The sequence below is a fragment of the Hyperoodon ampullatus genome (assembly GCF_949752795.1).
Source record: "Hyperoodon ampullatus genome assembly, chromosome: 3".
NCBI lineage: Eukaryota > Metazoa > Chordata > Mammalia > Artiodactyla > Ziphiidae > Hyperoodon > Hyperoodon ampullatus.
The window spans coordinates 67,441,079-67,707,461 of record NC_136916.1 but is presented as its reverse complement, the minus strand read 5'-3'; the positions used below and the strand labels follow the sequence as shown (position 1 = coordinate 67,707,461).

General features: G+C 44.4%; 1 protein-coding gene across 2 annotated transcripts; it reads left to right on the top strand.

The window, feature by feature from the left end:
- Window positions 1-32,576: 32,576 nt before the first annotated feature.
- On the top strand, window positions 32,577-199,596 carry OTUD7A (OTU deubiquitinase 7A; the record flags this gene model as incomplete). 2 transcript variants are annotated; one of them, XM_079699885.1, is made up of 11 exons in its annotated part: window positions 32,577-32,731; window positions 98,292-98,474; window positions 111,639-111,857; window positions 148,683-148,784; window positions 152,209-152,336; window positions 153,066-153,178; window positions 173,736-173,863; window positions 175,981-176,130; window positions 196,576-196,690; window positions 196,865-196,949; window positions 198,048-199,596. In XM_079699885.1, the coding sequence occupies 11 exons, from the start codon at window positions 32,581-32,583 to the stop codon at window positions 199,488-199,490; spliced, it is 2,817 nt and encodes a 938-aa protein (XP_079556011.1). In that variant the 3' UTR covers window positions 199,491-199,596. The 2 variants fall into 2 exon arrangements, with proteins under 2 accessions (XP_079556011.1, XP_079556012.1); XM_079699886.1 differs by having other exon boundaries at window positions 32,581-32,731; window positions 153,087-153,178.
- Window positions 199,597-266,383: the final 66,787 nt, after the last annotated feature.

Sequence of the window (266,383 nt, the reverse complement as noted above, 5' to 3'; positions counted from 1 at the left end):
TCCTGAGAGATTAACACCAGGAAAACAGAGGACAGTCCATTTGTGATGCGGGTTGTGTTTGTAAATCAGGGGGTGAGGGGGTAGCCAGCTTCTCACCCAGTGGAAGGAACACCCCTTCTGAGTTCCCCCAACTGAATACATTTAAAGAGGTCAGACGGAGGTTAGAATTAAGTTGTATTTTGATTATATCCCCCAAGTTGTGCTCATTCAGTTTCCTGGAGTGTTTACCTGGGCAGGTAGCTAGCTCCCTAATCAGCACTGCCTGAGGCCAAGGTGCCTGAGTACAGGGCCTGTCACACCTGTGTGGGGCGGGCCTCCTGTAAACCCACAAGAGACTTCAGGGCAGGACCCCACCTTGTGCCCTGGGACAGAGCTGTGCTCTTTGCTGCACAGTTGCTTGCCTTTGTAGGTGCTCAAGCAATCTTTGCCAAAGAAGTGGATAGAGAAACAGTAACCAGCTGCTGAGGGAGGGGGAAAAATCTTCTTTCAGGCCACTGTCCTGGTATGTGAATTCCCAGCCACTCACAACTTACCCAAAGGGAGAGCCTTAAAGAATGCAAGCAGTGCATCTTAATCGGAGATGACACAAGCAAAATGCATTATTTATCCTTTATTTCTAGTTATCTCAAATGTGCATTATGTTCCTGGAACCTCAGTGCAAACCATGGGATCAGCTCTCAAACTTAAAACCAGGGGCATTTTGCATGTTTGCTAGGGAGCAAAATATCTTGCTCTAAGAGGCATTAAGGAGATAAAGACTTTCTCATTCTTGAGTTTGTTTTTTCCCCTTTTTCAAAACTCTGAAGGTTTTACAGATATCATCGTGCAATTTAGAATTTATTCCCCCTGGAGAGTCAGGTGGCTTCAAGGTGATTTATATCAAGTGAGGTTTAAAGAATTATGGAGAGTGGTGATAAGAATTAAGGTAAGGGGAACAGTATGGAAGTTCCTTAAAAAACTAAAAATAGAGCTACCATATGATCCTGCAATCCAACTCCTGGGTATATGTCCAGAGAAAACTCTAATTTGAAAAGATACATGCATAGTTCACTGCAGCACTATTTTCAATAGTCAGGACATGGAAGCAACCTAAATGTCCATTGACAGATGAATAGATGAAGAAGATGTGGTATATGTGTGTGTATATATATATATATATATATATACATATATATATATATACACATACATACAAACAATGGAATTACTCAGCCATAAAAAAGAATGAAGTAATGCCATTTGCAGCAACATGGATGGACCTAGAGATTATCATACTAAGTGAAATAAGTCAGACGGAGAAAGACAAATATCATATGATATCACTTATATGTGAAATCTAAAACATGACACAGATGAACTTATCTATGAAACAGAAGCTCACAGACATAGAAAACAAATTTATGGTTACCAAAGGGGAAAGGGGGGTGGAGGTAGGGATAAATTAGGAGGTTGGCATTAACATATGCACACTACTCCAGATGAAATAGATAACCAACAAGGACCTACTGTATAGCACAGGAAACTATAGTCAATATTTTGTAATAACCTCTAAGGGAAAATAATCTGAAAAGCAGAATATATGTATTGGGTGGGCCAAGTTTGGTTTCTTCCATAAGATGGCTCTAGTAGCACTTAATTGTCTTTAACTTCATTCAAAACAATTTTGTTAGATTACATGTGACAGCTGTCATATCAGCATGCATTTAAAAAAAATCAAAATTAATGATTTTTTTTTTTTTTTTTTTGCGGTACGCGGGCCTCTCATTGTTGTGGCCTCTCCCTGTTGTGGCCTCTCCCGTTGCGGAGCACAGGCTCCAGACACGCAGGCTCAGCGGCCATGGCTCACGGGCCCAGCCGCTCCACAGCATGTGGGATCTTCCCAGACCGGGGCACGAACCCATGTCTCCTGCATCGGCAGGCGGACTCTCAACCACTGTGCCACCAGGGAAGCCCAAAATTGATGAATTTTTGTGTAGACATTTTAATATTGAAGATGGAAGAAAAAAAGCAACATTTTCAGCATATTATGCTTTATTATTTCAAGAAAGGTAAAAACACAACTGAAATGCACAAAAAGATTTGTGCAGTGTATGGAGAAGGTGCTGTGACTGATCAAACATGTCAAAAGTGTTTTGCAAAGTTTTGTACTAGAGATTTCTCACTGGACAATGCTCCACGGTTGGGTAGACCAGTTGATCGTGATCAAATCAAAACAATAATTGAGAACAATCAATGTTATACCACGTGGGAGATAGCCAACATACTCAAAATATCCAAATCAAATGTTGAAAATCATTTGCACCAGCTTAGTTATGTGAATCGCTTTAATGTTTGGGTTCCACATAAGTTAGGCGAAAAAACACCTTCTTGACCATATTTCTGCATGCAATTCTCTACTGAAACATAATGAAAACGTTCTGTTTTTAAAACAAATTGTGATGGGCGGTGAAAAGTTGACACTGTACAATAATGTGGAATGGAAGAGATCATGGGGCAAGCGAAATGAACCACGACCAACCACACCAAAGGCTGGTCTTCATCCAAAGAAGGTGATGTTGTATATATGGTGGCATTGGAAGGGAGTCCTCTATTATGAGCTCCTTCTGGAAAACTAAAACAGTAATTCCAACAAGTACTGCTCCCAGTTAGACCAACTGAAAGCAGCACTTGACAAAAAGCATCCAGGATTAGTCAACAGAAACTATCCATCAGGATAACACAAGACCACATGTTTCTTTGATGACCTGGCAAAACCTGTTACAGCTTGGCTGGGAAGTTCTGATTGATCCACCTTATTCACCAGACATTGCACCTTCGGATTTCCATTTATTTCGGTCTTTACAAAATTCTCTTAATGGAAAAAATTTCAATTCCCTGGAAGACTGTAAAAGCCACCTGGAACAGTTTTTTGCTCAAAAAGATAAAAAGTTTTGGGAAGATGGAATAATGAGGTTGCCTGGAAAATGGGAGAAGGTAGTGGAACAAAAGGGTGAATACGTTGTTCAATAAAGTTCTCGGTGAAAATGAAAAATGTCTTTTATTTTTACTTAAAAAACCAAAGGCACCTTTTGGTCCACCCAATTTATATGTATATATAACAGAACTGCTGTGCTGTATACCCAATACTAACAACGATACTATACTATCAACTATAGTTGATATTGTAAATCAACTATACTTCAATAAAAAATAAAATAAATAAAATAAATAAAAGAATTAAGGTAAGGCAAGAGAGAGAGGGAAAGAAAGGAAGGAAAACAATTTTGAGCAGGGATTTAGGGCCAGGTGATGTAGTTTAAAGCACAGGGAAAAAATGAGATGCTGGGACCCAACATATTATAGCCAGAAGCACTGGCTGCTGCCCTGGGGATCTGCTCCATGGGAGTGGAGGGAAAGCAATGACATCACTCTGGGCTACACCCTGATGTAGTAACTGACAGCCTGCCGCCCACTTCACATCCCCTTTAAGTCCAGGACCTGCTGGATAATCTGCCTTCTTCATCCTTCACACCTTTTTAGGTTGGAATGCTTCCCATTACTGGTTTGAGAAATCAAACTTTCATCAGCTCACAAACCAGCCAATTAGCAAGGTTTAGCATAAGGCTCATTCTCTCACTGCCCATTCTCGTTCTGTTTTGGTCACAGTAATACTCCCCTCCTGTGTGTGCCCTTGACTAAACTACAATCAGAAAGGGAAGAAACTCAGTGCCCCCAGACTCTGACCTAGACCTCTGTTGACTGGAAAAAAATGCACAAGCTAAAAGTTGAGAATTATGTTTTATTTGGTGAACAGAACTGAGGACTAAAGCCTGGGAGGCAGCCTCTCAGGTAGCTCTGAGGGACGGATCTGAAGAGGGAAGGGAGGAGCCAGGACATACAGGAGTTCTTGCAACAAAGAAGACCAGGTGGTCAGAACGTCAGAAGATTACTGTTAATTAAAGAAAACCAGACATCTCAAGTTAAGGAATTCAGCACTTTTCTATGTATGGGAAGATGCAAGAGTCTGGGCTCACTGAAATCATTCCTTTGATGTGCACCTCAGCTCCCTGAGGCCAGTATCCTGTGTTTTCTCATCCTGAGTCCCCTCAGGGTGCACCATCAGGGGTGGCTGCAGTGACTGACTGCTTGATGGGGGGCATCCTGTTTCCATCCTAAGTTCCCTCAGGGCTCATGACCCCAGGGAGGTTGTAATGTGATGGCTTGATGGCTGCAACATCCTCTGTTTCCTGATGGCAGGCAACATTTTTCCATTCACACCTCACTTAAACACCCCTGTTGCTGTGGTGCCCAGGGTCTCACCCTGCATGTGGGCTTCATTCCCTGGGACAGGCTGCTGACTTCCTTTGCACTCTGTAAACCAAGCTGGGAGTTGGTTCCATCTCTATCAGTATTCTAAAGGGTCCCCTTTAACTCAGGATTTGATGAAGCAACCCAAAAGTCTTGTTGTGAAGAATGGAGCCACATGGTATAGAAAGGGAGGTTGAGTATGTGAAGTTTAATAGTCATAACCTCAAGGACAAATGATTGGGTTGGCCAAGAAGTTTGTTCGGGTTTTTCCTAAGATCTTATGGAAAAACCCAAATGAACTTCTTGGCCAATCCAATACTTTAAAATACAGTGAATTAATAGATAATTTGAGGCATAGTAAAGCAACAGATCAGGAGATGACTGCCATTGAAAAGATAGTTTGTGACTCAGAGTTACCTGGAGGAGGGGGCACACCACACCACAGGGGGCCACAGGGGGAAAGCACCAGGAAGTCAGAAGGCAAAGGGAGTGAGGAGAAAATGTGGGCAAGAGCCATTACTGTGGTTTCCATGGGAAGGACCAGACCAGGCAGGGTAAGCAGGCTTAGGATTGGCTGGTCTGAATAGTTTCAGTAGGTTCAGGGCCCTAGAGGGTGTCCCTAGTTATTGGGTTCCTGGCCCTGGGGTGATTAGGGCAGCAGGGACAGTGGCCTGGAGTGTGAAACCCAGCAGAGGCTGTAGTTGGGGATGTGGGCTCTGAATTGGTTGGTTTGTATAGGAAGGGACATTTGAGGATGGGTTCTTTACCATCTCTAGGAATTGGCCCTGGGAGAGGCTGTTTCTCCAGGATCAGCAAGGCCCCAAGTTGCCAGAGCATCAAATATAGGTAAAAAAAGACGGTTCATTCACAAATGCAACTCCTTTGAAGTGCCAGCTCATTTGGGGGTGGTGGGAGTAAAGCCAAATCCAGCCTCTGTACCCCGACACCAAATTAAATCTTGGAGACAGAGTTTTGGGTGGAGTAGAAAAGAATAGCTTTATTGCTTTACCAGGCAAAGGGGGTCACAGAGGGCTAATGCCCTCAAAACTGTCCTGACCTGGAGGGGGTAGTGAGAAGTTTTATAGTAATGGTTCAAAGAGGGCGTGATCAGCTCGTGGACATTCTTCTCATTGGTTGGTGGGGAGATCAACCTTCTGGTTCCAACCAGTCTGGTGTCTATGTGCTTGTGGGCAGCATACACTTAACTTGAACCTGGTGGGGGTTTCAGTAGCTGCAAAACAGCTCAAAGATATTGTTATGTATATCCCTTGAGGGGGAACCAGGACCCTACCCCAAGGCTGCACTATTGTTTCTCGATTGATACTCCCTTGTCTCTGCATCCCCTCCCTTCCCTGATTAGCGACTGTTTGAACCTGCCTCTTGGAACTCAGGGAAGGTTGTGGAGGCTGAATGAAGCCTATTTCCTGTAATCAAGAAATGGGGGACACCGATACAGGCTTTGTGCCCAGGAGCCCCACAGGGTCCTGCTTGGTTTCGGGGGAAGTGCAGTACTGACTGGACATGTGGTCCCGTGATCATGGTGATCCCTCCTTCCCAAAGGAGATGGAATCGCTGAGGTGGGGTACCTCTGCCCTGCCGGCTACACCCTTCTGTACTTGGGTGTTGGTCACCCGCTGGCCCTCTCCTGAATGTCACATGTCTCCAGAGGAGCTCCTGGCAGCTTAACCCTGCCTGGCACTGCACTACCATAAGAAACTCATTTAAAAGGCATTGTGGAACCTGTGATTTGGGCACTGAGGACCTCCAAGGACAGCCTGTCCACTCTACCCAGAAGTCCTCTGGAGCAGATGCCATAACTGCAAAGATAGGCTCAAGTTCAAATTTAAGTGCTTCAAGTAGGTACGGCTGACTCTTTCTGTCCCTATTGGTGATGCCCTGGTGCAGGCAGTGCTGAAAGTTTGGTTTGAATCCCTTGCCCTCTCTGTTCAGCAACGGGGAAGATCCCATGTCTAAACACCTTGACCGTGGTCCCTTTTGGGTGTCCCTCTCTGTGGTCTTCTCTGGGTTACACCCACAAACATCTCTGGGCACAGGACCTGGGTGTTGCTATTTAATCATCTTGAGCCCCATTTACATACTGGCTGCAGTAGCAGTGATGGTTCTAAACATAAAAGCCTTTATTTTACTTTTTTATTTTTTCATTAATTAGCTCTAATTGTTGGCTTTTTCAATTTAATTTTTATTTTATATTGGAGTATAGTTGATTTCCAATGTTGTGTTAGTTTCAGGTGTATAGCAAAGTGATTCAGTTATACATATATCCATTGTTTTTTTTGGATTCTTTTCCCATATAGGTTATTACAGAATATTGAGTAGAGTTCCCTGTGCTCTACAGTAGGTCCTTGTTAGTTATTTTATATATAATAGTGTGGCTATGTTAATCCCAAACTCCTAATTTATCCCTCCCCATCCCCCCACCTTTCCCGTTTGGTAACCATACATTTTTTTTCTAAGTCTGTGAGTCTGTTTCTGTTTTGTAAATAAGTTCATTTTTGTCATATTTTAGATTCCACATATAAATGATGTAGATATTTGTCTTTCTCTGTCTGACTTACTTCACTTAGTATGATAATCTCTAGGTCCATCCATGTTGCTGCAAGTGGCATTATTTCATTCTTCTTAATGGCTGAGCAATATTCCATTGTATATATGTACCACCTCTTCTTTATCCATTCATCTGTCGATGGACATTTAGGTTGCTTCCATGTCTTGGCTATTGTAAATAGTGCCACAGTGAACACTGGGGTGCGTGTATCTTTTCGAATTATGGTTTTCTCCGGATATATGCCCAGGAGTGGGATGACTGGGTTATATGGTAGCTCTATTTTTAATTTTTTAAGGAACCTCCGTACTGTTCTCCATCTGTATCAATTTACATTCCCACCAACAGTGCAAGAGGGTTCCCTTTTCTCCACACCCTCTCTGGCATTTATTGTTTGTAGACTTTCTGATGATGGTCATTCTGACTACTGTGAGGTGATACCTCATTGTAGTTTTGATTTGCATTTCTCTAATAATTAGCAATATTGAGCATCTATTCGTGTGCTTTTTGGCCATCTGTTCATCTTCTTTGGAGCCTTTCTTTATATCTAGTCTCTTCAGGGCTTTAACCCATGCTCCAACTGTAATGTTTTTCTTATAGTGTTGAATTATGAGAGTTCTTTATATATTCTAGATATGAGTCTTTTGTCAGGTATGTGGTTTACAAGTATTTTCTCCCAGTATTTTCTCTGTAGCTTGTCATTTTATCTTCTTAACCTTAAGGGTCTTTCTCAGACCAACATGTTTAAATTTTGATGAAGTCCAGTTTATTGATTTTGCTTTTGATATTGCCAAGCCCCGGGTCCCAATGATTTTTCTCCTATGTTTTCTTCTGAAGATTTTATAGGTTTGTTTTACATATAAATCTATGCTCCATTGACTTAATTTTTGTATAAAATGTGAGGTTGAGGGCTTCCCTGGTGGCGCAGTGGTTGAGAGTCTGCCTGCCAATGCAGGGGACACGGGTTCGTGCCCGGGTCCGGGAAGATCCTACATGCCGTGGAGCGGCTGGGTCCGTGAGCCATGGCCGCTGAGCCTGTGCGTCCGGAGCCTGTGCTCTGCAGCGGGAGAGGCCACAACAGTGAGAGGCCCGCGTACCACAAAAAAAATAATAATAAATAAATAAATAAAATTTAAAAAATAAATTCTTAAAAATTTAAAGTTAAAAAATGTTTAAATCAATAAATTTTTTAAGAAGAGCTGTCTCATAACCAGTAGCTTCATGCCAATTTCTGAAGCTACAGTAAACAGAATGGGAGAAATGGGTCCTAACTAGTCAAGACAGTGGGCTTCTCTATCCTGTGGGCCAGATCATGTCTGAAGGGTTCTTGACCTGAGCAAGGAAGCTCTAGAAGGAAGTAATCTCCTGATACCTGGGAGATTCTGTTAGAAATGGAAAGGGAAACTACTGCATGTTCTCTTATCCATGATAAAAATCCGTTGGGTGTATTTGTGTGGGTCTATTTCTGGGCTCTCTATTCTTTTCCATCAGTCTCTATGTCTCTCTCACCATGTAGCTGTACGGTAAACCTTAATATTGTGTAGATTGATTCCTCCCACTTTATTCATCTTTTTCAAAATAGTTTTAACTATTCACATTCCATTGCCTTTCCACATAAGTATTATGATAATCTTATCTATATCTACGAAAAAAACTTGCTGTATTTTGACAGGAATTGCACTAAATCTGTGTAACAGTCTGAAGAGTATTAGCACCTGCATATTAGTACATTAGTATTAGCATGTTGAATCTTCCAAGCCATGGACATATTGTGTTTCTTCATTTATTTAGATCTTCGATTTCCTTCATCATTATTTTGTAGTGTTCAAAATACAAGTCCTATACATAAACTAAACATTCATTTTTAAATGAGTAATTATAAATAATATTGTATTTTTAATTTCAGTGTCCACATGTTCATTGATAACATAGAGAAATACACTAGATTTTTGTGTGTTGATTTTGTATCATGGGACCTTGCCTTCTGCACTTCTTTGTTCTAGGAGTTTTTGTAGATTCCTTGAGATTTTCTACATAGAACATCATATCATCTAGAAGTAGCAGAAGTTTTCTTTCCTTCCTGCCAACGTACGCTGTTTATTTCCTTCTCTTACCTGTTAAACTGGCTAGAACACCTAGCACTATATTGAATAAGAGTGATGAAAGTAGGTGTCATTGTTTTGTTCCCAATTTAGAAGAAAAGCATTCTGACTTTCACTATTAAGTATGTTAGTTGTAGTTTTTTATAGATACTCTTTCTTAAATTGAGGAAGTTACCTTGTATTCCTATTTCTCTCAGAATTTTTACCTTAAAGGGGTGTTGAATTTTGTCAAATTTTTTATGCATCACTTTATATGATCATGTAATTTTCCTTCTTAGTCTGTTAATATGGTGGACTGCATTACTTGACTGTCAAATACTGAACCAGCATTGCATCCCTAAAATAAACCCTGCTTGATCATGGTGTATAGTTATTTTTATATATGCTTGATCTGTTGGCTAATATGTTGTTAAGGATTTTTGCATCCATATTCATGAGAGATTTTGCAGACTGCTGGCTTCTCCTTGTATCCTCACGTGGCCAAAAGAGAGTGAGAGAGCTCTCTGGGGTCTCTGATAAGGACACTAATTCCATTCATGAGGGTTCCACCCTTATGACCTAATCACCTCCCAAAGGCCTCACCTCCTCATAACCTTGGGGGTTAGATTTCCAACATATGATTTGGGTGGAACATGACATTTAGTCCATTGCATTAACCTTGATCATTTGATTAAGTTTGTATCTGCCAAGTGTCTCTAGTATAAAGTTACCATTTGTAATTAATAAACATCTTCCTGGAGACATTTGAGACTATGATGGAGATATCTTCTTTCTCATTATACCTTCAAGTTGGCAAGGTGTGAGGTCTCAGAGGCAGCTCTTCAAGCCATCCTGTTACACCACTGCATGAAATCGGGTAGCCCAGTGATGGTGGTGTCAAGAGAATAAGCAGGGAAAATGGAAGAAGGCCATTCTCTATCAATGTCAGGATTTTATGGTTGCCCAGGTTGGGGAGAAAAGAGGAGAGGTGAGAGACAAGGAAGAAAAGAGAGAAGAGAGGAAAGACTAACTCATAGAGAAAGAGAGACACCTAATGGGCCCATGGAGATGGAGAGGGAGAAGGGAAGAGAGAATCCAGTTTTTAAATCTTGATTGATCTGGTGAACAGGCACGTTTTACAAGGAAGATAAGTTCTCTTGACTTTGAGGTACCAATGAGGTATACAAGTGGACATACTTTCAGGGAGTTGTGAATTTAAGGGGAGAAAAGAAAACAAGACAAGAAACTTGGGAGTCATCTGAATGGATCAGTTATCTGAAGGAGAGAGCTGAGCCAGGGACAGATTTGGGAGAATGCCCATAGTTTGTTGGAAAAAGAGATCACTAAGAGAAACTGAAGTAGAGGGGAGATGAGGAGGAATCAGATCATGAAGGATGATGGTATTGTGTATAAAGAATAGTTCCAGATGGCAGCTGTGTTCTGTTGTGTAAACTAAGGGCTGAAAGGTTAGTGACTTGGTGACTTTTGTGACTCTGGTTTCGGTTGGGTAGTAGGGACAAGATCCAGAGTTGGGTAGGGGAGATGGAAGTGCAGAGAATGGAGGAAGGGATGAAGAGAGCAATGTACAACAATTCTTGTGAGCAGTTCAACAAGGAATTGTGTTTGATAACGTGGCAGAAGTAAAAATAACTGTAATGTCACCTATACTAACAGTGGCAGCCAGATAGCACTCTGTTGCTAAAGAAGACTCATAAGGCCCCAAACGACAATACTTATGAGTCCACAGGTTATTGCTGAGAAAGGATATAATACAGCAACAAACATGAAGGTCGGGACTGCTTTGGAGCCAAAGGCTGCCTACCAGGAAGAAGCTCCCTCCAAATGGCCTCCCCTGCAGCGGAGGCCAGATGTAACTTCTCTCTTGGAATAATAGGTGGATGCAAGGAACACCTCAAAATGAGGCAGCCCAAGTGGAGTCTCAGCTGGGACTTCTTATACCCCGCCAGTCACATAGGCACATTATTGCTACAAGACCAGCTTCAGCATCACAGCCCTCCCTCCACCTCACTGGAACTAGATAAAAACCATCCATCTCAGGACCTGCAGGGACAGGATAGGCCATCCCCAGGCTCTGGGCACACCCCCTGACAGGGGAAATCCCTAGATGCAGGTGAGATCCTCAGACTTCACCCAGAACCTAGGTGTTAACATGGAGGAAAGCAGGGTCCCTGTACCCCATGTGGTATAGTCTCTGTAGGGTGCACAGAGGTGACCAAGCTCCTTCCTCTGACCTGTGCAGTCATGGCCCTCCTAGCTCACAAGCATCCTGGGAGTCTGATGCCTGCAAGAAAACCCCACATTGCAGATAAGCAAGTGGATCTCAGGCATCAAGATGCTGTTCATAATACTTGCCCCCATCACCACTGGGGATCACCTTGCACTCACCTGGACTGAGGTATGGTCCACAGGGACCCTCCTGACTCAGGATGCTATCGATGACAGTTTGACCCCACACTGGAGCCTGGTGAACCCCACCAGGAATGAGGAGTGGTCATCAGCCTGACCTCTCAAATTCCCTGAGGATCACACCACGATCCCGGCAAGGATGATGAACAGCTTCCTAACTTTGCGATTCCCCGTGGACTGTGCCACCTGAGGTTCTCCTGGGATGTCAGAAGTCGGGGTTCTGTCTGTGAGCCCCTCTGTGCACCTGCCCTGGAACATCAGCATAGCCCATGACCTTCTCATGGCTCTGACCCCACAGTCACTTCTGTGAGTCGACACCCGCCTGAGAGACTTTTCCATTTATCCTGACCTACCTCCCAATGCCTGTATTTATTTAAAAATTAAAGGGGGGTGGGCTTCCCTGGTGGCGCAGTGGTTAAGAGTCCGCCTGCCGATGCAGGGGGCACAGGTTCGTGCCCCGGTCCGGGAAGATCCCACATGCCGCGGAGCGGCTGGTCCCGTGAGCCATGGCCGCTGAGCCTGCGCGTCCGGAGCCTGTGCTCCGCAACGGGAGAGGCCACAACAGTGAGAGGCCTGTGTACCACAAAAAAAAAAAAAAAAAAAAAAATTAAAGGGTGGGATGGTGTGTGAAGGAGGGAGATTCACTATCAAGACCATTTCAAGTTCAAATTCTATCCTGATTGTGGTAGTGGTTACACAGTTGTGTACATTTTGTGAAAATCTATATACTTAAAATACATGTATTTTATTGTATGTAAATTATTTCTCAATAGTTAATTAAAAAATTTTAAAAGAGCATTTCAAGTTCATACCAAATATTTTAAATCATTTTAAAATTTGAAATATACAAATTTAAAAATATTTTAAAAATTCTTAAACTTTAAATTCTCACTTTTAATGGAATGTGAATATTCTCTTTTATTCTTGTCTTTTCCAGAGTTCTCAGGGGCTGTGATCTCACGCCATTCACTGGGGCAATAATGGGCCATTTCCAGCAGGGACGATGCCGCGTTGCCCCCGGTGCCTAACTGCCACCCACTTCCAGAGAATCTCAGTGTCTGAAAAGTAAGTCCCATGTTCATGGGGTCCCTTGGGACCGTGCTGGGGGGGCAAGTGCAGTCAACATCTCCAACAACAGAGCTTGTAGTGGTCCTGGGAACAAATGACCTGAAAATCAAGTTTAAATCCAGGGAGGAATGGTGTGTTAATTTATCCACTAAAGTCCATCAAGAGGAAATTGTGAAATGAATTTCATGTTACATTAAGATTTGTGTTTAGAATAGTAAACATTACCCTTAAAAAGAATGTGGCTATAGTGAATGACCAACAGGTGATTTGATTTACACTAATGCAAAATTTATTAAGCAACTTTGTTGCCATCTGTAGCTATCATGATTGATTTTTAAAATATTACAAGAGTAATTTAAACAAAAGACAAAAGTCTCATCCTAACATATTAATTGCTTTTATTTTTAATGTTCTTTGTTCTTGTCCAAAAATAGAATTATCTAGCTGATATCAGAGCATAGCAATTCTTTTGCCTTATGACTCTTCAAACAAATATCTTCCCTTACTTTTTTGCCTACTTTTGATAAACTTCAGATTTATAGGAAAATGGAAAAATAGTATAGTGAATACATATAATCTTCACTCAGAGTTACCAGATGTTTACCCAAATACACATGTGAACTGATACACACATGGAGAGATTGTAAATATGGATTTGTGTGTTATGGATGTGTGTTCAGTTTTTGTCTCTGAATCATGTGAATCATGGGAAAGTAAGTTGCAGACATCATGACATACTTTGCATATATCTCCTAAGCTCATAGACTGTCTTCTTCAAAAGTATACTATGATACCATTATCACTGTGGAAGTCAGCACTGATAAAGTAATATTATCTAATATATAGTCCCAATTCAAATACCCCTGGTTGCCCAAAGTACTCTTATAGCTGTTTTCCCTTATCTAGAATTCAATTACATGACATGCACTGAATCTGGTTATGCCTCTTTAAACCTGAACCAAAACTGTTTTTTGTGATGCTGACTTTTTTTTTTTAAGAATCTAAGCCGTTTGTTTTATAGAGTATCTCACAGTTGTCTGACTGTTTCCCTCATGCTTAGCTCCAGGTAGACATCTCATGTATTTCCCTCACATCAGTGGTCCCACCACATCATCATGACCTGGTATTGGTAGTGACCGGTTTACCTGGCTAAGGTGATTTCTGCCAGAGCTCTCCTTTATGATGTTACTGTATTTATTCTTTTCTAATTAATAAGTAGTTTGTGAGGTGAGCTTTGAGACCATGGGTATATTCTCTTTCCCAGATAATTTTCACCCAGTGGCTTTAGCATCCATTGCTGGTTGTATTATGATTTTTCAGGCCATGGGAATATTCCCTTTCCCAGATAATTTTCACCCAATCGCTCAATCAGTGCATCAGACTTTCTTTCCTGTCACATAGTCCTTCATTTTTCGCTTTTTCCACGGCTGTGAGATATCACACAAGGGAGTATCTGGGTGGTCAAGAGAAGGACTCTGAAATCAGACCATCTAAGGTGTGCCCCTTGTCTCTGTCATACACTGACCCGATGACCTTGGGCGAAGGCTTCACCTCATAAAACCTCAGTGCCCTTGTTGTTAACTCTGGAGACAAGAGTAAGTCCTGCGAGAGCTGTCCGGAGGGTCTGGAGCCATGGTTGGTGCTCACCGGGTATTATTACAGAGGCAGGGAGGATGGCTAAGTGCCCATTGGGTACTGCACCATCCCTGAGATGGTTTGTAAGCCATGAAAGCTGATTAAGACCTTTGGCCAAAAGGCTGGTGAACCTGAACAACAGAGCAGAGGATCCCCCTGGTCTGAGTGCTCATAATCGTAAGTCCCTGCGGTTAGAAGGTTACGGTTAGAGAAGCAAACTCACCATGGCAGGAAGCATCCATCAGCGAACAATGTCCCAGTGAGGTGCCTCCACCCACTGTTCTGGTTACTTCTCACGCTCTCCGTCACACTCCCCTCCTCTCTGCCCCATTTCTGGACCTCCCTGGCCTGCTGTCTGTTTGCGTTTCGGTCACAGGTTACTAATTGGACTTCTTGTCTGAAGGTTATTAGATTTCTTTCTGTTTAGATTAAGTCCCCATGGTTTTATTGAGCTCTCTGGCCATGGAATCTTCCTTGAGAATATTTTAGAAATTTTACCAAGGAAATAGCTTGTGAATATACATGTGATTTACAAGCTACACATGGACATGGATTAGACTGGGTCTTAAGGAGGGAAAAAAAAGATTGCCGTTCGGGTTTCCCTGGTGGCGCAGTGGTTGAGGGTCTGCCTGCCGATGCAGGGGATGCGGGTTCGTGCCCCGGTCCGGGAAGATCCCACATGCCGTGGAGTGGCTAGGCCCATGAGCCATGGCCACTGAGCCTGCGCGTCCGGAGCCTGTGCTCCACAATGGGAGAGGCCACAACAGTGAGAGGCCCACATACCGCAAAAAAAAAAAAAAAAAAAAAAAAAAAAGATTGCCGTTGGAGAACACTTCTAGCTAGAGTATCTTCAGAATGCTTCCTCTGTACATTTTACTTGTCTTGTTTTCTTCCCTGCAATGCTTTTGTTTTCTTTTTTTTTTTGACTGAAGTATAGTTGATTTACACTGTTTTGTTAATTACTGCTGTACAGCAAAGTGATTCAGTTATACATATATATACCTTCTTTTTTATATTCTTTTCCATTATGGTTTATCACAGGCTATTGAATATAGTTCCCTGTGCTATACAGTAGGACCTTGTTGTTTATCAGTTCTCTATATAAAAGCTTACATCAACAGGAATAAAGACACAGACCTACTAGAGAATGTACTTGAGGACATGGGGAGGGGGAAGGGTAAGCTGTGACAAAGTGAAAGAGCGGCATGGACATATATACACTACCAAACGTAAGGTAGATAGCTAGTGGGAAGCAGCCGCATAGCACAGGGAGATCAGCTCGGTGCTTTGTGACCGCCTGGAGGGGTGTGATAGGGAGGGTGGGAGGGAGACGCAAAAGGGAGGGGATATGGGAACATATGTATATGTATAACTGATTAAATTGTTATAAAGCAAAAAAAAAAAAAAAAAGCTTACATCTGCTAACCCCACCCTCCCCCTTGGCACCCTTCCCCACAATTCTTAAAAGCAGATGAGGGCTGCTCTGATAAAGGATGCATGTGGCTGCGTCCAGCGTGCTTCCTGCTTGTCAGGCTGAGCTTGCAGGATGTCTCTGTGGTGTCACCTCTTCTCCTGCCTCCTGGGGTAATACCAGCCTGGCTGGCCTGTGGTTAGCCAGGGCAAAGGCTAGGTCCTGCAGACCCGGGGGTGACACCTCTGTGTGGGGCATGGACCCCAGCCCAAAGCTCCCCTGAAGTCTCCCACCTCCTCCTTCCATTTTCCTCCTTCTTAGCCGTTCACGAGCCGGGGACCCTCTGCCTATCTCTGTGTCCCCTTGGAATGAGCTCCTTGTGGAAGGGACTAAGGTGCAGGTGTGACATAATACTTGATGGGATGGGTGAAGCTCAGTCGAAAATCAAATCTCTGCTTCTGCAGAAACACAGAAGAAATCACTTGGGTTTCTTTGTTTTTTTGAAATATAGTTGATTTACAACGTTGTGTTAGATTCAGGTTACAGCACAGTGATTCACTTATACATATATATATGAATATATATATTCTTTTTTTACATTCTTGTCTGTTATAGGTTATTACAAGACATTGAATACAGTTCCCTGTGCTATACAGGAGGTCCTTGTTGGTTACTTGAGTTTCATTTGAACACATGGGTAGAAATATCAGGGCTGCCTTTTTTCCATTTCCTAAAGTGCACCCTGGGGAATTTCTGCCCACTTGGAAACCTGAGTTACCTGGTTTTGTGTAAGAGGCACACTCCCAACCAGTGTGCTTGAGGATGGCACGGAGGCAGCTTGAAGCCAAGGAGAAGCCCCTCTTGGAGAAGCCTCCTCCAAGAGCTTGGCAGGTCCTGGGCCTCATGGGGGGCCTCCCTGGCAGCCTTGGGCTGGGACCCTGAGTCCCTCTCTTCCCACTACCTTTTTTCCACTTCCTCACCCCTGACGGGAGCTGCGACGGTTGGGGTGGCAGGGGGAGTCCTCTCCTGCAGCTTCTTGCCTGAGTCCTATAGGAACTCACGTTTTTCTGGGGCAAGTGTGAGCAGGGCACTGTATGTGTCTGTGTCACACACACCCACACCTCCCCAGGAAGGATGGGCCCTGCAACCGCCCTGGGCTAGCTGGCATATCCAGGTCGTGAGGAAGGGCGGCGGAGCCGGGGGCCTGAGGTCCACTTGGGGGACCAGGCTCTGCCCACGGGTGCCAAACTGTAGGGCCGTGGGGTGGGGGTGCTGTGCTCCACCCATGTGAAGCGTCAGCCTGTGGGCTCCGAGGTTCCAGGGTCTCGGGGTCAGGTGTTCACTCCCACTCTCTAGCAGGGTGGCCACGACCCCCCGGCTGTCTGGGGGGGTCAGCAGTGCCTGGGGGGGGGTGTCCTCGCAGCAAAAAGAGAAAGAATTATTGAAATCAGTTGCCTCAAACTTGCTCTGACATTTCCTCCAAAGCTGTGATGCTTCTTATTTGGTCTTGAGCCAATGCTTCGTGTTTGAGTGAAACTGGTTTCACCATTCTTTCCTCGGGGGAGTTGGACATATATATTTTCTGCTTAAAAATGCCATTTCTTTCTTAACTCAAACAGTTGATCCCATATCTTTAACTTCGTATGCATCCATTTAAGTATAGAAACAACCTTTTAAAAATTATGAGTTCTTTTTTATTTACAAAACAGAAATAGACCCACAGACATAGAAAACAAACTTACAGTTACCACCGGGGAAAGGGGGTGGGGGATAAAATCAGGAGTTTGGGATTAACATATACACACAACTGTATGTAAAATAGATGACAAGGACCTACCGCATAGCACAGGGAACAATACTCAATATCTTATAACGATCTATAAAGGGAAAGAATCTGAAAAATGATATATATATATGTATAACTGAATCACCGTGTAAAACAGGAATTGCTATCCTCATTTCAAAGGTGAAGCAGTGAGAGCCGGGGACGAAATTGATTGTCCCAGTTTATTTGCAGGGCTGTTTGCATTTGTATTTTAAGATAAGTGTTCGTAGTGACTAAAGATTGGAACTCAGGTATCCAAAGAACACAATTAGTAGCTTAAACACATTCAGGTCATAAATTTGTCAGGTTAGTATAGGAAGCTGGTTGGATTCTTAAAAATCTACCTATCTCAATGTCAGCTATTATAAAATGTTCAGAGCCATCCAGGTTGATGGATGTCTATAAATGTCTTTTTCCTTTTTATTTGTTTGTTCCTTTGTTTAGGTAAATTGGCTTGTTCTGTTAGGAGAGATAGAAACTTAGATAAGGCTGAATTTTACCAGTCACTAACAAGTGAATATTCAACTAATAGGATCCTGTTAAAAAGCCCAAAAGCTAAAATGCTCCTGTGCTTGTGAAATTTAATTATGTTTTAATGGAAAAGAACTATGACATCTATTCCCTTTTTTTCACTTACTGTAAGTATGCTGGAAACTTCCAAGTGTAAATGTCCAGCTCACTGGAACCTCTATCTAAATGTCCCTTAGACCAGAGGTCCCCAACCCCTAGGAACCGGGCCACACAGGAGGAGGTGAGCGGTGGGCGAGCAAGCGAACTTCATCTGCTGCTCCCCATCGCTCCCCATCCCTCCCCATCCCTCCCCATCCCTCCCCATCCCTCCCCATCGCTCCCCATCCCTCCCCATCCCTCCCCATCACTCCCCATCCCTCCCCATCGCTCCCCATCCCCATACAAAATCTCAGTTGTCTGTGTTCTGTTTCATTGAACTGTGTATCTATCCTTTCCCAAATACCACGCTGTCTTGACCACAGTAGGTTTATAATGCATTTTTAAACGGGTAGCGTGAACCCTCCAACTTCTCCTCTTTTTTCAAAATTGTTTTGGCTAATCTGGTTCCTTCATCTTTCCATATAAGTTTTAGAATCAGCTTGTCCATGTCTACAAAGAATCCTGCTGGGATGTTGAATGGGATTGCATTAAATTTGTAGATGATTTGAGGGTAATTGACAACTATATTGTATTTTACAATCCATGCAAACAGAACATCTCACCATTTATTTTGGCCATGGTTGGTCTCTTTTGTTGTCTGAGTTTTGTGAGCTCCCTACAGTTTTGTTCCTGGAATATGTACTTGCTCTGTTGATCTCCAGGCCTGTAAACATCCTGTTCTATCTTTCTGGCTCTGTCCATACTTCCTCCACCCACACTCACATGAAGACCAGGTCTCTTCCTCTTCAGTTGCAAAATTCCTAGTTCTTCTGTGGTTTGCAGATGAGAGGTAACTCCCTCAGCTCCCCCTAATTCTCTCCTCCATGCCAACGTAGGACAGGCTTGTCTCTCTCATAGCACTAAGCACCACATAATGTCACTGCTTCTTTAATTTGTTCCTTTCAGCCACCAGCCTGAATACTCTTTGAAGGCAGAGCACAGGCCTGATTTTGGATTGTATGCCTGGCACATAACACAGAGAAAGGGCTCAGTTAACAGCAGTTGATTATGGAAATGTAGAAATAAAGAAATGAAGGGACATGAAGGGGGAAGATAATCTAACAGTTAATGAGGCTCTAGTCTGTGTCAATCACTGTGCAGGGCAGAGATAGATAAATAGATTGATTGATAGAGAAAAATTAGATTGACAGAAAGACAGTAAAACAGATAGACATAAAGATGTAGAGGGAGAGAGAAAGATAAAAGAAGGTGGACAGACAGACATTCAGACAGACAGATAGATAAAAGCAGAAAATCAGATGAATACATCGACAGACATATATATGTAGATAGACAAATGGGTTGAAAGACAGACAGACATAGAGACCAGCAGATAGACAGACAGTTACTAGATTAGATAAACAGTCAGATAGACAGATAGTAGTAAGATAGAAAATCAGGAAAAGGGGAGGTAGACTGACAGTGAGAAAGACAGATATTTATATGAATATATAGTGAGATAGATAAACATATAATCAGATAGGTAGCCAAACAGAAAATGAGAGAGATTGAAAGGTAGACAGATAGGTAGGTAGATAGGTGAGTAGGCAGATATGTAGGTGTGTAGAAATAGAGAAGGAAGGAAGGGAGGGAGGGAGGGATAATATTTTTATTTTAGTTAATCTTAACAAAATTCTAAGGAAGGTGTGGTATATTCCCCCCTGTATAGATGAGGAAATAGATTCAAGGGTCTTTAGTGACCATCCAAAGGTCATTCTTGAAGAGAATGACAGCACCCAGGTCCAATCGGCCCGGCCTTTCTTCTTTGCTTCTCCAACTCCCATCACTGCCTGACAAATCTGAGCCTTTCCTTTCTCTTGTTCCCTTCTGCTTCCATACTTGAGCCCACCTGTCATTTCTTGCTTACCTAATTGAATAGTTTCCATGGAAAACGATGCTTCAAGTAATGTGTATTATATGAGCACAAGGGCAGAGAGCTCAGAAGACCAGAAAGTAAAAGGAGGGCTGTGCCTCCTTCAGACATTTTCCTACACATGAGATTCTTTTTCCCTTCAATACTTTTAATTACTCTATAATACATGGACATTCTCATGTGCCTTAGAGAAATTTTCATATTGACACCTCTGAGACAGGTCATGTCCTGGTGCCATAGGTGATGCACCTGTTCCCCTTTGACAATCATTTTGGATATTTCCAGCCATGCTGCAAGGAACATCCTTATTCACACATCCTTGTGCACTTGAGCAAGGCTGACTCTATGGAAGATACCAAAAGGCAGAATTACAGAGCTACAGGTTATTCACATTTAAAAAATTATATACTGAACAAAATGTCCTCTACTGACCTCACCATGAGCCCATATATTCCCCCTAGTGGTGTATAAAAGGACCCATTTCACCTCACCAGAGCTGATCTTTTCAAACTTATTTTTTGAGGGGCCATTCTGGTGGGGTAGGGGTTGGGTGGGCATGGTTAATGGTTATCTTATTGTTTAATTTGTATTCCTCTCATTATTACTAAGGTTGATTATCTTTCCATATACTGATTTGTCATGTGAGCTTCCTGTAAACTGCACATTCATAAAATTTGCCAAATTTTTCTTGTTCCATGTGTCTTTAATTATTCGGATATGTTCATTATTCTGAATGTCAATCCCTTGTTTCTTATATATTTTCCAAATTTTTCTCCTGTTCTATCTAATTTTGAAGTTTTTACAGGACTTTTTTGTCATTCAGAAGTTTGTTTATTGATTTGGCATTTTTGCTGTTATTCGTTTCATCAAATTTTTCTGTGATGGGCTTTTGCTTTTTGTATCTTAAGAAGGCTTTCTGTATGAGTCAGGGCAGGCTAAATGCTACGACAAACATTCCCCAAATCCTGGTGCTTTAACAAAGTACAGTTTTATTTTTTGCCATATGTCAGCCCAGTGTGGTTAGCATGGAGAGCTCTCTCTCCCATTCTCTCTCTCTCTGTCTCTCTCTGTCTCTGTCTCTCTGTCTCTCTCTCTCTCTCTCTCACACACACACACACACACACACATTTTCCATCCTCTATCATTGGTCTCTGTCTGACCCTTTCCACACTACTTTAATCAAGTACTTTATGTTTGACATGTGGTGGAACACACTTCTGCATCCACTTTGAACTTTATCAAAAGCGCTTTGGAATTTCTTGCTTCTTTATTCTTCTAAGTTTTAGAAACTGTCAAATTCTATAACAATTCTGTTGTGATGGCATTGAATTTATTGTAAGAATTAGAATCTTAAAAATATAGTCTTCCCATCCATTTATTTTTCTTTCTCTCCTTCAATAAAGATTGTTTTCTGTCCAAAAAAAAAGTTTCTCTCATGTTTGTTGTGTGATCCCTAGTTAATCATAGAAATTGTAATGAAATGGATCTTTTTTGTTTTTTATAAAAATGATTAATTGGCTAATGTTAGTATGTAAAAAAGGTATTGATTTTTGTGTGTTGGTCTTGTTCCAGCCATTTAAAATGTTCTCGCTTGTTCTAAGACTTGGTCATGGGCTTGTTATGAACTTTGATGGCATTACTTCTAAAGTTTGCATTATTAGGTAGGATAATTGTTATAAGTTTGGAATAGCCTTTAATAAGTAAAGGAAGCTTTCTTCTATTCCTGGTTTGTTTTGAGTTAGTATAATGAAGGATGTGAGCTTTTTGACATCTTTTGAGATGACCATATGGTTTTTCTTCTGGAAAGTGTTAATATAGCATATTAGCATTAAACTTGTGTTTGGCTGTTAGTAACAGAGAGATGAAATAATAGGGGGTTTAGTAAGAGGGTAATTTGCTTCTCTTTCGTGAGTCTGGGGTGAGCATTTCAGGGATGGCAACTCCACAAATCCCCAGGACTGCCTTCCTGCCAACTGAATCTCCCTGTACCCTTGTTCCAATATCAAAGACCCTCAATGGGGCTGAGACTCCAGGGCCCTTCTTTGTCTTTTTATTTCTTTTTCTACAGTTGGATTCAGTTGCTAATCTTTTAAGGTTTTCATCTATGTTTATAAATGACATTGGCCTGTGACTTTCTCTTTTCTGTTGCTTCTTTTCTAATTCTGACATCTGAATCATTTCCTCTTCATGTAGCAACTAGGAATAAGTTCCGCTATAAATCACCAAGTATTTGACCTCTTTGGCTTGAACAAATAGGTATTCATATGAGAAGAATGATGGGAAGTCCAGAGGGGTGAGGTCTAGGGCCTGGGCAAATGTTCAGTGATACCATCAGGGATGGACTTGTAACTCCACCAACCTTGCACGTTGGGTCTTGTCCTCTGACTTTCCACAATACCTCATAGACCCAAGACGGCAGGTATTCTTGGAGATGGTATTTCCTTGCTTAAGGCAGAAAGGAGGAGGAAAGGCAAGTGGGAAAGGACTATCAGTTAAGCCTGACCCCTTCTATCAGGGAAGCAAAAGCTTTCCGATAAACTCAACCCAGTTGACTCCTGTCTCCATCACATAGACCAGAATCATTCAGTGTGGCTGCATCCAGATTGGTGGATCCCAGGTCAAGGGGGAGAGATTACCAGCAACTGGCTTTGACCCATTTTGATTCAACCCCTGGTACTAGGAATGTTGTCAGTCTCCAAAACTCTAGGGTTCTCCACTGCGACCTGATAAACCAAGACTTTACCAGCAGTAGGCTGGTACAGTAGGCTGGTAAAGTCTACTAAGAAAATGAATGAGTACCTTTCCATTTCTCTCTACACTCTTGATCCATTTTTCACTCTGTTACCAAACTTTTTTGTCTTTGTTTTCCTAGCACAGCATCTATCCATTCTCTACTCAGAAACTCCCAACAGTTTCCCACTGGCCTCAGGTTAGAGTCCAGATACTCACCCTGACAGCCAGTGGGTCTGACCCTGACCTTTACATGCAGTCACCATGCCCACAGCTCTCCTGCTTGTGGTATTCCTGGATCTGGGGACATACAAGTGTGTTTTTGCCTCTTGGCCTGTGCTCATGGTGTTCACCGAGCTTGGAATGTCGTCTTTTCAGCCTTTCTAAATCCTCCTCAAAAACTCATCTTACATTTGGCCTTTTTCATTCTGCCAGGCAGAAGGAACTGCCCCCTTTCTAGTATCCTAATGATTTTGCTTATAAATCATATTATAGTATTTATACCAGTCTGAGTTGAATTATGGTTATTTTCTTGTCTACCCATCAGAATGGAGTAGGAACTTGGATTTAATGTTTTTATTTTGTTTGTTCACTCAGCAGATTTATTTAACATCTGATATATTCCAGCTTATGGTGATGTTAATGCAAAATATAGAAACCCTGCCCTCCAGGACAACGCTCAGAGAGAGAAGGAGGCAAGTAGGTCAGCAGTGGCAGCCCAGAACCTATACACCTGCTTGAAGTGTTCCTCTCCTGTCATGAGGCCATGGAAGGAGCCTGACCCTTTAGGCTTTTTTTTAGACTCTTAACTCGATAGCAAGTACATCTTTTCCCAGAAGATCTGAATAAAATGATTGAAATCAATAGTAGAAGTATAAACCTGCTTAGTGAGTTGTTTGGATCTTTTTAAACCCTTGTTGATGCCACGTTAGTCTGGTTCAGACATAGATTTTATGCCGGTGTAACAGCTAGATTTGTGAGGCTGGAGAATAAAAGCATAAATCCTTCAAAGCGAGGGAGTCTTGCAAGCATTCCAGTGCTGGAGGCTTGAATTGTGCAGGGAAGCTCTGCTGGAGATTTGCAAGGATGCAGTTATGCTCTGACATCCAAGTACCCTTGGAAGGTGATCATTCCTAGGCGTGGGCACCTTCCACAGTTGCAGGGATGTCGCTGTCCTCTACAGGTCAGAATAAGTACCACCATGTCTCATGGTCTTAAAAATGTACTTCCATGTTCAAGTATTATCTTCAAAATGAGTGATTATTATTTCTTGTGGATTCTCTAAGAATTGTCTTGTCTTTAATTTGAGTTCAAGGTGGGAAGCAGCATGGAAAAAGCAGTCTGTAACTCTCTGGGGATCTTGAGCCTTGAGTGTGATGACAGCTGTACATCTGTTCTCATGTTAATAACTGTTGAAGAATTAGAGATTTCACTTATTAACATGTCATTTCCATGCACACAATAGAAAACCTCAGTAGATCCTACACTCAGTACTATTACCAAAAATATAAATTTTAGGAGAGACTTTTTTCCATCTTTCCCTCCTAGGATAAAAATCATTAAAAGGTGTGATTGAGTGTCTACTAAGGAAATGTTTTACTTCTGATCATACATCGATGCACATATTGTGTTTCAAAGGCACCATACATTTGGACATGAGAACATTTGAAGACCCCATACCATTATAAAGGGTTGGTGAATGGTGACCTTAGGTCTAAGTGGGTCTTTGTGGGAATCATTACTCTGCTACTGGGCTCTCTGATCTTCAGTAAAATGGAACAGAGCCACCTGCTTTGCGGAGTTGTTGTCTGAATGAGAGTTAACCCACTCATAAAGCCCTTAGTATACTCAACATCATCCTGGGCCCTTGGCAAATCATAGTTATTTTCCTCATTTAGCTATAGAGAGGATTTGAACCCATGGGAAGAATGTTTTTCATTGTCCAACTCCTTTCAAATAAATTTGGAAACCAAGATGAAATGGAATAAATCTGTAGGAAAGTACAGTCTAACACAACTGAATCCTATAGAAATAGAAAGTCTAAACAGAGTAATTTCCATAGGAAAAAAAATAGAGGAGGTTGTAAAGGGTTCCCTCCAAAAGAAGCATCAGTAACAGATTGATTCACAGGCAATATCTACCAAACATTCAAATATTAGGTGACTCCAATGATACTTAGGTTATTGCAAGAGAATTGAGAAGGAAGATAAACTTCTGATTTTGCTCTGTGTGTAGGATGTTGACTGTGAAACTTGACAAAGATTGCACATAAAAATAGAAACCATGTATCAAGCTAATGTATTAATATCAACATAGGAATTTTAAATAAAAACTAGCAAACTAAAGAAAAAAGCACACAAGAAAAGAAATACCAATGAATGATTAAAGGAGATTTAGTCCAGAAGTATGAGTAAGGTTTACTATTAGAAGTTTATTAATAGATCTTAAGAAAAATGTCATGTGAAAGTCAACATCCATCCATGATAAAACTATTCAGTAAGGTATATGGGTACTTTCTAAACATATGTACACATGTGTGTATAGCCCAAAAGCCAGCAGCCAGCATCTTACTCAGTGTGGCAATACCACTAAAGTTAGGAGCAAAACAAAGATGTGCATTACCTCTATGAATAGTTAATATTATATTGAATTAGTCAATTTCATCAGGTAAGAGAAAACAGAGGCTTAAGAACTGAAAATTCAGAGTAACACAATCTCTATTTGCATATGATGTGATTGTATATCTAGCAAACCAAAAATAAGTGAAAAAAAAGACCCTATGGACAAATTTCTACAAACATTAGTTAAGAATTTAGTAAAAGAGCAGGATATAAATTTAACAGCCAGAAGTCAATAGCTTTGTTTATAAATATGATAACCAGTTAACACACATATGGGAGAAAAGATACCTTTTATGGATACCTAGGCATAAATATAACAGGAAAATACAGAAATAGACCCAATTGCATATGCAAACCTACCATACAGAAATGAAGGCATCTGAAATCAGAGGGCCTTCCCCACTGATGGTTTTTTTCCCTAAGTGGTATTAGAATAGCTGGATAGACAGGGAAAGTGATAAAATTGGATCCATTCCTCACTTGATGCACCAAGATCAAGTCCAACTGCATCAGCGCTTTCAATATAAAAAAATAAAACCCTTCAGTTAGTAGAAGGAAACATGAGTGAATTCCTCTATAATTTGGTAATGGGAATTTTTTTTCAGATTAAGAGTCAGAATCCAGAAGCATTAAAGGAAAAAATAGAAAACTATATATAAACTAGTTTTTTTTTTCTTTTTAACCTTTTATTAGAATACTGTTTGAATGACTTCTAATGTATTATGATATAAAACTGTCTCAGGCACTTTTGTTTGATAGTCATTTGGCCAAAATCTGCTAGTTCAGATACAATTTCAATCTAGATGTCATTTTAGATTATATTTTACCCTAAGATTATGAGTTATTTTGTCAAATACACATTATGTGATAAAGCAAATATAGCAAAATGTTAATTGTAGCTAGTGGGTATAATTCTTTCAGTTCTTTGTATGTTTGAAATTTTTCATAATAAAATATTGGGGGGGAATAGTCAACCATAATCCACTGACTGCAAAATATTCATTTGTCCTATTTTTCTGTTGATTTCCTAAAGAACCCTATTTTCTAAGGAAGAAAAAGGAGTGCTATTTGTGACTTTCGATATTACAAAATAAATGTGTTCTACCTCTTGACCTAGAAATTTACTTTAAGCTTATAGTGACACTATATATAAACTAGTTTTAACAGACAAATTTTAGAACAGTTTTAAGTACACAGCAAAGTTGAGCAGAAAGTGTGGACAGTTCCCATATAACTCCTGTCCCCACACACGGAGCCTCCACCGCTGTCAGCATCCCACACCAAAGTGATACGTGTGTTACAATCAATGAACTTACACTGGTACATCCTCATCAACCAGGGTTCATAATGTACATCAGGGTTCACTCTTGGTGTTGTGCATTTGTTGGTTCGAAACCTTGGGAGTTCTCAGGGAGAAATCCAAGACTGGCCCACGTTCTCATATTTAATGAAACTAACTTACCCAAGGAAAGAAGCAAACAAATAAATGTGTGGAGTGCTTTCTAGGAAGTTGGATGGTTCTTTACTCTATTTAGTTATATAAACCTTATCATTTAAGGAGCTTATCATTTAAACTTGACATCAACTTGCTGATTTAATAAGGAACAAAAGCCTAATGCATAATAAAGAGTGAGGATAGTGCATTTTTTGCATTATTTCCATTTTAGCAACATTTCCCAAAGTGTGGAATAGCCCAGCCTGTGGATGAGCCTGGCCCCCAGCCTCCACATGTGACGTGCACAGTCCTCTGTGTGTGTATGTGTGTGTGTGTATGTGTGTGTGCACAAGAGAGATCTGCATGTTAAGAAGGTGTCTCCGTGGCAATAGCTTTTGTCCTATCTAGTTGGGGTCCCTGTGTGTGTAGCGTGACAGAGTATACACTGTCACAGGGGTTAGGGCAGCACCGCTGGGACCGAGCACGACTGTGGCTGGTTGGTCAGGAGTCAGGCAGGATGCTGAGGGGAGCCGCACAAGAGACATCCTCGATGTGACAGACAGTCCAGAGCACCTGTGAGTGTGCAGGACACCCTCCCAGGACTGTGGCCTCAGGGAATCAGGGGCCCGGGAGGGAGGGAGGGAGGGAGCCAGGGGTTGTGACAGGCTAGGCCAGGCTACAGTTGCCCAGACAGAAGGGCATGGGAAGGACCTCTGTGCTCTGGGCTCCCGGGTGACCCTCACAGGGCTCCCAGCAGAAGAGCGGCCACCCCAGTCTCACTGCCTGTTGAGGGGAAGGTAAAAGGCTGAGGACAGCTCTTGTCCCAAGAGGAAGACCAGGGCACATCCCCTCAGCACCGCCCAGCTCTCCCTTCTCAAACCTCCATCACCTCACATGCAGAGAGAAATCATGCAAATACCTTCTCAATAGATAACCAACAAGGACCTACTGTGTAGCACAGGGAACTATACTCAGTATCTTATAATAACCTATAAGGGAAAAGAATCTGAAAAAGAATATATATATGTATATATTTATATATATGTAAAACTGAATCACTTTGCTCTACACCTGAAACTAACACAACGTTGTAAATCAACTATACTTCAATTTTAAAAAATAAATAAAATCATATATTAAAATGTATAACATACATTTTTAAAGAGCATGTAAATTATTTTTTAAAATACCTACTCAAGGATAAAGAGCGTGTCCCCAAAAATGTTTTTAGGAAAATGCCTAGCCAGGGGCCTGGTCCTCAGGACGTGGTTAGTGACTCTTCTGATTCTCAGAGAGTTGCCCCCATGCAGGTGGTTTGTGACCAGAGCCAAGGGTACAGCCCCCTTATAGGCACATAGGTGGCCCCCGGGAAGGGAGCTGGCAGCTGGCGGCCCCCCACTATGGCCTCAAGGGAACAATGCTGTGTTCACTGTACCTACTGCATAAGCCACAGAGACACCCCCGCCCATGTGGAGTCGTCCTCACAGGGCAGCTGGGTGCAGGAGAAAGGCAAGTTCATGGCTATGTAGAAATGGAGGGAAGGACTCTCGGTTTCATTTTTTATCAATTTTCACATAACAACCAGAAACTTCTGCTCTTCTCTCTTGTTTGAGACATTCAAACCACAGGATGTTACAACAGAAGGGGTCCTTAGCTCACTTAGCCAAAGCGCTGTATTTTGCAGGGAAGGGGATGGAGGCTCCAGGATGAGCTTGGATGGTGGGTGCAGAAGCAGCTCCCCTGGCCCCCCTGCCTGGGCTCTCCACAGCGTCCCACTGTGCATTTCCAGGCCTCCGCATCCATCTGCCCTGGACTCAGGGACTGGGGCACAGCCAGGAAGGAGGGTGCCTGTCATCCTGCCTGTGTCTGAACAGTGATACTTGGAAAGGTAGGGGCCCAACATGCCTCTGGTGCTCTTGGGAACGGGCACCTGCCTGTCTGCATCCATGCCTACACGTAATCAATTAGCAAACTTGCTGGTATTTCCAGCGGGACTGGGCGAGAGCAGTGAGAACACATGCATCCCCTCCATCATCCAGGCTAGCTCTTCAGCGCTTCCAGAGGCAGCAGTTCTGTTCCTCCGTGGAGACCTGGGCAGGAGAGTGTTGTCCTTATCATCACCGGTTGGATAATAGCTCACTTTTACTGAGCATGCGCTGTGGGCCGGTGTGTTTCATGCACTAACTCCTTCAAACTTTAGATCAGCTAAGAGGTACTATTATGATTTTAATCCACCAATGAGTAAACTTAAACAGTGTACCTGAGGCCACACAGGCAGTGGTGGTGGAGCCACTTTGGCACTGAGAGACTGATTCCAGGGCCAAGCGCCATCCCCAGACTTCACTGTCTCTCCTAAGGCAAAACCACAGCGGGAACAGCTTGACACAGCCCTGTCCCCAGGGCAGGAGGCAAGACCCTCAGAGAAGTTCTGTCCAAGGGCCAAGATACAGAGCTGGGATATGGCCACCCTGGCCCTCACAGGGCTAGAACGGGCAAGGGGTGCCTTGGCCATGCAAAGCAGGTCGAGGGGCCCAGCAGTGCTCTCTGGAGGGCTGGCATGGGGCAGCGGGGGTGAGGACGGCCAAGGTGGCCGGTAGCCCATGTCCCCACTGGCCTGGCTCCTCCTGTGTCATCACAGTGCATGAATGTGTGGCCTCAGTGGCATTAGGTTTAAGAAATAAGTCTTCAAGGAGACGTGCACATTAGCCTCTTGTGCGCAAATGTTTGTACTTGAATGTGGCGAAAAGGTCATTTGAAGCCCACCCTTTAATTTCTGTCTGTGCGGAGGACAAGGCACAGAGGAGGAGGTGTGGGCATGAATCTGCATTGTAGCGTTGGTGAAAGCCGGTCTTGGTCCCAGGGTGGTGACCTGGTGTAAGTGTAGAAATGATTTAAGTTGAGTTATGCGCAACAGCCAAAAGTTGGAAACAACCAAGGGTCCAGCTACAGATGAATGGCTAAACAAGGTGTGATCCATCCATATGGTGGATTATGATTCAGCCTTGTTGTGGCCTGCATGCTGTGACCTCCCAAAATTCATATGTTGAAGCCCTAACCCCCAATGTGATGGTATTAGGAGGTGGGGTCTGCGGGAGGTGATTGGGTTTAGGTGAAGTCATGAGGATGGAGCCCCCATGATGCAGTTAGTGCCCTTTTGAGAAGACACCAGAGCACTTGCTCACTCTGCCACGTGAGGACCCAGGGAGAAGGTGGCATCTACAAGCCAGGATGTGGGCTCCCACCAGACACCGGAGCTGCTGGCACCTTGATCTCAGACCTGCCAGCCTCCAGAACTGTGAGAAATCAATGTCTCTTGTTTGAGCCATCCAGTCTGTGGCATTTTGGGACAGCATCCTGAACTAAGATGAACCTTAAAAAGGAAAGAAATCCCAACACCTGCTACAACACAGATGCACCTTGAAGACACCATGCCAAGCAAAATAAACCAGTCACCCAAGGACAGATATTATGTGATCCACTGATAGGAGGCTCCTGAAGCCATCAAATTCAGAAACAGAAAGTAGAGTGGTGGTTTCCAGGGGCTGGGGGAGGGGGGAAATGGGAGTTATTGTTTAATGCAGACAGACTTTCTGTTGGGGAAGATGAAAAAGTTCTGAAGATGATGGTGGTGACGATGATGCACAATAATGCAGAATGTACTTAATACCACTGAACTGCACACTTAAAATGGTTAAAATGGTCAATTTCATGCGTATGTGTTACAACAGTAAAAACATTCAAGATTCAATGTATTGATGGGGTGCTTACTATTAAGGTTAAAAACAGCTCTATAGGGCTTCCCTGGTGGCGCAGTGATTGAGAGTCCACCTGCCGATGCAGGGGACACGGGTTCGTTCTCCGGTCTGGGAAGATCCCACATGCCGCGGAGCGGCTGGGTCCGTGCGCCATGGCCGCTGAGCCTGCGCATCCGGAGCCTGTGCTCCGCAACGGGAGAGGCCACAGCAGTGAGAAGCCCGCGTACCGCAAAAAAAAAAAAACAAAAAACAAAACAGCTCTATAATGGGAAAGGGATCCTCACTGAAATATATTATGTACTTGCTACAAGGAAGAAATTTGAGACACCACCCCCCTTGCAGAAGCCCCCAGACATGGGAGGTGATGGCCGCCCAGTAAGCAGGTGCCTGTAGGGCCCAGGAAGGCAGCGGGCTTGATGCAGGCAGTCAGCCGAGCCCCAGGTGCACCTCCTGTGACACGAAGCAAAGCCTCAGCCTCTGGCTGACTGTCAGGAGAGTAACATGCTCTTATCTTCTGCTTTGCCCCCAGGTGGCAGTGACCAAAGAAGAGGCTCTCCTGGCCGAGGCCCCAGTACATGGAGAGAAGGAAGACAGCAATCTTCTAATTGGAACCATATACATTAGGTCAAAGCATTTTCTTATTTTCGATCCACACCAACTCAAAACTCACACCCCAGTCAGAGCCATGTGCAAGCTGGTGTAGTAACAGTGAATGTCTCTGAGGTCACAGGCCCCACTGTCTCGTTCCTCCATCCTGGCACCTTCGATGAGCTTATTTCTCCAACTCTTACAAATGCTCAGGTGGGCTCAGAGAAGTTACACAGCATGTCACAGCTCATCACAGGGGCAGAGCTGGGGCTGAGATTAGGCCAGCATTTCTGGCTCTGAAGCAGCAGCAGTCGGCACAGACCTAGCCCTCTGAGCAGAGCCCATCCAAGTACTTATCTTGAAAAAGGAACGGGACACGCATCAATAGCATGGAATTTAAACTCACCCCACGACATGTAAAGTTAACTACATGCTCATTAGGATAACATTTTCCATCATCTTTACTCAGCAAACTTTCTGTGAAGGTCCAAATAGTAAATATGTTTAGTTTTTCTATTTTAATTTGATCTGTTTATTTTATTTATTTATTTATGGCCACACTGCATGGCATGCTGGATCTTAGTTTCCCGACCAAGGATCAAACCCATGCCCTCTGCAGTGGAAGCGCAGATTGTTAACCACTGGACCTCCAGGGAATTCCAGTATGTTTGGTTTTGTGGGCCTTATGGCCTCTGTTTTAATTGCTCGACTCAGCCACGTACACAAGTGACCACAGACAGTACGATGAGTGGGCATGGCTGGTTCCAATACAACTTTATTCACAAAGTCAAGTGGTGGACCATAATTTGCCAACCCCTTACTGATGGAGACAGAGGGTGCATTTGTGCTTTATCAGGCATGACTGTGTTACCACTGGTGGCCTTGGTTCACTGGTGGGAGTCACCCTCACATGCTGTGTGCTGGTTGTTTTTCCCCAACAACCGGCTGGCACAGTCGGCCTGTGGTCAAGCTGCAGGGCACTGTTTTATCCCCCTAACTGGGATTATTCCCCCTAACTGGGATTATTCTGCCTAGGAAATCTGAGAGCTTTATGAATTTTGTTGGATTGTTGTTGTGAGTATGACAACTCCCGGAAAGTTGGCGAATGGTTTATCCTCTTCAGCAAGTGTAGTATTTCTGTCGACTCTGGATTGACATGGAGTCTTTCCTGAGAGCCAAGTGAGGGGGTGGGCTGAGGTGGGCACAGGGATGGGTCATTGATAAAGGCGTAGGTGGGATATAGTGGCAACACAATTACATTTGTGGAAGTGTTACATGTCTTCATAACTTGGAAGAGGATTAGAAATCTAGAGACTCCAAATGAATCTTAAGATCAGGTGTTTAATTTTTCTAGACCAACCTAGTCTATCTTCTTTTCAATCGGTAGTCACTGAAATTGACAGAACGCAAAGTAGGAAACACTGAGCTGGGAATGCCCCCTCTCACCTGTGGCAGCTACAAAGGGATGGCATTTGAGTCTGACTTTTATTATTTACTGTCGCACATCAGGCAATCAGGCAGTATCCCACATTGGCTCAAATATATGGCACGGCAAGCAGAACTGGTGTCTTCTCTCCATCATGTTTGCCTCTCTGTTCTCTCCTGCAGATGGATGGTTTCTAGCCTGCTTCCAAACCCCACCTCGGCTGAGTGTTGGGCGGCCCTTCTACACGATCCTATGACTCTTGATATGGACGCAGTCCTGTCAGACTTTGTTCGGTCCACGGGGGCAGAACCTGGTCTGGCCAGAGACCTGCTGGAAGGTAGGCCTCCTCCAGCCCACCCCCCAACCCAGTGACAAAAGATAAGAAGGTTTCTCTTACCTGACAAGGGTGGTACTTGGAAGGTGTGGATGATGAAATTACTTTTGTTATTCTTGTCTTTCTTTGGGGAATGGAATAGATCACCCAACTCTCTACAGTAAAAGAGCAGAAGGCATTAGCTAAGCTTTGCTTTGCATTAAAGCTTACACATACTGCGTCAAAATCTACCAATACCTATTTTTTAAAGAAAATATATTTAGTAAAGCAGAAATTAGAGAACATTCAATAAAACACTTTTATTGGAGACCTTAGCTTCTTATCTTTGTCTTAGCTGAGACAAAAATATTTTAGGCCAAAGGTTTTGGTGAAAAAACACCTAATAGCCAATAAAATAGTTGAAAATAATTCACAAGCAAGAAGGCAAATTCATCCTCAAGCTTTTAGAGTAGATATCATTCACTACATGAAAAATGTGCATAGTCCATATTTAGAATGTTTTGAGATAGTTATTCAGCTATAATCATAATGAAATAAAAAGTAATGTTTAGTTTCAGTCTCTAAAATGGATTTACTTTGTGTATTTTTGAAATTTCTTTTTTTTGTGGTGGGGTGAAGGGAAGAAGTGGGAAGAACCAATTACAACTTCTTAGGAGAGTCCTGTGTGTGAAAGGGGAAAAGTTTTAAACAATTACTCTTTGCTTTATATGTATAAATTCCTACTTGTGAAATTAGCAAATACTTGGTCAAGTAGTGTTAAGTCACAATGATTCCTTCATTCACTTAGGGAAAAATATGAATTACTGTAGATTTGTATGACTGGAGGTAACTATTCAATCCTATTGAAAATTAGCCGCTTATTGGGGGATTCTGATAAAATGGGAGTAGTTTTTAAATTTCCCTGAACCTCCCAGAATTTCAAACAAACTTGGGGTTTAGAATAAAATATGCTTAGAAAATATTTGTGATATATGTGAATCAAAGTGCTGTTCTAATGTCTCCCTGATAGCTTTCACTGCTTTTCTTAATTTCAGTGAGCAGTCATATGGAGAAGTAGGTTTACAGTGAGATTGGCAACAAGGGCTGGGGTCAAGTCCAGACTCAACATTTACTGGCTACAAGATGTAGGGCAAATTATTTCATTTCCCTTAAGCCTCAGTTTTTTTTCTATACAATGAGCCTAACCCACTTTCCAGGGTGATCGTAAGCATTAGGAGTTGTGATGTAAATGCTCAGGTGGAGTGACCAGCGTGTAGAGATGCTCAGACAGTAGCAGAAGATCTTGTCTGTGGTTGCCCTCTTTGCAACTAGTACTGACCTTGCTGCTGATATCTGGTTAGGCTTCAATTGGAAGCAAGAGTTGTCAACTCTTTTCTTTTTTCTTTAATTTTATTTTTTAAGGGAAAATACAGGAAAATGACTTTTTGTGTACAGTTCTAAGAATTTGAACATGTATATAGATTTGTGTTATTATGACCACTCTCAGAACACAGAACTGTTGCATCACCCCCAAGTACCCCTCCTGCTCTCTTTAATGCTGTGCCTTCCCCAACCCTGGGCACTGGCAACCCCTCCTCTGTTTTTTATCACTTTGGTTTTGTCTCTTTCGAGAACTTTATATACATGCAGTCACGCAGAACCTAATCTTTTTAAACGGGCTTCCTTTCACTCAGCATAATTATTTTGAGATTCATTTGAGCTGTTGTGCATATCCATAGTTTGTTCCTTTGTTCTGCTGAGTGGTACCCATTGTAGAGAATGGACCGTGGACTGTTTAGCCATTCACCTGTAGGGGGCATTCAGTTGTTTCCAGTTTTTACAGTTAGACTAGAACTGCGATACACTTGAGAACAGGGGTTTTGTGAACACAGTTTTAATTTTTCTAGGGTAAACACAGGGGAGGGATTGCTGGTTCACATGGTAAGTATACGTTTAACTTTAAAAGAAATTGCCAAACTGTTTTCCAGAGTGCAATACCGTTTTGCATTTCCACCAGAAACATGTGAGAGTGCCAGCTGCTCCACATCCTCACCAGCTCTTGGCTTTTTAAAAAAAAATTTAGCCATTGTAGTAGGTTTAGAATGGTATTTCCTCATCATTTTAGTTATCATTTCCCTAGTGACTAATGATGCTGAATTTTTTTCATGTTATAATTTTTCATCTGTGTATTTTCCCTGGCAAAATATCTGTTCAAGCCTTTTTCCTATTTCTCAGCAAAATTAGGTTGCTATTTTTTTTATGGTTGAGTTTTGAGAGTTCATTATATATTCTGCGTATAAATCCTTTGTCAGATACATGATTTACAAATATTTTCTCCCAGTCTGTGCTTGACTTTTCACTCTCTTAGCAATGCCCTTGACAGAGCAGAAGTTTTTAATTTTGATGAAGTCCAATTTATCATTTTTTTTTCTTTTATGGATCATGCTTTGGATGACATGTCTAAGAACCTTTGCATAACCAGGTCATGAAGATTTTCTCCTGTGTGAACTCTTAAAAGTTTTATACTTTTATGTTTTCATTTAGATCTCTGACTCATCTTGAGTTGATTTTTGTGTAACATGTGAGATTTAGGGTAAGGTTCATTTTTGTGCATATAGATGACCAGTTGTTCAAACCATTTTTTGAAAAGCTTATCCTTCGTCCTTTGAACTGCCTTTGCACATTGGTCACAAACCAACTGAGAGTATTTGTAGGAAACTATTTATTGATGCTGGTTCAGTTCCACTCATCGATATGTCCATTCCTTTGCCAATACTACACCGTCTTGATTACCATAGCTTTGTAGTGAGTCTTAAAATCAGCATGATTCTTCCAATTTTATTCTTCTTTTTCAAAAGTGTTTCAAGTATCCTATTTTTTTGCCTCTCCATATAAACTTGAAGATTGGGTTACCTCTATCTATAAAGTTTCCTGCTGGAATTTTTATGGGAATTATGTTAAATCTATAAATCAATGCTAACTATGTTATGTCTTCCAACCCATGAAGTCAGTGTAGCTATATTTTCCATTTATTTAGGCCTTATTTGAGTGATTTCATGAACATTTTGTAGTTTTTAGCATATCAGATCCTGTACATATTTTGTAAGATATATATCTAGGGAGGAATTGAACTTCTGTAGATGGTATTTTTTTTAAGTTCGGTTTCTAGTTGTTCATTGCTCATTTATAATCAACATGCAATTGATTTTTCCATGTTGTCCTCATATCCTGCAATCTTACTAAACTCAATTATTTGTTCAAGAGTGTGTGTCTGTGTGTGTATTCCTTGAAATTTTCTATGTAAACAATTATGTTGTTTCCTTTCCAATGTATGCCTTTTATTTATTTTTCTTACCTTACTCTTATTCTTCACTTATTCCTGTTTATTGCACTGGCTAAGACTTCCAGTAAAAGGTTGAATAAGAGTGGTGAAAGGGAACATCCTTGCCTTCTTCTTGATCTTAGAGGGAAAGCTTTCTGTCTTTCAGCTTTATATAGAATGGGTTTTTGTTGATGTTCTTTGTCAGGTGAAGGAAATACCTTTCTGTTCCTAGTTTGCTGAAAGTTTTATCATGAATAGTTGTTAAGTTTTTTCCAAATGCATCTTCTACATCAGCTGATATGATTGAGTTGTTTCTATTCTTTAAACTGCTAATATAATGTATTGCACTGATTACCTTCTAATAGTAAACCAGCCTTTCAGCCATTATTTCTTTAAAGATTTTTTCTGCTGCACATTTTTCTCCTCTCTTAATGGGACTTGGATGATATAAAGGTTAGACCTTTTGTTATTGTCTTACAGATCCCTACAATTCTACTCAATTTGTTTTCCAATCATTTCTCTGTCAATTTTTCAGATTGGATAACTTCTGTTGATCTCCTTATAAAATTACTGAATCCTCTGTCATCTCCATTCTGTTACTGAGCCCATCCAATGACTTTTTATTTTAGTTGTTGAATTTTTTCATTTCTAACATTTCCACTTGATTCTTCTTTATACCTTCTGTTTCTTTGCTGAGACTTTCTGTATTTTTCAAGAGTGTTTGCTCTCTCTTACTGGTTAGAAGATATAATAACTGCTTTAAAGTCTTGGTCAGATAATTTCAATATCTATGGCATCCCAGCATTGCTATTGAGATTTCCCTGGGTTTTTTGGTATAGTGAGTAAATTTCTGTTGTATCCTAGATATTTTGAATATTATGTTTTGAGACTTTGGTTGTTTTTTAAATCTTATGGCAGATATTGTTATTTTTGTTTTAGGAAGTAATTAACCCAGTAGGGTTCAGACCACAAGTCCTCATTTCCCCAAGACTTCTGTGGATCGTGGTTTCGACTTCAAGTCTTTGAGAAGTGCTGTTGGATCTGTCTGGTGTATGTACCACCTACTGGCCAGTCTGGGACTTAGGCAAGTCGTCTGTCCCATATTTTACTGCTCCAAGTCTCTGGAGCCTATTTAGGGTCAGATCCATACATGTGCAGTTCAGGGGTAAGCCCAAGAGTTCATAAACAACTTTAAGGGGTTGCTTTCCCAAGCTCCTGCCTTATCATAATTGCCTCGATAGTTCTGCGTCCCTGGGACTCTGCTCTCCAGCCCTTCAGCCAGCACCCTGAGGCTGTGTTTGCCCCGCACTCCTGCACACTTGATTTGACTGCACCCATCTCAGAGCTGAGCAGAGGCCAGAGAGAGAGCAACAGCAGTGGGGCTCACCACACCCGCTGGGATCCACAGCTCCTCTGATTAGAGAGGAAGGTTCTCTGCCTTCCTGTTCTGATTTCCTGCCATCTCCCATTGCTGCCACAGGATTGCTTGAGGTCTGGGGCACAGGAGACCTGAGGAAAAAAATTTAAGAAAAGAAAAGATAAATAAGGGGCTTCTACACTCTCTCTGAACATTTTAGACCCCCCTCCTGCTTCTTGAGCCAGAAGAGAGGTCTCCTCTTGGAACCAATGCCCACTTCTGAGTTCTGGGCTGCACTGAGTTCACATCAGAGAGACTGGAAATAAAAAGTGATAAACTCACCACCAGTTCTGTGGTCTTCTTCCTCAGTCTGCATGCTCTCATTACTTCTCTGAATAATGAAGTAATAGGTGAAGTAATAATGAAGTAATAGTAGCAGGTGAATAGCTGCTTTCAGTAGGAGAGACGCAGTGGGGTATCCTTCCTTCATATACCCTGGAACCTGTCTTGTTTTTACAAGTGGGAAGGCCATGGTTACCTATGTATGGTGGGTTCTTTAAATTGTCAAAGTTATTTGGGTCAAGATTTTTCTAAAAGTCAGTGTTTCAAAGAACAAACTATTTTCATTGTGAGGTCTCAGATCTTTCTAAGGGTAAAAAAATTTCAGTGATGGCAGAAGCTGGGTGAAAGGTACATGGACCCTCTCTGTAGTGTTTTTTAAACTATTTGTGTGTTTTTATGGAAGCAACATAAATGTCCATCGACAGATGAACAGGTAAAGAAGACGTGGTATATATATATACACAATAGAATACTATTCAATTATTCATATAAAAAAGAATGAAATAATGCCATTTACAGCAACATGGATGGACCTAGAGATTATCATACTGAGTGAAGTAAGCCAGACAGAGAAAGACAAATATCATATGATATCACTTACATGTGGAATCTTAAAAAATGATACAGATGAACTTATTTACAAAACAGAAAAAGACCTGCAGACATGGAAAACGAACTTACAGTTACCAAAGGGGAAAGGTGGGAGGGGATAAATTAGGAGTTTGGGATTAACAGATACACACTACTATACATAAAACAGATAACCAACAAGGACCTACTGTATAGTACAGGGAACTATACTCAACATTTTGTAATAACCTATAAGGGAAAAGAGTCTGAAAAAATGTATATATACCTACACATATATGTGTGTGTGTATGTATAACTGAATCACTTTGCTATACATCTGAAACTAACACAACATTGTAAATCAACTATACTTCAATTTCTAAAAAGAGTAAAGTAAAAAAAATTGTGTGTTTTTAATTAATTTATTTTTTTTAAATAAAAGTTAAAAACACACAGTGATGGGAATCACAGTACAGCAGAGGAAGGCCAATGAGAAGAAAGAGTAGCAGAGGCTGATAGAAATCTGGCAAAAAAGGCAGGATAGGGACAATGGGATAAGCAGAGACAAAGGCAGAGGAAGTGAACAACAATCAGCCTCTGGGTGGAAGGGTGTGTCCTTACCTGGCCGCGGGCTTCCCTTTGCCAATTGGTCAAGTGGTCCTTCTGAAACAAAGGTCAGGTTGGGTGACTTTGTTTCCCAGATTCCTCTGATATCCCCTCTACCTGCAGAATAAACTCCTTCACAAGCCACTCAAGTCCCTTCAGCATCCAGCCCTGCTCCATCCCTTCTACCTCATCTCCCACTGCATCCCTTCACAATCCTTCTCCCCAGACACACCATCCACCTCTGTGCTTGTGTTTAAGCTCATGTCTAGTGCTGCCCACTCCCCCCCACACACACTCTGTCTCACTCTTTATTCTGCTCCTCTTCCAAGTTAGACCACAAGCTCCATGACAGCAGGGACCATTCCAGGTTTTGCCCACTTTGTCCCCCCACCATTGGCACATGCTAGCCCCTCAATAGTGTGATCTGGCTGCTGGGAACCAGGAACAAGCAACCAGATGGAAATCCTCATGTGCATGGAGACAAACAATAAACAGCATAAATGAGTTAGATGGTATTTTAGTGGTTAATGCCATGGAGAAACCCGTATAAGGGGAGCAGGTATTGGGTGTGGGTATGGGTGCAATTTTAAGTTAAGGTTGTCAGAGAGGGCCTCACTAAAACAAATGGAATCTGAACAAAGATTTGAGGTATGAGAGAGTGGCTACCCGGGAAAGCAGTTTCTAGGAAGAGTTGGAATGAGTTGGTCATTCCTTGCCCTTCCTCAGAACTTCGTAGACTTCTATTACCACAGATATTTGGTTGTGTCTTATTTGATAATTGATCACATACTTTTTTTCCTCATTAAATTAGAAGTTCTTTGGAAAATAATCTGAAACAGAAAAAAACATATATACATATATATGTGTGTATGTATGTATAACTGAATCACTTTGCTATACATTTGAAATTAACACAACATTGTAAATTAACTATACTTCAGTTTTTAAAAAAAGATAATAATGGAACCAATCTAAAGGGAGTTTTACTGATTAAATTAAAGGGATATATAAATAATAAAGAAAAAGAAGTTCTTAAAAACAAGGGCAGTTAGCATTGATGACAGTAGTTAGCATTTATGGGGCATTGTTCTATATCAGACACTAGGCTCTTTAAATGTGATGCCTCATTTAATCCATGCAACACATTAACAAAGTCTTAGCTTTCCCATTGTATAGGCAAGAAAACCGAGGCCAAGAAAATTCCTTGAAGTTACACAGTCAGGACATAGAACCACACGTGAATCCACTTGTGACACTAAATACCAGGTTTTTCTCTGCAAAACCGGATCACCTACCATTGATTCCTGTACCCACTGTGTCCTTGTAGAGTATAGCAGCATTTCGTATGCTATGTCCATTCGGAAGAATTTTAATGAATCACTGGAGGAATGTTTGAGTAACCCATTTTATGATGTGACTAATTAACTTTTCAAATAAAATACCACTTCAAGAGACCACAAAGACTATTCAAAAACTAGAATTAATAGCTAACATTCATGTGCCAGGTGCTGTCTGGCCACTTGACATATATTAAAAGTTGGTTAAAAAGATTTTCGAGTGGGAGGCCAAACACATGAGTTCTTAAAGTGTCAGTTCCCTACTTAAAGAGAAAGCAACTCTCACACTTTTACAATAACTGTGAATTTCAGGCCTTGAAGTTTTATCAAGATATTATTTCCATGCCTCATTTATGTTGCTATCCATGGGGGCAAAATATCCTTGAGCAAAGAAGCCAGGTTGCATTTAGAAAAAACATTAACTGGAAATTAACATCTCATATGTCCCTAGTCTAATTTTTCAGAATCTTTATGGAATTTTCAAAATTAAGGACAATGGTGACAAGTGAGTTAAATTGTATTCTCAAAAATATATATGCACGTAGGGAAGCTGTCCACGTATTTTAAAATGCATGTATGTTTACCAGTTGAGTTAGTAATTTGATGACCAAAGTTTCTAAAGTTGTTTATGAGGAAATATACCCTTTTCCAATACTGGGTTCCTTGGGTTTGAAGTATATTTAGTTTGGAAATTTGCAAATGGTGGTCCAGCTCGTATGGAGAGGCAACTCCCAATCACCTGCCAGTCATATTGACAGGTAATTCCATTAACCTTTACGTTTCGCCTTTGAAAATGTTCCTATGATACAGGGACAGCAGCTGCTGGCTTGGATAAATGCAGTAATGCTCCAAAGCATACATCCAAGAAATGGGGGAGAGATGGAGGCAACTCAGAGGATTATGTGTTTAGCAGAAGTCTCTCCTTAGCCTGACAGCTGGTCATCCACCCACAGCAAACCCACAAGGCTGCCATGGAGCATTTCACAGGTGGGAGGAGCCCAAAGGCCCTCTGCCTGGAGCCTGGCCAGTCGCCGTGGCTGACCCAGGATGCTTTGGCTCCAGGAGCCACACTAACTTATTAAACACCCAGGAAACCAAAGTGGGCTCCAGAATGGTCACACTTTTAATTACAGTGAGAAATAAAAGTTTCCCAAGGCCAGACTCACCACATGTATTTACCCAGAGCATCCTTTCTCTGCAGTCAAGCTAGATCTGAAACCCAGTCTTGAACACACGTCACCTGATTTACCAGGAGAATTCACTGCTCTAACTTTTTTCAAATTTGCATGATTAGAGGGCTGCCGTGAGCAAGTCCCACGTCCCTGAGTGGGAAGAAAAAAGCAGCCTGGTGACTGTGAATCCTGAGTGGGAATTAGAGAAGGTCTGATGGCCTCTGGCCAGATCCGGGATTACTTTTGAATCTAGAAATGATTACTGAAATGAAACCACAGGTTCCTCCCCCTACTGTCCTGTCCCCAGTGGGGGCAGCTCTGCCGTTAGATTAGTCGTATTTGAAATAACCAAAAAAAAAAAAAGTCCTCTCCAGGATCCAATTTCCAAGACACCTCCTCTGGCATGGTCCCATTCAGGAGGAAACATTTTCTCCTTCGACGGGTGAGTGTATTTAAATACTTGTGAAAACAAACTGAGACCATTAGGACTATGTGTGGTAGTTCTGTTCTGGCATGCTCATCAATTAAGGAGATCCCTCATTTCCTTTCCCTTAGGGAAGATTGTAACCCCAGGTACCATCACTGGCTGCTTGATTAAATGCTTCCTCTCTGGCAAGCCAACCACATCCATTGCAGTCTTTCTGGAGGATGTCTCCACCTGAGCTACCCACCTTTTTGTGTTCTTCTACCTTGCTCCCCTGATAAGCATGTTCCGCCAGGGCTCCTAGCCCCATGTACTCAGTAACGCAGACTAAATGGAATTTCATTGAAGAGGCATCCCCATCAGCTTGTGGGTGGACTTCTTAATGGAGTATGTGATTCAGTTAGTAGGATCTGTGTCCCTTTAACCCCCTCCAAGTGTCCTCACTGCCACTCTCCCAGTCTCTTCCTGCCCCCTAGTCAAGCAGCTCACTGCTCAATACCTGATGATATTAAAGAATTATTGTCAGTTTTAGGTGTGATATTGTTACTGAGGTTATGCTAAGAAATATACACACACTGAAATATTGATGGATAAAATGATATCACTCTAAGATTTGGGAGGTGGGGGAATGGATGAGATTAGAAATGAAACAAGATTAGCCATGAGCTGGTTATTTATTAAAACTGGGTGATGGATGCACATGGGTTCATAATAATCTTCTGTATATTTCTGGATGCTTATACAACTTTCCATAACAATAGTTTAAAAACAGCATCAGGAACTTTTGCTTCCAGCCAAGATGGAGCATTAGGAAATGGGTTTACCCTCATGCTTGAGAAAAGAGACGAGAGCAGTGTGTAAGAAACAAGCCACAGAACTTTAGACAATGAAGGACAGTGATCCCTGAAAGATGGGAAACATACAAGGATAGTCCTGTGGTTGCTGAGCTCATGGCCTTGAGAGTGTTTCCAGGATGTGGTGTGGAGAGAAGAATCCGAGATGGAGCCCAGCAGACTGCCTGTCATGAGGAGTCAGAGCTGAGAGACAGGGAGTGAAGGAGATCAGAGCACAGAGAGGAGAGAGATGCACAGGGAGAACGCCAGCGATGTACCAAGGGTTTGCCTCTGCTACTTGGCATGTGTGTAAGGAAGTTATGTGCAGTTGGGGAAAGAACCAACTAAGGTTAGAGGGAACAGTGCCCACCAGCAACACAGAGCTAAGTACAGTGTTTGTGCCCACCCATCAAATAGGAAAAGCACCGAGTGTGATTTCTAGAAGGGTGTTGCCTCAGTAATGTCAAATAATTAACCCTGGAATAAAAACTGCCCTGGTCACACCTAACAAACCATAGAAGCAAGACCCAAAAGGATTAAATTGTTTCCAAGAAATGTAACTACATTCCAGAACTCAGCTGAGTAATAGTTATTGGAATATAAACTCGTCCAGCACCAAACAATATAAAATTCACATTGTCTGTCATCCAGTCAAAAGTCAGCAGGAATGCAAAGATGTGGGAAAGTATGACCCATAATGAGGAGAAATTATTCAATCAAAACCAACCTAGAACTGACATAGATGGTAGTATTATCAGACAAGGACATTAAGAGTTATTAAAAGTTGTAAAAACAGCAGAGTTGAATAAATTGTATTCTGTATGTTCAAAAATTTAAGTAAAGATGTAGAAGATATTTTTAAAGACCCACATCAAACTTCCAGATATGAAAACTACATGAGTTTAAAAATTAACTCAATGGGATTAAGAACAGATTGAATATTACAGAAAAACAAAGATTAATAAACATAGAGGCATAACAATAGACACTATCCAAAATGAGACAGAGAAAATAAAATTAAAGAAATTTAAAACATGTCAGTGAGTTGTGGAAGAAGTGCAGTCAACCTAAAATATGTGTAATTGAAATTCCTGAAGAGGGGCGTGAGGGACAGAAAAAAATAACTGAAGAAATGAGCAGTACGTAGGGGAAATTTCTATCACTAACCTTGTTAGAAAAAAAGAAAGGCCTCAAATCAATGACCTCAGTTTCCACCTTAAAAACTAGAAAAAGAAGAGTAAATCAAACCCAAAGTAAGCAGAAGCAATGAAACAATAAATATAAGAATAGAAGTAATGAAACAGAACAGAGAAAAATAATAGACAGCTCAATGAACTCAAGAGTAAATTCATTGAGATCAATAAAACTGATAAACCTCTAGCCAGATAATCAGGGAAAAAGAAGATAAATTAACAATATAAAGAATGAGAAATTACCTTAGTACAGATTGTATAGACACTAAAAGTATTATAAGGGAATATTATGGACAAGTTTATATTAATAATTACAACAACTTAGATGAAATTTACAAATTCCTTGAAAAGTGCAAACTACCAAAGCCATGCAAGAAAAAGTAAATAACCTGGATATCTCTCTATCTCTTAAAGTGATTTAAGTTGGAGTTAAAAGCCTTCACTCAAAGAAAACTGCGGGCACAGACACTTCACTGGTAAATTCTACCACACATAGAAGAAATTATAGCAGTTTTACACAAACTCTTCCAGAAAATCAAAGAAGAGCTATACTTCCCAATCCATGCTATGAGGCCATAGTACCTAATACAAAACCAAGCGGTCCAGAGCAGATGTTCCTCATGAAGATCAATATGAAAACTCTAAACAAATTTTTAGCAAATTGTTCAGTAATATATAAAAAGTATAATACATCATGACCAAGTGGGTTTTATCCCAAGAAAGCAGAACTAACGTTCAAAAATCAATCAATGTAATTTACCATATTGACAAACCAAAACACAGAAAGCTATATGATCACCTCAATAGGAATGTAAAGAGTCTGACAAAATCCAACATTCATTCCTGATTTAAAAAATAAAACTCTCAGAAAACTAGGAATAGAAGGGTACTTTCTCAATCTAATGTAGAGAATTTACAAAACAAACAAATAAGCAAACAACAAGCCCTACAGCTACCAAGATACTTACTGGTAAAAAAGAGAATGCTTTCGCACTAAGACCAGGAGCAAGACAAGGATGCCAACCCTCACCACTATATACAACATTTCCCTGGAGATTCTAGCCAGTGTAGTCAAGCAAGAAAATATAATTTCAAAAACCATCCAGATTGAAAAGGAAGAGTAAGCTATCTCTAGTCACAGAAGGCATAATGACCTATGTATAAGATCCAGTGGAATTTACAAAAAGTTCTTGGAAGTAATAAGTGAGTTCAGCAGTGTTACAGGATACAAGATTAATATGCAGATGTCAATTCCATTTCTGTATATCTTCAATGAATAATGGAAATTGAAATTTCAAAATATAACTTTTTCAATAGCATCAAAAGATATGAAATACTAGGGATAAATCTGACAACAGTGTGTAAGACCTATACACTGAAACTACAATACATTGCTTAGAGAATTAAAGACCTAAATGAAAGGAGAGATGTTGCACATCCATGACATCTCAATATTGTTGAGATGTCATTCTCCCCAAATTGATCTTTAAGTGCAACACAATTCCAGTCAAAATCTCAGCAGGCATTTTCTTGTAAAAACTGACAAGCTACTTTAATATTCAAAGAGAAATGCAAAAACCTAGAATAAACAAAAGACCTTTGAAAAATTAGAGCAAAGTTGCAGGTTAACAATATCTGTTATTAAGAATCATTATGAAGGTCCATAATCAAAAGAGTGTGGAATTGGTATAAAGATAGAGAAATAGATCAATGAGATCAATGAAACATTGTTAAGTCAAGAAATAGCTCATATATATTGACTCCTGAAATCCAGTAAAGAAATGAAGGCAATTCAGTGCAGAAAAAATAATCTTTTCAATAAATGACGTTGAAATAATTGGATATTCATGTACAAAAAAACCCCACTTTGAGCTATACCTCACACATATACAAAAATTACCTCAAAATGGATGATAGACCTAAATGTAACACCTAAAACTCAAAAATATTTTAGAAAAACGCATAGGAGAAAATTTTAATGGCCTTAGGTTAGGCAAAGTTTTTTTTTTCCAGCTTTATTGAGATCTAATTGAAAAATAAAATTGCAAGATATTTAAAGTGCACACATGATAATTTGATATATATATACACTGTGAAAGGATTTCCTTACCAAGTTAATTAACACATCCATCAACAGTTTGCCTTTTTCCTTTTTTTTGTAAGAAAATTTAAGCTCTACCCTCTTAGCAAATTTCAGTTATACAATAGTGTTATCAACTATAGGAACCACATAATACATTAACCCCTCAGACCTTTTTCATCTTATAACAGAAAGTTTGTACCCTTTTACCTACCTCTCCCCATTTCCCCCACCTCCCAACCCCTGAAAACCACTTCTCTACTTTCCGTTTCTATGAGTTCAAATTTTTTTTTAAGATTCCACATATAAGTGAGATCATACATTATTTGTCTTTGTCTGGCTTATATCACTTAGCATAATGCCCTCCAGGTTCATGCATGCTGTTGCAAATGACAGGATTTCCTCCATTTTTAAGGCTGAATAATATTCTATTGTGTATATATATTTTCTTTATCCTTTCATCCATCAGTGGACATTTATGTTGTTTCCGTATCTTGGCTATTGTGAATAATGCTGCAATGAACACGGGAGTGCAGGTGTCTCTTGGAGATAATGATTTTGTCTCCATAGGATAAATACTCAGGAACGGGATTGCCGGATCCTATTGAACTGCCGGATATGGTAGTTCAATTTTTAATTTTTTGAGGAACCTCCATACTGTTTTCCATAGTGACTATACTAATTTACATTCCCACTAACAGCTCACAGGCGTTCTCTTTTTTCCATATCCTTGCCAGCATTTGTTATCTCTTGTCTTTTTTAAAATAGACATCCTAACAGGTGTGAGGTGATATCTCATCATGATTTTGATTTGCATTTCCCTGATGGTTAGTGATGTCAAGCACCTTTTCGTATATTTGTTGGCCATTTGTATGTCTTCTTTGGAAAAATGTCTGTTCAGGCCCTTTGCACATTTTTTAATTGGATTATTTGGGGGATTTGCTCCTGAGTTATAGGAGTTCTTTGTATATTTTGAATATTAATTCCTTATCAGATATGCGGTTTACAAATATTTTCTCCCATTCCATAGGTTGCTTTTTTATTTTGCTGATGGTTTCCTTTGCTGTGCAAATGTTTTTTAGTTTGATGTAGTCCCACTTGTTTATTTTTTATTTTCATGCCAAATCTAAAAATCGTTGCCAAGAAAAATGTCAAAGAGCCAACTCTCTAATTTTCTTCTGAGAGGACTTTGGGTCTTAGGTTCCACTCTTTAAGCCATTCTGGTTGATTTTTGTATATGGTGTAAGATAGTGGTCCAGTTTCATACTTTTGCATGTGGCAGTCCAGTTTTCCCAACACTATTTATTGAAGAAACTATTCTTTCCCCATTGTGTATTCTTGGTACCTTTGTTGAAATTAGTTGACCTTATACATGCGGATTTAGTTCTGGGCTCCCTATTCTGTTCCACTGACCTATGTGTATGCATTTATGCCAGCACCATACTGCTGTCGCTTTGTAATATAGTTTGAAGTCAGAAAGTGGGATGCCTCTAGCTTTGTTCTTTCTCAGGGTTGCTTTGGCTATTCAGGGTCTTTTGTGATTCCATACACATTTTAGGATTTTTTTCTACTTCTGTAGAAAATACCTTTGTAATTTTGATAGGGATGGCATTGAATCTATAAATGGCTTTGGGTAGTATAGACATTTTAACAATATTAATTCTCCCAACTTAATGTAATGTCTTTCCATTTATTTGTGTCTTCTTCAGTTTCTTTCATCAAAGTCTTATAGTTTTAAGTGTACAGATCTTTCACTTCTGTGGTTAAATTTATTCCTAAATAAATGCTATTGTAATTTTCCTTTCTGATGATTTGTTGTTGGTGTATAGAAATGCAAATTATTTTGTATATTAATTTTGTATCCTGAAAATTTTCTGAATTTGTTTATTAGGTCCAACAGCATTTTGGTGCAGTCTTTATAAATATAATATTTTTTATATGTAAGATCACATAATCTGCAAATAGAGACAATTTTGCTTCTTCCTTCTGATTTTGATGCCTTTTATTTCTCTTTCTTGTCTAATTGCCCTTGCTAGGACATCCAGTACTATGCAGAATAAAAGTGGTGAAAGTGGGCATCCTTGTCTTGTTCCTGATCTTAGAGGAAAATCTTTCAGCTTTTCACCATTGAGTATGATGTTAGCTGTGGGCTTGCCCTATATGGCCTTTATTATGTTGAGGTATGTTTCCTTTATACCCATTTTGTTGAGAGTTTGTATCATGAAATGAAGTTAAATTCTGTCAAATGCTTTTTCTGCATCTATTGAGATGATCCATTGGTGATATAGATATCCATGTTATGATATTTATTCTCCATTGCATCAATGTGATGTACCACATTGATTGACTTGTGGGTGTTGAAACATCTTTGCATCCCTGGAATAAATCCCAGTTGATCATGGTGTATGATCCTTTTAATGTATTATTGAATTCAATTTTCTAATATTTTGTTGAGGAATTTTGCATCTATGTTTATCAGGGATGTTGGTCAAAAATATTCTTTTCTTGTAGTATCCTTGTCTGGCTTTGGTATCAGGGTAATGCTGGCCTGATAAAAGGATTTTGAAAGTGTTCCTTCCTCTTCTGTTTTTTTGGAAGAGTTTGAGAAGGATTGGCATTAGTTCTGCTTTACATGTTTGCTAGAATTCATGAGTGAGGCCATCTAGTCCTGGACTTTTCTTTGTTGGGTGGTTTTTGATTACTGATTCAATCTCCTTACTAGTAATTAGTCTGTTCAGGTTCTCTATTTCTTCATGATTGAGTCTTGATAAGTTTTATGTTTCTAGGAATTTTTCCATTTCTTCTAGGTTGTCCAATTTGTTGGCATATAATTGTTCATAGCAGCCTCTTATGATCCTTTGTATTTCTGTGGTCTCAGTTGTAATGTGTCCTCTTTAACTTATAATTTTATTTATTTGAGTCGTCTCTTTCTTACATCTAGCTAAAGATTTCTCTGTTTTGTTTATCTTTTTAAAAAACAGCTCTAAATTACATTTATTTTTTTCTATTGTTTTTCTGGTTTCTATTTTATTTATTTCCACTCTGATATTTGTTATTTCTTTCCTTCTACTATGGGCTTACTTTTAGTCCTTTTCTAGTTCCTTGAGGTGGAGAGTTAGGTTATTTAATTGAGATCTTTCTTTTTTCTTAATTTAAGCACTTATCGTTAAAAAGCTCCCTCATAGAACTGCTTTTACAGCAAATCTTAAGTTTTGGTGTGTTGTGTTTCCATTTTCACTTGTTTCAAGATTTTTTTTATTTCTCTTTTGATTTCTTCTTTGACTCATTGGTTGTTCAGGAACATGTTTTTTAATCTCCACATATTGGTGAATTTTCCAGTTTTCTTGTAATTGATTTCTAGTTTCATACCAGTGTGGTCACAAACGATACATAGCATAATTTCAGTCTTTTTGAATTTTTTAAGACTTGTTTTGTAGCCTAACATACGATCTGTCCTGGAGAATGTTCCACATGCACTTGAGAAGAATGTGTGATCTGTTGTTGTTGGATGGGATGTTCTGTATATGTCTGTTAGGCTTCTGTGTTCTAAAGTATGTTTAAATCCAGATGTTCCTTTATTGTTTTTTATCTAGATGATTTATCCATTTTTGAAAGTGTGATACTGAAGTGCCCTGCTATTATTGTTTTGCTGTGTATTTTTCTCCCTTCAGATCTGTTAATATTTGCTTTATATATTTAGGTCCTCCTATGTTGGGTACATAGTTATTTACAAATGTTATATCCTCTTGATGAATTGACCACTTTATCATCATATAATAACCTTCTTTGTCTTTTGTTACCATTTTTGACTTAAAGTGGTTTTTGTCTAAGTATGGCTACCCCAGCTTTCTTTTGGTTTCCACTTGAATGGCATATCTTCTTTATCCCTTCATTTTCAGACTATGTGTGTCCTTAAAACTGAAGTGAATCTCTTATAGGCAACGTATAGTTGGGTGTTGTTTTTTCATCCTTTCAACTACTCTTTGGATTGGAAAACTTAGTCCATTTACATTCAAATTAATTATTGATAGATATAGACTTCTTTTGCCATTTTGTTCATTGTTCTCTGGTTTCTTAAAAAAATTCCTTTGTTCCTTTCTTCCTCTTTTTCTGGCTTCCATTGTGATTTGATGATTTTCTATAATGGTATTCTTTTTTTTTTACTTTATTTTTTGCATATCTACTGTAGGCTTTTGCTTTGTGGTGACCATGAGGCTTACATAAAACTTATTGTATTCATAATAGTCTATTTTAAGCTCATACAACTTAACTTTGAACACATGCAAAAGCTCTACATTTTTACATTCCTCCACATTTCATATTTTTTGTCAAAATTTCTTTATACATTCTGTATCCATTAACAAATTATTATAGTTGTAGTTATTTTTAATACTTTTGTCTTTGAACATTTATGATAGAATTATATGTGTTTACCTACCACCATTACAAAATTAGTGTATTCAAAATTTAACTTTATATTTACCTCTACTAGTGAGTTTTATACTTCATATATTTTATGTTACTAATTAGCATTCTTTTGTTTCATCTTGAAGAATTTCCTTTAACATTCTTGTAAATCTGGTCAAATGGTAATGAAAGTGTTCAACTTTTGTTTGTCTGGAAAGCTCTTTATCTCTCCTTCAATTCTGAAGGACAACTTTGCTGGGTAGAGTATTTTTGGATGGCAGTTTTTGCCTCTCAGCTCTTTGAATACCATCCCACCCCTTTCTGGACTGCAAAGTTTCTGCTGAAAAATTTGCTGATAGTCTTATAGAGATTCCCTTGTACGTAACACATTGCTTTTCTCTTGCTTCTCTTAAGATTCTCTCCTTGTCTTTAACTTTTAACAGTTTCATTATAATATGTCTCAGTGTGGGTCTATTTGGATTGAGCTTGTTTAGAACTCTCTGGGCTTCCTGGATCTGGATGTTCTTTTCCCTACATTAGGGTAGTTTTCAGCCATTATTTCTTTGAATACGCTTTCTGCCCCTTTCTCCCCCTTCTTCTTCTCAAACCCCTGTAATGTGTAATTGATCCTCTTGATTGTGTCCCCCAAAAATCTCTTCACTCTTTTTCATTCTTTTTTCTTTTTGCTCCTCTGATATGATGAATGCCCTGCTCTGTCTTCTGGTTCATTGATCCTTTCTTCTATTTGATGTAGTCTGATGTTGACCCTCTCTACTGAATTTTTCAATTCAGTTACTGTATTCTTTAGATCTGTGATTTCTGCTTCATAATTTTTTATATTTTCTCTTTGCTGAAATTCTTACTTTGTTCAGGTGTTGCTCTCTTGACCTTGGTGAGCAACTTTATGGCCATTATTTGGAATTCTCTATGATGTAAATCACTTATTTCCATTTCATTAAGATCTGTTTCTGGAGATTTATCTTGTTCTTCTGTTTGAAACATATTCTTCTATTTCTTCATCTTCCTTTACTCTCTGTGTTAGTGTCTATGCATTAGATAAAACAGCCACCTCCCCCAGTCTTGGCAAGGTGGTCTTGTGTAGTTAGATGAATCTTACCATTCAGCCCAGCCTAAACTTTTAATTGTCCCTCAAAACTTTGTGATTTTTCCAAGCTGTCTTTTTTGTTCTTAGTGGCTCCCAGAAGTTGAGAATGTGCCAAGACCTGTCAGTGTTCCAAGGGAAGGATCATAGTTAGCACCTAGATGCAGGCCAATTAGAAGCTGGACCCACAGGCACCTGCTGGGGAAGTATATAGTTAAGTTCCTTCCAGGGACAAACTTAGAGAAGAGCCATTTTTTCCTGCTCCCTCTGTGCCAAGCCTGGGTATATAGCTATGGTGTGTGTGTGTGTGTGTGTGTTGGGGTGGGGTGGAGGTGGGGGGGTGCTCCTGTACCCATTAAGAACTGTTCCTTCAGTTGCTACAGTCCTGTGGGACTTATGAATGTAAGTCCTATTGGCTATCAGAGTGAGGAGATCCTGGGGTCCATTCCTCAGTCAGCAGCCACAAAATAGGGGGCTCTAGGCATGTGTACAAGTCCCTTCCAGGGAAATATTGGTGTCTTGGTTTTATTGTTGGAGCAGGCTGGAGGAAGAAGGTAGGGGAGGTGTCCATCAGTTTCCCCAGTCTCTGGGGAAGATCACTTCCAACCCCTAGATACCTTCTCTCCCTCAAGTAGCAGCTTTTAAAATATGCAGATAAACCCCTTTCAGGGAAAGACTGAGAGAGTGGCATTTTAGCTTACTCCCTCTGTACTGGGCCTTGGGATGATAACCTGTTAAGAACTACTTCACTTTCTCTAGTCCTATGGAATTCATGAGTGGAAACCCTGTTGGCTCTCAGATCCAGACAGTCCAGGGACCTATCCCTCAGGTGGCATCCATAGAAGCTGGGGTGCAGATGAGGCTACAAGCTCCTCCACGGAGATACTGGTGACTTGGAGTGGGCTGGAGGGAGAAGATGGATAGGGTGTCTGCCAGCTTCCTAGGTCTTCAGGAAGCATCATAGCTGGCCCCTAGATGCATGCTAAATTAGAAGCCTGGCCCTCAGGCAGCAGCTTTTAAAGTACATAGATAAACAGACCCCTTTCAGGCAAAGACTGGGAGATGGACGTTTTTGCTTCTCCCTCTGCACTGAGTCCTGGTGGTGAGGGGATATATACAGTGAGGTGCCCATTAAGAACAGCTTCTTTGTTTGCTATAGTCTTGTGGGTCTCCTGGATACAAACCCCACTGGCTTTCACATCTAGGTGTTTGGGGGGGTCCATTTCTCAGGTGGGAGTATTAAAATTTGAGGAGCTAAATGTGGGGTCCAAACCCTTTGCTTCTCAGGAAGAAGCTGGGGGTTAGGGATTCCCCTCCCAAATGTTTGACACAGTGCTAAGGTAGGGTTTATGGCAAGATTGTGTCTCAGCCTTTTCTTCCTGTTTCAATGTGGTTATTTTCTTGTTCACCGGATATGTGAGTCACATGACTTATTTCTGGGTCTCTCTCAAAGGGCATTGCTCTGTGTTTAGTTGTACTTTCAGTGCATCTGTGGAAGTGGGGGCGGTGCTCCAAAGACTCCTGTGTTGCCATCTTAGTTAACTCACCTAGGCAAAGATTTTTTAGATATGACCAAAACCAAAAACATGATTCATAATAGAAAAAATGATAAATTGGACTTCATAATAATTAAAAACTGCTTTTTATACTGTTAAGAATACTAAAAGATAAACCACATGTTGGAAGACAATACTTGCAAACCATAGATCTAATAAAGGTTTTGTTTCTAAAATGTGTGTACAGAACTCTCAAAACTCAATTAAAAATAAAACTACCCAGTTAAAAAATGAGCAAAAGATTTGATCAGCCACTTCACCAAATAAGATAAATGAGTGTCAAATAAGCACATGAAAAGGAGCTCATTAGTCATTAGAGAAATGCAAATGAAAACCAGAATGAGATACTACTACACATTTAATGAATGACTAAAGCCAAAAATACTGACCGTAGCAAGTTTTGGCAAGCGCATGGAGGGACTGGTATCCTCATACACTTGTGGCAATGTGAAATGCTGCAGCCACTCAGAAGCAATTTGGTGGCATCTTAAAAATTAATGTATCTTAGCATGCAACCCATCAATTTCACCCTTGGGTATTTATTTACCAAACAGAACAGAAAGCATTTTGTACAAAACTTTGTACAAAAACTTGTACAAAGATATTCTTGTATTTATTTGTAACAGCTAAAAACTAGAAACAACTCAAATGTCTATCAACAGATAAATAGATAAAAAATATATGGTATAGCCATACAAAGGAATACTACTCAGCAATCAAGAGGATTGAACTATCCATACATGCAACAGCATTGATGAGTCTCAGGATAATTATGCTGAGTGAAAGAAGCCAGACAGTACATATTGTACAATTCCACTTATATAAAACTCCAGAAAACGCACACTCATCCATAATGACATAAAACAGATCAGTGATAGCCTCAGACAGCACGAGGGGGAGCAGGCCAGAGGGATCACAAAGCAGCCTGAGGAATCTTCTGAAAATGGTAGATGTGTTCACTATCTTGATTGTGGTGATGGTTTTGTAGTATATACGCATGTAAGAACTTACCAAATTGTATACTTCAAATATGTTCATTTTATTCCATGTCAATTATATAAAGCTATTAAAGACAGCACCTGGAATCTGGGATATGGGGTATCGTTGTCCTCACTTATGGCTGAAATGACCATGCTCCCCTTCTCCATGCTCAGGGGAGACCAACAAGCATCTGGGCAGAGGCTGTTCCTCCTGTGCTTGGGTAAGAAAGGTGACTGAGAGGAGAGTGCCATTCCCAAAGGACCTCCATGTGTAGCCACAGCTGTCCTTGCAAATGCCAGACAGCCTAAAGTGAACAAATGTCACAGTTTTCAGATCTTCACTTGCTTGTGAGTCTCACATTTAACCTTCAGCTAAATCAAATTTTAGAAGCCCAACTCATGCTCTAAACCTTAGAATTGTAACATTTACATTATTTTAGGTTGAATGAGATAGTCCCTGGTCCAGTGTTCCCCAAAGTATTGTACACACCCCACTGTCTCCTTTTTGAAATGTCCAGTTAACATTAACCACCCTGGAAATGCATATCTGGGGTAGGGCTGATGAGGGCTCCACATGAATGGCCTCTGATGAACTCATCTGTTTCTGAGGTAGAGAGTAAAACTGACATGAAGCAAGTATAAACATTATATTCCAAGTCCATGAAAACATTGTCAAAATAGACACTGTCTAGCACCCCCAAGTTATAAACAGTTTCATACAGACAGACCTCACTTCTCTCGTATGCCCTGCACTAGTTTACATGAAAGTAAACTTTGTGCTGTCTCCTCCACATTCTACCAGGGTTAGTTTGTGTGCCCAGATACGACAGAAGTGATGGGATGTCCCGTCCAAGATTACATTGTGAAAACATGCAGAAAAGTTGAAAGACTTATTCAGTGGATGCCCATGCACCTACCACCTAGATTCTACAATCAACATTTTATTCTACTTGCTTTATCACATGTATTTTGTCTCTGTCCATTCTTCTCTCCACCCATCAATCCATCTAATTTTTCATGTATTTTGAAATAAGTTGCAGATATGTCACTTATGTTTTACCTTAAATACCATCGACTAGGGTACAATATTTGTTTATGCTTCTTTTTTAAGTAAAATCCATGCAATAAATGCACAAACCTTATGTGTACCACTAACAAATTTTGCAAAGTGCACACACTTGTGTGACCCAAACTGTTAACAAAATATAAAGTACTACCATGGTTTCAGAAAGTTCCCTCACTCCTTTTCCTAGTCAAAACTCATCCCCACATCTTCCCAACCCCCAGTGACCATTGTTCCAACTTTTTTCCATCTTGATTGGTTTTGCTTGTTCCATAACCTCACAAAAATCAAATCATCAGTATGTGCTGTTTTGTGTCTGTTAATCTCACTGAGAATGATTTTGAGGTTCATTCATGTTGTGTATCAGTAGTTCATTTCATTGCTGAGTGGTCTTGCAATTATGTGTATATACCACAGTTCATTTATTTGTTCACTGTTTGATGGGCATCTGAGTGGTTTCCAGATCTGGCTATTATGAATAAAACTGCTACAAACATTCTTGTACAAGTCTTTTTATGGATATGTGATTTCATTTTTCTTGGATAAATACATAGGAGTAGATATCTAGGATCATAGGTAGATATAGCTGGATCATAGGTGGGTATGTGTTCAGTTTTAGAGAAAGCTGCAGGACCTTTTCATATAATGTTTGTACTGTTTTACACTCCCACTGTAATGGTGCATGAGAGTTCCGGTTGCTCCATAATTTTGCCAACACTTGGTACTGTTGTCTTCTTTACCTCAGCCATTCTGGTGCACATGTAGTTATATCCTGCAGCACTTCTTCTTAAAATTAGGAATGTTTACGTCATCAAAGTCTAGTGTCATGGTGTATTCGTTATGCATTGCTACATACTGAATAATCGCAAAATTTAGCAGCTTAAACCAGCAATCATATATCTTCTCACACCATTTCTGAGGACTGAGAACCCAGGCATGGCTTAGCTGTGTGGTCCTGGCTCCGTCTTTCATGAAGTTGCAGTCAAGTTGGGGCTATGTCATCTGAAACTTGACTGGGGCTGGGAGATCTGCTCCAGGCTCCTCACATGGTAGCCGGCAGGTCTCCACTCTTCACTGGCACTTATTGGGGGACATCAGTGTCTCACTACATGCCTGAGTATCCTCAGAAGATGTGAGTTGGTTTAGAAAGGAGACAGAGGGAGAGGGATAGAGGGACCCCAAGGTGGAAACCACAGTATTTCACAATGTAATCTTGGATGAAATATCTCATCACTTCTGCCACATCTGGGCACACAAACCAGCCCTGACAGAATGTGGAGGGGATGGCACAAAGGTGTAAGTAACAGTAGGTGGGATCTCTGGGGGCTGTCTTGGAGTCTGGCTACCATACATGGAAGAAGATAGAAGCAGCTACTGGCAGGGGAGGGAAATTGTCGTCAGGGCTGATTGGAATATCAATCAGCTGAAGTGTTTCTGTGAAATTTGCTGAAGCTGGTTAGACTATCCTGTATCCAAGTTCTAGTCCACCACTTCCTGGCCTGCTAGGATCACTGGACAAAGGAGTTTAAATCTGAGCCTCAGTTTCTACTGAGGTAAAATGGTGATGTGATTAAATGAAATCATGTATGTACAGCACCAAGCACATAAAAGGGTCCCAGTAGAGGGCAATTATCAATACTTCATACACATGGCAGTTTTATGCCCTTCACACAATGTAATTTTATCTCATTTCAGTGTTGAGGACTAGATGTGCCAAAGTCCATCTGGAAAGATCCCAATGGACTACTGATAAGCCCTTGGAAAAGACCAATTTCAGATTCATTTTCTTTTTATTTCCTGATATTTAGGAAGTTTTATTCTATCACTGTGTATTATTTGCCTTATTAGTCATGGTTGTTCCTCTAACGGTTTGTTGTGAACTGTTAATGCTTATGTTGTGATTTTGGAACTATTAGCATACTTCCCTCTTCTTCTTACCAGAATTATTTTGGTGATAATAATCAGGCCTATAAGAAAAAATACCATTGCTTTTAATTTGGTATTAAACTTGGACTAAGAATGAATCATAATAGACTAATTTAAAAGGTACAAGTATATAAAACTACATACTTATTTATATTTTTATATTTGTATTTATAAATATGCTATTTATATTTTGTTACATATTAATAACATTTTCCCCGCTTTTTAATAGTTCATTTCTTTTTTTTTTTTTTATTAGTTTCTGCTTTATAACAAAGTGAATCAGTCATACATATACATCTGTTCCCACATCCCTTCCCTCATGCATCTCCCTCCCTCCCACCCTCCCCATCCCACCCCTCCAGGCGGTCACAAAGCACCGAGCTGATCTCCCTGTGCTCTGCGGCTGCTTCCCACTATCTATCTACCTTACGTTTGGTAGTGTATATATGTCCATGCCTCTCTTTCGCTTTGTCACAGCTTACCCTTCCCCCTCCCCATATCCTCAAGTCCATTCTCAAGTAGGTCTGTGTCTTTATTCCCGTTTTACCCCTAGGTTCTTCATGACTTTTTTTTTTTTTTAATTCCATATATATGTGTTAGCATACGGTATTTGTCTTTCTCTTTCTGACTTACTTCACTCTGTATGACAGACTCTAGGTCTATCCACCTCATTACAAATAGCTCAGTTTCGTTTCTTTTTATGGCTGAGTAATATTCCATTGTATATATGTGCCACATCTTCTTTATCCATTCATCCGATGATGGACACTTAGGTTGTTTCCAGCTCCGGGCTATTGTGAATAGAGCTGCAATGAACATTTTGGTACATGTCTCTTTTTGAATTATGGTTTTCTCAGGGTATATGCCTAGTAGTGGGATTGCTGGGCCATATGGTAGTTCTATTTTTAGTTTTTTAAGGAACCTCCATACTGTTCTCCATAGTGGCTGTACCAATTCACATTCCCACCAGCAGTGCAAGAGGGTTCCCTTTTCTCCACACCCTCTCCAGCATTTATTGTTTCTAGATTTTTTGATGATGGCCATTCTGACTGGTGTGAGATGATATCTCATTGTAGTTTTTATTTGCATTTCTCTACTGATTACTGATGTTGAGCATTGTTTCATGTGTTTGTTGGCAATCTGTATATCTTCTTTGGAGAAGTGTCTATTTAGGTCTTCTGCCCATTTTTGGATTGGGTTCTTTGTTTTTTTGTTATTGAGCTGCATGAGCTACTTGTAAATTTTGGAGATTAATCCTTTGTCAGTTGCTTCATTTGCAAATATTTTCTCCCATTCTGAGGGTTGTCTTTTGGTCTTGTTTATGGTTTCCTTTGCTGTGCAAAAGCTTTGAAGTTTCATTAGGTCCCATTTGTTTATCTTTGTTTTTATTTCCATTTCTCTAGGAGGTGGGTCCAAAAGGATCTTGCTGTGATTTATGTCATAGAGTGTTCTACCTATGTTTTCCTCTAGGAGTTTGATAGTTTCTGGCCTTACATTTAGGTCTTTAATCCATTTTGAGCTTATTTTTGTGTATGGTGTTAGGGAATGATCTAATCTCATACTTTTACATGTCCCTGTCCAGTTTTCCCAGCACCACTTATTGAAGAGGCTGTCCTTTCTCCACTGTACATTCCTGCCTCCTTTATCAAAGATAAGTTGGCCATACGTGCGTGGGTTTATCTCTGGGCTTTCTATCCTGATCCACTGATCTATCTTTCTGTTTTTATGCCAGTACCACACTGTCTTAATTACTGTAGCTTTGTAGTATAGTCTGAAGTCAGGCAGCCTGATTCCTCCAGCTCCGTTTTTCGTTCTCAAAATTGCTTTGGCTATTCGGGGTCTTTTGTTTTTCCAAACAAATTTTGAAATTTTTTGTTCTACTTCTGTGAAAAATGCCAGTGGTAGTTTGATAGGGATTGCATTGAATCTGTAGATTGCTTTGGGTAGTAGAGTCATTTTCACAATATTGATTCTTCCAATCCAGGAGCATGGTATATCTCTCCATCTATTTATATCATCTTTAATTTCTTTCATCAGTGTCTTATAATTTTTTGCATACAGGTCTTTTGTCTCCTTAGGTAGGTTTATTCCTAGATATTTTATTCTTTTTGTTGCAGTGGTAAATGGGAGTGTTTTCTTGATTTCATTTTCAGATTTTTCATCATTAGTGTACAGGAATGCCAGAGATTTCTGTGCATTAATTTTGTATCCTGCTACTTTACCAAATTCATTGATTAGCTCTAGTAGTTTTTCAGTAGCATCTTTAGGATTCTCTATGTATAGTATCATGTCATCTGCAAACAGTGACAGCTTTACTTCTTCTTTTCCAATTTGGATTCCTTTTATTTCCTTTTCTTCTCTGATTGCTGTGGCTAAAACTTCCAAAACTATGTTGAATAAGAGTGGTGAGAGTGGGCAGCCTTGTCTTGTTCCTGATCTTAGTGGAAATGGTTTCAGTTTTTCACCATTGAGGACAATGTTGGCTGTGGGTTTGTCATATATGGCCTTTATTATGTTGAGGAAAGTTCCCTCTATGCCTACTTTCTGCAGGGTTTTTATCATAAATGGGTGTTGAATTTTGTCGAAAGCTTTCTCTGCATCTATTGAGATGATCATATGGTTTTTCTCCTTCAACTTGTTAATATGGTGTATCACATTGATTGATTTGCGTATATTGAAGAATCCTTGCATTCCTGGAATAAACCCCACTTGATCATGGTGTATGATCCTTTTAATGTGCTGTTGGATTCTGTTTGCTAGTATTTTGTTGAGGATTTTTGCATCTATGTTCATCAGTGATATTGGCCTGTAGTTTTCTTTCTTTGTGACATCCTTGTCTGGTTTTGGTATCAAGGTGATGGTGGCCTCGTAGAATGAGTTTGGGAGTGTTCCTTCCTCTGATATTGTTTGGAAGAGTTTGAGAAGGATGGGTGTTAGCTCTTCTCTAAATGTTTGATAGAATTCGCCTGTGAAGCCATTTGGTCCTGGGCTTTTGTTTGATGGAAGATTTTTAATCACAGTTTTAATTTCAGTGCTTGTGATTGGTCTATTCATATTTTCTATTTCTTCCTGAGTCAGTCTTGGTAGGTTGTGCATTTCTAAGAATTTGTCCATTTCTTCCAGGTTGTCCATTTTATTGGCATAGAGTTGCTTATAGTAATCTCTCATGATCTTTTGTATTTCTGCAGTGTCAGTTGTTACTTCTCCTTCTTCATTTCTAATTCTACTGATTTGAGTCTTCTCCCTTCTTTTCTTGATGAGTCTGGCTAATGGTTTGTCAATTTTGTTTATCTTCTCAAAGAACCAGCTTTTAGTTTGGTTGATCTTTGCTATCGTTTCCTTCATTTCTTTTTCATTTATTTCTGATCTGATCTTTATGATTTCTTTCCTTCTGCTAACTTTGGGGGTTTTTTGTTCTTCTTTCTCTAATTGCTTTAGGTGCAGGGTCAGGTTGTTTACTCGAAATGTTTCCTGTTTCTTAAGGTGGGATTGTATTGCTATAAACTTCCCCCTTAGAACTGCTTTTGCTGCGTCCCATAGGTTTTGGGTCGTCGTGTCTCCATTGTCATTTGTTTCTAGGTATTTCTTAATTTCCTCTTTGATTTCTTCAGTGATCACTTCGTTATTGAGTAGTGTATTGTTTAGCCTCCATGTGTTTGTATTTTTTACAGATCTTTTCCTGTAATTGATGTCTAGTCTCATAGCATTGTGGTCGGAAAAGATACTTGATACAATTTCAATTTTCTTAAATTTACCAAGGCTTGATTTGTGACCCAAGATATGATCTATCCTGGAGAATGTTCCATGAGCACTTGAGAAAAATGTGTATTCTGTTGTTTTTGGGTGGAATGTCCTATAAATATCAATTAAGTCCATCTTGTTTAATGTATCATTTAAAGCTTGTGTTTCCTTATTTATTTTCATTTTGGATGATCTGTCCATTGGTGAAAGTGGGGTGTTAAAGTCCCCTACTATGATTGTGTTACTGTCGATTTCCCCTTTTATGGCTGTTAGTATTTGCCTTATGTATTGAGGTGCTCCTATGTTGGGTGCATAAATATTTACAATTGTTATATCTTCTTCTTGGATCGATCCCTTTATCGTTATGTAGTGTCCTTCTTTGTCTCTTCTAATAGTCTTTATTTTAAAGTCTATTTTGTCTGATATAAGAATTGCTACTCCAGCTTTCTTTTGATTTCCATTTGCATGGAATATCTTTTTCCATCCCCTTACTTTCAATCTGTATGTGTCTCTAGGTCTGAAGTGGGTCTCTTGTAGACAGCATATATATGGGTCTTGTTTTTGTATCCATTCAGCCACTCTGTGTCTTTTGGTGGGAGCATTTAGTCCATTTACATTTAAGGTAATTATTGATATGTATGTTCCTATTCCCATTTCCTTAATGGCTTTGGGTTCGTTATTGTAGGTATATTCCTTCTGTTGTGTTTCTTGCCTAGAGAAGTTCCTTTAGCATTTGTTGTAAAGCTGGTTTGGTGGTGCTGAACTCTCTCAGCTTTTGCTTGTCTGTAAAGGTTTTAATTTCTCCATCAAATCTGAATGAGATCCTTGCTGGGTAGAGTAATCTTGGTTGCAGGTTTCTCTCCTTCATCACTTTAATTATGTCCTGCCACTCCCTTCTGGCTTGTAGAGTTTCTGCTGAGAGATCAGCTGTTAACCTGATGGGGATTCCCTTGTGTGTTATTTGTTGTTTTTCCCTTGCTGCTTTTAATATGATTTCTTTGTGTTTAATTTTTGACAGTTTGATTAATATGTGTCTTGGCGTATTTCTTCTTGGATTTATTCTGTATGGGACTCTCTGTGCCTCCTGGACTTGATTAACTATTTCCTTTCCCATATTAGGGAAGTTTTCAACTATAATCTCTTCAAATATTTTCTCAGTCCCTTTCTTTTTCTCTTCTTCTTCTGGAACCCCTATAATTCGAATGTTGGTGCGTTTAATGTTGTCCCAGAGGTCTCTGAGACTGTCCTCTGTTCTTTTCATTCTTTTTTCTTTATTTTTCTCTGCATCAGTTATTTCCTCTATTTTATCTTCCACCTCACTTATCCGTTCTTCTGCCTCAGTTATTCTGCTATTGATCCCATCTAGAGTATTTTTCATTTCATTTATTGTGTTTTTAATCAATGCTTGATTCATCTTTAGTTCTTCTAGGTCCTTGTTAACTGTTTCTTGCATATTGTCTATTCTATTTCCAAGATTTTGGATCTGGGAAATAGAATCTTGGATCAGCTTTACTATCATTATTCTGAATTCTTTTTCAGGTAGACTGCCTATTACCTCTTCATTTGTTAGGTCTGGTAAGTTTTTATCTTGCTCCTTCACCTGCTGTGTGTTTTTCTGCTTTCTCATTTTGCTTATGTTACTGTGTTTGGGGTCTCCTTTTTGCAGGCTGCAGATTCGTAGTTCCCGTTGTTTTTGGTGTCTGTCCCCCGTGGCTAAGGTTGTTTCAGTAGGTTGTGTAGGCTTCCTGGTGGGGGGGACTAATGCCTGTGTTCTGGTGGTTGAAGCTCGATCTTGTCTTTCTGGTGGACAGGTCCACGTCTGGTGGTGTGTTTTGGGGTGTCTGTGGCCTTATTATGTTTTTAGGTAGCCTCTCTGCTAATGGGTGGGGTTGTGTTCCTGCCTTGCTAGTTGCTTGGCATAGGGTGACCAGCACTGTAGCTTGCTGGTCGTTGACTGAAGCTGGGTGCTGGTGTTGAGATGGAGATCCCTGGGAGATTTTCGCTGCTTGATATTATGTGGAGCTGGGAGGTCTCTTGTGGACCCGTGTCCTGAAGTTGGCTCTCCCACTTCAGAGGCACAGCACTAACTCCTGGCTGCAGCACCAAGATCCTTTCATCCACCTGGCTTAGAATAACAGTGAGAAAAAGTAGAGAGAAATAATTAGTAGAAGAAAGAAAGAGAGATTGAAAGAAAGGAAGAAGGGAAGAAAGGAAGGAAGGAAGGAAGAAAGGAGGGAGGGAGGAAGGATGGAAAGAAAGAAGGAAAGAAAGGAGGGAGGGAGGGAGGAATGAAAGCAAAAGGAAGAGTGAATGGAAGAAGAGAGGGAGGGAGGGAGGAAGGAAAGAAAGAAAGAAAGACAGGAGGGAGGGAGGGAGGGAGGAAGGAAAGAAAAAGAAAGTGGAAAGAAGAAGGGTGGGAGGGAGGGAGGAATGGAGGAAAGAAAAAGAAAGAAGGAAAGGAGGAGCGGAGGGAGGGAGGGAGGAAGGGAAGGGAGGAAAAAAAGAAAGAGCAGGTAAAGTAAAATAGAATAAAGTATGAAATATAGTAGCGTTATTAAAATTTAAAAGTAATTATTGAAAAAAAACACGGACCGATAGAACCCTGGGACATATGGTGGAAGCAAAGCTATACAGAGAGAATCTTACACAGAAGATTACACATACACATTCACAAAAAGAGAGCAGGGGGAAAAATCAAAAATCTTGCTCTCCAAGTCCACCTCCTCGATTTGGGATAATTCGTTGTAAAGAGAGGAAAAGGGCGAAAAGTCTGAAATCTTGCTAAGTCCACCTCCTTAATTTGAGATAATTCGTTGTAAAAAGAGGAAAAAAAAAAGGGGGGGAAGTCTTAAATCTTGTTCTCAAGGTCCACTTCCTCAATTTGGGATGATTCGCTGTCCATTCATGCACTCCACAGACGCAGGGCACATCAAATGGACCGTGGAGCTTTAATCCGCTGCCTCGGAGGCTGCACAGAGAGATTTCCCTGTCTCTGCTCTCACAGCTCCCGGGTCTCAGCCTTGGACCTGGCCCCGCCTCTGCGCGTAGGTCGCCGGAGGGCGTCCGTTCTTCGCTCAGACAGGACGGGTTTAAAGGAGCCGCTGATTCGGGGGCTCTGGCTCACTCAGGCAGAGGGGAGGGAGGGGAATGCCCTCTCCTCGCGCACCGGGCAACAAAAGGGAAAAAAGTCTCTTGCCTCTCCGGTAGCTCCAGACCCTTTCCCCGGACTCCCTCCGGGCTAGCACTAACCCCTTCAGGGTCTCTTCCTGCCGCCAGCCCCAGACCTCTCCCTGCGCTCCGACTGAAAGCCGATACCCGAGCCTCAGCTCCCAGCCCCGCCCGCCCTGGCGGCCGAGCAGACAAGTCTCTCGGGCTGGTGTGTGCCTGAGGGCACCGATCCTCTGTGCCAAAATCTCTCTGCTTTGCCCTCCACACCCCTGTTGCTGTGCTCTCCTCCGCTACTCCGAAGCTTTCCCCCTCCGCCACCTGCAGTCTCCGCCCTCGAAGGGGCTTGTAGTGTGTAGAAACCTTCCCTCCTTCACGGCTCCCTCCCACTGGTGCAGGTCCCGTCCATATCCTATTGTCTCTGTTTATTCTTTTTTTCTTTTGACCTACCCAGGTATGTGGGGAGTTTCTTGCCTTTTGGGGGGTCTGAGGTCTTCTGTCAGCGTTCAGTAGGTGTTCTGTTGGAGTTGTTCCACGTGTAGATGAATTTCTGATGTATCTGTGGGGAGGAAGGTGATCTCCGCGTCTTACTCTTCCGCCATCTTCCTCCGGCCCATCTCATTTCTTTTTAATAAGTAAAGCATGCACATAATACAAACCCTAATAGGGACAAAATGCTGTCCAGTGGAAAGCCTCTCCATCTCCCCTTCCTCCCATTCTTCTAGTTTCTATCCCCAGATGCTTTTAAAATCAAATGTATTCTAAGTAGCCACCTAACATGTCACATTGTACAAAACCTGGTACAAAGTATTTGCAATTTAAAACCAAAAAAAATAATATTTTAAAGGTTCTTATTGAAGTATTGTATGCACATAGAAATTACAAAAATTATAAGTATACAGCCTAATGAATTCTCGTACTTCATCACGGATAACCATCATTGATAACAAATCAAAAACTATGACAGGGGCTTCCCTGGTGGCGCAGTGGTTGAGAGTCCGCCTGCCAATGCAGGGGACACGGGTTCGTGCCCCGGTCCGGGAAGATCCCACATGCCGCGGAGTGGCTGGGCCCGTGAGCCATGGCCGCTGAGCCTGCGTGTCCAGAGCCTGTGCTCCGCAACAGGAGAAGCCACAACAGTGAGAGGCCCATGTACCGCAAAAAAACAAAACAAAACAAACAAAAAAAAACACTATGACATTATCAGTAGCCCGTAAGTCCCTTTCTTTCCCTCTTCCTTTCACTAACCTTCCTTCTCCCCACAGGTAACCACAACCATGGCTTCTAATACCTTAGATTAGTTTTTTTCTGTTCTTGAACTTTGTATACATGGAATCATACAATATATATTCTTGTGTGTCTGGCTTCTTTTGCAGATAGGTGGAGATGGAGAGAGATAGAGACAGAGAGAGAGATAGATCCGTCTTTCCAGGGTTATTGATTATGTTAAGTCTTTCCAAAGAACGACCTTTTGGCTTTATTAATTCTTTCTATTGTTAGTTGTCTATTTCATGAAGTTCTGGTCTTATCTTTATAAATGCTTAGTATATTTGGTTATAGTTCTATCAACTCACTGATTTTTCTTTGTTTTAACCATTTTTTGTTCCTTTTTTTCTTCCTTTGTTATCTTTTGGTTTAAATTGCTATTCTTTTTAACTAATTAACATGGATACTTCCATCAGGGATTGGCAAATTTTTCCGCAAAAGGACAGATAGTAAACACACTAGGCTTTGCAAGCCATGTATGGTCTCTGTCATATTCTTTTTTAACTATTTAAAAATGTAAAAGCTGTTCTTACCCCGTGCATCGCACAAAAACAGGCAGGCTGGAATTGGCTTACGGGCCATAATTTGCCAGTCCCCAACTTAGTTTATTGATGTTCAGTTCAACCTCTTCTTTTCATGTATTTATATTGAAGTCTAGACATTTCTGCTAAATTCCCAAGCTTTTGAAAATTTTCTATTTATCTTTTTGTCATTGATTTCTAACACACACACAAAACAAGGCAAGGGCAAGCACTGACTGACTCATCTGGTAAAGATACAACAAACCACCTTTGGATTCAGTTTATTACTTATATAGACAGTGAAAGGAAGAGTAGCCAGAGGTGCCAGGCCCTAGGTCCTCATCACTCACACCAAAAAGGGCAACACTGAAACACTGGAGCCACATGTCTACAGTGTGAGCCATGGGATTCCCATGGCTGAGGAGCCAACTATAGGCTGCATTTAAATCTATACTAATTTCATCTGCTTGTTCTGAAGAAGCACTTTGTTCAAACCTCCAACTGTGATTGTGGACATGTATATTTCTCTTTTATTTTCTGTTGGCTTTTGCTTTGTATACTTTGAGGTTAAGTACATTCAGTCTTGTCACATCTTCCTATTGGACTGACTCTTTTAGAATGATAAACACTTTTTCTTCTAACTTTATTAAAGTTTTATTTTCCTTAAAATCTACTTATCCGAAATGAGTATTTCTACATTAGCTTTCATTTGGTTAGTGTTTGCACATATACGTTTTTCTATCTTTTTACTTTCAACATTCCTGACACCTTGTATTTAAGATGTAGCTCTTCTAAGCAATATATAATTAAGGTTTTTTTTTCATCCAGTCTGATAATCTATCTATAACATGGAGTATTTCGTTTACCTACACTGGATGTGATAACTGATATATTTGGTTATAGATCTAACATCACACTGTTTTCTGTTTTTCCAATCTGTTCTTTGTTCCCTTTTTCCATACTTCTTGGCTTATTTTGTATAAATTAAAATGTTTATTATCAATTTTCCCTTTCTAGTTTATTAGCCATGCATCCCTTCCTATTCTTTTAGCAGTTACTATAGAGATTATAACATGCATCCTTGACAACAGAGTTCCTCTTAAATTAGTGCCTCTATGACACTTCAGATAGCTCAAGGAATTTAGAATTTAACTCCATTTACCCCCTCCTGTCTTTCATGCTAATGCTGTCCCATAATTTGATTCTATTTTAAACCCCATAAAGCAAACATTATTCTCTATGGAGTCAGTACTCATTTAGACATTTAGAAACTTTCCACTGCTCTTTATTCTTTCCTGTACCTCTGGGCTTCAATCTGGGATCATTTCCTTCTGTCTAAAGACCACCCTTAAGTATTTTCCTTACTGTGGTCCACTAGCAATAAATGCTCTCAGACTTTGTTTACCTGGATTTTTTAAATTTTTGCTTTTACTTTTGGAAGATAATTTTTACAAGATATAAGGATCTAGACTGGCATTTGTTTTCTTTCAGCCCTTTGAATATATAATTCCATCTTCTTCTAGACTTCATTATTCCATTGAGAAGTCAATGTCTATCTCCTTATTGCTCATTTGAAGGTAATGTGTCTTTTTTTCTCTTCCTGGTTCTGAAATTCTGTTCTTCATCTTAGGTTTCCAGCAGTTCTATTAAAGTGTGCCTACTTGTGTTTTCCTTCTGTTTTTCCTCCTTGGGGTTCATACCGCTTCTGAATCTGTGGCTTGGTATCTTTCATTAATTTCAGAAAATTCTGCAATTATCTTTTTTAAAATATTGCTTCTGTCCCATCCTCTATACTGTATTCTTTCTTTCTAGGACTCAATTATATGTATTTTGGATCTGATGCTCCTTGTCTGTGCTTATGCTTATGCACTTACACTTATATTTCTCATCCACCACCCTCCCACCCCCACTCTGACTGTGCATGCATGTGTGTATGTGTGTGTGTCTGTATGTGCACATGCACACACAAGCTTCAGGCTGGAGTTTTCCTTCTGACCTGTCTTCCAGTTTATTAATTCTCTTTACATGTGTACCAAGTCAGCTCTCAGACATACCCATTGAGTTCTTATTTTTAGTTATTCTATTTTTCAGTTCTAGAGTGTCCACTTGGCTTATTTTATATTTCCCAGTTCTCTGCCAAAATTCTTTAATTTCAACATATTTGTTATAATTATTTTAAAATATATGTTTGTCTAGATCTACTGTTTTTCTGTTCCTGCTGTTTGATTTTCTGTTATTTTTCTGTCCTGTCTTAATTTCTCATAATCCTGATCATTTTAACAAATGCTGGATATTGGATTAGATATTAAAATTTTGAGATACAAATTTAGGCTCTGGATGAGTTTATCATTTTCCAGAGGTGATTCAATTTGTTTATTTCAGGCAGTTTGGATGGGGGTATTAGCAATGCAAGACCACTTTAATGAGAGAATCAGAGATTTAAGTGATCTGAAGTTGGACTTATTTCTATACTATGACCGCTCTACTTCTAGTTCACTCTGACTCTTGGGATACCATCCTTTCAATTCCCAGCTGAAAACCCAGGGTGTTGACCAGAGTCTGTTCTTCTCCATGGGCCCTGAATTCTAGTTTTTGTCTTCCCAGATCCAGATTTGTTGAAAGCTCTGCTCACCTTTTCAGCCTCTTAGCCCCTGCTCTCATCATTGGTGATACCCGCAGTGAGGAAAGTGGCTCTAAGTGCAAGGCTCACCTCTCCTATCTTCAGTCTCCTCCTAGATCTTAGCCTTAAAATTCCTCACTGCCCTTGTATTCTCTGATGTCACCTAACAGCCTTCTTTCTTACATTTTGCCATGTTTTCTAGTTATTCCAATGTGAGTATTGGTCTGAAACAACCTAGTCCTCCATTGCCAGAAACAAAACTCCCAAGTATGGTTTGAGTTTGTTTACTGTGATATCACTGGTCAATGCTTCAATATTAGAATAAGCATGCAGTAGTTTTGTATATGATATTTTTTAATCAAAGAATCCCAAACTGGCTGATGTCAGCATTATATAGCTAGTCTTGAAATAGAATAGTATTACTTAACTCACATGTGGAAAAGGGTGGTTGTAAATATTACTTATTTAATCTCCAGATGGACTACTGCCTTCCAAAACAGAAGTTGTACATTAGACAGTTAATGTGACAGATGTCAACATCAGCTCTGTAGCTTTACAGGATTGTTGTTTACACAGATGAATTGTGTACAGGTTTTATAATTCCATTGTTGTTAGATGTCATACATTTTGGCAGTAAAGAGAACTTTTCAAAACCACGAACACAGATTGTCTGCCATGGTTTATATTTTACAAGTAATGTTAGAAAATTCAGTTAATTTTGTTAGCCATCTACATTCTGACCAATTTATTTTAAAGAACTCCATGTACCAACAGTATTAAGTGACTTCCCATGTTGAGAGGAATTTGACATGTTTCCAGCTCTCTACTTCTGTGCGTCTGTGTGTGTGTTTATAACTGGACGCCTCTAAAAGCCTGCCCCAGGTCTGCAACACTTTGTATCTCCCTGAGGCTAAAATCAACTTGCCAGGTATTTGCAAGTGAAGATGGTAAAATAGTAAAGTTTCACAATAACTCTGTGGATCTAGCAAGAGAGGCTGATGTGAAATCTAGGTTATTCTGCGTTTTCTTGGGCCAAACGTTGCAAGCCAAGAGCATCCATGACTGGAATATTAGGATGTATGTGGATCACTGGATTCAAACCGGTGATTTTGGTGGAGGCTTATCTAGATGTTTAACTTTGGTTGAGATAAATGAGCTGTGTTCTTAATAATGTTCTCCTGTAATGGAGACTGGACTCCAAGAGTATCCAGAAAGGCCCATTGATGTTGATACTGGCGCTGCTCCCATGGTGTGACATTCGTGGGTTCCCCACAGCTGCCACAGAGATAGTTCAGTACTGGGGGCATGAGCCTCATCCTTCATCACTTCCTACCCATGTTCAGCCAGCACAGTCTTTCTCATGGCTGGAGAAAGGCAGTGGGGTGGGAGGAGGGCCCTACTCCAGAACCAAGGCTGGCAGACTCTTCATGCAGCACTGGGGCAACCACACGGGAGTGTAGCTATCGGAGATCCTGACTTAAGTAATGGAATGTTTGGCCCAAGGCATAGATTAAGCCCTTCCAGAAAATGAATCTGAAAAACTAACTGATCGTTCTCCACTTTCAACAGTTCATTCCATGATTTCAGGCCTCAGTTCCCAGCAGATTGGTGATGGGGGTGGGTGAGCATGCAGGTGCCCCAGCCGTGCAGGGTCCACACTGCTGGTGTGCATGCACATTTAGAACTGCCCCCGGCCCCGCCCCTTCAGGATGCAGGCTCAGAGGCTACCAAGGAGCATCAGTCATCTGCTCATCTGGGCCTGGGTGGGGCACTCAGAGGAGGGCAGCTTGGGTTTCAAATGCAGGCAGCCCCACGCGACTGAATGCCTGCATGGTTGCAGTCCCCAGCGCACCCCTGTGCATCCAGTGCATCCCCCACATCCTTCACGATTCAGGGACCCTTTGTGTCTGTGGCTGCCCTGAGGGAGACAGAGTAATAGCTGCCCCCCAGGAGGCTAAGTGTGTACATGCAACAGTACACACACACATACACACTGCACAGTCACCATCCATACCCACCACACACACACACACACACACACACCACACAACATATTCACCCTGCACACCCACCGTTCAACCCCTGTCAGACAGCACACACGCTAATCACATAATACACATCACACACACGACACGTGCACACATCTCATGTGCATACATATATCTCACATGCATGCACACTTTACATGGGTGCGCATGCCCCTTTGTGCACACACACTGTGCACTCAGATCTCACATGCACACCACACACAATGTGCACACACAACATACAACATAAGTATCATGCACCAGTCACACCACACATGCTATGCAATCCAGGACACAATACACCACACACACCATACAAGCCATACATACCACACATGCAAAACACCCCCTCACCGCCACCACAAATGCATGCAGTCTACACACAGACCTCACACATGCCACACAGCACAACACATGGCATACACTCACTGCACATGCACATGCCATAGACAGAACCCCATACCCACTCCACCCCCACCCCACAAATAACTCGCACATGCACAATACACCCCATGCACACAACACACACACAGGACACACGAGCATACTCTGCACCATGAGTCTGTCAGCCCTTTCTCTGCCTCTGCCTTTGATCCTGTGTCCTGGCCCCTCCCTGTCCCCTCTGACCACTCCCCGAGGGCCCTGTGTGAACAAGAGCAGAGTAAGGGCCTCATCTGGACAGAAAGAGGAAAAGAATAGGTTGTAAATGTTTCAGCTGGGATTGAAAACATGTATATATATTATAAATATATAATGTATTCATATGTATATTTTAAAATAATACACACACATAACTTTTGTGCTTATGTACAATTTGCTGTTTCTGGACCTTAAGAATTCAATTTGTGTCTCTCTACCATAGTGACAGGTAATTTGGGAAACACACAGAACATAGAATATAAAATCTGAATGTAATATGTACGTAAAACTTGTCCACACTGGCTCTTGTTCTTGGGCCCCTGGGGCCCCATTTGTCTTCCTTCTCACTTCCCAGGCAACAGGAAGTTGTGGTCCAGAGAGTGAGCATTTTACACACCTGGGTTCCAGGTGGGGCTACGTTCCTTGCACCTGTGTGAGCTTACCATGCTGCTTGATTTCTTTAAGCTGTTTGGTTTTCCTCAAAGCCAAAGCAGGCATCACCATCATCATCCCATCTACAGCAGGACTGTCATGAGTATTAAAGGAGATGTCAGGTGTAAAGTAACACAATTCCTGACACATGGTAGGTATATGCAAATCCCTCCCATCACAAACAAACTCAAAAGCAAAGAAACAGTCAAATATAGAAGATTGGGCCTTCTCCTGACCTGACAGTACATTCTAGCCACACTGAACCCCCAGGCCGGGGCCCCGTCCTCAGCACTCCTCAGCTGCCTCCCTCCTGTGCTGCCCTGCTCCTCATGGTCTTGCTCACAGAAGCTTCTGGCTGCTGCGAAGGCTCACTCGGGCCTGACAGTCTCAGGCGGGACCTGCTTTCCAGGCCACCAGCCCATCTAAAGCCCAACAAGTGGAGGCGAGGGGCGAGGCTTTGTCTGTCTGGGCTTGGTGCTTAACCTGGCCCTGGGCGCCCTCCCCTGGATTCCCCAGTGGGAGCCACACGTTGTTCTCCCAACCCATGTTTCTGGCCACCTGCATGAGCCAGTTCCTGACTCTGTGCACCTTAGGTAAAGCTCTCCTTTACATGCTGCTCTGGAAGTTGTTTGCAAGCTTTTTTGTTTTTTTCTTTTTTTTATTTCTTTTCCATTATGGTTTATTACAGGCTATTGAATAGAGTTCCCTGTGCTATATAGTAGGACAGTGTTGTTTATCTATTTTGTACATAGTAGTTGGTATCTGCTAATCCCAAACTACTAATTTATCCCTCCTCCACCCCTTTCCCCCTTTGGTAACCATAAGTTTGTTTTCTATGTCTGTGAGTCTGTTTCTGTTATGTAAATAAGTTCATTTGTATCATATTTTAGATTCCACATATAAATGATATCATATGATATTTGTCTTTCTCTGTCTGACTTACTTCACTTAGAATGATAATCTCTAGGTCCATACATGTTGCTGCAAATGGCATTATTTCATTCTTTTTTATGGTGAGTATTCCATTGTGTATATATACCACATATTTTGTATCTATTCATCTGTTGTTGGACATTTAGGTTGCTTCGATATCTCGGGTATTGTAAATAGTGCTGCAACGAACGTTGGGGTGCAAGTATCTTTTCAACTTAGAGTTTTCTCTGGATATATGCCCAGAAGTGGGATTACTGGATCATATGGTAACTCTATTTTTAGTTTTTTAAGGAACCTCCATACTGTTCTCCATAGTGGCTGTACCAATTTATATTCCCACCAACAGTGTAGGAGGGTTCCCTTTTCTCCACACCCTTTCCAGCATTTACTGTTTGTAGATTTTTTTGATGATGGCCATTCTGACTGGTGTGAGGTGATATCTCATTGTAGCTCTCTGATAATTAGTGATGTGGAACATCTTTTCATGCGTCCGTTGGTCATCTGTATGTCTTCTTTGGAGAAATGTCTGTTTAGGTCTTCTGCCTATTATTTGATTGGGCTGTTTGAGTTTTTGTTATTGAGCTGTATGAGCTGTTTGTGTATTTTGGAAATTAAGCCCTTATTGGTCACATCATTGCAGGCTTTTTCTGAATGCGGTTTGTTTCTTTTTTTAACATCTTTATTGGAGTATAATTCCTTTACAAAGGTGTGTTTATAACAAAGTAAATCCACTATACATATACATATATCCCTGTATCTTCTCCCTCTTGTGTCTCCCTCCCACACTCCCTATCCCACCCCTCTAGGTGATCACAAAGCACCAAGATGATCTCCCTGTGCTATGTGGCTGCTTCCCACTAGCTATCAATTTTACATTTGGTAGTGTATATATGTCCATGCCACTCTCTCACTTTGTCCCAGCTTACCCTTCACCCTCGCCGTATCCTCAAGTCCATGCTCTACATATGCATCTTTAATCCTGTCCTGTCCCTAGGTTGTTCAGAATTTTTTTTTTTAGATTCCATACATATGTGTTAGCATAGGGTTTTTGTTTTTCTCTTTCTGACTTACTTCACTCTGTATGACAGACTTGAGGTCCATCCACCTCATTACAAATAACTCAATTTCATTTCTTTTTATGGCTGAGTAATATTCCATTGTATATATGTGCCACATCTTCTTTATCCATTCATCTGTTGATGGACACATACGTTGCTTCCATGTCCTGGCTATTGTAAATAGAGCTGCAATGAACATTGTGGTGCATGACTCTTTTTGAATTATGGTTTTCTCAGGGTATATGCCCAGTAGTGGGATTGCTGGGTCATATGGTAGTTCTATTTGTAGTTTTTTAAGGAACCTCCATACTCTTCTCCATAGTGGCTGTATCAATTTAAATTCCCACCAACAGTGCAAGAGTGTTCCCTTTTCTCCACACCCTCTCCAGCATTTATTTTTTCTAGATTTTTTGATGATGGCCATTCTGACTGGTGTGAGATGATATCTCATTGTAGTTTTTATTTGCATTTCTCTACTGATTACTGATGTTGAGCATTGTTTCATATGTTTGTTGGCAATCTGTATATCTTCTTTGGAGAAGTGTCTATTTAGGTCTTCTGCCCATTTTTGGATTGGGTTCTTTGTTTTTTTGTTATTGAGCTGCATGAGCTACTTGTAAATTTTGGAGATTAATCCTTTGTCAGTTGCTTCATTTGCAAATATTTTCTCCCATTCTGAGGGTTGTCTTCTGGTCTTGTTTATGGTTTCCTTTGCTGTGCAAAAGCTTTTAAGTTTCATTAGGTCCCATTTGTTTATTTTTGTTTTTATTTCCATTTCTCTAGGAGGTGGGTCAAAAAGGATCTTGCTGTGATTTATGTCATAGAGTGTTCTGCCTATGTTTTCCTCTAAGAGTTTGATTTCAAGATCAAAGACCAGAAGCAACAAGGTCCTACTGTATAGCACAGGGAACTATATTCAATATCCTCTAGTAATCTATGATGGAAAAGAATCTGAAAAAGGATATATCTATATGTATATGTATAACTGAATCACTTTGCTATACAGCAGAAATTAACACAACATTGTAAATCAAGTATACTTCAATAAAATAAATTTTTTTTAAAAAAAATATTAAAGGCCAGGAAATCTTACTTTAGTTGATGAAGCTGCTGCTGCTGATGATGATTTCAGTAAGAAGCATGAGACTGGCTGCAGACAAGGTGAGAAGACTGAGCCCCAAGGATGCTGTCTGCAGCATGAGGTTTTATCTGGACAGGTCTCCATCTTAACTGAAGTGATAGTAGGGATGGTGTGGCTTAGACACCAGGCAGAACGGCAGGCGGGGTGTGTGACTGGGTACAAGATGCCCACGGAATTCATTTGTTTGTCTTCCAAATCAAGTGATCCTTAAAATAATCCTTCTGAGACTGAAATCAAATTATGCATTTTTTAAACTTCACCAGAGAGTATCATTTTGGTCCTCTCTGGTCACAGCCTGTAGCCCAGCCCCGCTGACTCCTGTTGTATCAGTGAGCCAAGGACAGCCTCCGATGTTGGTTGGTTCTTCACGGCAGGCTGAGACCCCGGAGCTCCAAAGCCTGCCCGCCCAAACTCCTGTTTTTACACATCCAGTTGTTTTAAACACAGCCCCATTGAGCAGACCGTTAGCCGTTGAGAGCTTGCCTGCTTGCATTCCCTGCAGACCTTCCCCCAGCATCTGCTCACTGTTGATAAGACTGAGCCTGAGGCTGTAAGACCCCAAGCCACTGCTGTCCTTCACACCTCCCTGACCTCGAGACTCCCCCGGCTGCTGAGCGATATCACCCGACACCGACACCGAAGCCTCCACTCCATCCGTCTCCCTGGGAGTCCCCTTGCGCTCCTCCCCTTCTGAGTAGAGACTCCCAGGTAGCCTCTGAACGGTCTCCTGCTGGGAGATGCACACCTGGCAATGCACATTGCCCAGGAAAACTCGCCTGTGCCCCGGCTGCCTGCTGCTCATATCTTTTTCCCTTGATCAGCCGCCACATCTCTGGAGCCCCCAACACCTCTGCAGTTCTCTGGCAGAGGGTGATTTTACAAGCCTCTGAGCCTTCGTATATGCTGTTCCTCTTTTTCTGGGAAGTCTGCACTCCCCACTCTTGAATAATGGGGGTGTCAGCCTCTGTGCAGACCCCCCCTCTGGCTCTCTGTCCACACCTCTCAGCCATCCCAGTCCACAGCATCAGCTCACATCTGTCTTACCTTTGCCCTGTTGGTCTCTTAAAAGCATACATGAGGGGACTTCCCTGGTGGTGCAGTGGTTAAGAACCCACCTACCAACATGCAGGGGACACGGGTTCGAGCCCTGGTCCGGAAAGATCCCACATGCCGCGAAGCAACTAAGCCCGTGCGCCACAACTACTGAGCCTGCGCTCTAGAGCCCACAAACCACAACTACTGAGCCCGCGTGCCACAACTACTGAGCCGCATGCTGAAACTACCGAAGCCCGTGCGCCTAGAGCCTGTGCTCTGCAGCAAGAGAAGCCACCTCAATGAGAAGCCTGTGCACCACAACGAAGAGTAGCCCCCGCTCGCCGCAACTAGAGAAAGCCTGTGCACAGCAACAAAGACCCAATGTAGCCAAAAAAAAAGGTACACATGGGTCCTTACATTTTTATCATCAGCACCTCGGGGTGTCTCAGGAGTTGGGGGTCTGCTGAAGACTCCTCGTAATGCAGCATCGGGGCAGTCCCTGTCCTGAGCTTCTGGCTGTTCGGTTTAGATGTTGCTTCAGCTTCTCTGAAGCTGTTTCATCATGCACTTGCATCATTGTTTAGATTAATTGTGTCCTGAGTGTACACAGCCCAAGCACCTGGAAATGCTAGAAAGTTATGCTTTGTTTATAAGCTCTGGAGTGTGTGAGACCCCAGAATAGAACTTCTCAGACTGTAAGTCCATAGTCATTTATGTATTCACACAACAATGTAATAATTTCATTTGTGGAGTAATTCAACAAATGAGTTAATATCTGCTGTGTATATAGAAATTGTCTTTCTTTCATTCAGTTGCTGTATATGCATGACCAAATTGAAAGTTGTCTTTTTAGAATTATTTTATTAGTATGTTTTAAAATATACTAACTAGATTATATTTCACATCACTATGACATTGGTAGTTTCAATACTTACTTTACAGGCTAACACAAAATACTCATCACTTGATGCTAAAATTGAATGTTTTCATTTACTTTTCTATATTATTTAACCAGTTGCCCAAAGTGGTTGAGTTCAAAATTCATTTTGGTGTTTGAATATGTGCATATTTGTTCAAAACAAAACCAAAAGGGAGCCAATTAATTACCTAGACAAACACGTCATGTTTACCCAACATTCAGGTAAACTGAGGCTTGCATTTTAATGTTAATTAAATTAATTCAAACATTAGTATGAATTCCTCAAAGAAAATTAAGAAAATACAAAAAAATGAGGAAATAAGATCACTCATGATCATACCCTTTAAAGAGAATCCCAACGATGTTTTGCCATCTCCTCTTTCAGTTCTTCTTATACATATGTATGCATACACATATGTGCAGATGTAATAAACACATATACTTGCCCAGGATTTGTTGTGTATATATAGACATAGTTTTTCAAATGTTTGCAGTAGGGACATCTAGTGGTTTGCCAAAGTCCACCCCTTCTCCCTGAGAGGGACCTCCATCCCCCAGGCCCCTGGACTTGGACCAGTCACGTGATTGGTTACCACCATGGAAGGGCCGTGACAATGACAGTCACGGCCAGCACAGCCCATCTGAGGGGATGAGGCTTGAGGGGCGACCGCGGTGGAGCAGGGGACAAATGTGTGAGCTTCTGGGCTCTACCCCTCTGGCTGAGGGGCTAGGGCCCCCAGGGTAGCCTTGGGGGCCACGTGTTACAGGCGGCCCCTGGATCTCAGGGGGACCATATGGCGTCTGCGTGTGAAGGGAGCACACCTTCCTCTGTGAGCTACTGAACAGGGGCGGGGTTGGGGGGCTGCCGATTACCGCAGCTTAACCTACACTAACTAGTACATTATTTTTATTGAATACTAAGACAATACATAATCATATTTATCAGAATTAATTATAAAAAGAGTGCACTTTTAAAGCACCCAGCTTTTAAAATGGGGGAGTGGAATTTGTCATGAACTTGGAAGCCCTCTGTGGGTTTCTCCCCAACTGCATCTCATTGCCCCTCCCCACCAAGGTCCCCACCACCTGGGTTGTGGGTTCACTTGCATTGCTTATGCATCTTCAGGGTTTTACCCACTGTGTCTGTATCTCTAGTCAATACTCTGTTTCAAGTTGCATGTTTTGAACTTTACATAAATAAACCGAGACTATATGAATCTTTAGGGACTTGCTTCTTTCCTGCAACAGTATGCCTCTGAGATCCCTCTGGGCTGTTGTATGAAGTTTAATTGACTTTTCCTTACTGCATAGCACTCCATTGTTTGAAGAGACCGAAATGTTCATTGGTTCATTCTACTTTCAGTAGACATTTGGGCTGTTTCTTGTTTCTGCTGTTATGACCCAGGCCGCCATGCACGCTTTTCACAGGCTCCTTGGGCATGTGGTGTGTGCAGAGGCATCTCTCGATATAGGAATTCCTATATATGGACCACGGGGCCCAGGGTCTATGGCATTTTAGAGGAGATGGCCGAGAACAGCCTTGTTAATGAGGTGGTACCTCAGGAGAGACCTCAAGGAGCTAAAGGAGAAAACAGTGCTGGTTTCTGGGACATGAGTATTCCAAGCAGAAGAAAGAGCAAGTGCCAGGGCCCTGTGGCCAGACAGTCCTAGCTAGGAGACGGGAGCAGCTGCATCCCCAAGAGGAGGAGGTGACATCACAGTGTTGTCACAGGTGCCCTGGGGCCAGAGAGCAAAGAACCTGGGGGTGACAGAGAGGAGTTATTTGGAAAGTTATTGGAAGTCTCTGGGGTTTAAAAGGAGAGGAATATGACAAGGTTTCCATTTTCAAAGGGCCACTCTGGCTGCCTGGTGAGCTGGGCACACAGGAGCAGCAGGGGCCGGGAGCCTCTTGCAATAATCCAGGGAAGAGGTGCAGCCGACTTAAGGTAGGAAGTGTGGATATTTTGAGAGGGGATTAGATTGAGAGAATATATTTTAAAGTAAAGCCTAAAGGATTGGCTGATGTGGGCTCTGAGAGTGAGAACAGACTGGAAGTTGACAGCATGGATTTTCATGTCAAAGTCAATCTCTGTGAGGCCAGAGTCCAGAGGAAGCTCAAGCCTTGGGCTTGGGCTACGTCAGGCCTGGGATTCCCTTGGATGCCTGGATTCATTTGCCTGAGCTGCTGTAACTTAGGGCCACAGACTGGGCAGCTTAAACAAGACACTTCTTCTCATCATTCTGGAGGCTGATAGGTCCCAGGACTGGGCACAGGCCGATGCGGCCTCTGGTGAAGGCTCTCATCCTGGCTGGCAGACTTCTGGCTGTGTCCTCACATGGCCTTTCCTCTGTGCCCTCACGGGGTGAAAAGGGAGAGATCTCTGAGGTTGCTTTCTCTTCTTATAAGGACACCAGCCCTGGTAAGTTAGGGTCCCAACCTTTATGACCTAATATAACCTTCATTTCTCTCTCCAAATGCAGTCACCCTGGGGGTTAGAGCTTCAATATATGAATTTTGGAAGGACACAGTTTGGTGCACAGCAACCTCCAAGGTGAGATGCTGAGTCAGGAGTTGACCCAGGGACAAAGATCCAGGGGAGGTCAGCACGCAGAGGGAGGAGGCTGACAGGACAACCAGAGCGCGAGTACGGATGGGGAAGGGAAGGGGCCCCAGGGCTGGAGGCCTGTCAGCAGGCAGAGGTCGGGAGTCTGAGAAGGATCCAGAAGGAGACCCAGGAGGACCATGAGTGGGAAGGAGACCAAACAGAGCGTGGTGTCCTGTCCCAGTGCCACACACAGGATGTGGTCAAAGAAGGGAATGATTGCCTCTGAGGGTCTGTGGGAGCCTTGGGTACAGGTCACAAGGGTAGCATCAGTGGGGGGTGGGAATGGGGGACCAGGGCTCAGGCAGTGATGGGAGGGGAACGGGTCACAACAGTGAGTGCAGAGGACAAGTCTAGAGTCCAGACTCAGGTGCCTGTGTCCCTGGGGTCATTCCAGATCTCCCGTTCCTTTGTCTCTGTGGCCAGTGTTTCCCATAATAGTGTCGATTTGGTCTCTTGTGTCTGAAATTCATAGTGTATATGTTATTAGCACTTTTATCTTGTTTTTTCCTTTTTACAGTATAGAGCTTCAATTACTTAGCATAATGCATTTGAGATCTGGTCATGTTTTTCCATGAATCAGTGGTTTGTTTATCCTTACTGAGGAGTATTCACTGTATGGGTGAACCACAGGGGTTTTTATTAGCAGTTGCCCACTTTGGTATTTATGAATACAATCACAGAATTTCATGTGAACATAGGTCTTCATTTCTTTTGGGTGAAAACCTAGGAAGGAGATTGCTAAGTCACAGAGTAAATGTATGTTCAACTTTATAAGGAACAGACAAACCAGTTTCAAAGGCATTCCTGTTGCATTCTCATGACAATGTATGAAATTTCCAGTTGACCCGCATCCCCTCCTGCACTTGGTTTTGTCAAGTTTCTTTAAGCAGCTCTAATAGATGATAAAAAGTGTGGATTTGGTTCCTGCTCCCAAATCCACTGAGCACCTGCTTCCAGCGCCTTTATCTTTTTTCCAGCCGCGCCTCTAAACAGCAGAAGCCTCTACACTACGTTGTTTCCTAACTTTTAGAATCTTAAGACTTAGAGTACTCCTTAGACTTTCAACCATCTCTCCTTAAGGTTGCCAAGACTGGGGCTCAGAGAGGAGACAGAGATTCCCAAGGTCACAGAACAAAGTCAAGGCAGGCCTGTGGTGAGAACACGGTGCCCAGTGCTGGCTGCTCTTCTCACGGGCCTTGGACTCACACGGGCTAGTATGCAGGACATCCGGGGCAAACACCTGTGCTCCTCACGGCCCTGGGAGGCTCTCATGTAGAAATCCCAGCTCCCAGTCATTGGAGGGCTTGCCAGTTACTGCAGCAGAGCTGTGTTTCGAATTTAGAGATATTTGACTCATTCACATTGTTTGTCTAGGATATAGACATTCATTCAAGTTAAAAGTTAGTTAATTGGGCTTCCCTGGTGGTGCAGTGGTTGAGAGTCCGCCTGCCGATGCAGGGGACGTGGGTTCGTGCCCCGGTCCGGGAAGATCCCACGTGCCGCGGAGCAGCTGGGCCCGTGAGCCATGGCCGCTGAGCCTGTGCGTCCGGAGCCTGTGCTCCGCAACGGGAGAGGCCACAACAGTGAGAGGCCCACGTACCAAAAAAAAAAAAAAAAAAGAGGACGTGTACCCCCTTCTGTGCCCTCTACCTGACTCCTCCCTGACCCCTGGGTCACCACTTGTGTTAGTTTCTTATTTACCCTTCCAGTTTTTGTGTAAGCAGATGCAAGTAAACATATATGTATTTTTCTATCCTTACTCAAAATGTGGCATTATGAATATTTGGCACCTTGCTTATTTCACACCTAGTGTATGCTGGAGACCTTCCCATTGACCCACATCATTCCTTCATGTAACAACAGAACATTATGTCAGGGAAGTGGACTGTGGTTTACTTAAATATTCTTCTATAGATGGACACTTAGCTTGTTTCCATTATTTTGCTGTTGTAAACAATGCTGCAGTGACCATATTGTACATACCTCATATTTATGTGTATAGGTATTTCTATAGGATAAATTCCCAGAAGTGGGATGGCTGAATCACAGGATAAGGGTGTTGTAAGTTTGGTGAATCCTGGGAAATTGTCTTGCTTAGGGATATATCATTCCATACTTCCACCAGCCAGCAGCTGAGCAAGATGGTTTACACACTAACTTGGTAACCAGGTGGTTGCCAACTTTTCATTTTGCCCCTCTGATATGTGTGAAATAACTTCTCAGATTTTTTTCTAGTATATTTGTAAATTGCATTTGTTTTGTGAATAAAATCAAGCATCTTTCCGTATGTTTCATGGACATACGAAATTCTTTTTTTGTGTGAACTGTCTGTTCATGTCCTTTGCCTGTGTGTCTTTTGAGTAGTCAATCTTTTTTTTTTCTTATTGGTTTCTGGGCAAAACACGTACACATACACATACACACATGCACATGCATGCACATACACCACACAGGAGAAAACAGAGGGTGTCATGTCTGCTCTGTGTGCCCAGATGGGGAGCCGCAGCTGCTTGGGTCTCACAGCTGAGGCCTCTGCAGGTGACATCCCAGCCAGAGAATATCACCTCACCCAAGACTCTCCCCCTCCTGGGGGTGCCTCCATGTGGTGCCTTCTTTATGTCTGAGTGTAATGGCCTGGCCCCTTACCACAGTGCGGACACCTCTGAAGGGCCACCCCCACTCCCGTGCCACCTGCCAGTTCAGCCAAGGCCCTACTGAACCTTCTTGGTGGGTCAGCTGCTGCTCCCACCCAGTCCTGCCACCTCATCCCCCACAGCATGCCCCCTCCTCAGATTTTCTTGGGAACAGAACTGCCTCAGAGATGACGTCTTGTATGTGATAGGAGTTGCAAACATTTTCCCAGATTGACATTTGCCTTTTGACATTTTGTATATATTTAAGTCTCTCCAGGACTTCCCCTTACATTCCATGGTTTTGTCTGATTGTTCATATACCAGTTATTGAGGCAGTGGAGTGGGTTTGGTGCCTGCAAGTGCCCCTCCCCCCTTACTGCTCTTATGTTTCAGAGCCTCTCTAGTTATTCTTGCTTAGTTTTCCAAATGAACTTTAAACTCAGCTTGTCCGATTCCAAGAAGAAAAAGAAAGTGCTTATATTTCTTACAGGATCATATTAAATTTACAAATTAGCTTAGGAAGAAATGATGATATTGAGTCTTCCAAACTAAGAACATAGTGTGTGCAGTTCTACTTTTGTGCCTTTCAGGGATATTACAATATTTCCACCTATGTGTTTTACACATCTCTTTTAAGTTCATTTCTTGGAATTTTTTTAGTTGCCATCATAAATGGAATGTTCTCTTCCGTTATGTATTCTAACTTATTTTTGTTTATATAAGAAGGCTATTTTTCATGCATGTCAGTTTTGCGTCAAGGCTGTTCACAGACTATGTCTGGCTCTCTGCCTCCCCCTAGTGGGACCATGGGTGCATTGCCCCTCCTGGCCCCTGTAGTTGGATGGTCCCTTTGACTAGTTCTGGCCACGGGGTTGTGAACACAAATGAGGTGTCACTTCTGAGCCAGTGTTTGATCCTTAGTTGGAGATGCTCCAGGGATCTCTGTCCTTCTGCCACACTGATTGGCGGTTTTTAAGAGCAGCTGCTCTGTCAGCCTGAATCCTGAAGTGAGAAGGTGTGACACAGATCTGGAGCCGACCCACAGCAGACTCGTGGGCTGAGCAAAAAGCAAACCTTTGTTGTGGTGGTCTCACGGTTTAGAAGCTATTGCCATAAACAGCAGGTGTTCTTTTGTTAATAGTCCATGTCAGTGTGTTTATCTTAGCATCTCATGGTAACTTCTGTTTTATATGGTTTCTACTTTTTATTTAATATGCATATATTTGTATTTCTTATGTCTTGTTTTAATATGTGCCGGGGATTTGTTTTAACCGGGTCTGGTAAGACACACACACAGAAATGACTGTCATGAAGCAAGAAGGTTTTACTCCCAGTTCCCTAGAGGCAGGAGGCATGGCACACAAGGCCACCTGGAGAAGCACCAGGGTCAGAAGGCAAAGGGGCTGAGGGGAACACGTGAGCTAGGATTTACTATGGTTTCTGCAAGAAGGAATGGGCAAGGTGGGGTAGGCGGATTTAGTATTGGCTGGTGTGAATCATTGCAGCAGGTTCCAGGGTGGAGGGGCTGCCATGTGCTGTCTCTGGCCTTGGGTGTTTAGCACAAGGGAACGTTGGCCCAGAACATGAAGGCCTGACAGAGGAGGTGGTTGGTTGGGGGTGTGGACTCTGGATTGGTTCCTTCTTCATATGAAAGGCATGCTTGCAGGGGAGTCATTTGCCATCACCAAGAATTAGAGAGTTCTGAGAAGGGCGATTTCTCCCAGGTCAGCAAGACCTCAAAACTACAGAAAATAAAAAAGTAGGATTAATTCATCTCCACTGTGGACTGAACCCTTTAGCATAATAAAGTGGCCTTCTGCATCTTACTTAATGCCTTTTGACCTAAATTCTATTTGTTTGATATAAGATTATGATCCCTATATTGCCTTTTGTTGTTATTATTGTTGCTATTGTTTTATTTTTGCCTGATAAACCGTGGTTCCTCCCCTTTAGTTATAACCTTTCTGAAACACTTTTCTGAATATATCTCCCATATACAGCACAAGTTGATCTTTGTTTTTGAGGTAATATGAAAATTCTTTAAATAGCTGCATTAAACCTGTTTAAATTTATTGCTATGACAGATATGGTTGGTCTTAATTCTGTCATATTATATTTACTATTTATATATAAATATTTAAATGACTTTCACTGTATTTTATTAGCTTTTTATTTTTAAATGTTTTTCTGATATTTAGGAAAGTTATGTTTTTTATCTGGTGGTTACTTTTTAAAATTCTACCTTTATGTACTATCCTCTTTCCCTTTTTCCTTTTTTTAATGTAATTATTTTTATTGAAGTATAGTTAATTACAATGTTGTGTTAGTTTCAAGTATATAGCAAAGTGATTCAGTTATACATATATACGTATTCTTTTCCAGTTTCTTTTCCATTATAGGTTACTATAAGATATTGCGTATAGTTCCCTGTGCTATCCAGTAGGTCATTGTTTACCTATTTTATAGAGAGTAGTGTGTATATGTTAATCCCAAATTTCTAGTTTATCTCTCCGAACCTACCCTGCTATCACCTTTGGTAACCATAAGTTTGTTTTCTATGTCTGTGAGTCTATTTCTGTTTCGTAAATAAGTTCATTTGTATCATGTTTTTAGATTCCACATATAAGTGGTGTAATATGGTATTTGTCTTTCTCTGACTTACTTCACTTAGTATGATAATCTCTAGGTCCATCCATGTTGCTGCAAATGGCATTATTTCATTCCTTTTATGGCTGAGTAATGTTGCATTGTATTATATATACTACATCTTCTTTATCCATTCATCTGTCGATGGATATTTAGGTTGCTTCCATGTCCTGGCTATTGTAAATAGTGCTGCAATGAACACTGGCGTGCATGTACCTTTTCAAATTAGAGTTTTCTTCAGATATATGCCCAGAGTGGGATTGCAGGATCATATGGCAACTCTATTTTTAGTTTTTTAAGGAACCTCCATACTGTTCTCCATAGTGGCTGTACCAATTTATTTCCCACCAACAGTGTAGGAGGGTTCCCTTTTCTCCACACCCTTTCCAGCATTTATTGTTTGTCGATTTTTTTGATGATGGCCATTGTGACGGGTGTGGGGAGATACCTCACTGTAGTTTTGATTTGCATTTCTCTAATAATTAGTGTTACTGAGCATCTTTTCATGTGCCTGTTGGCCATCTATATGTTTTCCTTAGAGAAATATCTATTTAGGTCTTCTGCCATTTTTTTTGGAACAATATGTTCATTTTATTTTATTTTTCACTTGAATAATATATATTTTTTATATAGCATGTTCTTATTAGTCATCAATTTTATACACATCACTGTATACATGTCAATCTCAATCACCCAATTCGTCACACCCCCACCCCCCCGCCACTTTCCGCCCTTGGTATCCATATGTTTATTCCCTACATCTGTGTCTCAATTTCTGCCCTGCAGAACAGTTCATCTGTACCATTTTCTAGGTCCCACATACATGCATTAATATACGATATTTGTTTTTCTCATTCTGTCTTACTTCACTCTGTATGACAGTCTCTAGATCCATCCATGTCTCAACAAATGACACAATTTCTTTCCTTTTATGGCTGAGTAACATTCCATTGTATACATGTACCACATCTTCTTTATCCATTCGTCTGTCGATGGGCATTTAGGTTGCTTCCATGACCTGGCTATTGTAAATAGTGCTGCAATGAACATTGGGGCGCATGTGTCTTTTTGAATTATGGTTTTCTCTGGATATATGCCCAGTAGTGGGATTGCTGGATCATATGGTAATTCTAATTTTTGATTTTTAACGAACCTCCATACTGTTCTCCATAGTAGCTGTATCAATTTACATTCCCACCAACAATGCAAGAAGGTTCCCTTTTCTCTACACCCTCTCCAGCATTTGTTGTTTGTAGATTTTCTGATGGTGCCCATTCTGAATGGTGTGAGGTGATACCTCATTATAGTTTTTATTTGCATTTCTCTAATAATTAGTGATGTGGAGCAGATTTCATGTGCTTCTAGGCCATCTGTATGGCCTCTTTGGAGAAATGTCTATTTAGGTCTTCTGCCCATTTTTGGATTGGGTTGTTTGTTTTTTTAACATTGAGCTGCATGAGCTGTTTATATATTTTGGAGATTAATACCTTGTCCATTGATTTGTTTGCAAATATTTTCTCCCATGCTGAGGGTTGTCTTTTCGTCTTGTTTATGGTTTCCTTTGCTGTGAAAAAGCTTTTAAGTTTCATTAGGTCCCATTTGTTTATTTTTATTTTTATTTCCATTACTCTAGGAGGTGGATCAAAAAAGATCTTGCTGTGATTTATGTCACAGAGTGTTCTTCCTTTGTTTCCCTCTAAGAGTTTTATAGTGTCCAGTCTTATATTTAGGTCTCAAATCCATTTTGAGTTTATTTTTGTGTATGGTGTTAGGGAGTGTTCTAATTTTATTCTTTTACATGTAGCTGTCCAATTTTCCCAGCACCACTTATTGAAGAGACTGTCTTTTCTCAGTTGTATATCCTTGCCACCTTTGTCATAGATTAGTTGACCATAGGTGTGTGGGTTTATCTCTGGGCTTTCTATCCTGTTCCATTGATCTATGTTTCTGTTTTTGTGCCAGTACCATATTGTCTTGATTACTGTAGATTTATAGTATAGTCTGAAGTCAGGGAGTCTGATTCCTCCAGCTCCGTTTTTTTCCCTCAAGACTGCTTTGGCTATTAGGGGTCTTTTGTGTCTCCATACAAACTTTAAGATTTTTTGTTCTACTTCTGTAAAAAATACCTTTGGTAATTTGATAGGGATTGCATTGAATCTGTATTTTGCTTTGGGTAGTGTAGTCATTTTCACAATACTGAATTCCAATCCAAGAACATGGTATATCTCTCCATCTGTTGATATCATCTTTAATTTCTTTCATCAGTGTCTTATAGTTTTCTGCATACAGGTCTTTTGTCTCCCTAGGTAGGTTTATTCCTAGGTATTTTATTCTTTTTGTTGCAATGGTAAATGGGAGTGTTTCCTTAATTTCTCTTTCAGATTTTTCATCATTAGTATATAGGAATGCAAGAGATTTCTGTGCATTAATTTTGTATCCTGCAACTTTACCAAATTCATTGATTAGCCCTAGTAGTTTTCTGGTAGCATCTTTAGGATTCTATGTATAGTATCATGTCATCTGCAAACAGTGACAGTTTTACTTCTTCTTTTCTAATTTGAATTCTTTTTATTTCTTTTTCTTTTCTGATTGCCGTGGCTAAAACTTCCAAAACTATGTTGAATAATATTGGCAAGAGTGGACATCCTTGTCTTGTTCCTGATCTTAGAGGAAATGCTTTCAGTTTTTCATCATTGAGAATGATGTTTGCTGTGGGTTTGTCATATATGGCCTTTATTATGTTGAGGTAGGTTCCCTCTATGCCCACTTTCTGGAGAGTTTTTATCATAAATGGGTGTTGAATTTTGTCAAAAGCTTTTTCTGCATCTATTGAGATGATCATATGGTTTTTATTCTTCAGTTAGTTAATTTGGTGTATCACATTGATTGATTTGCATATATTGAAGAATCCTTGCATCCCTGGGGTAAATCTCACTTGGTCATGGTGTATGATCCTTTTAATGTGTTGTTGGATTCTGTTTGCTAGTATTTTGTTGTGGAATTTTGCATCTATATTCATCAGTGATATTGGTCTGTGATTTTCTTTTTTTGTAGTATCTTTGTCTGGTTTTGGTATCAGGGTGATGGTGGCCTCATAGAATGAGTTTGGGAGTGTTCCTTCTTCTGCAATTTTTTGGAAGAGTTTGAGAAGGATGAGTGTTAGCTCTCTCTAAATGTTTGATAGAATTCATCTGTGAAGCCATCTGGTCCTGGACTTCTGTTTGTTGTAAGATTTTTAATCACAGTTTCAATTTCAGTGCTTGTGATTGGTCTGTTCATATTTTCTATTTCTTCCTGGTTCACTCTTGGAAGGTTATACCTTTCTAAGAATTTGTCCGTTTCTTCCAGGTTGTCCATTTTATTGGCATAGATTTGCTTGTAGTAGTCTCTTAGGATGCTTTGTATTTCTGCAGTGTCTGTTGTAATTTCTCCTTTTGCATTTCTAATTTTATTGATTGAGTCCTCTCCCTCTTTTTCTTGATGAGCCTGGCTAATGGTTTATCAATTTTGTTTATCTACTCAAAGAACCAGCTTTTAGTTTTATTGATCTTTGCTATGGTTTTCTTTGTTTCTATTTCATTTATTTCTGCTCTGATCTTGATGATTTCTTTCCTTCTGCTAACTTTGGGTTTTGTTTGTTCTTCTTTCTCTAGTTCCTTTAGGTGTAAGGTTAGACTGTTTATTTGAGATTTTTCTTATTTCTTGAAGTAGGCTTGTATAGCTAAAAACTTCCCTCTTAGAACTGCTTTTGCTGCATCCCATAGATTTTGGATCATCGTGTTTTCATTGTCATTTGTCTCTAGGTATTTTTTGATTTCCTCTTTGATTTCTTCAGTGACCTCTTGGTTATTTAGTAACGTATTGATTAGCCTCCATGTGTTTGTGTTTTTTACGTTTTTTTCCTTGTAATTGATTTCTAATCTCATAGCACTGTGGTCAGAAAAGATGCTTGATATGATTTCAATTTTCTTAAATTTACTGAGGCTTATTTGTGACCCAAGATGTGATTTATCCTGGAGAATGTTCCGTGTGCACTTGAGAAGAAAGTGTAATCTGCTGTTTTTGGATGGAATGTCCTATAAACATCAATTAAATCTATCTGGTCTACTGTGTCATTTAAAGCTTCTGTTTCCTTATTTATTTTCATTTTGGATGATCTGTCCATTGGTGTAAGTGAGGTGTTAAAGTCCCCCACTATTATTGTGTTACTGTCGATTTCCTCTTTTATAGCTGTTAGCAGTTGCCTTATGTATTGAGGCGCTCCTATGTTGGGTTCATATATATTTATAATTGTTATATCTTCTTCTTGGATTGATCCCCTGATCATTACGTAGTGTCCTTCCTTGTCTCTTGTAACGTTCTTTATTTTAAGGTCTATTTTATCTGATGTGAGTATTGCTACTCCAGCTTTCTTTTGATTTCCATTTGCATGGAATATCTTTTTCCATCCCCTCACTTTCAGTCTGAATGTGTCCCTAGGTCTGAAGTGGCTCTCTTGTAGACAGCATATATATGGGTCTTGTTTTTGTATCCATTCAGCAAGCCTGTGTCTTTTGGTTGGAGCATTTAATCCATTCACATTTAAGGTAATTATCAATATGTATGTTCCTATTACCATTTTCTTAATTGTTTTGGGTTTGTTTTTGTAGGTCCTTTTCTTCTCTTGTGTTTCCCACTTAGAGAAGTTCCTTTAGCATTTGTTGTAAAGCTGGTTTGGTGGTGCTGAATTCTCTTAGCCTTTGCTTGTCTGTAAAGCTTTTGATTTCTCCATCAAATCTGAATGAGATCCTTGCCGTTTAGAGTAATCTTGGTTGTAGGTTCTTCCCTTTCATCACTTTACTTATATCATGCCACTCCCTTCTGGCTTGTAGAGCTTCTGCTGAGAAATCAGCTGTTAACCTTATGGGAGTTCCCTTGTATATAATTTGTCATTTTTCCCTTGCTGCTTTCAATAATTTTTCTTTGTCTTTAATTTTTGCCTATTTGATTGCTGTGTGTCTCAGCATGTTTCTCCTTGGGTTTATCCTGTATTGGACTCTCTGTGCTTCCTCGACTTGGGTAACTATTTCCTTTCCCATGTTAGGGAAATTTTCGACTCTAATCTCCTCACATATTTTCTCTGGTCCTTTCTCTCTCTCTTCTCCTTCTTGGACCCCAATAATGCGAATGTTGTTGCATTTAATGCTGTCCCAGAGGTCTCTTAGGCTGTCTTCATTTCTTTTCATTCTTTTTTCTTTATTCTGTTCCACAGCAATGAATTCCACCATTCTGTCTTCCAGGTCACTTATCCGTTCTTCTGCCTCAGTTATTCTGCTATTGATTCCTTCTAGTGTTTTTTTCATTTCAGTTATTTTATTGTTCATATCTGTTTGTTTGTTCTTTAATTCTTCTAGGTCTTTGTTAAACATTTCTTGCACCTTCTTGATCCTTCCCTCCATTCTTTTCCCAAGGTCCTGGATCACCTTCATTATCATTATTCTGAATTCTTTTTCTTGAAGGTTGCCTATATCCACTACATCTAGTTGTTATTCTGGGGTTGTATCTTGTTCCTTCATCTGGTACATAGCCCTCTGCCTTTTCATCTTGTCTATCTTTCTGTGAATGTGGTTTTTGTTCCACAGGCTACAGGATTGTAGTTCTTCTTGCTTCTGCTGTCTGCCCTCTGGTGGATGAGGCTATCTAAGAGGCTTATGCCTCTTCTGCCATTTTTTGATTGGGTTTTTTTTAATATTAAGTTGTATGAGCTATTTGTGTAATTTGGAAATTAAGCCCTTGTCAGTCACATCATTTGCAAATATTTTCTCCCATTCCATAGGTTGTCTTTTTGTTTTGTTTATTGTTTCCTTTGCTGTGAAAAAGATTTTAAGTTTAATTTGATCCCACTTGTTTATTTTTGGTTTTATTTCTGTTACTCTAGGGGATGGATCCAAAAAAATATTGCTGAGATTTATGTCAAAGAGTGTTCTGCCTAGGTTTTCCTCTAGGAGTTTTATATTATCCGGTCTTACATTTAGGTCTTTAATCCATTTTGAGTTTATTTTTGTATATGGTGCTAGAGAATGTTCTAATCTCATTTTTTTTACATGTAGCTGTCTAGTTTTCCTAGCATCACTTATTGAAGAGACTGTCTTTTCTCCCTTGTTTCTTGCCTCCTTTGCCATAGATTAATTGACCATAAGTGCGTGTGTTTATTTCTGGGCTTTGGACATCCTAGCCATAGCAATCAGAGAAGAAAAAGAAATAAAAGGAATCCAAATTGGAAAAGAAGAAGTAAAACTGTTACTGTTTGAAGATGACATGATGCTATACATAGAAAAAGATGCTACCAGAAAGCTACTAGAGCTCATCAATGAATTCGGTTAAGTTGCTAGATACAAAATTAATACACATAAATTTTTTGCATTTCTATACACTAACAACAAAAGGTCAGAAATAAAAATTAAGGAAACAATACCATTTACCATTACATAAAAAAAATACCTAGGAATGAACTTACCTAAGGAGACAAAAGACCTGTGCTATGAAAACTATAAGACACTGATGAAAGCAATTGAAGATGACACAAACAGATGGAAATATATACCATGTTCTTGGATTGGAAAAATCAATATTGTTAAAATGACCATACTCCCCAAGGCAATCTACAGATTCAATGCAATCCCTATCAACTTACCAATGGCATTTTTCACAGAACAAGAACAAAAAATTTTTAACTTTGTATGGAAACACAAAGGACCCCAAATAGCCAAAACAATCTTAAGAAAGAAGAACAGAGATGGAGGTGGCATGCTCCCTGACTTCAGGCCATACTACAAAGCCAGTCATCAAAATGGTATGGTACTGGCACAAAAACAGACATATAGATCAATGGAATCCATTAGCTTTTCATTTTTAAAAGTTATATTTTTGTCTAGTGGTTACTTTTAAAACTGCTACCTTGATGTACTATCCTCTTTCCCTTTTTCTTATAGTTGGTTCCAATGATCTGCCTCAATGAAACTAGTTTATATCTTCTTCCTCCTCCCTCTCTCTCTTCTACCATCCAGTTTAGTTAGTAGTACGTTGTTCACATGTTTCTAGTGTTTTCCTTTGTACTATTATGTATGTTCACATATTTATATTTGATCTGCTCACTTTAAGTACTATTTTGTACTCCCATGTAGTACAGCCGAAGCAACTGTAAGTGGACTTTACTTTCTACTTTCTACCTTTTTTTTTTTTCTTTTTTGTGGTACGCGGGCCTCTCACTGTTGTGGCCTCTCCCATTGCAGAGCACAGGCTCCGGACGCGCAGGCTCAGCAGCCATGGCTCACAGGCCTAGCCACTCTGTGGCATGTGGGATCTTCCCGGACCAGGGCATGAACCCATGTCCCCTGCATCGGCAGGTGGACTCTCAACCACTGAGCCACCAGGGAAGCCCCTTTCTACCATTTTTGTTTTTGCAGAATGTTCTCTTCTGTCATTTGTATCTGTACTTTTGCTTTTACTTAGCTGTACAGTTAAATACATTTACTGCTGCCTCAATTTCCCTTTGCCAAACCTCCATTCATTCTTTTTTTTTTCCATTCATTCTTGATTGGCTGGAACTCATCTTCTAGTAGTTTTCTCAAGAAAGATCCATTTGACTAATATTTCCTGAACTCAGACCTGTTTTAAATGATTTGTCTGTAGCCTTTATCCATGAAGGAATGGCCTATATGGGTATAAACATTTCTTAACTCGCACTTCTTTACTTCCTTCAGTATCTTGTAAATGCGTCCCATTATCTTCAGGCATTGAATTTGGCTGCCAAGAAGTATGTTACCAGCCTGATTGTTTTTCCTTTTTGCTGAAATATTCAAATAATTCTCTTTATCTTCAAAACATCATAATATTATAAGGCTATGTCATTGTATTGATTATACTAGGACAGTTTCCTTATATACAATGTGCCCTTTCAGTGTATAGGATCAAGTATTTATGTCAGAAGTTCTCTCTTTTGAAAGGCTAAATCTGTGATTGCTGGTCTTAGATTTCTCTCCAAAAACTACCATCTCCTCTGCTCCTGATTTTCCTCCACTTTTCCCTGATTGGATACCCAAGATCACTCTATGATGGCTATCCATTTTTGTTTCTTCTTAATTAATGAAAGGATATTGAGGAGACTGTATGTTTTAAATTGTTTTAGTATTTACATTTGTGTGCAAATAATTTTTTCTGAAATGATGAGATAAAGCAGAATATATATGCATGGTACCATGTATTTTTTTAATTTCTCTTTTTGAAAATCAGCAGAAGAGGGAATCACAAGCACACAGAATGTGAACCACAGTGCCTGTCCAATGTGATGTGGTTTCATGTGACAAACGCTCTTCCTTGTCTTAAAATTTCGTGAAACTTTATTACCACAGCATTTTACAAATTTAGTTAGCATATCAGTTTGTTGACCTTGCCTGATTATAAGGGAATAATAAAGTACCTCCATATGGTAAAAAAAAAAAAAAAATTTCTCTTTTAATCATAGTTTTTAAATTATTTTTTCTTTTCCATTGTTTTAGATTTCTTACTTTGGACTCCAGTGACGTGTACGTGGCATTTCCTTCGCCTATAATCTCTATGTACCATTTCCCTGTAACTCTTTGTTTCTTTATTTCTATTTCATTTTGCTCACTTTACTAATTTTCATTTTTATGGTCCTTACTATGCTATCTGTACTTGTTTTCTGTCTGTCTGGTCCCTTATAACTGGACTTCATCTCTGAAATTAACTCTTTTCTTTTCTTTTTTCCCTGAGTTTAGTCAGTTCCTGTTTCACATCTTCCTGTGGGTTCATATATCTCTGCTTTATCATTTTCCTTAATGGATGTGAAGCTTTAGAGACAAAACAAAATAAGTTGTTTAACCTGAGATCAGACCCTGTTTGATGTTCCTCTTAAGACAATAAAAAATAAAATGAATTAAAAGTTTAGAGCACAAGCACATCACCAGTAAACTGTGCTAGAGGGTAAAACCTGTACCTGCTGGTACCCCAGTCACCTGCTGTATGTGACAATAACAAACTGAGGCAGCACCTGGAAGGAAACATTTATCAGGCAACTGTCTCCATCTCCTTGAGGTCTTCCAGACAGTGATACTGTCCTACCAGAAATACTGTCCTTGGAGAAATACTGTTGGAACATCACTGGAAACCCTCAGGTCGGCTGCAGGAGAAAAATGAGTATTTCTAACTGTGCAAATTGCTCTTGCAAATAAATTAGGATTCTGTGCATATAGAATCAGACAGGAATAGAGATTGGATAGTTGACTAGCATCTGCCATCTTTGAACATTTGGCCTTGAAGCTTAGGATACAAACTGTAACTAGATTTATGATTATTCCCATAGAGATGGACTTAATCTTCAAAAGAGAATATATTATACATTAAGATAAGAAAAGAAAAACAAGAAGAAAAGTGGAGGAAATCCATGTGCTTTAAGGACAGGGAAAAGCAAAGCAGTCAGAAAAGGGGACATGGAGTGTTTAGAGTCATAGGAAAGGGGTTTATTAAGATGTCATGTTGGAGAGAGGCCTTCTGGTTTCCTCCCAGCAGCCTGGTGGCTTGCTGGTGTTTGGGAGATGGCACAAGTGACACCTGAATGAGAATTTCACATGGTACATGTGAATCTGTGGGGAACAGAGCAAGGACCCAGCAGGTGAAAACAGTGTCAAGGTGGGGATGGAGGGATCTGGGAAGTAGGGCAAGTCCTGTTATAGAGTCATGATGGCCGGCCACAGGAGAGGGAGGTTTCAAGGGTGGTCAGCAGCCAGGAGCCGTGATGCCCAAAACAAGGTCAGGTTCAAAGGAACTGTAGCCCCAAAAGCTTAGGTTCTGATCAAGACAGACCTGGATTTGAATCTCAGTTCTGTCACTTACCAGCTGGATCTCAAGCATAAGTGATGGAAGTTAGGCATAAGTGAAAACTTATCATGAATGGTAGTAACACTAAGAGCTTTCCGTGTGCTAAGAACTTTACAAATGTAGTCTGCTCGTCTCACTTACTCCTCCTAGGAATTTTCATTAGGTGGATTTTATTATCCCAGTTGTTCAGAAATGTAACCCAAGGTTTCACGTGTTGGTATTCTGTATTCACTGTCACAGAAGTAGCCGGGAGGTAGGGCCAGGCCCAAAGCCTGAGCTCTTTACTGCTCTGCTGGACCGATTCCCCCCTCTAATGAGTGTGCTGGCTTCAGGGCTCACAGCCTGTGGCCACCCCAATCACCCGGCTAAGGATTACGTCTGGCCTCAGCCCATTGCATCACTGTGGTGGTGTCACCATGGTGGGCCCCTGTGCCCTTCCACCTCATCCTCCCTCCATGCGACACCTGTTGGGACTCTCCAAGACTTACAGTGGAGAAGATGAAAGGGGATCTTGAAATGTATCCTCTCTGAGCTCCCAGGCCACCAGGGGCCCACTCCTGTCCCTCTCCTCTAGATTTCCTGCTTTTAGATACAACCTGTACAACCCGCCAGTGTCAAGCTCATCCCTGGGGCATCCCCTGTCCACGCGTCTGTCAGTCACCACTGGCATTCCTGGTTGTCCTGAGCTGCAGTCTTTGGGACTGTGCAGAGCAGGAAGCAGATCTTGAGGGGCTCCGACCCCCTAAACATCTGATGAGTGCGTCTGTCTTCCTTCCATCTTGCTTGCTTCCCTCTCAGTGGCCTCTTGGACCCTTTCCAAGTGCACAGACCCTGGAGTCCTGGATCCTTGAGGAGTTCTCTAAAATCTGAAATCAAGCATTTGGGGATCATTGGGGAGCTGGGTTTTGTGGACAGTGCCGCCCCCTCCTCCATCTTCGCTCTCACCTGACACTGGATCCCTGTTTGCTAAGAGGTGCGGCCCAGGTTAGAACCAGGATGCTTGCTGGTTAAGGATACGGGCAGGTGTGTAGCAAAGTGAACAGGAGCCCAGGGCAGTGATGGGAGAAGACAATGTAGGCAAGAGCAAGTGGGAAAAGTCAGCGAGTGAGAGGTCCCCGGGTGGGAGAGCAGAGCGGACTGGCCTTTGCTGATGGCTGGACATGTGCTTCTCAGCGTTGCCCAGCTGATGCTCTAACAGAGGCACACGGTGGGAACACACCCCCACCCTGGAGTTCTGGTCCACAGAAGCCACGCATGAGCACTGTGGTCCTGCCTTCATACTCGGGCCTGATCACCTGTGATGGAAAGTGGATCAGGGGGCTCTGAAAGGGTCTCCTGTTGGGAACAGACAGGAACAGCAGGACAGGCTCTTTCCAGTTGGTGGGAGAAGCACAGTGGGCTGGCTGTTGACAGCAGGAGCTGGGGGACCACAATTCTGCCAGGACTGGGTCTTATGTCCATGGAAGCCCTGCAGGGGAGATGCAGATTGGTGGACAGATCCAGAATGGAGGGTTCATATGCAAATACTATGGTGTAGCAATCCTCCAAGCCTCACTTTCTGTTTGTGAGGAGCCAGGACGGTGCCTGCTCCTTGTGGGGCTCGGGGATGATGACTCCCCCGGCTACACCTGGGTGCTCCATGTGGGCTCTTTCACAGCCAGGATTCGTGGGGCTGGTGTCATTGCTAATACACACTCCCGTATTTAACGTGTTCGCATTTCGTGATAGGATTGCAATCCGGGTACCTCTCCTCCACCTCCCCTCTCCTTGACCTTCCTCCCGGACACAGGTTTGGCCCTCCCCGGGGCACTTGCCACCCTTGGCCCTACTTTAGGGCAAGGTGCCCACCCAGGTCATCGCCCCTGCTAAGGAATAATGTCCCTAAGGCAGGGCCTTGTCTTGCCCTTCTTGGACTGGACCCTGGAACAAGGATGCCCATTTGATAGACACAAGCACTTAGACTCGAAAGTGCGTTTGCGATCACACAGGCAGTGTGTGTACACTGTGATTGTTAGTCGCGTGTAAGAGTGAAAGTGTATGCTTGCATTTCTGCTTCAACCGGTTCCCCTAAAACGACTCTCTCATCACCGCCATGTTGCACGATACAACTACTAACAGTAGCGGGGCTGCATTCCACCCATGTCCCCACCTGTCACCACTTACAAAAGTGCCCCCAGACCCTGCTAGGGTTTTGTTGAATAACCCAGATGGTTTCGCTTCCTTTTCTTCCCCACTGAGATGTGCAAAGATGCTTCAGTGGTGTCTTTGTTAGCTGACTGTGGAGGAAAGAAATGAGATTAAATTGTACATGTCGGGCTTCCCTGGTGGCACAGTGGTTGGGGGTCCGCCTGCCGATGCAGGGGACACGGGTTCGTGCCCCGATCCGGGAAGATCCCACGTGCCACGGAGCGGCTGGGCCCGTGAGCCATGGCCACTGAGCCTGCACGTCCAGAGCCTGTGCTCCACAACGGGAGAGGCCACAACAGTGAGAGGCCCGCGAACCGCAAAAAAACAACAACAACAACAAAATTGTACATGTCCGTGTGATAGAATTTAAACATTCTGATTGATAGTATCAAGTCTGCAGCAGAAAAAAGTAGAAAGATCAGAGGAAGATGTTCAGATATTATTTTAGACATTCAAAGCCTCATTCTGTTGTCTACACCGCATAATTCATCGTATCGTTAGTTGATATAGTGAATTATGCAATTTGAAGTTAATCAGTAGAGGATAAGATTTTATTCGCTCTTTAAAATTAGAGCTAAGCTTTTAATTCTTTGCCTTTAAAAAGCACATGGTTGGGACTTCCCTGGGGGTCCAATGGTTAAGACTTCGTCTTCCAATGCAGGGGATGTGGGTTCAATCCTTGGTCAGGGAGCTAAGATCCCATGTGCCTCCTGGCCAAAAAACCAAAACATAAAACAGAAGCAAAACTGGAACAAATTCAATAAAGACTTTAAAAAGTGGTCCATATCAAAAAAAAAATCTTTAAGAAGCACATGGTTGCCTAATGGAATCGGATGTGGTGTGTGCCACCTCCTTCCTTCTGTTAGAAGTCCACCAAGTCTTAGAGTCAGGGATTAGAGCCTCCACACTGAGTCCAGCCCCCCATGAGCTCCCCCTCGTGCTGTGAACCCCCAGCACCCAGCCCTGCTGAGCACTACCTGGGACGGGCACAGCTGTCCCTCCTGGAGTCTCACCCAGTTCAGCACCTGAGCTCTGATGTCGCCTCCCACCGAGGCTCCCACACAGCGAGCCCCATGGAGCCTCTGCCCTCTCCAAGCTAAGCTTCAAGAAAAAGGTGAAATACTGAGCAAAAGCCCAAAGAAAACACGAGAATTCTTTTCATTCCTTTTTTTTTCCCCACTGGGAACTTCTTTTCCATTTCTTTTTTTTTTTTTTTTTTGCACCCAATGTTTTGCTCCCCTTGGAAATTAAGCTCTATGACTTGGCTTTCAGAGGCGTGGAATGTTCTGCAGGGTGTGTGAATCTAAGGCCAGCATCCTTAGATACTACGTGATGTACTACCGTAGGTACATCACGTACTTCAGAGGGATGGATCTCAGGCATGGGTGAGAAATTCCACTCTTAGAGAGTACGCATCAGGCCATTTTACTCCTTCGAAAACTGAGAACTAAAACTACAAGGGCCTACTGTATAGCACAGGGAACTATATTCAATATCTTGTAATAACTTATAATGGAAAAGAATCTAGAAAAGAATAGATCTATGTATGTGTATGTATAACTGAATCTCTTTGCTATACACCTGAAGCATTGTAATCAACTATATTTCAATTTTTTAAAAAAGTTTCTTTTCAGGGTAATGAAAAGTGTTCTGGGATCATATAGTGTGGATGGTTGCACAACTCTGTGAGTATACTAAAAAACATTGAGTGAAAAACCAAAAACAGAAAAGAACAAAAAGAAAAATGAGAACTACTGGTGGGGAGTTCATGAGTGAACACGTGCTAACAGAGACCCTTCTTTCCGTGATTCTTTCCTAAAATGTGACCATGCATCAGTATTGTAATGTCTTGTCATCTCTTGTCTCCAGGCAAAAACTGGGACCTGACGGCCGCTCTGAGTGACTATGAGCAGCTCCGACAGGTGCACACAGCCAACCTGCCGCCTGTGTTCAACGAGGGCAGGTGCCCCAAGCAGCCTGAGCGAGAGCACCCCCCACCTGCGCACACGGCCGAGCGGCCCTGCCCACCCAGGCAGGACGACATCGCCCAAGGTACTGGCTGAGGGACCCGCCCCGCACCAGCTCCCCGGCCAGCATGCCCTGGCTTGCAAGGGGGCTGGGGGTACACAGAAGGGCGAGGTCATCGCCTCCCAGCTGCAGGCAGATGGGGCTCTCTGAGCACCACACCTCATACTCCTTTACAGCTTCCGTTCCCGCCTGAGAAAAACAGGAGAGTGTGTCCACTTCTCTGGGACCCCACATTCCTCCTGGAGTCCTGGTTTTTCCAGACCCAACATCTCTGCTCCCTGCAATTATTTCCCGAGTAGCATAGAAGCCTCCAAACCTGTTCAAGATTGATGTTCATCATCCCATGTGCTTCGTTTTCCATGTCTTAATTACAGAAATGAGAAAAGCTCATTGTAACAAAGGAAACAATGCAAAGATCTATGAAAGCAACATAAGAGTTTTCTTCTCCACACCTCCCAAACCTCAGGGAGACTGACCAGTGGCCCCAGCTTGTTCTGTCTTCTCTGGTCCTTCTTACTTTGCTTGTTCAAAGTGCAAACACATCAGAGTCGAATGCACATAATGCACTTGGCAGAGTGCTTGTTTCATTGAACAATAAATCACAAATATTCTCTCTATTTTATTCCACAGCATACGATCATTTTTAAACCATGCCTGTTCATTGTGATTCTGTTTTTTCTTGGATTTTGTTGTTGGTGGTGGTTTTTGACACTATAGGCACTGCTAAAATAAACTTTATACCTGTAATTTGTATGTACTAGTGCTGTTATTGCTATAGGTTGGCATTTCCAAGGTGGATTTGCTGTGCCAACACGTGTTTTTTAATTTAATAACTTCAAGACTTCGTTCCTAAACACATTTCTGTTCGCCGTGTGTGAAAATGGGTGTTTCCCTTCATTCTTGCCAGGACTGGGTGTTCTCATGATGGTTTTACATTGTTTTTCTACTCCGAAGGGCAAAAAATTGTGTATTTTAACTTTCATCTTGTCATTTGCTTGTTAGCCAGTTGGATTTCCCCTTCTGTGACATGCTTGTTCACATACTTTGCCCATTTTTCTATTGATTTGTTTGCATTTTTCTTATCAATTTGTAGCATTCTTTATAATGAAGACTACAAACATTTTGTATATATATATATATGCATACACATGTCTATATATACATCCCACTATATTATTTGCCTTATGACTCTTCACAGAGTATTCTGCCTTACAGAATGTTTATGTTACTATACATTCATGGCTAATGGGTGTCCTTTTTCACTTTAGAAGTTCTCCTGGAGTGCAAAGTTACTAGCATATGTTCCTATATTTGTTTTTAAATTTTGCTCTTAGGTCTTATAATCAATTTGAAATTTTTACGAATAATAGCTAAGGATCTAGTTTTGCTTCTCTGGATTGAGAATGAGGTATTCTAGCACATTTATTGAGTAAAGCATTCCTTTCCCACTGAACTAAAATGCCAACTTTGTTGTACATTAACTTCCCCAAAATGCATTTGGCTCTGTTTCTGGACTCTGTCTGTTTGAGTGCCCACCCAGCCTGTTACACTTGACTCTTGTAGTTTCATATAGTATTACTGTCTGCAAAGGCAAGTTCCTTTATTGCTGTTCTTTTCCAAAACTTTTTCACTATTTTTGGATATTTATTCTGCCATAGTAACCTTAAAATTGGAATTCTGATTGGAATTGGATTGGATTTTTATTTTATTTTAGGAATAATTAGCATATTTTAATATTGTTTTTCCATTCAAGAACATTGCATATACCACTGCATTTATTCACATTCTGTTAAGAGTTTAGGCACAGAGAAAAGCAACTTACTTTTTGTATATTTATCTTTTATCCAGTCATTACATAAGTTCTCTTATTAATACTAATTGTTTGTTCTCAGAGAATATCTTGGGCTTTCTAAATATATAATCATAGGATCTGAAATAATTTAATATTCCTCTTAATATTTACACAATGAATTCCACTTCTCCTATTGCATTAGGTCAACCCTCCCAAACTGTTGTGAGTCAATGTTGTCTGTTTCTGTTAGCTCAGCCTTATTATTCAAGCTACATTGGAATCTCTATCTTGGATTATTCTTCTATGCTTACTCTGTTGTCTAGAAAAGCCACACTTAAGTTAGAAAGTTTAATACTCATTACCTGTTTCTTCTCTTAGCTTCATCCTTTCCACTATGCTTTGGGGCTGTATTGGTAGGTGCATATGTATCCATAACTGTTAGGTCATCTGGCTCTAATATGCTTTGTTACCAATATATAGAGTGTCTCTTTGTCCCACATAATTGTTTTTATCTTTATTTATTTATTTATTTATTTTTATTTTTGGCTGCATTGAGTCTTAGTTGCAGCATGCAGGCTCTTCGTTGTGGCAAGCAGGCTTCTCTCTAGTTGTGGTGTGGGGGTTTTCTCTTCTCTAGTTGTAGCATGCAGGCTCCAGAGCACGTGGGCTCTGTACTTTGAGGCATGTGGGCTCTAACTGAGGTGCATGAGCTCAGTAGTTGTGGTGTGCGGGCTTAGTTGCCCCGCAGCATATGGGATCTTTGTTCCCCAACCAAGGATTGAACCCATGTCCCCTGCATTGGAAGGCGGATTCTATACCACTGGACCACCAGGGAAGTCCCTGTTTTTATCTTTAAATCTGTTTTAGTTTACGTTAAACCTCTACTCTGCCTTTCTGTTGGTTCATATTTGGAATAACATTTTTTCAGCCATTATTTCAACCTTTCCTCATCCTTTTATATCAAATGTGATTCCTGGAAGTAATTTATCATCAGGTATTATTTTATTATCCAATCCAAGAGTCTCTGTCTTTTAAGCAGTGGACTTAATCCACTTACTTTATTTTTATTATTGTTGTATCTGTGCTGCTTTATGTTGTGTGTTTTATTCACCATGCTTTTTGTATGTATCTTTCTCCTTTTCTATCTTTTCTGGCTAATTAAATTTTTCAACTGGTTTGAAAGTTATACATTCTCCTTATGTAATACTTACCCCTGTTCTATTAAAACCTATATCTAGGTTCTCTCCTTATTAATTTTTAAAACTTATCAACAACTATATTTTACCCTGAAAAAGACATGTGTCTTTGTTTTTATCTTCTCCCTCCTGCCTCCATGTGCCCTCAAACATATTTAGTTTCTTTTTGTTGCTTGTTTAGACGACAATCAACTTCTTTATTTACTCACATTTATCTTTTGCTGAAAGAATAATTTTTCAAAGACTATTTTCTAAAAGAATTTTCGCATGATCAACCTCCTAACGCTGTCGGTACCTAAAGGAGTTTACATTACATACTTAAATTTTTGTTTAGTGGAATAAGAATTCTGGGTCCAAATTATTTTCCTTTAAAACCATTCCATTCCTCCATTATCTTCTTGCATCTTAATTTCACATCTTCTAAGAGATTTCCTTGACTTGCTCTTCTAACATCCTAATTTATTCTTCACATGAATCCATTCTGTTAATCAGCATTCACATTATTTCATTCCAAATTAGCCTTTCTCATTATTATTACTACTTCACATTCTCATATTCTCTCTCTTTGAACATATTTACTAGGCTTATTTTATTTTTTTTAAAGTCTTTATTGAATTTGTTACAATATTGCTTCTGTCTTACGTTTTGGTTTTTTGGCCATGAGGCATGTGGGATCTTAGCTCCCTGACCAGGGCTTGAACCCGCACCCCCTGCATTGGAAGGTAAAGTCTTAACCATTGGACCGCCAGGGAAGTCCCATCTACTAGGCTTACTTTAAAATCATGTCCTCCTTGTGCATTCCAGCCCCGGGTACTTTGTGGACTTTCTGTAACTGTGTTTGCACTGCTCAGATGTTTCCTAAGTTTTCCCTGTGAACACACAGCACCTTGCAGTTACCAGCCATCTTAGCTCGTGGTATCAGGGGAAAGGGACAAAGGCATAGTCTCTGGTTTGCCTTCCTGTGAATGAGAGCATGGGGGGAAGCACACTCAAGTTGGCAAGTTCTAAATGCTTTAATATGGGCTCAAAATGTTCTCCACTGGCTCTCTTCCCCACAGTTGGCTTTATTCCTTAGGGAACCTCTCAGCTCATTTGTTCTAGAAATTGCTAATTTGCAGGGGCTACCACCTTCTATTCTAACTGTCAGCTCACAGGGGGTGTAGGAGAGAAGAGGGAATGCTCCAGGCCTGGCCAGCCCACCTGTTCCCATTGTGGTTGGTGCCCCGTCCCAGCTGAGCATGAGCATTGCCCTGACGCTCCTCCAGCTGGCTTTAGCCAAGGTGGGGCTGGCCCACACTGTGGTGGTGATGGTTCAGGCAGTGAGCCACCAAGGGCTAGCTGGGGAGAGGAAAGGCACAGCCAGAACACCTGCCCTCAGCCCCCACCCATGGAACCCAGCTCACTCCCACTGTTCTGCTCCTGTGGGCTTCCTGGGTGGGTTAGGAAGAAGGTGCTGAGGTGTGGTCACTGACTTGTCGATCTTGTTGTATTGTTCTTAAGTTATCCTTCATTCTGCCCTTAGATCTGACTCTGATGGAACCACCTCTTCTAATCATTTGGTTCAGTCTTTCCCCCAGGCCTTCTGTGACTGTGTATTCCTTCAGAACCACACAGGACCGCCTCCTGACATCTCTCATGCAGTGGAAATCCAGACAGCTGACAACTTGGCAGTTCCTGCCCTTTTCGAGTGGCAAACAATCTAAACCATTATCTCACCCTTCCAGGGAAGGGTCTAGAAGGATCCTTCTCTCTGTTTTCACACAGATTCCAGAATCAGGGCCTTATACTGATACCTGCTGCTATCTGATTTTTATCAGATATTATTTAAGGGGAAAAAAAAGAGAACTCTATCATAAGATAATTTCATTAACTGAGCCTTGTGAACAAACATATGTATTTTTAATAAAATAGCAATTGTAATTTCTGCACTAGATCTATATATTCTTTAATTGAATTCTTCCTGAAATCACAGTGCCCTAAAATGGAAAATAAAGTCCTCCATATTCTAAATTCTAAATAAGTAACAATGACTCATGAACCAAATCTGGCCACTGCCTGTTTTTTCAATAAAGTTTTATTGGAACCCATAAAACTTTATTTATTTATTTGCTGTCTATAGCTGCTTTATTTATTTATTATTTATTCACTGTCTATGGCTGCTTTAATGCTACAAAGACAGAGTTGAGTAGCTGTGACTGAGAATTGTATGGCCCACAAAGCCTAAAATATTTATATTTGTCCCTTTTAGAAAAGTTTTGTCTACCTGCTTTAAAATATACCCAGGATTTGTTTTAATCAGGTATAATGAGACACGCAGACATGGACATGGCTATCTTAGGGGAAGAGGTTCTTATACTCACAGTTCCCTAGAAACAGGAGGCATGGCACACCCTGAAGGGACACACGGGGAAGCACCAGCATTGATCAGGAGGCCGAGGGGACAGAGGAAAACAAGGGCAGGAGCCTGTATTGTGTTTCTGTGGGAAAGATAAGGCAGGGTAAACAGACTTAGGACTGGCCAGTTTGAGTAATTTCTGTGACTCTCTGGGGCATAGGGGCCATCTCTCATTGTCTGGCACCTGGGCCTGGGGTAATTAGGGCAGGAACACGGCTTGCTAGTGTAAGAACCAGATAGAGGAAGTGATGCAGAGTATGGGCTCTGAGTTGGTTGGTTTGCATAGGAAAGATGTGCTCCTGCGTGAGTCCTTTGTTATCTCTAAGAATTGGCTAATTCTGTAGGGAAATCCTCTCCCCATTCACGGAGGCCCTGGATGCCAGAGCCTCAAGAATACAGAAAATAAGAAAACAGAGTTAATACACATCCCCTGGCCTAAATCATAGATGTTTTTTTGTTTGTTTGTTTTTGTTTTGGCTTTTTTAAATTTATTTTTTAATTGAAATATAGTTGATTTATAATGTGTTAATTACTGCTATACAGCAGAGTGATTCAGCTATACATATGTATACATCTTTTTTATATTCTTTTCCATTATAGTTCATCACAGGATATTGAATATAGTTCCCTCTGCTACACTAAATCATAGATGTTTGAGTTGGTTTTGTCAAGGCTTGGGAAATTCTGTATATTCCCTCACTATTTTTTTAACAGCTCTCTGTATTTCTCTGGGGCATAACTTTGAACACGGTAATTCCTGTTTTATTTATTTTAATTATACTTCCAAAAGAAGGATTGTTGCGTTCATGTTTAAAGAATCAGTTTGTGAGTGTGTCTGTGTATGCGTGTGTGTGTGTGTGATTACATATATGCATTCATGGACGTGGTAGTTGGGAGGAGTTAGAATTAGGAGTGTATGTTTCTTGTTATATGATCTTTAACATAATTCACTTTTAGTTCAAAAAGACTTTTTCCCTTCATGTGAAGTCTTCATGTGAAGACGCCAAATATTTAATATTTGGAACGGCTTAATAGCATCATATAACACTGTGAGTCACAATGTTTCAAAGGTCCTCATCAATTGGCAATAGGTGTTGATTGATAAGCCAAGAAGGTGTATGGATGACCCCGCCTAGCACATTACCTCTGTTGGGAGTAGTGCGGGTTCACATCACCTCGGGTGTTAGAGCAACCCATCGGGTCCTGAAGGATGGGGCAGTTCCTACTTTCCCACATTCCAGAAAGCAAGAGATGTGACCTCAGCAAGGCTTGTGAGGGGCAGAGGGGAATGGGTTCTCCTCTGACCGGCACTGGGGGAACTGGACCAGGCACAGGACAACCGGCTGGCCCACGTGCTCTGCGGCTCCTCTTCCCCATGGCCTGTTTGGTCTGCTCTTTCTTCTCGTCCTTCTTCAAAATACAACATACTTAAACACCTTGAATTCATCTCAGAATGAAATTGAAGGTGAATCAAAACAATCCGTTTGATACACAGACACTGTCTCTGAGATGTACCGTGCAGAATAAGACCATCATTTTTTGATATTGCCACAACAACAGAAAATCCAGGCAGAGAAGCATGTAGTGGCTTAATATTTGTGTCCCGGGAATCTTCGTGCAGGATGTGTTTATCAGAGTAACTTTTTTCTTTTTTTAACATCTTTATTGGAGTATAATTGCTTTACAATGGTGTGTTAGTTTCTGCTTTATAACAAAGTGAATGAGTTATACATATACATATGTTCCCATATCTCTTCCCTCTTGCATCTCCCTCCCTCCCACCCTCGCTATCCCACCCCTCCAGGTGGTCACAAACCACCTAGCTGATCTCCCTGTGATATCTGGCTACTTCCCACTAGCTATCTATTTTATGTTTGGTAGTGTATATATGTCCATGCCACTCTCTCACTTTGTCACAGCTTACCCTTCCCCCTCCCCATATCCTCAAGTCCATGCTCTAGTAGGTCTGTGTCTTTATTCCCGTCTTACCCCTAGGTTCTTCATGACCTTTCTTTTTTTTTTTCTTAGATTCCATATATATGTGTTAGCATGCAATATTTGTTTTTCACTTTCTGACTAACTTCACACTGTATGACAGACTCTAGGTCCATCCACCTCACTACAAATCACTCAATTTCATTTCTTTTTATGGCTGATAATATTCCATTGTATATATGTGCCACATCTTCTTTACCATTCATCTGTTGATGGACACTTAGCTTGCTTCCATGTCCTGGCTGTTGTAAATAGAGCTGCAATGAACATTTTGGTACATGACTCTTTTTGAATTATGGTTTTCTCAGGGTATATGCCCAGTAGTGGGATTGCTGGGTCGTATGGTAGTTCTATTTTTAGTTTTTTAAGGAACCTCCATACTGTTCTCCATAGTGGCTGTATCAATTTACACTCCCACCAACAGTGCAAGAGTGTTCCCTTTTCTTCACACCCTCTCCAGTATTAATTGTTTGTAGATTTTTTGATGATGGCCATTCTGACTGGTGTGAGATGATATCTCATTGTAGTTTTGATTTGCATTTCTCTAATGATTAATGATGTTGAGCATTCTTTCATGTGTTTGCTGGCAATCTGTATATCTTCTTTGGAGAAGTGTCTATTTAGGTCTTCTGCCCATTTTTGGATTGGGTTCTTTGTTTTTTTGTTATTGAGCTGCGTGAGCTGCTTGTAAATTTTGGAGATTAATCCTTTGTCAGTTGCTTCATTTGCAAATATTTTCTCCCATTCTGAGGGTTGTCTTCTGGTCTTGTTTATAGTTTCCTTTGCTGTGCAAAAGCTTTTAAGTTTCATTAGGTCCCATTTGTTTATTTTTGTTTTTATTTCCATTTCTCTAGGAGGTGGATCAAAAAGGATCTTGCTGTGATTTATGTCATGGAGTGTTCTGCCTCTGTTTTCCTCTAAGAGCTTGATAGTGTCTGGCCTTACATTTAGGTCTTTAATCCACTTTGAGTTTATTTTTGTGTATTGTGTTAGGGAGTGTTCTAATTTCATACTTTTACATGTACCTGTCCAGTTTTCCCAGCACCACTTATTGAAGAGGCTGTCCTTTCTCCACTGTACATTCCTGCCTCCTTTATCAAAGATAAGGTGACCATATGTGCATGGGTTTATCTCTGGGCTTTCTATTCTGTTCCATTGATCTATATTTCTGTTTTTGTGCAAGTACCATACTGTCTTGTTTACTGTAGCTCTGTAGTATAGTCTGAAGTCAGGGAGCCTGATTCCTCCAGCTCCATTTCTCATTCTCAAGATTGCTTTGGCTATTCGGGGTCTTTTGTGTTTCCATACAAATTGTGAAATTTTTTGTTCTACTTCTGTGAAAAATGCCATTGGTAGTTTGATAGGGATTGCATTGAATCTGTAGATTGCTTTGGGTAGTAGAGTCATTTTCACAATGTTGATTCTTCCAATCCAAGAAGATGGTATGTCTCTCCATCTGTTTGTATCATCTTTAATTTCTTTCATTACTGTCTTATAATTTTCTGCATACAAGTCTTTTGTCTTCTTAGGTAGGTTTATTCCTAGATATTTTATTCTTTTTGTTGCAGTGGAAAATGGGAGTGTTTTCTTAATTTCATTTTCAGATTTTTCACCACTAGTGTATATGAATGCCAGAGATTTCTGTGCATTAATTTTGTATCCTGCTACTTTACCAAATTCATTGATTAGCTCTAGTAGTTTTCTGGTAGCATCTTTAGGATTCTCTATGTATAGTAAGTATCATGTCATCTGCAAACAGTGACAGCCTTACTTCTTCTTTTCCTATTTGGATTCCTTTTATTTCTTTTTCTTCTCTAATTGCTGTGGCTAAAACTTCCAAAACTATGTTGAATAAGAGTGGTGAAAGTGGGCAACCTTGTCTTGTTCCTGATCTTAGTGGGAATGGTTTCAGTTTTCCACTATTGAGGATGATGTTGGCTGTGGGTTTCTCATATATGGCTTTTATTATGTTGAGACTTGCTACTCCAGCTTTCTTCTGATTTCCATTTACATGGAATACCTTTTTCCATCCCCTCACTTTCATTCTGTATGTGTCCCTAGGTCTGAAGTGGGTGTCTTGTAGACAGCATATATATGGGTCTTGTTTTTGTATCCATTCAGTCAGTCTGTGTCTATTGGTGGGAGCATTTAATCCATTTACATTTAAGGTAATTATCGATATGTATGTTCCTATTCCCATTTTCTTAATTGTTTTGGGTTCGTTATTGTAGGTCTTTTCCTTCTCTTGTGTTTCTTTCCTAGAAAAGTTCCTTTAGCATTTGTTGTAAAGCTGGTTTGGTGATGCTGAACTCTCACAGATTTTGCTTGTCTGTAAAGGTTTTAAATTCTCCATCAAATCTGAATGAGATCCTCGCTGGGTAGAGTAATCTTGGTTGTAGGTTTTTCTCCTTCATCACTTTAAATATGTCCTGCCACTCCCTTCTGGCTTGCAGAGTTTCTGCTGAAAGATCAGCTGTTAACCTTACGGGAATTCCCTGTGTGTTACTTGTTGTTTTTCCCTTGCTGCTTTTAATATGTTTTCTTTGTATTTAATTTTTGATAGTTTGATTAATATGTGCCTTGGTGTGTTTCTCCTTGGATTTATCCTGTATGGGACTCTCTGTGCTTCCTGGACTTGATTAACTATTTCCTTTACCATATTAGGGAAGTTTTCAACTATAATCTTCTCAAAAATTTTCTCAGTCCCTTTCTTCTTCTCTTCTTCTTCTGGGACCCCTATAATTCGAATGTTGGTGCGTTTTTTGTTGTCCTAGAGGTCTCTTAGGCTGTCTTCATTTCTTTTCATTCTTTTTTCTTTATTCTGCTCTGCAGTAGTTATTTCCACTATTTTATCTTCCAGGTCACTTATCCATTCTTCTGCCTCAGTTATTCTGCTATTGATCCCTTCTAGAGTATTTTTAATTTCATTTATTGTGTTGTTCATCATTGCTTGTTTCCTCTTTAGTTCTTCTAGGTCCTTGTTAAATGTTTCTTGCATTTTCTCTATTCTATTTCCAAGATTTTGGATCATCTTTACTACCATTATTCTGAATTCTTTTTCAGGTAGACTGCCTATTTCCTCTTCTTTTGTTAGGTCTGGTGGGTTTTTACCTTGCTCCTTCATCTGCTGTGTGTTTTTCTGTCTTCTCGTTTTGCTTATCTTACTGTGTGTGGGGTCTCCTTCTCGCAGGCTACAGGTTCGTAGTTCCCATTGTTTTTGGTGTCTGTCCCCAGTGGCTAAGGTTGGTTCAGTGGGTTGTGTAGGTTTCCTGGTGGAGGGGACTAGTGCCTGTGTTCTGGTGGATGTGGCTGGATCTTGTCTTTCTGGTGGGCAGGTCCACATCTGGTGCTGTGTTTTGGAGTGTCTGTGGCCTTATTATGATTTTAGGCAGCCTCTCTGCTAATGGACAGGGCTGTGTTCCTGTCTTGCTAGTTGTTTGGCATAAGGTGTTCAGCACTGTAGCTTGCTGGTCATTGAGTGAAGCTGGGTGTTGGTGTTGAGATGGAGATCTCTGGGAGATTTTTGCCGTTTGATATTACGTGGAGCTGGGAGGTCTCTTGTGGACCAGTGTCCTGAAATTGGCTCTCCCACCTCAGAGGCACAGCCCTGACTCGGCTGGAGCACTAAGAGCCTGTCCTCCACATGGCTCAGAATAAAAGGGAGAAAAAATAGAAAGAAAGAAAGAAAGAAAGAAAGAGAAAGAGGATAAAATAAAATAAAATACGATAAAATAAAATAAAGTTATTAAAATAAAAATAATTATTAAGAAAAAAAATTTTTAAGTAAAAAAAAGAAAAAAACAGACAGAACCCTAGGACAAATGGTGAAAGCAAAGCTATACAGACAAAATCTCACACAGGAGCATACACATACACACTCACAAAAAGAGGAAAAGGGGAAAAAATAATCTATCTTGCTCCCAAAATCCACCTCCTCAATTTGGGATGATTCGTTATCTATTCAGGTATTCCACAGGTGCAGGGTACATCAAGTTGATTGTGGAGCTTTAATCCACTGCTTCTGAGGCTGCTGGGAGAAATTTCCCTTTCTCTTCTTTGCTCGCACAGCTCCCGGGGTTCAGCTTTGGATTTGGCCCCGCCTCTGTGTGTAGGTCGCCTGAGGGCGTCTGTTCTTCGCTCAGACAGGACGGGGTTAAAGGAGCCGCTGCTTCGGGGACTCTGGCTCACTCAGGCTGGGGGGAGGGAGGGGTACGGATGTGGAGCGAGCCTGTGGCGGCAGAGGCCGGCGTGACGTTGCACCAGCCTGAGGCACGCCATGCGATCTCCCAAGGAAGTTGTCCCTGGGTCACGGGACCCTGGCAGTGGCGGGCTGCACAGGCTCTCGGGAGGGGAGGTGTGGATGTGACCTGTGCTTGCACACAGGCTTCTTGGTGGCGGCAGCAGCAGCCCCAGCGTCCCACGCCCGTCTCTGGGGTCCGTGCTTTTAGCCGCGGCTTGCGCCCGTCTCTGGAGCTCCTTTAAGCAGTGTTCTTAATCCCCTCTCCTCACGCACCAGGAAACAAAGAGGGAAGAAAAAGTCTCTTGCCTCTTTGGCAGCTCCAGACTTTTCCCGGACTCCCTCCCGGCTAGCCGTGGCGCACTAGCCCCCTTCAGGCTGTGGTCACGCAGCCAACCCCAGTCCTCTCTCCCTGGGATCTAAGCTCCGAAGCCCAAGCCTCAGCTCCCAGCCCCCACCCATCCCGGAGAGCGAGCAGACAAGCCTCTCGGGCTGGTGAGTGCTGGTCGGCACCAATCCTCTGTGCGGGAATCTCTCTGCTTTGCCCTCCACACCCCGGTTGCTGCGCTCTCCTCCACGGCTCCGAAGTTTCCCCCCTCCGCCACCCGCAGTCTCCGCCCACAAAGGGGCTTCCTAGTATGTGGAAACCTTTCCTCCTTCACAGCTCCCTCCCACTGGTGCAGGTCCTGCCCCTATTCTTTTGTCTCTGTTTATTCTTTTTTCTTTTGCCCTACCCAGATACGTGGGCAGTTTCTTGCCTTTTGGGAGGTCTGAGGTCTTCTGCCAGCATTCAGTGGGTGTTCTATAGGAGCAGTTCCATGTGTAGATGTATTTCTGGTGTATCTGTGGGGAGGAAGGTGATCTCCGCGTCTTACTCTTCCGCCATCTTCTCCTGTCTCCCAGAGTAACTTTAATAAAGGTGACCTATCTTAAAATACAAGCCTCAGTGGAGGAAGCCGAGTGGATTGCTTCTCACTTTAAAAATGTAAATGCATAAAAACAAAGGCAGTCCCCCGTGTAGCATTTCATTCCAGAGGAAGGCAGCTCTGCTGAGCTGAATTCCGTGTAACTTAAGACCCAGGAAGCAAGTCTGGTGATCTTTAAGGTTGCTGAGTATTTGTGCGGTGGACTTACCCTTGGCCTCCTTCTAAGTGGTTTCATGACTAAGTGCCATGTGCCAGGTTGTGGTGACGTTAGCCCAGCATGAGGGAGACCTGCAGAGAACACTGGGAGGGTGGCAGGGCTTGTGCGGGGGGTAATGGGTGTATGGGTGTCCATGGGTGTGCCTCTGTGTGTGGTGTGTGTGTGTGTGTACATGTGTATGTGTGCCGCATGAGTGTGTCATGTGTGTTTACACGTGCGTGTGTCATGTGTGCATGCACGTGTATGTGTGCACACGGGTGGGTGTGTCATGTGTATATGGTCACATGTGGGATGTGTGTCGTGTGTACATGCACGTGTGTGTGAGCATGTGTGCGTGTGTGTCGTGTGCACACGTGTGGGATGTGTTGTGTGTGCATGCAGAGGCCCGCATCTCTCAACCCCCCTCATCTCCCTCCCCCCACCCCCGCAGAGAAGCGGCTCTCGCGCGGGATCTCCCACGCCAGCTCGGCCATCGTGTCCCTGGCGCGGTCCCACGTGGCGAGCGAGTGCAGCAGCGAGCAGTTCCCACTGGAGATGCCCATCTACACGTTCCAGCTGCCGGACCTGAGCGTGTACAGCGAGGACTTCCGGAGCTTCGTGGAGCGAGACTTGATCGAGCAAGCGACCATGGTGGCTCTGGAGCAGGCGGGTAGGTACCCCCCAGGCAGGTCTGCCTGGTCGGGAGGAGGGGCGGGGGCGAGAGGGATGCGCGATCCGGCTCCACACGCTGTCGGGCTCCGGTGCCTGCGGGCCCTGCCCGGCCCTAGCCTGGCGCCGGTGGATGTGGGGCGAGGACTACGTGGTGCCCAGATCTCCTGAGTGTTCCCTTTGTCGCTAATACAGCCTGGCCAGGTCAGCCCCCCGACAAAGAGAACCCCAGGCTGCTTTGCCTTACTTCTCTCCTTTCCCATCCAATCCCTGCCCCCCAGTTGGGTGCGGAACAAAAGATAAGAAAGACCCTGTGCTTGGAGAGAAATAAGAGACCCTGTCAATTCCTGTGGACACAGGCAAGTTAGGTGACCTCTTTGAGCCTCAGTGTTCCAGTCTGCAAAGACTTGGAGAAGATGGATGCCGGCCTGGTGAGGCTGAGCTGTTAGATGGCACGTGCCCTACGGAGCTGCTCCTCTCCTGCCCTCCCCAAGCCCCACTCCCACCCTCACAGGCACCCCAGCCTCCAGGTTAAGGAAACATAAAACTTGACTTTGGTTTCCTCCCTCTCCTTAATGTTTCTCTGACATCCTGATGAGGATGAGATTCAGGGAGCAAACCAAAACTTGTCTTCTTTGGAGCGCATAAGGATAAAATAACTAGTTCCAAACAAATTCTGCAACAGATGTTGGTTCTTCCTGAGAAGCGCGGCCCCTTTCTCACTCATAATCATTTGCATTGTAAATCTTTGCACAGTCACATGTTCAGGGGTTTCTCAGACATGCATGTAGAGGATTCTATGCCCTTCCTCTCAGGCCCCTGTGCATCTCCCATGGGGGCACAAAATCCACACAGGTAAAGAGGGGACGGTGGTTAGTGGGGCCTTACTTGTGCGAGGCAACCTGGCGGTCAGGTCTCAGTGCAGGGCTCAGGGGCCTCACCCGTGGCGTGTTTGCTTTGAGAACAGGATCCGCAATCCTGATAACTGTTTTGGATCTGATGTTGTGACCAGGGAAGAATCATTTTCTCGGCTGCTGCACAGCTGCCAAAAGCAACCCAGAGACCGACACCCACACCTGGCTCTGTCTTACCTCCAGGTCTTTGACTGATCGACAAACATAAAACAGCCTCTCTAGATTACCCACAACCTTAAAGCCCTCTCTCTGGAGGCTGGTTATTTTAAAGATGACTCTTTAAGAGTAATTCAGATGAGATATTTTAAACCAAAGAGTCACTATTCATAGAGAAGGGAAAATTGGTATAGGTTAAGAAAGAAAAAATTTCATGAGCTAATTTCTCTTGAAGGGTACGGCAGCCGAGCCCTTGACAAAGTTCAGCCCCAAGTGTTGCCAGTAGCACCGGTAATTGCTGCCTCATTTAAGCTGAGTCCTGGGACTTCCCTGGCGGTCCAGTGGTTAAGAATATGCCTTCCAATGCAGGGGGCACGGGTTCCATCCCTGGTGGGGGAGCTAAGATCCCACATGCCACAGGGCAACTAAGCCCACGCACCACAACTACAGAGCCCACGCGCTCTGGAGCCCACGCACCACAGCTAGAGAGAAGCCCAGACGCCACAACAAAAGATCCTGCATGCCTCAACTAAGACCTGATGCAGCCAAATAAATAAATAAATATTTTTAAAAAATGAAAACTAAAGCTCGAGTCCTGGTAAAGGGCATGGAGTCCACCGTGCCAGCCTTTTCCTCCAGCTTTGTCATGCTCAACAAGAGCCCTTGCTCCTTTGGAAGGTCTTTTCTGTTATTTTTTCCCATAGATCACGTATTACTTTTTATCACTTACATTTTACCTTCCAGACCAGCATTTTCAAAGGGTGCTATTTGACTCTAACTATCCAATTTTGGAAAACACCTTTTAAAAACCCAAACTTAAGGAGTTAAGATGCTACATTCGCCCACGGTTCCTTATTTCCGTCATGTGCCAAGAGGGTGGAGAAAAGGGACAGCAGGGTGGCCCACCCGGGGCTGCGGACAGCACCCCATCACCTGCCGCGGGAGGCCTTGGGGAGGCCGACTGGTGCCCCGGCCTTCAGGAATGTGATCCCGGGCAGGGAGGGTCTTAATGTCAGGGTTTCACGAAGACAGGGAGGTGAGGACTGGAAAATCACAGAGGGCAGCATAAACGTTCATTCCCCTCCCCCCGCCACCACCACTGTCCACCAACTTCTCTGCACTCCTCTTTAAGCAGTAGACCCGATCATCCTTCAGTCTCTTTCCGTGCCCGGATCCTGGTGGAGATACTGGCTGAGGCCAGCGAGTCCCGCTCAGCACCCCCCACCCCGGCTGAGTGAGGAGGCCAGGCGCTGGGAGGTGACCCAGGCTGCGCCCCTTGGGCCCTGCTGTCACTCTCTGTGGGGCAGACAGAGCTCCACCGAGGAACAGTGGGAAGAAAGCTGCTCGCTGTGGCCAGGTGTAGCGTGTCCATTCCTCCGTCCAGTAATTAGTGCTCGGATCGCTGTGAATCAACCATTGATAATCAATATTATTTACTGTGTTCATGGGAGATGGAAATACGGATGTCAAAAAAATTTTAGAGAAAAAAATCTACTTGTTCAAGACATCATTCAAGTTGTGTTTGGAAGGAAATGTAAACTCTGTCCCAGGGCCTCAGGGTGGGGGACTTCCCCCTCCCCGGGGCCTGGACGGGAACCCAGGGCTCATGTGGTCCAGAAAATGGGCCAAGGACTTCCCTGGTGGCACAGTGGCTAAGAATCCGTCTGCCAGTGCAGGGGACACGGGTTCGAGCCCTGGTCCGGGAAGATCCCACATGTCGTGGAGCAAGTAAGCCCGTGCACCACAACTACTGAGCCTGCACTCTAGAGCCCGTATGCCACAACTACTGAGCCCGTGCGCCACAACTACGGAAGTCCATGCGCCTAGAGCCTGTGCTCCTCAACAAGAGAAGCCACTGCAATGAGAAGCCCGTGCACAGCAACGAAGAGTAGCCCCTGCTCACCGCAACTAGAGAAAGCACGCATGCAGCAACGAAGACCCAACACAGCCAAAAATAAAATAAAATAAATAAATTTATTTTAAAAAAAGAAAGAAAATGGGCCAAGAAGATGGCCTGTGTTGCCTATGGTCCAGCTGTCCCTCCCAGGGACCCAGCTCCACTCCCTCGGAGCCTGGCATAGGGCAGGTGTCCAGAATGGTCCCCCAGCTCCTGAAGGCACGTGGGCAGCCCCACCTGTTTGAGGAGTCTGTGTATCAAGTAGTGAAGCTTCACCTCCCACAGAACCCACAGGAGAGGGAGTGCCATTCTCTCGGGCCTTAAAACCCCGGAGGGCATGACCTACTCCCACCCCATGACAGTCGGGGACAACAGGAGGGCCACATTTTCAGGACATAAAACCACTGACCTGAGAGAGGAAGGAAGATGAGAATGCAAGAAAGCATTTGTTTCTCAACCGGGTTATCCTGCTGCATTCACACGTAAGAAGACGCAGAGATCATGGGTCTCTCAGTTTGGAAAGTAACATCTGGCATCCCTTTGGGACACCCCCACAGTGTGAATGAGATGGTGTGATGCTCCAGCGAGTTCATGCATCCAAAGGCAGAGGCATGTCTGCATACAGCAGTTACTGCACACACGGGACACTGAGGTCTAGATGTCAGAAAGTGTGGGGACACCTCTGAGTTGTGGTGTTGAGTCTGTCTCCACGGGAGGAGAGTTGGGTTGGAGCAAATCTGGCAGAGAAGCCCTAAGATGTGCAGGTTTTCATGTGAGTCAGCCCAGCCCCGCCTTATCCCAAGTCAGCTGAGAGGCCCCCTGGAGCCTCACTTCCTTCCATCTTAAAGTCGGAGGCAGGACAGCTGCCAAGACAGATTCAGCCAAGCCAAGCTTGACCTGCACTCCCACAGACACCCCATCCAGGTGCTGGGTGTCCCATCGCTGCGAACAACGCAGGTGAAATTGCTACCCTCATGGAGATGAAGTTCTAGTGGGGAAGAAAGGTGATAAGGTAGGCCATCCATATGGCGTGAGGCCACGAAATAGGGGCTCTGAGGTGGAGGGAGGGAGCACAAGGCAGGGCTCTTGAGGGCAGGGAGGAATGAGCCATGGGACACCATCAAAACCTTGGCACATTTAAGTAAGGCAGGACACGGGAGCGGATGGAATAAGGGCTGGAGGGGTTGGAAAGGAAGGTGAGAGAATGGTAGCAGGGGCCAGGGAGCACTCCTGAGCCTTGGGATTCACAGTAGGGAGGCTGTGCAGCCCCGGCAGGGCTTTGAGAAGGGGTGGTGACATGTTTGGATTCACACTGACACGTCCTGCCTGCCGTGTTGAGAGTGGACTCTGCAGAGGAAAAAGGAGCAGGAACAGTAAGGCGGGCAGCTGCTGCGTTAGCCCAGCGCCATGGGGGCAGCAGTGGAGGTGATAAGGAGCAGCTAGATGTGAAGGCAGGATCTGTTTTGAGGAAAGACCTGCAGGTCTCGCTGATGGATTGGATGGGGCAATGGTAGAAAGAGAGGAGTCGAGCGTGACCCTGAGAATGTTGCCTTTAGCACATGGGTAGATGGTGGTGCCGTGCAGAGATGCAGACCCCTGGAGGAGGGGTTGGAGAAGCAAATTCTGAGATCCTGGTGAGACTTGGAAAATTGCTGTCCAGTTGAACATGTGGGTGTGGAGCTCAGGAACAGTCTGGGCTAAGGACGCAAATATGGGAGTTAGTGTGGGATGAAATCTGCAGGAGGGATGCACCCATCGTAGGGGCCTCCCACAGCACCCCTGACACAGCCCTGTGCACTGTTGGGTACCAGGTGGATGAGGGAGTCTGGAGCATGGGCAGAAACATAAGGGAGACAGACCAGGAGCAAATCATCACAGTCCCATTGGAGGAAATCTCAGAAGCACGTCACAGCACAGTGATGCCCAGAGAAGGGAGGTCAGTGGCCCTGGGTGTGTGGGGTGGCTGCAGAAGGGCAGGGATATTAAAGGGAATCACAGGGTCATGTTTAGGGCAAAAATGTGCTCGTCTTTCTGCTAGAGAATTGTCCCATTGTTTTCTTTCATCTAAGTGTCTTCGTGGGTGACAAGCAAAATGACATCTTTTCTTTTTTAGCATCTTCATTGGAGTATAATTGCTTTACAAAGGTGCGTTAGTTTCTGCTGTACAACAAAGTGAATCAGCTATACGTTTACATATATCCCCATATCCCCTCCCTCTTTCATCTCCCTCCCACCCTCCTAGGTGGTCACAAACCACCGAGCTGATCTCCCTGTTCTATGCAGCTGCTTCCCACTAGCTATCTATTTTACATTTGGTAGTGTATATATGTCCATGCCACTCTGTCACTTCGTCCCAGCTTACCCTTCCCCCTCCCCGTGTCCTCAAGTCCATTCTCTACGTCTGTGTCTTTATTCCTGTCCTGCCCCTAGGTTCTTCAGAACCTTTTTCTTTTTTTTTTAGATTCCATATATATGTACTAGCATACGGTATTTGTTTTTCTCTTTCTGACTTCCTTCACTCTGTATGACAGACTCTAGGTCCATCCACCTTAACTACAAATAACTCAATTTCGTTTCTTTTTATGGCTGAGTAATATTCCATTGTATATATGTGCCACATCTTCTTTATCCATTCCTCTGTCGATGGACACTTAGGTTGCTTCCATGTCCTGGCTATTATAAATAGTGCTGCAATGAACATTGTGATACATATGACATCTTATTTTAAACTGTGCAGTAACCACCCAAATTAAGTGGTCCTGTTATCATGTTACTTGGAAAAGGCTGAATAAGTGATTAATGGCCCCTCACCACTACGTAATACCACAGCCTTCCCTTAGTGATGTTCATCTGATTTTCGTCTCTGGAGGAGCTCAAGATTTCTTTTTTGTTTTTTAACATTCACAGTATTCATTCCCGTGGGTTTTTTTTCTGTTCTTAAATGAAGTCATTGTGTGGGGAGATGTGAATTACCACCCTGTCCAAGCTTGGAATAGGAACTTTGAACCGTATTCTCAATCCCACTGCTCCTGCAAAAAATCTTTATCTTGGGCATCCCATTCTGGATCCAGCTGGAGATGTTAGAATAGCACTGGGCCATTTTTGGTTCTCCAGAGGCTGGAAGGTGCTGGCATTTACCATAGCTGGGTGATCTTCCACGGTAGCCACAGCTGACTAACAGCCCCAGGAATGCTCTCAACTTGGTAAGAGTCTTAACTTCCAGGACCAAACTTAAATCAAACCAGTAAAATCTTGCCTTCCATCCCCTAGCCACATAACTAAGTCTTGTTGTGATTCAGTTATGTGAAAAGTGTGAGTGAATATGTGGGCTGAATTGATACTTAGAAAATGATAAGTTTCCCATAAGAAATGTGAATGAGGGCTTCCCTGGTGGCGCAGTGGTTGAGAGTCCGCCTGCCGATGCAGGGGACACGGGTTCATGCCCCGGTCCGGGAGGATCCCACATGCCGCAGAGCGGCTGGGCCCGTGAGCCATGGCCGCTGAGCCTGCGCGTCCGGAGCCTGTGCTCCGCAACGGGAGAGGCCACGACAGTGAGAGGCCCACGTACCGCAAAAAGAAAAAAAAAAAAAAAAAAAAAAGAAATGTGAATGAAAGGTAGCATGTCTAGGGAAGATGCCTTGTTGAAGATGGCATTAATTCTCGGATCACAAAAGGTTAATTCTAGGTGTAGGAGATTCCTTCTAGATGAAGGACAACTTCTAGTGCGCAAGATTACTTTGAGATGAAAGATGCGGTGCTGGCGAATTCACACCACCATGCTTCCCCTCCTGTGCCCAGAGTCCTGGGCAAGGTGGGGAAGCAGCCCCCCTGAAGGAGGGGGCTTAGGGTCTGATGGGAGCAGATTCTGTCTGTTTAAGCCTGGCTTCATGGGGTGCCCTATTTGACATATATGAGCAGTTAATTAGTGCTTAAGTTTTTGAAGATAATGAAGTGTCATCTGACACACATGCTGATTTCCAAGGCATCCTCTCCCTGACCTGGGAACACATTGGTGACCAACTCTGGGACATATTTTCTAGAAGGTGAGCATGGTGGTAAAGAGGAGGGGGCTTAGAATGAGAATTTGGGCAAGAACACTGCCTGAATTGTATCAAAGGGGCACCTTTTCAGGTGGCATTCCCACCCCGAAATGTACGTGCTTTCCCTGGTTTCTCAGAAGCCCCAGGGAGAGCCTTGGATAATTGCGGGGAGACAGCGCTAGTTACATTACGATCTCAGATCGTGAGGTGAACGGGAAAGAAAAGAAGAAATCTGTGTTCTAGAGGATGAGAGTGGGATCAGATAAAGCGGCTTCTGTAAGTTACGAGAGTGTGTTCCCTTCCCTCTGGGCAGGACAGCCCCACACCTGGCCTCGTGTAATGACACTGTGTCTCCCTCAAGCTCAGGTCACACTTTCTCTCTGTCCTCCCATCAGCACACGGGAGGCCTGGGGCCCCCAGACCCCATCTGCTAGTGTGTATCAGCCACCCTGAGCCCAAGCCCAGCACAGAGATGCAGTTCTGCCAGAGGTGGACACACCTGCAGAGAGCCCATGGAGTACATGATGCAGTACAAACATACAGACATACCTGGGGGCAAGGATTAAGCGTGCTTGGGGACACCACTGAAAAGAAGTGCTCGTTCAAATCCCTGGAAGTGACTGGGGATGAGGTGGCCGGCAGTCCTTGCACCAAGGTCCCACATCTCCAGGACTGAGGGGCAGTGACAGAAAGTTAGTGCTGCTAAAGCATGCCCGGCATGTCGCTGGTGTGGGTCCCTAGAGGGAGGGTGCAAGTCTGGAGGGAGGAGAGATGGCTCAGAAGTGACAGGGGGAGCAGGGGCGCTCCTGGTCCCTGAGGGGTATGAGAGGTGCATCCATGTTGTTAAGTGTAATTATAGTTTATTTTTTCTCATAATTAGTGTTGCAATGTACAGGCAGACTTCTGATTTTTCGGGTCTGGTTCCAGACCACCGCAGTAAAGCGAATAATGCAACAAAGAAAGTCTCACGAATTTTTTGGTTTTCCAGTGCATATAACAGTTATGTTTATACTATATCCTGCAACAGCACACCTAATAAACCAATGTACATACCTTAATTTAAAAATACTTTATTGCTAAAGAAATGCTAACCATCATCTGAGTCTTCGTGAGTCATAGTAGTAATACCAGAGATCACTGATCACAGATCACTGTAATAATAATGAAAATTTTGATATATTGTGAGAATTACCAAAATGGGACCCAGAGACACAGTTAGAGAAAATGCTGCTGGAAAATGATGCTGATAGACTTGCTTGACGCAGTGTTGCCACAAACCTTCAGTTTGTAAAAAGCGCACTAAAGCCAAGCGCAATAAAACAAGATGTGCCTATGTGCACATACTACAAATTATTTATCCATCATATTATGATGGACATTTGGTGTCATGGTCAATGTGGGCTGCCATAATAAAACACCACAGACTGGGTGGCTTAAACAACAGAAATGTATTTTATATCAGTCCTGGAGGCTGAAGTCCCAGATCAAGGTGCCAACTGATCCTGTTCCTGGTGAAGGCTTTCCTCCCGGCTTGTATACAAGCACCTTTTTGTCTTCATGTGGTCTTTCCTGTGAAAGACCTTTGGGGGAGAAAGGAAGGCAGAATGAGCTCTCTGGTGTCTCTTACAAGGACATTGATCCTGTTCAGATCAGGGCCCCACACTTCTGACCTCATTTAACATTAATTACTCCCTTAGAGGCCCCATCTCCAAATATAGCCACACCAGGGTTAGGGCTTCAACATACGAATATGGGGAGACACATTCAGTCCATAACAGTTGGGTTGTTTCCAATTCTTGATTATTGTAAAGAGTGCCATTATGGAATTCTTGTACATGTTTTCAATGAACACATGAATATGTTTCTGAAGATACATGTCTAGGAGTGGTATTGTTACAGTGTCCAAGCTCGTACTGCTCTCAGCACAATAGCCAATAAATTGAAAGACGAATTGTTGGGGCAAGGGATAACAACTTTATTTGGAAAGCCAGCTAACCAAGAAGATGGTGGACTTGTGTCCCCAAAATCATCTTGCCTGAGTTAGAATTCAGGCTTCTTCTATACTAAAAGGGGAGGGAGTAAAGTCAAACACTTCCTGGTTCCCATCAGCCTCCAGAGGGGAGGTGTTAATTTCTTCCTCCAGCAGTTATTCACAGGTGGGCCTGGTCAGATGTTTCTTGTGATCTAAACAGAGGTATTTTAGCTTAATGCTCATTACCTGGGAGGCAGGGTTCGCAGAGATGGGCCATTATGTATAATTTAAGCTTAGAGGAAACATCCCTTTAGTGATTAACTTGGAATAGAATACAAAGTTTCTTCCCTATTACAGTATTGCTGGATTATAGGATTTACATATATTCAGCTTTATAACAGTTTTTCAAATAGTTTTCTGAAGTGTGGATGTACCAATTCACTCTTCCACTATTGAGGGTTCTGGATAGTCTGTATTTTTTCTCTTTCCATTTTAATCACTGTGTTGGAAGTGTGGTAGTCCCATAGTGGCTTTAATTTTTATTTTCTGATGGCTGATAAAGTTGAGTACCTTTTCATGTTACTGGCCATTTGGATATCCTCTTTTGTTGGGTGCCTTTTCAGGATTTTGCCCATTTTTACCTTTGTCTTTTTGATTGATTTGTGGGAATCCCTTATACATTCTGAATATGAGTCCTTTATCAGATGTGTATCGCAAATACCTCCACCCACTCTATGGGCTGCCCTTTTACTCTCTAACTGATACATACACTTTAATGAACAGATGATCTTAATACTAAAGTAGTTAAATTTACCTTTTTTTTCTTTACTTTGAGAACTTCTATTTTGGTTTAAGAAATCTTTGCCTACACCAGGTTTCTGAAGATAAAAACTCCTGCCTTTCACATTTAACTCTACAACCCACCTAAAAATAACTTTTATATATGGTGTGACATGTGGTGAAAGTCCATTTTCCCACATGTTTACATACCTGCCCTGGTACCATTGTTGAAACCATTCTTTCTCTATTATGCTGCAAGGTAAACTTTGACATAAAGCAGGTGATTGTATATGTGTGGTCTGACTCAGGCTTTATTTTGTTCCATTGGTGTTTCTGTCCTTGGAACAAAATGACCACAGTTTAAGTCTTACCATGTAGTGTAAGTCCTCCAGCTTTGTTTTTCTTCTTATGATTTGTCTTTCCTATTCACAGCCTTTGCATTTCTATATAAATTAATGTATATGAACTCTATATAGAATAATTATATATTTAATATGGAACCTATATAAGTTAATTACATATAAATTAATCTATAGATCAATTGAGAGAAAACTGATATCTCTGCAATATTAAATCTCCTAGTCATGGTCATGGTATGTTCCTTAATTCTCTCACAAATATTTTTTAGTTTTCAAAGTAAAGGACTTGAATGTTATTCATTAGATTATCTCTATGCATTTAATGTATTTTTTATTGTAAAAAACATCTTTCAAATGCCAGCAACAGCTGAGATATAGAAATACAATTTCTTCTTATTTATTGATCTTGTATTCTGGAACCTTTCTAAATTTACTTATAAATTCTAGTAATTTGTAGAATCTTTTGCACTTTCTAGGTTCATGACCTATAAACTGCAAAGAATGATAGTTTTACTTTTTCCTTTCCAGTTGGTGGGGGGTGGTTCTTTTTGTCTTGTTGCATTGGGTAGACCCTCCAGGAAATTTTTGAATTGGAGAGTTAATAGCAGATATCCTTGGCTAGTTTCCAGTCTCAGAGTGAAATTTGTACTATTTCACCATTAAATATGATGTTAGCTGTAGCATTTTTGTAGATACTACATATCAGATTAAGGCAGTTACCTTCCATTCCTAGTTTGCTATGTTTTTATCATTCATAAATGATGTTGAAAGTTATCAAATGCTTTTTCTTCATCTGTTGAAGTGATCATATGATTTTCCTCCTTTTTCTCAGTACACTGGTGGATTATATTGGTGATTTTCAAATGTTTACCCACTTGTACATTCCTAGAGTAAACCTCATTTAGTTATGATATCAGGCCTTTTGTATATCATTAAATTTGATTTGCTAGTGTTTTGATTAGGATTTTGACACCGATGTTCACGAGAAATATTGATCTTTCATCTCCTGTAATGTTCTCATTAGGTTTTTAATTTTTTTTTGCATTTCAGATAAACAACTAATACTTTATTCTAGTATAAGTATTTCTTTTTAAAAAAATCTTTATTAGAGTATAATTGCTTTACAATGGTGTGTTAGTTTCTGCTTTATAACAAAGTGAATCAGTTATACATATACGTATGTCCCCATATCTCTTTCCTCTTGCATCTCCCTCCCTCCCACCCTCCCTATCCCACCCCTCTAGGTGGTCACAAACCACCGAGCTGATCTCCCTCTGCTATGTGGCTGTTTCCCACTAACTATCTGTTTTACATTTGGTAGTGTATATATGTCCATGCCACTCTCTCACTTTGTCCCAGCTTACCCTTCCCCCTCCCCATATCCTCAAGTCCATTCTCTAGTAAGTCTACATCTTTATTCCCTTCTTGCCCCTAGGTTCTTCTGACCATTTTTCTTTCTTTTTCTTTTTTAGATTCCATATATATGTGTTAGCATAGGATATCTGTTTTTTGCTTTCTGACTTACTTCACTCTGTATGACAGACTCCAGGTCCATCCACCTCACTACAAATAAATCAATTTCATTTCTTTTTATGACTGAGTAATATTCCATTCTATATATGTGCCACATCTTCTTTATCCATTCATCTGTCAATAGACACTTAGGTTGCTTCCATGTCCTGGCTATTGTAAATAGTGCTACAGTGAACATTGTGGTACATGACTCTTTTTGAATTATGGTTTTCTGAGGGTATATGCCCAGTACTGGGATTGCTGGGTCGTATGGTACTTCTATTTTTAGTTTTTTCAGGAACCTCCATACTGTTCTCCATAGTGGCTGTATCAGTTTACATTCCCACCAACAGTGCAAGAGGGTTCCCTTTTCTCCACACCCATTCCAGTGTTTACTGTATGTAGATTTTTTGATGATGGCCATTCTGACTGGTGTGAGATGATATCTCATTGCAGTTTTGATTTACATTTCTCTAATGATTAGTAATGTTGAGTATCCTTTCATGTGTTTCTTGGCAATCTGTATATCTTCTTTGAAGAAATGTCTATTTAGGTGTTCTGCCCATTATTGGATTGGGTTGTTTGTTTTTTTGATATTGAGCTGCATGAGCTGCTTGTAAATTTTAGAGATTAATCCTTTGTCAGTTGCTTCGTTTACAAATATTTTCTCCTATTCTGAGAGTTCTCTTTTCGTCTTGTTTATAGTTTCTTTTGCTGTGCAAAAGCTTTTAAGTTTCGTTAGATTCCATTTGTTTATTTTTCTTTGCATTTATATTTCTCAAGGAGGTGGGTCAAAAAAGATCTTGCTGTGATTTATGTCATAGAGTGTTCTGCCTATATTTTCCTCTAAAAGTTTTATAGTGTCTGGCATTACATTTAGGTCTTTAATCCATTTTGAGTTTATTTTTGTCTATGGTGTTAGGGAGTGTTCTAATTTCATTCTTTTACTTGCAGCTGTCCAGTTTTCCCAGCACCACTTATTGAAGAGGCTGTCTTTTCTCCATTGTATATTCTTGCCTCCTTTATCAAAAACAAGGTGACTATATGTGCGTGGATTTATCTCTGGGTTTTCTATCCTGTTCCATTGATCTATATGTCTGTTTCTGTGCCAGTACAAAACTGTCTTGATTACAGTAGCTTTGTAGTATAGTCTGAAGTCAGGGAGTCTGATTCCTCCAGCTCCGTTTTTCTTTCTCAATATTGCTTTGGCTATTTGGTGTCTTTTATGGCTCCACACAAATTGTGAAATTTTTTGTTCTAGTTCTGTGAAAAATGCCATTGGTAGTTCGATAGGGATTGCATTGAATCTGTAGATTGCTTTGGATAGTATAGTCATTTTCACAATGTTGATTCTTCCAATCCAAAGCATGGTGTATCTCTCTATCTGTTTGTATCATCTTTAATTTCTTTCATAAGCATCTTATAGTTTTCTCCATACAGGTCTTTTGTCTCCTTAGGTAGGTTTATTCCTAGGTATTTTATTCATTTTGTTGCAGTGGTAAATGGGAGTGTTTCCTTAATTTCTCTTTCATAGTTTTCATCATTAGTGTATAGGAATGCAAGGGATTTCTGTGCATTAAGTTTGTATCCTGCTACTTTACCAAATTAATCAATTATTTCCAGTAGTTTTCTGGTAGCATCCTTAGGATTCTCTATGTATAGTAAGTATCATGTCATCTGCAAACAGTGACAGGTTTACTTCTTCTTTTCCACTTTGGATTCCTATTATTTCTTTTTATTCTCTGATGGCTGTGGCTAAAACTTCCAAAACTTTGTTGAATAATAGTGGGCAACCTTGTCTTGTTCCTGATCTTAGAGGAAATGTTTTCTCTTTTGAGAACGATGTTAGCTGTGGGTTTGTCATATATGGCCTTTATTATGTTGAGGTAAGTTCTCTCTATGCCTATTTTCGGGAGGATTTTTATCATAAATCGGTGTTGAATTTTGTCAAAAGTTTTTTCTGCATCTATTGAGATGATCATATGTTTTTTATTCTTCAGTTTGTAATATGGTGTATCACATTGACTGATTTGCATATATTGAAGAATCCTTGCATTCCTGGGTTAAACCCCACTTGATCATGGTGTATGATCCTTTTAATATGCTGTTGGATTCTGTTTGCTAGTATTTTGTTGAGAATATTTGCATCTATGTTCATCAGTGATAATGGCCTGTAGTTTTCTTTCTTTGTGACATCTTTATCTGGTTTTGGTATCAGGGTTATGGTGGCCTCGTAGAATGAGTTTGGGAATGTTCCTCCCCCTGCTATATTTTGGAAGAGTTTGAGAAGGATTGGTGTTAGCTCTTCTCTAAATGTTTGATAGAATTTGCCTGGGAAGCCATCTGGTCCTGGGCTTTTGCTTGTTGGAAGATTTTTAATCACAGTCTCGATTTCAGTGCTTGTGATTGGTCTGTTTATATTTTCTATTTCTTCCTGGTTCTGTCTCAGAAGGTTGTGCTTTCCTAAGAATTTGTCCATTTCTTCCAGGTTGTCCATTTTATTGGCATATAGTTGCTTGTAGTAATCTCTCGTGATCCTTTGTATTTCTGCAGTGTCAATTGCAACTTCTCCTTTTTCATTTCTAATTCTATTGATTTGAGTGTTCTCCCTTTTTTTCTTGATGAGTCTGGCTAATGGTTTATCAATTTTGTTTATCTTCTCAAAGAACCAGCTTTTAGTTTTATTGATCTTTGCTATTGTTTCCTTCATTTCTTTTTCATTTATTTCTGATCTGATCATTATGATTTCTTTCCTTTTGCTACCTTTAGGGGTTTTTTTGTTCTTCTTTCTCTAATTGCTTTAGGTGTAAGGTTAAGTTGTTTATTTGAGATGTTTCTTGTTTCTTGATGTATAATTGTATTGCTATAAACTTCCCTCTTAGAACTGCATTTGCTGCATCCCATAGGTTTTGGGTCGTCGTGTTTTCATTGTCATTTGTTTCTAGGTATTTTTAAATTTCCTCTTTGATTTCTTCAGTGATCACTTCGTTATTCAGTAGTGTATTGTGTAGCCTCCATGTGTTTGTATTTTTTACAGATCTTTTCCTGTAATTGATATCTAGTCTTATAGCGTTGTGGTCAGAAAAGATACTTGATATGATTTCAATTTTCTTAAATTTACTGAGGCTTGGTTTGTGACCCAAGATATGATCTATCCTGGAGAATGTTCCATGAGCAGTTGAGAAGAAAGTGTATTCTGTTGTTTTTGTATGGAATTCCTATAAATATCAATTAAATTCATCTTGTTTAATGTATCATTGAAAGCTTGTGTTTCCTTATTTATTTTCATTTTGGATGATCTGTCCATTGGTGAAAATGGGGTGTTAAAGTCCCCTACTATGATTGTGTTACTGTCGATTTCCCCTTTTATTGCTGTTAGCATTTGCCTTATGTATTGAGGTGCTCCTGTGCTGGGTGCATAAATATTTACAATTGTTATGTCTTCTTCTTGGATTGATCCCTTGATCATTATGTAGTGTCGTTCTTTGTCTCTTGTAATAGTCTTTATTTTAAAGTCCATTTTGTATGATATGAGTATTGCTACTCCAGCTTTCTTTTGATTTCCATTTGAATGGAATATCTTTTTCCATCCCCTCACTTTCAGTCTGTATATGTCCCTAGGTCTGAAATGGGTCTCTTGTAGACAGCATATATATGGGTCTTGTTTTTGTATCCATTCGGCCACTCTATGACTTTCGGTTGGAGCATTTAATCCATTTACATTTAAGGTAGTTATTGATATGTATGTTCCTATTACCATTTTCTTAATTGCTTTGGGTTTGTTATTGTAGGTCTTTTCCTTCTCTTGTATTTCCTGCCTAGAGAAGTTCCTTTAGCATTTGTTGTAAAGCTGGTTTGGTGGTGCTGAATTCTCTTAGCTTTTGCTTGTCTGTAAAGCTTTTGATTTCTCCATCGAATCTGAATGAGATCCTTCCTTGGTAGAGTGATCTTGGTTTTAGGTTTTTCCCTTTCATCACTTTAAATATGTCCTGCCACTCCCTTCTGACTTGTGGAGTTTCTGCTGAAAGATCAGCTGTTAACCTTATGGGGATTCCCTTGTGTGTTATTTGTTGTTTTTCCCTTGCTGCTTTTAATATGTTTTCTTTGTATTTAATTTTTGATAGTTTGATTAATATGTGTCTTGGCGTGTTTCTCCTTGGATTTATCCTGTATGGGACTCTCTGCGCTTCCTGGACTTGATTGACTATTTCCTTTCCCATATTAAGGAAGTTTTCAACTATAATCGCTTCAAATATTTTCTCAGTCCCTTTCTTTTCCTGTTCGTCTTCTGGGACCCCTATAATTCGAATGTTGGTGCGTTTTATGTTGTCCCATTGGTCTCTGAGACTGTCCTCAATTCTTTTCATTCTTTTTTCTTTCTTCTCTTCTGTGGTAGTTTTTTCCACTATTTTATCTTCCAGGTCACTTATCTGTTCTTCTGCCTCAGTTATTCTGCTATTGTTTCCTTCTAGGGTTTTTTGTTTGTTTGTTTGTTTTTTTGGTTTTTTGCGGTACACAGGCCTCTCACTGTTGTGGCCTCTCCTGTTGCGGAGCACAGGCTCCGGACGTGCAGGCTCAGTGGCCATGGCTCACGGGCCCAGCCCCTCTGCGACATGTGGGATCCTCCCGGACCGGGGCATGAACCCATGTTCCCTGCATCGGCAGGTGGACTCTCAACCACTGCGCCACCAGGGAAGCCCTCCTTCTAGAGTATTTTTAATTTCATTTATTGTGTTGTTCATCATTGTTTGTTTGGTCTTTAGTTCTTCTAGGTCCTTGTTAAATGTTTCTTGTATTTTCTCCATTCTATTTCCAAGAATTTGGGTCATCTTTACTATCATTACTCTGAATTCTTTTTCAGGTAGACTGCCTATTTCCTCTTCATTTGTTTGGTCTGGTGGGTTTTTGCCTTTCTCCTTCATCTGCTGTGTGTTTCTCTGTCTTCTCATTTTACTTAACTTACTTTGTTTGGGATCTCCTTTTCACAGGCTGCAAGTTCATAGTTCCCGTTGTTTTTGGTGTCTCCCCCCAGTGGCTAAGGTCTGTTCAGTGCGTTGTGTAGGCTTCCTTGTGGAGGGGACTGGTGCCTGTGTTCTGGTGGATGAGGCTGGATCTTGTCTTTCTGGTGGGCACGTCCACATCCGGTGGTGTATTTTGGGGTGTCTGTGACCTTATTATGATTTTAGGCATCCTCTCTGCTATTTGGAGAGGTTGTGTTCCTGTCTTGATAGTTGTTTGGCATAGTGTGTCTAGCACTGTAGCTTGCTGGTTGTTGAGTGGAGCTGGGTCTTAGCGTTGAGATGGAGATCTCTGGGAGAGCTTTAGCCATTTGATATTACGTGGAGCCAGGAGGTCTCTGTTGGACCAGTGTCCTGAACTTGGCTCTCCCACCTCAGAGGCATAGGCCTGACACCTGGCTGGAGCACCAAGACCCTGTTAGCCACATGGCTCAGAATAAAAGGAAGAAGAAAAGAAAAGAAAAGAAAGTTATTAAAATAAAAATTATTAAAAATTATTAAAAATATAATAATTAAAAAGTAATTTTAAAAAAGAAAGAAAGAAGAGAGCAACCAAACCAAAGAACAAATCCACCAATGATAACGAGTGCTAAAAACTATACTAAAAACAAAACAAAAACTCGGACAGACAGAACCCTAGGAAAAATGGTAAAAGCATAGCTATATAGACAGACTCACACAAAGAAGCATACACATACACACTCAGAAAAAGAGAAAAAGGAAATATATATATATATTTAAAAAAGGAAGAGAGCAACCAAATCAATAAACAAATCTACCAATGATAATAAACTCTAAATAGTAAACTAAGATAAACATAAAACCAGAAACAAATTATTTGCAGAAAGCAAACCCCAAGCCTACAGTTGTTCCCAAAGTCCACCGCCTCAATTTTGGGATGATTCGTTGTCTATTCAGGTATTCCACAGATGCAGGGTACATCAAGTTGCTTGTGGAGGTTTAATCTTCTGCTCCTGTGGGTTCCTCCTCTTTGTTAACACAGCTCCCAGGGTTCAGCTTTGGATTTAGCCCTGCCTCTACATGTAGGTCACCTGAGGGCGTCTGTTCTTTGCTCAGAAAGGACAGGGTTAAAGGAGCAGCTGATTAGGGGGCTCTGGCTCACTCAGGCCGGGTGGGGGAGGGAGGGGTATGGAATGTGGGGCAAGCATGCGGCGGCAGAGACCTGCATGACGTTGCACCAGCCTGAGGTGTGCCATGTGTTCTCCCGGAGAAGTTGTCCCTAGATCACGGGATCCTGGCAGTGGTGGGCTGCACAGGCTACTGGGAGGGGAGGTGTGGATAGTGCCCTGTGCTTGCACACAGGCTTCTTGGTGGCTGCAGCAGCAGCCTTAGTGTCTCATGCCCATCCTGATGTCCACGCTGATAGCCACGGCTCATGCCTGTCTCTGGAGCTTATTTAGGCAGTTCTCTGAATCCCCTCTCCTCACGCACCCCGAAACAATGGACTCTTGCCTCTTAGTCAGTTCCAGACTTTTTCCTGGACTCCCTCCCGGCTAGCTGTGGCACACTAGCCCCCTTCAGGCTATGTTCAAGCAGCCAACCCCAGTCCTCTCCCTGGGATCTGAACTCCGAAGCCCAAGCCTCAGCTCCTAGCTCCCACCCATCCCGGCCAGCGGGTGAGCAGACAAGCCTCTCGGGCTGGTGAGTGCTGGTCAGCACCAATCCTCTGTGTGGGAATCTCTCTGCTTTGGCCTCTGCACCCCTGTTGCTGCGCTCTTCTCCGTGGCTACGAAGCTTCCCACCCACCCACCCCACGTCTCCCCCAGTGAAGGGGCTTCCTAGTGAGTGGAAACTTTTCCTCCTTCACAGCTCCCTCCCAGAGGTGCAGGTCCCATCCCTATTCTTTTGTCTCTGTTTTTTCTTTTTTCTTTTGCCCTACCCAGGTACTTGGGGAGTTTCTTGCCTTTTGGGAAGTCTGAGGTCTTCTGCCAGTGTTCAGTAGGTGTTCTGTAGGAGTTGTTCCACATGTAGATGTATTTCTGATGTAGTTGTGGGGAGGAAGGTGATCTCCACGTCTTAGTCCTCCACCATCTTGAAGGTCTCTCTCTACATTTTTAATGTTTCTTTTCTAACTTCCTGAGATGAATGCTTAATTCATTAATTCTTAGCCCCTCTTCTTTTCTCTTATAAGCATTGAAAGTTATTAATTCTCTCTGATTATTTTAGCTACATCCCACAAGTTTTGAAATGTAGTGTTTTCACTATTATACAGCCCCCAAAATTTTTCTAATTTTCACTTTGATTTATTCTTTGACCCATGAATTATTGGAACTGTTTCTCAATTTCTAAATATATGGAAAATCTTTGAAATATTCCTAGTTACTGTTGTTATTGACTTCTAGCTTAATTGCTCTGTGGTCAGAGCACGTGGTCTATATGTGTACATACTTTTGATTTATAGCCCAAAATATGGTTCATTTTTTAATTTTCCATGTGTGCTTGAAAAGAATATAGTCTTCTGTTATGACTGCATTGTTTTGCATATGTCCATTTTGTCATTAACTGTATTTTTCAAATTTATATATCTATTTTTTATACTTGTTCTTTTAATTACTGAGAGAGATGCCTTAAAATCTCCCATTATGATTGTACACTTGTCTGTATCTTCTTTTATTTTTATAGATATTTAATCATATCTAAATCTGAAGATATGTTATTAGATACAGCAACTAAAGTTACATATTTATGAATTGAGTTGCTTAACATTGTGAAGTGACTATTTAACTCTAGTCATGCTTTTTGCCTTTGATATTAATACAGTTATCCTAGCTTTCTTTATGTTAAAATTTGCACCATTTGTCATACTTTAACCTTTAGCACTTTGGATGCCTATGTTTTACATGTGTCTTTTGTAAACAGCCTGTGGTTGCTTTATTCTTAAAATCAGTTTGACAACTTTTATCTTTTAGTGAATGCAGTAATTTTTAGTGTAACCACCATTTATCCCTGTTCTATGTGGGTTTTTTTCTCCCTTTACAAGCCTTCTTTTAAATCTTCTGATTATTTTTTAATCATTTTATTCTTTTCCTCTACTAGTTTTGAAGGTATACACTCTCTATCTGTTATTGAGAGGTTGCCTTAAAAAATCTAACATGCATATGAATCACATCTCAGATTAATCAACATCTTAACCTATGCCCAGATAATACCAAGAGCTTACACTGGATTCATTTTATTCACCACCCCTCCTGATTTATAAGTTAGTGTCATTTATCAATACTTTAGTTCTGTGTTTTTAATCTCATCAGACATTATTATTATTGTTTTATGCAGTCAGTGTTCATTTAGAGTTACCCATATATTTACCATTTCTGTTTCTCTTCATTTCTTCTTACATATTAGATCCTCCTTCTATTTGAAGTTCATCCTTTAGAATTTTCTTGGATGAGTGTCTGCTGTGTAACTCTCTCAGTTTTTATTAGTTTTAAAATGTGTTTGTTTTACCTCCATTTTTGAAAAACATTTTTCTTAGAAATAGTATCCTAGGTTACCAGTTATTTTCATTCAGCACATTGAAGACATTATTCTATTGACTTCTGTTTTCCATTGTTTCTTTTGAGACATTAGCTGTCAGTCTGCCACTCCTTTGAGAATAATCTTTTTAAACTCTGCTCTAAGATCTTTTCTTTGTCTTTAATATTCTGCAGTTTCACAAGGATTTGATAAGGAACATATTAGTTTTGTTTGTCTTACTTGAACTGTCTTAGCCTTATTAAATCTGTGAATTTATTTCTATATATTTCTTCTGGAAAATCCTCAGTCAAAATCTCTTCACTATTGCCTTGGCCTCATTTTTTTCCAAATTTCAGTTAGACAGTGTTAGAACTTTTCAGTCTGTTCTTCTTGTCTCATAACCTCTTTTATGTATTCTCTCTCTCTCTCTTTTTTCCCCTCTTAGTTGCATTCTGGATAATGTCTTCTGACTTATCTTCAAGTATATTAATTTTTTTCTTCAGTGATGTCTAATCTGTTATTAAACTGATTCTGAGTTTTTTATCTTAATTGTCATCTTCCATTTTTAACTTCTATTTTTGTTTTCCAAACCTACCTCCTATTCTTTGGTCATGTTCTGTTTCATTCTTTTATGTCTTTAACATTTTAAATATACTTGTTTATAGTCTCTAGCTGACAATTCTTAACCTCAAGTTCATAGATATCTATGAATAGCTGATTTTGTGTCTGTGGCTCTTACAAAGCTTGTTTCCTGTTAGGTTTGTAATTTGGGGTTGTGAGCAGGGCATTTATCTGTGGGAATCTTGTATGGTCTGTGTTAAGAGTGTACTCAGTGACGTTGAGCGATATATTTGTTTGATCGTTTTTGCCAGACTCCCAAGGGAAATTACCGTCCTATAACCAACTTTTATGGTAATTTCTTGGCTTAGGGGTTCCAAGCCACAAATCAATTTTAGCTCAAATCAGAGCCAAGTTAATAGTTACAACATTTCTGGAAGAAGTTGTTTTTGGCTTTCTTTTTTTTTCTCCTGTGCTAATCCCAGTCTAGAAAAGACAAATGTACTTCTTAGCTTCCTTTGCCAGTAGGAAAATTACTTCTAATCCTTGGACTCAAGGAATAGTTTTTGAGGGTCCTAACTTTATGTTTGGGGAAGTAGGGAAGGGGTCCTCAATCCCAGTTCCCCACATCACAGGCCTCAAGGCCTTTTTTCTGGTTCTTGTGTAGTGATTAAATGGGCAAAATGTCTCCACCCACAGGTAGTTGCAGGTTAAGAGCATATTTCTAATTTCCATTCCATATTTATTTTTTGGTCATTAGGGATTTACCACACTTTATTTCAACCTTAGATATATGTTTCAAAGGACTGTTGACACAGAGGACTTTTATTTTCTCTGATCCTTTTTTCTCTTTAAACCTATGTCCTCCCCCTTGCCTCAGAGATGGGGGCTTCTCTCTTCTAACATTGGATGACAAAGCCTTCCTCTCCCACTTTCTTTGCTGTTCTACACACATGCACACAATTTAAAATAATTTAGTATTTTAAATTACTTTTTGTTAAGCCTTACAGAGAAATTGAGAATAATTAAATAGAGAATAACAAAAGTAAAAATCATGGGAGTTTATAGGGATGTAAGAAATAGTTCAGAGTGTTTAGAGTCATTTTCTTTGGTCCCTTGGACTTGGTACCTATAAGGCTAGCTGAGCTCCTATTCCTCCCTTATATTCCTAACAGAATTCCTTTCCCCTTACACCTACTCAACTTTTTTCTTTAAAGTCTCTTTCTCCAAATACCACAACCTAAACAATGAAGGTAGGCAAAAAAATTGTCATGCTATTTGCAGACACCTACTTGATTCAAGAGTGTAATTTGCATTTCCAGTGACCTCTAGACAGTGCTTCTCAAGCCATGTGTACCGAAGGGCCACTTTTTTTTAAAATTCCCAATGTGCTATGAACTGATACTTCTATAAAATTCAATAAAAGTACTGCAGCAAAATAAAATTAATAAACAAACAGGCAATCATTTTAAGTGGCCAGTGGTACTGTTGCCTGGGTGAAGTTTGATGGTGCAAGGAGGGTGATGAGGCAGGGTCACTCTTGGGTTGGGGTAGGGAGGAATTAACCAAAAGTGAACAAAGTTGTGAGTCAATCAGAAAATGAACAAGGTTCACCTATGTTCACACCCAAAGAAATGGTGAACTGTCTTCTCTTTCTGGCATTCACCTCTCAGAATCAGATGGCCATACACCATTATGTGAAGCTTTGGATGAAGCAATGAGGTGAAACAAGTAAACAAGCAAAACCTCTAAAAAAAAAAAAATACTGCAGCGAAGCCCAGTAGAAGCTCCTAGATGGCTCCTCACCTCCTTGTGCACCAATGGACCTTACTGAGCAGCACCAGGCAGTCCGCACAAAAAGAGCTTCCTTTTCTTAGACGTTTCCTCTGTGAATGCGAAAGCAACCCTGCTTACTCCCAAAAGGACCTTAGTATGTGAAGGTACTTTTTAAGCCAAAGGGTATTGGTTCATTCATTCATTTACCGTTGGTATATTTGTAAATACACTCCTTGATTTAACCAAGGGTTTTGGACCTGTTTTAACAAAAACACATATACGATCCTTTCTATACGTCAAGCCCTGTTTTAAATGATTTCCAAATGTTAAATAATATATTATTCGTAAAAACTCTATTAGGTCAATACTGTTACTATCCCCATTTTTCAGAAGAGGGGATCAATACACAGAGAGGTTAGTAACTTGCCCAAGGTCACACCACTAAGAAGCAGTGGAACTGAGATTTGAACTCATGAAGTCTACCCCCAGAGTTCCTGCACTTAACCACTCTGACAGCTGCCTCTCCAAGCCCTTCACTATCTTAGACCCTTGGGTCTCAGTTCTTCAAATACAGATTTTCCAAAGCCCACTTTATGGGTGAATAATTCATTCCAGCATCATTGCCAACTTTGGCCATTATTACATAAAGCTCTGAATCAAGGATGATCAGGTCTTCTGTCTCCTTTGTGGGAAGAGTGATGATTGATTAGCATGTCTGCCTTGAAAAGGATGGTGATTTATGAATGTTGTCTGCATGGGTGTGAAAGGGCATGGACATGTTATGTGTCAGAGGAATCACCTGTAAGCTTCAGGGCTCTGTGCCTCTGAAAAAATAAAACATTATAACCAAACTGTTAAAATTCCAACTCATCTATTGAAGAGGAGAAAATTTCAGTCCAACAAGTATCAGTTAGGTTCAGTCCAACAAGCATCAGTTAGGTTCCCCCCAAATATGTTTAACTGAATTCAACCAATCTTTTAAAACTTCAGACAAGTGAGTCAATTCCTTTACAAGTGAGGAATTGTCTTTGGCCAGAATAGAATGTCTCCACTCATACGTGTAAAACTCTGGGACAGACTCACATGGCATTCATTTTCAAATCTACGGAAAGTTGTAAGATTAGTATCTATAAATCTTGCACCAAGAATCACCAATTTTCAGTTTTGTCATGTTTGTTTTATTTCTCTCTCTCTCTCTCTCTCTCTCTCTCTCTCTCTCTATATATATATATATATATATATATATATGTGTGTGTGTGTGTGTGTGTGTGTGTGTGTGTGTGTGTGTATGTATGTATATACATATACACACATATATATAAAAAACTTATACATAAGTATATAAAACTTTTCCTGAACCATTTGAATCTGTATTGCAAATATGTATCTTCTGAAAATTCTCCTATAAAACCAGAACACTATCACTCCTAAGAAAAATAACATTCACTTAATATGCTATCTAATACAGAGCTCATATTCATATTTTCCCAATTAGCCCCCAAATCTCATTTTTAATTTGTTTTTCATTCCAAGACCCAAAGTCTCTATGTTGCATTTGGTTATGGCTCTTTAGCCTCTCTACAAGAATGTCCCATATCTTTTCTTTTCTTTTGTTTTTTGTGCTAATAGTTTTTTGAGTCCCAGCCAATTATTCCATATTCCATTCCTCTATAAGCTTGCTCTGCCTGGACACTGGTGATCCCAGAGAGTGGGGGTGGGAGGGAGACAGAGACCACAGGGGAAGGAACATGGGAGAGAAGGAGATAATATGGTTTTGATGTGGAAACTAGAGGCAGAGCCTTGTGCACAGCACACATTTTTCAACATTTAATGGTATATTAATGTTGCTTATGACATAACTTAAAAGACATTATCTTCGTGTTATATAATGAAAAAGTTACCAAATTCATGTGGTGGTCCCTCTGGGGAGGGAGGAATGAGAATGAAAATTGGGGAGGCACATAAAGGGAACTTAAACTTGATCTTTAGTGTTGTTTTCTTTTATTCAGTACATTGAAAGGCATGAGCTGAAGCAGATTATGACAGAGAGTTGGCATTTGCTTGGTCCTGAGGGATGGGAGTATTGCTCTCAGCCCTTTTCAAAACTTCCAAAGAAAAAACAGGATGAGAGAAACCAGCAAGAGAGAGCAAGAGCATACCGGAAAGGGGGACTGGGTGCCCCTGGTCTCTCCAAAGAAGCCTGGTAGAAGGACTGGTCTACGACTTCATACACACACACACACACACACACACACACACACACACACACACACATATTTTGGCCCCGCTGCACGGCATGTGGAATTTTACTTCGCTTGAGCTGCAGCTCTGCTACTTGGTGAAGAATCTGTTTTTTGAAATGATAGCGGCTCAGAGAAGTTAAAACTGCTCGCCCCAAACTCAACCATGTCCAACTGAATTAGACCAGCTTTGTTCATGATCTGATTTTGCCATGGGTGAGAGAGCTCCTTTAAGAGTCAGTGCACCCTGGGCAGGTTTATTTCTCTCCCTGAGTCTGTTTCCTTGTCTGTAAAATGGGAACATGCACCCCACACAGAGCTGGCGGGTGTACCGTGCGTCCTGCTGTGAGCAGGAGAGACCCTAACACAGCCTGCGGGAGTTCTACCTTTCCATCCCACATTTTTATACCCCACACACAGTAAGTCTGGGGGCAGGACTGGCAGCTCCGCAGTGTCCTGGGTGAGGGGGAGTGCGGAACCCAGGCACACCCACCTTTCTCCTCCTCCCTCCTGCCCTTGGCTGGCAGGTCAGTGCTGCCTCCACTCGGGTATAGTGTGGCTGTAGATGCACCCAGTGACACATCCTCACCCAGCATCATCCAGGGCAGCAAGGGAGGGGCCCCATGTTCCCTTTTGAAGGGTGACCAACAATTTCCCAGTAGCTGCCCAGCACATTTCCTGTTACATTTGATGGGCCAAGTGGCAGCCTGTGGCCACGCCAACGCCCGTCCCTGCCAAGGAGCATGGAGCTGCACAGATTGTCTTGAACACATCAGACTTGGCTCTCCACAGGGGCAGGCAGGGAATCTCCTCTCACCTGAGAAACACCAGACAGATTGGGGGTTTGTGAGTAAGAACGGGAAGTCGGTCATAAATGCAGACCACAGGCCTCATTAGCATGTCCCCTCCCGCTCCCCCATCTCCCTGGCAGGCCCCCACCCCCACCCTGTCCGCTGCACCTACTGGCTCTTGCGAGTAGCCACTGCCAGCTTAGATCCCATTCAGAGAATGGATGGGGTCCAGCCACTTTCATATTTGATGTGTCAGGCTCTTAGGTGTGACAGCCACTCTGTTGAGTTTCATACCTTATAAGCAAGAATCTTGTCGTTTTCTTTCACTTTGTGGCAACCCAGTTTTCATTTCTCCCAGCCTGGTTGTTTATATAAAGGCTTTATAAAAGTAAGGTGAAACAGGTTGCTAATTCACAGTCTGGAAAAAAGAAAATTACTAAGTGCAGACATGTTGTTTCTAATTATGTCTCTGACCAGCCATCCAGGGGCACTGTCATGTGAGGCCCTTGACTGCATTTCTCATTTAGCCTTAATAAGATGACTTGCGCATGGCGAGAATTTACCAATTTGTTAGCATAAGCATCAGTGTCTTCATGTAATAGATGCTGGTCTATTTAATTTTGTAATGTTAATTTTAATACGTTCTCATTTAGAATTAAGGGTACCATTATTTTATATTAATAAACCCACTTATCATTAAAATGCAATTACTGAATCTTAGTCAAAAATGCACTGTAGAGCTGATAAGTACCCCATTTAAATGAAACCCTGGCAAGGTTTGTTATATTAAACTTTGTTAATGTGGTAATCTGTTAGGCTCTGACTCTCTGACTCTGAACTAAATGTACTTTTGAGGGCCTTAACTTTCTAGTATTACTTTCAGTTCTTATCCTTCATGTTTCATTATTTATTTACTGAAACAATAACACCCTTTATTAAAATGTATTCTTAATAATGACAGATGGCTTATTGTAAATAATGTGATGCCCCTCCAACTGTTCCAATCCTGTTAGTATTATTCTTTCCTAAAAAAAAAAAAAGTTTTAATTACTTTCACAACTTGTCGAAAATAGGTATCATAAACATTCTCACTTGATTGAAATTTCACAAGGAGTTGAAGGCCCTAAGAGGTGACCATTAGATTTCATTCCCAAATATGTCACTAGTAATTTCACATAACATTAGAAATGTAAGATAAAACCATTCATAAACTGGAAGCAATTTTACAAGCAATTTTAATATAACCTAGAAATGGTCAGGATGGAATTAAATTTTCCAGCCAGCTCTGTGTAACCCCCTACACTGTTCATCCTGATCATTACTAGGGAAGAGCTGAATGGGGATGATCCCTTTCTAGGACAGACATACAGTGAACAAACTGCCATACTAAGGTACCATTATGGATGGGATGTTTGTGTCTCCCCCAAATCCACATGCTGAAGCCCTAACACGCCCCCTCCATGAGATGTTATTTATAGATGGGGCCTTGGAGAGATAATTAAGTTTAGATGATGTCAGGAGGGTGGGGCCTCATGATGGAATTAGTGTCCTTCTAAGAAGAGAAAGAGAAACCAGAGTTTGCTCTCTTCCTGCCATATGAGGACACAGTGAGAAGGCGGCTGTCTGCAAACCAGGAAGAGAGCCCTCGCCAGCACCTTGCTCTTGGACTTCCAGCCTCCAGAACTGTGATCAATATATTTCCACTGTTTAGTCCTCCCAGTCTATGGTGTTTTGTTATAGCAGCATGAGCTGACTAAAACAGGTATACACCCAGAAGAGGAGAGAGGGAGAGCCAGAAGTCATTTGAGTCTCTTTTTTAGAGGGCTAGCTGTACCGGATGCCTGGGCGTGGTAGGGAATGTGGAAAGCTCATTGCGTATCTCGACTATTAGCCCATCACTGAATGCCCTTTTTATTTATTTATTTATTTTTTTGCTTAATATATCTTGAAGGTTTTTTATTGTCAGCACATGGAAACCCATCTCATTCTTTCTTTTTTTTTTAAACATCTTTATTGGAGTATAATTGCTTTACAATAGTGTGTTAGTTTCTGCTTTATAACAAAGTGAATCAGTTATACATATACATATGTTCCCATATCTCTTCCCTCTTGCATCTCCCTCCCTCCCACCCTATCCTACCCCTCTAGGTGGTCACAAAACACCGAGCTGATCTCCCTGTGCTATGCAGCTGCTTCCCACTAGCTATCTATTTTACATTGGGTAGTATATATATGTCCTTGCCACTCTCTCACTTTGTCACAGCTTACTCTTCCCCCTCCCCATATCCTCAAGTCCATGCTCTAGTAGGTCTCTGTCTTTATTCCCATCTTACCCCTAGGTTCTTCATGACATTTTTTTTCTTAGATTCCATATATGTGTATTAGCATATGGTATTTGTCTTTCTCTTTCTGACTTACTTCACTCTGTATGACAGACTCTAGGTCCGTCCACCTCACTACAAATAATTCAATTTCATTTCTTTTTATGGCTGAGTAATATTCCATTGTATATATGTGCCACATCTTCTTTATCCATTCATCCGATGATGGACACTTAGGTTGCTTCCATGTCCTGGCTATTGTAAATAGAGCTGCAATGAACATTTTGGTACATGACTCTTTTTGAATTATGGTTTTCTTAGGGTATATGCCCAGTAGTGGGATTGCTGGGTCATATGGTAGTTCTATTTTTAGTTTTTTCAGGAACCTCCATACTGTTCTCCATAGTGGCTGTACCAATTCACATTCCCACCAGCAGTGCAAGAGTGTTCCCTTTTCTCATTGTCAGACTGAACGTGGTCTGGAAAGCCAAAAGCATATCATGGATTAGTTTCAAGGGTCACAGTGGTGTGGCCTGAGTTAACTCTGTTGAAAGTGTCAACAGCAGTGAGGCGAAGCTGACAGTCAGCCCGCCAGGAGCAGGCAGGGGCAGGGCATCCTCCTCCACCACAAGACAAACAGGTTGACTCTTGGCAGGAGTCCCAGGTGTGGTGTGCAGTGGCAGCCTCTGCATCAGACCTAGGAGTCCTTCCTTCATTGGCCCTGTGTTGTGGCAGTCACCGTGTGCAGTGCAGCAAGGGGTCCAGGCAGCAGTGGTGGTGGTCTGAGAGGTGCAGCCTCAACAAGCAGCTTGACTCCAATTAGTCTCATTGGAGGACAGGCCCTCACCATGCCCGTGGACAAGACTGACCCAGACAGTTTGATGAGCATGTGTGATTTCTCATCACATTTCCTGGCTCCAAAAAAGTGTGTCTTTAATCTACCAGTCTGTAGTTTTCCAAGTAACAGGCCCAACCAGTAGGCCAAACAGCCCAAGGGTCAGTAAAGATAAAACAAACTTCCTCCAGGGAGTGCTGGCCAGAGCTATGAGAACAGCCTTGAGCCCTGCCCACTGGACAGAATGACCAAGTCCACTTTGGTATCTGCAGAGCTGGCACTGGGACCACACAGCCACCATGGTCCAGCCACCACTATCAGGCTCAGCTTAGCTGATGCATCAGTGCACAGCCCAGGCATTCAGGGGCTTCCGTGCGTCCAGGGCCCTGCTGAGCCAGCAGCTCTGCTTCAGGCTCAGAGTGGGGGATAGTTTCTTCCAGAGGGGCAGCTGCCACTTTTTCATGTAAAACCCAGAGGCTGCTGTGACCAGGCCTGCTGTGTGCTTGAATACACCATTTGCATCTGACGAGTGATGCTCATTGGGCACTCCTCACCTTGTTTTGCACTGAAGCTGAGTTGACCACCCCAAAATGGGAATATCAGTCCAGGGTCACCGGGCCTCCATGGGGGAGGTGTCCAGTTTTGGCCGGAGTCCAGTAGCAGGTTAATTGCAGCTTTCCCAAAGGGATGAACATGGTAGCCATGTCAGGGATGTGACAAGTCTGAAACCCCAAGGGGCACTTCTGGGTGGATGCCGCCTCCCCTTGCCAGAGGTTCCAGTCATCAAGAGCACTGGCCACAGACACTTGGAACTCAAAGGGCCCCAAAAGTAGCAAATATGCCCAGAGTTTGCTGGACCACTTCCAACATAGCCTGATAGGCTGGCTCCACTCACAGGAGGCTGATTTGCAAGTTGGAGGTCATAAAAGACCAACTAGAATGCCCAGCTGAGGCATATTGCACCTTCAACCCAGAGCCTAAGGAGGAACCTTCTTTTGGCAGTGGGGTGTGGGGGCTGAAGATACAGCAGTTTTCCTTGACTGCCAGAGGGATTGAGCGTTGCAAATCCCCAACAGCATCCCAAGGGACTTGGCAAGGAGGCCCCTGAATTTTTGGGGGACTTAGCCACCACCTGGCTGAGGTGTGATATCACACAGTCCAGGCCCCGAGGCTGAGCTTCTGATGTGCAGGCCAGCAGTCACCATCTACAAAGTGAAAGCTTGGACACAGTGGGTAGAGCCCTCACATGCAACCCTGACCCATCCATGAGGAGTAAATGGCAGGAGCATTTTCCCCATTGGCCCTTCTCTACCTGTGACTCTTCTGATCAGGAGAATTCCCTCTGGCACTTATGGGATGGGATGTCCATTCATGTGAACTTAATCCCTGTGGTACATTCAAGTGTAGAAGCAGCAACAAGGTTGCCCTGGATTAGACCCAAGGGCACTACTGCTCACAGGATCCTGCGAGCTTCCGTTCCCCACTATGAGCATACCCAACCCCCATCAGTTGAACTCAGATGCCCCTTCCCCCTGTGACTGTGTGGGATGGTGACTTTGGCACCTTTCTCCAACAGAGCCATAAAAGTTTGAGCTCCTCTCCTCCATGAGGTGTCCCAGCTCACTTGGAAAGATACATGTGACCTCTGGTCCTCCTCTGGGGCAGGGAGACCTGGGACCCATCCCTACGGCCTTTCATGAAAGCAGCTGATATCAGGGTAGAGAAGTAGGGAGGGACCAGGAGGTTCAGAGGGAGAGAGCCAGGTGCAGTTCTTTCACATCTGAGCACTTTTGCAGTTCAGCCAAATGAACTTTCCATGGTCTGGTCCACCAGAAGCCCTGTATCAACTTTGGGGGCTCCTTGGAGTCACACAGGAAGGGAGTGAGCATCAGCCCCCATTCAGCCCTACCTCTCACTGCTTCACCTCTAAACAGTTGTTGATAGGACAGTTAGGCCCTTAGTCACTGGCCCTTTGCCTATCACCTGGGTAAGAGAGTTCCCTACAGGATCCTAGGGCATCTTTTCCCATCTCCTAACCTAGCCCAAGTGGTCCCATGTCCTGTCTCTTTTAGAAAGCCCGGTCTCTGTTGGAATCTCATCCCCATCTTCAGAACTACCATATGACCCAGCAATCCCACTACTGGGCATATACCCTGAGAAAACCATAACTCAAAAAGAGTCATGTACCAAAATGTTCATTGCAGCTCTATTTACAATAGCCCGGAGATGGAAACAACCTAAGTGTCCATCATCGGATGAATGGATAAAGAAGATGTGGCACATATATACAATGGAATATTACTCAGCCATAAAATGAAATGAAATTGAGCTATTTGTAATGAGGTGGATAGACCTAGAGTCTGTCATACAGAGTGAAGTAAGTCAGAAAGAGAAAGACAAATACCGTATGCTAACACATATATATGGAATTTAAGAAAAAAAATGTCATGAAGAACCTAGGGCTAAGACAGGAATAAAGACACAGACCTACTAGAGAATGGACTTGAGGATATGGGGAGGGGGAAGGGTAAGCTGTGACAAAGCGAGAGAGAGGCATGGACATATATACACTACCAAACGTAAAATAGATAGCTAGTGGGAAGCAGCCGCATAGCACAGGGAGATCAGCTCGGTGCTTTGTGACCACCTAGAGGGGTGGGATAGGGAGGGTGGGAGGGAGGGAGATGCAAGAGGGAAGAGATATGGGAATATATGTATATGTATAACGGATTCACTTTGTTATAAAGCAGAAATTAACACACCATTGTAAAGCAATTATACTCCAATAAAGATGTAAAAAAAAAAAAAAAAGAAAAAAAAAAAACTGTCCAGAACTGTGAAGATCCTACTCTGCTTGCAAGCTAGCTAGTTAGCCCAACACAGGTTCAAGGATGCTGGCAAAAGACATGAGACTCCTGGGTCAGAGACAGAGGACTTCATCACTCACAGCATAGCAAGCAGCACGAGTTCCATGTTTACGTCAGTTTCCCTTGCCCTCCAAACCCCATGGGTGTTGCAGAAGCAGGGATGGGGGGATACTGTGCACACAGTGGATTTGTGTCCAAGCTCAGATCCCCAAGCTTAGGAAACCCCAACACAGTCAAGTCAGTTGAAAATATAACAGTACTAAATGTGTATACACCTAAGATTTAGCCTAAAATATATATAAAGCAAAAATTGACAGACTCTAAAGAGAAATAGACAAATCTAAAATCAAAACTGGAGATTTTTAACAGAATTCTCTTGATAAATGATAGAATCAATATCCAAAAAAATCATTAGGGATTAGATGAACATAAATAAAGAGCTTAACCTAATTTACATATATACCACATGGCACCTACCAATTGCAGAATAAATATATATTCTTTTCAAGTAAACAATTTTCCAAATTGACTACATGGTGGGACATAAAGATTGTATCAATAAATTTCAAAGGATTTGAAATCATTCAGAGTATGTGCTCGGACCACACAATGAAATATCCCTCTTTATCTCATGTCTTAATAATGTCTACTTCATCTGATAGCAGTAAAACTTTACCAGCTTTACTTTTGCTTATTTTTGAATGATATATCCTCTCTACCTACTTACTGTCAAATTTCTGTGTCATTATATTTATGGTTTCTTTTGTCAACAGTATATAGCTGGTTTTTAAGGAGGGCTGACAGTGTCTTTTAATTGGAATATTTAGTCCATCCACATTTAATATAAATGCTCTTTTGGTTTAAATCTGTTACCTTGCTGTTTGTTTTTTGTTATTCTGTTTCTATTTTCTCTTTCTTTTACTCTTTTGAATTATTTAAGGATGTTTATCATTGTTTTCCCCTCTACTATCTTGTTAGTTATACATTTCTTATTATTCTTTTCATGGTTACCCTAGAGTTTACAACATGCATTTTTGAGTTATTAGAATTTATCTTAAGTTAGCACTTTTACCTCTTTCTGGTCAATGTATGAACCTTAGAACTTATGTCATTTGTTACACACTCCCATATTTTGTGTTGTTGCTGTCATGTGTTTTAATTCTACATATAATTTAATCCCCAAAAGCCATTACTAGTATTACTTTAAACAATCAGTATTTACCAACATATTTGCCCTTTCAAGTCTCTTTATTCCTTTTGTATATCCTGCCTCCCATAGAGTCATTTTCCTTCTGTCTGGAGATCTCCCTTTAGAATTCTTTACTGCAGGTGTGCTGGTGATGAATTTTTTCTTTCTATTTTTCTGGGGTATAGAATTCTAAATTGGTAATAATCACCTTTCTTCACAACACCTTGCTGAGATTACAATAGAAATTGCATTTAATCTATGCATCAATTTAGAGAGAATTCACATCTTTACTGTGTTGAGAGTCTTCCAGTTCGTGAATATGGTATGTCTCTCCAGTTGTTTAGATCTTCTTTGATTTCTTTCATCAGCATTTTATAGTTTTTAGCATACAAGTACTGAAGATGTTATTTTATACCTATACTTCAGTATTTAATTTTTGAGCTATTGTAAATAGTATGAGATTTAAAAATTTGAGGCCCATGTGTTCAGAGTTAGTATGTCAAAATACCATTGATTTGTGTATGTTGATCATGTATTCTGTGACCTTGACAAAATCATTTATGAGTTATAGTATTTTTTGTAGCTTCCTTCTGATTTTCTACATAAACCATCCTGTCATCTGCAAATAAGGACAGTGCTAGGTCTTTCTTTCTGATCTGTGTTACTTTTATTTCTTTTTCTTGACTTATTTCACTGGCTAGGACTTCCAGTACTATGTTGAATAGCAGGTTGAGAGAGAGCATCCTCACCTTTTCCCAGTCTTAAGGGGAAAGAATTCAGTCTTTAACATTTAAGTATGATGTTAGCTGTATGGTTTTTGTAGATGTTCTTTACCAAGTTGAGAAAGTTCCCCTCTGTTCCTAGTTTTAATGGGAGTTTTTGTCATGAATGAGTATCAAATTTTGTCAAATGCTTTTTCTTCATTGATGATATGATCAAGTGATTTTTCTTCTGTAAACTGTTAATATTGTGAATTATATTAATTGATTTTCAAATATTAAACTAGCCTTGCATCCCAGTAATAAACCCCACTTAAACGTAGTGTATAATTTTTCTATAAAATGCTGAGTTCTACTTGTTTATATTTTGTTAAGAATTGTGTATCATATTCATGAGAGGTATTGATCTGTACTTTTCTCTTTTTTGTATTTTCTTTGTCTGATTTTGGTATCAAGGTAATACTGGCCATTTTCTGCAGAAGTTTGTATAGGATTTGTTGAGTGTGTCTATTTGTATAGTCTTTTGAGTGGTTGCTCTAGATATTATGTTATATACACATACTTTATCAAAGCATACACATAAAGTGCTGACACTTTACCACTTTTATGAAGCATAGAAACCTTACCTGCTTTTATGCTCCTTTATCCTCCACCATCTATAATTGTCTTAAGTATTTCTTCTACACACATTGAGACAATGTTATAATTTTTTCTTCAACTGTCAGACATAATTTAGAAAATTCAAGAGGAGAAGGAAAGTCTCTGTATTCATTCATATTTTTGCTCTTTCCATGTTGTTCCTTCCTAATGTTTGAAGATTTCCTCTTTTGTCATTTCTTTTCTGTCTAGAGAACTTCCTTTAGCCATTCTTTTAAATTAGGTCTACTGGAAACCTAAATTCTCTTAGTTTTCCTTCATCTAAGAATGTGTTGATTTCCCCTTTATTTCTGAAGGATACTTCTGTTGTACATAGAATTCTGGATTGATGGCTCTTTTCTTTTAGCACTTGAGAAACATTGTTCCACTTCTTTCTGATCTCTATGGTTTCTGATAAGAAATTCACTGTCATTACAATTGTTTTTCCCATATAGGTAAGGAGTTATTTCTCTTTAGAAGCTTTCAAGGCTTTTTCTTTGTCTTTAGTTCACAGAAATTGGACTATGATATGTTTTGGCATGAATTTCCATGGGTTTTTCCCATTTAGAATTTTCTCAGCTTCTTGAATTCATATATTTATATGTTTGTTTGTTTACAAAATTTGGAAAGTTTTCAGTGATTATTTCTTTGAATACTTTTCTCAGCTCTACCCTATTTCTCCTCTCCTATGGGACTATGGTCACGTGATCTTTTTTTGATCTCCATTATTCAGTTTCTGTAATTTCTATGTTATACCTTGTCATCCACAGATTCTTTCTTCTATTCTCTCCATTCTGTTATTGAGCACATCCATTGAATTTTTTTAACCAATTGTTGGATTATTTTAGTTCCAAAATCCTCATATGGCCTTTCTTTGTATCTTCTTTTGTTGTTTTTGTTGAGACTTTTTTTTGGCTGACATTTTTCTTTTTTTTTTTCATTTGTTTCAAGCCTGTTTGTAATTGCTTGTTGAGGCATTTTTATGATGCCTGCTTTAAAATCTCTTTCAGATAATTCTAACATCTGTGTCATCTGTGTTGGTGTTGGTTAGTTGTCTTTCCTCATTCCATTTGAGGTCTTCCTGGTTCTTGGTATAAATAATTTTCAATTGAAAATTGTATATTTTGGGTATTAAGTTATAAGACTCTGAATCATTTAAATCTTGTGTTTTAGCAGACCTTCTCTGACACCATTCCGTTAGGTGTAGGACGCCATTGATTCACAGCCATCAGATGGGGGTGGACATACAGGTTTTCCACACTGCCTCTGCTGGAACCTAATGTGGCATGGGCTTCTTGGTACTGCTGGGAGGTAGTGGGGGAACCTCATCACCATCAGATGGGAGTGAAAGTCCAGGCTCCCCATATGTTCTCCATATGGTAAGGGTGGAATCCTCATTACCATCCAGCAGGGTTGAAGTGCTGACTCCGCACCACCTGGCAGTGGGAGAGGGGGTAGAGAGTGACTCATGGCAGCCTGGCAAGGATGAAGTCTCAGCTCCCCACTCGGCCTCTGCTAGAAGAGTGGTGGGAGGGCTACAGTTTGTTCTGTGGGTGTGGCTGGAATAGAACAGCTGTTTTCTAAGCAGTGGCTGTCTGGCTAAGCTGCCCCTCTCCTGGTGTTCTGACTAAAGAGAGCATGATTTTTTTGACAGCCTCCATTATTTCCAGACTGTAACCTTCTCTAGCATCTACTCTGGGGTTTGTGAGGCAAAGAGGAACCCAGGGCACCTACCACCAGGTTGTGCCTCAAGTCCTGAGGTTCCTAGCCAGTCTACCTTCTTCTCTCCACCTTTCAGTCTTCCCATGTTGTTTTATATTTAATGTCCAGGGGTTTTAGTTATAGTTAGTAGAAAGGGTAGCGGAGAGGATGTCTACTCTGTCTTCCTGCAAGCAGAAGTCTCGAGATGTGTTGATGAAATTTAACATGACTCTACCAAAATAGCTACAATAGTTTTGATGTATAAAATTAAATGTAGCCAAAGACAAAAATAACATGACATCACTTATAGAATGTAGAATCTAAAAATAATAATAATACAAATGAACTTATTTACAAAACAGAAATAGACCCACAGACACAGAAAACAAATTTATGGTTACCAAAGGGGAAAGGGGGGATAAATTAGGAGTCTGGGATTAACAGATACACACTACTGTATATAAAATAGATAAACAACAAAGACCTACTGTATAGCACAGGGAAATATATTCAATATCTTGTAATAACCTACAATGGAAAAGGATCTGAAAAAGAACATATATATATATATATATATATATATATATATATATATATATATATATACACACACACATGTATGTATAACTGAACCACCTTGCTGTACATCTGAAACATTGTACATCAACTATACATCAATTTAAAAAAATAAATGTAAACCATACTCTCAAAGGTATGTATGCATCAACAAAGAAGGATGGTATTTTTTTAGAAAAATAACTTTTGGGAGGGGAAACTGTGTTCAAGGAAATTACACAAAGAAAAATTTTACATTTTGTGTAAAATGTGTTCCCAGATTCAAGGAGAGAAGGCTTTAGTCTTGAGTTTCTTGCTAGTTGATGGGAGAATTTGGCCGTTTTTTTTCTTAGAGAGGAAAAAATCTATATATTTTTTTAGAATAAGTAGCCATAACCCTCCACCTTACCAATGAAGTTCTCTAGAATCCTCTAGAAAATCATCCGCCAATGTTTAAGCTTACTTAGCAAACATCCCTGCCTGTCCTGGGATTCTAAACATGAGCTTCTGTTCCAGGTCGCCTGAACTGGTGGTCCACCGTGTGCACGAGCTGTAAACGGCTTCTTCCTTTGGCCACGACAGGGGACGGGAACTGCCTTTTACACGCTGCCTCACTGGGTAAGCCCCACAGTGTAGACAGAGGGTGGCAGTGCTCAGGCCTGCTCTGTGCATCATTAAAGGACAATCATATACTAAGTAGAGCCACGTGCATCACTGTCATCTGGAAGAATCCCCAAGGGGTGGAGCCAACAACCCCTGCCCTTCTTGTCAAGCAGCTGGCAGGCTTGGTGGGGACATAGAGCACACACGAGAAAAGATCTGTCCTGATAGAAGGAGGCCTGAGCAGAGCTTCAGGGATGGGCATTAGACATCGTGATCTAGAGCAATCAAAGAGGACTTCCTGGAGGAGGTTAGATTTTACTGAGACTTGAAGAACTCGAAAGACTATAGAAAAGGACCTTCCAGGCAGGGAGACCACATAGATAAAGCAGAAAGGCAGAAATTAACGTGGTGTTTGGGGTCGGGGCTAAGCCCTGTTGGGCTCGAGCAGGAAGTCTGGGGAGCTGTGCATGAGTTTGGGTAGGTCTGGGGCCACCACACTGACTGCAGCTGATGCACTCAGACTGACAAAAAGACAGACATAGGTAGTGCTTGGGTAAATAACATGGCACAGTCAGAATACACCACAGAGAGGTCAGCAACCTCCTCCAACGGAGATGTGAGCTTCCTGGTTACAAAAAGCGACACCAGCAAATGCACAAGCGTGGGTGGCAATACTTGGATGATGGAAAGAAACGGTAGACTTTCTGGAAGCTCACTTAACCCCTCTGGACCCAGGCTTACAACACAGGCAGACCTGGATTTGTGCCGGGGACCCCAGTATCAGTGCCAGTGACACCTTATCAGTCCTGCAGTATGAGGACCCTCTCCAGGGATGGGCCCCTCCGACGAGAGTATGGTCCTTGTTGGTCAAACTCGCCTCCCCAGGTAAACATGACCTTAACCCGATGCTGTGTCCCAGAGCAAGGACGCCCCAGACCTTGCTTCAGACCTGTAGTGAGGCCTGTTCTGTAAGAGGTGGGCTGAGGTGAGCCTGAAAAGGCTTAGAGAGTAATGAGGGGACCTGGAAAGGGCCCCGAGATGCCCAGAGGATGATGGAGCCCAAGAGCAAAGGGAACATCCCACATTCCATGGGGTTGACAAGGGGTGATGGGGAAGACAAGGGTACCCACCCACCTCCTCCCTTTCAAAACTAACACATTTCTGTCTGTTGACTCCACATTCATCATAGTAAAATAACAATCAGCAATCCCGCTGCCCAGCGATGGCTGCTTTTAACATTTTGGTATATTGTCTTCCACACTTTTGTCTATTCTTCCAGTGAAATTAGGATCTCACGGTGTTCACAGTTTAGAATCCAACATTTTTCCCTTAAAATTGTATTGAGAATTTTCCATGCTGTTCTTCAAAAACATATTTTTGCTAGTTGTGTCCTATTCCATCGCAATGTATTCACTATCTCCTTCTTATGGAACTTATTTTACCTTGTTCTGTATAAAACCTGGAGAAGGAAAATGAAAGAAGAGATCTCTCCTCTGTGTCAACCAGCAGCCTCTTTGCAAAGGTTTCAGGCATGGAAATGCCTTTGTCCTTCTGAAACTGCAGCATGCAGAGGCACTGTCCCTGGCATGACCATGGGTGGATAAGGCCACAAACCAGATGGCCACACGCCACTGTGGTCCTGTTTGATGGCATGTGTTTCCCCGTGAGCACAGCAGGCCCTCCAGGTCTGCCTGGGAAGAGAAAGCCTTCTGCAGGTGGCCCTCACTCCAGCTGCAAGAGAGGCTGGGCCAAGACTGAGCCTTTGACTCGTGGCCTGTTGGTTCTTTTCTCCCAATACTTTGTTCCCCTTTTGTACTTAAATTGCTGAACCCCACAGGAGCAGGACTGCCCAAAGTGTCCATGCCACACTCACCAGCAGTACTTACTGGACCTGCTGTCCAGCCCTGGCATTGACCTAGGGTGTGGGGCACACATAGAAATGATGGTAATCCTGGGGTCAGGCTTGTGGGCGAACATGTATGGGACAAGGAGACCCTCTTTGCAAGAGAGACCCAAACAAGGAGCCATGGCCTGTAGACTGGACCCGGGACTTGCCCTGCCTGGGAGGAAGCTGCAGGCAGGTCTGAGGGATGAGAAAGCTTGGCTCAGCCTGTTCATAAAAGGAGGGTTGATAGCCACCTCCCTCCGTCTGTGCTGCAGAAAAAGACCAAAGCCTCCCTGGACAGAAAGCCCGCAGCAGCCCAAGGTTATCCGCGTGTCTTTGCACTAAAGGATGTACACCAGTTTGGGCTTTTGATCATCAGTCAGTGCGGGTCACTGCTCTCCGAAAGCTCTCCAGGGGATCTCAGCTCACTTCAAGTCCACCTTTCCAGTCTCCACCTCTTCCCCTCCATCCCAGCTCCAGCCACCTTTCCCTCCCTAGTATGCCACGTGGGCCTCCTCGGGGCCAGCCCTGGCCTTTTCCTGTGACTCCGCCCCGTCCTCCACCACTCAAGTCTTTGCTCCAATGTCTCCACTCACGCCGTGACCAAACCACCCACCACTCTGCCCTCTTGGCCTGATTCATCCCCCCGATGGTGCTACTGCCCGCAACATAGGGTGTTACATGCTAATTTGATGACTGCCTCTCCTCCCCTCAATGTGGGCTCCGTGAGATTTTAGGAATTTAGTCTGTCCTTGTTGCTGCTGTGGATATTCCCAGCACTTAGAATGGTGCCTCACCCCTACTGTGAAATAAGTGTGGAATTAAGTGGAATTAATGGTATTCAATTAAACAAATGAATGAATTCCCCCACTCTCTCCCTGTAGCCAGAGCTGCATCTCTCTTTCACGATGCTTCTTCCATTGCTTGGGTTTCTTGGCCACTTCTGAGCTGCGCCAAAGGCGTACTCAGAGATGTGCTGGTTTGTCTTTATTGACCCCTGGGCACCCAGCACAGGCCGGGAGGGGCACTTCCTTCAGAAGCAGGTGCTCCCCGCGGGCCCCGGATGTGTGCTGAAATGCCTCAGGGCTACAGACGTCAGATGCGGCAGACCCCCGACGAAGCCGGAGTCTGACTGCCATCCTGGCTCTGGGCCTTGTGTGAGGGCACATCACCGATTGTCCCCACAGGCTCTCTCCCACTCGAACGCAAAGCCCGGACCACAAACATTATATCCCTCAGAGCAAACCTGAGAGGTTGGGGGCAGCCTGCCAAGGGCCCCTGAGACAGGCAGCACTTAGTGAAACTGTTGTTGCTCTAAGGAGGGGCCGTGCTCCTTCACTGCTGCCTGCATCCACGGGAAACATCACAAGGGAGCACAGAGGGCAGCTGCTTGCTAATCGTGAGAACTGAACAGCTGGCTACTGAGCCAATCTGCTCACACAGCTGCGGGGGCCAAGGCTGGAAGGCGGTGGTGGTCTCAGCGCCTGCCGGCCTGCCCCCTCCTCCTCACGTCCCTCCTCTCTCCTCTGCCCCTCATGGGCCTCCCGGCTGCAGGAATGTGGGGCTTTCACGACCGGGACCTGGTTTTGCGGAAAGCTCTCTACACCATGATGAGGACGGGGGCCGAGAGGGAGGCCCTGAAGCGAAGATGGAGGTGGCAGCAGACGCAGCAGAACAAGGAGGTAGGTACCTGTCGGCGTGGCAGAGCCGGGACCACGCCACGCGTGGCCAAAGCCAGGGCGGGGTCCGGATCTGGGCCCCGAGGCCAAGCCTGTCTTGTGAGATCAGCAACAATGGCTCCGTCCCCCACTCAGACCCACTAAAGAGGAGCCCATTGCCACAGTCAGGCCCTGCCCACAGCGACCAGACGTCCATTTCCCCCACCCGTCCTGGTGTAATTATGAAAACCAATCGCCTTCACTCGCAAGGCTGTCCCGACCTGAATGGTGGATTAGATGGTCACCCATCAGGTCACTGCTGGTGCAGCCACAGATTGGCCCTGGCACGGCCCACGGACCCAGCCCCAGTGTGTGTGCTCAGCCCAAAGGGAATTCTCCTCCCTGAACCTGGGTGAGCACTGGCCCTTTGCTGGCCTGGAAGCCCTTGAAGATGGGTCTGCCCGGGTCCCTGCACACGTGTCAGTGGTCGGCGCCCTGCCCGGTGCGCGTACAGGTCATTCTCACCCCTAGGAATGACCCCTATTGCTGGGTGGACTCCCAATGGCATGGAGCTTGGAGATTGGGGGTTCTGAACAAATTCTGTCAGAGCAAATGGGGATGGTCCTCGGCCACTAACAGGTGCCCCAGGCCCAGGGGCTGACGAAACCGGGAGGTGAGGCTCTCGGCCAGGCTCGCCTGGGTGGAGGGTAAGGAGTGGCCGCCCCCTCCTGAGCCCGCCCCCCTTTGCGCCAGTCAGGGCTGGTGTACACGGAGGAAGAGTGGGAGCGGGAGTGGACAGAGCTGCTGAAGCTGGCCTCCAGCGAGCCACGCACGCACGTCAGCAAGCACGGCGGCTCGGGCGGGGGGTAAGTGCTGCCCCGGCCGTGCCCCACCCCCAGCGGCACGGGAAGTTGGGGAGGATGTGGGACCCCCAAGCTGGGGGCGACATGAGGACGACTCCCGCCTTCAGACCTTAGATTCTACCGAGGATGCAGGGCAGGTGGGGGGGGACAGCAGGACCCTGCCAGATGTTTGGGGGAAAGTGTGCACAGTCCCCATGTGCATCTCATGAGCTCACGTGTGCCCCCCCGACACCCCAGCAGGGAGGGACTCACCGCCCAGCCAGCCTCCGGAGGGCCCACACTGCCCACACACTCACCAGGCTCTGAAGCCTCAGGCTGCTGATTTGGGTTTTTCTGAACATCTAATTTCTGGCTTTAAGAAGTCACAGTGAAACAAAAGATGGTTAGGCGAGCCCAGCGTCTCCCAGACGGGCTCCAGGGACATCCTGTGTGTTCCTGGCACCCAGGCTCTACTGCTCTGCACACGTGGGCAGCGGCTGTTCTTCCTGCAGACACGGCTGGACCATCTCCATGTGGGAATGAAGGTGCAGCCAACAGGGCAGCTGCAGCCCCTTTGGCCCCAGCTTTTTGAAACCGAGGGCCAGGTTGTCACCCCCCAGAAAAAGTCTCAGCCAAACACAAGAGAGGATGCTTGTTGACAGCGGGGAGACCCAAGAAAGGATCAGAGGCTCTAGACAGCCCCTGCAGGCAGTGCATCCCAGGCCCTACCCTGCCCTCATGCATCTCTGCATCTGGGTCCTCAGCCTCTGCAGCAGGACCTAGCGCTTTCCAGGCCGGCACCAGACAGAGGCCCTTCAAAGACGAGGCTTAGAGATGATAACGAAGCTTGTAAACACTATTCCTACAGAGTTGTTTTGTCACTTTGTTTTTTTGTGTTTTTTTATGTGGACCACTTTTAAATTTGTCACTTCGTTTTTTTGTGTTTTTTTATGTGGACCACTTTTAAAGTCTGTATTGAATTTGTTACGATATTGCTTCTGTTTTACATTTTGGTTTTTTGGCCCCGAAGCATGTGGGATCTTAATTCCCCAACCAGGAATTGAACCCGCACCCCCTGCATTAGAAGGCAAAGTCTCAATCACTGGGCAGCCAGGGAAGTCCCTGTCACTTTGTTTTAATCGGGAGACTTGTCAACACCAGAAGTCTGTCTTGTTTAGGACATTTTGGGACAAATATCCTAAAGACTCAATCCATTCCTGAAAGCCTGCTCTCTACTTTTCCACACTGCTGAGTCTTGCCTGGGATGCGTCTAAAGGGTTCCTCACCATCCTTTTCCCCATTGTCTCTCCAGCCCCTGCTGCTCTGTAGACGCTGGTGACTCTTCCAGGGTGGGGAAGATGTGGGGCATGACAGCAGTAATGATACGAATAACAGGTCACAGTTGCCACATACTGTGTCCCCCCCACCGAGTCCTCCCATCCAGGAGGCAGTTGACTGACAGTCACATGGCTGGTTTGGGCCATCTGACTCCTAAGGCCATGGCCTGGGCACTGCTGCTGCTCTCCGGGACCCCAGAGGACTCAGAGCAGGAGAGTGGAGGCAGGCAGCAAATGACATCTGTTTGTCCCTGTCACCCCTCACAGGGACTCAGGTTTGCCAAGGTCGAGGCAGGACCACCACATAGAGGCCCCTAGCTGATGGGCAGCGGCTGTGTCCCCTACTGTCCCCTCCTCTTTCTCCCACTCCTTAAGCCCTGAGGATATGGGGTCGGGGGAGAAGATGCTGGACCAGCTGACCACTCACCCGGCCCTCGGGCATTGCTGAGACCTGCCAACCCGATGATAGCTGCCCTGTGCCTCCAAATGTCCCCCTCCTTGCAGGACCCCTTCACCATTAGTTTGGTTTCAGTTGTAAAGATGGAAGTGGTTTTGGCCACACCATGCAACTCTGACCAGGGATTGAACCCGGGTCATGGCAATGAAAGTCTGGAATCCTAACCACTAGGCCACCAGGGAACTCCCACCCTGGTCTTTTTAAGTTCCCTCCATGCAACTTGGACCAGAATGTTTGGGGAGCAGGTAAGCATCATGCTGGCCACTAGTGTCCTCTTCTGTGAGAGGTGCTGGGTGGGCAACCCTGGGTGCAGGCAGGATTCTGACACCTGCCAGGGCCTCAGGAGCATCCCCTTGCCTGTCGCTCTGCACAGATCATGGCACAGAAATGCTCTGCACGTGGTGTCCCAGCCCCATGTCTGTTTTCTCCTGGATTGTAAATGGTCCCAGGGGCTCCAATCCTCCCCCACCCCATGCCCTCCCAAGCCAGGGCGCAGGGTTTTTTTGTTTGTTCGTTTTTTAACATCTTTATTGGAGTACAATTGTTTTTCAATGGTGTGTTAGTTTCCGCTTTATAACAGTGAATCAGCTATACATATACATATATCCCCATATCTCTTCCCTCTTGTGTCTCCCTCCCTCCCACCCTCCCTATCCCACCCTTCTAGGTGGTCACAAAGCACCGAGCTGATCTCCCTGTGCTATGTGGCTGCTTCCCACTAGCTATCTACCTTACGTTTGGTAGTGTATATATGTCCATGCCACTCTCTCACTTTGTCACAGCTTACCCTTCCCCCTCCCCATATCCTCAAGTCCATTCTCTAGCAGGTCTGCGTCCTTATTCCCGTCTTACCCCTACGTTCTTCATGACCATTTTCATTTTTTTTTAGATTCCATATATATGTGCTAGCATACGGTATTTGTTTTTCTCTTTCTGACTTACTTCACTCTGTATGACAGACTAGGTCCATCCACCTCACTACAAATAACTCAGTTTTGTTTCATTTTATGGCTGAGTAATATTCCATTGTATATATGTGGAGGGTGCAGGGTTTTCTGGCCCAATAACTGCAGCCTGCAGGGCTGTGTGTGGGCTGCCCTGCACAGGTGGTGGTCACCTGGACCCACAGCAGCAGGTAGATCCCAGACGCAGGTGGGGAGCTTCTAGAACCAAGGTTGTTTTTGTTCTGACAACATTACTATGGTAACATTTGAGCTCTGTGAGAGAGACCTCACAGAGGCTTTTAGTCACTCTCACGGGACCTCCCCACATCTTCCTCCTCCCTGGAGAGCTCTTATGGGGTCACACCACAGAGAAAAGGACTGTTTCCTCCTTCCAGGAGGTGTACCCCTGCTGGGGCGTCCACCTTTTCTTAGGGTGCAAAAGTCCAAAAGAGAGACTTTTCTTGAGCAAGTTGTCAGCATCTCTGCATTTTGCCTCTGTCTTCTCTTGGCGAGGGGAAGAGGGTCCCCTCCTCATGCTGAGCTGAGGGATGGGGAGCATCCCTGGGGCTCCAGGGTTGCGGAGACTGAGCACAAATCATGGGAGGAGGCCTGAGCCACGCTGTCTTCAGGACTCTGCCTATGAGGGAGAAGCCCAGAGGCCAGGCCTGAAGGGCGGGCGCAGCCATTGGCTTGGGGCACCACTACCTCTGTCCAGGGAATGGAGGGCAGAGACCCTCAGCTGGGGACAGGTCTGAAGACCTGCAAAAGCACGTCCTTGGAAATGGAGTCAGCATTAGGACCTCCCCCAAGCCCAGCAGGCGCCCAAAGGAGGAGAGCCAAGATGGCCTTGGCTGCCCTCTGGCCTCTCCTGTCTGGCCTGCGCTGGCCCCTCGGGCACAGGTGCTGCCAGAGAACAGGGAGGAGGTGAAGCGAAAAACAGTGAAGAACCGGCTAGGCCTGCAGTGGGCTCGGCTCAGGGCTGATGTGATAGCCCCCTGAGCAGAACTAGGAAAAGTGACCAGAAAGGCCACACAGACTTCCCAGAGTTTATCCTGAGGAAAGGAGAGAGCTGGGCAAATGAGTGCATTTGCAGGTACAATGGCAAGAAAAACTACAGTGGCTTTCCTCGTGTTCCCCCCACGCCCTGGGAACCTGGCCCCCATGGTGAGTGACAAGTACAAGCACTGCTCCTGCCCAGCCAGCCCCTGGCTGCCTGGCCCTGGGACAGATGGAGACAGACGCCACACTGCGGCTCCCAGCATGGACACTGGCCCAGTATCATTTTTTTTCCAGAAAGCAGTCAGGTTAAGTATCTGAAGAGGCCGGAAGGGACCAAGGGCCAGACCCAAGGATGCGCTTGGCCTGCTTCCTGCCTTCCTCCTGCACGACTCACAGTGGCCGGTCCCCAGGCTCACTGGCCAAGCCCCAGCAGGAGACCCTGGAGGCAGGGATGCCTGTCCACGACTTGCCCACAGAGAAGGATGGAGACCAGGCTAGGGTCTGGGCAGGGCGGTCCACCAGCCAGAGAGCCACCGTGGACAGGCTGCTCAGGACTGGTGACCACAGAGCAGGTTGCCCTCCAAGACCTCAGGAAGGCAAGGCCAGTGTAAGCTCCCTGCTGAGTTCAGATGCGTGAGAAAAATGGGATGGCACCTGCACCCGCAGACGCGGCAAACATGATGAGAGCCGAGGCAGGCAGAGGTGGGGGCTTCCACGCAAGAGCACTCAGAATTACAGGACCCGTTCTCTCTGCTGCTCCTACTTGCAAATAAAAACGTGTATGTTTCTCTGTGGCTAAAATGAGAAATCAGACGTTCTGTGCTGCTGCTCCTCCAGAGACCCTCTGAGGCACGACGTGTGAAGTGTGACCTCCTTCACACTGCTGCTGGGGTTTACAGCCCCTCCACCAAAGGTGAACTAGGCTCGTCCGTCACCAGGGCTGCAAGTGGGGCCATGGGGAAGAGGGCTGCTCCCCAGAAGGAAAAGGAAGACATGGAGGAGAGAAGAAAATACGTCCACCCTAAGTCATGCAGGTCTGCAGGGAAAGCAGTGCTGAGGTGAAGTTACCCGTCACCGGCTGGCACGTGCAGCGCTGCCCCCCACGCCGGACGCTGTGGGAAGAGAGGGGGTGTGCAACGGGAGGAATCCATTACTTGTTCCAAAACTGGTAAAATCTCTGAAAGCAGTTAGTTAGTGGTGGCCTCTGGGTGCTTCACCTGGTTTCAAGGCAACTGAGTACTAGGAATGGGGGATGCCTGGTGGACCCCGACCAGAGGCCCAGACTCAGATGACCTGGGTTAGAGTCCCAGGCTGGGCGTGTGATCTCAGGCCCGTCCCCCAAGCTCTCTGAGCATCCGTGTTGTTCAGATGTAAAATGCACTTGGTAATGAGACTAGCATTACTCTGATACCAAAACTAGACAAATACAGCCAGGCTGTATTGGTTTTTGATGGTTGTGGAGAAAACCACACCAAAACTGGGTGGCTTAAAGCAGACCCACTGGATTTGCTCGTATTCTGGGGGTCAGCAGTCTGGTCTGGAATTGCCTGGAGCTGCTCCTGGGGCTGCAGCATCTGGCAGTTTGTGTGGATGGGGCTGCATAGTCCAGGATGGCCTGGTTCACAGCTCTGGCTCTCACTGGGCCTCGTCCAGATGGACTTTCATCCTTGAGAAGACTCAGGCTCCTTACAATATGGATCAGAGCAGGAAGAGGAGGCAGCCACCATTGTGGAGGCGCAGCTTAACTCTCTGCTTGCATCGTGTTTACTAATGTCCCACTTGCCAAAGCAAGTCCCATGGCTGAGCCAGCCTCTGGGCAGAGAAAGAGACTCCATCCTTAATAAGAGGAGGGGCAAGGTCACATTGCAAATAGACAAGTACACAGCAGTAAGAAGGCTCTGTGGCCATGAAAGCAATCAGCCACATTCTCTGATGCTGTTGGGATGGGGCGGTGAAATCATGGGTTTGAAAGTGTTTGGAAAGAAGTTTATACAACTGTAAAAATAATGTCTATTAAGACATTGTCACACTCAGCCTGTGAGTTGGCCTGCCTGCTGCCTCTATGGTATGTTGTAAAGGCCCACCCCAAATACTTGAAATATGTTCCTTCTTCCTGACTTTCCACTGGTTCATCTCACTTTCCGTAGTGTAGTGGTTATCACATTCGCCTCACACTCACTCATCTCAGTGTCTGATATTCCACCCTTAGAAATTCATTCCTTTGAGTCTTGAAAACGTTGGAGCTTTTAGGGGCTTTCAGGAGTCTCTGACTGTAGAGCAGATCCTTCCCGTGAGCTTATATGTCAGGGTTACTGCACTGTATACTCTGAAGCCTGACCTCCAGAGCCTGGACCTCTGGGAATGGAACACAAAAACAGCCTATAGGATTGCACTGGACACAGTGAGGATTGAAGAGAGGAAGACATGAACCTCTGCTGGGCACCTACCTGCCTTACATACTACCTAAGTGTCACCACCTTATACCCTTTATCCCCACTTTATAAATTAGGCATCATCCTCCTTTGTACATTGGAAGACTAATGCTCAGAGAGATTAATTGACTTACCTCCAGTTTGTTAACTGGTGGAGCTAGAATGTGGACCCAGACCTGAGTCCAGAACCCTGCAGTTTCCCATAGCATACACTGTGACAAGCTTTATAGCTTCTCAAGAAAGAGTGCACTTGCAGATAGACTTTTTTGAGTCCTTGTGTATCTGAATCTGTCTTTATTCTGTCTCACCCTTTGTGGATAGTTTGTCTGGGTATAAAATTCTAACTTTAAATTCATGGAATGAATGATGTCATCAAAGGAAATAAATCAGACAGAAAGCTATCAGCTTCCTGGCACTCAGTCCAGGTTGGCTAATTTGAAATAAAACAATTATATGAAATCAAAGACTAAATATATTCAACTTCTTATTTTGTCTTTATAGGCTCTGAAAAAGATTTATTCATTAACTCAACATGTATTAATTGCCTGCTATGTGCTGTGCATTTGCACACACACTATCTCATTCTGCCATCACAGTAACCCTGTGAGATACGGATTGTAAGTCTCATTTAAAGTATGAGGAAACTTGGATTCAGGATAAAAATGATTTGTCCAGGGTAATCTACTGAGTGGGAAAGCCATAGTTCAAATTCAGGTATTCTGCCTCCCAGGTTCCCTGGTCCCTGCTTTTCCTCCTACCCCTTGGCTCAGAAGCCTCTGTCTCTGTTTATAGAGAATTGGGTTCTTGCTCTTTTCTGTGAGTGATAGAATAAGGCCTCTTTGTTTTCTAGTCCAATTCCAGGATGTGTTTCAAGGGAGTATCATTTCAGATCCCAGCCTTCATTAACAACAGACTAAACTTTTACCATCAGTTGTCTTTTTCTGTGAATGTATAGAAAGGCATTTTCCAACTCAGCCTCCCTGAGTCTCCCTTTCCTCCTTGCCAAATATTGAAAACCTTTGTAAGCATTAGTTCCATGATGAATTAATGAGAGGAATTATTTTAAATTACCAAGCAATATCCAACAATCACTATACTCCTGAGAGGCAGGGGGTAAACCAGGACCCTCTCAGTTTGAAGAATACAATGTAAACCCCATTAGGGAAATGAAAATTAAAACCACTACATACCTGTAAGAAGGTCGAAAAGAAAATATACTGGCAATACCAGGTGGTGGTGAAAATGCAAAGCAAATTTTACATCACATTGTTGGTGTTGTAAAATGACACAACCACTCTGGAATACAGTTTGACAGATTCTTGTAAATTTAAAAATACATTTGCCAGGCTTCCCTGGTGGCGCAGTGGTTGAGAGTCCACCTGCCGATGCAGGGGACACGGGTTCATGCCCCGGTCCGGGAAGATCCCACATGCCGCGGAGCGGCTAGGCCCGTGAGCCATGGCCGCTGAGCCTGCGCGTCCAGAGCCTATGCTCCGCAACAGGAGAGGCCACGGCAGTAAGAGACCCACGTATCACAAAAAAAAAAAAAAAAAAACTACGTTTGCCATATGACCCAGCAGTCCTACTCCTAAGTATTTACCCTAGAGCTGTGGTTCTCAACTAGGGATGATTTTGCTCCCCTGGGACATTTGGCAAGATCTAGAGATATTTTGCTTGTCACAACTGGAGGGTGGGCTGGATACTGCTAGAATCTAAAGAGCAGAAGCCAGGTATGCTGCTAAACCTTCTAAAATGCACAGAACAGCCCCCCAAAACAAAGAATTACCTGGTCCAAAATGTCAGTAGTGCCAAGATTGAGAAAATCTGCCCCAAAGAAATGAAAATGTACATTCACACAAAGTTCTATGTAAAATGTTTATAGCAGTTCTACTTATAATTGCCAAAAACTGGAAATAACTCAAATGTCCATTGATAAACAAATTGGAGTACATCAATATTATGGAATACTATTCATGAATTTAAAACAAACTATTGATATATGCAACAACTTGCATGAAAGGATCAAGTCTCAAAAAGTTATATACTGTATGTATGATGTCATTTATATGACATTATCCAAAAGGCAAAACTATAGTGATGGAGAACAGATCAGGGTTTCATTTACTTACACATGAATGTCTGACTTTCCAATATCATTTCTTGAAAAGACTATTCTTTCATCACTGAATTGCTTTTACCTTTTTCAAAAATGAATAGGCAATATTTATATGGGCTTTGAGAGGAGTTTCTCTATTATGTTCCATTTAAATATGTGTCAGTGCTTTTGACAATACCACCCTCTTGAGTACTATCACTTTATAATAAGTCTTAAAATTGGGTAGCATCATTCCTCCAACTTTATTCTCTTTTTTCAATATTTCTGTTTTTTTTTCTTGCTTTCCTGTACAAATTTATAGAATCACCTTATCTATATCTGAAAACTATCCTGCTAGGATTTTTATTGGTATTGCATTAAATCTATACATGAATTTGGGGAGGATTGAAATCTTTAAAATGTTGAGTCTACTTACACATCTTTTTCCATGTATTAGGGAGACACTATATGTCTCTTCATTTATTTAGATCTTCTTTAATTTGTTTCATTAGCATTTTATAATTTTCATCACACAAGTTCCATACATGTTTTATTAGATTTATACCTGAATATTTCATTTGGAGCTATTGTAAATGTGTGTGTGTGTGTGTGTACATGCACATGTGTATGTGTTTTCATTTGGGTCTGAAATTATTCATTGCTAGTTATAGAAATGTGATTTGATGTTTGTTTTGACTTTGTATTCTGTGATGTTATGAAACTCATTTATCAGCTCCAAGAGGTTTTTTGTAGATTCCTTGGGATTTTCCACATAGACATTCATATCATCTATGAGTAGGGATAGTTATATTTCTTCCTTTCCAATCTCTATGCCTTTTATTTCTTTTTCTTTTTTTTTTTTTTTTTTTTTTTTTTAGTTTCTGCTTTATAACAAAGTGAATCAGTCATACATATACATCTGTTCCCACATCCCTTCCCTCATGCATCTCCCTCCCTCCCACCCTCCCCATTGCACTAACTAGGATTTCTAGTATGATGTTGAGTGGACATGGTGAGAGAGGACACCCTTCCCTGGTTACCAGTCTTAGTCAGAAATCTTTCATCAATGTGATGTTTGTTATAGGTTTTTAGTAGGTATCTTTTATCAGGTTGAGGAAGTTTCTTTCTATTCCTTTTGTCAAGAGTTTCTGTCATTAATGAAAGTTGAATTTTATCAAATACATTTTTACATCAATTAATGTGATCATGTGGATTTTTTTTTGTCTTTAGACCATAGTGTGGTGGGTTACATTGAAAGATATTTGGATATTGAACCAGGGATTCCATTGCAGGGAATCCTTGCATTCCAGGGATTAATTCCACTTTCTCTTGGTATACTGAACTTTTTAATTTTGTTCATTCAATTTGGCAATATTATGTTGAGGATTTTTGCATCTGTGGCCATGGAGGTTATTGGAATGTAGTTTTCTTTTTATATACTACTGTCTTTATCTAGTTTTGGTATCAGAGTAATGCTAGTCTCATAAAACAAGTTGGAAACTATTACCTCCTCTTCTATTTTCTAGAAGAGATTGTATAAAACTGGTAATATTTATTCTTTAAATGAACCTATGAAATCATCTGCAGCCAAACATTTCCTTTTCAGAAGTTTATTAACTATAAATTCAATTTCTTTAATAGTTACAGAAAACAGAAATAAGTAGGTTTGGGTAGCTTGTTGTTTTTGAGAAGTTGTTCCATTTCATCTAAGTTGTTGAATTTATGTGCATAATATTGTTTGTAATTTTCCCTTTTTTAACTTATAAATATCTTGGAGGGACTTTCATGATATTCCCTTTCTTTTCAGACTCAGCAATTAGTGTCTTTCTCTCTTTTTTTTTTTTTTTTTTGGTCAGCTTTGCTAAAGTTCTATCAATTTTATTAAAGTTCTTTTAAAAGAACCAGTTTTGGCTCAATTGATTATCCCTATTGATTTTTAGATTTTAATTTCATTGGTTTCTGCTCTTACCTTTAGAGCTTCCCTCCTTCTGCTTGCTTTGGGTTTATTTTGCACTGATTTTTCTACTTTGTTCAGGTGAAAGCTTAGATTATTGATTTGAGATCTTTGTTTTTTGTAATATATGCATTTTGGGGCTATAAATTTCCCTCTAAGAACTGCTTAGCTGCATACAACAAATTTTGATACGTTGCATTTTTATTTTCATTCTGTTTAAAATATTTTCTAATTTCCCTTGAGACTTTCTCTTTTACCACTGAATTATTTAAAAGTGTATTGTGTAATATGTTTTTGTTGTCTTTCTTTACTAATTCTAGTTTCATTGCATTATGGTCTGAGAACATAATTAGTATGATTTAAATTATTTAAAATGTGTTCAGTTTTGTTAAGGAGTAAGCATATTGTCTATCTTTGTGAATATTCCATGTGCATTTTAAAAAGACGTGTATTCTGTACTTGTTAGATGGAGTATTCTGTTGATGTCAGTTAGATCCAATTGACTGATGGTTTTGTTCAGATATTCTATACCCTTGATGATTTTCTGTCTACTTGTTCTTTCAGTTACCAAGAGAGAAGTTTGGAGCCCTACAATTATACTTGTGGCTGTTTCTGTTTCTCCTTTCAGTTTTGTCAGTTTTTTCTTCTAAGTATTTTGAAGTCTTACAGTTAAATCCACGTTCATTTAGGACTATTCTATCTTCTTACTGAATTTTATCCTTTTATCATTATGTAGTATTTCTCTTTATCTGGGGCAATTTTCTTTGCTCTGAAGTCTACTTTGCCTGATATTGATAAAGTTTCTCTAGTTTTCTCTTGATTAAAATTTTCATGATCTGTAATTTTCCATCCTTTTACCTTTAACCAACCTATATCATTATATTTGAAGTGAGTTTCTTCAACACAGCAAATAGTTTTTATTGATTCTAACAATTTCTGTCTTTTAACTGCTGCATTTAAACAATCTGTATTTAATGTAATGATTGACATTCTTGAATTTAAGTTTTTCATTTTATTATTTGTTCTCTTTTTCCCTTTGTGTTTTTTTTTTGTTCCTGTGTTCCCCTTTCCTTGTTTCAGTTATTTGAACTTTTTAAGATTCTATTTTAATTTAACTTTTGTGATTTTAACATCTCTTCATATAATTTTTAACTGGTGGCTCTTGTAATTACAATATACATACTTTAAGCAATCCCTTTTGGAATTCAAGTGAAATTCAAAATTCTTGTCACAATATGGGTCCCTTATCTTCTCCTTTATGTTATAATTTTCTTATGTATTGCATCTACATACTTTAAATACCCCAACAGCCAATATAATAATTTTAATGTGAGTTTAAAAATATATATTAAAGAACTCAAGAGGAAAAGGATAGTCTGTTAATATGTATGCAGATCATGACTCTTTCTGTTGTGCTTCCTTCATTTCTGATATTCCAACATTTCTTCTGGTATCATTTTCTTTCAATCTGAACATTTTCCTTTAATTTTTTTAGGGAGATTTGGTGGTTATGAATCCCCTTTTCTTCATCTGAGAATATGTTTATTTCACCTTTATACCTGAAGGATATTTTTACTGGATATAGAATTCTAGTTTAACATCCTTTAAAAATCTTGTTTCCCCTTCTTCTGGCTTCCAGTGGTTCCTGATGAGAAATCTACAGTCATTCGAATTATTGTTCCCCTGTTGAGAGTGTCACTTTTATCTGGCTGCTTTCAACATTTTTCCTCTGTGCTTATGTTTCAGCAATTTGATTTTGTTGTGTCTGGCCATGGGTTTCTTTAGGTTTATCCTCTTTAGTTCTCTGAGCTTCTTAAATCTATAGGTTTGTATCTTTGCACAGCTTAGGATGCTTTCAGTCATTATTAATTTAAATATTGTTTTTCTTTTTAGGGGCACTGTACTCTTTCTCCTTCTGGGACCCTCATGACATGAGTATTACACCTTTGGCATTGTCTGACAAGTCACTGAAATCCTCATTTTGTCAATCTTTTCTTCTCACTCTTCTTCAGATTGGGTCATCTGTTGATCCATCTTCAGATTTACTGACCCTTTTTCTTTCTCATCTCCAATCTGCTGTTGAGTCCACTCAGTGAATTTTTTCTTCCAATTGTTGTATATTTAGGTTCTAAAATTTCCATCACTTATTGGAGCATTTTCATAATGACTTCTTTAAAATCTTTGTCAGATAATTCCAATATCTACCAACTCAGAGTTGGTGTCTTTTGATAGTTCTCTTCCTTGGGCATTGAGATTTTTGTGGTTCTTCATATGTCGAGTACATTTGGATTGCATCCTGGACATTTTGGATCTTATGAGACTCTGAGTCTTGTTTATAATCTATGAAAAATGTTGACTTTTTAATTCTTTCAGGTAGGTTCATACTGTAAATTTCAATCTGCTTTCTCTGGGCTGTGGTTTTCAAAGCCTTTGCTGTCCTATTTGGCTAAGCTTCACATTATGCAGTCTGTGACCTGGGCAGGGGTCTCTTCAGTAAATCATCAGAGCCTTTGGTGTACTGATTAGGACAGATCCACGCATGCACAGCTCAGAGTTGGGGAGAGGGGAGTCCAGGAGTTCATAAACAACCTCATGGGATTGTTTTCTGAAGCCCTCTTTTTATAATCTTCCAGGTACTTTTTGGTTCCCTGGGATTCCCTTTTCTGTCCTCCAGCCAGAATGCACCACTGTGCACATAGCCCTGTCCTGCACCCTGCTCATGCAGGACTTGTATATGTTTTATATTGTCTCCCCTTCAGACTGCAGTATCCTGTTGGTGCAGCCAACCCAATGCTTCTTTTTGATTCTTTTCCAAACCCTAGCTCAGTGCTGACCACTTGGGGCTCTGTGTACCTACAGAGCCAGATCCAGGAGCAGAGGCACGGAGCTAAGCACTTGTGCCTCCAAACACCCCCAGGGGAGGCATTCCTGCCTGGAGCCCATGACGCGAGTGCCCAGACCTGAGCCATTAGCAGGCGGGGAGCAAAGGCCAGCCCTCGTGGGATGAGTACTCACACCATTTTCCCACACAGCCTTTGACTGGGAGCTCATGCAGGGAGGGCTGGCTTTCTTAGAGGATAAGAATTCCCTAGAGATGGGGAAGACTAGCATCATCAGGCAGGAATTAGAGCCATGTCGTCTACTGAGCACATGTGTTATGTTATGTTCTGCGTCAAGCAGGGCCGCAAAGCTGTCCTTATCACGGTCAATGACAGAAACCTGAGTTTCAGAAAATTAAGTCAGTTCCCAGTATCCCACAGCCCAGAAGAGACAGAGCCAGGATCTGAACTTGGAACTGACCACAAACATAAACCCATGCTCTTATCAAATGCAAAACAGGAGTGAAAAGCAAGAATCAAGAACTTATCCTGAGATTTGTGATGAAAATAATCAATTTTGTTCTTTAACCTTTTATAAAAGAAAAGCTTACTTGCTCACCATTGGATGAGACAGGTTATGGAGGCTGAGAGGCTGTTTGAACAAAGAGAAAAAGAGGCTAAGAGAGGGGGGCCGTTTCAAGGACTCTTGGTCAGCCCCCACAGAGTGACTGACACCCCAGGCCCCTATTTCTCTTGTGTGCTGCTCATTTTGTAACTGACTTTCCATAATTTCATTGCTGTGTCTACATAATTTCATAACATGTTTGCTGCCTTTCTTTTTTATTGGACTTTTTCAGAAATAACTAGAATCCTAAATGGTTACCTGATGTACAGTCTCAGAGATATGAACTTAAGTCAGTCTTTTAAGGAAAGGTGAGTGGCATGCCACTGCTGGGAGGTGCCCACCCCACAGGGTCAGGGCTTGGCCCCTTGTGGAAAAGGAGGCTTTCTTACAAATATTCCTCAAGGTGCTGTGACTTTTACCAGTGAACCAAGCAGGAAGAATGTTTGTTCACCTAACAAGTTCTCACATTTGCAAATGTGGAATCCAGGTCAAATTTTTAAAGACATTGCTAATTGAAAATATGATTGAAGCCAGCTCTTCATCTGTCAGGAGCCTTCCCTGACCTTCCTGTTTAAAGCAGCCCCTTTTTACTACTATGCTTATTAACACCTGATAGTTATTTGTTTGATCATCTGTTAATTGTCTCTACCACTTAGACCTGCATACATGTGCACACATGCATGCGTGTGCACACACACACACACACCTAGCAACAGTGCTATACCCAGAGCAGATACTCAATAAATATTTGTCACACAAATGACCCCAGCGTATTCGTTTTAGGCAGTGAAATGAGTCCTCACCCCCAGGCTACCCTGGCCACTGTTGAGAAGCTCCTGTCAGAGCCCAAGACCCTCTTGGTCCCCTCAGGGGTGCCACCATCCTTCCGTCCTGGATCCCCAGGCCATAGTGTTTAACAAGGCCCCAGCAGCCTACACTGTGCCTTAAGAAATCTTTTTGAAAAGCTTCCTGTCTGGGCAGACACAGTTCCTGACTGGATACAAAGGCCCACAGCAGGGCACCGGCTGGCCTCAGCCCCTGTGAGCCCCTCAGGCTGACTCTCCAGCCCCCCTCTGCACCTATGTGCCAGCTCATCAAAGATGTCGTCATGGTTCCAAACCCCGCCTGGGAGAAGGGGTCGAGTCCCACCACTGGCAGAAATGCCGCCGTGCAGCTGTGAGAGGGGAGGAGACCCACATACTATGACGGAGGCCTCTCTGGGATGTACTGTTAAGAGAAAAATCAAGGGTCAGAATAGCCCATGTAGTGCCCTGCCTTTCACCTAGAGGTAGGGAGAGGGTATGTGTATAGAATCTAAATATGCACATACATTCATATTCCTATATATGTGCGCATATGCACACACATACAAACACATATATGCTTAAATTCTTTAAATTTTTATTGAAATATAGTTGATTTACAATGTTGTGTTGGTTTCAGGTGTACAGCAAAGTGATTCAGTTGTACGTATATATATATTCTTTTCCAGATTCTTTTCCGTTATAGGTTATTACAAGAGACTGAGTATAGTTCCCTGTGCTATGCAGTAGGTCCTTATTGTTTGTTGATTTATATATAGTCGTGTGTATATGCTAATTCCAAACTCCTATCACTCCCCCTTTCCCCCTTTGGTAATCATAAGTTTGTTTTCTATGTCTGTGGGTCTGTTTCTGTTTTGTAAATAAGTTCATTTGTATCATTTTTTAGATTCCACACATAAGTGATATCATATGATATTTATCTTTCTCTGACTTACTTCACTTAGTATGATAATCTCTAGGTCCATCCATGTATGCTTATATGTTTGGATGGGAGGGTACATCAGAAACTGATAACTATGTCACCATAGATAATCACCATGGATTATGACTCTACAATTTATCATCCAAATTGGTACATTTAGAGGAGGGAGAGTGGCCACTGGCCATTGGTGACCCATAAAGCAGGACTTTCCTAGGCAAAACAGGAGGTGTGGTCACCTCACCTTGGGGAGGGGGACAGGGGAAGTGTCCTGGGGGGCCTGCACCCAAGCTGCGCCTCTGTGCGGCCAGGTGACTGCCCTTGGGCAAGACCCCACCAGCTGCCCAGACCGCCTTCCTTGTCCATGACATGGGCTCTTGCTGGGGTGGCCTCTAAGGCTATGGCTGCCGTTTAAGCCAGGACACCCCCATATCTGCACTGTGCCTTTTCATTCCTGCCACCGACTTCCATGCCATCTGGACCTCACTCCACCGCTCTTGCTTCTTGGTCCCACCAGGATGGGGGGCCTGGCCCAGCCTCTGTCCAGGTCACCCCTTGTCTTCCTCAGGGGGTTTTCACTGGGTGGGTGGGGTATCCCTATGCTCCTGATTCCCCCTCCCCAGGTACACACTGAAGAAGAGGGAACAGGTGTGTTGTGGCCTAGAGCATGTGAGGAAGCTCTCAGACATGCCCAGATGTGAGGATGAAGCAGTTATATTGCGTGTTAGTCTTCTTAACAGTCAACACCAATTACTAAGTATTTTAGGGATTTTAAGTGTTTTTTCCCAGAGGCGAGATCCTATTTACAATCCCGCATCTAGCATTTGCTCAGTAAACTCACAGGAAGATGATGTTCACATCATCTTCTTGGGATGAGAAGTGGAGGTTAATATTCAGGACTGGTTTTGCTGGAGCTGATTTCTACCAACGGGCTCCGTCACAGTAACTCACATGCGCAGGTCACTGTTCCAAAGTGTCGTCCCAGTCATGAGCCCATTTGCCCCTCAGAGGAGCCTGAGGAGTTGTCAAGCCAATGTTCCAGCTTGCGTTTAATGAACAGGAATAGTCACTGAGGCTTTTGAAGCACAAGGGCATGGCTATGGTTTTGAAGGGAGAGCACAGAACCAGGACCCACCCCCAGTTCAAATTTGCTCCCTGCACCCTGGGAGCAAGGAGCTGGAGCAAGTAGGGAAGGACATTGGGATTCTCCAGCTACACCCAGGGTAGAGCTGGGACCCTCTCTGCAACCTCCTGGGCCACTGAGCAGAATCACAGTTGACTTTTGGCTCTCATGTTCAACACCAAAACAAGAGTAAAGAAAGGTCACTCTGCTCCAGGCTCATCTCCATAACCCCCTCCCAGTTGGGCCTATACCCCCATCACTGCTGCCCATGTCTGGCCATGAGGCCTCCAGATATATGTGGTGAAACTGCATGCTCCAGCCCTAGCACAGATCTGGGATGGATGGACAGACAGGTGGGCAGGTGGATGGGTGGATGGATGGATGGATGGATGGACAAACGGATGGGTGGATGGATGGATAAATGGATGGGTGGATGGGTAGATAGGTGAATTGATGGACAAATGGATGATTGGATGGATGGATATATGGGTAGATGGATGGATGGATGGGTGAATAGATAGACAAATGGATGATTGGATGGATGGATGGACAGGTGAACAGATGGATGGTGGGTGGATGAGTGGATGGAGGGATAAAAGGTGGCTGGATGGACAGATGTTACCTGGGGGCCTCTGCAGTGCCTTTCATGATGCCAGCTTGTAGCAAGTACTCAATAAATATGTGCTGTTTTTTCAGTTTGAAATACAATGGCCCTGCTTTGAGTTTTGCATGAGCAGAAAGCCACGTCACTACAGTGGTGCCTAATACTTAGTCAGTCATTGCACCGTGGTTGTTGTGGGTCCCCTCTGCATAGCTGGTGGGGTATTTTTCTCTTGAGTATGCAGGCTGTAAGTCTGTGTTCTGTCTTCTCCATGCTGCTGCTTGTCTCGTTCAGCCATACACCTGCCTGTGAGCACTCACTGTGTGACTGGGGTGAGTGAGCACCCGCTCAGAGCCCTTCATCTCACATACCCTCTGAGCTGTGGCTGGACAGGATAACTACCCAGGATGTTTGGGAATGCTCACCCGAGAGCATTGTGTTAGACTCGGCATGTGTGTATGTATTTAACACACTCCTCTTCCACTTCCCTTGCCTCCCTGAAAAATTCAGTCCTAAATCCATAGGTTCATCAAAGCAAGGTGGGCACCTACAGTGGGCAGAGTGGGGCGTGGCAGGACACAGAGACCAAGATCAGGGTGTCAGAGCCAGGCAAAGTGAAGAGGGCAACTCAGGGGAAGGGAAGCAGCATTGGTTGTGGGCTGTTTACATACCGGGATCAAATAAGGAAATAGCTTAAGATTGGTAGAAACCAGGTTTCTCACTTTTGAAGAAAGGAGTTACAAGTAGAATGAACTCTGGGTGTTAGATTGGAATTGGGAGTATCAGGGGACTCAAAGTTTCAGATAGATAGGTGATAGGTAGATAGATAGATAGATAATAGATGGATGGATAGATAGATGACAGATGAAAATGTCTGTGTACACGTGTGGGTGTGTACACACACACGCACACACGCATTCCCCAGCTCTATTTACTGAGTCCAGGAGCAGTGACATCAGCAATAACCATATTTTGGCTTCTAAACACCATTATCCACTATCTTAAAAAAAACAAAAACAGGAGATATGGCTGAATCCAGGGCTGAAGCAGAAGAGATACAAGATGAATCTTGTTGACTGAAAAAAAAAATGCACAACCTAAAAGTTGAGAGTTATGTTTTATTCGATGGACAGAACTGAGGACTTAAGCCTGGGACACAGACTGTCAGGTAGCTCTGAGGGACGGCTCCAAAGAGGGAAGGAGGGGAACCAGGATACATAGGCATTTTTGTATCAAAGACCGGGTGGTCAGAACATCAGAAGATTACTGTTAATTCAAGAAAACCAGACATCTCAAGTTAAGGAATTTAGTGCTTTTCTGTGTATGGGAAGATGCAAGAGTCTGGGCTCACTGAAATCATTCCTGTCAATATGTACCTCAGCTCTCTGGGGCCAGTATCCTGTGTTTTCTCATCCTGAGTCCCCTCAGTGTGCACCGTCGGGGGTGGCTGCCACAGCTAACTGCTAGATGGGGGAGAGGGGCCATCCTGCTTCCATCCTGAGTTCCTCAGGGCTCACCGTTAGGGCACCTGTAGTGGCTGATGGCTGCAACAGCCTTTGTTTACTTAAATGGCAGGCGGCGTTTTTAGTTCACAACCTTGACCATCTTCTTGTGCTGGAAAGCAAGGATGTGCTCTAAAAAATGACGGGGGCTGTCACACAGACACAGATCCCACTTGAACAAGCCCCACTGACCAGGGCGGGTATCTGAGCATCAAAATAATCACATGGATGGATTATAACCCAGTGAATCAAATAGAAGCCTGGAATCCAGAGGGATATCAGTAAATGTATCAAGGCTTGGTGAGGAGTGGAATATGTCTGTAGATTCCAAGTTCCTCCCCATAAAATTCTTATTAATTACGGAGAGGAAGTGAGCAGCTCTGCAAGGGGGAGCCTGGCCCGTGGCCACAAGAGAGATCCACCCAACTGGACACCACGAGAACGATGCAGTGTAACCCAATCTGCTCTGATTGTGAGGAAACACACACCCAGACCATGGACATTCTACACAATACTGGGCCTGTGGTCTTCAAAACGGCCTAGGTCTTGAACGTCAAGTACCCTGAGGAATGTTCCAGACTGAGGACGGCTCAAGAGACACCACAGCTGAATGCAGTACACCATCCAGAACTGGGGCAGATGGCACATGGTGACTGGGGTCTTTCACGGTGACAGATGCATTGTTGCATTCGTGATTAGACGAATTCCCAATTCTAATGGATATGTAGGAGAATATATTTGCAGGAACGTAACCCCACTCACAGGAAATGCACTCGAAGTTCTGCCGGGGTGATGGGATTTCAGGTTGGCAATTTACTTTCAAATGGCTCCGAAGGAAAAACAAGTTATTTATACTCTGCAAATTTTTTGTGAGCATTTAGGTGCTGCCAATTTTTTTTTAAGTATTAAAATAAGGTATATTGAGTCACCAAAAAAAGAACAAGAAAAAACTATTGGTACAATAACAACAAAACTCCCCAGGTGATTATGAGGCATCCCCAAGGATTCAGAGCCTTTGTTTTAGAAGCCACACAAGCAGTTGGCTGCACGCTATGTACATAGAACCCTTTCCCCAGGCCACCCCACCCCAGAATTCTCAAGCAGGGCCACACTTGCTAACTCTGCCCCACCTGCTCAGAGACCACCCTCAGTTAATTCTGGGTGCCCCGCCCCATTTGAGTGCCCAAGAGGCCCCATCAACCTCGGGGCACTGGCCTTCCTCTCTCCATGCTTCTTCCCTTTGGATTGGCCTGGTTGTTGAGAGACATCAAGGCTACAGTTCTCTGCCCATGTCCTAAAGTCATGAGTGATGCAGGTTTTGGAGCCCACTCTTCCCCTGAGCCTCGGAGAAGAGCCAGGGGATGGCTGGGGAGGGTCCGAGTGGCCTGGGTTGGGCATTCTGTCACTCCCTCCACTACCGCTCAAGGCAGCCTTCTTACCACCATCTTCAGTCGGGGTATCCCCTAGAAAGGCCCACAGATCTTGGTAGCAGTGGACCCACCGGCCCATCAGACGTGCCCAGGCATACCTGCCCCCCTGAGGGTAAAGCTTCAGCCTAAGCTGCTGGATGTGAGCATGAACCCAAGGGGGAGCCTCCATGCCTCTTGCCCCAACTGCATCCTCGTCAACCCGCCCAGAGAACCAGCCCCCATGTTGTCACACACTCTGGGCGCCTCTGCCACCAGGGAGACTGCATCTTAAAGGGAGCTGGCTACCCACGTTGCCAGGTTCTCTGCCTCGACTTCTCTCCTGAGACCACCCACCCCAGGGTCAGGGTGGAGAGCTGGGTTCAGTGTGCTTGCCAACATCGAGTGGCGTGGAGGGGGGCCGTGGCCTCAGTTGGCTGCGACGGCCAGGGTCCACGCAGGGAAGGGCCACAGGGAGGTGTTTTGTCCTCCACTCCCCGTCCCAACTCGCTCCAGTGACAGGCTTGCTTTGCTGTGTCCCCAGCATGGACAACGCCGAGGACCCCGTGTACGAGAGTCTGGAGGAGTTCCACGTTTTCGTCCTTGCCCACATATTAAGGCGGCCCATCGTCGTCGTAGCAGATACGATGCTGAGGGACTCAGGCGGGGAAGGTAAGTTTACTCAGAATGAAACAGATGTATTTTATTCATCACCCAGAAAGCGTAACATCCCGAGTAAGGAAGGGACAGTCCGGCGTAATGGCTGAGCCTCCAGAAGGACACAGAGCCTTACTCTGCCTGGACACAGATCTTATTTCTCCTCGTTTCTCCTCGACTCCACATGTTTCTTGCTCCTCCCCGTAGAGAAGGGGTTACTCTTTTTTCTTTCTTATCTTTTTTTTTTTTTTTTTTTTGGCCGCACCACACGGCTTGTGGGATCTTAGTTCCCCGACCAGGGATTGGACCCGGGCCCTCAGCAGTGAAAGTGCAGAGTCCTAACCACTGGACGGCCAGGGAATTCCCAGGAGAGATTACTCTTGGCCGTCCATCCACCCCGTGTGTCCACAGCAGGAGACATGTGGCTGAGTGGGGGAGGCGATGAACCCCGAGGGGCTCTGGGCCCCACCCGTTGCCCCCACCCTCCAGCAGTGCCGGCCTCATCCCAGGGCCACTTGGCCACTCAGCCACTCCAGTCCCCTCCTGCCCCTCGCATGTGTCTTAAAGAAGAAACAAGAAAGGCAGACAATGCAAAGTCATCCGCAAGGCTGTGATGGGACCAGGGCTGGGGGAGGAGGAGGAAGGGATGGAGGGCTTCCCAGGGCCGGTACCCGCTGCACCGCCCGTCACGGGCACCCTCGCCCTCGGCCAGGCCACCACCTCCCAGGGTAGACACTGCCTCCCGCTTTACAGACGAGGAGCCCGAAGCCCAGAGAGGCCACACAATGTGCCCCCGCCCTCGGCTGACGCCTTGAGGAAGCAGGGTCAACCCAGGCAGGGAGGGCTCCACGCGTGTCCTCCCTCTAGCCTTTCTGCTGGAGCCCAGAGGGCACCATGCTCTCTGAAAAGGAGGGACAGAGGAGGGGCCGGGATGGTGGACGGACCAGGAAGGTCACCCTAGTGTAGGTGCCCTGCCTCTCGTGGCTGTGGTTACCACAGAAGGCAGGGAGCTGGGAGTACCTTGGTCACTCCCAGTGATGCAGGCCTGCCGGGGTCTGCAGCTCTCTGGGTGCAGAGCCCGGCCTCCCATCGGGGTCCCTGTACTCATCAGATCCCACAGAGCTGGGTCCACACTTCCTTCCCTTGCACCTGTCCTGGAGGGTGCAGCCCTCTCAAAGGTGGACCCATCCTGCCTCTCAGCAGAGAGGCGGGCAGAGCCATGGTCACTGATATAGACAAAGCGAGGGTGGGGAGGAATCCTGAGCTCATCAAAGACATCCCTGACATCGACTGTCCTTTCCTGCCACAGAAGGGCAGTGAGTCACTGAGTCTGAGGCCAAGAGGCAAGGTTCTTTGTAATTAAAAAACAGATGCCATGTCAGAGCAGGTATTTCCAGTATTTACCGTATTTCAGTGAGGATTTAGGCTTTTTCCCCCGTTTGGTAAGGAAATGAACAAGGCTGTGTCCCGGTTGCCAAAGGAGCTGATCCCCGTCCCTCATTTCCCATCTGACTCACGACTTGGGCCTGGAGTGCTCTCATTGAGCTTCTCAAAACCTAGAACAAATAAGCTCTCAAGCAGCACATATGTTGTTCTGTATGCAGATGCTTTCGTGGACACAGGAGAGGAATAAGTACATTCAGGAAAACACGGGTTTCTAGGTGGCCATCAGCACACATCCTGGCTGACCATCTGGGGTGGGCATTTTGATCACCTTGGTGGGACTCAGGGCAGCAGGCAGGTCCGGCAGGTCACAGCAGAATCCCCTCAGCCCTGCTTGTTCCTAGGGTGCAGCTTGACAGGGACAAACGAGCCAGGAGGACTCTGCCCAAGGAGGCAGGTGGAGCAGGGTGCCCTGGTCAGGTACAGGACTTGGGGTCTAATGGGCCTGGCCCCTGCAAGCCTGGACTTCCTCATCCATCGGTAGCAAGCATCACCTAGCTCCCAGGGCGCTCCTGCCAGGTGGGTGGAGGCCCCTCTGCTGTGGAGTAGGAGACAGATGACAACACCCAGGGCTGCAGCCTGAGCCCGCCCACCCTTCCCTCTGCCCTGTCACCTCCCCCAGGATGGTGAGGGATGCTGTCCACGTCCCCTCCAGCTCCACATGCCCTCACCCTTGTTTGTGTCTGCAGCATTTGCTCCAATCCCCTTCGGAGGGATTTACCTGCCCTTGGAGGTGCCTCCCAACAGATGCCACTGCTCACCTCTGGTTCTTGCCTACGACCAAGCGCATTTCTCTGCCCTTGTGTCCATGGAGCAGAGAGACCAGCAGAGAGAACAAGGTACGCCCGCCGCCACCTAACAGTGCAAGGTGGGGAAGGGGTGGGCCGGGAGGGGCAGGAGGTGGAATATGGAGACCTCCCTGGGAAGCGCACTCAGCAATGATAGGTTTTGCCTGAAACTACCATATGCATGCAAAAAAAATCATTGAAAATAATGCCATTTGCAGCATCATGGATGGAATGGACTTAGATTATCGTTATCACAGATTATCATACTAAGAAACTTAGATTATTATACTAAGTGAAGTCAGACAAAGACAAATATCATACGATATCACTTATATGTGGAATCTAAAAAAAATGATACAAATGAACTAATTTACAAAACAGAAACAGACTCACGGACAGAAAACAAACTTATGGTCGCCAAAGGGGAAAGGGGAGGAGGGAAAAATTAGGAGTTTGGGATGAACAGATACAGACTATTATGTGTAAAATAGATGAATAACAAGGAACTGCTGTACAGCACTATACTCAATACTTTCTAATAACCTCTAAGGAAAAAGAATATATACATATATATGTATAACTGAATCACTTTGCTTGTACAGCTGAAACTAACACAACATTGTAAATCAATTATACTTGTTTTTTAAAAAAGAAAATAATGCCACAGACAACTTTTAATTTAAAATATGAAGCAAATTAATAATCAAGCCACCCTTAAATAACTTTCACTGTGGTTGCCTTTCACATGTACGCATATATTATATGGATGTAATTAATCTCAGATGTAATTTTTAAAAGCCCGTCTACTTTGTTAGACCAACCAGACGATCAAAATATTAAAACCCTGGACTAGTAATAAACTTACATTTAATAATTAATTAATTAATTAATTAAAAGCCCGTCTAGTGCAGAGAGTCAGCAAATTACAGCCCACTGCCTGTTTGTAAATAAAGTTTTATCGGAACACAGCCACACTTGTTCAAAGACGTATTGTCTGTGGCTACTGCTTTTGTGCCCTAACAGCAGAGTTGAGAAGCAGCCCCAGAGGCTGTGTGGCCTGCAAAGACTAAAATATTTACTAATGAGCACTTTACGGAAAATGTTTGCCAGCCTCTACTCTAAAGTAAGCTTTTGAATCAAAAGATGGATTTTTCCATTCAAATCATTACATGGGAGTTTCCTGCCAGGAGCCATTTCAGTGCTGCAGAGAGGCTTGCCGGGCTGGGCCCACAGGCTGTGCACTGCACAACTCCAACCACCAGTCACATAGACGCATGTGGGGCCTGTCTTCAGTCAATGCATTATGTGTCTGCTGTGGAAATGGTGGGATTTTGTTTGGAATGTTAACTGCTGATGGATGTGTGACTAACTGAGCAAAGAAAGGGAAACTCATCCTTTTTCACTTCTGCATCTGGTTAGACAGAGAACTCCCAGGATACTAAAAGAAGGAAAGAGTGACCAGTTTCAGGGTCCCTGCCATAGGATGTGGTCCCAGGAAATCCATGGCAGCTCATCCTGTGGTGATGTGAGTCCAGAAGTAGAGGGAGCAGGGATGCCACTGGCTGTAAGGGGACTATCACGTCCTTTTCCTGTGCTATTTACAGACATCTCACTTTAGCCATAGAAGACATGTTTCATCATTAAGGCCTGGTGCCATTTGCCTTTTCTGTTGTCTCTCTGCGTTTTGGCCAGTGAGAGCTGGCACCTCCCTCACGGCTTCCAGCTCTTCTCAAAGCTCACCGCGGCTCTTGAGAGACAGGAGGGCCCTTTCTCTGCAGCCTCACCCTATCAGCAAGTGATTGAAAAGACAAAAAGCTTTTCATTCAGAAGCCAGATGTTGGCCATGAATATTAAGAAGAAACTTAATCAGAATAGTAGGTCAGAGGCTCCTAACTGGGCAACTCAGGACTTTGGCTTCTATGGAAGAACTGTACAGAAAAAAATGAAAAAAACTATAAAAGAAAGGTGAAATAATAAAACCATTATATAAAGGTGAAACATTTTAGAAACAATTAACATATAGAGTATAAATTTTGGAGAATTTAAATACAATTGGCTGTGTTTCATTTAGAAATTTTTAAAAAGAGAGCCCTTCTAAGGACCAGGGATCCAGGCCAGGTGCAGGGCCTCTCATCCAGTCTCCCAGAGACTCTGTGGTCAGGGAGAGATCAAAGTCCCAGGGCTGGCATCTCCAGTTGCTGAGCAGGGCCTTCAGAGCCTGGCTCCCTCCTCACAGAAGCACTGAGCTTTCTTTCAGGCCTTCCAGATACTGCTTATGGATGCTTTCAAGGCCAATATGAAGGTGCTCTTCAATAAAAGGACAAATGTGGAGGGGTTACCGCCTAGCAAGGGAGTGTTGCAGAGGTGCAGGTGGTTTCACCTCTAAAACTTGTTTTTCCCATAAGTGGATTCTGGTCCCAGTGTGGGTTCTGAGAAGCTGTGTTGTGGGCTCCTGCAGCTCCGCCTGCTGGCTTGCTCCTAATAGCAGTGTGGTCCCTGCCTCCACAGCCCTCACGTGACCAATGTGCAGGGCTGCACGTTGACCCCTTCAGTCCTCACGACCATCGCACAAACAGAAGCAAAGCACATGTAAGCGGCTCCCACTGGCTGGGTAACCTCTGTGCTACATGTCAGGCCCTCACACATTGGGAAAGAATACAAATGTTCTGCAGACTTTGAGGCTTTAAGTATTGCTACCGACACATCCCCTGTGCCACCCTCACTGAGCTGGTGGGTGCTGGTAGGCGCAACCCTGCTTCCTGCTCCTCCCACTGGCCTGAAGTCCAGTGGTCCTGCATGCAGTATTTGTTTGGGGGGCTGAGGGCCCATTCAGTGAAGCACCTGTTGCATCCAGGTTTGGGGACCCAAAGATGACAGTGTCCTTGCCTTGGGGCCCTTAACACCTTGTAGGGGAGACAGGCAACCCCATCAAGCCACATACTATACAAGGCAGGATGTTTCCCGAGCAGGCACGAGCTCCATTCAGCAGGGGAGCAATTATTCTGACTGAGAAGAACAGACAGATAGACCTGAGCAGAAGTGCTGGGCTGATGCAGGGATGTTGCTCGTGGGTGGCTGGCATGCAGCAAGCACATGTCATAGGAGCATGACGGCATTGGGCCTGGGTGCTGCCGTGTCCTCACTGCGTGGCCCGAGGGGCGCCATGTGCCCTCCCAGCCTGTCCCCTTATCTGTTGCCTGTAAAATAACACCCATCTCCCTGGAAATGAATGCTTTCTCCTCCCCTTCCTCACCCTCATTCCCTTCCCCCTCCCCTGTCCTCTGCCCTTTCTCTTCCTTTCCGCCCACTCTCCCAGTTGGTGTCTTTTCATTTGACATATTTAAGGACATCACCACTTAATTATGAAGTGACCACCATGGTCACTTCCACACACTGAAGTCCTCAGTCACCCCTGGGAATGACATTGCCTGTCCCAAAGCCAGGCCTGTCCCCTGATCCTTAAATGTTGCTTCAAAGATAAACCTAAAGGCCTTGACTGGCTCCCTTTCTGGCCACCATTAGTGCCCAGCAGCTCCCTGAAAGGACCTGCCATGGGCAGGAGGAACAGAGCAGACATTGTCCGTGGAGCCATCACCAGAGGAAGCCTATCCCAGGGTTCCTGTGGGGCACTGTCCTACCTTCCAGCCCGACGGTAGAGGCTGTTGGGGGCTTTCTGCAAATACCAGATCCTAGCAATTCTGCCATTGTTACCCGGTGGTTGAGGACGGTGGGGAGAAGCTGAGAAGACGTCAGGAACCTGCTCAGGGAACAGACTCAGCCTCTCTTCTCAGCTTTTATGATGCCAAGAAAATGGAAGCAACCACAGAAGGCCATGATATTAGCCCCCAAAAGAAGATAGTTCAGAATAGCATTGGGCTGCAAGGGGCTCAAAGGAGAAAATGGCTGCTGCTGCTGCTTCTCTAACAGGGAGTCCTGAGGTAGGTGGTCCAGGGCTGGTGCATCAGCTCTAGACATTCTCAGGTACTCAGGCTCCAGCCTCTCCCTGCTCCACCATCTTTATCGTGTGGTTTCAGCCTTATGGTCATAGAACAGTTGCTGCAGCTCCAGGCATCACATCCGTATTCCAGGCTGGACCAAATGCCTCTCTTCTTGAAACTTTGTCATTTCAGTTGGGAAGAACACCTTCCCTCAACTCGTGCTGGCATCTTACTAAGGCTGAGCTCCATACTTGCAGTTTCCCGGCTCCAGAGCAGCCTGAGAAGCCAGTGCAGTGAAGGAAGAAGGGGGTGAGGTGGTGGGTGGGTGTTCAGTGAGCCAGCTCTGAATCAGGGAGGGGATGTGATGTTTCCAGGCAGTTCCATCTGGACTCTCCTCTTTATTTCACCAGCAATGACCACTCATCTGGGGAAGGGCAAAAGTGCAAAAATGAGTTATTTACCAACTTGGGTCCTCATCTGGAAATAAAGCACGTTGGCTGTTAGGCTCTCAATCCCCTAAAAAGCGGTGGTGCATGAGGCTGTCAGTGCGGTGCTCCTTAGGAGAAAATCCATTCTCTTTCAACACAGAGAGAGAAGCAGCCTTGCTTTCAGGGCCGCCGTGTACCGCCCGTGGATGTCAGGTTCCGGGCTGCCCGGGTGAGGGTGGCGCATGTGCCTGGCGGTCCTGGCCGTGGCCACGCCCCCACAGGAGGACGAGCCGGGGCAGGGGCGGTCCTGCTGAGAGACAGACCTGGAGCCTCGCGGCTGACTTGATGGCACGTTCCTGTGCTCCCCACATCTAAATGCCACCAGGAAGTTTCATGCTCAGAGGCTTTCTCTCCTAGAGCCCTGGTTCTGTGCCAGGAACCCCCCACCCCAAAGCGGGCAGGAGCCTTCTGATCCTGCGGAACTGAGACCTCGGCCTGGCCCGGGGCTTTTCACTCCGCCTTCCAGAAAGTCTCCAGCTCTGTGCCTTCAAGCTGCGTTGCACTCTGCCCCCAGGGAGCCTCCCAGGAAGCTCTGTACAGACACTAAGGTCACCACCCCCATAGCATCCTTGCCTACGAGGACCACGGATGCTCAGTGAGAGGAAAGGTAGTGGGAAACCATCCTCTTCCTTCCTGCCCTTCCCTGCCGTGTGGGGCTTCCATCCATTCACAGGGCTTCCTGGTTGCAGGTTAGAGCCCCTTCGACCGCAGGTCACCAAAACCCAACTCGACATGGCTAAGACAGGAAGAGGGCTGGTTGTCACACACACCCACACTCTCAACATTGTGGGGCAGGTGGACATTTCAGGAATGTTGGAGATGACCAGGCCCCTCCATCCCGCCTGCAGCCTCCTCACCTTCTGTTCCAGGCAAGCCCCTGCCGCCATCCCCTGCTGCAAGCAGGTCCTGTTTGCCCCCAAACTCCGGTGTCTAAGGGCACGGCCAGATCTGGGGCAGGAAGTATACACAAAGATCCTATCGCATCTTGTCCTGGAAGAAACAAGGCATCTTCAAAAGACCGCGAGGGTAGTGTCAGAAGGGCTTCTGGGCTGATGGACGAGGCTCCCACAGGACAAGAGGGACAGTGAGGACCATCACTGGAAGGAGTAGAAACATGATGATGTTGCTTCGGTCCATGAATTCATAATGATGCTCGGGGAAAGCCTCCCTCATCAGCTCTGCAGGAAGCTCAGGTCCACCACCTTGGAAACATAAAAAGCAGGAAAGTATCAGGCGAGATCCTGTGTTTCCTTGGTGAACTAGTGACAGGACCTTTCTCTGAGTTCAGGTACCCTGGCTTGTCATGAAGGGAGAGGTGTTGGTAAGGGCTGAATTCATGTGTTGAAGAGCTAACCCCCAGGCCTCAGGCTGCGACTGTATTTGGAGATGGGGTCTTCAGAGGAGTAATTAAAATACAATGAGGTGATTAGGGTGGACCCTCATCCACTGTGACTGGTGGTCTTATAGGAAGAGGAGGTTAGGACACAGACACACACAGAGAGGGGGTTGCAGGAGGACACAGAGAAGACAGTCACCTGCAAGCCAAGGAGAGAGGCCTCAAAAAGAACTCTGCTGACACCTTGTCCTTGCACTTCCAGCCTCCAGACTGTGAGAGAATAAATGTCCACTCTTTAAGCCCCTCACTCTGTGTTCCACTGTTATGGCCGCCCGAGCAAACCAATTCAGACAGAATGAGAATACCAGGTTATTCAAGCCCATGGGAATGAATAAGAAACTGCCATATTTCTCATTATTTCTGGCTCAGTTCATCATTGTCAGCTTCTTGACCAGCGGATGCTGCGTTCAGATCCATCAGGGGCCTGGTCAGAGTGTGTGAGCTCCCCACCCCTCAGCAGCTCATGCGTGGGGGTCCTGGGACCTGTCGTAGCTGGTGGTGGATTTTTTACAAAGTAATATTCTGCAAGCTCTGTAGATCCAGGTCCCAGCAGATGTTTGGAACGTGGCTAGTCTCACAACTCCTCTCCAGGGGAAGGGGTGGTCCCACTGGGAGGCCCAGCAGAACAGCAGGACCACTGTATGCATGGTCGAGAGCCCCCAAAACCTGCTGTGGGTGCCAGCTGATCTGAGAGCAAGGTCTGGGTCTGGGGATGAGCAGCTGGCCCGTGGTCCAGGGGACAGGCTGTGGGTGGGCTCCAGCTCTCTTGTGTACACCCACACGGGCCTGAGCCACGGGGAGGTTCATTCAACAAGTATTCACTGTGACAGCACACTTGTGACAGTGACAGTACCGGACGGCCCACACCTGGCATGGTAAGAGCTTGGAGTTGAATTCCTTCCTTCCCGGGGTCAGCCAGGCCTCAGGCATGGGTCTGAGCAGAGCTGAGTCTCACCAGGCGAGCTGGGCCCCAGAGACAGCTCATAAGTGGCCATAACAAGCTCTGCTACCAGGTGCCCCAAACTCAGGGACTGGTGTCCTCAGACTGGAGGCCTTAGGAAGGAGGGCCGGGGGTCGGTGGGGCTCTTTGTCATGCACCTGCTGGCCCCATTGGTTCTCTTGCCTGCAGCCCTCCTTCAGTGCAGCAGACAAGAAAACAGAGTCCCAGCCTGTGCCCTCAGCTCGGCTAGGAGAGGGACTAAGAAAGTACAGTAACACCAGTTTCTAGGATGGAACCGGGCATCATTCTCTGAAGCCAAGATAAGAGACTCTCAGACCACAGCTGGGCCCAGGCTCAGGACCGAGCCACCAGGCCTGTGGTCTCGGAACCTGGGGAGGAGGCAGGGGTGTGGGACACAGAGCATCAAGGCCCAGGGCACCTGCTGGTCCCCCACTGCCGAGCAGAGCCGTCACCCTGCCCCAAGCAAAGGACACCTTGTGGAGGGCGCCCCCCCACCCTGGACCTCCCAGCACCCTGGGATGGAGGCTGACAGGTACAGTCATCACAGGCCCAGAGAGAGCAGCTGTCTTGTTCTTGCATCTGAGAAACGATGTTCTGGGGGCCTCAGAACGAGACAAAATGTGTTGTAGGATGTGACATGGGACTGCCTTCTTCCCACCACTCCCTTCCTTCTGCTTGGCCCAGTGCGTCTCACCTGAATGTGTCCAAGCTCCTGGCGGCTTAAAAATTCCATAAGGTGTCCTTTAAACCTCTCGTCCTTCCCTGTGTTGAAACTATGTTGCGAAAGAACCCACTGCTCCCTTACAGCTCTTTCTGCCTCCCTCGCCACCCGTCACCCACCGCTGCTGAGGTTGGCCAGCTTCTAGGAAGAACCCCGCTGTGTCCTGCAGGCTGGGGTGCCCGTGGGGAGAAGGCAGGGCTTGCTTGCAGTGGGCAGGCTTGGGCTGGAGGGATTGGTCAGGTGTGGGCAAGCTGAGTGGGCAAGGCTTTGCCAGTGCCTTTTGGGACTTTTTGTAAATAACAGTTACCCGTACTTTCGTGGTAACTTCCAGAGATGATTGATGGTCCCCTGCTTTCTCCACGGGGAGGATGTTAGTCCTTTGCCCCCAGGACACCTGGACCCTAGTTCTGCAGCTTGCAGGAAGGATCCTCCCATGCCCACAGCATGCTGCCCGTGGCCCCCCTGTGCCACGTCCTCAGATGGCGCTGCAAAACTCAGACCTGGGCTGAGTCTGCACCCCACAGTCACGCCAGTACCTGCAGGCACTTCCTGTGTGCAGGCCTGGTCTAGGTCCTTTCCAAGGGCAACACTTGACCCTCTGCATGTTCTGTGCCCACTTGACAGAGGAGGACACTGAGGAAGGAGGGCCATCCCCAGGGAATGGTCACAGCTGGTGAAGGGTCACTAGGGCAGGTTAGTAGGGTGGATGGTGCGACTTCCAAAAAGGAGACTTGGCCAAAGAGGGTGATAATCAGGGAACAGGCATCTCCCAGAGACAAGGTCCGGAATCAGGGAACAGGCATCTCCCAGAGACAAGGTCCGGGAAGTGGTACCCAAGCCAAAGTTTGCTTGGGATATAACGGCAACTCACACCTGGTGACTTAGGGACCTTCAGGATGGGAGAAGGTGGGGGAGGGGTGCCTCGCTTCCTGGGAGATGTTAGTACCATCTGTTTCTATTCTTTATAAATATATATATATATATATTTTATATATATATAAGGTAATTATTTCACTAACTTTTCCTCCTAAATGCAAACAGCCTGAGAGCCTCTGGGGCACATCCAGGGGCCACATGGGGGTCAAGGTGCCCTCACGGTGTCCCTGTGCCTTCCCTAGGGGTTCCCGCTCAGGTGACCCAGAGAGCCGTGTTCTGCAGCCTTTAAAGAGCCAACTGGTCACAGACGGAGGAGGGGATGCTGATGTGAACAAGGGGCTTGGACAGTGATGCCCACGCAGCTGTCAGTCAGCTCTGAAGGCTGAGACCGACATCCACGGATGATCACACCAGAGTTTGTAGTTTATTTACTGGAAACAGACTCAACACACCCAAAATGTGATATCTGAAAAAAAAAAAAAAAAAAGTTTTTGCAAGAGCAACCTGAAACTTTATCTCTTGCCACTTAGAAACAACACCCCACGTTTACAAAACTGAGCAATTTGGGAATTTTGTGGAGCCAGACAGAATAACCCCACACTACAGGACATGAACTCTGTCTTCAATCTGTATTTTATGCACAGCTCATAGTTAAATTAAATGCCAATCTATATTTTATGATTTCCCGAACCACATATAATGTGACATTTCATTTCCAGTCTATTTGACGACAAACTGTGCTTTTTCTTACAGGATTGATTTATAATAAACAGCACCTATCTCCTATTAAGTAGAAATTGGTGTTAACAGGCTATGAATATTATTAAATATTCCATTTAAATGGATTTTATAATATAATTTTGTTAATATAGCTATCTAAAATTTTTACTTAAAAATCACTTCTTCATCGTATTCTAATCAAACTGGCCCATCTGTGGACCTGTCTGAATACAATAATGGGAGGAATTACGTACCAACCCACCTGTTACTGGACATTATAAGAATCAGATGAACTCATGGTAGCAAGAAGGCTTGTAGAAACCAGAAAGTGCCTAAAAAATGCAAATTCCCTGCATTGTCTTTGCAATCAGCCTCCTTCCTCTTAAGCCACTTTCTAGGCTTGCAGTTTGCCACTAAAAGACACACTCGGCATGGGCGTGCAGAGCCAACTTGCCTCCCCGCGTGGTCTGCAGGCAGCCTTGCTGGACCGCTCGCCCCGTTCCTTTGCTGCTCCTGCTGTAGCCTCGAGCATGGCCCCTGGAGGCCTGGGCCGCACGTCCAAAGGCCCCTCACTGTTGGAGAAGAGGAAGAGTCTCTGGGGGCATCCAAAGTCTTAGCTCAGACCCTGCACCCTAGGGCCTAGGGACCAGACACGGGGTGTCATCTTTGACATTGTTGGTTCTTGACCCAAGAATATCTCGAAGGGCCCCTATGTGACCAGGAGCCATGTGTGGAACTTCAAGGCCATGAGCTCTGTCCTGGCCTTGCGGGGGGACGCGAATTCAGAGAGCTGGGTCTTGCTGATCAAATGCCCAAGAGTCCAGTTGTCCACCGACACCTGTGTCACCCCAAGGACCATCAGCTCTGGAGCCTGAGACTCAGTTCCAGAGGGATGCCAGCTGTGCTCAGCTACACGGAAAGAACTGGCCAAGGGTCTTTCATGAGGAAATTGGGGCCTGGAGAGATGAGGGAGCAGGAGGCACAGACACAGGCTCCTCCAGGCCTCCCCAGGGTGTCTAAGCCACAGAAAGAGTGGCCCCAGGAGCACCCCCAGCCTCCATCTCCCCCACTCCTGAATCAGCCCAGCCCCCATCTCCATATGAAGTGCCGTCTTTCCCTCAGGCTGCCCCAGGCTCCCCGTGGACCTGCAGGCTTCTGATGGGTGGTGTCAGAACAGGACACGGCCTTCATCAATCCTCCTGCAGAAGAGAAGGGAAACAAAGCCCCAGGCACCTGTCCTGCCCCCTGGACCTGGGGAGGAAAACTCTTGGTCAGCCAGCGCGACAGCCTGCTTCTGCTCTCCGAGAAGCCCCCCTCAAAACCATCCCCCAGGGCTGCGTCTGATGCATGAGAGGACATGTATCCAGAAGAAATGGCCGGCTTCCTGATAACCTAAGTCCACTCAGAGAATTGTCTCTGGGGAGGTTTTTCTGGGGAAAGGGTCTGTGGGAAAGAAAGCATCCTGATCAGAGCCTAGTGGGTGGTCTGGAGCGTGAGGCCATGGGCAGCTCGTCGAGCAGGAACTCACCACTTTCCTTGCGTTTGTGGAGGGGACAGGGCTGCCATTGCTTTGCACCTCGAGGTCTCATGAAGCAAATCCTCATAAAGCAAGTCTGATTTTTCCCAGAGGCGCAAGGATGCAAGGTTCTCGCCCAGCCAGGGACTCCTTGTCAGGCCCACTGGAGGTTGTTCTCAGGCACTGGTGAGCCAGAGCCAAGGCCGCTGTGGGGGGTGGGAGCAGGGAGAGGAGGAGGATGACAAGGACCACTTTTCAAAGGCTCCTGTTCTTCACTGGCCAGATCCTGGATGTCTTGAAGCCAGATGTCCTGTCTTTCTCATCTTTGTGTCTCCAGCACCAAGACACCTGGGAGGCAATTAAATGTTGAATGAATAAATGAATGAATGAATGAGATTAGATGCTCACGATCTACTAATTTCAGATAATTCAAAAAAAGGCAGGGTGACACAGTAGTGGAAAACGAAATACACACTGTGGAGTAAGGCAGACCTGCTTTTCAATCACAGCTCCAGCTTTGGCTTGGAGTCACTTATGTACCAGAGTTTCACTTCCTCTTCTGTAAAATTGGAGCAAAAATCCTGTAGCTGGTGTAAGACTTGTAAGTAATGAATATAGAGCTCGTGACACAGTACCTGGTATTGACGGAGAGTTAGACACAGAGATCAATGGAACAGAATATGGAACCCAGGAATAACCCCACAAAATATGATTTTGACAGAGAAACAAAATAAATTCAATAGAGGATGGATAGTCTTTTCAAACAAATGGTGATGAAGTGATTGGACATCCATAAGCAAAAAACAAAAACAAAACCTTAAACCCAAGCCTCATTTATACAAAAATTAACTCAAAAATTAACCATAAAGTAAAAGTAAAATGCACAACTATGGACCTAGAGGTAGGTGAAGAGTTGGGTTTTTTTAATGTAAATTTATTTTTTTTATTCATTTATTTTTGGCTGCATTGGGTCTTCGTTGCTGCGCGCGGGCTTTCTCTAGTTGCAGCGCAGGGAGGCTACTCTTCATTGCGGTGTGCGGGCTTCTTATTGCGATGGCTTCTCTTGTTGCAGAGCACAGGCTCTAGGCGTGCAGGCTTCAGTAGTTGTGGCATGCAGGCTCAGTAGTTGTGGCTCGCAGGCTCTAGAGCACAGGCTCAGTAGTTGTGGCACACGGGCTTTGTTGCTCCATGGCATGTGGGTTCTTCCCGGACCAGGGATCGAACCCGTGTCCCCTGCATTGTCAGGCAGATTCTCAACCACTGCGCCACCAGGGAAGCCCCAGGAGTTCTTATATATGTGTCCTGTTTGTTCTGTGTGTCTGGAGATCCCTGACTAATAGAACCACCAATCTGTTCTTCATCTCTAGAATTTTGTCATTTCCAGCATGCTGCATAACTGGAATCATACAGAGAATGCAGTCTTTTGGGATTGGAATGATCAAAAAAAGATGAAATTAATAACTTGGACCTCTGCTCTGCAAAGAGAGAAAGAGAAAAAGAGGGGGGGGGGGTGGAGAGGAAGGGAGGGAAGGAAGAAAGAAGGAAAGACAAGTTATAGACTGGGAGAAAATATTTGAAAACCACATATCAACAAAGGACTTACATCTAAAATATACAAAGAACCCTCAAAACTCAATAGCAAAAAAAATCTCCAAACCATCCAAATAAAAAATGGGAAAAGACATGAACAGACATTTTACCAAAGAGGATATACAGATGGCAAATAAGCACATGAAAAGATGGTCAACATTAGAACCACTGTAAGACGTCACTACACACCTATCAGAATGACTAAAATCTTAAAAATTGACAACACCAAATGCTGGAGAGGATGTGGAATAACCAGATTGCTCCTATATTGCTGGTGAGAATGTAAAAATGGTTCAGTCACTCTGGAAAACAGTTTGGCAGCTTCTTATAAAAGTAAACCTCACTTACCATATAACCTAGCAATTGTAATCCTGGGCATTTATCCCAGAAAAATGAAAAGTTATGTTCCCATAAAAGCCTGTACACAAATGCTTACAGCCACTTTATTTGTAATATCCAAAAGCTGGAAACAACCCAAATGTCTTTCCCGGGTGCATGGTTCAACATACTGTCTATACCACAGAATCCTACTCAGCAATAAAAATGAATGACTATGACTCATGCAATTACTTGGGTGGATCTCAAGGGAATTATGCTGAAGGGAAAAGACTAATCCCCAAAGACTGTATTCTGTATGATTCTAGATCTATAGCATTCTTGAAATGACAAAATTATAGAGATGGAAAACAGATTAGTGGTTCTGTTAGGGATCTCCAGAGAAACAGAACCTATGGGATACATATAGACATATATATAAGAGGAAATATATTATAGAAATTTGTTTACATAATTATGGAGGCCAAGTTCTACCATCTGCCGACCGCGAGCTGAAGAACCAGGAAAGCCAGTGGTGTAATTCAGTCTGAGTCCAAACGCCCAAGAACCAGTAGCATCGATGCCTGAGGGCATGAGAAGATCAATGTCCCAGCTCAAAGAGAGCAAATTCCTCCTTCCTTGGCTCTTTTGTGCTATTCCAGCCCTCCATGGCATGGATGCTGCCTGCCCATGTTGGTGAGGGCAGTTCTCTGTACCCAGTCTATCAATTCCAACGTTAATCTTTACCGGGACCACCTCCCAGACACACCCAGCTCTCTGGACATCCCCTAGCCCAGGCAAGTTGATACATAACATTAACCATCACAGCGGTGGACAAGGATTAGGGACCGATAGGATTATCTAGAAGCACACTGTTTAAATTGCAAATAGTTGAGGATTCTCCAAATATCTTTCTTGGTTATGGGTACATAATTTTATTTAGTTATGGTCTGAGAACAAACTTTTTATGATTTCTATTCTTTTAAATCTGTGAAGGTTGGCTAAGAATATGTTCCACCTTGGTGAATATTCCATGGGGTCTTGAAAAGAATGAGTGTTCTGCTGTTGTTGGGTTCCATAAATGTCCATTAATTCAAGGTCTCTGATGACATAGTTCATTTTCTATATCTTTGCTGATTTTCTGTCTAATTGTTCTGTCGTTTCCTAAGGGAAAAGTGGCAGTCTCCATCCATAATGAATGTGTCTTTCTCCTTTCATTTTTGTTAGTATTTGCTTCATGTACTCTGAAGCCCATGCACACATGTAGGATTGTGATAGCTTCATGGAGAATTGTAATGTTCATCTATATCTTTGGTAACAGGCCTTGCACTGGAGTCACTCCAGTTTTTTTTTATTAGTATCTTTTAACCTATGTATGTCTTCATATTTAAAATGGATTTCTTACAGTCAGTATATACTTGAGTTTTGCTTTTATATCCAATCTGACAATGTCATTTATTAATTGGTACATTTTAACTATTTACATTTAATGGTAGCTCTTTTCTATTTGTTCCACCTGTTTTTTGTTCTTTTTTTCTCTTTCCCTGTCTCCTTTTTCTTACTTTTTTATTTAATTTTTATTGGAGTATAGTTGACTTACAATGTTGTGTTAGGTTCAGGTGTACAGCAAAGTGAATCAGTTATACATATACATATATGCACTCTTTTTTAGATTCTTTTCCCATGTAAGCCATTACAGAGTATTGAGTAGAGTTCCCTATGCTGTACAGTAGGTCCTTATTAGTTATCTATTTTATATATAGTAGTATGTATATGTCAATCCCAATCTCCCAATTTATCCCTCCCCTGCCCTTACCCCCTGATAACCAAAGATTTGTTTTCTACATCTGTAACTCTATTTCTGTTTTGTACGTAAGTTCATTTGTACCCTTTTTTTAGATTTCACATATAAGTGGTATCATATGGTATTTGTCTTTCTCTGTCTGACTTACTTCACTCAGTATGACAATCTCTAGGTCTATCATATTGCTGCAAATGGCATTATTTAGTTCTTTTTTATGGCTAATATTCCATTGTATATATGTACCACATCTTCTTTATCCATTTTTCTGTTGATAGACATTTTGGTTGTTTCTATGTCTTGGCTATTGCAAACAGTACTGCTATGAACATTGAGATGCATGTATCTTTTTGAATTATGGTTTTCTCCGGATATATACCCAGGAGTAGGATTGCTGGATCATATGGTATTGGGTTGGCCAAAACGTTCGTTTGGGTTTTTCCAAACATCTTATGGAAAAACCCAAACGAACGTTTTGGCCAACCCAATAGTTCTATTTTTAGTTTTTTAAGGATCTTTCGCTTCTTTCATTGGTGTTGAGCTTCTTAATGGTTCCATTTATCTCCACTGTTGATTTACTATTATACCTGTATTTTTCATTATTAGTGATTTCCCTAGGGTTTACAGTGAACATCTTTAATTACTGAGACTCTGTTTTCAAGTAACATTCTACTTCATGTGTTGTATACAGATCTCATGACAATGTATTCCCAACCCCTCCCTCCCATCCTCTGGGCTATTATTATCAAGCTCTTTACTATTACATGTGCTGTAAACATGTAATACACTATTGCTCTCTTTGCCTTACTTCTCTTTTAGAGTAATTAAAAGGAAGAAAACTGAATTTTATTTTCAAATTCATTTATTCTATTTCCATCACTTTTCATTTCTTTGTGTAAATCCAAGTTTCTACTGGGAACATATTCTTCCCCTTAAAGAATTTCGTTTAACATTTCTTAGTGCAGGTATACAGAGGATGAGTTTTCTCATTTTTGTCTGAGAAAGTTCTCCTTCGTGCTTCATAGATATTTTTGCTATGTATAGAATTCTGGATTAGCAGGGTTTTTTCACCCAGCACTTTAAAGATATAACTCCATTGTCTTCTGTCTTACCTGTTTTATCATGAGAGGTCTGCTGTGATCCTTAGAATTGTTTCTCTGTATGTAATGTGTCTTCTTCCCCTGTTGCCTTTAAGATTTTCTCTTTGTCTTTGGTTTTTAGCAGTTTGAATATACTATGTATACAGATTTGTTGCTGTTGTTTTTCCTGCTTGTTTTTTTCTTAGCCTCTTTGATCTATGGTAGAGTTTGTCATTCATTTTGGAAATATTTAGATAAATAGTGTCAGCCATTATTTATTTAAATATCTCTTCTGGTTTTCTTCTGTCTCTCTTTTCCTTCTGGGATTACACTTACACAGATCTGGTGCTATCTGATACTGCCCTGCCGATCTTGGGTATTCTGTTCTGCAACCCTCCCCCCTTTTTTCTCTTTCTGTTTCAATCTGATTAATGTCTATTGACCTATCTTACTGTTCACAGATTCTTTCCTCAGGTGTGTAAAGTCTACTGATCAGCCCCTCAAAGTCATTCTTTACTTCTATTATTGTGTTTATTTCTAGCTTTTCGATTTGACTCTTTCTTACTCTCTGCTGAAATTAACCATCAAATTCTGCATGGTATCTACTTTTTCTATTAGAGTCTTCAACTTATTAATCAGTTGTTTTATTTTTTTTAATCTTTATTAAATTTGTTACAATATTGCTTCTATTTTATGTTTTGGTTTTTTGGCCACAAGGCATGTGGGATCTTAGCTCCCTGACCAGGGATCAAACCCACACCCCCTTCATTGGAAGGCAAAGTCTTAACCACTGGACCACCAGGGAAGTCCCTAATCAGTTATTTTAAATCACATCCTATAGTTTCGATACCTGTGTCATATCTGTCTTGTTCTGTCACCTGTCTTTTCTCTTGTCAATGTGTTGGTTTTCTCCTGTCTTTTATTATGCCAAAAATGTTTTGTTGAAAGCTAGCCATCTTGAGTAGAGCAATAAAGACTAAGGTATATCGTTTTGATTCCTTCCCTTTTGCTGCATGGAGTTTGGATCAGCCTACTCAGGATCTGATGCTGCCCTGGTTATCCAGCCTTCAAATTCTTCTAGTTATATCTTGTGTTTACGGTGGGGCTGGTATTTCTCATTGTCTGCTATACCTTTGTGCTGAGCCTCACCTCGGTGAGGGTCTCTCTCCATATTCTTGCCCCTTTTCTAGCAGTAGATTGCTATTACTCACAGCTTGTTAGCCTGGGTGCAGGAGGCAGAGCCCAGAAGGGTAATGTTTCTGTTGTTCTGATTAAGCCTCTATCTTAGGTGGGTGCTGTGTCCCTGGATCTGGGGGGAAGGAGTGACTGGAAAGGCCCAGTGCCCTAAGACCAACAGTGTGTGTTGCCCTGCTCTCTGCAGTTCCTTCCTTAGTAGATGGGAAAGTTCCGTGAAGGACACTTTCTCAGAATTCTGGCCAGTCTTTTTGTGAGCACCAGGTCAGGTCCCATGGAGAGGGGCCTGCAAGTTCTTGTGAATTTCCCTTATGCCTGTGGCCCCCAAGGTTCTGTATTCTTTCACTAGGCTACACCCTTCCTTTACCAACTTGTTAACAATTTTAGCTGAATTCTTCTTAGTGGGGTCCAGCTTATTGGGGTCCAATTAAGCTCATGTCCATCCCTCCTCAAAGGCACCTGTCTTTCCACCTGTGGCTAGCCAGTTGCCTGTGACTTCAGCTCTCAGACGGGTTAAAGGAAAGTTGTGCATCTGCAGTTTGTCTAGCTTGTTGTTATTATACTGGTGGGATATTGCTCCTTTGGCTTTTTACATCCCAAACAGAAACCAGAGGTCTCCACTCTTTTTTGGAAAATAAGTACCGAAAATTGGTTGCTGCTTCGGTTATCCTTTGTCCAGGCTAGTTTGAGATGATGCCTATATGTTTCCAGGTTAAAAGATAGAAGAGAGTTTTTTCAAAGGGAAAAAAAAAAAAAAAAAGGTTGCAGGTTTATTTTGAAAAGTATTTGCTGTTCCTGACATTTGCCATCAGAGGGCAAGTCACCGCATCACTCCCCCTCTCACTGGGTGAGGCCAGGTTTCCAACAGGGAAAAGTGTGTAAAGTGAGAGGCAGAAGCAACGGAAGTACCTGAGGCTCACAGAAGGCCTGTTTTCGAGGCCGCCCTAGGCTGTACAGATACAGGTGGGGCTCCTGGGCCCTGCAGCCCCAGCCCTGACCAGCGGGCCACAGCTGTGCCCTCTGCACAGAAGACGCCTTCTGACATCCAGGCTGAGAGGCTGCCAGGAGGAGCCTGCTGGGTAGTCAAGCTCTAGCACCTTCAGGTGATTCCAACCTTCTGCTTTGTGTGTCAGGGTGGGGAGTCCAGGAAGTCCATTCCAGCCCAGCTACTGAGTGTAGGAATTTCCAGGAGCCCTTTGGTAGGGAGGCTGAGGGGGGCTGTACAGCTGTACTACTTTAGCTGGTTTATCTGAAACAAATAAACCAAAATCACAGTGGCTTCACGTGATAGTTTGGTTCTCCTGCAGATAAAGTCTAAAACAGGTGTTCCTGATGGGCAGGCAGGTCCCCTCCAAGTGGGGAGTCAGGAGCCCATTCCTGATATCTTGTAGGGCCACCATCATCAGAAGGCGTCACGGCAGGAAGGGGTGAAGGGGAGAAGGCGCACCCACCCCACAACCACATTGCCCAGGGCTTCCCCCAGCACTTCTGCTCACGTCCCATGGGTGTGAGTAAGCATGTGCTCTTTCCTAATGCTAGGGTGGGGGCCTGGGCAGGCGCCCTCAAGGCACCTCTCCCCTGGGAAGGTGGACAGCCAGACCCAAAATCGCCCACGCTGCACCCACAGAAACTGCTCCTAACAGGTTATTATTCTAGAACAATGTTTCCCAGACTTGCTTGATTTTAAGACCCAAAGAGGATGCTTATTTAAAAGAGTCCTTGGGCCCGTTTCCTGGACACTGGTTTGGCCATCTGCATGACCATCTGCATGGCGCCTGGAGTGTGTGCCTTTACCAAGCCCTGCAGGGAGCCATGCTGCCCTGTCTACAGAGGGAGCCTCTACCCCCTGCCCCCACCCCTGGGTGGGAAGCCGGGACAACCCTCTCTCTGTTGTCGTGGTGACCCTTGGAACTATGGGACTAGCTCCTGGGTATGGGCCAAGGGAGGCTGGTCCTGAGCTATCCTGCAGCCCTCCCTGGGTGTGACTACCCTGCAGCTCAGCCCGGGGAGGGGCAGCCTCTGTGTCACAGCCACATCAAGGCAGGACTGAGCAGTCTGTGGCCTAGGCAGACCAAGCGGCCCCTGACCTCCCAAACCAGAGCACAGTGCCATCCAGCTACATCGAGATGAAAAGGAAAATCTGGAGCAAAGCTGTGTTTCCCTTATATGAGGGGTTAGGGGCTGGGGTGGAGGAAGAGGATTATTTGTGTGTCTTTAGCAACTGGAGGGCAGCACTGAGTCAATGTTTCTGATTTCTTACCAGAAAATCAATTATTAACGGTATTCAATCGTAGATTTTATGTATTTATTGTTTATTGATTTGTCTTTTCTGTTTTTGCCATGACTCCCTTGTCATGAATCTTGGGGAAGTGACACCAGATTCATGACCAGCATGGCGGGGGGCAGGGGGAGTAAGGAGAAGGTAGGGTAAACCTGGAGTGGTGCCTGGGGGCTCAGTGTCCCCAAAGATGGGGTTCTTGGTGCCAAAGGGAAGCAGCGTGTGGGAGGCCCCATGTGTTCAGTCAGGCACAGGCAACATCTGGCCGCCAGCATAGGAGCAGGAGAGAGGTGCTCCAGGGCCTGAATAGGCAAGGATAAGCCTGAAACAGGGAGGCCCCCATCCATGAGCTTTCAGCTCCTAGCCCACTTCCCCCTCTAGAAAGGGGCCCGGCCACACCTGCCTCCTAAGCCGGTGGGACAGCGGAGGCGAGACCTCCCTGTGGAGGCCGCAGCAGAGTCTGAGTGTCACACCTGAAGGTGCACCAGGTCCTGCACCCACATGTACCAGCCCCAGCGTTTGGGCAGGCTGGTTCCCCAGGCAGCACTCAGGGCAGCACCCAGTGCTCTCTCCACCAGCCACTGGCATGGAACCCAGCTCCAGCAAACATAGCAGCTGGCCTGGCGGAGCCCCAGGCTGTGCTACTCTGCTGGGGCCTGATGCTCAGGTGAGGCCTGCAGGGGAGCTTAGTGCAGTCCCCACGCAAGGCTGCTGCCCAGAGGGCAGAAATGGGATGGCTCCCATTCTCTCCCCGCATTCTTTCTGCCCCTGACAACAAGAGTAAGCCCGTCACTAGGGAGCTGATCTCACCAGGCCCAGAAGCTCCCAGCAGATCCCAGACAAACCTGTAAACAGCAGCCTCCAGCCCAGCCTTTCTGAGGAGGGCCCAGGTTCCCCCAGGGCAGGGGTGTGTTTTGATGAATCCATCCCTGGGTGCAGTGAGGAGCCCATCTCTCCTCACTGCCTTGTCCACCTACACGTTCCCTCCTCAGAAGGCTCACTGGTCAGCCCTAGAAAAGCTTGCCAAAGCTCCCTCAGCCTGCTGTTCACCCTCAGGGCGCTATCACCACCTGACAGCCTGAGCTGTATGTCACCTGTCATCCTGTCCCCAGTACAGGATGTGAGCTCCCTGTGGCAAGGGCTACAGGGTCCGTGGGTCCCGCAGCAACACAGAGCAGATGGGCAGGCAGCCCTCGCTCCCCTTCTGTGGGAGGAGATGGGCGGGCCTGGCCCCAAGCCCCCTCCCAGGTGACCTTGCTCAGTGCGCTGTCTGGCCTGGGTCCTTCGTTAGAAACCACAGAAGCAGTAATAGGTGTTTTTGGTCTGCTGCCCAAGGACGGCACCTGCCTTTTGACCCAGGTCAAGCCCAGGTCTCCAAATGCTCTTCAGCGTCCACAATAAAGAGGAAACTTTTTAAACTGTCCGTGGTGCGTTTGAAACCTCCGGTCTTAACACCCCTCCTGGCATAGAGGTCCTGTGTACAACTCCATTCGGTTTCCTCAATCATGGAGACACCTGGTCTCGGTGGCCTTTTCCTGTCTTCCCTGGGGGTCACGGGGACTTCGAGCCTCCCGTCCCTGCCCCCGGGCCACCTGGCACGGGTCTCTCTCTTTTGCGTTCCAGCTGTGATCCCCCTGACGGATTCAGAGCACAAGCTGTTGCCTCTGCACTTTGCGGTGGACCCCGGGAAGGACTGGGAGTGGGGGAAAGACGACAATGATAACGCCCGGCTGGCCCAGTAAGACCCTACCCTGTGTCCCCTCCCCTGGCGCCCTACGGGGCGGTCTGTCTCCGGGCTTCCCAGGGAGGGGCTGGGCACGGCGCCCCTGCTCCTCGGGGCTGGCTGGCTGCGCAGGCGGGGTGCGCGAGGGTGAGCTGGGGCGCATCTCACTAGGTGTTCCTCTCTCGATAGCCTGATCCTGTCGCTAGAAGCCAAGCTGAACCTTCTGCACAGCTACATGAATGTGACGTGGATCCGGATCCCCTCTGAGACCCGGGTGAGCCTGGCGCGCGCCGGGACGGACGGCAGGCGCACTCGGCCCGGGGCGTGCAGGCGAAGTGCATCCCAGCCCTGCCCGCGGCCCCGCCGCCCCGCCGCCCCAGCTCGGCTGCAACGCGTGCCTCTGTGCGCGTGTGCCTGCGAGTCTGGACGTAGGCGCGCGCTCCGGCTAGGGGAGGTTTTGTCCCCTTACTTTCTCCAGAGCGACAGGAATAAACACGCCCACTCAGAAAACAAACCGTAGGCAACTCACAACACAAAACTTTCTCTTGCCGAGATCGGAACACGATGTACTGCCACGGAGCGGAATTAACTATAAAACTGTGCGTGGGTCCTTGGAAAAGGCAGGGAACCGAGGGCGCCATTCCTCGGCACCCCCTCCTTTTCTTCTCTCCCCTCTTTTTCTCCCCTCCAGGAGGGGAGGGCTGTGAGAAGGGGGGCTGGCGCCCCACTTGGCCCCCTCCCCCAGGGAGGACCCATGCTGGCCCTGCCTCCAGATGCTAAGAGGGATTCGCTTTAAGTATCTGACTGATGTTTTTGTGATCTCAGTAGTGAAGTCCCAGGAAAAGGGATTTGTTTTTAAAAAAAAAAAAAGATTACAAATAACTGGTCCTCCCCAGACATAAATTTACTTACCCATAAAGTGGGGCTCGTAACGAATATTTTTTAAGTTTCATGAGGAAAGCAAGGAGGGCAGTGCCCGGCACACAGTACCCAGGACAAACTGGCACTGCTCAGAGTGCTTTATACTCCAGCGTTTACCTGTATCTAAACTTCACAGGGCTCCCTGAGGCAGGTCCCGATACCCCATGTTACTGATGGCATGAGTGACAGTGGGTGGCAGTCTGGCTCCAGAGTCCAGCTGCCTGGAGTATGTCATGACGTGGCTGTGGGTGTTCTTTTCTCGCCCCCACGAGGGCTGTGAAGGCAGCAGGTCTAGATCAAGAATCAGGAGACTCTCAGGCTGGGACACAGCTCGGGTTTGGGGCAGTGAGGCTGGAAGCCACACCGTGGCGGCGGGGTCTGCCTCCACCGGCCGCGTGGGGCCAACTGATCTCTAACCTCCTCCCGTCCCTGCCCTCCCTCTCCCCTGCAGGCCCCTCTGGCGCAGCCGGAGTCCCCGACGGCCTCGGCGGGGGAGGACGTGCAGTCCCTGCCCGACTCGCTGGACTCGGACCGCGACTCGGTGTGCAGCAACTCCAACAGCAATAACGGCAAGAATGGCAAGGACAAGGAGAAGGAGAAGCAGCGCAAGGACAAGGACAAGACCCGCGCGGACTCTGTGGCCAACAAGCTGGGCAGCTTCAGCAAGACGCTGGGCATCAAGCTGAAGAAGAACATGGGCGGCCTGGGCGGCCTGGTGCACGGCAAGATGAGCCGCGCCAACTCCGCCAACGGCAAGCACAGCGACCCGCCCGAGCGCGGAAAGGAGAAGAAGGCCAAGGCGCGCAAGGGCAGCAAGGAGGAGTCGGGCGCCTCGGCCAGCACGTCGCCCTCGGAGAAGACCACGCCGTCGCCCACGGACAAGACGGCGGGCGCGTCGCCGGCCGACAAGGGCGGCGGGCCCCGCGGCGACGCCTGGAAGTACAGCACGGACGTCAAGCTGAGCCTCAACATCCTGCGCGCCGCCATGCAGGGCGAGCGCAAGTTCATTTTCGCCGGCCTACTGCTCACCAGCCACCGGCACCAGTTCCACGAGGAGATGATCGGCTATTACCTGACCAGCGCGCAGGAGCGCTTCAGCGCCGAACAGGAGCAGCGGCGCCGCGACGCCGCCGCCGCCGCCGCCGCCGCCTCCACGGCCAAGCGGCCGCCGCGCAGGCCAGAGGCCGAGGGCGCGCCAGGCCCCGAGCGCGCCTCGCCGGGCCCGCCGGCCGGGCCTCCCACGCAGCTGGTGCTCAAGCTCAAGGAGCGCCCGAGCCCCGGGCCGGCGGCGGGCACGCGGGCGGCGCGGGCAGCGGCGGGCGGCGCGGCCTCCCCGGGCCCCGGCGGCGGCGCACGACGCGCGGGTGCCAGCGGACCGGTCCCGGGCCGCAGCCCCCCGGCGCCGGGGCGCCAGAGCGTCATCCACGTGCAGGCGGCGGGCGCGCGGGACGAGGCGTGCGCCCCGGCCGTGGGCGCGCTGCGGCCGTGCGCCACGTACCCGCAGCAGAACCGCTCGCTGTCGTCGCAGAGCTACAGCCCAGCGCGCACCGCTGCCCTGCGCACCGTCAACACGGTAGAGTCGCTGGCGCGCGCCGTCCCAATAACCCTGCCCGGCGCGGCGGGGGCGGCGGGCGCGGCCGAGCCCAAGTCGCAGACCTACACCAACGGCTTCGGCGCGGCGCGCGACGGCCTGGAGTTTGCCGACGCCGACGCGCCGGCCGCGCGATCGAACGGTGAGGGCGGCCGGGGCGGCCCCGGCGCGGGGCCGGCGCAGCGGCGCTGCCAGCGCGAGAACTGCGCGTTCTACGGACGCGCAGAGACCGAGCACTACTGCTCGTACTGCTACCGCGAGGAGCTGCGGCGGCGGCGGGAGGCGCGCGCGGCCCGGCCTTGAGCGCGCGCCGCGGCCCCGCCGGCTGGTCTGTCCTCTCCACGCTGTTGGTGTCTCCTCCGCGCCCTGGTCCACCGGGAGGCCGGCGATCCTCTGTCCGTGCTGTGTACGTGTTTGGTCAAACGTTCCTAATGGTGCCTGAACCTACACTGACGCCACTCAGGTAGTAGACGGATAGGAAACAAGTCATACTGTTGGAAGTGGGTGTGCTAGCTAGCATCTGCCTCGTACCTGTGGAAACTCAATAGCCATTGCAAGGGTATTTTTGTTCTTCAATAAGAGAAATAAAGAAATTTGCAGCCCTTTGTTTTTAGAAGGGAGTGTTTTACATGCCTTTTTTTTTTTTTTTTTTTTTTTTTTTTTTTTGGCTTTTTTCCCTAACCCGGCGACTGACCTCTTCCATGTAGCGGTCACCTGCGTGCGATTGTTGCCACCCAGGGTTTCGAAGCAAACGCGCGGCCCCGGGACCGCGGTGGCGGCTCTGCCTCGGGCTCCCACCTGTGCCCCTCCCGGGCCCCTGGAGGACAGGGCGGTTGGCCCCCCACTGGCGCCCTGGTGGTCCCTGTGACCCTTTAGGAATACACGGCTCCATCTCATAAGCAAGACCTCCTCCCACAGTCCCCGGCTCGAGCGACATTCACACTGCCATCAAAAGCCGCGGGCGTCTGTAGGATGGGCACCGGACAACCTACCTCGCAGGGCGCGGTGAGGTGTAGCGATCGCTCCCGGTGCCGGGCAGCTCAGGTGACAGGAGCTTTCCAAAGACACCTTGGGGCCCAAAGGAAAGGTTCCGAACTCACAATTTGGAGTTGACCATATATGAGCAAAGATGACAGCCTGCTCACATTTCTCCTTCGAAGACACTTCCACAATGCTCAGTCACCAGAGTGGCCCCTAGGAAGCGACCATCGGTGCCCCAGCAGAGAGGTGAGAACTTGACCCTGCGGTCACTGTGTAAGCCCCCTCTAGGCTGCCCTGAAACCCGGCCTGCGCCTCTTTCCAGAGGGAAGGAGCTGAGGGCCGCCGGGAAGGAAGCCCACCCCCACCTCCGCCTCCACCCGCATCTATCTGGGATCAGCTAGGTGGAGGGGCACCGCTCCCATCGGGGTACCCTCTGCAGGGTGCGGGTAACCCTGACTGTGGCTCCAGAACACATGAGGGGCAGCCCCATCCCTGAGCGGTCCCTATTTTGGTGCCTCCTTACGTTTCTTGAGGAAAGAATAATGTGTCCTTAGCTACCCTGTTCTGAGCAGCAATATGCAGCGTCTTCCTTCCAAGATTACCTCTGGAGAATACCGTTCTTGGCCAAGGACACTGAGGCGTTAAACCTGCCTCACTAAGGAAAGATCTCGTTTCCAAGAAATACAGATACGATGGGTAAAATCCTCACTAGCAAAAGAATCCTTTAAAACCTGTGAGAGCCTTAGAATAGCCTCTAATAATCCCAAGAAAGAGAGGAGAAAGCACCCAGCTTCGCTGTGGGTGTATCTTCAGAAAACACAGGAGGTAGACCATCTCTTCATTGGCGCCAGCTTCTCCTTCTCCAGAAAGGATGCTTTCCCCCGAGATAAAGAGCAGAAAAAGAAAAAATAATAATAATAATACGGAAGGGGATTTTTTTTACTTGTTTGAAGAATTATTGATATAATAAACTAATTTGAGTATCTCCTGTGAGTAATTCCTTTTTGTTTTTAATTATCCACAGCACGTGGAGTTTTCAGTAATTTATTCAAGGTTTACATAAGTGGTTCCTTAAAATTATTTATTAAATAGGATCTTAAATTTTTCGAAAGTTTTACTTTTCGTGCTAAACGATACTTTCAGTGTGTGGTAATTACTAACATTCATGTCCTTCATATTACTCGGGTTTCTTTTGTTTTAAAAAAAGTAGTTTTTAAAAATTCTCTCATCAAGAGGGTTTGTGGCAGCTTTTTGGACTGATTCTTCACGTTATACTGACCAACTGCTTTGCCATCCAAAGCTGCGAGGTCACAGGAAATAAATATTGCTTCACGTGTAGACGCCAGTTCCTGCCCTGCATCTCACAGAAGGTGGAACAGCCAGCCTGGAAAATGCTCCCCTGTGCATTCAGAAGCCAAATACATACGCACAAGAAGTCAAGGAGGCAGAAAGTAATCTCGTGTTTGTTTTTTAATTTTTTTAACATGAAAACAGCCAACCAGAAATTTCCAAAACTGGCTGTGCAAATATTTTATCTTTCTCATGCTCTCTGCCAGGTTAAAAAAAAAGGAAAAAAAAAAAAAAGGCAAACTGAGAATAAAAATGGTACATTTGTAGTACCAGAGGAAAAAGGAAAACCTTTAAAGCCAGGCAGTGTAATTTGTAGGTAATATCAAAAAACAGTGACCTGTTCTAGCTCCTTGGATTTCAGAGTCACCACCACCACACCCACATCTGACATATATGCCATAAATAAGAGCCTGAGATCCAACCCCAGACCCCACCCCCAGGCTCCTCCCCTCCCCCCCCCCACAACGTGGAAGACCCCTGCACCGGCCGCTCCATGTGCAGGGCGCCTGTGGGTGTCACTCCCATCTGGTACGATGCCCTCCGTCCACATCATTTACAAATAGGCGTCTCCTCTTGTGAGAGATCTGGATCCATCCTTCCTCTAAACAGTGTTAAAAACTGAGAGAGCCCACTGTTCCCTTAAATGTGCTGGTCCAGCTACCCACCCCACCCCCGCCCCAGTGTTCACAAGAGCTCTTTAGCCCTGGTCCCAGGCCAGACATCTCTCAGGCGAAATGAGTTCATCAGGCTGGACGGGAACTATTAGAAACTGCTGTGTTTCTCACATGTGGGTCAAGAGGTCCTCTAATGCCCTTCTGTGACTTGGGGGCCCTTTGTGGAGTGGGGGGAAAAAGAAGTGGATTGGGGGTGCTAGAGAAAAGGAAGACGGCCAGTCCCGATTCTAGAAAGGCCATGAGCCCCACCTAGGCACAGGTCCTGGACACGGTCTGAGCAGCTGCCCCACCTGTGGGCCGCCTTCCCCAGCCGGTCTGGCCTGGCCAAACTTCCCTTTCTGGAAAGGTCAGATGTCTCTTAAGTGACAACACATTTCCAGAAGGATCCCAGATACTTCTAAACCCCAGTGGAGGTTATTTCAGTCATTTGCTTCACACTTCCTGCAACTGCGTTACCTGGGTATATGACTTTTTAAAAAATAATATATTGTGAAAGGAAGGCGTTTTTAAGTGTATTCTGTTTGTAGATTTTATGCTGTGTTATGTTGATATTTTACAAGCCAAGTTTAAACTGTACTATAGAAATTATTTTTATATTATTTTCAGAATATGCCAGAGAGCAATATTTTGCACCCTTATATTGTCACAGGGTTACCCCCTTGGAGGGCTAACTTTAGGTTGGGTGGGGCTCCGCTGTGGGCTCTTGGGGGTGAAACGCTTTCTGCTATTTGTTCATATCCCCTCTGAAAGTGGAACTGTGTAAATGTCTCTTCTTTTTCCATGGAAAGTTTGATTTGTTTTCTGCTCCTGGATTTTGGTACTGCATCTTTCCGCTTAAATGAATACTTTCTATTCACTAAGTTACTGTGGACCTTTTTCTTACCTTTCACCACCCAGTGGCTCCAGTGATGTTCTGAAAAGTTGGGATCTGTTACTTTACAAACTTTGTTTTCCAAAGTGATTTGATTTATTAATTCTGGTAGCTTACCGTCAGGAATTTAGTGACTCAAGATAGCAGGGGGCACACCTCGAGGTGTGAAATCCTCCAGGCAGTGCCCACCGCCTCTGGGGCAGGGCCGTGGCTACGTGGCTCTCACCCCCTCGCTTAGCGACTACAAGCTTATTTTGCAAACTACTCTACTTTGCAGAAATAAACTTAACCGATCAAAATATATTTCACGTTGGTTAAGAAAAAAGGGCTGTACCCATCAGTGGTGGGAAATTTGTGCGAGGAAAAAAAAAAAAGGCTTTGCCAAACCATGTGTTCCATTCTCTGTGTCTTTCATGTTTACCAAGAGACGTGGAGTAATGCACGTTTGGGAGGGTTTCTTTCTTTAGGACACGATTCAGTTATTCTCATTGTGTTGTGGACTTTACAAATTAAGTTCCTCGAGTGCTTTTTTCTTTTTCTTTGTTCCAATGCTTCTAATAAATAAGAAGAAAACGTGTGTTGTGGTTGAGCGGGCCCTGCCTTGTCAGACCCCAGCTGCTGTGACATTGCCTCTGTCCAGAGTCTGGTTCTGCTGTCATCCGAGTGCAGGCACATCCAAGAAAGGGCCCCACAGTGGCTGGCACCCCTGGCACCAGGGAGCAGGCACCCCCTTCCAAAAAGCCTTAAAGCGGTGGCTCTCTGGAGACCTCTGGGCCCCACCTTGCCCTTCAGTCCTAACTATAAGTTCTCCTTGCTACTAGAACTGGGCCGCTTTGGTGTGGGGCTCCAGGGCGGGGAGAGGTGCCCAGCTTCATTCCTGTTTCTGTCTCATCCCCCCCAGTGCCCAGATCCACTCTCCAGCATGGGTCCCAGAGGCCCAGAGCATGATTCTAACGGCGGATCTGCTGACACGGGGCTGGGCCCAGGGCGCTTCATCCCCGGGAGACCCACAGGGCACACATGATGACAAGGGGCCCCACACTCCCCGCAGGAGGCCTGGAGGCTGCAGGGAGCGCTCCGAGGCACCCTGATCAGCAAGACTTTCATGATTGCTCCGAGCAATGTGCGAGATGGTCTGTTCGCAGTCACATGGGTAACTTTGTTCCCCAAAACCAGTCCTTCCTCTTCACTCCATGTCCACCCCCAGCAGAGAATAGAGAGGGGTCTGCCCTGCACAGACCTCTCGGGAACAAGTGCGTGTGTAGTCTGTGCTGTGTCAAGATGCCGTGCTCCTCCACCCCCACCCCCACTGGCTGACTTAATACACACATCACCGCAGGAACAGCACAGAAACCAGAATCTCCAAACAAGGCTAAAATATTACTATTTCCATTTTATTTTGCAAAATAATTTGCTGAAATTTCAATTTTTGCTGTTTGATGCTTGCAAAAAGAGTCCCACCCTAATTATGTATGTACAAAATGAGGCCCATTGCTTATCCTTTTTTATTCCTCCAAGAGAGCATCTCAAGAATACACACACACACACACACACACACACACACACACACACCATCAGTTCTTTAATGTAAGATGAGAGGTACCACTGGCTTTTTAAATATAGGCTGAATATGCTCAAGACCAAAGCAACCCATTATTTTAAAGAGGATAAATTAGTGGAGCCAGCTCCTTGAGAACATCTGTGATAGAACAGACACTGAAGGATGACTTTAAAGAAACAACTAGGTTCTTACAAAGACCACTCCCACCCCTGTACTTCTCCAACCTCTGCCCCAGTGACACAAGCCTGCCCCAGGGCCTTTGCACATGCCCTCTGCTTGGAATGTCCTCTCCCAACACCCACCCTCAGCCACCCTTCACTACCTGCCAGTCTTTTTTCCAATGTCACCTCTCGAGGCTCTCCCTGACTTCTTTATTTAATAAGCCAACACATCCCACCCTCCCTGCCGCCTCCCTGTGCATCTTCCTCTTGTGCATTTATCGCCACCTGAGGGCTGCGTGTGAATTATTCATTCATTCATTCATTGTATGCCTCCCTCCAGCCCCCATAGAATGTAAGCTCCACGCGGGCAGGAATTTTTGTATGTTTTGCTCACTGCTGTACTCCTGGTGCCTACAACAGCGCCTGACATATATTAGGTGCTGGATAAACACTTGTTGAAAAAAGAAAATGAAATCAATAATTTGATAGCTATTAAGAAGCCTAAAAGTATCAGTTGCAGCCTTTATCAAATCGAGATTCTACTCTTGTCCCTAAATGGGGAGAATTTTAGCTGATACAGCAGCCTGGCTGCTTCTCCAGCCTGTGGTTTACGAAGGCTGGATGCGGCAGTGAGCACCAGACCTGATGGTGGAGGGTCTCCCATGTAAACGCCTGCCCCGGGGCCCTCCCTCATAGAGAAGGTACTCCGCTGTTTATAGATGGCCCTCTGGGACAGGCTGAGGTGGAGACAGTTTCCTCCAGGGCACCTCTCGTGATCACACCCCCTCCATGAGGTCGTCATGGGCCTGGACCATTCTGGAGAGTCCCTGATAATGGGTCCTTAGGACGCTGTGCCTTCACAGTGTCTCCAGGGAGATAGGCCTTCCTTCCTAGAGCAAACTCAGTGGCAGCAGATGACCCTGCGCAGGAAAGGGCATCAGCCTGACCACTAGCAGGACCCATTCTTATGTCACCAAAAGCAGGCCTTCAGGGAAGGGGAGCTGCTCACACAGGTGTGGGGGGACTGCGTTGATAAATTTGGAGGCCCTCAGTCGCCCCTTGGTCACAGGTGTGTGTGTACTGCAGGGGCAGAGCCTGGACATAGCAGAGCCAAACAACACAGCCTCCTCGGCCCGGCCCCCTGGTGGCCTCACCCACCAGCAGGGGAGGGATGCTTCCCCCTCTGAACTTCCTACCCCTGCGGGATGATCTTCCCAACTACCTAACCTTGGTGTTTACTTCTAGGTCCTTTGGCCAAATGTGTTTTCCTCTATGAGTTGTTGGCAAAATACTGTTACAAGCTTCTTATAGGACCCTTGTCCTACTGTGGCCTGGTTAAAAGCCTTTGTCCTTCTCTTCTTCCTTTTCCGTGGTTTTGATGTCATTTCTCTGGGTGCCATATTTTAGGGTCCCCCATTTGGTGGGCCAGGAGCTCCCTCGTAGCACTCCCTCGGCAGCTGCCGAGCAGACAGTGAGTGAGCCCACACGCGTGTGTCCCTTCGCTTGAATTGCCAAATAAACAAGGCCCCTTTCATTGCTGCCCTGACACATGCGGGTATGGCGGACATGCTCCTGGCCAGTGCTCAGAGAGGGCGACCTTTCCAGGGCTGGTCCCTTGGCCCCCGCAAAACTTTCTCCAAGGCAGGAGCCCTGCAGCCCGTCCAGTTTTTCCTGCTTGCCTGGAATGGAATCCAAACACCTGCCCTGGAGTGATGATTTGGTAGGTGGGAGTGGGGCAGCTTGTCCCCACTAACTTGTGACCCAAACTAGCAAAGCCACCGTGAGCACAGTTGGAGACGGGCAAGTGGCCCAGAGCCCCTGTACACGAGGCAAACGCCACCTCCCAGAGCCAGTCATCATTCAACACCCCGAGGAAGCCTGGGGCCCTCCACCACCTACGGGGCCCTTAGAGGCATGGGGGCTCCCCTGAGTCTGCACTCAAAACCTGAACCCCATTCACCCTCAGCTTTGACCAGTGTGTCTCGTTTTAGCTGATGATTGCTGATGTGTATTTGCTTGGTTCCTTCCAACATGCATTGGCAAGTGAATGTAGTTCCTCTGTTTCTTGCCCTTTCTTTTTTCTTTTACTGGTTCATTTGACTGATTTGGGATGAAATACATGACTTTGTTTCCCCAGTTTACTTGTTACCATGGACAAAGGAAAACATTGAGTCAGAAAGGGGTCAGAAATCCCTGTTACTTCAACCAAGTTGTCCAGAGCCCTTTTCTGATTCAATGCAAATATTCTTTTCCATCTGGTCTATCCTTGGAGAAGGAACCCATTGTAAGAGCTTGTCTTTGGTGGTTGGGTTGTTACTTTGTAAAGTATTAAAGCACTAAACCAATTTTTGCAATATGTAGTAAATTTTGCTTTCATTTTGGAAAACTTCCAGTAATGACTACTACTGCACTTTTTATAGAAGAACTGTATTTCATTTCTTTCTTTTATGAAAGATTATTTCAAGTAACAATAGCTCTGTAATCCGTGTGATACGGCTTCTCCATTACTTGACATGGAGAGAAGCTTTGATGCCTACTCAATAAAATTAACATGTTTGTAAAGCACTGGCTGGTCCAATTATTTACCCACTCCAGTGTCCCTGGTAAAACACCATCTAAGAAAAGTTTTATGGCATGGAGGAAGAGGTTCTAACAGGTGTCCATCCTTACCGTTTTTATTTTAAGTGTTCTTCCAATCAGATGAGATGTAAACCTAGGTATCACAGTTTTATTATGTAAGACAAGAGTTTCTGTCCTTTTTAAATGGTCAGGACACTTTCTGTCAAAATGAAAACAATAGAGCTTCCCTTAACGTGTGTTCGCCAGAGGTCAGCAAGATGGCAACTGGGAGGGCACAGAGAATGAGAGGATTTTACTGTGGATTTTTATTTGCACATGTTTTTCTGTGCAGGAGAGGCATGGTGTCTGTAAAAGAAAGTAAGTCGTTTCCCTGTGGGCTGCGGGCCTGTCCTAGGCAGGCAATGGGCCCCCGGCACAGTCATAGCCGAGCACCTCCCAGGAGCTGGGGCAGGGGCAGTGGTGGTGGTGGTGGTGGTGGTGGCCACCACGTGCTATGCTCTACCTCAGGCACATCATAGACATCATGGGATTCTATCCAGGCGACAACCCCGCGAGTTAGATGTCAAAATCCCTGTTGTGTAGACAAGAAGGGAAGTTTGGCAAGGTAAGTGGCGAAACCACGATTCCAGCTCTAATTTGTCTGATGGAAGAACCCGCGCTCCCAGCTGCAGGGCCACCCAGGGGCAACTCCCAGCCTGTCCCGTGGGTGGACTTGACACACAAGGAGAAGGAGAAGGAGAGGAAAGATGCTCAGCTGGCCTGTGGGATGCACTGTGGCCCTTGGGACAGCGTCCAGCCAGGGCTCCACCTTCCATTTCTGGTTCAGACGTTCTTCTCTGCTAGAAAATAGGAGACTGTGCTTAGTTCTTGCAGGACAGGTGGAGAATCCCACGTGAAAAGCACACTCCTCCACCGGCAGCTTTGAGAGGTGCTTAAAAGGCTTTACAGGATGGTGGTGGGAGCCCTGCACAGGAAGAAAGAAATTCTGGCCCCTAAATTACAGTGACCTTGAGAAAGGCATCTCCCCTTTCCAGGTCCCAGTTTTCTATAAAATTTCAGTATATTCTGTAAAATGAGGGACTTGAGGGAAGGATCTCTAAATCCCCAGCAAGTCATGGAATCCATGTATCATTTAGGAAAGCAGAAGTCATATCAGTTATTTTAACAGAGAGAATTTAATATGGGGACTTGGTTGAACAAGGATCAGAAGACTGCAAAGAACAAAAAGGGCCCATGGAGGCAGCATGGAGAAAGTGAAGCTCATCACACGGCTGGGGGCAAAGCTCAGGGGCCAGGTGGTTATGAGCTACAAGCATGAGGGGTGGGGGGCATCCAGGGCTGGAAGCAGGCCTCTGAAGAGGAAGAGCTGGTGTCTCTGAGGGGGACACGGTTCGGCAGGACCTTCTGTGTGGGGGAAAACATAATTAGAACAAACTGCAGCTGGCAAGTGGCGAACTGTTGCGAGGACAACGCTGAGAGATACTGGAAGTAAAAGAAAAGAGCAAGTCCTCTGTGTGTGTGTGTGTGTGTGCGCGTGTGCGTGCATGCACGCCCATGTGCATGTATGCATAGGTATGTGTGTATGTGTGTACGTATACACATATTGTCTGTATACACGCACACGCACACACACACACACACACACACACCCAAGCAAGGAGGAAAATGAGAATTGACAAACCACGTGTCTGTCACTGACAGGGACCATGGCTGACGTTCCTGACTTCCTCCTTCCAGAATGAGTCTGGTTTCCTTTGCGCTCAGCCAGGGCCTCAGCTTGTTGGGATCTTTCATTTCTGATGAAATAACACAAACTTTCATTCCCGAGAGGTCTGAATCATCACAAGCCCCCTGTTGGATGCTGTAGTTGACCATTAACTTTTATTGGGGGCGTGGATATAATAAAAGGCACCCCCCAAGAGTCCCCTGAATGTCACAGATCAACCCCTCTGTGTAGCAGCAGCTCCGTGTTTCCTTGATGATTAGAGTTCATCACCAGCCAAATAATAGCTCCCTCCTCTGCATTGAGGCTGTGGCCTGAGAAGCCCCCATGGCCAGGTCTCAGCCTCCGGACCAGTGACACCCTGCGTGGCTCCTGGAGGAGGCCCTCCCTCCCTGGGAACGGGGTAGGGGCGGGAAAGCACAGGTTCTTGGTTACGAGGCAAAATGGTGACAAGGGCCACTCCCACTCCCAGACCATGTGTTCTGGCCATGGGACAGACCCCACTGTATGGCCGTGGCTGATTCAACTCATCAGATCCATCTGTAAGACCGAGCTCCTTTGCAGGAGCTGCCTCCCTGCTGGCACCATCGCTCAGTCTCCAGCAGGCCGTTCCCGGCTCTATCAGGCCACCTGCTCCCGGGTCAGCTGGATACGCAGTGAGTGAAGACCCTGTGTGTGATCCCATAGCCATGAAGCTGAAATTCTTCTGCAGAAGCAACACTGTGTGGAGCTCCATCATGGTGAGCGAGGCATCCTTTGAACCCATGAATGGTAGTTTTTGGCAGAAGTGTTGCAGGCAGGGAAGGCACAACTGAATCCAGAACACATCTATTCCAGTGAGAGAAATGGCCTTACTTCATAATGGAAAGGGTCCAGCGCAGTCAGCCAGCCACGTCTGACCCGCCACCCTAGGGAGGGAACCACACGGAGGCTCTGCGCCATTCCCCACTGCCAACTGTCACTCGAGCTCAGCAGGGGCGGCCTTGAGGAGGGGAAATCGTGTCGTTTCGCTCATCCCCAGCCTCCATCGCTGCAAACGGGTCCCTCTGTACTGGGGCCGATTGAGCAAACATCAAGATGGCTGGAGAAAGGGTTGGCTGACATCACTGGACCTGCCATCTCATCCAACCGATTCCTGAGAGCCTCCTCTGCACAGGGTACATTTAATGAGCATAAACATGGGACATGATATCTCCATGCTCTAGGAGAGCCGTCCCCAGACATCTTCCTTCGTCACCACACCTCCTTGTCACCGATCTTTGAATCCTATTCTTTACAAGTTCCTGACTGTCCAGTCAACTATTTGTCCCTGCCCATAAATCAGTGTGGATCGGAATTCCTTGACAGTGGCGCTCATGATGTTTGGGGCCAGATCGTTCTTTTTGGCAGTCCTGTATGCATGGTAAGATGTGCAGCAGGTCCCTGGCTGACCTCTACTCACTAGATGCCAGTAGCTCTCTCCACCTGGATGTGACAATCAAATATCCCCAAGGCGGTGGGGGGAGGGGAAGAATCACTGGTGTAGGTGAATTCCTCTGGCCGTCTTTCAGTCCAGAAAAGTGATAAACATTTGTTCTGCTCAAGCTCTGTCCACTGGGATGATTTCCCTTCCCCACCGTCTTCCAGGGACACTTGAGACTGGGGCTGTAATGCCCTCATAGCTCGCTCTCAGCTGGAGCCAGCATGTCACAAAGAACCACCTGAAAGCAAGCCTCCTCCACCATTTGGTTACTGGGAACTTCCCAGGAGGTATCGATTGCAGGAGAGGAGGCCACAAGAAAGAGGACATGTTGCAGGGTCTGAGCCACCTGTTCACGCAACTGCGTGTGCCTTCTGGGTTTTCTTAGGCTCTCACACACCATCTCCATGAGATGACAGATTGCAGCCACATAGACCTCACTTCCTGGGAGGGCGGGGCAGATCACACTCAGCCCATAATGCACTGAGCTCAGGACTGTAGTCCACTGATGTCCTGTCAGCTGTTCAGTTCCCACCAGGACCCAGTAGCAGCCAGGACGTCTTTCTTGGAGAGAAGGATGGTCACATGCAGAGGAGGGCATGGCTTTGTCCAGAACTCTGGTGCTCTGCATGGTGGTCTGCCCACTGGTAGCATTGCTGTTGACCACAAACACTGAGTGTCACTGGGTCTATTAGGAGATGAGGTCCAGGGGTGACCTAACAGGTTCCTTGGTAAAGGCTTTGGGAGGGTACACCCAAATGGCCAAGAAAGTCTCCGCAAACGTCATGCCTGCTTTTTTTAGGTATAATGATGTCTCTTTCACTGTGTTGGGCTGTCCTGAAATGCTCCATGGTCTCCCCACAGCTTTGTCAAGAGGATGGGCCCCTGAAAATTTGTGGGGGGCTTTCTCCCTCTTTTGTGTCTCAGGGAGGCAGGTGCAATCTGCATGAGGACATCAATTGTGGGGTCCAGCATGGTGTTCTGCCGGGCCTCTGCCAGCTGTGCTGTGGCAGGAAAACAGGATGAGTCCCAGGCACCCCCGGACATGAGCAAACTGTTCCTGGTGGTCCTTGCAGATGCCCAGGAAGAACCAAAGCCACCCATCAGCGCCCACGCTGTGGAACGATAAAGGGATGCATTAGGAAACTTCTCAAGTCATTGATAGCCCCACGAATCTCTGCAATTCCTCCAGGATGCAAATTAATCACCTTTGATTTATTCTCATGGTAGGGAGGGGAAGTGCCAGGACTTTCACTTTTGTCCCATTTCTACCAAAGTAGCATCCACTCCAAGGCGGGAGAACTGATGTGGGGGCTCAGCCAGTTGCCAAGTGTAACCCCTCCAACCACACACTGGAAGCTGGGGAGATGACCACAGACCCACCAGCACCATGGGCAGCCGCACTTGGGACAAAACTCTTTTTTGTCTCCTGACCTCCACAAGCCTCCACTTTGACTGTGGAACCACGGTGGTATTTTGAAGTCACCAGAAATGAGTGACAACTCAGAGCCAGTGCTGAGTACCCTGAATTATCAAAGTATCCCTGTCTCTCCGCGGTTACAGGGGAAGAGACATCTGTCAGAACACGTCTGTCAGTTGCAGGCCACAGCTGCCCTCGGGAAAGGTCTCAGGCCCCTTGGAGGAGATCTGGAGGGGATGTGCAGTGTCAGCTGGGCTTTCTCAGAGGAGCCAAGGGGCTCCAGACGTGTGAAGTGGCTCAGACCTGCCAAGTCCATGAACAGCTGTGACTCTACAGTGTGGCTACTTAAGCAAGGAATTTTTCTTTCAAACCAAACGTGATTTTTTATAACATCAGTTTTATTGAGGCGTATTTTATGTACAGCCAAAGGCACAGATATCAAACATACAGTTGGGTGCGTTTTGACAAATGTCTACTCCCTGGTCACAACCAGCATGGTCGAGATGCAGAACATCACCCTCACACCCTGCCACACAGAGTGCACCCCACCCCCAAAAGCAGCTCTTATCCAGACTGCTCTAGATTTGCTCTGTCCTTACAGACATACAAAGGGAATCAATATATGTACTGTTTGGTGCCAGTTCTCATTTGTTCCACTGGTTTGGGGGATTCACCCACATTGGTATCGGCATCGGTCATCTGTAACTTTTTTATTGCTGGGCATTGTGACTGTACCACATTTGTGTATACACTTTCCTGTTAATGGACAGGTTGCTTCCAGTTTGGGGCTATTATGAATAAAGTCACTATGAGCCTTCATGAATGTTTTGTGTACATAAAGTTTCATTTCTTTTGGATAAATACAAATGAAGCAAAATTGCTGGCTCACAAAATGAGTGTATATTTCACTTTATTAGAAATTTCCAAACAGTGTTCCAAGTAGGTTGTATGGTTTTCCAATCCCACCAGCAAATGGTTTTGGTTACCTGAGACATGAACATACCCTGTTCTTCTTTTCTGGCGCCCATGCAGTAGCCCCCAAGGCCTTCCAACAACCCCCCTCCCTGGAGCAGCCTGGGTGGATGTGGGCTCTCGGCACACACAGGCTTTTACACGCCTTTCTCTGGGAGGCTGAGCTCCGTCTGCCCTCTGCCCTGGCCAAACTCACATGCGTGCATCTCCTTGCTTGGGTGTTTGGCTCCTGGTCTTCGGAACTGTTGTCTGATTTCCCCAATGCCCAGGGGGCCCAGACCATGGGTGTGACCGGCACATTTTCCCTCCGTGCAGAAGAGGAGCCCTCCCCTGTGTGCCCAGGTGAGCCCAGCAAGCAGCCGCCCAGGGAATGGGGGCGACTACCTGCTCTGCATTTTCCAGGTAGCAGCTGGGAGCGGGGCACTGGGGCTGAGCTCCGCTCTAAGCAGGGATCTCCAGGTAAGGAAGACTTCTCAGAGAGCTGAGAGTTGAATCAGACAGAGAAGGGGATAAACGGCTGTCCAGCAGGCAGAGTGAACACTCCTTACACAAACACTGATCAGGAGCCTGCTTTGTGCTGGGCTCACAAGTGCTGGGGACCCGCCCATGAATACGACAGACCAGCTTCCTCCCCCCGCCCTGGGGGGTGGGGGGTGGGGAGGGGAGAAGGCAGAAAGGGGGCAGCAACCGGTTAGTGTAGAGGCTGCTGGGAAGAGGATGGACAGGGACAGTGGCCCCATGGCCGTGGCAACTTCAGCCCTGGGTCCCAGGACTGGGGAAGGCTTTGGGGAGCCCCTGCAGGGGACTTGGGGCCATCCTGGCACAGCCTGGTCACTCTCCCACCAACAGGGAGGATCACCATTGCAGCTTGTGGACCAAGAAACCATGGCCCAGAGAGAGTAACAACCTCCTCCCCAGGTCCCACAGCAAAGAAGCAGCGGATGGGCTGCAGACAGCACCACTGGCCCCGAGGTTCGTGCTTGTCCCGGACATGCTTGCAGAGAGAGGGGAAGCTGAGGGTTTCAGGAACACCGTGTGTCCAGCAGCTGGTGGCGCTGTCCAGGACTAGAGGTAGGGGGCCAAGAAGACCATCCTCTCTGGCCTCTTCACCTCCCCCTGTCAATCACACACCCCACACAGGGACCCCAAAGGCAAGTCCCCACCCCAGCCCAGGCTGCCCCCAGGAAGACAGCACAGCCCTCCCTGCACTGCACTCAGCTATCCCTGCCTTCTGTCCCCTGCCTGTCTGAGCAGAACACACACGATGTGCACAGCACTGTCTGAACTTTCGACCAAAGGCCAGCACCCACGCTCATTCTGTCAGGACGGGTGCCTTAGAACGAGCCCTGAGGTGGTGGCCAAGGCCCCCTGGCAGAGAAGTGGGGACAGTCCTGCCTTCCTGGGGCCCCCTCTACCCTGGCAGAGCCCTGACATCCATCAGGTCCAAATGTGTGGTCTGAATGTTTGAACCTCCAGATCTCAGTAAAAGCAGCACAGTTGCTGGAATGAGCACTCACCATGGGACCTGGGTTGGGAGCGCCCGTGCCTCGTGCCCTCTGCCTCTGGAAAGCCCGGCAGCCCGAGGAAGGGGTCTGGGAGGAGAGAACGGTGAGCCTCAAGGACAAGCAAGCAACTCAGAGGATGGCAGGGGTGTGAACAAACAAGGGGTCAAACTGCTTCTTGCCTGTCAGTCCAAGGATCTTGGAAAATAGCTGGCCACGATGCCGGAGTGAGTTCTGGACCCTCCCAGGATGGGCACACAGCAGGAACTGGCCAGCTCCAGAGGTTTTTGGATTCGTGAGGAAGGAGAAAGAAATCTTGGTGCTGGACCCAAAAGGATGTTGTCTGGACAAGAGAATTTGGATGAGGAGGCTGGCGCCCTGAGGAGCAGCACTCAGCTGAGGTCTGTCACCCATGGCTGGCTCTTGAGTCCCCCCACTGTTTCTCCCTTCTCCCCCTGGAACCTTCTGTCTAAGGCAGACCTCGGAGATCTGCAGGGTCATTTCCTGACCCCAGTAAAGAGAGTTGCACTATTTTTTTGGTTTCCCAATGCATATAAAACTTATGTTCCCATGCTGGAGAAGGTATGGAGAAAAGGGAACCCTCCTACACTGTTGGTGGGAATATAAGTTGGTGCAGCCACTATGGAGAACAGTATGGAGGTTCCTTAAAAAAATAAAAATAGAGCTACCATATGATCCAGCAATCCCACTCCTGGGCATATATCCAGAGAAAACTGTAATTGGAAAAGATACGTGCACCCCAATGTTCATTGCAGCACAGTTTACAATAGCCAAGACATGGAAGCAGCAAAATGTCCATCTACAGATGAATGGATAAAGAAGAGGTGGTACATATATACAATGGAATATTACTCAGCCATAAAAAAGAACAAAATAATGCCATTTGCAGGGACATGGATGGACCTGGAGATTATCATACTAAGTGAAGTAAGTCAGACAAAGACAAATATCATATGATACCACTTATATGTGGAATTTAAAATATTATACAAATGAACTTATTTACAAAACAGAAATACACTCACAGACGTAGAAAACAAACTTATGCTTAACAAAGGGGAAAGGGGTGGGAAGGGATTAAACTGGAGTTTGGGATTAGCAGATACACACTACTATAGATAAACAACAAGGTCCTACAGTATAGCACAGGGAACTATACTCAATATCTTGTAATAACCTATAATGGAAAAGAATCTGAGGGAATATATATATATATATATAACTGAATCACTTTGCTGTACACCTGAAACTAACACAATGTTGTAAATTTACTATACTTCAATTTAAAAATCATTAAAAAATAAAAGTTATGTTCCCAGTATACTGTAATCTATTAAGTGTACAATAGCATATGTCTTTTAAAAAACAATATACATACCTTAATTTAAAAATACTTTATTTCTAAAAACTACTAACCATCATCTGAACCCTCAGAAGGCAACATCAAAGATCCCTGATCACAGATCATCATAACAATATAATAATAATGAAAAAGTTTGAAATATTGCCAGAATTACCAAACTTTGACAGAGACACGAAGCGAGAAATGCTGTTGGGAAAATGGTGCGTATAGACTTGCTCAACACAGGATTGCCACCAACCTTCAATTGTAAAAAATGCAATAAAGTGCAGTGCAATCAAAGGAGGTCTGCTGTCCTGTGATGACCGTGACACCTGTCCAGTCACTGTGTCCACCCTGTGAGACGGGCCAACAGCAGTGTTACTAAGGGGATGTCAGAGCCAGAGGAGGCCACACGTTCTGGGCACAACAAATACTAACGTCAACGAAACTGCATCTGGAGATGTCTTTGGATGAGTGGTTGGTGGCTCCTGTGCTTCTAAAAAAAAGACTTTGCTGCATTCTCAGGACTTTTGGCTTTGTCCTTACGGTGTGCAAAGCTGCATTTAAGTTGTAAACAGAGACCATATGATGATAAGAAAGTGCAGGGAGTAAATTTTTTTCCTTCGACTCAGTCTTGGAAAGCTTTTAGCTGCTTTTTGTTTTCTGTAGATAGATTTGAAGCCATAAAAGGAAGAAGGCTATACGTCCTGGGCAGCGTAAATTACACTGACCCAAATGGCGGACTCACGTGCCCTTTGGATCTGGGACTAATTCTAAATCTGTTGATTAATCATTTTAAACTTCAACAGTAGTAAATGTATTAATTCTGCCCTTCACACCCAATCCAGCTGGAGACTACGGGTGACTTTTGTATTTGCTTCTGGGGCAGAGGGAAGGTAACCAGCCTGCCTGCGGCAGCCCCGCCACGCCACGCCCCGCCGGCAGACAGACCGAGCAGGGGCATTGGAGCCACAAGCAGCCCAGCGCTGCCCCCTGGTTGTCGGGGCCTCCACGCAGGGCCTGAGGCTCTGGGGAGGCTGCGAAGGATGGTCTCCCAAGCTCTCCTCTCCTGAGATGTCAGGAGGGCCAGGAAACCCACAACAGGGTTTTCATCGTGTTGTTTCCTTTACTCAGAGGGGACAAAATACTCTGCAAATTGTCTTTAGCAAACCCACCACTTACTTCTCCTTTCAAATCTAAGACCGGTTGATTCTGTAGTTCTAGATTTTGCTGCAGTTTGTGATCTGTGATCACGCCCGACAATAACTATGGTGCACCCAACAGTAACTAAATCAGAAGTTTGGACTCAACACAACATTTTGTTTATGATAAAATAAAGCCCAGTCTCTTTGCCACCGACAAGTGATTGGGGAAATGCCCAATCCATCCATTTCCCTGCTGGGAAATAGAAATGAATAATGATACCAAAAAACATCCACTTCAAAAACAACTTTTTATTTAAAGATAATCAATTCCATCAGTTAGATTTTTTGACACCATGTGTTAAAAAATCCTTTTCTGGATGCCTCAAAGAGAGACGCAATAGATATAATCACAAACCACTGCCTCCAGAGGAAAATGCTTCAAAAGTGGTTTTAATGGTCTCAAGGTTAGGACCCCATTGAATATTTTTTTATTAGTTTCTGCTTTATATCAAAGTGAATCAGTTATACATATACATCTGTTCCCATATCCCTTCCCTCTTGCGTCTCCCTCCCTCCCACCCTCCCTATCCCACCCCTCCAGTCCGTCACAAAGCACTGAGCTGATCTCCCTGTGCTATGCGGCTGCTTCCCACTAGCTATCTACCTTACGTTTGGTAGTGTATATATGTCCATGCCTCTCTCTCGCTTTGTCACAGCTTACCCTTCCCCCTCCCCATATCCTCAAGTCCATTCTCAAGTAGGTCTGTGTCTTTATTCCTGTTTTACCCCTAGGTTCTTCATGACATTTTTTTTCTTAAATTCCATATATGTGTTAGCATACGGTATTTGTCTTTCTCTTTCTGACTTACTGCACTCTGTATGACAGACTCTAGGTCTATCCACCTCATTACAAATAGCTCAATTTCGTCTCTTTGTATGGCTGAGTAATATTCCATTGTATATATGTGCCACATCTTCTTTATCCATTCATCCGATGATGGACACTTAGGTTGTTTCCATCTCCGGGCTATTGTAAATAGAGCTGCAATGAACATTTTGGTATATGACTCTTTTTGAATTATGGTTTTCTCAGGGTATATGCCCAGTAGTGGGATTGCTGGGTCATATGGTAGTTCTATTTGTAGTTTTTTAAGGAACCTCCATACTGTTCTCCATAGTGGCTGTACCAATTCAGATTCCCACCAGCAGTGCAAGAGTGTTCCCTTTTCTCCACAACCTCTCCAGCATTTATTGTTTCTAGATTTTTTGATGATGGCCATCCCATTGAATATTTTTAAGGCACCTCTCCACCAACAATAACCCCCCAAGAATGCTAGGGATCTTTCCCATTTGGTTAATGCTTGTGATTATCCACTGCCACAGGTGTTGTTATTCTGGTATCCATATTGCAGGTGCTTTGTGATCATGGATGAAACCCGTTGGGTACCCACTCCTGCAGGTGTGCTGAGCTCCCAGATGCTGAAGAGTAGACAGAGAAAACAGTGAGTAAGGAGAGGGCAGAGGCCCCCTGGGCAGAACCTGGTTGTGAGGAACACTTGTTCATGACCCACGTCCTGCGAAAGCTGTCTGGTAATAGTTATAAGGCTCCTTTGTCTTTACTTTCTTTTTTTTTTTTATTTTATTTTGGTATAGGATGCTGCAAATGGACATCCTTCTCCATGCTTTTTTTAAAACATTTCTTTATTTATTTTGGCTGCACTGGATCTTAGTTGCAGCACGCGGGATCTTCGTTGTGGCAGGCGGGCTCCTTAGTTGCCGCATGTGAACTCTTAGTTGAGGCATGCATGTGGGATATAGTTCCCCCGACCAGATATCGAACCCAGGCCCCCTGCATTGGGAGCACGGAGTCTTACTCACTGGACCACCAGGGAAGTCCCTGTCTTTGCCTTCTGTTATAGATGGTTATAGATAGAATATTTGTGTCCCCCTCAAAATTCATATGTTGAAATATGATGGCGTTTGGAGGTGGCACCTGTGGAAGGTGATTAGGTCATGAGGGGGAGCCTTGTGATGGGATTAATGTCTTTATAAGGAGAGGCCAGAGAGCTTCTTCTTCCTCTCTCTCCCCCCACTCCCCGCACCTCCCCCCGCCGACCAGGGAGGGCACAGCAAGAAGACGGCCTTCTGCAAACGCAGAAGCAAGCCCTTACCAGGAAACATATCTGCTGGCAGCTCATCACCAGGGGCAGAGCCCTGGAATGCTTCCCAGTACCTAGCCTCCACCCTGGCACTCAGGCTCCTGAGGGCGGGGCCCTGTGGTCCTGCTACCCCCACCCCCCTCCCCCCTTCCCCCTCTGCCTGGCCTGGAGCTGAGAAAGTACTCAGTGAACCTCTGCTGGGGGAGAAGCACAGAGAGGGTGAAGGACCAGAGGCCCGGCAGGGGCAGGAGGAATGCCTGGGGTGGGCACCTTTCAAGAGCACCGGAGGCCAAGGGCGGGACAGAGTGGGGAGGGCGAGCTGGGCAGGATGAAGCCCAGCAGGGCTGGGAGGACTGACACTGGGAGAGGACCCACCAGGAGCCACCTCCTCTCAGGGCTGGTCCTGCAGGAAGAGGCCTGCACGGCACCCTCCAGTCAGCTGCTTCGTGAAGGGAACGCGAGCCTCAGATAGAAGGGTCTGGGCAGGGTGGCCAGGTTTAGAAAGAAAACATAAAATACAGGATACCCAGTTAAATCTCAATTTCTGATAAACAATGAATACAATTTTAAGTATGTCCCATGCGCTATTTGGGACATACACTAAAAACAATTTTCCATTGACTTTCCATTCAAATTCAGCTGGTGTAGGAGTCCGTTTGGGCTGCTACAACAGAATACCATAGCCTGGGTGGCTTATAAACAACAGATGTTTATTTCTCACAGTTCTGGAGGCTGGGAGTCCAAAGTCAAGGTGCTGGCAAGTTCACGCGTGGTGAGAGCCCACTTCCTGGTTCGTATATGGCCTACGTCTCCCTGGGTCCTCATCTGGCAGGAGGTACAAGGGAGCTCTCTGAGGTCTCTTATAAGAACACTAATCCCATTCATGAAGGTCCCACCCTCATGACCTAATCACCTCCCAAAGGCCCCACCTCCTCATACCATCACGTTGGAGATTAGGATTTAACATAAGAATTAGGGGGAGCAGGGCTGCCACATAAACTTTGAGTCCACAGCATGTGGGCAGCAAGGATTTTCTCTGGCAAGCCCAGCCTAGCAACTCTTGAGGGATATATGTCCCCTTCAACTATCTGGGCACAGAGGTGGGAGAAGGGCCCTCAGAGGTGGGAGAAGGGCCCTCAACACTTATGCTGACATTAAACCATCACGAAAACTCCATCACCAGAATTCATGATCCCATGTCTGACTCCCCTGAGTCGTGGACCTCCTCTTGAGGGGGAAGTAAATCTGGGAGAAAGGAAAGGAAAGCAGGGAACCCATCACTCCTGGTCACCCATCACCGGAGGGCGTGGCCTTGTGACAGACCTGCTGGCCAAGTGGGCTTGGAGGGGCTGGGGGAAAGAGGGCTGGGTGGCCCAGGATGCACTGGCTGAGGGGCCCCTCAGCTCCATGTTCGGAGGGACCATCTAGTGCTCAGACCTCTGCAGCCCTGGAACACGGAGGCTACTCCTTCCTGACTGTGGGAATTCACCTACTCGAGTCTGAGAAATGGGCCAATGGGCAGAGCAGAACAGCAGGGTCTGAGACAGAGCTCTGGAGGCCTCTGCAATGAGAGCAGCAGCAGGTGGGGAAGGGGCCAACCTTCTCCATGCTCCCAGCGTGGACGTGGGTGTGAAGCTGGTGCATCTGACAGCCTTGCTGGCCCCTGACAGAAAAGGCTCCCTGGTCTCGGGCCTGGAAGGGCAGCTGCAAGCCTGGCTCTGATGCAGCCTCCACAGAAGAGGGGATGAGTGTACAGGAGGCCTGGCTGAGCAGAGTGAGTGCCTCTGTGTGTGTGTGTGTGTCTGTGCCTGGCAGCATGTCTGCAAAGGTGAGGTATCTGTGGGTCTGTGCGTCTCCTGTGCACACATTGTGACCATGGAGGGGGGCACATTTCTTCCTCCACAGCTGTCCCCCAATTCTGCCCAAGGGAGGCTAAGAGGGGGAAACAGGCCTGCTCCATTGCAGGCTGAGATCCTGCAGGTACCCCTCTCCTGCTGGAAGGCATCCTGTGGGGGTTTCCTTCTGGCCTGGAACCACCTGGTGCCTTCCTCTGCAGCAGCCTGGGGTCCACCATGGGCAGGGGCCGCTGGGGTGGGAAGTTTGAGGTGAGTCGCTCTTACCTCTGGTCCAGATGGCTCCTCAGCCCAAAGCGGCTGCTGGCCGTGCCGTGTGGGACAGGAGTCCAGGTATGTCTGGAAGACCCAGTAAATAAACAGGAAATTCCCAAGCAGCTCATGCCAGGCTCACTTTTTCCCAAAGAGATGTTTTGATAAAACTGTGAATGGATTTTAAACATGCATGATAGAAGGACATGGAAAGCAGACTTAAAAGGGATGGGGGCTTCCCTGGTGGCACAGTGGTTGAGAGTCCGCCTGCCAATGCAGGGGACACGGGTTCGTGTCCCGGTCTGGGAGGATCCCGAATGCCGCAGAGCGGCTGGGCCCGTGAGCCATGGCCACTGAGCCTGCGCGTCTGGAGCCTGTGCTCCACAACGGGAAGGGCCACGACAGTGAGAGGCCCGCGTACCGCAAAAAAAAAAAAAAAAAAAAGGGGGATGGAATCCTGATTTAGGTAAAGGAAACAGTGATGCAGGGAGTCGGGGTCTGACACCCATACCCCAAGGCAACAGCCGTAGCCTGCAGAGCTCATATGCTGCCCGGGTGTCCAGGCCCGCGTGAGCCTGGAGAAGGATGCCTGGGCAAGCACTTCCACACCCGTGGGAGCTGACTGTGCACACATCAAAGTCAGCATCGAAAGCAGAATCCCGCCTTACGGCAGCAGACATAGGCCACTGTGTGAGTGGACAATCCTAGACTGAAACTGTGCCACTTAGTGAGCAGTAAGTGTTTCTTTGGTCACAAGCCCAACTTTGTCATTTGTCTTCACTCAATTTCGAGTACCTTGCAGGATAAAATCCTCCAGACAGAAGCACTGAGTCAGTTGTGTGCAAACACATGTTGAGTGACACTGCTGGTGTCACAGCACATGGAGGCGGGCAGAGCCAAGAGTGGCCAGACACTAGCCATGCAGCCACCAACCTCAGCCACGTGCCCCAGTGGGGGCCAAAGGAGCAGAGCCAGGGTGCCCCAGGGAGGTGACAAGTGCCGCCTGTTCCCACACCACCCTGGGGGCGGGGGTTGGTGGGAGCTGGAGAGACACTCAGCACCAGATGAGGCAGTGTCGATGCCCACCGAACTCGCCTCACCCAGGACCAGGCTGAGAGGAGCACCGGGTCCCATCTCCCTGCTGACCCGCCGGCCAGAGGAGCGGGAGGCAGCTGGCAAGGGCAAGCTGCTCCTGGACTAGGGTGGGAAGAGCGGCATTTTCTTGCACTTAGAAGGCAAGCAGAGTCAATGTGGGGCCCAGCTTAAGCGTGATTCCTCAACCTCCATCTTTATCCCCTCAAGCTCTGGTTCATCCCTCCCAAAGTTGGCCCCATAACCAAGCCTGTCTTCTGTGTCTCACATTCCATACCTCTGTCTGGGCCAAGCCACCCAGGACTGGGGGCGGCCACAATTGGGATTCCTAGGCCATCGGGGTCTGGGACCCACCTGCAGACCTAGAGGGTAGCGGAGGCCTCCAGCCAGGACCCAGAGTGCCTTCTGCTGCCTGGGGACCTGTGGGTGGGTTCCATCCAATTGTTACCGACCAGGGATCTTAGCCTCCTTAATCAATAGAAATTGATCAGAGGCCAGACAAGAAATTCAGGCAAGGCTTTACTGGGGCCCCTATTGCAGCAGGGAGGAGCGAGAACAAGTAACAGTTTCCTTTGCTAGCTCCCTCGCTGGGGCTGGGAGACAGGTGAGCTGATTCCTAATATGGGGTGAGGGAAGGGGTGTATCCAGGGTCGGGCCGGAAGGGGTGGCTAAGGTGATCTGCCCACCCCCTTGGTGGTGCTGTGTGCAGGGGGCATGCGCAGTACTCTGCTTTTGCTCCCCACACCCTGTTTTTGCTCCCGGCTCTTCAGAAGTGGCAGTTGAGGGGTTTTTTTGGTCTCTTTGTATCTTGTTGCCCATAATTTGCCCCAACTGCACATGCACACAGTTATTTTTAGTCCCTTATAGTTTCTTGGTATTCTGTTGCTCGAGGAGACTTTTGTCCAGGTGCAAGCACTGCAGCAAAGGGTCCCAGGTCCCAGGTCCCAGGTCAGTGACTCAGGCTGAGCTCCCTCCACTCCTGAATTCACTGCTGAGTGTGGGCTGGTGGCGCAGACCAAGCCTGAGTCCGATACACCGTGTGGTATAGCAGCCCCGTCCTGATACCGGTGGGTTCAGGCCCCACATGGATGATCAGACCCTTCACCTGGGCCCCACCATCCAGGGTTCTGCATTCACCCAGCACTGTCTGGAGGCCACTTAGAAAGGACACAATGACAGCTCTTGGACCTCATGAAGACAATGCTGCTTCCCACCCTGTGGACCTGAAACCTCCTCCTATAGAACAGGCGTCTCTGGTCACATTTGAAGAACGAGGAGTTGGTAAGATGAACAATCTGCTCTTTTAAAACTTGCAGACAGTCGTACAGAGGATGTCCTATGACCGAGATGGAATCAGACTAGACCTCAATGCCAAAAACACAACAGAAAAATCTATAAACACTGAAAGTTACACAACACACTTCTAAATAATCCATGCATCAAAGAGGAAATCTCACTGGAAAATTTAAAATACATGGAAATGAATGAAAATTGTGATGATTAACTGTATGTGTCACCTTGACTTGGCCACAGTGAGGCAGGAGATAGATGGGTCCCATGCTGAGCAGCTGGAGTTTGTCCCCTGTGGACAGATACTCCAAAATAGCAGGAGTGAGAGAGGAGCTGAGCCTTGCCCAGATAAAAGATAGAAACCACATATTTCTCATTCTCAAGGTCAAGGATACCTTCCCAACCATACATGCGCAGAAAGGCTCCTTAGAGGTCAAAAGGGGAGTGATGTCAACTTACCAATAGGCCTCTTCACTAGAATCCATCTTGGCTAAGTGATGCACGTGCACACATGCGAGGACCCTGAGATAAACCAAATACGGACTCAGAATGAGGCAAAACAAGATGATTGGCCACATGAAGCCCAGAAGGAATGCCCCATATAAGTGATTCAAACTACCATGAGGGCGCAGCTCTCTCTCTCTGAGCCCTACCATTTGTCTATCCACACATACTCTTTTTCCTCCTAATAAACACTTTACCTGTTTCACTACTTTCTGTTTCTTTGTGGAAATTCATTTTCTGCAAAGCCATACAGGCCAGGGCCTTGTCACTGGCCACTGGTCTAGTGGCTAGGATTCAGCACTCTCAATGCCTCGGCCTGTGAGTTCAATCTCTGGCCGGGAACTGAAATCCTTCTTCAAGCCACTGCAGGCCAAGGCCATCCAAGATCAATAGGATGCTCCTATCTCTGGCTAAACGTTACTTCTGAGTGTACCTGCGAGGGTGTTTTTGGAAGAGATTTTTAGCATTTGAATTGGGAGCCTGAGCAAAGCAGATGGTCCTCCCCAATTTGGGTAGGCATCATCCAATACGGCGAGGATCTGATAGAACAAAGAGGCAGAGGAAGGTTGCATTGGCTCTCTGCCTGACTGCATGAGCTGGGGCATTGATCTTTTCTTGCCTTCAGTGCTGCTGGTCCCCAGGCCTTCAGCCTTGGACTAGAGCTCTCAGCTCTTGGAACTTCAAACTACATGACCTACTTTCCTGGGTCTCTAACTTGTAGATGAGAGATCATGGAACTTCTCTGTAACAGCCTCTGTAATTGCATGAGTCAATACCTTAAAACAAATATCTCTCTATAGATAGATAGATATTTATATCTATCTATAAATATATATATATTTATATATATATATGTGTATAAATATATCTTTTAGATGTGATTAACATTTAAATCAGTAGATCCTGAGTAAAGAAGATTACCCTCCATAATATGGATGGGACTCATCCAATCAGCTGAAGGCCCTTTTGTTGTTGAGATTTCACACCATACAAAAAACTAACTCAAAATGAATCATAGAACTAAATGAAACACCTAAGACTATAAAACTTTTCATAGGAAATAGAAATAAATCTTCATTACCTTGGGTTAGGCTAGATAAGACACCAAAAGCAAAGACAACAAAAGAAAAAAATAGATAAATTGCACTTCACAAAATTAAATAATTTTGTGCTTCAAAGGACACAAAAAAGTAAAAGGACAACCCACAAAATGGGAAGGGAAAAATTGCAGATCATATATCTGATAAGGAACTTGCATTTAGAATACATAAAGAACTATGACAACTCAACAACAAAAAGTCAAATAACCCAACTAAAAATGGGCAAATAACCCAATTAAAAACGAACAGATATTTCAACAAGCAAGACATAAAAGATGCTCAACATCATTAACCATCAGGGAAATACAAATCAAATCCACAATTAGATATTACTTCACACTTAACAGACTAGATCTGACTAGAATGAAAGTCAGATGACAACAATTGCTGGCAAGGATGTGGAGAAATCAGAACCCTCATACACTGCTGGCATGAAGGTAAAATCATGCCACCACTTTGGAAAATGGTCTGGCAGTTTTTAAAATGGTTAAGGATAGAGATCCTGTATGGCCCAACAATTCCACTCCTAGGTCTATTCCCAAGAAAAATGAAAACATATGCTGACATAAGTGCTTATACACTGATGTTCACAACAGCCTTATTCATAATAGGCAAACAAACTAAATATCCATCAATTGAAGAGTGGATAAATAAAATCTGGTATATCTATACAACAGAATATTAATTGGCAATAAAAATAAAGTATTGATACAGCCTGCAAAATCAGCAGCAGTGATTCGGAATCAACCCCCACCTCTCCTTTCAGCACCATAAAGCTTTGTTCAGAGACATCTGTGGTCATGTGAACTTTTCACTTTTTTTAATGGAGGAGTTTATTTCAGGAACAGGAACCTTTGGGGGGGACTGGTGAGTGCATGGAGTAGAGGGGACACCATGGCAGATGCCCCTTCCCGGGTGCCTGGACTGGGTTTGAGCTCTTGGTGTTGAGAGTGAGGGCAGGAGCTGAGGAATAGAAGTTTCTGGAGCAATGTGGAAAATGTCTGAGCCATGGGATTATAGTCAGAGGTCACCTAACCTTTGAGGACAAAGTCTTGGAGGTCAGACTGGGGCCCAAGGGGAGTTCTGCTTGGTCCAGGTGACAAAGTGTGGCTTAGAACAGATGAACAGATGGACCCCATCAATCTTTCCACTGTTATGGGAAGACAGGCCATTTTCTGCAGAGGTCTGTGTCCTTGGCAATGGGACATGGGGGAGCACTGTGTCTTCATAGTTTGGGTATAATTTAGGTATAAGAAGGACTTGCCTATTACTTTCTGGTCAGAGGCTGGTGACCCGTGAGCCATATCTACATCAAATTTTATTTTTAAAAAGACCACTTTCCTTCCCAGCAGTCAAGAAATATTTATAAAAAATGATTACAGGGCTTCCCTGGTGGCGCAGTGGTTGGGAGTCCGCCTGCCGATGCAGGGGACATGGGTTCGTGCCCCGGTCCAGGAGGATCCCGCGTGCCGCGGAGCGGCTGGGCCCGTGGGCCGTGGCCGCTGAGCCTGCGAGTCCGGAGCCTGTGCACCGCAGCGGGAGAGGCCACAGCAGTGAGAGGCCGGCGTACCGCAAAAAAAAAAAAATGATTACATATTGGGCCATAGAGGAAAATCTCAATAAATACCAAAAGGCAGAAAGTGTACGGAAGTCCTAAAACCTCAGTGCAATAAATGTACAAGTTAATAACTTGTTTAATTTTTAAAATGCAAATCATACCTCAACCCTAAAAATCTACCCACTGGAAACTGAAAAATAAAAACACTCTCCTAGATAAATGTTGTGTGACAGAAGAAATGGAAACTGCAATTAATATAGACAGGAATGATGAGAAAACTGCCCAAACTCCCAGGACATGGCCACCACCTGCTCTATAATCAAGCAAGAAGAAATGAATAGAAATGAGATGTCTTCAAAAAAGAGAAATAAGACTTGAGGACTGTGTTTTGGGCATGCACAAGGATAAAAACAAAAGTAAATGAGTTAGAAGAGAAAAAAAAAATATCGAGTCTTGATAAATAAAACGAAGGCCTATTCTGTGATGAGACTCATCCTTGCAGGCCAGGGGCCAGGGACTGGCATCCTCCTCCCAGCTGTGGGCCTCCAGTTGGGCCTCTCAGAGCCCCATCCCTTCCTGCATCTGCCCCAGGCCAGCTGGGGTCATTGAGGTTGAGCGTAAATCACAGCACCCTGGACTGGGACCTGTAGGAGAGATGCCAAGGGCACTGGCAATGGAAGACCCAGCTGTGAGCCACGTTGTGAAGAAGCCCTGGGTACCAATGTGTCCCCCTTTCTAAGTCAGCCTAATTAATTAAATTCGTCCTGTCTAATTTAATGGCCTAGTAACTCTGGATAACCAGACTGGATCCTTTGTTCTTTGTAGATCTCACCTCCTGATCTCTGTTCTCTCCAATCTAAGGGCACAGAATGAAGGAAGAGAGTGGCTCCACAGGCCCTGGCAGCCCGTGACATCCCTCCTCCATCCCCCACCCTCCCCCCTGCCCACCTCCAGCCAAGCCTAGGTGGCTCTGGCCAAAGAAAAATTTCTGTCCTGGCAGAATGCCTCCTGGGGGCAGGAGGGTGTTTTCGAAACAGCGCTCCCTGCTGAGCCCCAGGGGAATTTATTTTGCAGATTCATGAGCAAAATAAATGTCATTGTTAAGCCACTAAGTTTGGGGATGGTTTGCCACACAACCATAGTGACTGGGAAGAGTGCATTGATGTCGAAATTGAAGATGGGTAAGTCTGAATCTCCTGCTGTGTGAAGATGTAAGTGCCTTGGACTGACGAATTTATGCTTCAGTAAAAAAAAGTTGTTGGGATAACCCCTGAGACAATGTACATAAAGTGGCTGGCGATGCGCCTGGCACACAGCACGTACTCAAGCAGTAAACAGGAGCGGCCATCACTATCATCACCCGCGCCTCTCCCAGTACAGGCAAGTGTTCAGCAAATGGTATTATGTGGGAATTAGCTGCCCCGTCGCTGGAACCACAGAAAAGACACTAAGGGTTTTCTGTGGCCACTGACTAGTCCCCACACTGACGTGCCTTGCTTTTTCTTTCATTCATGGACCTCTTTCTATTAAAGGTTTGTCTTTGCAAACTGGGCTCCAGCCAGCTTCCAGGTTTAAAAATAGGCTCTGGTTTAGCTGAGGCCGGGTGCGCGGTTTGGCGGTGCGCTAGGGCAGGGGAGCAGCGCAGCAGGGCCGGCGCCGCGGGGTCGCGGAAGGTCGCGGTGGCTGGGGCGCAGGGGCACGCGGAGGCGGCGGAGGACCTGAGGGCGCGGGGGGCGCAGGGGTGGCAGAGGGCCTGGGGGCGCGGGCGTCTCCCCGTCGGGCCGCAGGTACCGCCCTCCCTGGCAGGTCACCGTGACCTCGGCGCCGCGCTCGCCCAGACTTGCGCTTTCCGCTCTCTCCGCGGGGCGTTTCCCGGGACAGGAAATGTCGGCGAGGTTAGCGCAGGTCAACCGCTGCCTTGCCTGTGGGCGGCCGCAAGTGCCACAGAAGGGGCGGCTGAGCGAGCGGCGAGGTTCAGTGTGTCCCCAGGCGTTCTGCACCTCCACTCCCCACCCCGTCACGAAGCCGCGAGCTGGGCGGGAGGAGGCGTCTTAGTGCCCTTAACTCGCATCGACAGTTCTGCTAAAGTGAGGTCCGTGCGCAGGTGAAGGTCCCTGGGCGCCGGGGGCCAGGCTGGACCCCGCCTCCCCTCCAGGAGCCCCAGTATGTCGAGAGGCAGGCGAGCACAGACGTGGTTCCAAGATGAAGCCACAAGCTCAGCCTGCAGGAGAGTCCAGGCTGGGGTCCGCATGGACCTCCTGGGGAAGGTCGTCCAGGAGCCTGATATGAGCCGGTATGAAGGGATTGGTATGACCGCACCCATCCAAGCGGGCAGCGAGGCCCCATGGCAGGAACAGGAGGGAAAGGCCCCGGACAGCAAAGATCCCAGGGAGAGGACTCCGGAGGATGCTCAGTTTGGTTAGAGTTTAAGGTTGAGAGAATGTTGGATGGGCAAGATTAACCCGCATAGGCCATTCAGACCTTAGCTCAAATGAGCACCCCATCAGCCAGCCAGGAATATTTGATAGAGAAGAAGGAAGGCAGGCGTGTAGATCCTGAGAGACTGAAAGGATGAACAGACTGGGACCATCTCAGAGCAAAGCAAGGTCTCAAATTGTCCAAAAGACTGTCAAGGTGTATTTGTCAGGAGGGGTCACCCTATGCTGCAGCAACAAACAGCCCCAGATCTTAGAGTCTGAGCACAGCAAAGGTTTATTTCACTTCTGTACGTTTATTTCTCACACACAGTACACTTCAGATCTGGACCACTCTCAGGGATGTGATTAACCAAGTGGCAGGTAGCCCTCCAAGCTGCACCCACCCTGTGGCTCTGTCGCCCCTCAAGACCTCCTATCTGGTCAATGTGTATGGAAGAGGGAGAGGGCCTGGCGAATCATGCCTCGCCCTGGATGTCACAGACAGCATTCCAGTCACAGTGCACAGCCACCACCAGTCACATGACCCTTGACTGTGAGGGAGTTAGCAGTGTCACCTCCCAAGAAACTGGAAGCAGAGGGAGACCAGATGTTCGGCAACAGAAGTCTCCATCCAAAGGGCCTGAGCCCCAAGGACCAACTCTGCCTACACTCTGCTCTGGCAGGAGGCTGGCTCATTCCCCAGGCCCTGCCCGAGTCACCTGTCAACGACATAAATGCACAGCCTTCTGATTGGCTTGTTAAACGTCACATTAGCAAAGTTTTGGGTAAAATGACTAGGGTTAGCTGAATCCACGCTCACATGGACCACCCCTCTCCTCTCCAGGCGAGGTCCCTGCTGGAAACACAAGCACTAGGACGGTAAGCAGAGAATTTAGCAGGGGAACACACTGCCCTGTCTGCCCAACTTACTCTTCCCTCTTGCCCTCACAGGAGTGGGCATATGAACCTGGGCTGGCCAAGCTCTGCCTCCCTAGCACAGAGGTCCATCTGGGCTGGGCGTACAACCAAGGGGACCAATCAGAGTGGCCTTAAGGACTTGAGTTCTCTGCTGTGAGGCTCTAGCTTGTCTAAATGGAGCTGTTGATGGCCAGCTTGACACTCTGACCATGTGGGGGAGCTGGCTGCAGGAAGAAGCGAAAGGGGGATGGGGACCAGAATAGAATTATGTACAGAGAGGTTGACATGTTGACTATGGATGCAATGTGAACTCCTGGATCCAACTATGCCTGAAGCTAGTAATCCTGTTACACAGCCAATAAATTTCCTCTTTCTGTTTAAGCTAATTTGAACTGTATCTTCAAGCAATTACAAAAAAAAAAAAGTTCCTGAGTAATACAATTACTAAATGGCCTTTGGCCCCACACCCTAATACAGAATTCTTCTTAGCTGGGCTGTACTGCTAATATCCCTCCTCCAGCTGAAGCTAGGGTTCTAGGGCCCTCCTTTTCTTTAAGGCTAAGCTGTTAGTGAAAGAAAAGCAAGTTACCTGGCCTGGGTGTGGGAGCAGGAAAGACCCAGGCTTTTCTACTGGGGCTGTGTTTATCCCTGGGACATACCTCTCACACCCAATCTTCCCTTTTCTCTTCAGTCTCATGTCCTGTGGTTCCAGGGGTCAGGACCTGATGAAAGTGGGGTGCCCCCAGGACTGCTAGAGAGCCCCAGCTCCTCAGATATAGGGGGCACAGGGGCCAGATGAGCAAGCCTTCTCTGTTCCCCCAGGGGAAGCATCTGGGGACCAATACCCCACTGCAAGGTCAGGGGCTGGTGAGGGACAGGGTTTGGGGAACAGAGACCCTTTCCAGTGAGCTTGGGTGGAGATCACAGCCATCCACATGAGGGCTCGTGGGCTCGGAACACACACGGCTTCTGTCTCTCAGGCTCTGTTCAGGGCCTTCGGAATCTCGCTCCTCTGACCCGTTCTTTCCACATCTGCCCTTTGCACAAGGTCTCTGCTGTCTGGTGGACTGTCCTGGCTGTCTCAGGCCTGCAGTCTCAGCCCCCAGCCCCTACATGCTTCGGGTTCAAAGGTCCAACCATGGAGCCCAAGGTCTAGGAGGTAGAGTTGACAAATACAGGACACCCATGCAACATTGGGGCCATGCTGATACTAAAAATGTATTCATTGTTTATTTCAAATTCAAACATAACTGGACAGCTTGTATTTTTATTTGCTAAACGTGGCAACAGTAGTGGGAGGAAGCACCAGCAGGGAGCAGGGCTGACATAGAAGAAGGACCCCAGGCTTGCCTCCTGCCAGTTCTGTTTCCTGGGCTGCACCCCATCCCACAGATACTCGGGCTCTAAAGCAAGGGGAGCTTCCCTTACAAGGGGAGCTGGAGATGGCTGCAGAGGCACCCAGAGCAAACCCCAGCATGAAGGAAGATAGCTGCCCCACCCACATTCCCCACCCGGGTCACCTGCCAAGCCCCTCTGACCAGCAGATCCTCTCCGTGCATGAAGTCACTCTGGGCAATTATGGTGTAAAATCTCGCAGCAGCTCTGGGGGCCGTTAAACGGTTGGGTATATCTCTAATCTGGCCCAGTGACTGTCTTTCCATGGAAAGATAATAAACATTCACTGCCTCTCACCCTTGCCCACACTCAATGTCAGGTCCCAGGGGAACACCAGTACACCATGGATGGCTGGGAACCAGGGCTGGTGCCCACACATCTGGCTGAGCTGGGGGGGGGCAGCCTGCACCCTGCAGCCCCCACACCGCCCCCTTCCATGGTTGCTTAACCCACCGGGAGACCGGCCTGCAGCAGGCTTGCATCTGTGGTCCCTGCAGCCCGGGTGGACCTGAGCTGCGGGAAGGTCGTGTCTGGATATCTAGTTCCATCCCTGGCCGCAGAGCCCTGCAAGAAAGTGCCCATGAGAAAGGGCTCCGTGGGCACTTTCTCAGATGGGCGTCATTGTCACCTGGCGTGGAATAAAGGGGCTCCACAGCCACGTGGAGCTCACAGCAACCGTGGACAAAGTCTCTCTGAACAGCCTCTTTGGTCCCCCCATCCTCTCCCCACCCCCACCACACACACACAGGGCGCACCTGGGTGAACTGACACTGCCCTCACCTTCAACTCCTCCCACCCACTGCGGTGGGCAGGGCCACCAGGCCTCTCACCCCCACGTGATTAGGAAGAAGCACCTACACCCTGAGCACCTCCTGCCACACGAGGTGAGCTGGCTGTGCTTTGATCATTATCACCACCACCCACATTTAGAAGAAACAGGGCTCGCTCGGAGGGGCAGCGAGTGCCGCATGTGGCCACGTGGGTGCCTGTCTTTGGAGGTGTGGCCTCAAGTTCCTCCTACCTGGACCCCCCCAAACACTTGGCCCCCTAGGAAATCCCGAGTCTGGGGTAGCGCTCCCAGGCCTGCCCCATGGGCAGGGGCAAACATTCCTGCCCTCAGGTCCGAAACACACATGCACCTGACTGCATGGAGCGCAGGTGCCTGGGGACTGGGTGCGGGACTGTGGGGCCCCACACACACAACTCCTTCCTTTTCACTGCCTGCCAAGCATCGACTGTGACCCACTGATGTGTGGACATAGATCAGTGGGAGGTGGCCAGCGGAAAATGGATTGGATCACACATCAAGTATATCACACTTAGGGTGAGTTGATGTTGTTTCCTAAAATTTGCATCAGTTACAGATACACATTTATGTATGTTTACATGCATCTATACAGAAAATGTGCGTGTATCACAGGTAGGGTGAATGTGGGGCACATACAGAGAGTGTTTCTTATGAAAATTGTATCCATTATAGCTAAATGTTTGTATTTTGTATACACATGTACACACATTATACACACATGCATATATACATGTGTACACTCGTGTGTGTATGGGGTTGCTATGTGAATTGTATTATTTCCTGTGAGTCACAGCCAAGAAAGTTTGAGAAACTCTCTTTTATTCTGTTTACCTAAAGAGAAAGAAAAACTAACAAGCCAAAGTTCCCTTGGCTTTTCAGGAAACAGGCAGCAGATGTTTTTAGCGCAGGCTCTGAAGGTTGAGGAGAGGTGTGGCTGGCCGCCACAGGCACTGGAGGGCATGTTGACATTGCCTGTGGATGTTCAGGAAAGCGCTTGGACTTAGGAGGCAGGAAACCTCGACTCCAAGACCACGGCCAATACCCCAGCTTCCCGGATCTTCCACGTTCCTCACCTGCCTTACCTGTACACATGAAGGTCCTTATGTGTGGCCCTAAGGAGACCCTCCTTCCTTCTCATTCTCACCAGCAGAGGTTTTTAACTTGCAAAGAAAACCCAAGTCATCCCCAACGTCCCTTACAGTGACAAAGGCCTCTTAGAACCAACCTCACCCTCCTAGCATGCAACTCACAAAGGAAAAAGACATAGACAAAAAATTAAAACAAGCAACAACACCACACACCCATCCCCTCCCTCAGCCAGAGTGTGTAAGATACACTCAGGAAGGAAGTGGCTGGGTGATTCAAAGAGGCGGAGCTGTGATGTCTCAGGAGAGGAATATTTTCCGACCGGCCTGCCCTGTCTGTGGTTGGGAACAAGGTTTCAGATGTAGCCTTGGCCAGTGCCCCTCCTCGACCCCCGCCAGCACTCTAGACACAACAGCGAGGGTGGATGGGTGCAGGAAGGTGCCCAGCGGGCCCAAGCAAACTTGCTCCCGCTGGTCCTCGGGCCAGCACTGTGGTCCAGGGCCGGCAGGCAGGCCTGGGCAGCTGCACAGTCTGCAGGGCCGAGGGAAGACCTCCAAGAAGCCTGTTTCTCCATGTGCTCCCAGCCGCTGACTCACCCACAAACCTGTTTTTGATTTCTTATCGTTAACCAGCTTCAGGCCCTGGCAGATCCAGCCCTATGGAGGGTGTCACTCCCTAGTAGAATCCCTTCCACACTGCTGCAACCCGGGAGGACCCGGCTCTGAGCTCGTCCTGCCGCTGCCACCCCACAGGTCCAGGCTCAGTGGGTGGCCAGCACCCTGATTTGTCTGTGCTGTTTGTTCTCTGCCTTTCCTCTGTCCTCCGTCTAAGAGCCCATCCCCATCCCCAGAGCCTGGCTCAAGGCCACCTCCTCTCCCTTGCTGAGACTGATCTGGCATTTTACCATGTCAGCAGCCATGTGTCTAGCTGTGTGAGCTTGAGCAAGACGATGAATTCTCTGAGCCACATTCTGCATCTGTAGGATGGGGATAATCAAGTTGCCAGCTGAGGCAAGATCATGGCTGCAAGGCACTGAGCCTGTGCATGGTACCCCTGGCTCCATGAATGTCAGCACCAGCGGTCATGATGATAACTGGCCTTCCATCTCCAACAGACATAATCTCTCTGCAGTAGGACTTATTGGTCCTGGCTCCATCTTCCCTTAGTGCCTATAGAAGCTTCCCTGCATAGAGCATGTGATCAGAAAGGAAAGGTGAGGGGATGTGGCTCCTAGCTGTCTGGGGACCCTGCACGGTGGAGGACAGCTAAGAGCCAGAGGGTGGCAAACAGCAGCCCCTGCGGAAGGGGCAGGAGCAGCTGGGGTGGCCACACCTCGGCTGCCGGGGACTGGCCTGGGGCCAACGTCCACGGCCCAGCGCCCAAGACATTGGTCAGTGTTGGCCCTCCTCCAACCAGGCAGGGGCCGGGCTACGTCCAGACCAAGGGCTCGGGAAGATCTTGCAGGCTGAGTGCCCAGTGTGGGTGTGTCTTTGAGTTGACGTTTCCTGGGGCCCTTGAAGCCTCTAGAATCCAAGCCCCCAGGCTGGCTGGGCATCCCCACCCCTGACCTGAGGCAGGAAGAAACCAAGCACACTCACCCACAGAGGCCAGAGCTGACCAGGGCATTGGGCTGTCACAGCCCCAGTGCCTGCGGGGCGGCCGACGATGGGCAGAGGAGGCTCCTCTTCCTCCTCCAGAGGCCAGTGAAGTAAGGAGGACAAAAAGCGGCATTCCAGGGCCCTGCACGTGCTCAGGCAGAGGGAGACCCCGAGAGGACAGCTGTCTTGGCCTGGAGCGGGGTGACTGGGCCTCCTGTGTGTTCTAAGGAGACGGGTGGCCGGACGAGTTGGTCCAGGGAGAGGAGGGGCTGGGCCCTGTCCCATGTCGTGGAGGCACTGAGGACAAGAAGCCAGGCCACCACCAGCAGAGGCCAGACGCCCCTGTGGGGCTGTCTCCTGCTTCTGCACATCCTGATGAAGTTGAGAAAGGTGAAGGTGGGGTGGTCCGCGCAGTTCATTTGAATATCTTTACTGGTGTTGAGGGCACAGTTGCTGAGGTCACTTAGATTTTCCAGGCGGAGGCTCATGTTCCTCAAGTTAAAACAAACACGTCGTTCTTGAGAATTTCGGGACAGAGAATTGTTGAGGGTTTCTGGCTCTTCCCCAACAAATGGGCTATTCTCAGGCTTTTGAAATAGAGAGGCCTGCAGGACCAAGGCCAAGAGGGTGCCAGGCCCTGCGCAGACAAGCAAGGCTGGCCGTGGATGGATTGGCCCAGCACCAGGGCCCAAGAAGGGCACCTTTCAAAGAAAGGTTATGGAGGGGAATCTCAGTGGGGTGAACCCAGGGGATCACGTTTCCCTTATGATCAAAAGCGAGGACCTGGTCACCCCACCTAGGTGTGAGCCACAGCACGGGGCTTGAAAGCCAGAGCCAGCTGGGGCTCGCCTCGCCATCCCATCGAGGGGCTTCTCGGCCTCCGTGCTGCTAGACATCACACAGGATCCCCATATCCACTAGCTCTCTACTCTCCCCTGCAATCTCCTCTTTCCTCAGGCCTCCTCCCTCCCCAGCTCCTGCCTGAGAAAAGAGACAGCAGAGAGAAATTCTGAGGCCTCTGCCTGCCAGCCCTGTGCTCAGAACCTTCTCTCCTGTCCCACCTGGGGTACAGCCCAACCTCCATTGGTGCACCCAGGATGCAGTTGCAGATTTACCAGATTTACCCTTCCTCCCCAAACTACCAACACAACCAGACAAGCTCGGTGAAAAACAGGACATTGGGTGAGGAAGGATGGTGGTCCCTGGGAGATGGAAAATGGATGGGGTGAGCCCTGCTCCCTGCCTGAGAGGTTTATGGGCTGCAGAGCACACCGGGGGCTTCCTGGATGAATACAGAGGGCCCCCCAAGTTCAGGAGATGGAGCTGGACATCCAGGGAGATAAAGGAAGCTAGAGTTTTAGGACAGAGGACCTAAACAGAGACAACTGCCAAGAGAGAACCCTGGCGAGCTGCAGAGTACTCAAACGTGCCTGTGAAGAGTGCCGTAAGTGGGGAGAGACCAGTACCCTGTGCCCACTTGGGGTTCCACCGGCCAGACTGGAAGCTCAGATTCACTGGGTGTCGGGAAAGAGTGGTCAGGGGTTAACCCAGACTCTTAGATCTAGACTGAGCACAGTTCCAAACTCACCTGACAAATCACAAAAGACCATAGAAGATCAAACAACTTCTAAGTAACTTTATTGCATCTCAGAAAAAAGCTCAAGAATATTTCTCAGAATACAAAAATATCAAGCCTACAACCTGGTAAAATCTACAACACCTGGCATCCAAATAAAATGGACTTGCCAAAATAATTTTAAAGATTAAAAAATTTTAAAAATCAAGGGGAAAAAAATTAAAAACAAACAAACAAACAAAAAGAATGACCTTGCCTACGAAGAAGCAAGAAAACACATCCCTAAGGAAGAGAGCTGGGCCTGGTCAGCTGGCCGGCACAGAGCGTCTTCTGTGGGCCAAAGGCCGGGCCTGCCTGGGCAGCAGCGATGAGGGAGCAGAGGTCAGGAGGGTCCCCTCTCCTAGCACAGGAGCTCCTCTAAATGCTGGAGGACGACGAGGGGGGCGGGGTAGGGAAGAGGTCATCAAATACACAAAAGAACCAGGAAGAAAGTCTGGTTCCACATCCCCCTCCAGTAATACTACATGAAAGGGTTTTCATACTTGCTCTAATTTCTATTTGTCCTCTTTATTGTGAATATACATCCAGAAAAAATGTTTAAAATATGTGTTCAACTAAGCAAATTATTGCCAAGCAAACCCCTGTGTCACCACCTGAAAAATGCATCCCAGCGGTACCTCCTTGCTCCCTGCCCCCTGCCTGGATTTCTGCCCCCAGGCATTCGCAGGAAGCCCTTCCTGAAATGGTTTTATAGTTGACCAGGCGTCCTTGCGTCCAGCGATGATAGTGAGAGCTGCGTGTCTCTGTAACGTCTATCAATGGAATCAAGCAGTGTATGCACAGCTTTAGATCAACCTTCTTTCTCTCAATATTATGTACTTTGAAGATTTAACACCGTTGCTGGATGCATCTGTAGTTCATTCTATTCCTGCTATACAGAATTCAGTGTATGAATATGCTTTCTTTTTTAGCCCATTACACTATGGATGGACATTTGCATTGCTTCCATTTGGGGACTGCTATAACAAAAATACCATAGACTGGGTGGCTAAAACAACAAACATTTATTTTGCACAGTTCTGGAGGTGGGAAGTCCAAGATGAGGGAGACTGCATGGTCAGAGGTTGGGTTCTGGTGAAAGCCATCTAGACATCTTCGTGATTTAAAGATGGCTGTCTTCCCGTGTGATCTCACATGGCAGAGAGAGAGAAACTCTGGTGTCTCTTGTATAAGGTCACTAATCCCACATGAGGTCCCCACCGTCATGACCTCCCAAAGGCCCCACTTCCAAATACCATCACATTGGGGATTGAGTTTCAACGTATGGATCTGGGGGACACATTCAGTCCATGGCAGAGGCTATGATCAACATACTGCTAAGAACATACTTGCATATGTCTTTGGCTGCAACACACACACATGCTAGTAAGTAAGTAGCTCCTAGAGGAACTGCAGGCTCGTGGGTGTGCAAATCTTCAGCTTAGAAGACACTGGCACACCATTCTCCAAAGTGATTACAGCACCAGCAGTGTTAAGAGTTCCTGTGATTTCACACCCTTACCGACTCCTGCCGTTGCCAGTCTTGTTGTGTGGAGCTAGTTCGTTGTGATTTTAACTTGCATGGTTAAAGGACATGTATATGTTTATTGTCCATTTGGATGCCCTCTCTTTGGAAATACCTGCTCATTTTTCCATTTTACTCGCTGTTCTATATTTTTCTTACTGATTTTTAGATGTACTTTATATATTCTGGATATGAGCCCCTTGCTGGTTACATGTGTTGCAAATATCTTCTTCCACTCTGTGACTTAATGTTTCTCTCTTTTAATGGTATCATTGATAAAGAAAAGTTCCTTAATTTAAATGAATCAAAGCCATCAAACATTTTCTTTATCATTAGTGTCTTTTGAATCTTGCTTAAAAGACCTTTCTCTAGGCCAAGATCATGAAGTTATTCTTCTGTATTTTCTTCTACAGCTATATTATTTGCTTTTCATCTTTCTTTTTCATTGTTAAAATATATATAACATGGCATTTACCATATTATTAAGTTCATTCACACTATTCTGCAACCATCAGCACCACTCATTTCCAGAATTTTTCATACTCTCAAACTGAAACTCTGTACCCATAAAATAATAATTCCCCATCCCCCTTCTTCCCAGCCCCTGGTAGAAGCCATTCTCCTTTCTGTCTCTATGAATTTGACTACTCTAAGTACCTCGTGTAAGTGCAATCATACTATACTTGTCCTTTTGCATCTGTCTTATTTCACATAGCATCATGTCCTCAAGGTTCATTCATGTTATAGCATGTGTTAGAATTTCCTTCCTTTTTTAAGGAATTTTTCATCTTTTCAAGCCTATACTTTTATGCACTTGGATTTTTCTCTCCTCAGTATATACTGAAGACTGTCCTTTCCCCATTGCTCCTGCAGGGTCACCTTTTGTCGTAAGTCAAACGAGCTCATGTGCCTGGGCCTGTTTCTGGGTTTTTATTTTGATCCATTGGTTTATTTTATATTTTTGAGCCAATAATCAGGACGAATTCATGGGCTTGCCACCAATGCAGCTGCTCAGGGCCCCATGCTCAGAAGAGCCCAGCACTTGATTTAATATTCGCCTACTAATGTCTTGGAATTCTTGAAAGGCCTCACATTTTCATTTTATACTGGGTCCTGAAAATTACACAGCCCGTCTTGCCAGTAACACATTGTATTATTTTAGTTTTATAGTAAATCTGAAAACTTCCCACTTTCCTCCAATACTTCTTTAAGACTATCTTGGCTATTTTTGGTCCTTGCCATTTCCATACAAAATTTAGAATCAGCTTCTCAAGTTCCACCAGAAAACCCAAAAACTGCTGCTTTTGTGATTAAGGTTACATTAAATCTATAGATCAGTTTATGGAGAATTGAAAATACTGAGACTTCCGATCCAAAAACATAGTTAACTCCACCAAATACTTAGATCTCTTAACATCTAAAAAAGATTTTTACATTTTCATCCCTATGCATGTTGTACAAATATCCAAGGAAGCTGACTTTCTTAAACTGTGGTAAAAACATGTAACATAATGTTTACTATCTTAAATATTTTTAAGCATATAGTATTGTTAACTCTGCCCACATTATTGTACAAGGGTCTCTAGGACTTTCTCATCTGGCAATTCTATACAGCTCCTCACTTCCCCCTCCCATTAACCCCTGGAAATCAGCGTTCTACCTTCTGCTTGCAAGTTTACTATTTTAGATCCCTTATATTGATACAAGTAGAATGATACTGTATTTGTCTTTCTGTGACTGGCTTATTTCACTTAGCATAATGTCCTCAAGTTTCATCCACGTTGTAGCATGTGTCAGAATTTCCTTCCTTTTTAAGATTGAAAAGTATTCTATTATATGTATAGACCACGTTTTCTTTACCCACTCCTGCTGACAGACTTTTTTTTTAATAGATCTTTATTGGAGTATAATTGCTTCACAATACTGTGTTAGTTCCAACACTTGAATATTGTGAATAATGTTGCAGTGAACAAAGATGCACAAATATCTCTTTGAGATCCTGTTTTCAATTCTTTCGGATGTACATCCAGAAGTGAGATTGTTGGAGTATATGGTAATTCTATGTTTAATTTTTTGAGGAACTGCCGTACAGTTTTCCATAGGGGTTGCAGTCAAACAAATTAGATTGAATTATTAGAGGAAGTATCATTAACTATGAAAAAGTGATGACTATCTCATTTTGGATTTAAAAGCTTTTATCATGGGGACTTCCCTGGCAGTCCAGTGGTTAAGACTTCGCCTTCCAGTGCAGGGGGTGTGGGTTTGATCCCTGGTTGGAGAGTTAAGATCCCACATGCCTCACAGCCAAAATAAAACAAAACATAGAACAGAAGCAATGTTGTAACAAATTCAGTAAAAACTTTAAAAATCGTCCACATCAAAAAAATCTTTAAAAAGAAAGTTTTTATCAGAGGCAAACCAAGAGAACCACAATAGTTTAAGATATTCCAATAGTCATTTTAAATTGTTCACTAGAGTGTTTCTGCTGCCAGAGCAGAAAAATCTGCCAGTCTGGTAGAGTTTGCCAGAAGTTGATACAACAAAAATAACATTCAAGGATACAAATGATCAACAGGACTTAAAATAGACTTATAAACTGTATCAGTATTACAGCATTAAGATATATGTACACACACATAAAGTTCTTGACCATCTCCATAAATCCAATTTCAGCCATTTTAGAACTTTAAAAACATACATCTGTGTATTCAAAACAAGTAAAAAATAGGGACTTCCTGGTGGTCCAGTGGTTAAGACTCCATGTTCCCAATGCAGGGGGGCATGGGTTTGATCCCTAGTCGGGGAAGATCCTTCATGCCTTGCAGTGTGGACTAAAAAAAAAAAAAAAAAGTAAAAAATACTGAAAATGGTTATCTAGTCACACCAACACTTTTACAATCTTTTTTTAAAATTTATTTTTATTTTTGGCTGCATTGGGTCTTCGTGGGTCTTCATTGCTGTGCGCAGGCTTCAGTAGTTGTGGCTCACAGGCTCTAGAGCACCGGCTCAGTAGTTAGTGGCACACAGGCGGCTTAGTTGCTCCACGGCATGTGGGATCTTCCCGGACCAGGGCTTGAACCCATGTCCCCTGCATTGGCAGGAGGATTCTAAGCCACTGCACCACCAAGGAAGCCCAACACTTTACAATCATTAAGGCTATTTTCACAGACATAAACTATTCACCAAGAACATATGTAGAAATTGCCTTTAACTAAATATTATTCTATTTAGTGTACTGCTCATTTTTTTAAAAACTACAACTGTTAAAAAATGTTGATGCATCTTAAATATTTGTGCTAAAAAAGTTACCAGAAACAAAATACTAAAACCATTTTTGACTTGGTAATGCATTATCCCATTTATCTTTAGCTAAATGTAAAATCAGTTTTTATTACCTGAGCACAACATTAATACAGAGAAAAGGGAAAGGGAACCCCCAGGATTCAAACTTTGCCAGACAATCCAACAAACAGAAGTTAAATGTACTCATTTTAAATGTTAGCTTTTACCTTTAACATAACTACTCAGTGCTTACTCAGCATATTATATTTGCAAATAAAATTGACTTTGGTAGTATTTTCTCACAAGTCATTAATTACACAAAGCTTATCTTGCTCCCATAAATAGTCAATCTTCTATCTTTCCCCTCAAATGCTCTTTCCAACTACTGGACCTTTAGCAGGTCAGTAAGATGAATGGCAAGATAGCAATGCTTTATGTGACCCACTAAGCAAGCAGTTAAGACACCCATAAAGAGAAGATGAGGAACTATGAATCTATGAAAAAGGCAGCTCTCACTAAGGCTACCAACCATTGAAATCTGGTATTATCCAATGACTAAAAAGTTCCTTTGGTTTTTAAGTAAAAATAAAAGACACATTTTTCATTTTCACTGAGAATTTTATTGAACAACGTATTTACCATTTTGTTCCACTACCTTGTGCCATTTTTCAGGCAACTCATAATTCCATCTTCCCAAAACTTTTTATCTTTTTGAGCAAAGAACTGTTCCAGGTGCCTTTTACAGTCTTCCCGGGAATTGAAATTTTTTTCTGTTAAGAGAATTTTGTAAAAACCAAAATAAATGGAAATCCGAAAGTGCAATGTCTGGTGAATACGGCGGATGAATCAGAACTTCCCAGACAAGATATAACAGTTTTTGCCTGGTCATCAAAGAAACATGCGGTCTTGCGGTATCCTGATGGAAGACTATGCATTTTCTGTTGACTAATTCCGGATGCTTTTCGTCAAGTGCTGCTTTCAGTTGGTCTAACTGGGAGCAGTATTTGTTGGAATTAATCGTTTTGTTTTCCAGAAGGAGCTCATAATAGAGGACTCCCTTCCAATTTCACCATATACACATCACCTTCTTTGGATGAAGACCGGCCTTTGGTGTGGTTGGTGGTGGTTCATTTCACTTGCCCCACGATCTCTTCTGTTCCACATTATTGTACAGTATCCACTTTTCATCACCCGTCACGATTTGTTTTAAAAATGGATTGTTTTTGTTACGTTTAAGTAGAGAATCGCATGTGGAAATATGGTCAAGAAGTTTTTTTTTTTTTTTTCTGCTTAACTCGGGGGTCCCCAACCCCCAGGCCGCGGACTGGTACCAGTGAGCAGCCTGTTAGGAACCAGGCCGCACAGCAGGAGGTGAGCAGCAGGCAAGCTAGTGAAGCTTCATCTGCCGCTCTCCATCGCTCCCCATTGCCCACATTACAGCCTGAACCATCCCCGCTGCCGCACCCCACCCCCAACTTGTCCATCTGTGGAAAAATTGTCTTCCACGAAACCGGTCCCTGGTGCCAAAAAGGTTGGGGACTGCTGGCTTAACTTATGTGGAACCCAAACATCAAAGCGATTGACATAACCAAGCTGGTGCGAATGATTTTCAACACTTGATCTGGATATTTTGAGTATGTCGGCTATCTCCGCGTGGTATAATGTTGATTGTTCTCAGTGAATGTCTCAATTTGATCGCTATCAACTTCAACTGGTCTACCAGACTATGGAGCATCGTCCAGCAAGAAATCTCCAGCATGAAACTTCGCAAACCACTTTTGACATGTTCGATCTGTCACAGCACCTTCTCCACACACTGCACAAATCTTTTTTTGCATTTCAGTTGCATTTTAACCTTTTTTGAAATAATAAAGCATAATATGCTGAAAATGTTGCTTTTTTTTTTCCATCTTCAATATTAAAATGGCCACACAAAAATTCACCAATTTTGATAAGTTTTTTTTAAATGCACGCTGATATAACATCTGTCACAATACAATCTAACAAAATTGTTTTGAATGAAGTTAAAGACAACTAAGTGCTACTAGAGCCAGCTTACAGGAAAACAGAATGAACTTTCTGGCTAACCCAAGTTTCATAAAGAAGAGGCCCATGAAAGCACAGCACTCTCTCACCTGTAAAAGTAAAAAAGAAAAAAGAAGTACTGGGTTAGTTGTGATTTCTCTTCGTATTTAAGAATACTCACATCTGGGAGAGCCATCACACTTGTATTACGATATTTCTAAAAAAATTAGGCAAGTGAGTAAGGAAATGTATCCATCAACACTTCAGATCAAACTTGAATATAACAAAAAAACCTTAGCATCTAATGTAAACGACTAAAAACAATTAGGATATCAACCTATTTAAATCGTCAAATCACGTATCACCTGCTAAGCAAATAAAATCTACTATAGCTATCTACTGGCAGGGTTGGTTTATTTTTCAATATACATCTGGGATTTAAAGAAATTTTAAGACCTTATGCTCTACTTATTCTTTCTCTGCTTCCAGCTCTTTTAAACTGATTAAACTAAGAAAAACATTCTATACATAAAAACTTCAATGTGCATCAGATACAGCTATTTATTTTTAAAGAGGTCCCACTATGTTCATGCCTTCAGTGTGGTCAATGATGCTTGGGTATTGGGCTGCTTCAATAAACAACAACAACAACAACAACAACAAAAAACCAGACAAGAATTCTAACCTTTGGAACTTACACTCTATGTTGAACCTACCATTAAGACTTGCAAGACTAAATAAAATGTTAGGGACTGGAATAAGATCTGGAAGACATCCCGGCTCATCAGACAAATCAGGCAGGCAATTCTTGGCAGTACCTCAAAATATCATTTGATTGTAGAAGAAATAGATTTCTCACATTATTTTCAGTCCACTTGGTTTCAACAGACCCAGAGGTAACAGAAGTGCCAACACAGTCAGCTCTTTTAGCTCTAAAATTAAAATAGCCTACTAGCTCAATTCTGAAGAGAATATAGAGCAGTACGGGTGACACTGATATGTAACCAAATAGTTTTACACAATTTACTGGATTTCATATTTTAACTGTTTTCATAAACAATAAGAAGAGTGACTGATAAGCTACTTGGGAAGGACACAGGGAAGGGCCCAAGCTGAGGAAAACAACTGGTACAAAAGCATAGAAGAAACATGATATAAATTCTTGTGCAGTGGTCCACTCTGAGAAACCACTGCCTGAGGCTGCTAGGCCTATGCAGAACTTAAAGTGGAGACTGAAAACAGGGAGACCAAAGGCTTTTCCCAACAGGGATAGAACAGAAATAGGTATGAATCAAAAGCAGTGAGGACAGCTAAGCCAAAGCAGAAACAGTTTAAACTGACTTTCAGCGTGGTGGGAGCATTAATCAGAAAAGGAAATGGAGGGAGGGGGTTTCAGGTCAATTTTGGAATAAGTTACAGTGGCTACGGGATGTCCAAACTGGAGCCATCTAGTAAGCAGTTGAGTATATATGTCTGGAGCTCAAGAGAAAGCTGGGCTGGAGCCATTGCTGAATACTGTGGACAAGAATGAGACCATGGGGATGTAGATAAGTTTAGGGCCTAAGCAGCAGCACCAAAGATCAGACCTCTGTGCCTTATTTAACTCTCCAGGTGCTCTTTAAAGCACCCTGAAGGTGGCCTTACTCCCCTCTCCCTCCTTTCGGCTGCTGCCGCCAAAGACAACTGCACTGAGGCTAAGACCCTTTGACCTCCATTCTAGCTACCTGGCCCTAACATCCTGTTGAAAAAATATACAGTAAGTTGAGGAGTATGAGCCAAGATAACAAATGCCTATTTTTTCACGGAAGTGGAAACACTGTTAATTGGGGAAGGAGCAAACCACTGTCTCAGATATGTTTTTTTAAACCTTAATCCTTGCTAGTATCAAACTATAAAGGTAATTTTGCCCAATGGTCTCAAATTCAAGGCTGATGAGATTTTAATTCCCCACCCTCCCACTGGTTTGCTTACTGGGAACATTACTCAAAGTCCAGCATCAGTCAGTCTCCTGACCAGCCAAAAGAGTCTTCCCCCTGACAATGGGCTAGATGCCCAATAGTCTTCTTTACCTTATGCTTTAACATTTCAAGTGGAAGACCAAGTCTGGTGCAAACCAGTCACTGTGCTTAAAAATTGCTTATAACATATGTTGTATCATTATTAAATTAAGAAAAACTTTCAAGTTTAAAAGAATCATGAAAAAAACTATTTCTGATCATTCATATTCCCACCATTACAGAAGCTCAATTCTTCTGCAGTGATTTAGTACAATTTTTAGTTGCAACAGAATATTCCTTTTTCCTTACAAGATATTCTCTGAAAATGTCTTATAAATAACTAATTATAATTTCTTAAAGATGGTTATACAACTTTGACACGAGTAGAAAACATGTCTGGAAAGTGATGGTAACTTCAGATTCTTGGGTAGATTCAGAATCTTACAGAGGGGCTTTCCTGGTGGCACAGTGGTTAAGAATCCGCCTGCCAATTCAGGGGACACAGGTTCGAGCCCTGGTCTAGGAAGATCCCACATGCCGCAGAGCAACTCAGCCCATGCTCCACAACTACTGAGCCAGAGTGCCACAACTACTGAAGCCTATGCACCTAGAGCCCGTGGTCCACAACAAGAGAAGCCACCACAGTGAGAAGCCTGCACACCGCAACTAGAGAAAGCCCACACGGAGCAACAAAGACCGGATGCAGCCAAAAATTAATTAAATCTTGCAGATACATTGGTTCCTACTCTTGTCTAATTCACCACTATAGCAGCACATGGATTCTCCTTCACTATTATCTCCTCTCACTCTACCATCCCTCTAGTTTAGAACTAAAGCACTTCCTCCAGAAAGCCATCCTTAACTGTCCCAGACCTGGGTGATTCTCCTTTGATATCCTACAGTGGGGATTAATTTTTTGTGCCATGGTCCCTTCAGTCTGATTAAGCCTTTGGGCCTTTTTGCAGAATTTTTCTACAAACACGTAAAACAGTATTACAGAGGAAACCGACTGTACTGAAATAGTTTTCAAAACATTTAAAATATCATGTTCTATGGTATCATATGAGCTCCTTAACTGATGTAAACATTTAGCTGCTGATCCAATAACTACCACAATTCTGAAGAAATGAAGAGCATACATTACATCTGAATGTATCTCCCACAACTGTAATGCTGGGATGTGAAAACATACAGCTAATACTACTGTGGGGTTTTTTGTTTTTTTACTTTTATTTTATTTTTTTTTAATTTTTTTTCTTTTTTTGTTTTTTTGGTTGCATTGGGTCTTAGTTGAGGCGCGCACTCTTCATTGTGGTGCGCGGGCTCCTCTCTAGTTGTGGCATGCTGGTTTTCTCTCTCTAGTTGTGGCATGCATGCGGGCTCCAGAGCACGTGGGCTCTGTAGTTGAGGAGCGCAAGCTCAGTAGTTCTGGCGCGCTGACTTAGCTGCCCAGCGGAATGTGGGATCTTAGTTCCCCCACCAGGGATGGAACCAGCGTCCCCTGAACTGGAAAGCTGATTCTTTACCACTGGACCACCAGGGAAGTCCCGGGTTTTCTTTGTTTTTTGTGTGGGGGAGGGGATCTACATTCATAACTGAAACACCAAATTTTAGCGAGACAATAGAAAAAAACTTTTTCCCGTCCAAGTTCACGGATCTTCTGAATTATAAACACTGACCCTAGATTAAGAATCCCTGCTGTAAAACATCTAGTTTAAAAAAAAAAAAAAGACAAAAGCAATCCATAGAACTCACACAACTTCTCAGGGTGGGAGAAAGCAGGTATTAAGAGTCAGTTATAGCAGAAACACCCTTGGAAACCTCTTAAATATTCCATAAAGTTACAGTATAATTGTGTTTTGTGTACATGACTCAAAGTAATTCTAACGCACTTTAAAGTTTGAAAATCCCTACAACAACTTTTTGCAGACGTCTCGACATCCATTGTAACTAACATATACACCCATAATAATGAATGGGAATTTTAAAATGTTCTTGCTTGCCTTACAAAATTTTACTTCCATTTTAGTTTACTATTAAGCCTCCACTTTAATATAAATTAATAGATGCGTTAATTGTGAAAATTAAAGAGCTGCCTTCCACTGGAAATCAAGTTCTACCGTCAGCCAAGGCATGTCGATCAAAGACTATAAAAACTCAACTTTCGAATCACTTAATCACATATTATTGCAATTAGTCAAACAACTGCTGTACTTAAAAGATGACACCAAGGCCATGGGACTTATAAATGGAAACAGAATACCATTAAGGTAGTTTTTATTTATTGTTTTACAAGCAACTGCACAGCAAGAGCGCACTCACATTCCCATAGGATCTTGGCATTCGGCTTTTCAGAAAGCAAAGGGATGCCTTCGGGCAACACAAAGCCGACCCAGACGCTCGCGCTTTTTCTCTCCTGTCCCCACCCACCTCTTTGGGGTAAGCACCGGGGAACCGGTCCCCGGACGGTGGCGGTGGAAGAAGGGGGCGCTGCATCTGCCCTAAAGCGGCGTCTGCGGCTGGGAGCCGGGGGATCAAGGCGCTGGCAGCCAAGATGGGATGGCCATCTTGCAGCGGCCGTTTTACAACGCAGTTCTCCCGCCCCCAGGCGCGAAGCCCACTCCCCCCGCCCCAGCCGCAGCCCGGAGGCTCCACCGAGCGCGACCACCTCGGGGATCGAGGTCGCCCCCGGAGCACCAGCCGTTGGCCACCCTCCGCAGCCGGAGGGCCCCGCACCGGCGCCCGAAACCGCCGCCGCTCCCTCCCCTCCCTCATTCCACATCTCCTCCCCTAACGGCCACCTTGGCGCACCCGTCGCCTCCCTGCAATAGGCTACTTTCTCCAGGCCTTCTTCCTCAGAACAACAAACACTGCACTAAGGCTTTGCCACGCGGCAACGGCTCCCTCTGCCACTCTAACGCCTGCCTAACGCTTTCGCTTCACAAGGCATTTTCTCCGCATGATGCACCGAAATAACCCGCCTCAATGCGCGTTCCCCGCACAAAGACCTGCCCGCTGCCTCCTCGCAGCGCAGCCCTTGCCGCCCCCGGTCCCCGAACCTCAACCACCCCAGCCCGCCTGCCTCCCTCTCCTGCGCCTGCTACCGAGCCCAGCCTTGTTCTGCTCGCCGCAAGACAGGCCAATAAATCGGGTGCTGAGTTGTTGGAACAAGGAATAACAATTTTAATCAGAAAGCTAGCCGACCCAAAAGGTGGCAGACCAGCATCTCAAAAAAAAAAAAAAAAAAAACCATTTTACCTCAATCCAAATTCCCGCTCCTTTTATAGAGAAGAGGGGAGGGGGAGAGGCCCACTGTGGCGCCCACCAATGGCTGAGCGGGACCACTTACCGGTGGCTCACTGACAGTTGCTCGCTTTGGGGAGGGGCCCGCTGCTGCGCCCGCCAATGGCTGAGCGGCGGTTGCTGGAGCAGAGAGGCTGCTAGGACTCGCGTCTGCCCCTCCCCTATTACAATTCTTCTCCCTCTCCCTTTACACGCAGTTAGACGCCTTTTCCCCAGGGGCTCAGACTCACCCTCCTGGAATTTAGGCTTCAGGTCATGCTTCGGAGCCATCTGTAAGCAATTCGCAGCCGCCGCCTCCTTCTCCTACCTCCCCCGACTACTGCCCCCTACTTTCTATCCCACCCAACTCCGCGTCAGACGCGCCGTCAGGCACCGCCATCTCTACATCCTGGGCCGGATTTACCAGCACCCGCGGAGCCGACAGCATCGCGACCCGCGCAGCCGCTGCTCCAGCCAATGGCAGCCCGCTGCGCACACGCCCCTAAGCCGGCGCCGTCCCGGGGCAAGCCAGGATTGGTAGCTCCAAAGCACTTGAGGCGCCGCGAGGTGGGGGAGGGGCGGCGGCTTCTTCCCCTCCCTCACCCCCGGGTTGGCTGGGATTTTTAAAGCTTAAATTTGATTTTGTGTGATGCTGGGGCGATGGGAAGGGAGGCGGCGTCTCACCCGCAATATGAGAATGGGAACGGCCCAGTTTCGGAGGCCCTTAGGCAATATAGGACCACAAAGATGTGGGCTTTCAAATGGCCTGAGAGAAAAGGCTACCTCTGAAGCCTACTTTCAATAGCATCTCGACTAGTATCTGCCTAGGAAAGCTTTAGGGTCAGCAGTCTGGCCGGAAGAGGGTAGGTAATGGAGCCTGCGCCTAGAAGTTTCGTTGTTTAGCAAGCTCACTGCCAGTTTATTTGGTGGGACTGACGGCCATCTGTCGGGTCCTGCTCCTCCCCTTCTCCAGCCCCGGTCCTGCGGAAATGAGGACGGAGAGGGAGACACAAGGCAGGCTGGGGGGAGTCGAAGTCTGGCTTTTCGAGATAATGGAGTTCAGCCCACCTCCGAAAGAGGCCAACGTGAATAATACCATACGATACCGAGGTCGGGGTTCTGCGCCTGCCCTATTTGTGCAAATTTTTATCACCTAGTTTCTTTGAGCTATTACTGAATATACACACAAATGAATTTCCTCATGTCAGTTCCCCTGTTCAGAAAGTGTGTAGTTTGCTCAGCTGCAAAATGGGAAGAATAATAGTACCTTTCAATTGGTTTACTGTGAGAATTGCATGGAAAGGCTTAATGTGGTGCTGAACAGTGAATTGGTGCTTAAGAAACATTAAGGAGGATAAATCCCAAAGTCCTTAGCATTTGGAGTTCTTCCACAAACAGTCCCCAGCCGTCCTCCAGGCTTTATACTTGTCTCATCAGTGCCTTTTCTAACCCGCCCCCCGCAACATGCTATGCACCCCGTGAATTCCAGACACCTCTCCATTTATCTGACACCAACTTCTCCTTCAATCTTCCCTTAACACAACCCCTTCTTTGACCACAGAAACCCCCAGAGAACCCTCACTCCATTGTCTGTACAGCATCTGGTCTGTACTGCTTAGAGCATCAAAAGAAGGGGCAAGGGTCTCTTTGTGACCACACCACCACACCAAAACCCTGACGTACACTTCTTTTTTTAACGTTTTGAATACAAAATATTTCAAAATAATTCAAAATTCAATAACTCAAAAAAATTTTAATATAAAAATGAAGATAGTGAAAAGTCCCTTTCCTACTTCAGTCCCTCATCTGCCCCTTTCCCCAGCAAAGGGACTACCCAGTTGGTATCCAATTATTCCTCCCCCAACAAAATAAATACACACAAATTCCAAATATGTCTATTTCATTTCTAAACAAGTGAGTACATATCTCTAAATGATAAGGGCTTTTTAAAAACACAATACCATTATTACATTTAAAAATAAATGCTTCCTTAATATCTTCAAGTATCCAGTCGGTGTTCAAATTCCCAGGATTGTCCAATACAATCTAATGATTGTATTGTGTATGTCACATTATAATCTTATGATTGGTTGGTTCAAATCAGGATCCAAACATGGTCCATGTATTTCATTTGATTGAGTTCACTCTGTCACTCTCTTTTTCTTGCCATTTATTTGTCGAAGAAACTGGACCACTGAGAATTAGCACACTTTCTTAAAGTGATTTATTTACTGAATAATTGAATATAAAGCCTCCAAATATGAGTTCGATGGGAGAATAAAATGTGTTTAACTTAGTGTATCTTTGAATATATTATTTTAGTACAAACAATTATAAATCATTAGCCAACATAATAAATCACCAGCCAACTATAAGAAAATATAGTTTGAGATTGCACTCATTTCTAAATGTTACTTCTGAAGGAGCTGTGATCATAACGTCCTCACTTGAGCTGAATTTAGGTCCACATCTAAACAAACCATTGCTTTTCCTACAGCTTTGGAAATGAAAGGAAAGGAAATGAAGATGATGACAACTACTTAATATAAGTTTGAAAGGAAATGAAATGAAGATGATGACAACTATTTAATATAAGTTTGCAATAAAATGAAGATGATGGCAACTACTTAATATAACGTATACTAAAATAAATTTAAAATCACCCCCCCCCCATAGAACACTGATTGCATTAGTTTCCTGGGGCTACCATAACAAAATACCACAAACTGGATGGCTTAAACAACAAATGTATTGTCTCACAATTCTGGAGGCTAGAAGTCCAAGATCAAGGTGTTGGTAAGGCTGGTTTTTTCTGAGGGCCCTGAGGGAGAATCTGTTCCAGGATTTTCACCTAGCTTTTGGTTGTTTGCTGGCAATCTTTGGCATTCCTTGGCTTATAAACACATCACTCTGATCTCTGCCTTTATTTCACGTTGCATTTTCCCATGTGTCCAAATGTGCATTTCTGGGTGCCTGCCTGTGTCCATATTTCCCCCTTTTATAAAGACACAAGTCATATTGGATTAAGCGTGCATTCTACTCTGATATGACCTCATCTTAACTAATTACATCTGCAACAGCCCTATTTCCAAATAAGGTCACATTCTGAAGTACTAGGGGTTAGAACTCCAACATACGAATATCAGGGGGACACAAATTCAACCCATAACACTGACCTTCAATTTAAAATGGATATATATTTAAAAGTAAATATATCTTCATTGACTTCTCATCAATTTACCAGTTTGATTTTTCTCTGACAGTTTGCCTTTTTAAAAATTCTACTTCAGGGCTTCCCTGGTGGTGCAGTGGTTAAGAGTCCGCCTGCTGATGCAGGGGACACGGGTTCGTGCCCCCGTCCAGGAAGATCCCACATGCCGCGGAGCATTCGGAGCCTGTGCTCTGCAATGGGGGAGGCCACAACAGTGAGAGGCCCACGTACCACAAAAAAAAAAAAAAAAAATTCTACTTCACCTCCCATCACCTAGAGATTAAATATTCCTTTGTAATAATAGAAGTATTTAGGGGTCTTCATTTTCGATTGCGAAATTTTCCATGTGTTTCTTCCAAAGTCTGAAATAGTATCTTGAATTGATGATAATAACATATGGTAATTGTGGAGAATGTTTGAGAATTGCTGGGAATGACAGGAAATATTTAAGCAAGGAAAGAATTTTCAGCTGTGAACGTAGAAGCAAAGTTTTGCCCTAAGAAATTGAGTTCTTTTAGGAAAACATATGAAGGAAAAAATAATTACTTGCTTTGAGACATGGTTTTTTTTATTGAGGTAGAGTTGATTTACAATGTTGTGTTAATTTCTGTTGTACAGCAAAGTGATTCAGTTACACACACACGTGCACACATACATACACATTCTTTTTTATATTACTTTCCATTATGGTTTATCACAGGATATTGAATATGTTTTGAGACTGCAAAATTGCTACAGTAAAAATGCTCAGTTTGGATCACTGACTTAGAAAAAAAGGATTACGAAACTCCTATGTCTGTTCACAATAGCTATCCTCACTAAAACAATCTTACAGTGGTTTAAACAGCCCATAATAATCACTAGCCCTTCCCAAATGCACAAAGTAAATTATTTAGAGGAAATCAAAGATATGAAATTAATGTGCATAGTAAACCCTGTGAATCAGAGCTGATCTCCAAACTAATTTTCAGTATCGCAGAGCATAAAGTTAAAATTACACATTTCAAACATTTTGACAGAGATCACTTCAGCAATATTTATGAACCCTACAATTTCATTAATTTTTCATGTCTTCTATCTCCTAACCTTTGGCATTCCACCGACCTTCAAATAGACCACTCAGTAACAAATATTTTTATACACAGATAACCTTTAACTGTGTATTTATAATATGAAATCGTTTTCTAGTTTTATTGTTCCCTTTTTTTAACTTGTTCAGTCTTAATAGTTTTTAATGTGTTGAATTGTTTGAAAATAAGTAACTCTGATTTGAAGTCAGTTATGTGTTGAATTGTTTGAAAGTAAGATCCTCCAGATTGAGTTCAATTATTATGGACCATATGAAGTAATAGCGAATTGGAAAAAACGTAGAAAAGCAATCGCCCAACGTGGGGCTCGAACCCACGACCCTGGGATTAAGAGTCCCATGCTCTACCGACTGAGCTAGCCGGGCAGTTGAGCAACACTCTTTTGCTAAACCTTTTCAAAGTAATAAGACTCTTTTAACTCGTTCCAAGACTTATATTTTGTATTTAAATTTTTGTCCCATAATTTTTTTTGGTAAAGCTTTATACTACTCTCAAAATTGTGTTTCATTTCCGATTCTGTGCACACAAACTTTTACTGTTTAATAAATGTTTAAATGGCCCTCTAGTGGTCAGCGGTAAAGCGGGCTGATGCAGGCGCCCCTGAACTCCCGCTGAGAGGACAGAAGTGAACGTGGGGTGCCTCCTGTTTATCCCCGAGATCCCCGCAGAGAAAGCGCTCACCCCCTGCCGCTCCGGGGACCAAGAATGGTCTCGACACCTGCGTGGCCGGACACAACAGCTGGATCTGGAGAAACGTCCTGCGTACCTTCTAAAGAAGATCAGAATCCAAAGCACATGTGTAGAGCTGGCTGGCCTCTCGGGAGCCCCCGTGTGGCTTTGATGTATCTGGCATTTTTCTACGACATGACAGTGGTTCAACGAAGCCATGCCTCATTGTTCACATAGCAGATTATTAAAAAGCTAACGCAGTCTCAGAAATTAATTGAATTAATTGTGGCGTTTGCTCACACACAGAACTAAAAGGTAAAGACATTTATCCTACAGTATGATAACACCTCTGTGTGGGAAGGGACCATTATTTCAAACCTCTCCCCACTAGAACGAAAAAAATTAAAGATTTATTCTGCTTTTCTAGTAGTAACCAAATAGTCCCAGTTGATGAGGGCGTGCTCTACTTTATAGGGTGGGGGGGAAAATGTAGGATTAGAAAAAGCGTAAATCGGCAAACCCTTGTAAACGAGGATTATCCTTCGGGGTTAAACCGTTATGTTAATAATTGTTAAGGGTCACACAGGTTCAAAGCAACACTACACGGGTTACTTCCTAGATTCAAGAGTAACTGTACAATGGAGGAATCAAGCTGTCACCACCCTAAGTGAGAAATTAATCTGAGTTTTGCTAGTGGTTTACTAATCTTCAATGAGATTGTGTGTCTTCAATGGTGATATAATCTGAAGTACACAAGATCAAGGGTCATTATTTATTCTAGCCAAAAAATACTTTATGTACATCTATCAACCATTAGATATTAATTCCAGTTTACAGGAAATAAAGAGAGGAACCAGACAAATGACAGCACAAGGAAGCAATAGCACAAAATCAGAAAGTGGGAAATTCTGCAGGACAATACTTCAACAAGTAAGTATTGTATTTTTAAAAAATGACTTTTGCTATATTAAAAGAGATACAGTGGCCATAATAATCAGATGCAATAGGTGATCCTGGATTGGATACCATTCTGTATTGTGTATGTGTTTCTTTTTTTTTAATTATGGTAAAATAAACATAACATAAAATTTACTACTTTAACCATTTTTAAGTGTACAGTTCAGTGGCATTAGCACATTCACATTGTTGTGCAACCCTCATCACCATCCAACTCCAGAACTATTTCGTCTTCCTAAATTGAAACTCTGTACCCATTAAACAACTCCCTATTCTCCCCTCAGCCCCTGGCAACTGCCACTCTATTTTTTGTCTCCATACTCTAGGTGCCTCATGTAAGTAGAATCATATAATATTTTATATTTTTGTGTCTAGCTTATTCCACTAAGCATAATGTTTTCAAAGTTCATCCATGTTGTAGCATACCTCAGAATATCCTTTCTTGTTAAGGCTGAATAAATATTCCATCTCATGAATATACCACACTTTGTTTATCCATTCATCAGTTGATGGGCATTTGGGTTGCTTCCACCTTTTGACTATTGTGAATAATTCTGCTCTGAGTGTTGGTGTACAAATATCTGTTCGATTCCCTGCTTTCAATTCTTTTGGGTGTATATCCAGAAATGGAATTGCTGGATCATATGGTAATTCTATGTGTAATTTTTTGAGGAAGTTCCTTTGGAATTTTAACCTTTATGTGAGTCACCTCCATAATGTGGGCCTCTGTTTCTTCATCTACAAAATATGGGGAGGTGGGGAGAGAAGGGATGAGAGTGAGAGAGAGAAGGCTAAGAAAAGGGATGGCTTAAGGAGGTCTCTAAGGAGCTCATGAATTCATGACCACATAGACCCCTGGACAGAAGTGCTGGTCGTTTCCCTTGAGTTTCACTGAGTGAGTGTAAGAAGAAAAGCTTTTCTTATTCGGAAGAGGCACAACTTGATTTCCACTAGATGTTGGGCCTGGGGAGGCCTAGAGGTGGAGGATGGAGGATGGGTGGCCAAGGTTGCACAGGCTGGTGGCACTGCTGGGACCCGTCTGCCCCATACCATCTCAACCCAGCATTTTGTCTCTACTCCCTCAACTTCTCAGTTTGCCTGTTTGTGTTCAGAGAGAAGGGGATGAAGCCAGGGTCTAGGCCAGCCTGAAACACAAAAACACTTGAAACTTTACTAGGGAAATTTCCTTGAAAGGAACTGTACCATCTTCCAGTGTCACCATGGAGACGGCTGAGATGAGCACTATGAAGACCCTGGTACTCCTGTCTCTTTCCCTCCTCCCTCTGGGTACCAACTGAAGCTAAACCACACTCCTCAGTGGTCTGGGGAGATCTTTGCAACCAGCACGATCTTTCTGCTATTTCCCTTAAATCTCTCCAAGGTCATCCACTGCCTCAGGATGAAGCCCAAATTACAAACTCCTTAATGAAGCCTGTCTGGTCTTGCCTGATCAAGATCACCTTATCTCTCTGACTTTGATTACCCACCCCTACCTATACTAGATGCTCCAACCCTACTGGGCTAGAAAGAGCAAAGCCATGGACTTTCCAGCTTGCAGGATGCCAAGTGCACTTCTCAATATTTAAGTTGCAAGATAAGTGTTTACTTTTGCCATCTTCTCAGTGTGTTTAATGATAGAATATACAACTTCATTTGGAAAAAGGGTCAAATGTCTGAACAATACCTCAAATGCCCCTGTGAATAGAAGACCTGGAGCAGTAGGACTTCCTGCTGTCCCCTGTGTGAGGTTCTGGTTCCCACCCTTGATTTGCTCTGTGATGTCAGAGGAAATGTGATGTCAGATGCTCTTTCCCACTCTGGTCCCCAGATTTTTCACCGACATAACAAGGAGACTGACACACAAGGACCTTGCAGGGCTGTCTCTCCTCTGGCGTCGTGTGCTTCTTTGACCTTCCCTGAGACCAGCTGGTAAACTCTGGACGGGCTCCCACGCCCTTCCCACTCAGGTCCCAAATGGCATCCCTGCAGGTTGAAAGGACAGAAAGGAAATTGTGAGACCACATGCTCACAATGGTGCCTTTGTACCCAGCATAGCCTCTTTGTTCTTTTCAGCTCAATCTCCCAGTCTTCCAGGTCAATATCCATTCCCCAGCCCTGAAAGTGGTGGGCAGCAGGGCTCATGTGGAAGCAAGCCAAGAGCATTCAGCAAGCACTTAATACTAATAGCTGCCAATTGTGGAGTTTCCACTCTGTGAAGTGCCTCCATGTTCTCAAAGGACCTTCAGCTGGATTAAATGACTTGTCCAAGACTATACAGCTAACAGATAGCAGAGCTGGGCTTGACACACCCCTGTCAAGCTGGTGCTGGGGCACCCTCAAGGCCTCCAATGCCATAACCACTTCTTCTTGTACCCCTTCTCCTTTTCCATGACCCAGGCACTTTCCAAAGTACTGTACTGTATATGTGTTAATTCATTTCAGCCTCATAACAATCCTAGGAGGAAAGTGTTGCTGTTATTGTCATCATAAGGATAAGGAAACTGAGACATGGAGTGGTTAAGTAACTTGCTCAAGGACACACAGCTAATGAATCTGTATGGTCAGGCTGCTCAAGATGGCTGTTCTCTTGCTCTCCGTACGTCCCCTGCTTGACCAGTCCCTGCTTACTTACAGGACTGTCCAATCCCCTTAATCATAGGGCTTAATCAGTAACTACCTAGGTGCTTGCCCCCTGCCCCAGCTTCTGGTTTCCCTGGTAACTGATGAGCCCCAACCTATTGTCAGTCCCCCCTCCCCCTATATATGGTAGCTTCCTTCTCCCCGTGAGTAATGAAGATGGCTGCCATGTCCTATCTGCCATACACTGTGGGGTGTTGCTCCAGGACCTTTTGCTTCAGATGTGTAAGATTCCATAGTGTTGATGTCTCTGTTACTGTCTACGGGCTTTTTCTTTGGTCTTGCAGCTGGGCAATTACAAGGCTTGCAGGCCTATTGGGTACAATGCAACGAATCCTAGAGCTGGAACTTGGATAAGGCAGTCTGGCTCCAGCACCCATGCTTTGGTCATTATGCACCAGTCAGCTAACAAATTCTTAAATCTGACCTTTCATTTCCTGGGGTTTATGAAGCATTTTTTGGTTGGTTGAAAAGGAATTAAAATATAGTCAAAAGGGCTCTGGTGTTACAGGGCTAGGCAGATGAATGAAGGGGCCAGGGCTGCCTGTGAGAGTAGAGGTCTGATCTAAAGGGGCAGCCACTGCCGGGCATGCAGGCCCAGGACCACCAGCTCTTCTGACTTTATTTTAAAAGGAACCAGAAATCTGGATTTTAAGCAAAGATTCCTGATTTTCAAATGTTGACAACTAATTTTTTTTAAATGCCAAAATGTGCTGGCTGAACAAAACCCACCCATGGGTCTTGTAACCTGCAGGCTGCCAGTCTTCACCTCTGGAGTAGACTGAGTCAGTCAGTCCCTGAACCTTCCAGGATTGGTTCAGTGGTGGAGACAGGCCTCCCTGCCCTCCTGCCATCTCAGACATGATGGGGAGAGGCTCCTGCCACCAAGGGTTAGAGAAGAGACCCCATGCCTCACTACCAAAGACATCCCCTCCTGGGCCAGAACCCCCCACCCTGAGACCCCCAGTCCTCAGGGAATTAGCACATGATCTGGTGGGTCAGACCAGGATGCCAGGCTCAATTTGAACACTTCTTACCCGGAGACTCTCCTCTGTCTCCCTAGGACTGCAGCTGTGGAGGGAGGGGCTGCTCCAGCCATGCCGTTGTCCAGTCTTTTTTTTTTAAAGTACTATCAAGTTTTGTAGGAGAAAGGAAAGAGGGTTTTTTTTATTAATTTATTTTATTTTTGGATGCGTTGGGCCTTTGTTGCTGCGCACGAACTTTCTCTAGTTGCGGTGCACGGGCTTCTCACTGCGGTGGCTTCTCTTGCGGAGCATGGGCTCTAGGCCCACAGGGGGCTTCAGTAGTTGTGGTGCACAGGCTTAGTTGCTCCACAGCATGTGGGATCTTCCCAGACCAGGGACTGAACCCATGTCCCCTGCATTGGCAGGCGGATTCTTAACCACTGCGCCACCAGGGAAGCCCCCGTTGTTCAGTCTTGCCACACACAGTGGGCACACGAGAAGCCTCTACGTTCCTGGGGAGGGGCAAGTCACTGGCATGTATGTACCTTTGACCTCCCAGCCCTCTTAGTCCATTTGGGAGCCAGTTCATTGCATGGAGTCTTAGAGCTGGAAGTCACCCAATTGCTCATTTACAAAGTAGGGAGTAAGTCCCCATAGGGCCATTTTAAAATCTCAGACTTGAACAGATATTTGTACACCAATGTTCATAATAGCCAAAAGATGGAAACAACTTAATTGCCTAGCAACAGATCAGTGGATAAACAAAATATAGTATATGCATACAGTGGAATAGTATTCAGTCATAAAAAGGAATGAAATTTTGACATATGCTACAACATAGATGGACCTTAAAAAATTATGCTAAGTGAAATAAGCCAAGCACAGAAGCAACATTGTAAATATTGTTCCACTTATATGAGGTACCTAGAATAATCAAATTCATAGAGACAGAAAGTAGAATAGAGGTTACCAGGGTCTGGGAAAAGCAAGGAAGGGAGAGGTATTGTGAAATGAGTATGGAGTTTTGGTTGGGGATGATGAAAAAGTTTCAGGTATAGACAGTTGTAATAGTTATACAACACTGTGAATATATTTATGGCCACTGAATTGTATGCTTACAAATGGTTATAAATATTATATTTTACCACAATAAAAAATATCCGAAGCCCTCAGTTACACTTATTATTGGAATCACCACCCAAACACCATATCAAACATATTAACATTTTAGAAAGCTGTATGAGTTTAGGAAGGCAAGGATTTCTGCTTCTGGCTATGTTGTACTAGCTTGTAGCAGACCAACTATCCTGCCAAGATCTACTAGGAAAGCTGGATAAAATACAAAAAACAGCTGAGACAGAAGACAGAAGAGTGGTTACATTTTGGGAAAGTAGTAATGGAAGAGGGTGTGAGAGGGTCTCCAGGGATGTTGGTCATGGTCTCTTTCTTGATTTGGGTGCTGTTTACCTGAGTGTGTTCACTTTGTGAAAATTTGAGTTAAACATTTATGACATCTGTGCTTTTTAAAATATTAACGTTTTACTTTAATACAAAAGTTTATCAAAAGTCCTATCTGAGTTGAATTGATGTAGTGTTATGCCTTTAGACATTTATGTACTCATGCATTCATTCATAAGTTTCTTTTTTTAAAAGCATTCTTGCAAGCCCTTGACACTGTGTCTGAAGGAAAAAATGTCCTTGGTCTGGAGAAGGGATGGAAACTGCCCACATTTCCCCCAGAAGATTGGACTGGGCAGATCTAGGACTAGAATTCAGAGCCCCCTCATGCAAATGCACTTTTCTTTTTTTTAAATTTTATTTTATTGAAGTATAGTTGATTTACAGTGTCGTGTTAATTTCTGCTGTACAGCAAAGTGATTTAGTTATACATATCTATATTCTTTTTCATATTCTTCTCCATTATGGTTTATCACAGGATACTGAATATAGTTCCCTGTGCTATACAGGAGGACCTTGTTTATCCATCCTATATATAATAGTTTGCATCTGCTAATCCCAAACTCCCAATCCTTCACTCTCCCACTGCCTTTCCCCCTTGGCAACCACAAGTCTGTTCTCTATGTCTGTGAGTCTGTTTCTGTTTTGTAGATAGGTTTATTTGTGTCATATTTTAGATTCCACATATAAATGGTATATGGAGCTGGGTCTTTTTTTTTTTTTTTTTTTTTTTGCAGTACGCGGGCCTCCCACTGTTGTGGCCTCTCCCGTTGCGGAGCACAGGCTCCAGACGCGCAGGCTCAGCGGCCATGGCTCACGGGCCCAGCCGCTCCACGGCATGTGGGATCTTCCCGGACCGGGGCACGAACCCGTGTCCGCTGCATTGGCAGGCGGACTCTCAACCACTGCGCCACCAGGGAAGCCCAGAGCTGGGTCTTTTGGCTACTTCCAGGTAGGAGTTGAAGTGGAAGAGAAATTTGCTGCAGTGGAAGGAAGAAGTCAGTGTTAGGACCCCAGGAAGGGAGACAGACATCCTGGCCCTCAACCCTTCTTGTTTTCCTCAGGACTGTGCTGCTGGGGGCTAACCAGCAGACCAGTGAATACCACGCTGGGGCCAGGCCCTTCTCCCAGAAGAGAATGGCATGGGTCAATGTCCTCAACCAGTGTCCGTACCCTCCCCCATATATTCACTCATTAAACAAACATTCATTAAATGCCACATTTATTAATGCCTACTGTGTAGCTAGCACAATCAGGTCCAAAAACCTAAACTCAAAAAATTAAGAGCTAGATAGAGCCTTGGAGATCACTGACTCTAACCTGCTTATCTCATGGATAGGGAGCCAGAGAGGCCCAGAGGGAAAAGGGCCTTGCTTTTGCCAAAAAGCAAATGAGGAGCAGACTTGGGACAGAGTCCTAGGTCTCCTGATGCCCAGGCCAGTGCCCTTTCTACCAGCCCCCAGCCCTTTCATCCACTCCACCTCCACCCAGACACATCCAAATCCCTCCCTTGTTATATAATTGTAGCTCTCTATGTGGAAAACATGAGCACCCTTCAGAACTTCAACTCTGTTCTGATAATTTAAGGAGAAAAGATGCTCTGGTGAAAAACCTCTGTGTGGAAACTGTTAAATATTTAACAGCAGATTTGAGTTCTGGACTGGCAGGGGCCAAGAGAGAGAAATCTTAAATTTTCATCCACAGAGAATCCCAATGTCTTCACTGACCCCTAGCTAACTCCCCCAAACCTTGGAGGAAGGGATAGACTGGACCCAGAGCCATCAGGGACCGGAGGTAAAAACAGCAACCTTTTATTGAGTGCTTACTATATATATGATAGCCAATTTCTAGTCAAACTTCAGAGCAAGTCAGATAAGAATTTCCCACATAAGGGGAAATCAAGGCTCAGAAAGATACGTAGATTTGCTCAAGGTCACACGGAAAGTTAGGGACAGAGCTGTCCGGATCCTCACCCAAACTACAAAGCAACAGAAGACATGCCAGCACATTGCTAAACAGTCTCTCAAAATACACGCCATGTGGATCCTGGCATATACCAAAAGAAATGTTTCTAGAGATCAAAGTTAAACAGCTCCGAGAGAGCTTTTAGATTGTCCTTTGTACAATAGGGCAAAGAAGTCAAAGACTGGCCAAGCTGGAGACTCAGGCGAAGTGCTCAGAGCAAGCAGGGCCTGGGCAGTGTTAAGAGTCCCAGCCACCTTGGGCCCCCAGTGCCTACCCCGCTCCCAGGCTAAGCCATTTGTCCTGATGGGTCCAAGTGACTGGCTGCATCAGATATCTTTGCTTTTTTCATATTTTTCCTAGAACCTCTCTTGGAGACATATAGACAGAGAAGAGAGAGAAACCATGACCCACAGGGGTTAGGGTGATCACCATCCAGGTTTGCCCAGTCTTAACACTGAAAGTTCCAGCTGCTTGGAAACCAGTCCCAGGCAAATGGTTGCTCACCCTGTGTCAGGGTGGCCTGCTTTCCTCCTGGGACCTTGTCAAACTGAGAAATCCAGGCTGTGACATGGGCTCCCTGTGTTACCTTGGATAGTGCCCTCCTCTTCCTGGACCCCAGTTTCCTCATCTCTAAAACAGGGGCTTGGCTAGGACCTCTGAGGAGGGTGCTTCTAGCTTACACATTCCTTGGTTTATAAGTCTATATCTTGCTGACCAAATTAATGGTATCTTTCTGTCCCCATATTGCCATCTCCCTCTACAATAATCCAAGGTGACAACTGGATTCCTTCAGGAATGACCCTTCGTACCCCACGCCCCCTCCCCTGTCCTGCCCCCCATACCCTTCCTTTGTCCATTCATTAAGTGTGTCAATTAGGAGGTGATTATTCATCCTAACTACAGAAGGGCATTTAAAATGGAGCCCACTCCACCTTTGGGGAAGTGAAAGTGGGTTTACAGATTCCTGTTTACTTGACATTTTAATCAGCGAGCTAAGAGCAGAGAAACTTTAAGTGGAAGGGTCAAGAGTCAGGGCCACACACATTTCCATTTCAGCAAGGAATCTTCCAGCACCCACACCAGCCCAGAGACTATCGTGAGGGTGAGACAAACATATTGGAGAAGCAAGGTCCCTGGCTTGGAGGACCACCTGCTCAGCCCAGGGAGGGGGTTGTACTCATAGGGACTGAACCCGGGGTGCCCTGTGGCAGGTGCCCTGAGGGTCCCCAGGAAGTGGGGGAAGCCCAAACAAATGGTGGCTGGAGGGCGTGACTTTATCAGTGCAAACCTGCCACAACTGGGAGGCCAGAAACGTTCTTTCAGTCAGGCCCAAGCCACTGTTTGTGGTCCCTGAGTGCTTTAAAAGAGATAGCTGAAAATGCTTTAAGAGGTGGGGAGGGCAGGGGCAGGAAAGGGGATTCAGATTCAGGATGCTGGAAGGCCAGGGGGCAGCTGCCAGGCCAGCAGAGCAGCACAGCACAAAATAAGCAGGGAATGTGGGACACAGGCCAGTGTCCCATCTAGCAGGCTTGACACCCCAGGTAGAGGGGACAGAGTGAGTGTATTTGCACGGGGTCCAGGGTCCAGAGAAGGCTGGAGAGGGAGCCCATGGTGCGGGCACAGGATTCTGGGCTTCACCTTGTAAGTTCCTGCTTTTCATACTGGGGTTCTCCGTGGTGCTAACACAGGGTGTATTTGGAGCATCAGTCACTTGAGGATGGGGACATTATTTTTATAGTGGAATAAACATGGATATAGTATGAAGCAGACTGAAAACTGGATAAATTTTGAAGATAAAACTCAAGGTTTTAAGGAACACTTCACTCACAGCTGAATGCAGAGCCTTTCAGAGTACTTCAGTGGAGAAGTCTGGGGGAGCACTGCCAGGCAGCAGGCACCCAGAGAAGGGTTTAAAGCAGAGAACTGGCAAGGTCAGCTTTCCAGTTTATGGCCTGCAGGAGTGTCAGAGGAGGGTAGGAAGGCTACAGAAAAGGGTCTTTTGAGCTGGGCCTTGATGTAGGCTGGGATTTCAACAGGGAAAGATGGGGCTGGGAGGGGTTCCTGGGTGGGGGGCACATGAGGCTGCTGATGCTGGAATGACAGCCTGGGACAGTGGGGTGCTGGGAGTTGATTGCCATGTCCTGGGTGTAGGGAAGGCCTATACTTCCTTTCTAAGAAGGCCACACAGTCACGCCAGCTAAGAACACATCAGCTAAGAATACATCAGGGTTTTGATATGTAGTTATGAACTTGAACTCCAGACCAGATTTAAATCTCAGCTCTGCCAGTTAGCTACAGTGGAACCTTGCACAATTTATTCACCTACTCCATGCCTCATTTTTCTCATGTAGGAAATGGGGATCTATAAACAACAAGGCATTTGGAACAGGCCTGACTCAGCAAACACTCAATAAATTTTACCTCTTCATATTTTCATTACTCAGTTTCGAATGTTTTCTAATTTCCATTATGATTTAGTTTTTGCATTTAGAAGCTTTTTCTCAAACATAGGATTTTGTTTTCTTAATTTTGTTGTTATTGATTTCCAACTTCAATGGACTGTGATTGGAAACTGAATGTCTATATAGTAGGGATTTATTAGTTTTTGTTGAAAGTTGTTCTATGGCTAGTTCATGGTTAATTTTTTTTAAGTATTTCATGAACACTGGAAAGAATGTATATTCTCTAACTGTTGGGTGCAGGGTTTTATACTTATCCATTTGATCAAGCTTGTTAATTGGGTTGTTGAAATTTTCTATACCCTAATTGTTTTTAACCTGTCGAGCTCTCAGTTACTGAGAGAGGTATGTTAAAAATCTGCCACCATGATCATGGATTTATCCATTTCTCCCTTGCAATTCTACCAGTTGTTGTTATATGAATATAAGCTAAACTTTTTCAAATATCTTACTGGAGAATTGTTATTTTATATCATTATATAATGGTCTTCTTTATCCTTAATAATGCTTTTAATGCTTTAATGCCTTCAGCATTGTTATAGATGTTAACAGTGCTATACCAATGGAATAGTACCACCATTTGTATTTGCTTGGATTCGTATTTGCTAGGTGTGCCATTTTCCATCCTTTTTTTTTTTTTTTTTTGCGGTACGCGGGCCTCTCACCGCTGTGGCCTCTCCCGTTGCGGAGCACAGGCTCCGGACACGCAGTCTCAGTGGCCATGGCTCACGGGCCCAGCCGCTCCGCGGCATGTGGGATCCTCTGGACCAGGGCACGAACCCGTGTCCCCTGCATCGGCAGGCGGACTCTCAACCACTGCGCCACCAGGGAAGCCCCATTTTCCATCCTTTTTACTTTCAATCTGTTTTTGCCCTTATGTTTAGGTGTGTCTGTGTAAAGAGCATAAAGTAGGATTATGGGTTTTTTTTAAAATCCAGTCTGACAATCTCTGGCCATAAATTGCTTGTGTGTGTGTGGTGTGCGTGTGTGTGTGTCCTTGTCCCCGGAGCCAGCACAGGGCCTGACACACAGTCAGCCTTCAAGAATGTTTGCTGGGGCTTCCCTGGTGGTGCAGTGGTTGAGAATCTGCCTGCCAATGCAGGGGACGCAGGTTCGAGCCCTGGTCTGGGAGGATCCCACATGCCGCGGAGCAACTAGGCCCGTGAGCCACAACTACTGAGCCTGCGCGTCTGGAGCCTGTGCTCCGCAACAGGCTATAGTGAGAGGCCTGTGCACCGTGATGAAGAGTGGCCCCCGCTTGCCACAACTAGAGAAAGCCCTCGCACAGAAATGAAGACCCAACATGGCAAAACTAAATAAATAAATAAATATTTTTTTTTTAAAAAAGAAATGTTTGCTGACTGTGAAATTGATCCCCATGGCTAGAATGAAAACATATGGTAATGAGTGCTATCATGTATTGGGGCTGTACTATTCGGGAGGCCCAGTGCCAATGCTGCAGACAGCATGGTCTCAACTACAAGTGGGGGCGGTTGAGGTCCAGGGAGGTCAGATGATCTGCTCAAGGGTCACACAGCCCAGAAGCGCCTCAGGGCCTGTGCTTTTTCCTCCAAGGCCACTACCTCTACTGTGAGCACTCCCCCTTTGCCTTTGTGCTGCCTACCCTCCCCCGCTCAATGCCAGCCTCCCTGAGCCCAAACCCTCTATTGCAGCTCCATGTTAGACCACGTGGGGTGAGTCCATGCTTCTAACCTCCCCAGGCTGCTGGTCACCAGGGAGGCTGCAAGGAATGAGTGGGAGCTACAGACTTTAGCCAGAGGTGAGCACCCCTCCCCAACCCTCCTCCACAGGCAAGCTCAGCCCATAGGATGTCTGCATTAGTTCCCTAGGGCTGCCATAACAAATTAGCACAAATGGGGTGGCTTAACAGAAATTTATTCTCTCACAGTTCTCTGGAGGCTAGAAGTCTGAGATCAAGGTGTCAGCAGGGCCACGCTCCTTTGGAAGGCTCTAGGGAAGAATCCTTCCTTGCCACTTCCAGCTTCCGGTGGGTTGCTGGCAATCCTTGGCTTGTAGATACATCACTCCAGTCTCTGTTTCCATCTTCATACACCACTCTCCTGTCTGTGTGTCTGTCTTCATGTGACCTTCTTATAAGGACACCAGTCACTGGATTTGGGGCCAAGCCTCATCCATTATTACTTTATCTTAACAGGTACCTGGGGTTGGATTTCAGTGTACCTTTTGGGAGGACACAACTCAATTCATAGCAGCATCTGCTTTCAAATATAGTTGTCAACCTGAGGAT